The sequence below is a fragment of the Papio anubis genome, chromosome 8 (assembly GCF_008728515.1).
Source record: "Papio anubis isolate 15944 chromosome 8, Panubis1.0, whole genome shotgun sequence".
NCBI lineage: Eukaryota > Metazoa > Chordata > Mammalia > Primates > Cercopithecidae > Papio > Papio anubis.
The window spans coordinates 138,788,009-139,046,539 of record NC_044983.1 but is presented as its reverse complement, the minus strand read 5'-3'; the positions used below and the strand labels follow the sequence as shown (position 1 = coordinate 139,046,539).

Sequence of the window (258,531 nt, the reverse complement as noted above, 5' to 3'; positions counted from 1 at the left end):
AACAATGATAGTTCCTCAAAAAGTTAAACACAAATCACCATGTGACCCAGGAGCTCCATTCCTAGGTGTACACCCAAAAGAATGGAAGACATTTGTGCACACAGAAACTCAAACATTGATGTTCACAGGAGCATGGTTCATCATAGCTAAAATGTGAAAACCCAAATGTCCATCAGCTGTGAGTGGATAAAGAGAATGTAGACTTCCCCACCATAGAATATTACTCAGCCATGAACAGGAATGAAATTCTGACACACACTATGGCTTGGATGACCGTTGAACACAGGATGCTAAACTAAAGAAGCCAGACACAAAAGACTGCATATTGTATGATTCTCTTAATATGAAATGCCCAGAGAAGGCAAATTCCCCAGGACGGAAAGCAGATTAGCTTTCCAGGGGGTGGAGAGTTCCTGTTAAAAGGTGTGGGTTTGTTTTGGGATTACGTAGTGGTAATGGTTGCACAACCTTCGAATTGTACTAAAAACCACTGTGAATTGTACACTTCATAGGGGTGACTTTTATGGTACGTGAAGTATATGTTGAGAGAGAGAGAGAGAGGTTTAGACAAGAACAGCCTGCGTTGTAAGCAGGAATGAAAGAGAAGGCAGCCAGTCATATTGTCAAGGACTTACAAAGCTGGAAGAGACAACTGCTTCTCAACCCTAGGCTGAAATGCTTTGAGTGACAAAGCCTAATAGATCTCAGCCTTAAATCAAGGGATTAAGTCAAGAGTAGGCCGGCACACCCATCAGAGGCTAAAATCCCTGATGAATTGGGCAGGCACCTTGTAAATCCTTTTAAGTAACAAAATGGCTCTAGGAAAAGAAACTAAAGGTCCCTGAAGGGACTGAGGTGCTTATGATTAAGTCAAGAAAAAGAGGCCTGAGTGTACAGAGCAAAGCAGCCATCAAACCTTTAGTCTCTAGCAAAGATCTGCGGGCGTGGGCACTGGCACGCGCAGCCGCAGGATCAGATGAGGAAGAAGACAATTCCTTCTGTTACTTCTTTCTTTTCTTTTCTTTTTTTTTTTTTTTTTTTTTTTGAGACGGAGTCTCGCTCTGTCGCCCGGGCTGGAGTGCAGTGGCCGGATCTCAGCTCACTGCAACCTCTGCCTCCCGGGTTCACGTCATTCTCCTGCCTCAGCCTCCCGAGTAGCTGGGACTACAGGCGCCCGCCACCTCGCCCGGCTAGTTTTTTTTGGTATTTTTTAGTAGAGACGGGGTTTCACTGTGCTAGCCAGGATGGTCTCAATCTCCTGACCTTGTGACCTGCCCGTCTCGGCCTCCCAAAGTGCTGGGATTACGGGCTTGAGCCACCGCGCCCGGCCTCTGTTACTTCTTTCAAGCTTTTATAGTGGAAAGTTCAAACCCATGCTAAAGTAAACAGAATAGGATAAAGAGTTCCCAAGCGCCCCCCACCAGCTTCAGCAATGAGGAGCTCATGGCCAGCCTTTCGTCTCTGGACCCCCGTCCATCTCCCACGGCCCATCGTCCATGTATGTCTATCGAAAACAAGGGAGCTTTTACAAAATAATAATCACAACGTCATTATTGGGCCTCAATATCATCAAATAATAAGGGCCTTTACATTTTTAAGACCCCCTAAAGTTCACAAATCATATGTGGGTCAATGAAACACGAAGCAAGCTCTGCCAGTCACTGAGCCCAGAACCCACCTAGAGTCCCAGCACTCACTGCCCTGGGATTGCCCCCACGCCAGCCCTGCCCTCTGCAACCCTGAGCATAGGTTCTAGGGGCTGGGATAGGCATGTAGACCCCAGAGAGGGACTCAGGGCCAGCAGGGTCCCCTCTCTACCTCGGGCTTCTGACTCAGGATTCCGAGGAATTCCAAGTGTCTCTCAAAACTATTGATACTCACCAGCTGAAGAGCAGGAGAGAGTGCCGTCTCCAGGAAATCTAGAGATCCGGGGCAGTGGCCTGGAAACTCATGGTGCCTGCCTGCCTTTCTCTCTGCTTTTTCCGCAGAGACCTGGACTGTCTCCTCCATCCCACATCCTGGGACGGTATCTTCCACCTCGAATCCTAGGGTAGGGTTACGAGGTCCCTGGTTCAGCAAAGCTAAGAACACTGATGAAGGTGGCTATCCTGAACAACACATTTCCAATGCAGACAAAACAACTTTCCCTGGAAGAAGAGGCCATCTAAGACTTTCGTAGCGGGAGAGAAGCCAACGATTGGCTTCACAGTTTCAAAGGGCGGGAGGATCACTTGAGCCCAGGAGTTTGAGACCAGCCTGGGCAACATGGCGAGACCCTGCCTCTACAGAAAAATACAAAAATTAGCCATATGTGGCAGCGTGTACCTGTAGTCTCAGCTACTCGAGTGGCTGAGGCGGGAGAATCGCTTGAGCCCAGGAGGTCGAGGCTGCAGTGAACTGTGATTGCCACTACACTCCAGTCTGGGAGACAAGAGTGAGACTCTGTCTCTTAAAAAACAAAAAAGAAAGAACCAGGCACGGTGACTCACGCCTGTAATCCCAGCACTTTGGGAGGCTGAGGTGGGCAGATCACGAGGTCAGGAGTTCAAGACCAGCCTGGTCAGGATGGTGAAACTCCATCTCTACTAAAAATACAAAAATGAGCCAGGCATGGTGGCGCACGCCTGTGATCTCAGTTACTTGGGAGGCTGAGGCAGGAGAATGGCGTGAACACGGGAGGCGGAGCTTGCAGTGAGCCGAGATTGCGCCACTGCACTCCAGCCTGGGCGACAGAGTGAGACTCCGTCTCAAGAAAATAAGGAAGAAGTTAGGCCAGGGGCGCTGGCTTGCACCTGTAATCCCAGCACTTTGGGAGGCCGAGGGGGCCGGATCACGAGGTCAGGAGATCAAGACCATCCTGGCCAACATGGTGAAACCCCCCCTCTACTAAAAATACAAAAATTAGCTGGGCGAGGTGGTGGGTGCCTGTAGTCCTAGCTACTCGGGAGGCTGAGGCAGGAGAATGGTGGGAACCCGGGAGGCAGAGCTTGCAGTGAGCCGAGATTGTGCCACTGCACTACAGCCTGGGCAGCAGAGCGAGACTCCATCTCAAAAAGAAATAAATAAATAAAAATAAAAATAAAATAAGAAAGAAGTGATATGCTGATGCAGTTGTCACCTCGTCAGATTCTTTTTGTTAGAGGTTATTTAAATTACTGCGTTTTGGTCAGAGGACTGTCTGTGTGATATTGACCGTTTGGGCTGTTCCAAAACGTCTCTGATGAAGGAGCAGAAGTGTTCCACAGGGCCAAAGAGAAAAAAAAAAAAAACAAAAAAGATGGGTCAGCCGTGAGACCCTCTGTGTTTGTGTCTCTCTGGCCCCTGGTGTCTGTGAGGTCCGTTCTGCAAGTCGGTGCCTGCTGTCCCTGTGGTAGATAGGCGTCCTCCCCTCCTGGGCATGCATCTCTGATTCTTTTTTTTTTTTTTTTTTTTTTTCTTTTGAGACAGAGTTTCACTCTTGTTGCCCAAGCTGGAGTGCAATGGCGTGATCTCGGCTCACTGCAACCTCTGCCTCCCGGGTTCAAGCGATTCTCCTGCCTCAGCCTTCCAAGTAGCTGGGATTACAGGTGCGCACCACCACGCCCGGCTAATTTTGTATTTTTAGTAGAGATGGGGTTTCTCCATGTTGGTCAGGCTGGTCTCAAACTCCCAACCTCAGGTGATCCGCTCACCTTGGCCTCCCAAACTGCTGGGATTACAGGCGCGAGTCACCGTACCCGGCCACACGACTGTGATTCTAGTTGGTCAGAGGTTGGTGCCTCCTGCCCTGGACCCACATGTCTTTTTGTTCTAAGGTTGTCCCTCAGAGCCCGCCAGTTGCCAGGTCTCATTTGCTCTTTTTCCAGGGGGTCCGAGGGTCTCCTCCTGGGTGAGCTTGGCTGGGTCTGGCATCTCCTGCTGTATTTGGAGAGATTTCCTCGTCTTATTCTGCAGCCTCTACACACTAGGCTTTCACTTATTCCTTTGCCCTGGATGCATTGTGTTTCCTTTGCCGGCCTGGTGAGTGGGGCCTGCACGTCTGCTCTGACCTTGGCTGCCTTGGGGCTCAGACAAGCTTGTCCTGCTCTTCTCAGCCTCATCCACGCCGCGTGCTCCCCAGGGCCCCCTCGCCGGCACTTGGCCCGGAGCACTGTGTGTGGAGCTGCACTTTCTCCTCTGCCCTCCTCAGCCCCGTGGTTGTGACCCCACGCACCCATTGGTTTCTTTTCTCATTTTCTCCTTCCTGACCCCTCCGCACGTTCACTCCATGGGGGGCCTGGAGGCCTGAGACGGTTGTTCTCACGAAGTCCTCTTGCTTGAGAGATGCCCGGATGGCCAGGGACAAAGACCTAAGTTCGGAGATTAAGCTCTAAGGCTGGAGACGAAGGTCTAAGGCTGCGGACGGAGGTCTAAGGTGAGGACGGAGGTCTAGGGTGGGCATGGAGGTCTGGGATGGAGGTCCCCAAGGTGGGGCGGAGGTGCCAAGATGGGGAGAAGTCACAAAGCTGAGGCGGAGGTTCTTTATGGGGACAGAGTTCTAAGGTGGGACTGAGGATCTAGGAAGAATCTAAAGAAATCCAGAACAAAGTCAAAATGGCACCTCACTTCAAAGATAGAAGAATCATCAATCAGAAAATCTAAATGCAGAAGATAAAGTCTCATCAAGACAAATCCATCCGAAAAGAAATCCGTAAAGATAGAAAGTCAGAAAGTAAAGAATAGAAAAGTCACGTAAGAACAAAAGAATCCAAATCAAAATAGAAAATCCAATCAAGATCGAAAATCAAGAAATGCGAGAATAAAATCCATCCGGAAGAATAGAAAATCAATCAAAATCGAAATCCATCCAAAGATAATCGAGTCGAACAAAATCCATCAAAGGAAGAATAGAAATCAAATCAAAGATAGAAATCAATCAAAGAAAAAGATAGAAATCCGTAAAAATCGGCGAAGAAATCCATCAAAACAGAAAGAATCCGATAAAGACAAAGAAATCAAATAAAGATAGAAAATCCGTCAAAATAGAAAATCCGTAGAATAGAAATCCCGTAAGAAACAGAAGAAGAATCAGTAAAACAGAAGAATCTAAATCAAAAAGAGAGTCAGAAATAGAATAGAAAAGTCAATCAAGAAACAGAAGAATCCGTAGAGGCAGATATGCGAAACAGAAGAATCACGTCGAAAACAGAAGAAATCCATCAAAAAGGAAAACAAGAAGAATCGAGAAATAAAGAACAAAGAAATCCATCGAAACAGAAAGAAATCTAAATCCAAAACAGAAGAAATCTAAATAGAAACGAAAAGAATCCATCAAAATAGAAATCGTAAAACAGAAAGAAGAATCTAAGTAAAACAGAAAATCTAAAGTAAAGACAAAAGAAATCTAAAATCAAAGATAAATCTAAGTAGAATAGAAATCCAGAAATGCAAAGAATAGAAAATCTAAAGTAAAGAATAGAAGAATCTAAATCAAAACAGAGAAAATCACGTGAAACAGAAGAATCCGTAAAGATAAAGATCACGTAAAGAGATAGAAAAGGAAATCGAGAAATCAAACAGAAGAATCCGAAATCAAAAACAGAAAATCAATAAAGATCGAAATAAATAAAACAGAAAATCCGGCATCGAAAACAAGAAATCCCGTAAAACAGAAAGAATCCATCAAAACAGAAAATCCATAAAGATGAAAATCAGAAATGCGAATCGAAATCAAGTAAAGAATCCGAAATCCGTGAAACAGAAATCATCAAAAGAAACAGAAATCGAATTAAAGATCGAAAATCCGTAAAGATAAGTCGTAAAGATAAATCCATCAAAGATAGAAATCAAATCAAAACGGTGGTGGGATGGAGGTCTGGGTGGGGATGGAGGTCTGGTTGGGGATGGAGGTCTAGGGTGGGGATGGAGGTCTAGGTCAGAGATGGAGGTCTAGGTCAGAATGGAGGTCTAAGGTGGGGATGGAAGTCTAAGGTTAGGGACAGAGGTCTAAAGTCAAGGATGGAGGTCTAAGGTCAGGGATGGAGGTCTAAGGTCGGGGAGGGGCCGGAGAGTGCAAGGTGGGAGGAATGAGTGCAAGGTGAGGTGGAGGAGTCCTAAGGAGTGGGGACGGAGAGGAGTCTAAAGGTGGGATGGAGGAGTCTAAAGGTCAGAGATGGAGGTCTAAGGTAGGGATGGAGGTCTAAGGTGGGGAAGGAGGTCTAAGGTCGGGGGTGGAGGTCTAAGGTCAGGGAGGTCTAAAGTGGGGAGAGTGGGAGTCTAGGTCAGGGGCGGAGGGGTCTAGGTGTCAGGGGCGGAGGTCTAAAGTCAGGGGGCGGAGGTCAAAATTAGGGGCGGAGGTCAGTCAGAATTAGGGGACAGAAGTTAGGATAGAGGAGTCTAAGAGTGAGACAGAGAGTCTAAAGTGGGATAGAGATCAAGAGTGGGATGGAGGTCGTCCAGGGGATGGAGGTGAGGGCGGAGGAGTCACAAGGTTGGGATGGAGGTGAGGGGCGGAGGTGGGGCGGAGGTGGGGATGGAGGTGGGGCGGAGGTCAAGGTTGGGGGCGGAGGGTTGGGGGCGGAGGAGGTCTAAGGTGGGGATGGAGGTTGGGGATGGAGGTCTAAGGTGGGGATGGAGTCGGTGAGGCGGAAGTCCAGTAAAACAGAAAATCCATCAAAGATCGAAAATCCATCCGAATAGAAAAGGAAATCAAAGCTCGAATCGAAAAATCCGAAGTAAAGATCGAAAATCAAATCAAAGATCGAAAGAATCCCGTCAAAGGAAGATAGAAAGTCAAATCAAAATAGAAATCGTCAAAGATAGAAGTCAAATCAAAATAGAAAAGTCATTAAAGGAATAGAAAGGAAATCCATCAAGAAACAGAAGAATCATTGAAACTGAAAGTCAAATTAGAATAGAAAATCGGTAAAGATAGAAAAGTCCGTGAGAGATAGAAAGTCAATCAAGACAGAAAATCCGAAATAAAGATCGAGAATCCGAAAATAAAGATAAAAGTCAAAATTAGAATAGAAAATCTAAATCAAAATAGAAATCTAAATCAAAATCGAAATCCGATAAAGAAACAGAGAATCCAGATTAAAGAGAAAGAGAGAATCCAAGAAATGCAAGGCAAGAAAGTCAAGTTAAAGAGATAAGTCGATAGATAGAGAATCTAAATTAGAATAAATCCGTCAGGAATAAATCATCAAAGATAGAAATCCATCAAAGGAAACAGAAAATCCGGTAAGGGATGGGAGGAGGTCTAAGGGTGGGATGGAGGAGGTCTAAGGTGGGGATGGAGGTCTAAGGGTGGGGACGGAGGTCTAAGGTGGGGATGGAGGTCTAAGGTGGGGATGGAGGTCTAAGGTTGGGGATGGAGGTCTAAGGTCAGAGATGGAGGTCTAAGGTCAGGATGGAGGTCTAAAAGGTCAGAGATGGAGGAGGTCTAAGGTCGGGGATGGAAGTCTAAGGTTAGGGACAGAGGTCTAAAGTCAAGGATGGAGGTCAGGTCAGGGGATGGAGGAGGTCTAAGGTCAGGGGAGGGCCGGGAGGAGTCCTAAGAGTGGGAGATGGGAGTCAGGTCAGGGTGGAGGTCAGTGGGGAAAATCAAATAAAGAGAAAATCAAATCAAAATAGAAAATCAAATAAAGAAGATCGTGAAAATCCATCCAAGAACAGAAAATCCAGAAATAAAAACAGAAAATAAATCAAAAGAAAAGAAATCCATCCGAATAGAAAAGGAAATCATCAAAACAGAAATCCATCAAAACAGAAAATCAGTAAAACAGAAGAAATCAAATCCGAGAAACAGAAAATCTAAATCAAAATAAATCCGAAGTAAAGAACAAAAGAATCCCATTAAAGAATAGAAATCTAAATGCGAGAAACAGAAGAATCATTAAAGGAATAAATCCAAAGTAAAGAGATAGAAATCTAAGGAATAGAAATCCATCAAAACGAGAAAAATCCGAATTAAAGAATCGAAATCCATCCCGAATCGAAAATCCGAAGCCGAAAACAGAAGAAATCCGTCAGAAACAAAGAAAGAAATCCAGCATCCCTAAAGACCGAAGAAATCATCGAGAATAGAAAAGTCAGAAATAAAAGAAACAGAAATCCGGTCAGAACAAAAATCCGCGTCGAATCGAGAAATCCGGTAAAGATCGAAAATCCGAAATACAAGAGATCGGCGAAATCCGGTCAAAGATGAAAGGAAATCATCAAAGAGCAGAAAGTCGAATTAAAGATCGAAATCCGTAAAGAGATCGAGAATCAGTAAAGATCGAAGAATCCATCCGAATAGAAAATCCGTTAAAGATAAATCTAAAATCAAAGATAGAAAATCTAAATCAAAATAGAAATCTAAATCAAGAATAGAAATCAAATCAAAATAGAAAATCCGTAAAGTCACGAAAGAGAAATCTAAATCAAAACAGAAAGAATCAGTAAAACAGAAAATCCGTAAAAGAATAAAAGGAAATCTAAATCAAAACAGAAGAAATCTAAATAAAGATCGAAAATCCGTCAAAATAGAAAAGGAAATCTAAATCAAAGACCAAATCAAAATAGAAATCCGAAATAAAGGCAGAAATCCAGAAGTCAAGAACAAAGAATCCACAAAATCAAAGATAGAAAATCGTAAAGGGCAAACCAAAATGAAAGTCAGTAAAGGCAAGAGTCAGGGTGAGATAGAAGTCGTGAAGGACGGGCAGGAGGCAGAGAGTCACAAAGTTAAGAATGGAAGTCTAAAGTCAGGAGTAGAGAATCCTAAAGTCAAGAGATAGAGTCTAAAGTCAAGATAGAGAATCTAAGAGTGGGGAGCGGAGGAGTCTAAAGTCAAGGCAAAGTCTAAGAAATCAAGATAGAGAGAGTCTAAGATGGGGGCAAGGGAAAGTCAAAAGGCAAAGGCAGAAGTCAGTGGGGAGACGGAGAGTCAGGATTAGGGATGGGAAGTCCGGTGGGGACAGAGGATCCGAAACAGAAAATCCATCAAAGATCCTAGAAAAGAGAATCCAAATTAAAGAGATAAATCTAAATCAAAATAAATCAATCAAAATAAATCAATCAAAGATAAATCTAAATCAAAATAAAATCTAAAGTAAAACAAGAAATCAGAAATAGAAACAGAAAATCTAAATTAGAATAAATCTAAAGTAAAGGAGCAAGAAATCTAAATTAGAATAGAAAATCTAAAATTAAAGATAATCCGTCAGGAGAATAGAAAGTCAAGAATCAGGAATAGAGAATCAGGAAATCAAAATAGAAATCTAAATCAAAGATAAATCCGGGGAAATCAAGGTAGAAAGAAATCAGAAATAGGGCCGGAGGTCTAAGGTCAGGGACAGAGGTCTAAAGTCAGGGATGGAGGTCTAAGGCCCACCGTTCTTTCTTTCAGAACAAGGCACTGCTGTCCTCGCCTAGCCAGGGCTGCTGCTGAGAAATCTGACGCCCTCGTGATGCCCCTTTTAGGAGGCTTCTCTTTCTCTCCCAATGTTTTTTCAGTTTTCCTCTTGCCTCTGACGCGTCTGGGTCACGGGGTGGGGCTCTCAGGTGTGGCCTCCCTGACCCCTCATCCTTTCTGTGCGAGATCTTCCCCTTCACCCCAGCTCTGGGGAACCTGAGTCCACAGCTCCTGGGCTCTCTCACCTCCATTCTTCAAAGCATTTGGATTTTCTTGTATATTTTTGGTCTCCTTTTCCTTCACAGCCACCAGCAGCAAGGCCCCGGCCTGGCCCCCAGTATGCCGTACACCCCGCCTGCGTCCCCGCCCTGGCAGGTTTGGAACTTTTCCTAAACAAATTCTTACCCTTGCTTCTGGCCTGGTCACGTCCCTTGTTCACGGGAAAGTCCTCTGGCTCATTGACTGGCTGCCTCCACAGCCCAGCCTCAGGCCCACCTGCCGCCCAGCCGTGTTTGTGCCTGATGTGGCCCACGCCTCCACTGCACGTTCACGGCTGCCCCCCTGTCTGGCAGGCTACAGGGTCTGTCCTGGGGGCCAGGGCGCCATGGATCCCCCCATATGCATTTGAGGGAGATGGGTTTCCCAGGTTGCTTTCCCGCAGCCCCGGGGCTGGAGGAGGGGCCCGGCGATGTTAACCCCCAGCTCCTGTCACAACCGGTCACCTAGCCAGGGTTTTCCTCAAAGCCACCATTGACGGCAGCAGTGGCCTGTGGTGAAGGGGTGGATGACAGTCTGCAGGCCAGGCCAGGGAGCAGCAAGAGCAGAGCCCACTGCCCACCAGCTCCCCCACCGGGGCCTCACTGGGTGGTTTCTAGAGTCCACGCCCCTTCTTGCTTGGGGAGCTTCTCCACGGCTGATTTTGAGAGTCGGCCGGCAGGTGTGGCCTCTTGGGCAGGAAGAGTTTGCTGACATCTGCCGCCCCTCCCCGGCCGGTGTGCAGTGGAGGGAGGAAGGTAGTTCGGGGCTGTGGAAGCAGCGGTCCTGGGGGCCCAGCTGGCTCCACAGCCGGGGGTCGGCAGAGCCTGCATCAGGGGCTGCGAGGAGGGGCGTGGGGACTCGAGTGCTTCTGGGGTGACAAGGAACGAGGGAGTGAAAGGCAGGTGCCAGGACGTCAGGAGGGGGCCGGCGGCACAGCCCACCTGAACACAGGGGACATGGGGGACGCCGCCCGCCAGAGATGAGGGAGCCTTCGGAGGCAGCGGGGCATGAGACTGTGCTGGGCTCATGAGCTGTGGGCCCCAAATCAGCTCTAGTGGACAGCAGCCCCAGGGCCTCGCCTGCTTGGCCTGAGAGCCAAGGATGGGCCCGAGTCAGCCAGGATCAGGCACAGAGTCGGCCGCAGACCGGGGAGGCTGGGTCTCTCCCAGTTGGTTTGGGGCCCACGGCTCACGAGCCCCGCACAGCATTTGAAAGCAGGCATCCAGTACTGAGGAAGGACATCGGGCCAGCAGCCGTGCTTAGGCAGGTGGCCAGAGACGCAGGAGGACTGGACAGGTGTGCAGGGTGTTGGAGAGGCCCAGGAATGCACCTGCTGGAGCAGACACAGGTGTGAGGGGGCCCGCCAGGGCTGCGGGAGGCAGGGCCTTCCTGGAGGCCACCGGCCCCCTTCCCACAGGAAGTTCCAGGCCTGGAAATGTACTCTCTGGCCGTGACTCCCGGAGCCCACCATCCGCTCACTCCTCCTGGGATCACAGCGGTGTCTGAGCCAGCCCTGGCCTGGCTGTGGACTGAATGCTCGAGCCACAGCCTCCAGGTCCTGAGCCCACACCCACGCAGTTAGCCCCGGCGCTACGCCTGTGCTTTCTTGCTTGGCACCACCCAGCCCGCCCCTCATGCAACCGAGGATCTGTGCTCAGGTTCACTTGAAAACGGAGCGGCTGCCGTGGCGTGGCGGTGGCCTCAGTGTCCTCTGCTCAGACTGGGCTCTCGGCCCTTGGGGGTATCTGGTTGCAGGAGGGGACGCAGGGTCCCCAGGAGGGCACCAGCAGGGATGGCAAGTGCGGCCCCTCCCATTTCCACCCTTTGACCCCAGGCCCATGCGTTCTACTTACTGGGGAGGAGACGCCGAGGACGCACTGCTTGTGGGTTCAGGGCCTAAGCCCCGCCGTGGAGCGCAGCGTCCAGCTCACAGCCCGTGGTCACCTGGCTGCCCCTGAGTGTGACTCTGCAGGGCGGCTCCACCACCTGAGGGCTGCAGCTCGGGTGCTGCCATGCGGATCACCACGGCGACCATGGGTCCCATGACACGGGCCTGTCATGCTGCCTTTGCCAAAAGCAGCCCTGCAGGTTCAGCTGTGTTATGTGGCATCCCGCACACGCACATCTCCCAGAGCCTGGGAGGGCATTCCTTCCCTTACCTGCTGAGAGAGAGGAACAGATGCAGTGTGTGTTTTCCTGGGATGGATAACAGCATGTGTTTACAGCTTGTCACGGGGCAGTGGCACCCTCGCACCCTCTGTCACCATGGGGCCCAAGGGCACCCATCACCTGGCAGGCCATAGAGCATCATGGTGACCCACTGTGCCGGGTGTCATGGCACTGGGACCTGGTGACACTCTGGATGCCTGTTTAGACACCTCCCATTCCAGGGATGGAGATGGAGCCGGAAAGAAAATGGCACAAAGAACAGCCAACGCAAAGCCATGTGGAGACCAAGGCCAGCGTGGTCGTGAGAGACGGCTCGGACACACAGGCCTGCGGCACACACCAAGCAGCAGGACCTCCAGCCTTCAGTGTGCCCGAGCTGCTTCCTGTCACATTTACTCGGACGCGGCTCAGCCAAACGGAACCATCAGGAACTCAGGGTGTCCTCCAGCGTTGCCCTCAGCCCTCTGAAGCCACACAAGGCCTCCTAGATTCCATAGCCACAGTCACACACCTAGCACCACCTTGGACCACAAACACAGGGGGGCGAGAAGTGACTGTGCTGTTTTCACAGCCAACGTCCATTTTTATTTGAGCCTAGACTCTTGGGCTCAGCCAGCGGGTTCCCTCTCCTTGGGGGTTTGTCTCAGGCTGTGGCTGCTGCAGCATGCAGGGAGCTGGAATGAATCCAGTCCCTGCCCTCCGCCTCTCCCTCCCCAGCGTCTGCTGAGACGCACTCACCCCCTCCCAGGCCCTGCCCCGATAAATCTTTCAGCAGACGCTGCCCCAGATTCTGGCAGTAACATTTCTGGGGAGCCACTCCCTCCTCACCCTCAGGCCACGGCCCAGCTGGGCTGACCCTGCCCCCAATTCCAGGCCCCAAGATGGCTCAGGTGGACCTGTCTCCTGAGGCTGCTTCAAGCAAGCACCACAAAGTGGGGCTCAAACAGAGACGTGTTATGTGGAAGTTCTGGAGGCCAGAGCCTGTGAAGAGAGTGTCGGCAGGGCCTGCTCCTCTGAAACTCTGTGCCGACCTCTCGCTGCTCCTTCAGTTCTGGCCATTTGCTACCAACCTGTGGCAGTCCTGGGCCTGCGGTGACAGCTCTTCAGCCTCTGCCTCTGTCACCGCGCACGCCCTCGCGTGTCCTCACAGGGCGGCGTTTTCTTGTAAGGACACCAGTCCATTAGGATTGGGACCCACCCTAGTGACCTCATCTTTGCTTGATGACGTTGGCAACTACTCTATTTCCAAGTAAGGCTGCGTTCACAGGTACCAGGATTAGGACTGCAGCACGTCTTTCTGGGGGACACAGTTCAGCTCAGAACAGTAGGCAATCCCATGAGAACTAACGTGCTTTTTCTAGAATTTCGGGAGAGAAGTTCATGGGCTTCCTCTGTCCTGTTGGCTTCGTGCTGGCCTGGCCCTGGGGGTCCTGGCACTCAGGGCTACCCAGGCTGGAGGCCTCAGCCTGACGCTATGCAACCCCCTGCTCCAGCACCCCACCCCCACCCTGTCAGTGCTACCAGCTGAGCGGCCTTTTTATTTTCTGTGTTTAAAGACAGTTTGAGTTGGGTTTCTGGGGACCGGCGGGAGTCTGGGCTCCCCCCATTGCTCCGACGGGCCACAGAGCCTTGGACTGGCCATGCAGCCACTTCTCCAGCTCTGGGAGGGGCCCAGGAGCTCTGCCCAACTGGGATGGGGGTACAAGCCCCTCAGGCCCAAGTCCCCCAACTCTCTGGGCTTTTCTATCACAGAGATACCTGAGCTGGTCAGTGTGGAAACAATTATTCCTGCCATAATTTTTTTTCTAGTGAATCTTTAGATCTTGCAAAGAAAACCCACTTCTTATCTCAACTTACACCGCCACCTACACGGCCACCTACACCTCCACCTACACTGCCACCTACACCTATACCTACACCGCCACCTACACGGCCACCTACACCTCCACCTCCACCGCCACCTACACGGCCACCTACACCTCCACCTACACGGCCACCTACACCTCCACCTACACCTCCACCTACACCGCCACCTACACCTCCACCTCCACCGCCACCTACACCTCCACCTACACCGCCACCTACACCTCCACCCCTGCCAGCCGAGGTCTCTGCTGGAGTCAGCTCTCCCTGGGACCCCTCCTTGTGCCAGTCCCTTCCTCCCAGGGCCTCGGAGGCCCCTGAGAGGAGAAGTACCTCAGTGAGTGCCTGCTGTGCCCATCGGCCCCTCGTCCTGGGCCACAGGGGAAGCAGGAGTCCCAGTCCCAGGCCCCCCACCCCGGCCCACTCCAGCCCCTAAGCCTCCTGCCTCGGCAGGTCCCCCAGACCCTGGTGTGCTCCAGGCCCCATGAGCACATCAGTGTGCCTGCGGTCCATGGCTGCTGTTGGACACACACAGCGTGTCCACCGGGAGGTCCCCCGGGTGCCGGCCGGGGCTAGGACTGGTCTGGGCTGCGTCTTCAGCGTTGGCCCTGCCTGTGTTCCCCCTCCCCACTCGGGCTCATCTGCGCCTGCCCTCAGGCCGTGCACACAGGGTCCTCCTGGGCCTGCTTCCCTGCCCCATGCAGGGGCTGAGATGCCCTGAAGGCAGAAAGCCTTGGGTGCGGGTGGGGCTAGACCTCTGTCCCCAGCCTGGGTCGGCAGGAAGCCAGGGGGAGGTCTTGGGAGAGGATGTCAGCTTGAATGGGCAAGGAGAGGACAGGGAGAAGGGAGGTCACGGCAGAGAGGCGGCCTGCGTGACGGTCCCATGGCAGCGTCCAGGCCTGTGTGACAGTCCCACGGCAGCACCCAGGATGAACCCCAAGCTACGGGGCCATGGGCCCCAGCAAGGCAGCTGCTTCCGTGTGCAGGCGCAGGCGTGGAGGGCGGGGCCCCTGCTGTGATGGGGAAGCCTCACTGTGGAAAGGGACCCTGTGGTTGGCTGAGCTGCCAGGAGCTGGGTGTGCCCACAACTCGAAGAGTGGCCATCAGAGCCCCTGGGGAAGGCGGGGTGGCTGCTGTGCTTCGGGGTCCTGCCTGGTGAGCGTTGCTGTTCCCTTCCAGGAGCCAGGCTCAGCCCAGACCCTGCCCCAGGTGCCGGGAAGGAGTAGCTGGAGGCTGCCCTGGGCCTTAGCCCTGTGACTGGCCCTGTGGAGGTTCTAACAGAGACCCCACACACCCTGCCTGGGCGGGGAGGTGACCCAGGGCGTCAGGAGCCAGGGTGCCTGCCCCTCCTCCCCAGGGGAGAAGAGGAGGGGTCATCAGGCCTGCCTGGCACAGGCCCTGGTACACACATGCCGGCCTCCCTGGCAGCTGTGCTGAGATGCCCACCATGGCTTCTGCAGGGCTCACATGCTTGGCACCTCTGGGCCTGGAGGTGGGGGCATGAGTGGGCAGGGTGGGCCGTGCAAGGGTGCAGGCCAGAGCAGCCCCTCCCGGGAGAGGCGTCCACCACCCATCCACCCACAGCGTGTCTGCGGCCCGCCCGGCCTGCCTACTCACCCCACCCAGCATTTTCTGATGGAAAGTTCCCCAGGCAACAACAGCACAAACTGTGAAAAAGACGTGCCTGGGCAGGGGTGGGCCTGGGCCCACAGGGACTCCCCGTGTCTGTCCAGGCTGCCCCGAGGCTGGGCCCCTGCTCTCCACCCCCTCTCTCACCCAGGCAACGGTGCTCCTGGTGGGCCTGGGGCCCAGCACAGTGGTGGGCACAGATGTGCCTTGGCCGGTGTGCCCAACACAGCATCCACTCCTCAGTAGAGGCCAGTGTTGGATGAAGGACTCAGTGGGTGGGGGGAGGGCCTGCACTGGCACCTGCTGAAGCAGCTGACCACCCTGCACCTGCAGGGACCAGGGGCACCCACTCCTGCACTGGGGAGTCACCTCCCCGCATCATCAGGCCTGGGAGAGGGGGGCTGCAGGCTGAGGAAGGGCAGGTTCATTCCAGGCCTGGGTGGGAAAGGTGTGGCCACAGGGTGGAGGTTCCTGGAAGCGAGACCGGCCAGTCTGGGGTGGTGGGAAGTCTTGGGTGGGGGCTGCTGGGGCCCCAGGGGTGGGGCAGCTGGGGAGTGGAGGGGCCATCGAGGGTGTAGGTGAGGAAACAGGGATCTTTGGGGGCTGCAGAGGAGGAGGCAGGAGAGCCCACCTGTAGTTCCTCAGTCCCCAGTCCACAGGAATGTGAGCAGCACCCCCATTTACCCACCCCCAAATCCTCCCAAGGCAGGCCTGGCACCCACTGCCAGCAATCCCACCCTCTGGTCGCCTGCCCAGCGTCGGGGCTCAGTCCAGTGGGCCGGACGGGCCTCGGGGGCAGTGAGCTCCTCCAACCCTGGCCAGTTCACCTCCCCCGCGGTGCCGGAAACTCAGGCGGAGGGTGAGAAGCCCCTTCCCAGTCTCTCCTACTTGCATGGTTGGGGCCGGGTCCTGGTTTCCCTGGAAACAAGAGGCAGTAGGAGGCAGGGTCAAGAGGAGAGTGCTGAGGCTGTGGCTCGACCGGCTGCAGTGGCCGCACCAACAGCTGGACGGGCGGGCCAAGCTATGGCCGGGAGGGAAGGCTGGGGGCAGGGACGTCAGCAAAGGTGGAGCTAACCCCTGGGCTCTGGGCTCCCTCTGGCCCCCAGGCCTGCTGCAGCAGTGGCCGCAGACAGTAAATCTGAGGATGTGACCTTAGCCCCAGCCTTGAGCACAGGGCTGAGGGGGCTGGACGGGCCAGGTGGCCTTCCAGATCGGTTTCAGGTCCCCTTGTCCCACAGTGCTCACCACGGGAAACCTGGCCTCATGGTCAGGCTGCCTGGGGCTGAGGAGGAGACACACGGGGGCTAGGCCCCAAGTCCGGGGGGGTCCCTGCTGCCAGCAGTGTTCTGGGAGCTCCTGGACCTGATGGAGCCCCCGTGCCATTGAGGTGACAGACACTGGTGATGGAGATGGTGGTGACAGAGCCTGTGGAACTGGAGCCGGGAGAGTGAGGAGGGCAGCTGGCTCTGGTGAGGCAGGAGCAGCCAGGGTCGGGGAGCAGGACAGCCCCTGGGGCTGTCATTCCTCCTGCAGGCATCCCCAGGGTCCCTGGATGCCCTTCGCAGCTGGCTGGATGGTGTAGAAGAGCTCAGGCCTTTCAGGGTCTCTGGTCCCTCATGCTGTGGCAGCTGCAGGAACAGGAGGTGCAGGGAGCAGGGGGCAGGGCTGGGTAGTGACACCTTTGGGACACCTCTGAATCTCCTCTGAATCTCAGCTCAAGCCACTGATACCTAATGATGCCGCTGGGTGTCAGGTCACAGCCAACCCTCCCTGTGGGGTGGACAGATGGCAGACTCTGGTGGAAGATGTGGCTCTTGTCCCCATGGCCAGTGACCCCTGTGAAGGGCAGTGGTGGGAGGGCAGGACAGCGACCACCAGCCCCCTGCGCTCAGCCCACCCCCATGCCCCAGCAGCTGCTCCTGTGCCTGCTGGGCATGAGGGCGCCACAGGTGGGGTAGAGGCCGCAGGAAGCCAGGAGCCCCTGGGAGCTGCATGCACAGCAGGGCTGCCTGGTGCCGCAGGCAGAGGCCTGGTGAGGCTGTGGGGGGCATGAGTGGTGAGGGCACCAGTGCAGGGAGCGAGCTGCTGGCTGCCCAGTCTTGGTCCCCAGGTCAGGGCTCCTGGAGCAGCTTTTCCTGGCAGCCCAGAGCTTCGAAGTGGCCCACGACGCTCTCCTGGCCGCGTGGTGGCAGGGCGGCTGGAGCCCGAGGGCCAGGAGGGGCCGTTCTGTGCCTGCAGGTAAGACCCAGGCCCAGGGAGATGCGGCAGGCCGGCACAGGGCTCCACGGCATATGGCCCCAGCACACATGTGCCCCTAGCCCATGTGTCTGCAGCATGTGTGTGACGGGGCTGCGGCATGGGCCAAGGACTTGAAGTTCTTGGAGACGGGCCAGAGGCTGGTGGAGCTGCTCACAAGTAAGGGCCCCTCAGCCTTGTCCCTCAGCCTGGCTGGCGGCCCCCCAAGGAGTCCTGAGTGCTCCCAGAGAAGCCCCTCCCCAGCCCCTCGTTCGCCATGCCTTGGGGCGCCATCCTGGTGCTGAGGTCTGGGATGTTGCCCTGGGGCATACGTCCCAGGTCCCCAGTCCAAGGCCCCCTTCCAATGCCCGTGTCCTGGCCCCCGGCCCCCCGGCCCCTGGTCCCTTCCCCGGGTGTGGCAGGGGGTGAAACTCAGCTGGTGGAGCCGCCGCTGCAGCAGCTCCGGGACTGCGTGAGGCTGACCAAGGATGGTGCTGCCTGTGCCCGGGGGAGCCGCGGTGTGCCCCGAGGATAGGATCTGCTGAGCCCTCATCCCCAGCAGTCCTGGAGGCCCAGCTCACACTGGCGGAAGCATCAAGGACTCAAGAACCAGGAGCAGGTGTTTGCGCCCACCTGGCCCACCCCAGAGGAAGGGTTTCCACCCTGCCCGTACCCTTTGGGGCAGCTGGAGCTCACAGCCCCAAGGAGCAAGGATGGCTGGGAGTGCCGAGGGCTTTCAGTCCGCAGGCCAGGCTGCCCAGGACAATGCTGGCTCTCCCCCAGCTGAGGGCCCAGGTGGCCAATATGGTATGGGAGGCAGAAGCCCCTGGCCAGGCAGCGGCACACCCAGTGGTGGCCCCGAAACAGCACTTCCTGCCAGGCACCTAGAGATTGCCCGTGGTCAGGCTCTGGAGGGGACTGGGGCCAGGTGGGGAGGGTGCCAGGCCCCAGGCTGGTGCTCAGGCGGTGCTGTCTCTCCCCAGTGGTGTTCTAGGCAGAGGAGGAATCCCCGGGGGAACCCTGGTCAGGGCCTCTGCAGTAGGACACGGCGCTAGAGGCCACCTAGGGGCCAGATCAGCAAGCCTGGTGGGGCCTGGTGGGGTCTGGTGGGGCTGGAGGAGGGGCTTTGGCCAGAGGGCCACTAGGCCCCAGCCTTGCAGGTGCCTTGGACGATTGAAGAGGGAGGAGGTCACCCCAGAGTCCCTCAGGAGGAGAGGTGACCATGGGCAGGCTGGACAACTTGGGGGCTCTGGGCTGGAGCTGCTGGGAGGAGCCTAGCCAGAGGACACCCACCCTTTAGGGAGAAGAGGGTACGGCAGGGGAGAAGGAAGGCAGGGACAGGCGGGGTTGAGCAGTGATTTCTGGTGCCGATTTCATGCCTCAGCTCCCATCCTTCTAACGACTGCAAGCCCCCATGCATGGCTGTGCTGCTCTCCCACGGGGTCAGAGCTGGAGGTACAGGTGGCCCTGGCTGCCCCCACAGGCGGGTCTAGTCAGCCCAAGGACAGTACCTCTCAGAACAGCACTGCCCAGCCTCTAAACTGTGTTGGGGTGGGGCAGAGCGGGCCCAGGTACCTGGGTGTGCCTTCTACCTCTCCAATCAAGTAGAATTCCCAAATAAGAACATGGTATTGCTACGTATGACTCCCATTTATGTGGCAACTGGAAATAATATACATTTGAAGCAAGATAGGAAAAAGATTTCACTCTGAGATACAGGTTGGGGCCTCCTTTCTTGTGTTTAATGCAACCTCAAGGCCCAAAGTGGGTTCTGCCCTGGCTCAGCCTTCCTCCCCTTCCTCCTCCCCCTTTTCCTCCCCTCCTTCTCCCCTTCCCCTTCCTCCTCCCCCTCCTCCTCCTTCCTGTCTCTTCTATAAAATGGGAGAAGCTAGGCTTGCATGAGGCAGCCTCAGGATTTGCCTCCCACCTGGACCCTGCAGCCCCCTCTGCCCTTGCTCTCCCTGGCTTATTTCCCTGGCTTAGGGACTGTTTGAGTTTCCTGGAGCTGCCCTAACCAACCACCACCAAGGGGGTGGCTCCAACAACAGAAATGTATCGACCCTAAGCTCTCCAGGCCAAAGTCTAAAACGGAAATGTGGGCAGGGCTGTTTCCCTCAGTGGCTGTGAGGTAAGGCCCGGCTCCGGGCCCCTCCTCGGCATCTTCTTACTGTATCTTCACATCATCTTCCCTCTCTGTGGGTCTTCGTCTGTGTCCAATGCCCCTTTTTGAAAGCATACCAGGCACATGGGATGAGGCCCGCCTACTCCAGCATGACCTCATCCCAACTAACCGCATCTGCAACGACCCTGCTTCCAAAGAAGGTCACATTCCCAGAGGATTTGGAGTCCGGACTTCGACGCGGGAATTTGGGGGATGGAGTTCAAGCCACAGTTGGGAGGAACCCTCTGGCTCTTCCTCTCCTGGCCCTGACTGAGCAGCATGGAGACCCTGGCAGGCAGAGGCTGTGCTCCTCGTGTCGGCCGGCTTCCAAGGCCTGGGTAGGAGAAACTGGGCCAGCCCATATCATCACCCTGACTGACCAGGGACGGGGGATCAGTGAGAGGCACAGCGAGAAGGGTGTGGAGAAGAGAATTTAGGATGTGGTGGGGGGTTCTGAGGGGGACAGAGGCAGCAGGTCTCCGACTCCCACCTCAGCCCTTCCCCCACCCCAGGAGGCAGGTGCGTCACCAGGCTCCTCTGATGGCAGGTGTCCCCCGAGAGCTGTTGGGACAGCAGCCCATGTCTTTGCTGTGAGGGCACCCAGCCTGAGAGGAAGGCCCACCCCAAGGCTGCCCACCCCCAGTACCTGGGCCTGTGGTTGGAGCTGCAGGCTGCTATGTCCAGAACCTTGGTGGAGAGGTCAGCCTGCTGCTCAGCTCTGTCCCACCCACTCCTGCCAGGCCCTCCATCCTGCCCACATCTGCCCTGTCTCCTCTCTGGGCCATGTGCCCTGGAGGGGACACAGGAGGGGACACCCTGCTCCCCGTTGCTTTATGGAGCAGTGGCGGGCACTCCCCTTTGAGCTGTGCCATGCCAGGCTCCATGGGACCAGTGGGGATCCTGGCCAGAGGTTCCAACCAGCACAGTGACTCCACGGACCAGCCCAGGGGCAGCATCGGCACTGGTCTTGGGGCTCTGGGACCTCCCTCCTTGGACCAGGTCCTCTGAGAGCCTCCCTGACCACCAGGGGGAAGCTGGGTGCCAGCGCCAGGTAGAGGTGAGAGCTGTGAGCAGTACTGGGCATGGGAGCGCTCTCGCTCACCTCCTGACGCCCTTCCTTGCTATATATGTGGTATAGGCCCATGCCTGGGGGCTGGAGGAGTGGCCTGTGGCTCCGGGGACTGCTGGGCTGAAGCACTGGACTGGCATCCCTGGGGAGGTAGCGGTTCCCAGAAGCCCTGACTAGAAGTGGCCCAGGGACCTGGGGAGTAGGGCAGGCACTCAAGTTTGCCCCCGGAGGTGTCCCCAGAGGTCACTGGGCTGGGGGCCACCACAGGGCAGGGGAGCTGGAGTCACAGGAAGACAAAGCTGAGGGAGAGGAGTCAGGGGACAGATGCCAATGGGTGCAGCAGAGCAGGGCCAGCTCCGTGCCACTTGCCTATACCAGAGGGGTGAGGGGCAGACAGGCATGTGGCCCGTCCCTGGGCACTTGAGAAGGCTTGGCCTGGCCAGCCTCACACCCTCTTCTTGCAGCGAGGGGCTGGCATACACCCAGGTTTTGTGGCCTGGCAGAGGTGCTGCCTGTAACGGCTCAGCCGCAGGAAGAAGCGGCTCTGGGGTGTGCTCCGGGCCACAGGCTGCAGCCAGCACCACCATGCCTCCCAGCAAGACCACACAGACAGTGTCCAGGCATCCGGTGAGCAGGGCTGGGAATGGATGCTGTTGGTCTGCCGGTGCCTTGGGGAAACGCGGGTTACACCAGCGCTCCTCCGAGGTCAGGGCCCAGCAGCCAGCAGCAGCCACACCGTGCGACCAGCGTGGCAGGTGTGGACAGGGTCCAGGCAGCCTGGGCGAGCAGGTGTGAGTGTGGGCCTGGTGGGTGGGTGAGGGCAGAGCCAGGGCAGTGGTCCCAAGCACCCTCACCCCTGAAGGCCTGACCTCTCCCTGCTGCACCTGCCAGGGCCTGCAAGTACCCTCATGGTGTGCGTTGGAGGTGGCTGGGCGGCTCTGGATGATGTTCTGGTCAAGAATGACTCGGACAGAGGTGAAGGCTGGGGTTTGGAGGAAGGGGACACTTGTGGGGGGTGGGGAGCACCTGAGCCCTCAGGACCTCCAGGACTAGGGGACAGAGGAGGAGGGGCCTTGGGGACAGTGGAGGAGGGGCCTTGGGCCCTGTCCTTCCCCGGCCCTGCCCACCTGGGATCTCGGGGCAGCAACGGGGAGGGCCCTCCAGAAGATCCATGGAAGGTTCCCGTGCCAGGCTGAGGCTGCCTCCAGGCCAGCCCCCGAGGCTGTGAGCCTCCATGCCCAGCATCTCTGGCAGGCCCCAGCCTTGGAATGTGGGTGCCAGGATGGGCTTCAGAGAGGGGACCAGGTACTCCCAGGGTAACAGGGAACATTCTCTGAGCTCGGGTGGAGGGGCCAGACCAGGGGGTGAGGCCTGGCACTGTCCACAGGGAGGGCACCCCAGCTCTTACAACGTCATGGGAGCAGAGGGGCCCGCCAAGGAGAGCCTTGAAGAACCCTGGACCCAGCAGACACAGGGGGCGAAGCAGTGTCCCCAAGAGGATGAGCAGACAAGGCGGGGTCGGGGCTGGAGACGGGGACACCAGCCCGCACGGCACTCAAGTGACTTGTGGGGATGGAAACCGCTGCTCTGGTCGGTCCGCATTTCACTCCAAACTCCTTTCCCAAAAAAAAACTGTTCTGAAGGGCACAGGACGCCCCCGCGCAGGCCCTGCGTTCCTTCGCGGTGACTACCTGCTGGGAACGAGGGGAGGGTCCCGGCTGCCGGGCCGCCGCCTCTTGCCCGGGGTGCAAGCTCCAGGCCCGGGTGGCGCGGGGTTTCCGGCACCTGCCTGCCCCGCCCCGCGTCGGGGCCCCCACCTGGGCGCCGCCCTGGACGGGGCGGGGCCTACGTGGCTTGAAATGCGGGCGGAGCGGGCGCGCGGAGACACTGCGGACCGGGCTGCGAGCGGGCAGGTGAGGCGGGTGCTGCGGGCGCGGCGGGTGCGGCGGGTGCGGCGGGCGCGGGGCCGGGCAGGGCAGGGCGGCGGCCGCCGAGGGACACCGGATCCCGGCTGGAGCCGCACGCCGAGGCCAGGGTGGGGGCGCGGCGGCCGCCCGGGGCTTGGGCTCTGGCCGGGCAGGTTTCCCGCCCTGGGCAATTTGAGCTCCGAGTCCGAAGTGGCGCCCGGGACTCAGGGCGTGGAGAGGAGGCGCCGGCCCCGATCCCTCATAGGAGAGGCGGCCGCGGGCGGGGGTCTTGGGCGGGGGTCTCGCAGGCCCAGCGGTTTCCCCGGCAGCAAGGACCGCCCGGGGCACACTCTGCAGGATGGGAACGCCCAGGCCAGGAGGCAACTAGGCCGACAAATTGAGAGAGGTGACTCCTGGCAACCTCGCCGGGAGGGAGGCGTCACTGACCCGGGGAAGCTGACTGCTGTTGGGTGAGCGGTCCCCGGGGTGGCCACTCCGAGTCGGGTAAGCAGTCACAGGGTCACCTGGAGACCCGTGGGAGGCAGAGGCAGGAAGGCCTTGTCCATCACTTGGGCCCGGGGCTCTGCTTCCCTGCCCCTCCGCCCCCACTGCGCTGTGCCAAGCTTGTTATTGGGGCCACTGATGTCTGATCGTGGTGCAGGGTGTAGGGTGCAGGGGGGCGGGGTCTCTCCACCAGGGCACACAATCAGGCAGAAGCTAAGGCTGCTGCTCCCTGTGTGGGCCCAGGCAGCTGCCAGGGTCTGTCCTGACCTGGCTCAGGCAGGAGGCTGCAGCCTCCCGACCCTTGTCCCAGGCTGCGGTGGGGGCCTGCTGGGCAGTCTGGTGACAGTGACCTCGCCCAAGAGATGCAGAGCCACCTTCCTCAGGAATGGCCCTCCACCACTTGGGGCCTGGGGGCCACCTGAGGTGGGGAATCCACAGGAGGGGGCCTTTGTGCCTCAGACTCTGGGGAAATCTGCTCGGCTTCCTCCCCACCCCATCACCCTAACCCTGACCCTGTGCTCACCTGGGCGGCAGCCACCTCCTCCAGATGTCCCCACACTCGAAGCTGCGCCCCCTGCCCTCCCTCGATCCAAACCCTCCGTCCAGCTGCCCTCCCGAGGCCTCACATGGAGTCAAGTACACCCACTCGCGGGCCTTCCTCCTGTCAAGTCAGGGAGGGGACAGGGCCCGGGGAAGGGGCAGGGCCGGGAGGGGCTCATACCAGGCCCAAGGTCAGGAAGAGACAGTGAGTGGTGCAGCCAGCCACAGGCTGCATCTCACACATGGTGTGGGGTGGGCATGCACTGGCAAGCACTCACACACGCAGGGCACGCCGGCCCCCAACTCCCTGCTCCCAAGCGCCCTGTCTCTAGCCTTCCTCCCTGAATCTCCTGTTTGTTTGGGAAACTTGAGCCACTCGCCTGAGCTTATGGCCTGTCTGGGCTGGCTGCCTGTGCCCAGGTCAGGGGCCCGCCCAAGGCGCTGTCCCCACCCCTGCTGGCCCTGCCCCGCCCTGGCCTGCACTACCCCTCCCCCTTGCTGGGAAGTCAGGTGCTCATTTCCCCATTGCCATTCCCGGCCAGATGTCAGGGGCCAGGGCAGGGCCCTGACCCCCCAGAAGCCCCTCATCTGGTGTAGATGCCATAGTGAGTGGCTCCCCTGGGCTCACAGACCCCGGGGGGTCCTGGAATGAGGCATGCTGGAGAGGGCCCAGCCCTAGGGGAGGCGAATGCCAGTACAGGTGGGCAAAAAGCGCCCAGGCTGGGTTCCCGGAAGCGGAGTCTGTCTGAGGCAGGGTCACCGGGCGTGGTCTCAGGATGGCCTCAGGAAGGGAAGGGAGGAGGAAGCAGGGTGGACAAAGGAGAAGCTGGCCTGTCCTACCATCTCATGTACCCCCCAGAAGCAGATCTGGACAATCCCTGTGGCCACCCTAGTCAGGCTGTGCCCTTGAGCCTGGCTCTTCCTGGGGAAGTGCAGAAAGAAGTTTTGCAGTGTGGACCTGGCCTCTGGGGCCACCTCCCTGTCCTCCAGACCAGATGCCCTCAACCCAGGTGCGCCTGCTGGCTCAGGGCTTGTCAGGTGTGACCAGGTCCTCTTCCCTGAGGGTCCCCTCTAGGGCTGGGGATGATGTTCTATTTACTATGAGAACCAGACAGGGCAGACCAGGTCCCTGCACCCTGCCTGCCCCTGTGGCACCGCCTCCTGGTGCTCAGACCTGTCCCTTGCCAGATGGGAGCCTCGACCTGGCTGCTTGCTCCTGGGACACGATGGGCTGGAGTGGTCCGGGAGCAGCATAGCCTTTGGCTTGGTGACACTAGCTGTGTGCCCTGGCAGAAGTGTTCCTCCTCCAGGGACCAGGACATCTAAGCTTACCCACCCCAGAGCTGTGGGGTCGAGGAGTCCAAGCTCCATCATGGATCAGTGGGGGATGGTGGATGGGCCACTGTGGCTGCCAGGCCTTGGTTCCTGGACCCCTGTGGCCCACCTCCTGGGAAACACGCACATGGGAAGCCATGTTTTTGAGTGGTATGGCCGACTTCCTGGGGAATGGTGCCCTAGCCTGCAAGGCGTCACTGGGGAGCTGGCGTCACTGGGGAGCTGGCGTCACTGGGGAGCTGGCACTCCGGCTGTGCCTTCAGGAAGTTGTTCTACATCCTGTCAGGCCAGCAGCTTTTGGCTGGGGCAGATTGTGATGTGACCAGCGGGTCCATGGCTAGTTGCACCATGAAGACAGGCGCCCGGGCATCCCTGTGGCGCACTGGCCAGCTGACCAGACGTCTGCAGCCTCTTTTGAGCTTTCTCCAATGCTGGTCGTTGAGCAGCGGCCCCACTCCATGGTCCTCTGCATCCTCCACGTCTTCTCAGCCACCTGACACTGCGTCCTGAGCATGGCCCCTCAGGACAGCTGAGCTGCTTCCTGGAGCCCTGGCTCTGCACTCGGCCGTGGGGTGATGGAGAGCCCTCCGGGTCCGGCTCCGTGTCTGAGGCTCTGAGCAGCCCGTCAGCGGCAGGATGCCCGGAAGAGGCCCAGGACTAGTATCTACAGAAGGGAAGGGAGGGGGCCAGGGTTTTACCAAGGTGGGTAGGGGGGCTGCAGTCTTAACAGGTGGCCCTGAAGGGCATCTCCAAGCCTCGACAGCCCTCAGAGTTGCCCCTGGAGCATGCCCTTCGTGAGACCAGATGTGGGGAGAGGGGATGGGGAGGACCCAGTGCCTTCTAGGGTTAGGCTCTGCATGTTCACAGAGCACGAGCAGCATGGAGTACCTGTGAGGCCTCCAGGAGGCAGCTGGGCACATGGTTTTGGGACCCAGGACAGGCTGAACTCCTGCTGCAGATGTGGGAAGCTGAGGATAGGTGGGAGGAGGTCTCAGAGTTAATGGGGGAACGAAGATGGAGCGGAACCGTCACCGGAGAGGGGAGCCCCTAGAGCCCGCGTCGTGGAGGCGGGTGGCGGCCAGCTCCAAAGTGCATTTGTTGAGTTTGGCAGCCGGGGATGGCGGCTGCCTCAAGAGCGGTGGAGTGGGAGTGGGGGTCAAACGTGGGGTCCAGCCCTTCTCCTGAAACCCTTGTGCAGAGGTAGGGAAGGGTTGTCATGGACAGGCTGCTGAGCAGAGGGAGGCTCCAGCCGGAATGAGGGGGAGAACCAAGAGAGGGACTGGGGCCCGTAGTGCTAAGAAAACGGGGAGCAGACCCTGCTCTTAGGTGGGTGGGCACAGGGGTGCAGAAGACTGGCCAGGGGCCTAAAGAGCAGGAAATTACTCTCACAGCTCTGGAGGCCAGAAGCCGGAAGGCGAGGAGTGGGCAGAGCCGCACTCCCTCCAGAGCTGAGGGGTGGATCCTTCCTGTCTCTTCCAGCTTCTGGGGCCCCAGGCGTCCTGGGAATTCCTTGGCTTGTAGATCCAATTTCTGCCTCTGTCATTACAAGGCTGTCCTCTCCCTGTGTGTCTGTCTTCTTATAAGGACACTAGTTACGTTGGCTAAGAGCCAATCCTAGCCTGGTATGACCTCACCTTAACCGGGTGACACCTGCAAGGATCCTATTTCCAAATAAGGTCACGTTCACAGGGACTGTAGATTAGGATTTAGACATACCTTTTTTTTTTTTTTTTTTGCGGTGGCCGGATCTCAGCTCACTGCAAGCTCCGCCTCCCGGGTTTACGCCATTCTCCTGCCTCAGCCTCCCTAGTAGCTGGGACTACAGGCGCCGCCACCTTGCCCGGCTAGTTTTTTGTATTTTTTTTTTAGTAGAGACGGGGTTTCACCGTGTTAGCCAGGATGGTCTCGATCTCCTGACCTCTTGATCCGCCCGTCTTGGCCTCCCAAAGTGCTGGGGTTACAGGCTTGAGCCACTGCGCCCGGCCTAGTCATACCTTTTTAAGGAACATAATTCAACCTGTTGCAGAAGGGGACAGGCCTGGGTGGAGGCAGTTGACGTGCAGGACTGGGGGGATGGAGGTGAGGCACCTGCTGCCCTGCTCAGAGCCAGTCGTACAGCTGTGCGTGGAAGGGGTCAGCACAGGGCATGTTGGGGCTGCAGCCGGAGGACCAGGGCCCATGGGGGAGAGAGAGAGCCTTGCCTGGCCTGCACACGGCTCCTGGCAGGACTGCCACACGTCTGCTGAGCCAGCGGTCCCCGGGGCAGGGTGTGGGCTCAGAGGGGCAGTAGCCCAGAGGCCGTGGTGCTCGCGGATGTGAGATCCAGGACAGGCAGAGGAGGATGCAGGGCCAGGCTGAGGCAGGAGACCAGAGCTTCAGATGGCTGGGGTCTTGCTGGAGCCTGGTGGATGGCTGTGGAGGGAGGGCGGGGCCTCAGGAGCCGGAGGAGGCAGCAGAGGCTTCTCTGGAGTGACAGGTGCAGGTGGGGTGGGAGGTTTCAAGAGGTCACTGGAGCTGGGGTGGGGCAGGGCATGGGGCACAGCCTTTGGAGAACAAAAGAGAGGCACCCAGAGGCGGAGAGATGCCGGTGCCCAGGCCGAGGGGTGGGCCCTGTGGGTGGAGCCACAGCCCCCTTGGAGCAGGGCTGGGCCCCTCAGGCAGGGTTGGGGAGGGGACCAGGGTGCCCAGGAAGGACTCGAGGACATAGGGCCCTGGGCTGGCGGGAGGGCGTTGGCCTGGGGTGGAGGTTGAAGGACAGCCTGTGGGAGGGACAGCCCTGGAGTCCCTAGAGGCCTCCCGGCTCCACCTGGGCCCCTGTGCTCACACGGTCCCTCTGAGCTTGCACTTCCCTTGGCACTCCCGCCGCGGAGTGCTCCCCGGGCAGACTCAGCTCCTCAGGGACTCTGGCTGCGCGTCTGCGGGCAGAGCCCAGCCCGGGACAGCATGGGATTGGCCCTGTGACCACATCTTCCCCTGTGCCCACCAGGCCATGGGGGGTCCCTGATTGAGCCTTTCTGTCCCCTGCAGGACAGAGGTGGACCTCTGCAGGCTCTGCATAACCAGCTGTGTGTGATGAGTGGCCACACCTTGCCTCCTCTTCCCGTCCCGGGCACCAACAGCACGGAGCAGGCCAGCGTCCCCAAAGCCATGGCAGCCACGTTGGGAGCCAGCACGCTCCCCAGGCCCCAGGCCAGGAGCATAGCTGGGGTGTATGTGGAGGCCTCAGGCCAGGCCCAGAGTGTCTACACTGCCATGGAGCAGGGCCTTCTGCCTCCTGGGCTTGGGCTGGCTCTGCTAGAGGCCCAGGCGGCCACCGGGGGTCTGGTGGATCTCACCCAGGGCCAGCTGCTCTCTGTGTCCAAGGCCCTGCAGCAGGGCCTGGTGGGGCTGGAGCTGAAGGAGAAGCTGCTGATGGCTGAGCGTGCCGCTACGGGCTACCCTGACCCCTATGGGGGTGAGAAGCTGGCCCTCTTTCAGGCCATCAGGAAGGAGATTGTGGACATGGCCCTGGGGCAGAGCTGGCTGGAGGCCCAGCTGGCCACTGGGGGCCTGGTGGATCCTGCCCGGGGCGTGCTTGTGGCCCCTGAGCCAGCCTGCCACCAGGGCCTCCTGGACCAGGAGACATGGCACAAGCTGTCAGAGCTTGAGCCTGGCACAGGCGTCCTGCGCTTCCTCGACCCCAACACGCTGGAGCGGCTGACGTACCACCAGCTGCTGGAAAGGTGTGTGCGGGCCGCCGGCTCGGGGCTAGCCCTGCTGCCCCTCAAGATCACCTTCCGCTCTGAGGGCGGGGCAGTGAGTGCAGCCGAGCTGCTGGAGGTGGGCATCCTGGACAAGGAGGCTGTGCAGGGTCTGCAGGAGGGCAGGCTGGCCACAGCAGACGTGAGTGCACGTGCCGAGGTGCGGCGCTACCTGGAGGGTACCGGCAGCGTGGCTGGGGTTGTCCTGCTGCCTGAAGGCCAAAAGAAGAGCTTCTTCCAGGCTGCTACCGAGCACCTGCTCCCAATGGGCACTGCACTGCCACTCCTAGAGGCCCAGGCTGCCACCCACACCCTAGTGGACCCCACCACAGGCCAGCGGCTGTGGGTAGACGAGGCAGTCAGGGCGGGCCTGGTCAGCCCAGAGCTCCACGAGCAGCTCCTGGTGGCCGAGCAGGCCGTGACAGGGTACCACGACCCCTTCAGTGGCTCCCAAATCCCACTCTTCCAGGCCATGAAGAAGGGGCTAGTGGACAGGCCACTGGCACTGCGGCTCCTGGATGCCCAGTTGGCCACAGGCGGGCTGGTCTGTCCAGCACGCAGGCTCCGGCTGCCCCTGGAGGCCGCCCTGCGCTGCGGCTGCCTGGATGAAGACACTCAGCGACAGCTCTCGCAGGCTGGCGGCTTCTCAGACCCTGGCACGCATGGTGGCCTGCACTATGAACAGCTGCTGGCCCGCTGTTTCACTGACCCAGAGACTGGGCTCGCCTTCCTGCCACTCTCAGGGGGACCCCGGGGAGGGGAGCCCCAGGGACCCCCATTCATCAAGTACAGCACTCGGCAGGCCCTGAACGCAGCTACAACCACTGTCTCCGTGGGGAAGTTCCGGGGCCGGCCCGTGTCCCTCTGGGAGCTGCTCTTCTCTGAGGCCATCCCCGCAGAGCAGAGGGCAATGCTGGCCCAGCAGCACCAGGAAGGGGCCCTCTCCGTGGAGAAGATGGCCGCTGAGCTGAGCGCCACCCTCCAGCAGGCTGCAGCCACTGCCAGGGTCACCTTTTCTGGGCTGAGGGACACCGTGACACCAGGAGAGCTGCTGAAAGCCGAGATCATCGACCAGGACCTGTACGAGCGGCTGGAACATGGACAGGCCACAGCCCAGGATGTGGGCAGCCTGGCCTCGGTGCAGAGGTACCTGCAGGGTACAGGCTGCATTGCTGGCCTGCTGCTCCCCGGCTCCCAGGAACGCCTGAGCATCTATGAGGCCCGATGCAAGGGGCTCCTCCGGCCTGGCACTGCCCTCATCCTTCTGGAGGCACAAGCTGCCACGGGCTTCATCATCGACCCGAAAGCAAACAAGGGGCACTCCGTTGAGGAGGCACTGAGGGCTGGTGTCATTGGGCCCGATGTGTTCACGAAGCTGCTGTCGGCCGAGCGCGCCGTCACCGGCTACACCGATCCCTGCACCGGGCAGCAGATCTCTCTCTTCCAGGCCATGCAGAAAGGCCTCATCGTCCGGGAGCATGGCATCCGCCTGCTGGAGGCCCAGATCGCCACGGGCGGCGTCATCGACCCCGTGCACAGCCACCGCGTGCCCGTGGACGTGGCCTACCGGCGCGGTTACTTCGATCAGATGCTGAACTTGATCCTATTGGACCCTTCTGATGACACCAAGGGCTTCTTCGACCCCAACACACACGAGAACCTCACGTACCTGCAGCTTCTGGAGCGCTGCGTGCGTGACCCCGAGACGGGCCTGTACCTCCTGCCACTCAGCGGCATGCAGTCTCCGCTGGTGGATGGTGCCACCCGGCAGGCCTTCCAGAACCTGCTGCTCTCCGTGAAGTACGGGCGGTTTCGGGGGCAGAGGGTCTCTGCGTGGGAGCTGGTCAACTCTGAGTACTTCAGCGAGGGCCGCAGGAGGCAGCTGCTGCGTGGCTACCGGCGGCGTGAGGTCACACTGGGGCAGGTGGCACAGCTGCTGGAGGCGGAGATGCAGAGACAGGCGGACGTCATGCTGCCCTCGCTGCGGGGCCAGGTCACCATCCACCAGCTCCTGGAGGCCCGTATCATTGACCAGCACCTGTTGGACCAAGTGCTGGCCAGGACAGTCAGCCCCGAGGCACTCTTACTCATGGACAGCGTCCGCAGGTACCTGTGCGGCCTGGGAGCTGTGGGCGGCGTGCGGCTGCTGCCCTCCGGCCAGTGGCTTAGCCTCTATCAGGCCATGAGGCGGAAGCTGCTGGGGCCCAGTGTGGCCCTGGCCCTGCTGGAGGCTCAGGCAGCCACCGGAGCCATCGTGGACCCTCACAGCCTGGAGAGCCTCTCGGTGGACGAGGCCGTGCGCAGGGGTGTGGTGGGGCCGGAGCTGTATGGCAGGCTGAAGCGGGCTGAGGGTGCCATCACTGGCTTCAGAGACCCCTTCTCTGGGAAACAGGTGTCTCTGTTCCAGGCCATGAAGAAAGGTCTCATCTCTTGGGAGCAAGCTGTCCGCCTCCTGGAGGCTCAGGTGGCCACGGGAGGGGTCATTGACCCCACTGGCCACCACCACCTCCCCATGCCAGTGGCCATTCAGCGTGGCTGTGTTGACCAGGAGATGGAGACAGCCTTGTCCAGCTCCTCCGAGACCTTCCCCACACCAGACGGCCAGGGACGCACCAGCTATGCCCGGCTCCTGGAGCAGTGCCCCAGGGATGAGGCTTCTGGCCTTCACCTCCTGCCCCTGCCAGAAAGTGCTCCTGCCCTCCCCAGCGAGGAGCAAGTCCAGAAGAGCCTGCAGGCCATGCCGGGGGCTGAGGACGGCACATCCCTCTGGGACCTGCTCAGCTCCTGCCACTTCACTGAGGAGCAACGGAGGGGCCTGCTGGAGGATGTGCAGGAGGGGAGGACCACTGTGCCACAGCTGCTGGCCTCTGTGCAGAGGTGGCTACAGGAGACTAAGCTCCTGGCCCAAGCTCATGTCATGGTGCCCGGCCCGCGGGGTGAGATCCCCGCCGTCTGGCTGCTGGATGCTGGCATCATCACCCAGGAGACCCTTGAGGCCCTGGCTCAGGGCACGCAGTCGCCCGCCCAGGTCGCTGAGCAGCCGGCGGTGAAGGCCTGCCTGTGGGGCACAGGCTGCGTGGCTGGTGTGCTGCTGCAGCCCTCTGGGGCCAAGGTCAGTATCGCCCAGGCCATGAGGGACGGCCTCCTGCCCACAGGCCTGGGCCAGAGGCTGCTGGAAGCCCAGGTGGCATCTGGCTTCCTTGTCGATCCCCTGAACAACCAGAGACTGTCGGTGGAGGACGCGGTTAAGGTCGGCCTGGTGAGCAGGGAGCTGAGTGAGCAGCTTGGGCAGGCCGAGAGGGCGGTGGCCGGGTACCCAGATCCCTACTCTGGGGGCTCCCTCTCTCTGTGGCAGGCCATGGAGAAGGGACTCGTGCCACAGAACGAGGGCTTGCCCCTCCTGCAGGTGCAGCTGGCCACAGGGGGTGTGGTGGACCCTGTCCACGGGGTGCACCTGCCCCAGGCAGCAGCCTGCAGACTCGGACTTCTGGACACACAGATGAGCCAGGTGCTAACAGCAGTTGACAAGGACAACAAGTTCTTCTTTGACCCCAGTGCGCAGGACCAGGTGACCTACCAGCAGCTCAGGGAGCACTGCGTGTGCGACTCCGAGACTGGCTTGTTGCTGCTGCCACTGCCCTCAGACACAGCACTTGAGGTAGACGACCACACTGCAGTGGCTCTTAGGGCCATGAAGGTGCCCGTCAGCACAGGGAGGTTTAAGGGGTGTAGTGTGTCGCTCTGGGACCTGCTGCTCTCCGAGTACGTCTGCGCTGACAAGCGGCGGGAGCTGGTGGCACTCTGTCGGTCTGGGAGGGCTGCAGCCCTGCGGCAGGTGGTCAGCGTGGTCACTGCCCTGGTCGAGGATGCAGAGAGGCAGCCCCTGCAGGCCACCTTCAGAGGGCTCCGGAAGCAGGTGTCAGCCAGGGACCTGTTCAGGGCACAGCTGATCAGCAGGAAGACGCTGGACGAGCTGAGCCAGGGGACGATGACGGTGAAGGAGGTGGCGGAGACGGACAGCGTGAGGCAGTTCCTGGAGGGAGGCAATTTCATTGCCGGGGTCCTTGTCCAGGGCACCCAGGAGAGGATGAGCATCCCAGAAGCCCTGAGGAGGCACATCCTGCGGCCTGGCACAGCTCTGGTACTGCTGGAGGCACAGGCAGCTACTGGCTTCATCATCGACCCCGTGGAGAACCGGAAGCTGACCGTGGAGGAGGCGTTCAAAGCAGGGATGTTTGGCAAAGAAACCTACGTGAAGCTGCTGTCGGCCGAGCGCGCCGTCACCGGCTACACCGACCCCTACACCGGGCAGCAGATCTCCCTCTTCCAGGCCATGCAGAAGGGCCTCATCGTCCGGGAGCACGGCATCCGCCTGCTGGAGGCCCAGATCGCCACGGGCGGCATCATTGACCCCGTGCACAGCCACCGTGTGCCCGTGGACGTGGCCTACCGGCGCGGCTACTTTGATGAGGAGCTGAACCGCATCCTGGCAGACCCCAGCGACGACACCAAGGGCTTCTTTGACCCCAACACACACGAGAACCTCACGTACCTGCAGCTTCTGGAGCGCTGCATGGAGGACCCTGAGACGGGCCTGTACCTGCTACAAATCATAAAGAAAGGAGAAACCTACGTGCATATCAGTGAGGCCATGAGACACGAGTTGCAATCTAGAACTGCAAAAATGCGCGTGGGGAGGTTTGCTGACCAGGTGGTCTCTTTCTGGGACCTGCTGTCCTCTCCATACTTCACAGAGGACAGGAAGCGGGAGCTCATCCAGGAGTATGGAACCCAGAGTGGGGGCCTGGAGAAATTGCTGGAAATCATCACCAAGACAATTGAAGAAACAGAGACGCAAAACCAAGGCATCAAGGTGGCGGCCATCAGAGGGGAGGTGACAGCTGCAGAGCTGTTCAACTCCGGGGTCATCGATCAGAAGACCCTGCATACACTGCGTGCGGGGAGGACTGGGGGACAAGCACTCAGCACACTGGAGTGTGTAAAGCCTTACCTGGAAGGCAGCGGCTACATTGCAGGGGTGATGGTGCCCTCCACCAGGGAGGTCATGAGCCTTCATGAGGCCAGCAGGAAGGAGCTCATCCCTGTAGGATTTGCGACTTGGCTGCTGGAGGCACAGGCCGCGACTGGGTTCCTCCTGGACCCCTGCACCCACCAGAGGCTCTCCGTGGACGAGGCTGTGGATGTGGGCCTGGTGAGCGAGGAGCTACGGGAGAGGCTCCTGAAGGCCGAAAGGGCTGCCACGGGCTACAGGGATCCAGCCACGGGAGACACAATCCCACTGTTCCAGGCCATGCAGAAGCAGCTCATTGAGAAGGCAGACGCACTGAGGTTGCTGGAGGTGCAGGTGGCCACGGGGGGTGTCATCGACCCACTGCACCACCACCGGCTCCCACTGGAAACCGCCTACAGACGTGGCTGTCTGAAAGAGGACATCTATGCGCTCATTTCTAACCAGAAGCACATGAGGAAACGGTTTGTGGACCCGAACACGCAGGAGAAGGTCTCCTACCGAGAGCTGCAGGAGAGGTGCCACCCGCAAGAGGACACTGGCTGGGTGCTCTTCCCAGTGAACAAGGATGCACGGGACTCTGAATACATAGACGACGAGACGAGAAGGGCCCTGGAGGCAGAGCAAGTGGAAATAACAGTGGGAAGGTTCAGAGGTAAGAAGCCAACACTGTGGGCACTGCTGAATTCAGAATACGTGACGGAGGAGAAGAAGCTCCAGCTGGTGAGGATGTACAGAATGGACACGAGCCGGGCACTGCAGAAGGTAGCACACCAGATCTCAGACATGATTGAGAAGCAGGAAAACAGCAACAAACAACTGTGGTTCCAAGGAATTAGAAGACAGATCACAGCCTCTGAACTCCTCAGCTCAGCCATAATCACGGAGGAAATGCTCCGGGATCAGGAAACAGGGCGGAGCACGACACAACAGCTCAGGGAGGACGAACGCATCAAGCGCTACCTGGAGGGCACCAGCTGCATCGCTGGCGGCCCTGGTGCCCGCCTGGCTGACGCAGCCGCCCGGGCCGCCAGGAGAAGGAGCGAGCGATCTACCAGGCCATGTGGAAGGGCGCTGCGCACCGCACGCCCTGGTGCTGCTGGAGGCGAGGCGGCCACCGGCTTCATCATCACCCCGCGGCGCAACCTGAGGCTGTCAGTGGAGGAGGCCGCGGCCGCGGGCGCAGGGCGGCGAGATCCAGGAGAAGCTGCTGTCGCCGAGCCACCGCTACACCGGACTCCCTCTACACCGGCAGCAGATCTCCTCTCTTCCAGGCCATGCAGAAGGACTCATCGGCCGGTCGGCATCCGCTTCGCTGGAGGCTCCAGACGCCACGGGCGGCGCTATCGACTGCAGTAATAGCCACCAAGGCGTCTGCGGGACGTGCGTGGCCTACCGGCGCCGGGCACTGACGAGGGAGATGAACCGCGCCCTGGCGACCCCAGCGACGACACCAAGGGCTTCGACCCCAACACGCACGAACTCGATGTGACGCGGCAGCTGCTGCGCCGCCAGTGCGCGGCGCTGCAATCTCGGACACTGGCTCTACATGCTGCAGCTGCAGGCCGGGCCCGCCGCACCCGCGCTGAGAGCTGCAGGAGCTGGCGCTTGCCCTGCGGGACGCCTCACAGACGCCAGGCTCGGGCGCCTCCAGGGCCAGAGCTGCCTCGCCTGGGAGCCTTCTACCGCCAGGTGCGTCCGAGGATCAGCGCCCCAGGACCTGCTGAGCAGATATTGCCGGGCGGCACGCTTGAGCGTGGAGGAGCTGGCGCCACCCTCACTCGGGCTGCTGGGCTCCAGGCCCAGGCCGAGACCGGGAGGCCGAGCCCGCCCAGACCCTCGGGAGGTTCTGCGCAAGGCCACCATGGAGGTCAAGGTGGCCGGGCCCGGGGCAGTCTGCGGTGGGACGCGGCGAGGTCCGGCCACGCGGGAGCGGGCCGCCTCGGGAGGAGCTGCTGGCCGAGTTTGCTCAGGGACTCTGGCCTTGCCCTCCGCACTGACCTCACGCTGACTGCATCACATCATCGAGGAGGCCGAGGAGGCTCCTCTGACCTCGGGCCAAGAAAGCCCAGGACGCCTCAGGCGGCCCGCTGGAGCCAGGGCCACCCGCGGCGTGGACGGCGACTGGGCCCCTGGCCAGGGCGAGGGCCAGGGCGAGGCCAAGGAGGTCAAGCAGCCTCGGCCAAGAGCACACCCTGCGGGTGCCACCATGGAGGTGTGCAGCTGGGCAGTTCCAGGGGCTGCCGGTCTCTGTGTGGGACGCCCTCCTCGCATCGAGCGAGGCCCGCCAGCCGAGACGGTGCCCTCTGGCCCAGCACGCTGCCGGGCGCCCTGGGCTCGTCTCGGACTGCCGCCCTCACCCGGGTCATCGAGACCGAGGAGCTGCTCAGCAAGGTGTCTCCCGAGCTCGAGGCGCCAGGTGTCCGGGCCCAGCTGCACACATCGCCTGGGGATCCTGGGCCCCGAGACCTGGCGGACTCCGGGCCTGTGGCACTATGACGCTGCAGGAGGTGACGGAGATGGACTCGGCCAAGCGCTACCTGGAGGGCACTTCAGCTGCATCGCTGGGCGCCCTGGTGCTCAAGGCCAAGGACGCAGCCCGGCCAGGAGAAGAGCGAGCATCTACCAGGCCATGTGGAAGGGCGCGGCACCCGGCACGGCCCTGGTGCCGCTGGAGGCGCAGGCGGCTACACCGCTTCGGCTATCGACTCCCCGCGGCGCAACCTGAGGCTGTCGGTGAGGAGGCCGCGGGTCATGTAAGTGGGTGGGGCGGGCGAGATCCAGGAGAGCTGCTGCCGCCGAAGCTACTGGCCATCGCTACACCCCACCCTACACCGGCAGCAGGATCTCCCTCCAGGCCATGCAGAAGGACTCATCGCCCGAGCACGGCATCCGCTTCTGCTGGAGGCTCCAGATCGCTACTGGCGGCGCTATCAATTCCCCGCACAGCCACCGCCAGGTCTGCGGACGTATTCTACCGGGCGCTGCTATCGGACGAGGAGATGAACCGCTGCCCTGGCGGACTCCAGCGACGCATAATTCAAGGGCTTTTCTTCGGACCCTAGCCTTCACAGACGAACTCACGCGACGCGTGCAGCTGCTGCGCCATGGCGCTGAATTCGACACCGGCTCTACATGCTGCAGCTGGCAGGCCGGGCTCCGCCCGTGGGCACCAGCTGAGCTGGCAGGAGCTGCCTCTGGGCGGACGCCTGACGCCAGGCCTGGCGCCTCCAGGGCCAGAGCGTCCGCCTGGGGAGCTCTACCGCTGAGGTGTCCGAGGGATCGGGCGCTTCAGGACCTGCTGAGCAGATACCGGGCGGGCACGCTGAGCGGGAGGAGCTGGGCGCCACCTCACTCGCTGCTGGCTCCAGGCCCGTGCCGAGATGCCGGGGAGCTCACAGCCCAGACCTCGAGGCTCCCAAGGCGGCCACCTGTCAAGGTGGGTCATCTGGGGCGCTGTGAGCCCGTGGGGACGGTTGGCGTCCGCTACGTGAGCTGGGCCGCCTCGGGAGGAGCTGCTGGCTTGAGCTTGTGGACTTGGCCTTGCCCAGACTACTGCCGACCGGCCATCGAGGAGGCCGAGGAGGCTCTGGTGAGCTCCCCGGGACCCGCCGCAGCTCTCCGACGCCAGGCGCTCCGTGAGCCAGGGCCACCTCGGCAAGGGGACGCGCACTCGGGCGCCCCTGGGCCAGGGCGGTGGCCAGGCGCAGGCCAAGGAGGTGCCAGCTGCCGCCGCCAAGGCCAAGAGCATTCCTGCGGGTGCCACCATGGAGGTGTGCAGCTGGCACCCAGGGCGCCGGGTTCTCTGTGTGGGGACGCCCCTCCTCGCATTCCCGAGCTGCAGGCCCCGCCGAGACGGTGCCTCCCGGCCCAGCACGCCGTCAAGGCCCTGGGCCTGTTCGACCGCTGCCCTCACCCGGTCATCAATGAGGAGACCGAGGAGCCGCTCAGCAAGGTGTCCTCCGAGGCCTGAGGCGCCAGGCAGGTTCTCCAGCTGCACACGTTCAGATCCTGGGCCTGAAAGGCGGGACCTGGCCCAGGGCACTCAAGACGCTGCAGGAGGTGACGGAGATGGACTCGGCCAAGCGCCACCTGGAGGGCACCAGCTGCCCGGCGCCGCCCTGGTGCCTGCCAGACGGAGCCCGCCGCCAGGAGAAGATGAGCATCTACCTTCAGGCCATGTGGAAGGGCGCAGCTGCGCCCGGCACGGCCCTGGTGCTGCTGGAGGCGCAGGCGGCCACCGGCTTCGGCCATCGGACCCCGCGGCGCAACCTGAGGCCACGCGGAGGTGAGGCTGGCCGCTGGGCTGCAGGGCGGCGATCCAGGAGAAGCTGCTGTCGGCCGAAGCGCCGCCACCGCCACACCGACCCTGCTACACCGGGCAGCAGATCTCCCTCTTCCAGGCCATGCAGAAGGACCTCATCGTCCGGGAGCACGGCATCCGCCTGCTGGAGGCCCAGATCGCCACGGGCGGCGTCATCGACCCCGTGCACAGCCACCGCGTGCCCGTGGACGTGGCCTACCGGCGCGGCTACTTCGACGAGGAGATGAACCGCGTCCTGGCGGACCCCAGCGACGACACCAAGGGCTTCTTCGACCCCAACACGCACGAGAACCTCACGTACGTGCAGCTGCTGCGCCGCTGCGTGCGCGACCCGGACACCGGGCTCTACATGCTGCAGCTGGCAGGCCGGGGCTCCGCCGTGCACCAGCTGAGCGAGGAGCTGCGCTGTGCCCTGCGGGACGCCCGCGTGACGCCAGGCTCGGGTGCCCTCCAGGGCCAGAGCGTCTCCGTCTGGGAGCTCCTCTTCTACCGCGAGGTGTCCGAGGACCGGCGCCAGGACCTGCTGAGCAGATACCGGGCGGGCACGCTGAGCGTGGAGGAGCTGGGCGCCACCCTCACCTCGCTGCTGGCCCAGGCCCAGGCCGAGACCGAGGCCGGGAGCCCGCGCCCAGACCCCCGGGAGGCCCTGCGTGCGGCCACCATGGAGGTCAAGGTGGGCCGCCTCCGGGGGCGCGCAGTGCCCGTGTGGGACGTGCTGGCGTCCGGCTACGTGAGCGGGGCCGCCCGGGAGGAGCTGCTGGCCGAGTTTGGCTCAGGGACTCTGGCCTTGCCCGCACTGACCCGCCGGCTGACCGCCATCATCGAGGAGGCCGAGGAGGCCCCCGGGACCCGGCCGCAGCTCCAGGACGCCTCGTGCGGCCCGCGGGAGCCAGGGCCACCCGGGCAAGGGGACGGCGACTCGGGGCGCTCCCTGGGCCAGGGCGAGGGCCAGGGCGAGGCCAAGGAGGCCGCTGCCGCCGCCCGCCGCCAAGAGCACACCCTGCGTGGTGCCACCATGGAGGTGCAGCGCGGGCAGTTCCAGGGGCGGCCGGTCTCTGTGTGGGACGTCCTCTTCTCCTCGTACCTGAGCGAGGCCCGCCGAGACGAGCTCCTGGCCCAGCACGCGGCCGGCGTCCTGGGCCTGCCCGACCTCGTCGCCGTCCTCACCCGGGTCATCGAGGAGACCGAGGAGCGGCTCAGCAAGGTGTCCTTCCGAGGCCTGAGGCGCCAGGTGTCCGCCTCCGAGCTGCACACGTCTGGGATCCTGGGCCCCGAGACCCTGCGGGACCTGGCCCAGGGCACTAAGACGCTGCAGGAGGTGACGGAGATGGACTCGGTCAAGCGCTACCTGGAGGGCACCAGCTGCATCGCGGGCGTCCTGGTGCCTGCCAAGGACGAGCCCGGCCGCCAGGAGAAGATGAGCATCTACCAGGCCATGTGGAAGGGCGTGCTGCGGCCCGGCACGGCCCTGGTGCTGCTGGAGGCGCAGGCGGCCACCGGCTTCGTCATCGACCCCGTGCGCAACCTGAGGCTGTCGGTGGAGGAGGCCGTGGCCGCGGGCGTGGTGGGCGGCGAGATCCAGGAGAAGCTGCTGTCGGCCGAGCGCGCCGTCACCGGCTACACCGACCCCTACACCGGGCAGCAGATCTCCCTCTTCCAGGCCATGCAGAAGGACCTCATCGTCCGGGAGCACGGCATCCGCCTGCTGGAGGCCCAGATCGCCACGGGCGGCGTCATCGACCCCGTGCACAGCCACCGCGTGCCCGTGGACGTGGCCTACCGGCGCGGCTACTTCGACGAGGAGATGAACCGCGTCCTGGCGGACCCCAGCGACGACACCAAGGGCTTCTTCGACCCCAACACGCACGAGAACCTCACGTACGTGCAGCTGCTGCAGAGGGCCACTCTGGACCCTGAGACGGGGCTCCTGTTTCTTTCTCTCTCTCTGCAGTGACTCGGCTTCCTCTGCAATTTTCTGCAACTCTGGAGAAACTGTGGCGTAATTTTATGTCTGGTTTTTTTTTCTCATTCTTTGATTTTGTTGTTTTACCCATTCGTTACCTGTGGAAAATATTTTAAGTTATCATGTGACAGTAACTTTTTCTTTGTCCATCAAGGTGTTTCTGGACATCGTAATTTTTTTGGTGTGTTTTCTGAGTCCTCTAAGTGTCATATCGTTTTCCTTTTCTCTCCTTTTTGATTTTCAGAACATTTTCCTGTCCATTTTGGATTCCCTGCCGGCATTTTACAGAAGGTCACTCTTTAGACTCATTCCATCATGCCATCGGGTGCTCTTTTGTTGCAATGTAATTCTTATTACATGCAGATATTTCCTTTATGATGTGCTCTTCATGTTCATTGTCAAACTCATTTTCCATCCGACGATGTCTACTATTTAGTGCTCTGGCTCAATTTCGGTCCTCCTCCCCGGCTTATCCACCTGCTGCTGTGCCGGCTCAAAGCATGGGCGTTATTCTGCTGGCTGCTCCACCTTAGAGGTCTGACCTGACCAGCACTGACTGAAGGAGTCTGTTGTGGAGAAGGACCTTTGGTAGTAATTTATTAGGAAAAATTCTGAACACATAAGACACAAATGAAACTCGTGTTTGATTTCAGGTTTTTGAAGGTTGAATCATCAATTTTCATACCCTTAATATAGAGATAGTAGATTAAACAAGGGAAGTAAGCCGTCCAAAATCCAGGGTTCCTGGAGCCATATCTCAGAATCGTATGCCCATAGGTTGCAGTGAAGCTCAAAGATTCCTGGGAGAACCAAGAAGTTTCGTTGTTCATAGAAGTGTGGCCATTCTAGCAGGTGACCAAGAACAAGCGCTTGCTAGTCCCCCCTCATTCACTCCACACATGGGTTGCCTGTGGCATCTGGGCCGCTTGCTCTCCAATGGTAGCAAAACACAGCAAGAATCCATGGGTTCCGCCTGGTGGCTGTGTGTGGCTGGCCTCCTGGGGGCCTGCAGGCTGGGCGTGGACGCCGTGGAGGACACTCCCTGTGCTGGACTGGCTGGAGCGAGGGCAGATAGAGCAGACAGGGCTTGGACATTCGGGATGAAGAGCCAGTGGCCTCAGGGTAGAAATGACACGTGGGTAACTCATCAAAATGTGCCCCCCAAGCTCTAGAGAAAATCCCTGCCAGGGTCTGTGTGGCCTTTGCAGGAGCATCTGGCCCATCTGGAGGTGGGCTTGAGGGGACAGGCGGCCACAAGGAAATAGAAACGGTGGCCGGGCGCGGTGGCTCACGCCTGTAATCCCAGCTCTCAGGGAGGCAGAGGCGGGAGGATAGCTTGAGCCCAGGAGTTCGAGACCTGCCTGGGTAATATAGCGAGACCCCGTTTTCCACAAAAAAAAAAAAAAAAGAGAAACGATAGTGAGGTTCACATGTGCTAACATTCACAGATGGCAAAGTAGTCACTCTGCATGATCCACTTAATCGCTCTCATCCAGGTTTTACAGCTGTCTGAGTAAGACCGTGTACAACCGACGATGCAGGCTAGGATGGGCGATGCAGTCAGGGCACTAGCCTTGAAAAGGGGGACAGGGAGAACCTTGAAAAACAAGGCATCGGCAGGGTGCTTTCAACCACATTCTTTCTATTGTTCTTGAGCAAGTCCTGTGTGTGTGCCCGAGGCCTGTGTTGCAGAAGTTCTCACTGTGAACTTTACAGCAATGCTGAAGCAGGAATTAGCATGCCTGATTAGTGGTGATGGGACCCACATTTTTCTATCCTTTTACCTTCACCTTCTCTGTCATTATATTTGAAGTGAGCCCCTTTAGGCAGCATATTAATGGGTGAGGTTATCTTTATCCAATTTCACAATCTCTATGTTTAAATTGGCATATTTACACCATTACATTTTATGTAATTATGTGTTTGGACTCATTCTTTGTTTTCTTTCCCTCCTCTGTTTTTTGTTCATTTCCCCTCCCTTAGCTGCCTTCTTTTGGATATTGGAATACTTTTTAGTATTCCATTTAAATTTATTGGCTTTGGGCTATTCTTTTCTAATTTTTTATTGGTCACCCTGGAGATTACAGTATACTTATGAGTTTTGACACTCTTCTTCGCATCTCTGCTCTGCCACTTCACGGAGGTGTGGTCTCTTTCTCCATTTCCTCCCCCATTCTATCTCTGTCATGTTGTCACATCTACATGCACTGAAAATCTTACCAGGTAATGGGGCAATTTTACTTTCAACAGTATAGATTTTTTTGTTTTTCTTTTTGGAGACAGAGTCTTGCTCTGCCGCCCAGGCTGGAGTGCAGTGGTGCAATCTTGGCTCACTGCAACCTCCGCCTCCCTCCCAGGTTCAAGTGATTTTTGTGCCTCAGCTTGCCAAGCAGCTGGGACTACAGGTGCGCACCACCATGCCCGGCTAATTTTTTGTATTTTGATCTCTACTTAACGGTATTTCATCATGTTTCCCAGGCTGGTCTTAAACTCCTGAGCTCAGGCAATCTGCCCACCTTGGCCTCCCAAAGTGCTGGGATTGTAGTCCACACCCGGCCTCGACAGTAATAGATATTTTTAATGACTTAAAAAGTGAAAACAGCATATTATGCTTGTCTAAATATATACCATTTCCATTGCTCTTTCTGCATTCCTGAAATTCCAGGTTCCCTCTGGTATCATTCCCTTCAGGCTAAATACCTTTCTTTAGCATTTTCTTTTAAAGTTGGCCAGTGAAGCACTTTGGGAGGCCAAGGCGGGCAGATCACTTGAGGTCAGGAGTTCAAGACCAGCATGGCCAACAAGGTAAAACCGTCTCTACTAAAAATACAAAAATTAGCTGGGCGTGCTGTTACCTGTAATCACTTGGGAGGCTGAGGTGGGAGATCACTCAAACCCAAGAGGCGGAGGTTGCAGTGAGCCGAGATCGCACCACTGCACTGCAGCCTAAGCAACAGAGTGAATCTCCATCTCAAAAAAAGTAAATATAGTCTGCTGGTGAGGAATTTTACACATATAAATACATAAAATATTTGATTTGAGTTTATCCTATCTGGAGTTGACCAAACTTTTTGACTTTCATAAGTTTATATCTTTCACTAAATTGGAGAACTTTTCTGCCATTATTTCTTCAAAATAAATGTTTTATGTACTAATATCTTTCCGTTCTCCTTCTGGAGCTTCAAATACAAAAATTAAAGATGTTTTGATATTGTTCCACAGCTCTCTGAAGCGTTGTTCATTTTTTAAAAAACTTGTTTCTCCTGTTTTCCAGATTAGATAATTTCTATTGATCTCTTTGCAAGTTTACTGACTCCTTCCTCTGTAATCCCCCTTTTGCTGTTGAGACACTCAGTGAGCGTTTTTTTTCTTTTTTCTTTTATTTGAGACGGAGTCTCACTCCGTTGCCCAGGCTGGAGTGCAGTGGGGCGTGATCTCAGCTCACTGCAGAGTCCACCTCCTGGGTTCAAGTGATTCTCATGCCTCAGCCTCCTGAGTAGCTGACACTACAGGTGTGCACCACCACGCCTGGCTAATTTTTGTATTTTTAGTAGAGACAAGGTTTCTCCATGTTGCCCAGGCTGGTCTCAAACGCCTAGACTCAAGCGATCTGCCCACCTCGGCCTCCCAAAGTGCTGGGATTACAGGCGTGAGCCACTGCACCTGGCCAACTTTTTTACTTCAGATGATTTTTCACTTCAGGTAATATGTTTTTCACTTCTGCCATTTCCACGTGCTGAGAATGTCTGTCTTTTCACTCATTCCTGGGGTGTCCACTCTTGCCTCGGGGAACATCGGGCTGGAATTGCTGCTGTGAAATCTTTTTCTGGTCCCTCCAGCATCTGAGTCCTGGGGTCCTGCCAGCAACTGTCTTTTCCCCTGAGACTGGATCCAATTTCCAGTCCTTGGCATGTTGGGTAATTTGGGGTTGTATCTTGGATATTTTAAATAATCAGATGCGAGACTCTGAGCCCTGTGAGAACGCGCTTGAGAACGTTGGTATTTTCACTTTGGCAGGCACTTGCCCTGGCTGGGTCCAGGCCACAAGCCGCGTCCCAGCCTCTGTGTGCAGTGGATCCGCGCTGGCTCCATTCTCAAGGCTTTTGCTGTGCAGCGTGTTCCCCACACATGCTGCTCAGCTCAGGCGAGCACTGAGCTTGTGATGTTTCATGCTCAGCGTGGAGGCCCCTCCTCCAGGTCTCTGCTCCGTGGGGGCCCCACACACTCAGGCTCCTAGGAGTCCTCCATTTAGAAAGCCAGGGTTTCTCTCAGAGTCTTAGTTCCTTGTGCTGTCATCCATTTCAGATGACTTGGGCCCTGCTCAGGGCAGCACAGCAAGAGAAAAGACAGAGAAAATAAGAGAGGGACCCTGCACACACACGCTCTGGACCACAGAGCCCTGTGCCCAGTTCCTCTGTCAATACAGGTGGAATCTCGTGCAGGATCTCAGGGGCCCAAGATGCCACCAAAGATCAGGCCGGGACAGGATTAGGAGAGAGAGGAGAGGGAAGTGGGGGTTTCTCCTGTGCACTCTGTTTGCAGAGGGAAAGGCGGGTTGGCGTTGGGGTTGTCGGTCTCTGCACCCACGGCACAGTTGTGAGACACCCCCATCCTCAAAACTGCACATACAGCTGGGGAAAAAAAAAGAAACAAAAAACCAAAACAGTAAACCTCTGCGCCAGTTGTTGGTAAGTTCTGAGTTTCCTCCCCAGCCAGCTGCCACTGTTAGCGTTCCACAGTCCTCCAGGAGTCGCTTTTTATATTCTGTCCAAAGGGAGAGAGGAGCTGTAGTGGCTGTGCTCCACCTCTGCCGGCCCAGAAGTGTCCAGAAGTGCTCTTCTGATTTTACAGGTGAAGAACCAGAGTCTTGGGGGTGTAACAAGCCCAGGTTCTCAAGGCAAGGGCAGGAACTCACGAGCGCCCAACTCCAAACTGTCCTCGCCCCACAGGCTTGTGGTGGTCACTGCCGCCCTGTGCACCCTGGATAGAAACACTGCTGGAGGAGAAGGCTTTCTCAGAGCCCTGGGGAAGGGGATGGCCAGGCCACCTACACTCACGGCCCTGTTCCACTGGCTGCACTGGAGTGGCAGATGGATGGACAGCAGCCGGCTGGAGGCTGGGAGGCAGCCTGGGGACGGGAGGCTGGGGTGTTGAGCAGCATGCACCATGGGGCAGCAGGACACAGGGCCCTCCCAGCCGGACTCGCATGTGGCACTCTGTGGGGCAGGTGGTGACGGGAGGCAGACACGCTCCAGGGGCATCCCTCAGCCACCATGCTCCAGGTACTTGCACCTCACGTTTAGAACCAGGGTAGATTTGGAGACTCCTGGGATCTTTTGACAAAATTTATCTCCAATCTCTAGGTACAAAGGATGCTCCTATAAAGGGCCAGATGGCAAGCCCTGGGACTGAACCCCTGCCCTCGGTGCCACCACTGCTCTTTCATAACTATGGGCTCTTCTGAAAGTGACTTCATGGCTCAGTGCCTCAGTTTCCCTTTTTGTAAAATCGTCATCATGGCCGGGCGCGGTGGCTCAGGCCTGTAATCCCAGCACTTTGGGAGGCCGAGGTGGGCGGATCACAAGGTCAGGAGTTCGAGACCAACCTGACCAACATGGTGAAACCCTGTCTCTACTAAAAATACAAAAGCCAGCTGGGTGTGGTGGGCACCTGTAATCTTAGCTATTCAGGAGGCTGAGGCAGGAGAATTGCTTGAACCCGGGAGGCGGAGCTTGCAGTGAGCTGAGATCGCGCCACTGCACTCCAGCCTGGGCGACAGAGCAAGACTCCGTCTCAAAATAATAATAATAATAATAATCGTAATAACATTTAACTCACATGGCAGTTGTGAGTACAAATAAAATTCAAACCCTGGAAGTGTTCGAAAAACATCCACAAGAATGACAGAAAGGAGTAGCACGCTGTTGCTGCTTTTGTTATTTTTAACTTTCGTGTGGCTTTTTTCTTCCTATCCGAAAAAGATATTTTCTCCCCAGTCAACCCAAGTCATCCTTCTAGTGGCAAGAAAATTAGGTTTGTTAGGCCGGGTGCAGTGGCTCAAGCCTGTAATCCCAGCACTTTGGGAGGCCGAGACGGGCGGATCACGAGGTCAGGAGTTCGAGACCATCCTGGCTAACACGGTGAAACCCCGTCTCTACTAAAAAATACAAAAAACTAGCCGGGCGAGGTGGCGGGCGCCTGTGGTCCCGGCTACTCGGGAGGCTGAGGCAGGAGAATGGCGTAAAAACCCGGGAGGCGGAGCTTGCAGTGAGCTGAGATCCGGCCACTGCACTCCACCCTGGGCGACACAGCGGGACTCCGTCTCAAAAAAAAAAAAAAAAAAAAAAAAAAATTAGGTTTGTTATGGAAAGAATCCAAAAAGAAAAAAAACTAGTTAATATTCAGATTCAGATTTTTCTTTTTCTTTTTCTTTCTTTTTTTTTTTTTTTTTTTTCTTTTTTGAGACAGGGTCTTACTCTGTCACGCAGGCTGGAGTGCAGGGGTGCAACAGCTCACTGCAGCCTCGAACTCCTGGGCTCAAGCGATCCTCCCGCTTTAGCCTCCCAAGTAGCTGTGACTACAGGTGTGTGCCACCATGCCCAGCTGATTTTTTTTTAAGGACTAGAAAGTCAAAGACAAATGCCCAGCAGATTTTGTAGAGATGGGGTTTTGCCATGTTGCCTAGGCTGGTCTTGAACTCCTGAGCTCAAGCAATCCACCTGCCTTGGCCTCCCAAAGTGCTGGAATTACAGACATGAGCCGCCACGCCTGGCCTATATTCTGATTTATATTCAAAGTAGACTTTGCAGCAAGACAATAGGCTTGGAAGACAGGCTCGTGATGCAGTTCGTGATGGGGTTCGCAAAGGGGCTGGTGGTGAGGTTCGAGATGGCGTTTGTGATAGGATTGGTGATGGGGTTCATGATGGGGTTAGTGATGTGGTTGGTGATGGCACAATGGGGTTGGCGATGGGGGTTCATGATGGAGTTAGTGATGCGGTTGGTGATGGCACAATGGGGTTGGTGATGGGGTTCACAGTGGAGTTCGTGATGAGGCTGGCCGTGGGGTTGGCGATGGGGTTCGCAATGAGGGTGGTGATGGGTTACCCTGGAGACAGTGAGAAGGCAAGGCAGAGACTGAGGAGGTCGGATGCCTGCCTTGTCTTCCCTTGAGCTCCCTCCAGTGCGGTGGCTCACACCTGCAATCCCAGCACCTTGGGAGGCCAAGGTGGGTAGATCACTTGAGCTCAGGAGACCAGCCTGACCAACATGGTGGAACCCTGTTTCTACTAAAAAAAAAAAAATTAGCCAGGCGTAGTGGCAGGCTCCTGTAATCCCAGCTACTCAAGAGACTGAGACAGGAGAATCACTTGAATGCAGGAGGCAGAGGTTGCAGTGAGCCTAGATCACACCACTGCACTCCAGCCTGGGCAACAAGAGCAAAACTCCATCTAAAAAAAAAAAAAGACATCCTGACAGGTGGGCAAACACCAAGGGCAGGGCACTCCAGTGCTGACAGGAGGGGCTCCTGTGGTGAGACCTTCATGCTTCCCAGGCAATACAGAGGCTGAGGTTGAGCTTACATCTATGCTGTGGGGCCCACAGTGAGGACAAGTGGTCTCACAGCAGACATGTGGGCAACAACTTGGAGTCAGAATGCACACTAAGCTGTGCCCAGCCCAGGGCACTGACAGGGACTCACATCTGCCCACCTTCAACCACAGTGGCCTGTGGACACAGCTCTACAATCCAGACAGAGAGGGATGGGACATCAGACCAACCAGGATCCACCAAAGGTGAGAAACTCAAAAGACCCTCCTACTTTACAGAAGCTCCTGAGGGGTCAACCAGTCCTCACACAGACTTCTGCCTACGACGGTGGTCTGAAGATCTTAAAGCCTTGAGTTTGGGATAAGGCAGCTCCAGACAAGCAACACCCAGACCTTGTCACAAGTGGACAAAAGTCTCCGGAAGAGGATGCATCATGCGGTGCCTTCAGCTTATTCCTCCTATAAATACTTCTCAAATGGCCTGCACACAACCGAAGAAACCAGAGCACAGCCGGAATGAAGACGCCATGAGTGAGAACCCACAGAAACGACAGAACACATCCACAAAGACCGTAGAATAGCCCTGGTCAACTGTAAACAGCAATAACTAAAGTTAAGAATTTGGCCGGGCGCGGTGGCTCACGCCTGTAATCCCAGCACTTTGGGAGGCCGAGACGGGCGGATCACGAGGTCAGGAGATCGAGACCATCCTGGCGAACACAGTGAAACCCCGTCTCTACTAAAAAATACAAAAAACTAGCCGGGCGAGGTGGCGGACGCCTATAGTCCCAGCTACTCGGGAGGCTGAGGCAGGAGAATGGCGTGAACCCGGGAGGCGGAGCTTGCAGTGAGCTGAGATCCAGCCACTGCACTCCAGCCTGGGTAACAAAGCGAGACTCCGTCTCAAAAAAAAAAAAAGAATTCAATGGGCTGATTTAACCAGCATGTCAGACAAATCACTGAGGGAGGAGGTGAAATGGAAGACAGAGTAGAAGGAATTTTGGAGAACATAGCAAACGGAGATAAAAGCTGGGAAGAGCAGGAGAGAAGCTAAGGTGCAAACAGAACAGTAAGATGGTCCAACAGACATCCAATGGAGTCCTTGAAGGTCAGAAGATAGAGAATGGGGCAGAGGAAACATTGGAAAGGATAAAGATTTTCAAATTTTCCAGATCAAAGACATTAATGTCCAAATTAATGTCCCCAATCCCCCTCTCTCTCTCTCTATATATATATATATGTGTGTGTGTGTGTATATATATATGTGTGTGTATATATATATATGTATATATATATATATTTTTTGAGATGGAGTCTCACTCTGTCACCCAGGCTGGAGTACAGTGGCGCAATCTCGGCTCACTGCAAGCTCCGCCTTCCAGGTTCACGCCATTCTCCTGCCTCAGCCCCCCCAGTAGCTGGGACTACAGGCGCCCGCCACCACGCCCAGCCAATTTTTTGTATTTTTAGTAGGGATGGGGTTTCACTGTGTTAGCCGGGATGGTCTCGATCACCTGACCTTGTGATCTGCCCGCCTCGGCCTCCCAAAGTGCTGGGATTACAGGCATGAGCCACCACACCTGGCCAGCAAGTTTCGTAAGTAACTAGAGATGTCCAAAGGTTAACAAGTCCAAACTTGAGCTCTCCTGTACGACAGCCAATAAGTCAAGACAAGGAGTTAAAGCCAAGAAGGCAACAAATTCATTTTGGAGAGCAGCAAGCCCAGCAGATGTGAATGAGCTCCTCAGGAGCCATCTCACGTGGGTATGAGGTTCAGCCCCTTTTCATGTTCAGGGCAGGGGAAAGAGGAGGGCATGTGATCAAGGGGTGATGGATGACAACTGGGTACCAGTGAGGCTCCGAGGAGGTTGGGAACTTCCTCTTCCTTTTCAGGTCACAATGCTCCTGTAAATCTTCAACAACACATAGCTGTTTACATGCTTCCCCTTCAATCCTCGAATTAGTTTCAAAAACCACATGAAAACTACTGTCCTTGCATTTTATCTCAGTGCTCTACAATTATCCTAACCTATGTGCAAGAGTGGGTAAAGACCCCTTAAACAAAAAAGGAGTGAGTGATGTGAGTTGTTTTGTGGTCTCACTGTTACGCAAATAGTCCTTTAAGGCAATTTGGTGCATGTGCTAATCCCGCCAGTGAGAGCCGTTGACACCGAGAAGAGCTCACCATAGGTGTCAATTATCTTCAACTTGGACTTTGCCTTATCTGTATGCTGAATAGATGCCTCTATTCCTCAGGATTGAGTTATTACTAGATATATTGCTATCCTCCTGAAATATTTTTGGAAATAATTATTCCTAATCAGAGCTTCACATACACACACGTGCGCACATACCAGCTTCCAAGCTGGTTGTTGGCCACCACAGGCCTTCGTGGCTGCTCTCTAGAAACGGCTGTTTCTGGCTGTGCGTACACTTCACAGCCTTGCTCGGAGTGAGCTGGGAAGCCAGCAAGCCACTGTCTCCACCGCCCAATCTGGGAGGCACTAGCCCAGTGCCTCTGCGCCTCTGCTGTGTTCTCGCCCCGGAAGCAAGTCACCCAGTCCAGTCCACACTCCTGGCATGGGACTGCACATGATGTGGGAGACCAGGAGGCAGGGTGACCAGGACAGACAGTGGGAGGGCTCCTCTGGTGCTCCTCTGACCCCCCAGAGTTGGGACCCCCTGGCTTTCTCCCACCCTAGGATTCCTGGCATCCAGGACAGCAGTCCTGAGCCCCGCAAGCCAAGGGATCGTCCACCTGCCGATGGGAAAGAAATCTGCAGGAATTCTGAGAACAGCTCACCTGCATGCCTCACAGGAGGGAGAGGCTTAGGAAGACTCTAAGGCGACAGACATGGAGCCCCAGTAGATGTGCAAGGCGGAAGAGGAGGAGGCAGTGAGCAGCGAACCTGCAGTTGGCACCACAAGGCATTGCACAGGGGCCAGGCGCAGTGGCTCACACCTGCACTCCCAGCTGCTCAGGAGGCTGAGGCAGGAGGATCCCTGGAGCCCAGCAGTTCAAGACAAGCCTGGGCAATATAGCAAGACTGGCTCTATAAAAAGTTTAAAAAAAAAAAAATAGCTGGGCTCTGTGGCATGTGCCTATAGTCCCAGTTATTCAGGAGGCTGAGGTGGGAGGATCCCTTGAGCCCAGGAATTTGAGGCTGCAGTGAGCTGTGATTGCACCACTGCACTCCAGGGTAACAGAGTGAGAATCCATCTCTAAAAAAATAAATTTTAAGAAGCCAATTCACAGATTAGGCTAAGAGGGCGGGTGAATGGCTCAGTGGCCAAGAGCAGCCCTAGAGAACTTCCGATAAATCCAAATGGCCTGGCAGGATCAAGGGGTGGAGAAGCTCATAGGCAGAGCAGAAGGGAGGGTGGGCACCCACCCTGGGGCACAGCCAGATTGAGGCCAGGGAGGGCATGCTGCAGCAGCCACTGCCTCCATGCGCGGGCGGGCAGCAGTCCGACCCACTCTGTGGAGTCGGAATAAATGCTGGGAAGCATCCCTGCACGCGAACACGTAGCGGTTGTCACGTCACTCTTCTTACCATGCGGGTTGTGCCGGTGCATGTGCTATTCCCCTCGGGCTGCCAGAGCAGCACCAGAGATGGAGGAGTGGCTTAAAACAGCACAAACAGATTCGCTCACTGTGCTGGAGGCTGGAAGTGCAAAATTGAGGTATCAGCAGGGCTGATTGCTTCTGGGGCTGGGGCGGGAGAATCCATCCCAGGTCTCTTTCCTCACCACTCATGGCCCTGGCAGTCCCAGGCATGCCTTGGCCTGTGGGCACATCCCTCCAATAGTGGCCTCCATGTTCACTTGACGGTCTACCTTATTTCTCTGCACCCCAAGTATCCTTCTTTCTCTGATAAGGACATTTAGGGCGCACTCCAACATCTCAAGATCCTAAACTTATTTACATTTGCAAAAATCTTTTTTTTTTCTTTTTTTTTTTTGGAGAAGGAGTCTCACTTTGTCTCCCAGGCTGGAGTGCGGTGGCGCGATCTCGGCTCACTGCAAGCTCCGCCTCCTGGGTTCATGCCACTCTCCTGCCTCAGCCTCCCAGTAGCTGGGACTACAGGCGCCCGCCACCACGCCCAGCTAATTTTTTGTATTTTTAGTAGAGACGGGGTTTCACCGTGTTAGCCAGGATGGTCTCGATCTCCTGACCTCGTGATCCGCCCGCCTCGGTCTCCCAAAGTGCTGGGATTATAGGCGTGAGCCATTTTTTTTTTCAAATAAGGCTGTGCTCCTAGGTACTGGGGATCAGGATGTAGACTTTTGGGGGATTCTATGTGACCTACCACAGAACATGTGTGTCTGGTTATGGGGGTGGAGAAAGGGGAGGAAATTCATTGAGATTCTTCTGCTCAAGCCTTACCTCTTCAGGGGCTTCTCTGGACCACAGCCCCCAAAACGCAACCCTGCCCACCCAGAGATCCATTCAACAAGTGTTTGCTGAGGGCCTGCTGTGTGCCAGGTACTGTCCTCGCACCAGAGAAAGAGCAGGGACAAAGAGAAGACACTCCTGCCCTGTGGGAGCTCGAATAGCAACAGGGACACAGACAGTGAAGAAGAGAGATGAGAAAAACCCAGATGCAAGTCAGGTGGGGTGAATGCCCCAGGAAAAGTCAAGTCAAGCAGGGGAAAGGGGATGGGGACTGTGATGTCAGGATTCGTGGCCAGGGCAGGCCTCTCAGGAAGTGACCTCAGAGGATGTTTGGGAAGGGCATTCCGGGCAAAGGTATAACCAGGGCAGAGACCCTGAGGGGAAGTGCCTGTCATGTCCAACGGCACAGGGCCATGTACTTGGGGTGGGCTCAGCTGAAGAGGGCAGGGGACATGAGGTAGGGTAATGGGACCAATTACTGGGTCTTCCTGTTTAGGCCCTCGTGCCAAGTGAGAAGGGACCACTGGGGGCTCCCCAAAACCACCCTCAGGTTCAATGGTTCACTGTAAGGACTCACAGAACTCAGAAAGGGTACCATTTATTACAGCAATGGATGCGTTAAAATCAGCAGTGGCAAGGACTCACAGAACAGAACCCAAGAGAGACCAGCACAGGTCTGCAGGTGTCCGCACCCACTGCAGGCATGCGGACAGTGCTCAACCTCCCAGCACGGAGGTGGGACAGTGAGCACAGCATGCCACCAGCCAGGGAAGCCCTCTGTACCGTGGTGTCCAGGGTTTTTATTGGGTTGGTCACACAGGTATGGCTGACCTCCCAAGTCGCAGACTTTGGCCTCCAGCCCCTGCAGAGGTCAGGCTGATGCCACATGGCCCAAAGTCCCCCCGTAGACCACGTTGTTAGCACAGACCAGGGGTGTCCAATCTTTGGACTTTCCTGGCACACATTGGAAGAATTGTCCTGGGCAATACACTTAAATAAAATACACTTAACACGACAGCTGATGAGCTTTAAAAAAAAATCTCAACAAGAAAGTTTACAAATTTGTGTTGGGCCGAATGCACCCTCTGGGCTGTGGATTGGACAAGCTTAGCATAGACTATGGTGTGGCCTAGGTAAATACAGACATTCAAATCAGGCGGAACATTCCAAGGGCTTAGAGGGTGTGCCTCAGGAGCTGGTCAGGGCCAGTTTCAGGGTGGAGAATTTGAACACCCCAAACCTTTACTGCAGAAGGCCTCAGCAGGATCATCTGGCTTTGGTGGAAGCCACACTCAGGGGACCTGGTGACCAAGGCTGGTCAGGGAAGAGCGACCACAGGGGACGCAGCAGGGCCAGATGCAAATCTGCCAAAGAAAGAAAGAGGCGTCCCAAAGGGACAGCACACGGAGGCGCGCGGAAGGAAGGAGCAGAGTTCCAATTTGGGCTCCAGGGAGAGAAGGTGAAGGATGAGGACCCGCCCTGAGAGAGGGAGAAGGCCACGGGAAGGCTGTGGCAGCTGCGGGCTGAAGGGGGTTTTAGGTGAGAATCGGGGACAGCCCCGGTGGTCAGCGTGGCTGGAGGGTGTGCTCAGAGCGGCCTCCGGAGGGAGCGGCCTTGTGAGCCGGGTGGGCTCCCCCATCATGGTTCCACTGTCCCGAACCAACCGCGGAAAGGAGGGGCGCGTTTGAGGAGAAAAGAGAAAATCGCCGTCCTGGAAGGTGAGAAGATGGGCTTGTGGGAGGGAGGAGGCACCGGCGGGCGGGCCATGGAGAGATTTGTGGCCCCCAGTGAAAGTCAGCCTGGGTCAGCCTGCTGGTGGGCCTTTCCCCCCGCCCTCGGTGTCCCACCCACCTGTCCCATGGGGGTCGGCCAGGGAATGAGTGCGTGGCCAAGAGAGCGGGGCCCCGCTTTCGAGCCCGCGGGGACTCCTGCAGCTGGAGGGTGTGGTGGGCTTGGGGGACCCCAGATGCCCCGGGTCTTCCCCCAGATCCTAGGGGAGCAACCGCGAGAGAAGTGGGCTGCTCCAGGCTCCGGGTGGCCGCGGGGCGGGGCCTCCACGGGGGCGGGGATTGGGGGGCGGTTCCCCCGCGCGGGGCGGGGGGACGCGGTGCTCTGGCTCGGGCTGGCACACGCGGCTCGGGAGCGGCGCGCCGGCTCCGCCTCCGGCCCCCATCCGCCCGCCGCGCGCCCGCCCCTCCCAATTCCCAGAGCCGGGGCTGGGGCTTGCGGCGGCGGCGGCGCATCTAGGCTGGGCTGCTGGGCGCGGGGCCAGGGCGGGCCGGGCGAGGCTGCTCCGGCGGCGGATCGCGCGGAGGGCGGTGGCCTGGGCCGGCTGAACCATGGCGGCCCCGGAACCGGCGCCGAGGCTGGCCCGGGAGCGGGAGCGGGAGGACGAGAGCGAGGACGAGAGCGACATCCTGGAGGAGAGCCCGTGTGGTCGCTGGCAAAAGCGGCGGGAGGAGGTGGGCGCGCGGGTCGGGGGCACGGGGTGACACCGCCCTCCCAGAGCCGGAGGGGCCTGGAGGCTGCGCGGGGCGTGGGGGCGCTGGGAGAGCGCGGCGCGCGGCGCCTGGAAACCTCTCCACGGTCCCTCGCGGCCAGCGAATCAGCCACCCCTGGACCCCTTTGGCCTGGCGCCCGCCCTGGGATTCCCTGAGGGCCAGTCTCCTCCTAGGACCACCTCCCCATGCCTCTGGACTCAGCCGCTAGGTTCCTGGGGATCCCCCTCGACCCCTTGAAACCTGCTCCAAATCCCCTTAGCCCAGCCCTTGGATAGGAGCCCTTGGCTCCTGGGGGCAGCTACCCTCCAAGCCCCCACCTTCCCGCAGAGTGGCTCAGGTCCTACAGTCCACGCTTGGGCCCACTGGAAAGGTATAGACAGGGACCAAATCCTCACCCGCAACCTGACACACACCAGGGCACACATAACCCCTTATTCACTCCCCAGGTAAACCAGGGGAACATGCCAGGGCTTCAGAGCACCTTCCTAGCCATGGACACGGAGGAGGGGGTAGAGGTGGTGTGGAACGAGCTCCACTTCAGAGACAGGAAGGCCTTCGCGGCGCACGAGGTGAGGCCGCTGCCCCCTCCTCATCCTGCCTGGGTGACCACCTGCTGACCACCTAGAGACCACCCTCCCTCCCCAGGAGAAGATCCAGACTGTGTTTGAGCAGCTGGTGCTGGTGGACCACCCCAACATCGTGAAGTTGCACAAGTATTGGCTGGATACCTCCGAGGCCTGCGCGAGGGTGATTATGGGCGAGGCCCCGGGCAGGCAGAGGCCACAGCCAGGTGGGGTGGGCATGGGGACGAACGCGCAGCTGGTGGAAATCCTGAGCTCGCACCCTGCAGGTCATCTTCATCACAGAGTACGTGTCATCAGGCAGCCTCAAGCAATTCCTCAAAAAAACCAAGAAGAACCACAAGGCCATGAACGCCCGGGTATGGGGAGCGGGCTGGGGCAGCCACGGGGACAGGACGGGGTTGGGGCAGCCTCGGGGACTGGGATGGTGAGGGGGTGCCCAGTGGCCTCGGACAGGGACTGGGCGAGGATGCGGGGCGGGCTCCGCAGGCCCAGCCGCCTCTCCTGCGCCCACCCGACGGAGTCGTGCGTCCGCCGCCAGGCCTGGAAGCGCTGGTGCACGCAGATCCTGTCCGCGCTCAGGTGAGGGCCTGGGCTGGCCCGGGCGCTGCGCTGCTGAGCCCCCGCCTCTCCAGAGCCTCCTGACCGGCTCCTCCTACTCTCCCCTCCCCAACGTCTGCAGCTTCCTGCACGCCTGCAGCCCCCCGATCATTCACGGGAACCTGACCAGCGACACCATCTTCATTCAGCACAACGGCCTCATCAAGATCGGCTCTGGTGCTGGCGGGACAGGGCTGGGCGGGGGACGGGGCAGGGGAAGGTGCCTGCAGCCAAGGGCAGAGGAGTTCTGATGCTCCAGCAGCTAACTCCGCTCTTTCTCCCGCCCCTTGGCAGTGTGGCACCGAATCTTCTCCAATGGTAAGTGCGGACTCTGGGGGATGGGGTCCTGGAGAGGTCCCGCCCGCTCAGACTTTGCGCCCTCCACAGCGCTGCCGCATGATCTCCGAAGCCCCATCCGCGCTGAGCGAGAGGAACTTCGGAACCTGCACTTCTTCCCCCCAGAGTACGGCGGTGAGTGGCGCTGGGTCTGGGCGCCCCGTGCCTGCCCTGTGTGCTTCTCTCCTACCCGTCCTGTGTTCTGTCCTGTTCAGAGGTGGCCGATGGGACCGCTGTGGACATCTTCTCCTTTGGGATGTGTGCGCTGGAGGTACTGCCCCCGCCCTCCACCTTGTGCTCTGCCCTCCTCCTAGCTGTGCCCTGCCTGGCTCACCTGTGTGGTCCCTTCCCCATGCCTGACCTGGCTCTGTGTCCCAGATGGCTGTGCTGGAGATCCAGGCCAACGGGGACACCCGGGTCACAGAGGAGGCCATTGCTCGTGCCAGGCACTCGCTGAGTGACCCCAACATGCGGGTAAGCAGCTTGCCCTGCCCCTCCCCAGCTGGCTCACTGTGCTCAGCTAGGCCAGCAAGGTGCTCCAGGCAGGCCTGGGAGAGCATCACAGTTTATGTAGCTGAGGGGTATACCAGCTGGCTGCACCCCCGCAAAGAGGACCTCAGTGGGAGCACATACTGGTTCCAGGCCTGAAGGCCCTAATGGGTCAGCACATTCTAAGGACAAGAAGGCAAGAGAGACCCTCCCTCTGTGGCTGCTATCACCATGCCCGTTTTATAGATAAAGAAACTGAGGCTCAGAGGAGATGAGTCCTTTGCCTGAGGCTTTAGAGTAAGTGGTGGAGCCAACATCTGCACCTGGGTCTGCTTCACTCCAAGTCCTTGACTTTAAGCTTCTAGGAGGTGATGAGGCTCCAGCTTGTGGGGGGACATGGTGGGTGCCAAGCAGGCAAAAGGAGGTATGGGATGGAAGCTGCATCCATAGCCCCCTCTGCTCGGAGTCCAGACTTAACTCCATGGCCTCAGGAGATGGGGGTGCCTGGATGGGGCTGGTAGGGAGCTGGAGCCGGGCTGGGCACGGATGTGGACAGAGTGGGGAACCAGCAAGGTCATCTCCATTGCTGGGCCTGAGCTGAGCCGATCAAATGACCATGGGTAGCGAGAGGCAGAGCTTGCAGTGAGCCGAGATCGTGCCACTGCACTCCAGCCTGGGCGACAGAGTGAGACTTAAAGATCATGGCTCTTACTCCCCATGATTTTTGGGAGGTTGAGGGAAGCAGAGCATGGTGCTCCAATCCCAGAACCCAGCTGTCCTCAAGCCCAGAGGGCCAGGTCCTGGCCTGGCTGCTGCCAGGACTCCTCCCTACGGGCATCCCTGCATGTCCGGTATGTCCCTGAGGAGGAGGGACGAGGAGAACTCAGGGACCACCTCTCCTCGAACTGTGGGGCCAGAGCAGAGAGCTCTGCACACCACCAGCCTCTCCTCCCCATGCCCCAGGAGTTCATCCTTTGCTGCCTGGCCCGGGACCCTGCCCGCCGGCCCTCTGCCCACAGCCTCCTCTTCCACCGCGTGCTCTTCGAGGTGCACTCGCTGAAGCTCCTAGCAGCCCACTGCTTTATCCAGCACCAGTGTGAGCAGCAGGCCAGCCCAGGGGGTGACCGGGGAGGCTGCGGTTGGGATGTGGAAGGGGCCCTGCAGGACCCACGGCCTTGATGCTCCTGTGGCTGCAGACCTCATGCCTGAGAACGTAGTGGAGGAGAAGACCAAGGCCGTGGACCTGCACGCAGTCTTGGCGGAGCTTCCCCGGCCCCGCAGGCCCCCGCTGCAGTGGCGGTGAGCAGTCAGCACCCCAGAAACCTCCCCTCCCCGTGCCTCCCCTCCCTGCGCCCCTGACCAGCCCCTCATGTGCCTCCCACCTCCATGCCAGGTACTCGGAAGTCTCCTTCATGGAGCTGGACAAATTCCTGGAGGATGTCAGGTAAGAACTGATGTAAGGTTGGGGGCCAGGCAGCTGTCAGGCCTGAGCCCCCAGCCACCCCGGTGTGTCTCCAGGAATGGGATCTACCCACTGATGAACTTTGCAGCCACTCGGCCCCTGGGGCTGCCCCGGGTGCTAGCCCCACCCCCGGAGGAGGTCCAAAAGGCCAAGACCCCGACGCCAGAGCCCTTTGACTCTGAGACCAGAAAGGTGAGTCCCCTCTTGCTGCTCAGTGCCATCCCTCAGACCTTCCAGCAGCCTGATAAGAGATTCCTTCTCCCAGGGCCTGCATCCCCACAGCCCAGCTCTCCTCCTGGCTGTCAGAGACCAGATCCAGGCTGACCCCCCTGTGGGGATTATGGGGGTTGTAGGACAGGCTGGACACTCTCCTTTTCCGGGAGGCTCCCTGTCCCCTCAGATCCTCCCCTGCATCCTGCTGCCTGCCCTGAACCTACTCCAAGCATCCTTCCTCCAGAACTCGCCCAGGCTCTTCCACCCTGCCAGTACTCTTCCCCTACCCCCCCCCCCTCCCACCCCCCACCTTGTGCTGATTCCCGGATATCTATGTCCTGGTGTCTCCCCAGACTTTTCCTGCAGCGCTGCCTCCTGGCCAGTGGCCTCTCTTGGTGCAGTGCAGCCAGAATTTATGTCCTAACAGGCAAACTGCCTGCTCCTGGCTGCCCGCAGAGATCATGGGAGTCCTCAGCTGATGCCCAGGCGCTGGGAGGCCTGGTCCTGCAGGCACCCTGCACTTCGGTGCAGTCGCGTCCCACTCAACCTCCCTTTCCCCATGCTCAAGTTCCCTCTTTGTTTAAGTTGTTCTCTCAGCAGTGAAAGCTCCTATTCAGCCTTCAGTACCCAGCACCTAATGTCGACTCTTCTCGAAGCTTTCCTTAGCTCACTAGGCCACTAGCAGTGAGATGGGCTCCTCTTAGAGATTCCCCCCTTTCCAATCTCTGCTGTCCCTTCCTGGCCCCTCTGGGGCCGCGGCATGTGGTCTCGCTGCTGGGTCTGTGAGTCTCAGCCTTCTGCCGCTGCAGGTCATCCAGATGCAGTGCAACCTGGAGAGAAGCGAGGACAAGGCGCGCTGGCATGTGAGCGGGGCCTGGGAGGGCAGCGCTGCTGTGGGGAAGGCGGGAGCGTGGCAGACCCCCAAACCTCCAGCCGACCACGCCCCGCCGCCTCCCCAGCTCACTTTGCTTCTGGTGCTGGAGGACCGGCTGCACCGGCAGCTGACCTACGACCTGCTCCCAAGTAGGCTGGGCAAGGGACCTGGGCGGTGGGCGGTGACCCCGGGCAGCGGGTGGCGCAGCGGCCTCATGCCTCGCCTTACACCGTTGCCGCAGCGGACAGCCCTCAGGACCTCGCCTCGGAGCTTGTGCACTACGGCTTCCTCCACGAGGTGCGCTGGGCGGTGCAGCGTGGCCTGGCGGAGGGGGCAAGCGGGGCAGGCTGTGCCCCTCCGTCCCCCATGCCTCCCTCCTTCCGCAGGACGACCGGATGAAGCTGGCCGCCTTCCTGGAGAGCACCTTCCTGAAGTACCGTGGGGCCCAGGCCTGACCCAGTACCCCAGCCCCTGGGGACCATGCCGGGGTGCTGCCCAGGCAGGCCATGTGGGGGAGACCCCAGCACCGCGGGGCTGCTCTCCTCCGTGTGCCTGGGAGCACAAAGGCCCTGGTAGTGAAGAAACCCCCGCCTCCTGAGAGTGGGGCTGACCCTGCTTCGGGTGCCGCGGGGGTGGGGGGTGGGTGTGGGGGAGCCGTTAGGCCTCCCAGGTCCTTAGGTTCAGGGTTGCCCCCAGGACCCCTTCCCATATCCTCCATTCTCCACCCTGAGTTCCTACCCAGGCTGCCTGGCCAGGGCCACTGCCTGCTCAGCAGCCCTGCAGGGAGCCCCAGCTCTGGGGCTTGGGGGTGAGGGTCAGCCCTGGACAGACCTCTGCCCAGGGAACTGCTCCATGGGGTCTGGGAGAGCAGCCATCCCCGGCTGGCACCATAGACCCACACAAGGAGCCTGCACAGCAAGCCAGCAGTGACACACCTGCAGGTGTCAGGCATGGCACTGGGCACAACAGGGACCTGGCAGGAGAAACAGACCACCACAGAGAGGTCTGGAGTTGAGGCTGTCATCAGCAAAGCCCCTGGTCCCACGCAGCTCTGCCCTGGAGCCACCTCTTTGACCCTTTACCCACCCCGAGACCAGAACCTGCAGCCCCTCTACAGATCTCCTGTGGCCACTGCAGCCCCTCCAACGGGCTTTTTCTCTCCTGCATTCCCTGGCCTGGAGGGGTCAGGGCACCCACATCCTCTCTACTCCTCAGATTCACACCCCCTCCATGTTACCTCCCGCACCTCCTCCCTGGGGCAGCTGCTCCCTGGGCCTCTGAGGATGTCAGCTCCTGGCTCCCTGCCTCTCTCCCACTGCACTCCTGGCTCAGTCTTAGAGGTTTATATGCCCCCATGGATTCTACCCCTGCCTTCCTGGCCTCTTGATTCTTGGCTTGCCTCTCCTCCAATTCCAAACTTAGTGAAATGGCCTTAAACATTTTAAATTGTATGTATAAATTTAGCACAATCATGCCTTTTTAAAAGCATTTCAAATGTCAAACCAGGAAGGCACACCACTGTATTAGTTCTATACTGCTGCTGTAAAATTTACCACAAACTTAGTGGCTTAGAACAACACAAATGTATTGCAATTCTGTAGGCTGGAAGTCTGACTACAGGTCTCACTGGACTAGAATCAAGGCTGGCAGGCTGCCTTCCTTCCTGGAGGTTCTAGGGGAGACTCTGTCTCCTGCTTCTTCAGGCTGCTGGCAGAATCCACATCCTTTCAGTGGCAGGGCCAAGGTCCCCACTTTCTTGCTGGCTGTAAACTAAGCCCACTTCCAGCTTGTAGAGGCTGCCTACATTCCTTGGCTCTTGGCCTCCTCCTCCATCTTCAAAGCTAGCAGTTTCAGTCTGTATCACGAAACATTTCTCTGGTTCTCTGCAGACAGGAAAGGTTGTCCCTAAGGACTCATGAGATTAGGTTGGGCCCAGCCAGATAATACAGGATAATCTCCCTCCTCAAGGTTTTTAATATTAAACACATCTGCAGGACACATTTTGCCATGTAAACTAACATTCACTGGTTCCAGGGATTAAGGAAGGAAACTCTTTTGTTGGGGAAGGGTGGCATTCTGCTGACCACAGCACCCCAACCAAAAGCCAAAAACCAAAGCAAGACTTACTAACGCATATCAAATAAATTAAATGTGCAAAATAGTGAATCTCAGTTATCTTAAATATTCCAATACTATTTACAAAATTATTCTAATTCTCACACCTTCCAACTCAAAATTAGTAATCTAAAATAATCTCCATATCCTAGATGGAAACCCTCATGTGAAACTGTCTGATTACGCACGGTCCTAAATGGTTTCAGTGGCAAACACATAACACTGTACTACTGATTAAACTGAACTTAAAAGCATCAATACTACCATTGCTGCACTTAATCATGTCTCTGTTGAATTCTTCCTTTTATCTTTTCAGAATTTTATGTGTATTGTTTTTAAAGTAGAATGGGTTTTTTTTTTTTTTTTTTTTTGAGGCCAATGATAAATAATAAAGGCAGGCTCGTACTCTCATCCTCTCCAAATTCAACTCTCTTAACTGTTTCTTCAGGCATTTGAAATCCATGTTTTTCAAAATCATGAGCTTTTAGTTCTGTTTATTAGTTGTTTCACATTAGGTGTCCCCAGCCAGCATCCTCTGGGAGGAGGGTGGTCACCCGCCTCAGTCTCCTGATGCGACATCGTTCTAGTGTGACGGGCATCACAGCTGCAGGGTGTTATTACAGCTTCATTACCACACGTCACAGGAGAACAGGGTGTTCTAGGATGGCATTTCTTGCACAACTTTTTGTTTTCCCTGGAGTTAATAATTGCCTATTTTTTGTTTGCCTGGTTTTCTATATGTGTTTGTCATCGATTCATCTTTAGACTTTCCTGCAAAAGCATGAGCATCCTCTCACAGCTTAGGACTCATCACATAACTGACTGCTCAGTTTCTTCTTTTCCTGGAGCCCCCACTATGCAAGCCCCCTGCCCAGGCTACTTGTTCTTGGACTTATGGTCCAGTTGTCAGCATGGGTTAACTCTTCACCAGTGTCCTGGAATGCTTTCCTTTTCCTTCATTTGCTCTGTTTGAGAAGGACCATCCTCCAAGTTTCCTGAGAGGGTGCATAGGAAGTTGCGGAGTCTTTACCTGTTTGTCTTTATGCTAACCTCACATATGCTTGACGGTGTGACTAGTTACAAAAAGCTTGGCTTGGTTGAAAATCATTTATTCCCAGGATTTTGAGGGTGTCGTGTCATTTTCTTCTAGTTCTGAGAACTCTTGTGCCTTTCTGAATTCTGACTCTTTACCTATGATCTCTTCTGTTTTATTCTTTGCCCCATTACTTTGGCAATTTTCAATGATGTGTCTTGATATACAACTTGCCTTTCACCCATTGTTCAGGAAACATGACTGTTTGGTTCTAGGAAATTTTCGTGATTTATCTCTTTGTTGATTTCTCTCATTTCCTTATTTTCTGGACAATTTATTTAGATGTTGGGTTTCTGTTTCTTGGGTTTTTATTTTTTGTTTTTGTTTTTTGAGACAGGATTTGGCTCCGTCACCCAGGCTGGAGGGCAGTGGTATGATCACAGGGCACTGCAACCTCCACCTTCTGGGCTCCAGCAATGCTCCCACCTTAGCCTCCCTACTAGCTAGGACTACAGGCCTGTGCCATCATGCCCAGCTGGTTTTTTAAAATTATTTTTTTGTAGAGATGTGGCCTCGCTATATTGCCCAAGCTGGTCTTGAACCCCTGGGTCCAAGTGATCCTCCTGCCTCAGCCTCCTGAAGTGCTGGAAAGGCAGGTATGAGCCACTGTGCCTGACCTGGACTTCTCTTTTGAGATGCAGTCATGGTGGTGGAAACAACACAGGCTCTGGAGCCATTCTACTGCTCCCTGCCTTGTGATGTTGCCCATCAGTAAAAATGGGGATAACAGCTGTACCCATTGCATAGCACTGGGTTGTGAGGATCCCATGAGTGAATGTGTGTAAGAACAGTGCTGGGCACCATGCACCCTGCGTGCACGTTATTGTCAAGGGAAGCTGTTCCCAGAGGGTGGTGCCTGTGGCTTCCCCTGGTGGTGGTGGTGGACCAGCCCCCTACCACCCATCCACCCCCTCCATTGTGGAGGCCTTGTGTGCCAGGCTGGCCCTAAGGGCACCCACCTGTGTTACTGCTATTCTGTTTTCCAGCGATCTGGTTCTGTCATTATACATTCTGGAAGACTTCATCTTAAAAAGCCTATTGAATTGCTCTTTCCCCTCATGTTTTACTTCTAAGAGCTCGTTCTCATCCTGAGTGTTCTTTCTCTATAGCCCCCAGTTCCTTTTTATTGCCTGTAATACCTCTAATATCTCTGAGAATGGCATTTTAGTTTTCATTTTTCTTTGGCTTCCTTTATTGTCTCTGTTTCTTCTGAGTCCCTTTGCTTCTTTCTCAGGTGTCTGGTGATCCTGGGCTGTCCAGTTGCTTTTAAGAATGAGATGCTTTTAGTGGCTGGGGCTTATGGCCTGGTGAGCTTCGAGGCCAGGGATCTGGCTGGGCCATTCTACTGGGCAACCCTCTGCCCCTAGCTGCCCTGCCAGTCTTTTCTTTTGAGCTGGGAGCTGCAGCAGAAAGGAGCCCTCCTCTCTGAGGAGGCTGATGGCATGTCGGTGGTCAGACCCAGCCCAGGGGGTGGAGGTAAGGCAAGGACCCAGAGTCTCACTTATTCCCAGGCTTTCAGACAGAGCCTTGCTTGAGCAGGGCCTCAGAGCTCCTCTCCCAGAGTTCACGTCTCAGCCACTGCACTGCCTGCCAGCCCCGGTGGGTATGGACAGAGGTCTGGGGTTTCCTTTCTGTAGCTGTGCTTTCACCCACGACACTCAGACACCAGCCTCTATGGCCGCGTGGGCTGGAGTAGCTCTCACTGTCCATCTTCCTCCAGCTCTACAATATCCCAGCTCTTTGCCCTTGCAGGGTTTGTCTTTATAAAACCCCTTTCCTATAATTTCAGAGGGTTTCAGGAGGAAGGCGGGGAATATGCTGCCCTATTTAAGTAGAAGTGTCTGTATTAAATTCTAAACGTTCCCAGGGTTGAAAGCAGGCCTGCCCGGGATGCCTTGTGGCCTCAGGCACTGAAGGTGCCTGAGCTTACAGATGTGGCTTCTTCAGATGACCGAGTTGAGGTCTCGGGACTGGGTGCAGCAGATGGCAAATGTCCAGGACGGGCAGCTTTCCCAGCAGTACTGATAAACACTTTGGGTCACGAAAGCCAGTTCAGGTACTAAGGGGGCCTGTAGCCTGCGGGCCTAGTGACTGATGTCAGCCAACCTACGGTCATCTGTTCCCTGGAAGGAGAAAAGGCTGCCAATTGAACGAGGTTTCCCGGCCCCAAGGATGTCGCGACGCGGGGACGAAGCATCTCACGACGTGAGCCTGAAACACACGGGCCTTTCATCACCCGAGACTCCTCCAGTCCAGGAGGGTCCCGCTCTTTCCCCTGCCTCCCGGAGGAGAGCCTCTGGATGACACCCGCGACGGCGTTTTCTCCAAAAAAGGCAGAGAAGAGAAGCTCAGTAGTGGCCGCAAGGGCGAGGGGCGGCGAGGGCCACCACGCGCTCCCGCGTCGGCCACGCGGCGAGAAACGCCCGGCTCGAGTACCGCGGCGCGCGCCCCCGGACGCCCATGTTGCACGGACCCCTCCCCTCGCCCGGCCAAGGGCACACCCCTTCCGTCGCCCCTCCCGCGGGCGTTAACCGTCCCTCCCCGCCCCGGAAGCGCGTTCTTACCTCCTTCCTCGCGAGAGTTCCGTGCGCCGGCGCCCAGATCGCGCGAGACCGCGGAAGGAGCAGGAGTGGGTGGTGCGCGCGGCGGCCGCGACGGACGCAAGATGGCGACGGCGACCATAGCTCTCGTAAGTGAGCCCCCCGTGACGCGGGCGGCCCTCAGCTTGCGGGGCCGGGTCGTCGGCCCAGCCTGGGCGCGGAGGGCCTCCCAAGAACGCGGCGGTCTTCCCAGGTCCCGCGCGGACTCCCTTGTGTCCCCGGGTCGCGTGAGGCGGGGGCGGGGCGGGTGCGCGCGGGCGGCCGGCTCGCGGCCTCAGCTTCCGGTCTGCGGACCCCAGCTTCCGGCGGGGCGGGGCGGCGCGGGGGCCCGGGCGCTGCATGTGGCCCGGGCGGGCGAGCCTAGCGGGGTCGCGTTCCTACCCGTTAGGTCCGGCAGGCGGGGGTCGTCGTCCTCCCTTTGCCGACGGGGATGTGCGCCGTGGTCACGACGGAAGCGGGTTCCTGGGGATGATGCGTGGGCCTTCGGGTTGATAGGATCAGAAGGGGACGGGATCTGTAGAAAGGGGTCTGCAGCTCAGAGCATGGGGTGGCCTTGGCTCACTACGCCTGCAGCTGTGAATTCGTTCTCCGGTGCTGTAGAGGGATATGGTTATCTCTATTCTCTTGTCTCCACTTGGGAAAGAAGGACGTGCTTTCTCATCCTACGGTTTTTGAGAAATCGCTCTGTGGGAGGATTTGGGGACACAATGGGGAACCAGACAGGCGGTCGGAGGTCTGGTGCCCACCAGAAGTAAGTTCCCACCCAGGGTACCATTTGCTGGGCTCCCGAGGGAACTGCGTGGGCATCCAGAGGAGTGAGTCGCCCCCTGCTCTGCTCAGTGCCCACCTCCCCGGGCAGGGCAGGCGTTATTAACGTAGGGGGAGAACATCCATGCACACAACACATGCGCGATGGAGTCTGGTCTTTCTTCCTCACCACTTAGCTTATAGGACTTAATCCCGTTTTGGACCTTTCTTAGCCACAGTTTACCCATTTATTACTTGCCACTCTCCCCCCAGCCCACATCCAGCGGGATGGGATGAGGTCTGTTTGAGAAGACAACTTGAGCAAGTGGCTGAAGGCTGGACTGACAGGACCAGGGAGTGTCCTTAGACTGCCACTTCCAGGCCCCATACTAGGGGGAGAGAGGCATTTGCACAAGATACTAGCTTGCGAGGGCAGTCCGGTGTGTGATTCACAGGGCTGGCTAACTCCACTTTTTCTATCGTGTTTTCTCTTGAAGCCACAGGAGTAAGTGAGCTTTGAGGGGCACTCCAGAGGGAAAGGAAATAAGGGTTAAGAGCCTGGTGACTGTCTCCAGGAAGCAGAGAGTTGATGGTGAAGGAGGAGGAGGCTCAGAGACAAGTACTGGACACCTGGGAAGGTGGAGGAGGAGAATGGATGCCTCACTCCCCAAGCATCCGCAGAACAGCGCCCTGTGCTCATGAGGGTTAAATGGGGGCTCAGGTCTGCTGTGGCATGGTGCCAGATAGTTGGTGTCATTGTTGAGTTGGACGTGGGTCATAACTGACACCATGAACAGGTTCTCAGTTGGGGTGTTTGTTGCCATCCAAATTCTGTTGGGGTTAATACATGCTTTTTCATTGCATCAGGCTCCAGGAATGAGCTGTAGCCTGTGGTCTAACCCATTCCTCTTTTCATCACTGGGATGGAAAGGCTTCTAGAAGGGTTATCTGTTCCCCACCATCCTGGTTGGGCACAGTGATGAGAGCCTGCCCTCTGTCTCATGCTGTTTTGGCTCTTATGGGAGGTTGAATGGAGCGGCTGAACTTAGTAGACAGTGGCCTGGTGGAGAAGGAAGCCAGAAGATGCCAAAGGGCTTCCCCTCCCATGGGCACGCCTTCTGCCTGGTGGCTGCAGAATGAGGCCGGCTGCCTCTTCGCAGCAAGGGTAGGTCTTCTGGGTGCATCTTTTCACTTTGGCATGTGGCTCCATTATTCACTTCTCTGACAGCCCAAACGGCTTTCATTTGGGGTCATCACCCTTGGGGTCCCAGTTGCTTTCTTCTGTAGGTCCCAGCCTGCAATGTCACTTCGTAGGCCCCCTGGATGCCGTGGCCTGGCACATCTCATAGCCACTTCTTTCTTATCCTGTGCTTTTTTAGCTTTCTTAGTACACACAGAAGTCGTCTTTGATTTCGGCATTCTTTGCTGGCAGCTGACACCAGGCTCCTGAGAGAGACATCCTTCTCTCTTGTCTGGTTTCTGCTGCCTCTGCAGTGCTCAGTGTGGAGCCTGGGCACGCAGTAAGCAGTGTTCATTGTGTGAAGGGAACTGACAGATAGAAAGCAGTGTCCTGCAGCCAGCTCTGCCCTGGGTATCTGACGCTAGATGTTAACAATACTGACGATTGCTGGAACCTGTGGCTTGCTTTGCTGCTTTTCATGTGCAGGGACTGCAGGTTGTGGGGTTAGGCGGAGGGGTGGGGGGTGCCAGGATTTCACTAAATCTTCACAGTAGCCCTAGGAGACAGGCTGTCCCCCTTCCCAGCTGAGGAGCCTGAAGCCTTGGGACCTTCGGTCATTCGCTCCACATTACTTTTTGAGATGGAGTTTCGCTTTATCGCCCAGGCTGGAGTGCAGTGGCTGATCCCGGCTCACTGCAACCTCCACCTCCTGGGTTCAGACAATTCATGGTAGCACCTCAGCCTCCCCAGTAGCTGGGATTACAGGTGCCCGCCACCACGCCCAGCTAATTTTTGTATTTTTAGTAGAGATAGGGTTTCACCACGTTGGCCAGGCTGGTCTTCAACTCCTGACCTCAAGCAATCCATCTGCCTTGGCCTCCCAAAGTGTTGGGATTACAGGCGTGAGCCACTGTATCTGGACACATTACTTAAAAAAAAATTTTTTTTTCATAGAGATGGCATCTTGCTATGTTACCCAGGCTGGTCTCAAGTGATCCTCCTACATCGGTCTCCAAAGTGCTGGAGTTACAGGTGTGAGCCACCACGTCCAGCCCCTACATTGCTCTTCTTGTTTTCTGATGGAAATACTCCTCGTTGCTCTGGGCTGAGGAAAGGCGGTCCCAGAGTTGGCACCTCAGAGCCCCTCTGCTGCACCGCCCCTCAAAGGGGCTTCCCATTCCTCCGAGCACTGCTGCCTGGTGCTGGGGGCCATCGTGACCATAAAGCCGCCATTTTCATTGCCTAAAGATGGCAGTATGTGACTAGCTGCGATTATAAACACCACTTTCCTCCAGCCTCTCCCAGCGTCTGGTTAGCACAGAACCCTAAGCTCCATGCAGCTAGGAACTTCCATCTGCCAGGAATGGCGTGGGATGTCCTGTGTAGAATGCACCGGTGGGCCAGCTCTTCCCAAGAAAAAGTTTTTCTGAGCCACATCCCACTGTCAGCACTGTTGTGGTTCACTTGTTGGTTAGTGCAGTGATTTGGGGGAGCAGGAAGTTACGAAAGTGCCCCTCAGTTCACCCTGTTCACGGATATCTGGAGATGACCTGAAGTGATCTCTTCCTGTGGGCAGTGAGAGGCAGCCTTGGCTGGCACAGTGGACCACGCCTGTAGTGCCACCACTTTGGAGGTTGAGATAGGTGGATTGTTTGAGACCAGCTTGGGCAACATGGAGACCCCCATCTCTACCAAAAATACAAAAATTAGCTGCGTGTGGTGGCACATGCCTGTAGTCACAGGAGGTGGAGGTTGCAGTGAGCTGTGGTTGCACTACCGCACTCCAGCCTGGGCAACAGAGCCAGACCCTGTCTCAAAAAAAAGAAGAGGCAGCCTCTCCTCTGGCTGTGCATGCAGTGGGAGGGGCCATTGTTTCCGGGGTACGGTGTCTAGGCAGCGTGGGGCTGAGTTGGGCAGCTAGAGCACACCGGTGCCGGCAGCATCGGGATTAGCTCGCGGCACGGGCTGGGTTGGCCTTCCCCAGTGCAGCTGGGCTTGTGCTGCTGCCCCTCCTCTGGAGGCTGGAGGACCTGGGACGCTCTGGTGGTTCAGCCCAGCCTCTGGCTTTGCGCACATGGCTCCAAGGGTGGGCACACTGATCTCTTCTGTCCTTAGATACTGTGGGTCTCATCCTTGAGCTGGGAGCGGGTTGACTGCATGCTGCCTTGGTTCTTGTTGTGCATCCTCTGAGAAGGTAGAGTAGGTCTCAAGACCCTTCCACCATCTCCTGACCCCCACAACGTTACCTGTCTCCTGCCCGTGGCCTGCCTTTGCCCTGCCATCCCTCAAGACCATTGTGGAGTTGCTACTCCCTTCTGTGCCCCCTAGGTGTGGGTTTTTCCCAGCGCAGAGGCCAAGCTCTTGGCCGTCCTCCTGGGAGACTGCTCTGGACGGTTCTGTTGCCAGGGAAGGGAGGCCTGCGTGTCCAGACCCCTGCCCACCATGCTGCTTAAAAGTGTCTTCAGGAGAGAACTGGGACCTGGGCTTGGCCAGAGCCTGTGGAAGGTGCTGGGGCTGGGGCTGAGTTGTGGGCTGGCCAAGGTGTGTACGGGTTGCCAGGAAGGCACCCTTGCTGCCTCAGGAGGACATGGGGGACACCCAGCCGGTTCCTTTGACCATCCAGCCTGCTGGCAGGAGAGGATGGCTTTCTTTGCCTGGGCAGGAGCACAGTGCTCTCTATCCTCCTCCCTGCCCCTGCTTGGACTTGCTGGCAGCCCCGGCCCAGCCCAGGCTCCGCTCTGCTTCAGACCAGCTCCCTGGGTGTGCTGACGGGTGTGAAGCGAGGGCAGTTTGGGCTGGGGGGTCGTGTCGGAAATGCATCCTTGCCCGGCCTCCCTTGTTTATCTGTGAGGAGCTCAGCCCTTAGCTCGGGAGGAGAGCAGGCCTGGGCGGTGGGGTGGTGTGCCTGTCCGTTAAAACATCTCCTTCCTGCCTGCAGCAGGTCAATGGCCAGCAAGGAGGGGGGTCCGAGCCGGCGGCGGCGGCGGCAGTGGTGGCAGCGGGAGACAAATGGAAACCGCCACAGGTACTGACCTTAAGCATCCTCTCCCTCAGGCCCGCCCGCCCGCCTGCCTGCCTGTGCGTCCCTGGGCCCAGAGAGGGCTGGCTGGGGGCAGGGCGGGAGGAACCTCGGGAACCCTTCTCTGCCTCTGGGCAGACAACTGCCCGCAGGACCACGGCCCTCGCCCTGCGCCAGTCCTGCACCCTCCCCTCCCAGCCACTGAGCCAGCCTTTGCCTTCTGCATCTGCCCTGCTCCAAGCACCAGGCAGGGCCTGTTGACAGTCTGGCCAGGCGAGGATGCCGGGGCCTGGAGCTCACGTGTTCTTAGGCATCTTGCAGGAAGGGTGGACCAAGGTTTCTAGAACGTGCAGTGCTTTAGGAGCCAGAAATACGGATTTCATTTCAGACCTCTGTGTTTTACTTTAAATAAAACAACGAAGCAACGCGCACATCACAGCATGGGTCTGGCTGGGACTCAGCCCTCCCCATCTTTTTTCGGCCCCAGGCCCCAGAGTGGCTGCGGGTGGGTCTTGGCCTGTTCGATGGCCCAGCCTTGGGAGCGGGTCCTCTCGGAGGTGGAGCTGGGCCTGTGGCTGTGCAGTCGGTTCTTTGTGCTTCTCCATGGTAGTGCCCGCCTCTAGAGCATTCCAGCGGGGCCTCAGCAAGGTGGCCTGGGCGGCCTCTTGGGGCTGGGCCCTCCTCTTGGTCCCCCAGGCACGCTTAGGGGGTGGGACTGGGACATGGTATGCAGCCTGGATCCTGGGAGATGTGGGGGCTGGTGCTCCCTGGCCCTTGGCTGGCGCCCAGCCCACCATTGGTTGGTGGGAGAAGGGCCTTTTGTTTATCAAGACAAAGAGGAGATTGAAAAGTGTCTGGGGGTTGAGGGGATTGGCATTGATTACCATGGTGACAGCCTGTCTCTCAAGTCCCAGCCTCTGGCTCTTGGGCCCTCTTTCCCACTAAGGAGGAATGGGCTTGGGGCCAGCTGTGAGGGTGGCAAGGACAGGTCTAGTGTGAGCCGGACTGGGGCACCTGGTGCCACCCACAGCCAGCCTTTGACCTTCAGGGACTGGCTGGGGCTCCAGTTGCTTGGGGAGGGGTCTCCAGGGCTTCTTGCTCTTTGAGCCTGGGCCAGCATCCCAGCACTTGGCAAGCAGGAGGGGGTTCTTGGGGCTTAGGCCAGCCTGTCCCTTCCTGCCTCCTGTGTCCTTCTGTCCTTGCTCTGTCCTTGCTGGGAACCCTTCTCTCTTTTCTGCTGTTCCTCAAGGCTGCATCTGGAAGTCTGGGAGGGCCCAGTTGGTGGGCCAGTGGTCTTTGTGCTTGCCGAGCTGGGGGACAGGCGCAGGCATGCTGTCTGCCCACCCCACACTCTGCTGGGCCTGCTGGCCATGCCTCCCTGCTCACGCAGCTGCGTTCTTCCCTCTGCAAAAAGCTTAGAGATGGATTTTGACAGAAGGGATGTAAACATAGTCCTGGTTGGCATCAGCTTGGGTCTGCAGTGGCTGTGATTGCCCAAGGGCCTCCTGGTCCCCAGGCCCACCTGGCTGGGTTGCTGGTGGGTCTGCTCCTGGCTTCTCCCAGTGGGCCAGGCACAGCCCATGCAAGAGTGTGTGTGAGTGAGCTGGAGCCCTCTGCAGAGCTCATGTGGCCCGAGAGAGGCCTGTGTTCTCTGGGAGGTGTACACAGTGCCTGTGGGGACTGGGGGTGGGTGGGGCGGGAGAACACTGTTGGGAGAGAGGCCCTTGTATTTGCTCCTTGGATGGCCCCTTGAAACTCCGGGGAAGCTGAGCCTGTGTCTGTGGCAGGGACTGTGAGGAATCCCAGAGGAGCCTGGGAGCAAGGAGTCCCAGAATGTCCAAAGAGCCCTGGCCCTTTTCTCCTGCCTTCCTGCCTTGGAGGACAGCTGAGGCTGGGCATGTGATAGCAGCTCTGGAGTCAGACTGACAACAAGGGCCTGGACCCCTTTCCTGCCTCCAGCTGTTTATCTTGGTGGCGCCCAAGGAGGCCACTGTGGCCTGGGCCCCACAACTGCTCAGGTTGGCCCAGGGCTTCCAGGGCACCTTCTTGCCTCTGTCTGTGTTCTACCCCATGGGTCCTGGGGGAGACAGCAGCCTGGGCTGGGGACAGCAATGTCAGAAGGGCAGGCCTGAGTCCAGGCCAGGCAGGGGATAGTCTGTGCTAAGGCCCTGTCTCTCTGGGAAGGGGCTGGGCCAGAGCCCGTGTGCAGTGTTTGGGAGACAGGTGGGGTGGCACTCCTGGGGCCATGTGAAAGAGAACTTGAGCTTGCTGTTGACAGATTCCCCTGCTCCCCTACCAGGGCACAGACTCCATCAAGATGGAGAATGGGCAGAGCACAGCCGCCAAGCTGGGGCTGCCTCCCCTGACGCCTGAGCAGCAGGAGGCCCTTCAGAAGGTGAGCACGGACCTCCCAGGGCACTGCAGGTGTGGGCCAGTCAACTGGGGGCAGGGGCAGGGTACGGGGCAGGCCTGTCTCCCATGGGCCGGGCCCCCAGTGCTCCTCACTGCCACCTCTCTCAGGCCAAGAAGTACGCCATGGAGCAGAGCATCAAGAGCGTGCTGGTGAAGCAGACCATCGCGCACCAGCAGCAGCAGCTCACCAACCTGCAGGTGAGCCCCAGCCGGAGCCTCTACCGCCCTCCCCACCACCACCACCATCTCCTCCTCTTCACGCTCTTCCTCCTCCTGTGCCTGCGGTCATCCCCGCAAGCTGTTACAGTACTCCGATTCTCAGACTCATGCTCGGGACCCCCGGGGTCCTCTCTGAGGCACGAGTGGCCCAGCCTTTCCCACCTGTTGCTCGCTGGAGCCCCTAAAGCGCCGCAGCCCCTTTCTTGGCTGCTTGGCTGCAGCTCTATCCTGTTCCCCTTGCTGGTCTTCACACTGTGGCCTCTGGTCTCCCCTGTGCTTCCCACCCCAGCTGTGCACAGCTGATGGTGGCAGCATGCAGGGCGTGGACCTCCCTGTCCCTGTGGCCTGGATAAGACTGCTCAGGCCCTCACCCCTGCAGTGAGTCCAGACCACCTGGGCTCAGCCCCAGGACTGAGGGGACAGTCTAGAGGCACCTGCCCTGGGGCCCTGCTTTAGGCCTGTGGCCGGAGGCTGCGATACCTTCGTGGGAAGAGGCCGGTGTGAGGCCGACAGGTTCCTGGGCCTCGAGCCTCACGCCCCCTGCCCAGCCCTCAGACATTCACGCTGCCAGGAGTTGTCCTGGCCGTACACTGCGCTCCACTGCCCTCCTCCCTCCCTCCCTTCCTCCCTCCCTCCCTCCCTCCCTTCCTTTCTGCCCCGGCCAGCCCAGCTGCAAGGCTGCAGGGCGGGGCACATGGGGCGCTGCGGCCCCCCTGGGCAGGTGCCGGCGGCCGGCAGTGTGGGAAGGCAGGCGGCCTCCCTGGCAGGGCGGGGACTCCGGGCCTTGCCGCTGTCTGCGTGAGGTGTTGACGAGAGCGGGAGACTGCTCGGCTCCAACAGACTGAACTCTGTCTTTACTGTCTTTCAGATGGCAGCAGTGACAATGGGCTTTGGAGATCCTCTCTCACCTTTGCAATCGGTCAATAGAAATGCTCACTTCTTCCGGGGCTCATGTCCTTAGTCAGGGCTAGAGGGGGGCAGTGCAGCCCACGTGCTGGGGACCTTGCTCCCCTGGCCGGCCCTGCCCGCCAGCTCTGGACGAGCGCAGCAGAGCGCCAGGCGTGGTGGGGCCAGTGGTGTGGGCACCCACCCGGGACCGCCCCTGGGGAGGCCTCCATCTGCTCTGAGGGCCCACCTTAAAACTAATCGGCCAGGTAACTGCGGAGGGCAGCCGGCCAGGGCGGGTAGCTGCCGGCACCAGGCCCGTCTGTGCCCACGCCACCTGCACGCACGGGGTGCGCCTACGGCCTCCAGCCCCGTCAGTCTCCAGGCTGCCTGGCTCTTCGGTTGGGGTCAGGCCCCTGAGGAGAGAGGGGTCCTAACTCATGGCCCCATCAGACCCTGGAGGGAGGATGGATGGATGGGGTGGGGGTGGGGGGACCCAAGCGAGCAAGGGAAGGGCAAGCAGGGCCTTGTGCCTGGCTGTCAGCAAGGGGCAGAGGCCATGCAGCCAGGGCGGAGGAGGCAGGGGCCACGGCTATGGCCTTCGCTGTGGTGGGCAAAGGAGTCCGGGAAGGAGGTGCCCCTCCCTTCCCCCAGAGGCAGGCTCAGGAGGAGGCCAGGCCCCATCTTGGGGATCCTGAGGGGAAGATGTGGCCCCTTCTCTGGGAGCCTCTATTCAGAGGGGGCATCCCTGTGTGTGTGGCTCCCATGGGGCAACACACGCCTTGTTCTCTCTGGGAAGCATCTGAATGGGAATCTGGGCTGGGGGTCTGGTCAGGGAGAGAGCTCTTGACCTGCCTGGGGGTGGGGCCCCACACTGAAAAGGAGACACAGCCCTGTCTTGGGGGAACATGACCTGAGGGACAAGCCTGGTCTTGTGTCTGGGGAGCCTGCTGACTGAGGGGGATGTGATTCCACCTTTGGGGGGGCCTTGCTCTGAGTGGGGAGCCTGAGGTCTGTTAGGGGGCCCAGTTTAAGGAGAACACAGTCTCATTTTCAGGGAATGCCTAGTTTGAAGGAAGATGTCTCACCTTGGGAAGTCCCTTGATGTGGAGAGATGCTTCCAGGCCCCTCTCCATGGGATGGGGAGGTTCAGCCTGCATTAGGCCTGCCGATGTCTAAAGAGGGAAACTGGTCTCTGGCCACAAGGCCTTGTGTGGAGAGGGGCAGGGCCTGGCTCCAGCTGCCTGCTTTGCCTGCCCTGGCCCACAGTCTCCCTGTGGCCCACTGCGTGTGGCTCTGGAAGTCCCCAGCCTGGCACGTCTCCTGTGAGGTGGCAGGGGCGAGAACCCGTCCCTGAGGGTGTGGGGAGGTCCCTCAGCATAATAGCCAAGCTCACAGCCAAGGCCCTGGACCAGCTAGGCCTGTCACCTCACCAGCTGCAAGGAGCCTGAAGGCTTCTCTTAGGGTCTCTGCTACCTCATGGTGCCCCCGGGGGCCAGGCCAGTGGTCTCGCCTGGGCCCGCTCTCGGCTGTGGGCACGGGCTCCAGGCAGCTCCTTTGTGAGGAGTTGCAGGGTACTGGGAAGGCGCAGCATGAGTCCCTACTGGAGTTGGCCCCGCATGAGCAGCTGCTCCTCGTTCTTTCTTCAGGGAGCCCCCATCTGGCTCCTCAGCTCCTCCCCGGGGTCTCTTCTGGGCAGTGGCTGCCCTGTCTTCTGACCTCCTCTCTTCTGGCCACCAAACCAGTGGGTCCCTCCAGCTTGGATGGCTCCTCCTTCCCTCTTCTGTCGTGGTCCTTGGCTGGGACGGTGGGAAGATCTCCCAGCCCAGCCTGGGATACCCAGCCCCCAGACTGGAGGGGTGGTCTGGGTGCGAGGGCGCGCAGCCCTGCCTCCTGACCATCTGTCGGCTTTGCTGCCACAGTCTGCCTGGGACCTTGGCGGGCTGGGGTGCGTCCTGTCCTGCCGCTGGGCCTGGCCTGCCTTCTTTGGGTGGCGGGGTCCTGCGACCCCCTCACCCTGACTGCAGGGATGGAGCCCGCACCTCCCTGCCATGTGGGGAGCCCTCCCCACAGCAGGGCTGAGTGGGTGGGCCAGGAGGGGAGTGGGCTGCCCAGCCTCCTGCCGCCCCTGACGAGCCAGCGGTTCTCTCCCCTCTGTCCTGCTGCAGATGGCGGCTCAGCGGCAGCGGGCGCTGGCCATCATGTGCCGTGTCTATGTGGGCTCCATCTACTACGAGCTGGGGGAGGACACCATCCGCCAGGCCTTTGCCCCCTTTGGTCCCATCAAGAGCATCGACATGTCCTGGGACTCTGTCACCATGAAGCACAAGGTCAGCAGGCTTGGTCTGCCCTGGCCACTTAGGGCTTGCCCCCACCCCTGGGCTCGCGCAGCCTGACAGGTGTGTCCTTGTGTCTAGGGTTTTGCCTTCGTGGAGTATGAGGTCCCTGAAGCTGCACAGCTGGCCTTGGAGCAGATGAACTCGGTGATGCTGGGGGGCAGGAATATCAAGGTGAGGCGGGGAGCCAAGGCCTTGATCCCACAGGCGTGCAGGGCTGCCCCTCCATAGAAGTCTTTTGTGACCGGGCCTGGGTTGACAGGTCTCTCCATCTCACCCACTCTTCCCCAGGTGGGCAGACCCAGCAACATAGGGCAGGCCCAGCCCATCATAGACCAGCTGGCTGAGGAGGCACGGGCCTTCAACCGCATCTACGTGGCCTCTGTGCACCAGGACCTCTCAGACGATGACATTAAGAGTGTGTTTGAGGCCTTTGGCAAGATCAAGTCTTGCACACTGGCCCGGGACCCCACAACTGGCAAGCACAAGGGCTATGGCTTCATTGGTGAGCTGGGGCGGCTGAGGCGGGATGGGGGCTACCTGAGGCTGGGGCTGGCCCTGCTCACTGCTGCTACTGCCCACAGAGTACGAGAAGGCCCAGTCGTCCCAAGATGCTGTGTCCTCCATGAACCTCTTTGATCTCGGTGGCCAGTACTTGCGGGTGGGCAAGGCCGTCACACCGCCCATGCCCCTACTCACACCGGCCACGCCTGGAGGCCTCCCACCTGCTGCTGCTGTGGCAGCTGCTGCAGCCACTGCCAAGATCACAGCTCAGGTGAGGGCCCACACATCTGTGTCAGCTTGAGGGTGGGCGGGCCGGGCCCTGATTCCTTGGAGACTGATTCAAGGTGGTCTTGAGTAGCCAGACCAGGGACTGAGCATGGTGACCTTTTGGGTTGCAGGAAGCAGTGGCCGGAGCAGCAGTGTTGGGTACCCTGGGCACACCTGGACTGGTGTCCCCAGCACTGACCCTGGCCCAGCCCCTGGGGACTTTGCCCCAGGCTGTCATGGCTGCCCAGGCACCTGGAGTCATCACAGGTGAGTCCAAGTGGTACCAGATCCTTTCCTCTTCTGTCCTGGCATCTCTAGGCTCGCTGCCCTCAGCTGCCTGGCCCTGTTGGTCTGGCCGAAACCCTCTGAGCCCAGGGCAGGCCATGGCTGGTCAGTTCTGTGCCTTTCTGGGAAGGAGGGTGGTAGGGAGTGACTGATGGACCTGAGTGGTTTTCCTGCAGGTGTGACCCCAGCCCGTCCTCCTATTCCGGTCACCATCCCCTCAGTGGGAGTGGTGAACCCCATCCTGGCCAGCCCTCCGACGCTGGGTCTCCTGGAGCCCAAGAAGGAGAAGGAAGAAGAGGAGTTGTTTCCCGAGTCAGAGCGGCCAGAGATGCTGAGCGAGCAGGAGCACATGAGCATCTCGGGCAGCAGCGCCCGCCACATGGTGATGCAGAAGCTGCTCCGCAAACAGGAGGTAGGCAGAGGGGTGGGGTGGTGGCCAGCGGGGAGGTGGGGGAGGTAGGGGGCAGGGCCGCAGCACTCAGCTGTCTCCCCTCGCCCCGGCCCCACAGTCCACAGTGATGGTTCTGCGCAACATGGTGGACCCCAAGGACATCGATGATGACCTGGAAGGGGAGGTGACAGAGGAGTGTGGCAAGTTCGGGGCCGTGAACCGCGTCATCATCTACCAAGAGAAACAAGGCGAGGAGGAAGATGCGGAAATCATTGTCAAGATCTTTGTGGAGTTTTCCATAGCCTCCGAGACTCATAAGGCCATCCAGGCCCTCAATGGGCGCTGGTTTGCTGGCCGCAAGGTGGTGGCTGAAGTGTACGACCAGGAGCGTTTTGATAACAGTGACCTCTCTGCGTGACATTGGCCCCTCTCCCCGGACTTGCACTTGTTCCTTGTTTCCTCTGGGTTTTATAGTGATACAGTGGTGTCCCCGGGGCCAGGCGCACTGTGCCCAGCCCGGCCTATAGTGCGGATAAAGGTGCGGATGCTGCTGGCCCTGAACGTCCGTGTGTCTGCCATCGGTCCTGTCACCCATCCTGGGTGTGTGTCCTTAGGGGGTCTAGGGCGAGGAGGCCGGAGTGGGGGTGGTCTCTGGACCTGCTTCGTGGAAGCAGGCGGGGCCCGCCGTGGGGCGAGACCTGGGCAGGGGGTTGGATCCCTGGGCTCCGTCCCGCGGGTGGCGGCAGCTAGGTGGGCGGGGCTGCCTGGGGCGCCGGGCGCTCGGGCGCGGGCTCGCAGCCGTCCCCGCAGGGTGGTGCTGACAGAAGGGGGACACCGCGACCCGCCGGACAGCGCGCGCTGCTAGTGTGCTTTTGTGCCGTAGAGTCGGTCGTACAAGGCGAGGGAGCGGGCGGGCGGGCGTGGTCGCTTCCCGGGAGGAGGCCGCGCATTGAGATTCGTGGCCAGGGGTCGGCTGAAAACGGCTGCGGAGGGCGCGGCCTCTCGTGGACTGTAGCTCCCGCAATCCCACGCGCGGGGCGGGCCCGGTTTCCCGGCAGGCTTTGCGCGGGGCCGCTACGGGTCCTCGGAGGCGACCGCGCGGGGCCTTCTGGGGGCCGCAGTCCGGGCGTACTGGGCGGCGAGGGCCGGACTCGGCTTCCCGACGGGCTGCGCGGCGGCCGGGTGGGTGTCGGCGGGGCAGTCCGGCGGGCAGCGGCGGTTCCGGTGCGGCACAGCGGGCGGACGAGCGAGCGGGACGAGCTGAGCGGGACGAAGCGGGATGCGGAGCCGCCGCCGCCGCTTCCCCCGCCTCCTGAGAGTGTGAGACCCGCCGGGCCGCGCCCCCTGCCCAGGCCCGCAGTCCGAGCATTCCGAGCGCGGGCCGGGCCCAGCGCCGGCCGCGGCCGCGTCCCCGTCCAGTCTCCGGCGGCCCGCCCCCTGCCTGCGCCCCCTCCCCATGTGCGGCGCCCATGCGGACTGAGCCCCGCCCCCCGGCCCCGAGCCCGCCGAGCGCCGCCGCCGGAGCCCGCGCCGCCCACCCGCACCATGCTCAAGTGCATCCCGCTGTGGCGCTGCAACCGGCACGTGGAGTCGGTGGACAAGCGGCACTGCTCGCTGCAGGCCGTACCCGAGGAGATCTACCGCTACAGCCGCAGCCTGGAGGAGCTGCTGCTCGACGCCAATCAGCTGCGCGAGCTGCCCAAGGTGAGCGGCTGCCCGCACCTGCCGCCCAAAGGCGCGTCCCCAGCCCCTGGTTCCGCCGGTGGCAGAATCTGCCCGGGCGAGCCACCGCAGCCTCCAGCCGGCCCTGCTGGTTTGCACTGGCCAGGTCCCCACCCCAGCCAGCCCCACCCTCCTCTCCCAGCCGCCCTGGGTGGCGCAGGTGGCAGCGGTCATCAGGTGCTTGCCTGGGGATAGCGATTGTCACCGCGCCTGGAGGAGGAGCCTGAGAATGAAAACCATAGGGATTCGGGGAGGTCGATGGGATTAGGGTGGAACTTGGATTCAGGTGACTGATGAGTACTACTTGTTGGGCTGTTCTGGAGATGGGGTCCAGGCCTCCTCTCCTTTTCTTCTTGGGTGCAGGGGTGAGTGGGGGAGCCCTCCTGATGTGGCCTTTGCACTCGGATCTGCTCGCTGTCCCTCTCTCTTTGTCTTTGCTTCTCATGGTCAGTTGCTCTCCTAAGGCTCCTCCAAGAAAGGAGGTGGAAACAGATTAAGAAGTATCTCTTTTCTGGAGATGGGGTGCTGAGTAGCCAATATCTAGGGGTTGGGTGTCCCAAAGAATGTGACCCTGTTCTGGCCCTGGCAGTGACAGCACGGTTCTCCGTGGCCACCTGCAGGCTTTGCACATAGCACCATGCCTGTGGTACTTTGCTGTTTTTGTTAACGTTTTTGGGGGGAGCATTTGCTGAGTTCTTACTGCAGAACCACGCCAGGCTTGTTATTGGGATGCAGTAGCAGAGACCAGTGTGAGCCCCTGGAGGGTGACAGAAGTGGTTCGGGGCCTGGGTAGGCCGAGATAAGACACAGTGCAGGGGATTGGAGTTTTGTCTGGTCACCAGCAGGTGCCTTCTCAGAGCAGAGGCCGGTGTGAAGAGTGGAGGGAGGTGGACACAGTGGACATGTGCACCGTGTGTTTCTTTGCTTTTCTTGCCACAAACGGGGTGTCATGGTTAGACCCCAAGATCCTGTGTGACCTGGAGCAGGCAGAGGCCTAGGGACCCTTGGCTTGTGATACCCACGTGTCCAGGAGCTCTTCTCTGCTCTGGAGTGGCCTCTGCCACAGAGTCCGTGTCCTCCCTGCCTACAGCCCTTTTTCCGACTGCTGAACTTGCGCAAGCTGGGCCTGAGCGACAACGAGATCCAGCGGTTACCTCCCGAGGTGGCCAACTTCATGCAGCTGGTGGAGCTGGACGTGTCCCGGAATGGTGGGGAGCCTGGGCAGGGGCTGGGTGGAGTCTGGGGAGTGTCTGCTGGGGCTGCAGACGTTCTGCAGGCCATGGCATCTGTCCACTGTGATCCTCTGTAATAGATATCCCTGAGATCCCAGAGAGCATCAAGTTCTGCAAAGCTCTGGAGATCGCGGACTTCAGCGGGAACCCCCTTTCCAGGTGGGTGGCAGCCTGTGGTGGGGTCGGTAGGGGCTGTGGATCCCACAGCCGTGGTCCGGTTGTCCGACAGCTTCTGCTTCCTCCCATCCAGGCTCCCCGATGGCTTCACTCAGCTGCGCAGCCTGGCTCACCTGGCCCTCAATGATGTGTCCTTGCAGGCACTGCCCGGGGACGTGGGCAAGTGAGTGCCCTCGCACGTGGACTCAGGGTGGGATGGGGGGCTTGGATTGGCCCTGCCCCTGCCACCGCTGCCTGCCTTCCTCGTGCCTCAGCCCTTGGTCTCTCTTTTAGCCTCGCCAACCTGGTGACCCTGGAGCTCCGGGAGAACCTGCTCAAGTCCCTGCCAGCGTGAGTGTGACGGGCATTCTCCCAACGGCCAGGGCAGGGCTACAGCCTAGGGACCAGGGCTGCATGGCCCCACCCCCACCTTGCTTTCTCTGCAGGTCCCTGTCTTTTCTGGTCAAGCTGGAACAGCTGGATCTGGGAGGCAACGACCTGGAAGTGCTGGTGCGCAGAGGCCTGACAGGGCGGAGACCGGAGGGCGGGCCACGAGAAGCAAGGGCAAAGAAAGGGGGACAGCGAGCAGATCCAACAGCAAGGGGCACATCAGGAGGGCAAGCGGGGGGAGCTGGGCGTGGGGCCATGTACTCTCCTGGGCATGGCACAGCAGGAGGCCCTGCCCCACAGTCACTATTCTCTCTGTTCCTTCTTGCAGCCGGACACTCTGGGGGCTCTGCCTAATCTTCGGGAGCTGTGGCTTGACCGGAACCAGCTGTCAGCACTGCCTCCGGTGAGTCAGGGTGGGGCTGGCCCCCTGCTTCGCGCCCATCCGCACTCTGACTCTCCACCTGCCTGCAGGAGCTTGGGAACCTGCGGCGTCTGGTGTGCCTGGACGTGTCGGAAAACCGGCTGGAGGAGCTGCCTGCTGAGCTCGGCGGGCTGGTGCTGCTTACTGACCTGCTGCTGTCCCAGAACCTGCTGCGGCGGCTGCCCGACGGCATCGGTTAGTGTGCCTGGGGGTGCCCGGGTGGCGCGCACAGAGCCTGGCCCTGGGAGGAGCATGAGGCGTCGGGGCCATGTGTGGTATGGAACACAGGAGGATCCTGAGTCTGCCCAGGCTCTGGAAGCTGTGCCTGAGGAGGGGAGGGGAGGTGGGACCCTGGGGCAGCCCCGAAGGCTGAGGAGGCAGCTGGTGGTGCTGGAGGGGGCGGTGGAGCCTGTGAGGGCAGAAGGGTGGGCAGCGGCACTGGGGCCTGGTGTTTTCTCAAAGGAGGTTGGGTCAGGCTGTGGGGGCAAGGTAGGTAGGGTCCTCCTGAAGTATGGCGGCAGCAAGAGGGGCTGGGGGCCTTGCTGTTTGCCTTGAGAGCGCCTTTAGCCAGGTGGGTAAGGCACGTCTGGGGCCTGTGCTCAGCCGTGTCACCCTGTCTCCCCGGTGCCAGGTCAGCTGAAGCAGCTGTCCATCCTAAAGGTAGACCAGAACCGGCTGTGTGAGGTGACCGAGGCCATCGGGGACTGTGAGAACCTCTCAGAGCTGATCCTCACGGAGAACCTGCTGATGGTAGGGTCCGGCTCGGGAGGCAGAAAGGGCGGGGCCGTCGGGCGTGTGGAACAAGGGCGGGGCATCAGCCTGTGTGCGCTGCGGGGGGGTGCTGGTGGCAGCCTGACTCGTGGAGCCACTCGGGAAGGGCCCTTCTGTCAGAGCGGGAACATGCTGGCCAGAGTGAGGCGGGGCAGCGAGGCCAGGGCAGGGCCCTTTGCCATTTACTGTGAAGAGTCCAGGTCTTGTCTTTTCCGGCACGTGTTGTAACGCTGGGGAGTGATTGCAGAAGAGGCAGGGGTAGGAACTGATTTGCCTATAGGGAAGACAGGTGGGGAGCAGGCTGCTCCCCCGGGGCGTCTCCCTGCCCCTCACGAAGCAAGGCGAACTGAGGCCCCGGGCCGGGGCTCCAGACGATGGTGCTGCCATCCCCAGGCTGGAAAACAGGAGCTAGCTGTGGGTAGAGTGTTCATGGGAGTTTCCATAGGGGCGTTCTCATTGAGGAGAGGGAGAAAGGGATTCTGGGGTTCAGGGCCCTAGGAAGGGGCTGGCCCTGAGCAGGCTGGAACTGGGGCCTGGGGCGCCCTAGGGATGACAGAGCAGACCAGTGAGGCACCAGACAGGCTCACAGGGTGTAGCCTCGCAGGTAGTCCAGGGAACCCATGGGAAAGGGCCAGGGATGACTCTGGTGGGATGTTTTGGTGGTGGGGACTGAAGGTTGAGGTCAATGGCCAGAGCTTGGGGAGCAGAGGGCATGGAGTGGGGTGGAGACAGCCTCTGTGGTCGGCTCCCTGTCCAGGTCTCCAAGGGCTGTGAGGGACCCTGGCTGGAGCTGACCTGGAGTGTCTGTGCCCTCCCCCCAGGGGCTGTCATCTCCTTCCCACCCCTAGCAAGCCCCTAGCGTCCTCTGACCTCCTCTTCCCGGCCAGGCCCTGCCGCGCTCCCTGGGAAAGCTGACGAAGCTGACCAACCTCAACGTGGACCGGAACCACCTGGAGACGCTGCCGCCCGAGATCGGGGGCTGCGTGGCACTCAGCGTCCTCTCCTTGAGGGACAACCGCCTGGCCGTCCTGCCGCCGGAGCTGGCCCACACGGCCGAACTGCACGTGCTGGACGTGGCAGGGAACCGGTGAGTGCCAGCCTTACCCCGCAGGCCAGACTGTGGCCCCAACGCCTGCTGACTGCCTGCCTGGCCTGCAGGCTGCAGAGTCTGCCGTTCGCGCTCACCCACCTCAACCTCAAGGCCCTGTGGCTGGCGGAGAACCAGGCGCAGCCCATGCTGCGGTTCCAGACGGAGGATGATGCCCGGACTGGCGAGAAGGTGCTCACCTGCTACTTGCTGCCCCAGCAGCCTCCATCCAGCCTCGGTAGGTTGTTGGCAACTGGTGTTTAGCGCGGGGTGGCCCTCAGGCAGGGCTCGGGGACCAGCCTGGGTCCTGACACTCACCTGCTGCAGAGGATGCTGGGCAGCAGGGGAGCCTCTCGGAGAGCTGGAGTGATGCCCCCCCGAGCCGCGTCAGCGTCATCCAGTTCTTGGAGGCCCCCACAGGTGATGAGGATGCTGAGGAAGCTGCAGCCGAGAAGCGGGTATGAGGGTGGGGACCTGGGGGGTGAACCTCTGCCTGACCCCTGCCCTGTGGCTGCTGCTCACCCCTGTCCCCACCGCAGGGCCTGCAGCGCCGGGCCACACCTCACCCCAGCGAGCTCAAGGTGATGAAGAGGAGCATCGAGGGGCGGCGGAGCGAGGCCTGCCCTTGCCAGCCAGACCCTGGGTCGCCCTTGCCTGCGGAGGAGGTGGGCGTGGAGCCACGGCAACCTGTGGTGGAGCTGTGGTGGTCTAGTCCGTCCTGGGAGTGGGGCTGTAAGGGCCAGGGCAGCACAGAGAAGGAACAAGAGATGAGGCTGATGACAGGATTTCGGGACATGGAGCTGCAGGGCCAGCTGGGTGAAGGGTGCCAAGGTGGACATGCAGGTTGTGCAGGGCAGGTCTGTGGGGCTGGAGTACGGGGAGAGCCAGAGGTGGGTTTCCCTGGGAGCACAGGGAATGGGGTTTGGTTGTTGGGAAGGGCCTCTGGTGGAACCGGCTAGGGTATCATCAGCACCTGGGAAGGGGTTTGGGGCTGGGACAGAGCAGGCCTGACTCTCCTCTCACAGCTGTGACATGCGTGCTGTGGGTTCCTGGGGGCAGCCAAACCAGTCGTCTGGGCTGGGGTAGGGTGTGTGGGGCCGCGCATGGGAGGGGAGGAGGCTCACATCGGGCTGGGATACTTCTGGGAACTTGTGTGGTCCTTGTTCGTTTTAGGAAAGGCTTTCATTGGGGCTGGGCTGTGGAACCGTGGCTTTGCCCACCCTACGCTTTGGAGGCGTGTGGCTTCCTTGCAGGCTGGGCCAGGGAGCAGCTGTGACGGTGTGAGCCTATTAACAGTGCCTGGTCAGGGCAGTGGGAAGCTGAGGGAAGGACTGCCACATGAGGGGCATCCCAGGTGGCCAGCCTGTGAGTCGGGAGCCTGACCCCACTTCCCGCCGCAGGAGAAGCGGCTGAGTGCCGAGTCTGGCCTGAGTGAAGACTCTCGCCCGTCTGCCAGCACAGTCTCTGAGGCTGAGCCCGAGGGCCCGTCGGCTGAGGCACAGGGTGGAAGCCAGCAGGAGGCCACGAGTGCTGGTGGGGAGGAAGACGCCGAAGAGGACTATGAGGAGGTATGGATTGGCAGGAAGGGGGCAGGGGGCTGGGCCTGCTGGGTGGGCGCCGCCTCCCCTGCAGGGCCTCAGCTGGGGTCGGTTTTGGTGCAGGCAGTGACTGGGCCCTGCTGATGCTTGGGGGAGCTGCCCTGTACAGAGTGGCTGCGGGTGGTGCAGGGCTGTGCTGTGGGGGTGCCCTGGAGAGCTGCCACCCTAGGTGGGGTGAGGGTCTGCCCTGACAGCTGGGCTCACAGACCCTACCTCCACCCTGGACTCCCTTCTGAATCCCTGTGGTCTCCCTGGTGTCAGGCCTTGGTGCACCCCTTCGTTTCCACCTGGGGCGCCGTGTGTCTCCAGGATGAGCCCCTGGCCCTCTGCCTTTCTCAGGGCTGAGACACGTGCCCCTCACTGGTCAGTTAATGCTGAGTGCTCGTGTGGCAGGGAGCCTTTCAGAGCCCTTGTCTGTGGCCACACTGCTTAGCAGGGCCTTCCTGTGGAAGCACAGCCCCAGAACTGGGGCCACCCTCACCCTTGTGTCTGCACAGCCTGCAGTGCATTTTGCGGAGGACGCACTGTTGCCCGGGGATGACCGGGAGAGCGAGGAGGGGCAGCCTGAGGCCCCCTGGACCCTGCCGGGCGGGAGGCAGCGGCTCATCCGCAAGGACACGCCTCACTACAAAAAGCACTTCAAGATCTCCAAGCTGCCCCAGCCGGAAGCCGTTGTGGCCCTGCTGCAGGGCATGCAGCCCGATGGGGAGGGCCCTGTGGCTCCTGGGGGCTGGCACAATGGCCCCCACGCACCCTGGGCTCCTCGGGCCCAGAAGGAGGAGGAGGAGGAGGAGGAGGAAGAGGGTAGTCCTCGGGAGGAGGAGGAGGAGGAAGAGGAGGAAAGCAGGGCTGAAGAGGAGGCCAGCACTGAGGAGGAGGACAAGGAGGGGGCCGTGGCTTCTGCGCCCTCTGTCAAGGTGGGTGTCAGCCTCACCCCTGCCTGACCCAAATTCCCCTGGCCCTCCTGGGCACCCAAGGCTGTGGTAGAGGCAGGGCTGAGGACTGACCCACTGGCCCCTGGCCACCCGGAGAGGATGGTGGACATGTTGTGAGAGTCGACATGTGACCTCTCCTGCAGACGGAAGCCTGCCCTGGCGTTGGTCTCAGTCCGTGCTTGGGGCCCAGGCCTGCCCTGGCGTTGGTCTCAGTCCGTGCTTGGGGCCCAGGCCTGCCCTGGCGTTGGTCTCAGTCGTGCCCAGGGCCCAGGCCTGCCCACAAGCGTTGGTCTCAGTCCATGGTGGGGCCCAGGCCTGCCCACAGCGTTGGTCTCAGTCCGTGCTTGGGGCCCAGGCCTGCCCTGGCGTTGGTCTCAGTCCGTGCTTGGGGCCCAGGCCTGCCCTGGCGTTGGTCTCAGTCCGTGCTTGGGGCCCAGGCCTGCCCTGGTGTTGGTTTCGGTGCCAGAGGCTGCTCCGCTGGCCAGTAGTTGCCCGACCTGCTGGCGGGCACAGAGTTCACAGAAAACAAGCGTGGCTGCCCACCCTTTGTGGGCCTCCGGGACCTGTCTGCACATGTAGTGGTCCAAGGGCAGGGTCTGTTCGTCTCCCAAGATCCCTGGGCTCTCCTGGGATCCTCCCTGCGTTAGGCACTGGCTGCAGGCCTGAGGCCCTGACGGCTCTGTTCTGCCTTGTCGGGCCCTCCTGAGGTGCCACACGGGCCTTTGGGGCACCAGTGTGTCCCTCCCTGGCCCTCAAGTCTCCTCCATGGCTCACAAAGGGTCTCACCTGCTGTCTGGGCAAACTCGGATGCCAGGGGGAGTCCCTGGGTCCCACTCCCCTTGCCCTTGATGACACCCCGACCCTGAGTGTGGGCCAATGGCATAATAGCCGAGGGGGCCTGGAGGGGCCACAGCAGGGACAGCCGGGTGGGGCTCGGCTCAGCTCTGGAGCCCCTGGCGAGCCCTGCTTGTCCCCAGGTGTGCGGTGTCACTCACGTTTCCAGGATGGAGGTGCCCGTGCCAGGGCAGTCGAGGGAGCTTGGTGTGGTCTCCTCTGTCCTTTCTGCTCGTGGCGGGGGCTGGGTGAGGCGGTGGTGGCGGTCTTGGCGGTGGCTAACCTGCATGCCTCGCTGGTCCTGTCCTAACAGGGGGTGTCGTTTGACCAGGCCAATAACCTGCTGATAGAGCCTGCTCGCATTGAGGAGGAAGAGGTCTGTACCGCTCGCTCTGCGCTCTGGCCGGGCCGCCGCTGGCCTCGCTTCCCGGGCTGGGGCTCGGTCTGTACCGCTCACTCTGCACTCTGGCCGGGCCGCCGCTGGCCTTGCTTCCCGGGCTGGGGCTCACGCCTCTCCCCGCCCCTGTTGCTTGAACGCAGATCCCTCCCAAAAGAGCTCTCAGATCGAGCTGGGCTCCAGGATCAGGACACCTCCTGCCTGGGGCAGCCTGTCTTGGCAGGGGCAAGCGGAGAGGCTGGTCTGACTCCCGTCAGCCGCCTGTGGCACTCTGAGCCTTACCTGCCTGCAGAGGCAGTGCAACCCTCACCCTCTGGAGGGTGGCGGGGGGCCTCGGGCCTCCATCACCCAGAGGTGGGCAAGCCCCAGCCCACCACGCTCTGCAGAGCAGTGCCCTCCTGCTGGGGTCCTGGGGCTTCTCCAGCTGGCATCTGTGCTGGCCCTGGCTAGTGAGTGGTATGAGGCCCCATTCAGCTGCCCAGGGAAAAGCTGGAAATAGTGTCTGCACGCTGGTGGGTTCTCCTGCAGAGAGCATAGGCAGCCGCACTGCAGCCCTTCCTGGACACCCCATTTGTTCTGTTTCCAGCTGACCCTCACCATCCTGCGGCAGACTGGGGGCCTGGGCATCAGCATTGCGGGCGGCAAGGGCTCCACACCCTATAAGGGGGACGACGAGGTGAGCACTGCCCAGGAGGGCCTTTGCACTGCCACCGGCCCATCCCCACCGTAGTTCACACCAGCGGCACACAGGCCCCTTGCCCTGAGAACACTCACACACTCCGCGGACACGGGTTGGGCCCAAGGCACCAACTGTCGTGGGATCCCAAAGTCCAAGGGCAACCTGAAGGTGCCTGGGTCTGTCCTCCCTTCGCAGCCCCTCTTCTCTCACCAGGTGCCTGTGTACCAGGCTTGGGGCCACGAGCCCTTTCTCGGGGTTGACCTGCTCCTTCCCTGGCACTCAGGATCCCACAGTGGCCGGAGCGCAGTCCTCCTGCTGGCCAGGGCTAGGGGCTGCTGGGAGTGGGTCTTCCCCTCCTGGGTCTTCTGCAGGAGGAGCAGGACCACGGGCCCCTCTCCCTGGCTCCTGCCAAGCTCATGTCTGTGCCCTAGGGCATATTCATCTCTCGGGTGTCCGAGGAAGGCCCTGCGGCCCGGGCTGGAGTCCGCGTGGGTGACAAGCTCTTGGAGGTGAGTCGGGAACCTCTCAGCCCCGAGTGGCAGCTGTGCCCTCTGGAGGTACACAGTCCCTGGTATTAGTGTGCTTGGCTGTCTTCTCCCAGCCTCCCCAAGAGTTCCAAGCACAGGACACCAAGACTTCTGGGTGAAGCCACAGAACCTGTAAACCCCAGGAGAGAGCCACCTGGGTAGGAGCCACCTGGGCTCTCCATTGTCACCCTGGCTCCCATCTAGTGCCCTGGTTGCTCATCTTTGTTCTTTGGGTACAGATGTGTTTTTCTACCAGTGGGTAGGGCAGCAGCTGCACTGGGCACAGTGGCCTTCACAGGAGGGGCCGCTCCTGGGCTGACCGAGAGGGGTCAGGCTGGTGGCAGGTCTGGTGGGGTTTGGACCCCATATGGGAGCCCTGGAGCCCCCGCCTGGGCACCTGGCTGTCCAGCCTGGGCATGGGCATCAGGGGGCTCTAGAGAGGTGTGCGCCCTTCTTGTAGGGACACAATGAGGACAGGCGAGGGCCCTGGAGCCCAGCCAGGAGGCGTCTGCCCAGGGCTCAGATGCTGCATCTGCTGCTCAGCTCTTCTCCTAACCTTTGCATGGGAACTCCTGTTGCTGGGTGTTGGGGTGGGGTGTGGGTCGGTAACCCAGCGATCTCAGGTGTATGTGGGACTGCTCAGATGGGCAGGAGGTATCCAGGAGCAGGGCCATGTGTGTCCTGGCCGTGGGGGCATCTGCCTGCCTACCGTGGCCAATCTGTGTCCTGGCCCTTGGGCTGCCCACACGGGGTTTCTGAGGACCTGGTAGGGCAGGGGTCAGTGGTGCCCACGAGGAACCTTGTGGGTGAAGGTATAGGGTGTCAGAGCGTGGGGCCTTTCCCCTTGCCCTGTGCTTCAGTCTCCCCATCCTGAAGGGAGCGTCTGCAGCCCCCAGCGTGTGGCTGTAGGTGGCTGCACTGGGTCCTGACATGCACGTGGCCTCTGGCCCGCAGGTGAATGGCGTGGCTCTGCAGGGCGCCGAGCACCATGAGGCCGTGGAGGCGCTCAGGGGGGCAGGCACTGCCGTGCAGATGCGAGTGTGGCGGGAGCGCATGGTGGAGCCTGAGAACGCGGTCACCATCACACCTCTGCGACCTGAGGACGACTACAGCCCCCGGGAGCGGCGGGGAGGGGGGCTGCGCCTGCCCCTGCTCCCAGCTGAGAGCCCTGGGCCCCTCCGTCAGCGCCACGTGGCCTGCCTGGCACGCAGTGAGAGGGGGCTGGGCTTCAGCATTGCTGGCGGGAAAGGCTCCACGCCATACCGGGCTGGTGATGCGGTGAGGCCAGGGCTCAGGGCCAGGGAGGGCTGCTCCAGAGCTGGCAGCCGCACCCCAGCCTCACCAGCAGCCCTTCCTCCTCCACGCTCCCCTGCAGGGCATCTTCATCTCCCGCATTGCCGAGGGCGGCGCTGCTCACCGTGCGGGTACACTGCAGGTTGGCGACCGTGTCCTCTCTGTGAGTGGGGATAGGGCCCCACCCTGCCCACCCATGCCCCCTGCCCCGCCCTGCGCCCTCTGTCCCATCCTACCCTTGGGCCTCCCTGATTCGGGCATGCTCCCACAGATTAATGGAGTGGACGTGACTGAGGCCAGGCATGACCACGCCGTCTCCCTGCTGACTGCTGCCTCCCCCACCATCGCCTTGCTGTTGGAGCGGGAGGCTGGGGGCCCTCTTCCTCCCAGTCCTCCGCCACATTCCTCCTCACTCCCCACCGCTGCTGTTGCCATCACCAGCACCACCACCACCAGCATAACCACTGCCATCCCCGGGGAGCCTGGGTTGCCAAGCCTGGCCCCCAGCCTGCTGGCCGCCACCTTGGAAGGGCCATACCCAGTGGAGGTGAGACACAAGCCCCCACCCAGGCACCCACCCAGCTTCAGCCGTGGGCACTGGCCCTCCCAGGACCTGCCCTCTTGCGGCCCTGCAGTCTTCTCTGGGTGGGAAGCCGGCCTGCTCGCCCTTTCCCCTGCAGCCCCTCGAGGCGGGGGCTCTGCCCCACAGCCAGATTCCTCAGTGTGGTCCCCTTGACACAGTCTCCCGGCCAGCTGCATGGCCACAGTCAGCAAAGATGTTGTCCTCATGCTGTGTGCCTGCCTGGGCAGCAGAACACTGGTGGCGCAGAAACCCCCGTGGGCACATCAGGGCAGCCCCCGCCCACCGTCCCCACGGACCAGGATGGACTCTTGGGAGCCCTCCCACACCCTTTCCCTGTCCTGACCGAGGCCTGTCCTTGTCTCGCCCTGTATCCCCAGGAGATCCGTCTGCCAAGAGCTGGGGGCCCTCTGGGGCTTAGCATTGTCGGAGGCTCCGACCATTCCAGCCACCCGTTTGGTGTCCAGGAGCCTGGTGTATTCATCTCCAAGGTAGGGCAGCCCATCCGGGCGGTTCTGTGAGAGGCGTACCCATCCCAGGTACCAGCGCAGGTCAGCGTGGCCTCAGCCACCAGCTGCCACCCTTCTCCCTGACAGGTGCTCCCGCGGGGCCTGGCCGCTCGCAGCGGCCTAAGGGTTGGGGACCGCATCCTGGCAGTGAACGGGCAAGACATGCGGGATGCCACGCACCAAGAAGCAGTCAGCGCCCTGCTCCGGCCCTGCCTGGAGCTGTCGCTGCTGGTGCGGAGGGACCCGGCGCCCCCGGGCCTACGGGAGCTGTGCATCCAGAAGGCACCCGGGGAGAGGCTGGGCATCAGCATCCGCGGGGGTGCCAGGGGCCACGCCGGCAACCCCCGCGACCCCACAGATGAGGGCATCTTCATCTCCAAGGTGAGCCACCCCACCCCAGCCCGCCCTGGGTCCCACCCCCCAACAGGTCTCTCCCATTCCACATCTCCCCACAGGTGAGCCCCACAGGGGCGGCTGGGCGTGACGGTCGGCTGCGTGTGGGTTTGCGGCTGCTGGAGGTGAACCAGCAGAGCCTGCTGGGCCTGACGCACGGTGAGGCGGTGCAGCTGCTGCGTGGTGTGGGCGACACGCTCACCGTGCTGGTCTGCGACGGCTTCGATGCCGGCTCCTCGGCAGCCCTGGAGGTTAGCCATCCCGCCCTGGGAACCAGGCCTCCCTCTGGCCTAGCTCAAGGTGGTGTGAACCGCTGACACCTCTCGGGGCGGGCAACGGGTCCTCTGTGCCCCTGGGTCTGGGAGGTGCTCTGCGGCTCTGCATCAGCCGTGAGGGGTAGGGAGCTGGAGGTAGGGCCCTCCTTTCCTTTCTGCTGAGCTCTGGCTAATCAAGCTGTCCAGAGGCCCAGTCCAAGTAGGATGAGGCATGTGAACGGATGGGGGGAGGGGCATGAGTTTGGGGCACACTATGTGGTCTGGTCCTAAAAGCAGCTGAGCCACTGGTGACTCCTGCAGAGTCCCACCAGGCTGCTAAGGGATGTCTCCGAGCCCTGCCCAGAGCCCACCAGCCAGGCAGACTCCTCGGGAGTCTGAGGGTCCCCGCTCCTGTGTCCGGTGGCACCTTTCTCCTCTCAGCCCGTCCTTGGGCCATGCCTGACTCCAGCGAGCCCCTCTGGTGACCCTTCAACAGAGAGCTCCCTCCCCAAGATCTCCTGCCCAACTGCTGGTCCGTCACTCCCTGGACTCCAGAGCAGAAGCCCAGCCTGGGAGTTGGGATGTGAGGTGGGGCCCGGAGTCCTCCCTGGCAGCACGGCCTGAATCCTGGAAAAGCCTGGCCTCTGTCAGGGGGCTCCCATCTCCCTCCCGTCGTCTTTCCCATGCTATCCCAGGGGGTCTGCAGCAGGCCTCAGCAGCTTCCAAGGGCTCTTCACCGGTGCCAGGGTGTGCAGGCTGGCTTCCCACCGGAGTGGGCTGCAGGGCCGCAAGAGGGTGGGTCCTGGGAGGGCCGGCACCCATAGCTGAAGCTGGGTGGATGCCTGGGCGGGGGCATGTGTCTTCACCTGGAGGGGCCACCTGCTCCTCCCAAAGGGTATCCCTGCTGGTCACACAGGTCCACAGGGGGCAGGTGACTGTCACCTCTCCCCACCAGCACACATGGCTTCCTCTCCGTAACACCCTCTGGGGTGGGGCGGCCCCTCACGTGGTTCTGTCTTGCAAGGGATGTCTGGGATGGTGGCTTTAGGCTGACAGCCACGGAGTGTGTCCTGACCCACAGCCAGTGTGGGGGCCCCTGGTAGGAAGTGCATTCGTAGTTTTCGCTCCACAGCTGGACGTTGGGCTTGGGGCGGGCTTGGGGCGAGCTTGGGGCGAGCTTGGGGCTGGCCCCGGACCGGCCCTCACCCACCTCCCCTCCTGTCCTTGAGGGAGTCCTGGTGGTTTCCGGGGAAGGATTTATCTGAGGACTCAAGCCCTGAACCATCTGGTTCTCAGAAAGGGCCTTGCCTTGTATTTGCTTATTTTAAGTAGATGTCTAAACATGTTTTATTTGATACATTTACTCATGAAGTTTTTGTTAGAGAAAGAGAGAGCATGTGCTCCCTTGGGGAAGAGTGAGGTATGCAGAAGGCAGGGCTAGCGCTGTGTCTGTAGCCGGCATGCGTCCACGTGCGGCGCTGCTGTCGCCACCGGTTTCCTTGCATCTGGCCGGGTCCCCCACGAGCCTGCCGTGACACACCAGAGGGGCAGGGGTCTCAGATCTCACACTCTGGCCCGCGACGGACGGAGCCACCACACCCTCCCTGGTGTTGGGGGCAGATACTGTTTCTGCTGTGTTGGGCAGGCCAGGGGCCCCGAGCAGTGGGGCTGAGAGCTGCGTCCAGCTCCCCTTCCCCATCCCGGCTGCCTCTTTCCTGCGTCCATCCGTCTTCCCTGGGGCTCGTCGTCCGCCCCAGCACTGCCCTTGCCCTCTGTTGTTGCCCTGGCTCCCGTCCAGCGCCCTGGTTACTCATCTTGGTTCTGTGGGTACAGATGTGTTTTTCTCCAGCTCTTGCTTATGTTTTTCTTTAAAAAATGGGATCTTTTGAGTTACAAAAATCTCAATTTTTAAATTAAGTCTTACGACTCCTTTATGACTTCCAGATTCTGGTTTTTTCCTTGAGAAGATCTTCCCTACTGCAAGATTACAAAAATATTGTCCCATTTTCTTCTAGTATTTCTGGAAGTTTAAACAACATACAGCTCCGTGGTTCACCTGGAATTGCTTTGGCGAGGTCTCGCTTGTCACCTAGGCTGGAGTGTGGTGGCACAATCACAGCTCACTGCAGCTTCCGCCTCCCGTGCTCAAGCCATGTCCCCATGCCCAGCTGTGGAATTGCTTTGCAAGTAACTGGATGCGTAGCTGTCCCCGCAGTATCGATTGAATAGTCTGTCGCTTCCCCAGTGATCTGGGGGAAATGTGGCCTCATTGTGTTCAGTTCCTGTGGGCTCCAAGCTCTGTTTCTGGATGTGGTCCCAGGGAGTTGTGAGCTGCTTCTGGGCCACGCGTTTAAATGCCTCACTTTGTAGCAGGTCTCATACCTAATCCTCATCGGCAAAGTCACCGATTCCTTTTTCTTGTCTTGAAAAGTTTCTATGGTCATGTGTTTTCTCTTACAAATGAACCTGCCGAGTTCCGTGCAAAAACCGACTGGAATTCTAGGATTTCACATACATGTATGTATATACACATTTTGAGAAAGGGTCTCACTCTGTCACCCAGGCTGGAGTAGTGGCGCAGTCGCTGCTCACTGCAGGCTCAACCTGCCGGGCTCAAGCGATCCTCCCTCCTCAGCTTCCCAAGCAGCTGGGACTACAGCCGCACCACCACACCTGGCTCATTGTTTTCTGTAGAGACGGGCTTTTGCCATGTTACCTAGGCTGGTCTTGAACTCCTGGGCTCAAGTGACCTGCCTACCTGACCCCCTAAAGTGCTGGGGTTCCAGGGATGAGCCCTGCGCCCAGCCTTGGGGTTATCTTTATGTTGAGTTTTTCTCCAGGGTGTCCCCAGGTGGCTCTTGCTTTCCTGGTAATTCTCATCAATCCTCACCTGGATTTATAAGTCTGCTTCACCTCTTGGCAGAAGCCCGGTCACCCTTCCCACCTTGGGCCTCTCCTGTTTCCCCTCCTGCAGAGCCCCTGGTCCTGTGGAGGTGGGGGCTTGCTCTAAGGGACTTTCATCTTAGAGTGTGACATTTGCTGTAGACTCTTACAACGTTTTTTAAATTGATTGGGGGGGTGCTATTTCTATTTATAACCTGTAAGAATTGTTATCTGAAGCGGGTGTTGAGTTTTCTGAAGTCCTCTTATCTGCTAAGTAGGGTTGGTTTGGCCCATGGAGGTTTCATCAGCAGGCTTGGGGCTTGAGAGAGAGGAGCGGGTTTCACACATCAGGAGTCCACGCCATGTCTAGCTTCTTGGCTTCCCACAGAAAGCTCGGCAGCCGTGGCGCGGCCAGGCCTGTGCTCCCACGGGAACTTCTGTTTCTGACTCCAGAGCATGGGCGTGGGGGGGCTTCAATTGGTGACCCTTCCCCATTTTTCTTAGGCCACTGGACTCATCTGTGTGTGTCCGCCTGGCCCTGCGGGCATCGGTTTGCCCGTTGAGTTCCGTAACTTTCTTCTCACTATGCAAGCCCCTCTTAGCATTGGCTCAGGAGTGCCTGCATGTCCCCAGCACTCTGGAGCAGTGGCCCATGTTTGTTTGTCAGAGCTTAAGTCTCCTGCATTCTAGTACTGTGCATTTTTGGAGGTCATGCATAGTTCATCTAAGCCTGGCCCTCACTTGCTGTCGGGCCTTGGGTGGGCGCTTGACTTTACTCCTCAGTCTCCTCGTCTGTACAATGGGTCACCCACGGTGCCTGCTTCTCGGGGTCGAGAGGATTGATTCAGTAAAGACCTGCCTCGCCATGGTCGGCGCCAAGACCCCTGCGCAAACCTCGGTGGCTGTGCGCTGTCTGAGAGGACTTGCCCGCTACCCCGCGTGTTCGGCATGAGGATGCAAGTCCTCTCCCACTGGGCCCCTCCTTTGCAGTCACCTCCCTCTCGGCCCTGCTGTCCGTGTCCTCTTCCTCCTGGTCATGCTGACCAGGGTCCTGTGTGTTGATGGCCTTTTCAGAGCCAGCTTCTGAATACTGATCAGGACCACCTCTCCCTTGTCGTCATCACCATTACAAATAAAACTTCAGAAGAGACTGCCCTTTCTGTTGGCATTTCCTTGATTTCCGCTCTCAGGAAGAATCCTTCAGTCTTTCCCACTGCATCTCCGGCTTTTAACGTTTCTGCAGATCTGTCGATAAAGAAGAGATCACTAGCTCTGTTTCTGTCCTGATGTGAGCTCCTGCAGGAAAGACCTAGGAAGATCAAATGCTTGGTTCTTCCCTTTGTCAGTTTTTAGAATAACAGGCTGGGGCCCTGGAATCTTCCAAAGGTGGTTCCTGAGGTGTCTTTCTGTTTTTAGGGTTTTCGTGAACTCATGAGTCTTTGTTTTCCTGATGGGTTTCAACATAGTGTTCCCTTGATGTCCCTTGATCAGGCAACGAGGCCCTGCATCCCTGTGGCATGACCCTGTCATTCCTCAGCTGCTTTGACAAGGCATTCTTTGTATCGCCTGTCCCAGCCCTGGATTCCACCATTTTTGTGTGGGACCTCGCCCCTCTTGGCGGGAGCTGGGTGTAGAGCTCCTAGCCGTGGGACCTGGCCCCTCTCTGTGGGAGCCGGGTGTTGGGCTGCTAGCCGTGGGACCTGGCCCCTCTGGTTGGGAGCTGGGTGTAGGGCTCCTAGCCGTGGGCCGGGTGTGCTCAGGACTCAGGCACTGCCTGTGGCCTCTGCAGCAGATGGAGACTGAGAGGTGGATGTTTTTAGAAAGAGAAAAAATCATGAGTTTGTACTGTTATATTTAACTCATTTAAGATTACAGGGTTTTTACTAACTTTTGTGATTTTCTACTTTTTCTCATGAAATCTTTCCTTAATTTCAGAATTAGCTGAGTGTGGTGGCATGTGCCTGTAGTCCCAGCTACTCAGGAGGCTGAAACAGGAGGATCACTTGAACCCAGGAATTTGAGTCCAGACTGGGCAAGACAGACTCTTAAAAACAAAAGCAGCAACACCAGTGGTATGACTGAGAGCAGGAGCGTGGAGAGGGGCTGAGTTCCTGGCGGCTGCTTCCTGACGGTTCACCCTGCTGGGACGTGCAGTCCGCATCCTGTGTTCTCAGCCACTTGAGATCATTCTGTGGTTTTGCTACCAACTTGATACACAGTTGGGCTGATTCCTTTCAGCTTTTAGGGTGACTTTTTAAAAATCTTTTTTTTTTTTTTTTTTTTTGAGACGGAGTCTTGCTCTGTCGCCCAGGCTGGAGTGCAGTGGCATGATCTCGGCTCATTGCAACCTCCACCTCCCGAGTTCAAGCAGTTCTCCTGCCTCAGCCTCCCAAGTAGCTGGGATTACAGGCGTCTGCCACCACAAAAAATCTGTTTCTTAATTGTGTAAATATTCACATGGTTCCAAAGCTTAAATTATATAGAGTCACTTCAGAAGACCAGCCTCCATCTCTGTTCCGAGGCCACCATCTTTATTCATTTTGGTTTATTCTGCCATTTCTTTCTGAAAAATATAAGCACATACATAAATGAATTTTAAACTTAGAGAAAAGTTGCAAAAACAGGACAAAGAACCTGTGACACTCAGCCCTATTCATGACTCAGCCACTGCGCGGGATGCGCTCCGTTGCGGGAGCCTCCCTCTAGTCTCCTTCGGGTGGAGTGTGCCTGTCTCTGCTGATTCCTCCGACCTTGACGCTTCTGGTGGGCATAGGCTCTCCCTGCTTCCGGCGGTGATTGCCCCCACGCTGGGTCTGATGCCCTCACAGGCTTCAGCGTGTGCATCTTGGCCGGGATTATCACAGAGCTACCATGTGTCTCTGTGCCTCCCACCAGGGCTCACTCTGATGCTCTGAACCACGAGGTCAGCCAGGTTTCCCCCTGCAGTTACTCCTGCCCCTTGAAATCAGCAAGTGTGGGAGGTACTTTCAGAGCACATAACAGGCTGTTTCTCATCCAGTTTCACCTGTGAGCCTCAGCACCTTGATGGTTCTGAGCAGGCCCCGAGGTGGTTGGCAACAGTCCTAACCCACCACTCCCACACTCATCAGGCAGCTTCCTGCCACCGAGCTTTCCCTTTCTCCCAGTTTACGTGTGTCTGCTTACCTGTTCATGTGAGCTCACGAGGGAGCCCATTTCATTAACAAGTGAGCTTCCATTTTATTTCATGGGCAACAGCTGTTTACCATCATAATTTATTTTGATGCTTAAATTGTCCCAGACTTGGCCCACAGAGGGGCTTGAGGACCTGAGTCATTCTGATACAACCTCCCCCCTCAGCACCTCCTCACCTTCTGCCTCCAGCCTCCAGGATGTGCTGGGCTTCTCTCCTTGCCCTGCCCAGCCCTAGAGTCGGCCATTTCTCTCAGGAGCGCTGGATCCTTTTAGTGGAGAGTGACACTTAGAAGCTGAGCTCTGGCCCTGGACCTAGCGTTCTTGGGGCATCGTCTCAGGACCTCCCGGGGGCCAGAACTAGGGGGTAAGGGGGCATGCCAGGCATTCCTGAGGTTATTCCTGGAATGATAGAAGAGGATGAGCTCACCCGTGGCTGTCAGAGTCAGCACCCTGGTCTGCCTTTTCTGTGTTTGCGCAGCTCTCTCTGACAAGAGAGGCCGGGCTGCCTGTGACCTTGCTTCCCACTCTGCCAGCCCCCCTGCCTCTCTTGGACCTGTCCAGTGGCTTTTTGACTTAAGTTATTTCAGAAACTGAGAAGACAGGCACCTTGTTTGTTGTTTGTCCTCCTAGTTCTGTGAGAGCCTGAAAGACATAGTTAAGTTTCCCTGTATAACTGTGCTTTTATGACGCGCTCGTGTTTCTACTAGTGTGCTTTCTGTGTTTAGCTGCTTCCTTGTTGAGCGCTTACAGTTGATGATGATTGTATCATCATTGTAAATAGCATCTTCTGTGGTGACAGCATCCCTCTGCCTGCTTGACAGCTGTGACCTCACATCCTGTCTCCCCTGGCCTGAGCAACCCCTCTCTGTGCCTCCCGTGTGTTTGCCTGCCCTCTCTTTGCCTTCCCCTTACCATTTCAGTTGTGTTTTTAACCAGCAACAGCATAGGGCTGGGTTTGTCCTTCAGGCCACATTGAGAGCGCCTTGATTTCGCAGGGACCCCGTCCACGATGAGCGTGATGAACGAGGCCTGTCTCCACTGTGCTGCCTCTGCTGGCTGCTGGTGGCGGTGGGGGCTTGAAGCAGTCCCATTGCACCCCTTGGGCTTGGAAGTGAGCTCTTGCCATGGTTCCATCTGCCCGTGTTAACCCCGGCTCAGGATCCAAGTACATCTTGTGTCCAGCCAGAAGCCCCTGCCTGTCCTGGTCCTGTCTCCTTGGCCCTCCTCTGCCCTGCCTGAGCTCCCTGGGCGCCTTTCCTTTCTAGACTCCCCCTCCGCCCTGCCAGTCACTGGCTTGGGATAGGTCATTGAGCTCTGTAGAGTGCAGAGCTGGCCAGGCCTCCTGCATGGTGTCCTTTGTTTCAGAATCCCTGCCCAGCACTCACGCTGGGGTCTGGAGCCAGCCTTTCCACCTGAGGGGGCCACTCTGTGCCATCAGTTCCAGCATCCACTACTCACGCCCCTCCTTCCCCCATCTTGGTGGCTGTCAGTTCTTCCTGGGGGTGACTACATAGTCAGCAAAGTGGCAGGCATCTTTGCTGTGAAGAGATTCCTCTTCACAATCTCACCTAGTGCAGACATGACCACGTCCACAGCAGCCCTGTGAGCTGTGATGGGGACGGACCGGGGACAGTACTGCAGCATCCTGGCGGGGCGGTCCAGTAGAATGCCCTCCAAGGCTATCCCGGCCATGCGGTCAGCCCTGCTGAGGGATGCAGCTCCTGTGTTCACTGTTGCTGGCTATTCTGGGCTGGGGCCCCATCCTGCCCCAGAGGTGGGACCCGGGCTGCAGTCCTCACTTCTCAGCCCACACCCCTCTTCTCAGGTGTCCCCAGGTGTCATTGCCAACCCCTTTGCGGCGGGCATCAGCCACCGGAACAGCCTGGAGAGCATCTCTTCCATCGACCGGGAGCTGAGCCCTGAGGGCCCAGGCAAGGTCAGAGGTGCCTGCAGCCGGCAGCCCCAGGGCCAGGGAGCCCAAGGCCGGTGGTGCCTGACGGGTCTGCTCTGCTCACAGGAGAAGGAGCCGCCTGGACAGACCCTGCACTGGGGGCCCGAGGCCACAGAAGCCACGGTGAGTGTGGTTGCCCCGCCCCCTCCCATCAGGGCACTGGAGCGGGGTGCACATTGCCTGTGGGGTGCTGGGTAGTAACCCCCAGGACCTCCTCTCATGCCCTGTGCTGGCCGGGTGCCGCCATGGAGCTGCTCCTGCTAGTGCTGTGTCCACTCTGCCCCCAGGGTCGGGGTCTGCAGCCCCTGAAGCTGGACTACCGTGCCCTGGCTGCCGTGCCCAGCGCTGGTGGCGTGCAGAGGGTCAGTGCCCAGTGTGCAGTGCCCCCCACCTCCGTCCTGTTGTCCTGTTCATCGGCCACCGCAGGACGAACGCCAGGGCCGTTGGGGAGGGAAGCTTTGGGCGGGGGCTGGGATGGGAGGAGGCCACGTCTGACCTGCAGGCTACCCCAGCCTGTCACGTGCTTGTCACCCTCATTCTTGACCCAAGCTATGTTGGTGCTGCCCCACCCCCACGCTGAGCTGCAGATGGGTGACATAGGCCGAGGACCTTCTTGTACTCACCGAGCAGGCCGGGGTGGCAGTGTGAGAGCTTCACCTGCTGGCTGGAGGCGGAGGCTCCTGGGGGATTGGGCAGGCACACGGCACCAAGGGGAGGACGGGCTGGAGCAGCTGGAGGGGCAGGTGCTGGGGACAGGCAGGAGGATATGCAGGCCCTTCCCTCCCCTTAAAGATAGAAATAACCCTCCCAGAGGGTGTGCCCCGCCAGCCCACCGAATGTGAGTGACTGAGGGATGGGCTCCGCCAGACCCTTGCCCAAGCGGTGGAGTGGTAGTGAGGGGCCAGGCAGGGTCTGGGGCTGAGGCAGGCCATTCAGGGGCTCTTGGGACCTGACCCTGCCTCCTCTGGCCATGGACTACGCTGAGAGGGAGGCTCCCAGGAGGCTCTTCATCCTCATGAACAACAGCACAGCCATGGGGGCAGCGGTCAGGGTGCCACTTGAACCCTGAGGGCCTCACACCACAAGCAGGGGCTCCCCACCGGCATCTCTGTCCCCGGCCCCTCCCCTGAGCCCTCCCTGCTCTCTCCTCCGGCTGTCCTGTCTGCTCCCATCTCTCCTGCAAAGCTCCAGCCAGCACACTGCCGTGGAGACAGCAGCTGCCCAGCCCAGGCCCCCGCATCCTGTGGGGACGAGGACGAGCCCCTCCTTGCTGACCGAGTGTCTGGGGCGTCGCCTGGGCTATAGTCAGGTTGGGGAACTGAAGGGCTTCTGTGCCTTCCAGGCAAGCTCCAGGCCCCCCAGTCCCTCCTGCTGCGGGGCCACAGCCCTGCCCAGCCTCACCCCACCCACTGCCTCCTTCTCCAGGTACCGTCTGGAGCAGCTGGAGCGAAGATGGCCGAAGCCCCCTGCTCCCCTAGTGGCCAGCAGGTGAGTGTCCCAGGTTAACGGGCGCACCCCATGGCGGGTGGAGGGCAGAGCAGATGGCTGCTGTGCACAGGGCCCCTCTTCCAGGGATGGGGTCAGGGGCTGGCGTGGGGTGCCATTGACTCTGGTCTTCCCTCTGCTACCATGGGGCCTCCTGTGTGAGGACAGCCAGGGACACTTTCCTGGCCAGAGCTGCCTGGCGATGGGGTGGGGGGCCTGAGCGTGCTGTTCTTGGAGGGGCTTAAGCTCCTGAGACCCCGGTCAGTATCTTGGGCCCAACGCCTCCCAGGGCCCACCTGCCGCACCCCTTCCTGCCTTTTGTCTGGGAGTCCTTGCCCCCCCCACTATTGGCACCTCCCCCAACACACTGCCACGTGAGGGTGGAGGTGGCAGCACCCATGAGACCCAGCTCAGCCCCTCACAGGCAAGATGTCAGCCCCACCCAGGTCTCCTCTCTCTCTCTCTCTCTCTCTTTCTCTCTGTCTCCCCCCCTCCCTCCCCATCCCCCACTCCCTGCCTCCCCCTCCCCCACTGCCCCTCTCTCTCCCCCCCTCTCCACCTCTCTCCCCCCTCCCCCCTCCCCCTGTCTCCCTCCCCTTGTCTACCCCCATTCCTTGCTTTGTACCCCTGATCCTGCTCTCCTCTTCCCCCGCCACTGCCACCTGCCTTTTTTAGACAAAACCAGGGGTGATCCAGCCATTGGCTCAGGCGTGGCCAAGGGGCTCCCCAGCCCTCAGGGGCAGAGGTCCCCACTCCGTGAGTGCTCTGTCCCATGGGTGGGGGTGGCAGAGCCTCCTTCCCTAGCAGGATGGTGGGTGGGGATCAAAGGCAGGCAGTGGGGACAGCCAGTGGCGAGTTGAGCACAGCTGCAGCCCTGACAGCTGCCCCAGCATAGCTCACAGGAGCCCCACCCCCCAGCCACCTTCCCCGCCTTCCCCGGATGAGCTGCCCGCCAATGTGAAGCAGGCCTACAGGGCCTTCGCGGCCGTGCCCACTTCTCACCCTCCTGAGGACGCCCTCGCCCAGGTGTGTGGGAGCAGCACCCCTCCCTGCTGCGCATGGTTGGGGTGGGTGCTCAGGGGCCCCAGTGTCCCGGAGGAATGCCAGCCAAACCTCAAGGTTCGCTCCCCCCAGCCCCCCACGCCTGGACCTGCAGCCTCCCCGGAGCAACTGTCCTTCCGGGAGCGGCAGAAGTACTTTGAGCTGGAGGTGCGCGTGCCCCAAGCTGAGGGCCCTCCTAAGCGTGTGTCCCTGGTGGGTGCTGACGACCTGCGGAAGATGCAGGAGGAGGAAGGTGAGGGGCACAGAAGTGGGGTGGGGGCCGGGTCTAGGCTGGCCCGGCCTGACCCACCCTGCCCTCTGGCAGCCAGAAAACTACAGCAGAAGAGAGCGCAGATGCTGCGGGACGTGGCAGAGGCTGGGGCCGAAGCGGGGCTCGCCCTGGACGGGGAGGCGCTGGGCGAGGAGGAACAGGAGGATGAGCCACCTTGGGCCGGCCTGAGCCCCTCCTCAAGGTGAGCAGCCGCCCACCAGATGCCCCCGACTCACCCCACGTGCCCCCCACACACACACAGCACGTTCTGTCCCTTCCCCAGGCAGAGCCCCGCGTCCCCCCCACCCCTGGGAAGCGGTGCCCCGGTGCGGACGGCCAAAGCTGAGCGGCGCCACCAAGAACGGCTTCGCGTGCAGAGTCCGGAGCCACCAGCACCCGAGCGTGCCCTGTCCCCTGCCGAACGCCGGGCCCTGGAGGCTGAGAAGCGTGCACTGTGGAGGGCAGCCAGGTAAGCCCCTGCCTGGGGTCCCCACCCCGCCCTGCGGCCTTTCCCTGCTCCTGCCCCGAGTCACCCCTGCCCACTGTTCTCTGCAGGATGAAGTCACTGGAACAGGACGCTCTCCGAGCACAGATGGTCCTCACCAGGTCCCAGGAGGGCCGGGGCATGCGGGGGCCCCTGGAGCGACTGGCGGAGGCCCCTTCCCCTGCGCCCACCCCGTCGCCCACCCCTTTGGAAGGTCCGTGGGTAAGGGCAGGTGGGGGGGTCAGCCTGCTGCTTGGGCTGCTTCCAACACCCGCTTCTTGTCCCCCTAGACCTCGGCCCCCAGACCAGCACCTCCCCGGGACGCCTGGTGAGGAGCCGGTGGCTATGCCCTCCCTTCACCCCCAAGGCATGGGGGGGGTCTGGCCTGCCCCCACCCCCGTGGCCCTCACCCCCTCTTCCTCTCACTCTCTGCCTCTCCCCTCACGCTGTCCTTTCAAGCCCTTGTCTGGAAAGAAGTTTGACTACAGGGCCTTTGCAGCCCTGCCTTCTTCCAGACCTGTCTATGACATCCAGGTACCTGGCCTCCAGGCCTCTGCATGCCTGCCACCCCGTCCGTGCCTGCCACCGCCTCCATCCGCTCCCGCAGGGCCTCCCCGCGTTCTGCCGTGGCCCTGCTTCTCCATCCCCCTCCCCCCTTCAGCCGGGCTCTGTGGGCCTCAGGGCTGGGAGCCCACATGTGGGTGGTTTGGGGCAGGGCTGGCGCCGGCCTGATCAACACTCTCCCCATCACAGTCGCCGGGCTTTGCTGAGGAGTTGAGGTCCCTGGAACCATCTCCCAGCCCTGGTGAGTTGGGGCCGGGCTGGGGTGAACTTCCAGGAGCCCAGCTGCCCTCAGCTCACTGCCCGCCTGTCCCTGCCCGCCAGGCCCGCAGGAGGAGGATGGAGAAGTGGCTCTGGTGCTTCTGGGCAGGCCCGCTCCTGGCGCCGTGGGCCCTGAAGATGTGGCGCTTTGCAGCAGCCGTCGCCCTGTAAGGCCTGGGCGCCGTGGCCTGGGCCCTGTGCCCTCCTAGAGGAGCAGGCGCCTCCCCCAGACTTGGGGTGGGGGCCCTGCCAGCTCCAGCACCACCCTTGCCCCAAGTCTTTTAACCTGGGTGTTAGCATTTTAAAGAGACCCCGCAGGAATTCTGGCCTCTGACTAACTGCCCCACCCCAGCCGAGACCTCGGCAAGACTGTAACTAGTGATGTTTGTACAACCAAAGACTCTATTTTGTGGTTTAAGGAGAATAAAGTTGACTACATTTTACCTCCCGTCTGCCTGTCCACCCCCCCGCCCACTAGCACAGACCCTTCCTGCCCTCCGAGGCCAGGCTGAGTTCCGAGGGCTGCACCCTCCCCTCCCTCCCACGTCTCCCGTTGCGCCTCACTGCGCACAGGTTGGGCCGGGCGGGCTGCCCATCCCCAGCAGGGCCTCCCCCAAGTGCCTGCAAACCTGTGTCTGCCAGCCGGGGCTCGGGACAGCCAGGGCCCTGGACTCTCACACACCGCCGCTGCCCCTCATGCACAAAGCACAGATGCCACACCGCGCCCTGGGGCACACGCTTTATTGGGGCTAGCACTAGAGGCCTGTGCCCGGCAGCTGCACACGCACTGGGAGCAGCACCTGCAGCTGCTCGGCTGGCGGCCACTGGACCTTGGTGACGAAAAAGAGGCGGAAGTGCTCCAGGCGCTGCTCCTGGAACTGCGTGGGGCTATACTCTGGCCCATCCGTGGGCCGCAGCAGCGACAGGTACCTCTCCTGCTCCAGCAGGCCGCGGCTCAGCAGTGCCTGCGCCAGGCCAGGCTGCACCGCCTCCAGCTGCCGCTGCACGGCTGGGAACAGGTCTACCTCACGCAGGTCGAACACCAGCGGCTTCCCATACCTGCCCCATGAGGCTGGTGAGGCCGGGGTGGGGCTGGGAGGTGGGGGGGGGTGTACCCGACCCTGCCCGCCTCACCGCAGAGCCCCCAGGAGAGCCAGCCGCAGCCTCTCCGGCTTCAGGTGCTCCGGGTTCACTGTGTCCACATAGTTGGTGTCCTGGTAGCGCAGGAAGGTGGCTGCCTGGCCCGAAGGGTCAATGACAAGAGGCCACCTGGGGACACCCGTTGAGTCACTGTTGTCTGTCCAAACCCCAAATCGCCCACATCTGGCCCGGAGCACTGACCGGCCATCGGCGCGAATGCGGTTGCCCACATCTTTCATCAGCACGTCGTGCAGCTCGGTGACCTGGCACTTCAGCCCGGGCGCCTCTTCCTCCCCTGTAGGGGTAGCAGAGTGCAGCTGACAGGCAAGCCCAATGCTGGACCCCGCCCTGGGCCATATCTCCCAGCCCCCAGCCAGTGCCCCATGCCAGGCCCACCCTCCTGCGTCTGCTCCCGCAGCTCCAGCCTGGCCATAGCCAGCGCCTCCTCGGCCTTCTGGGCCTCCTGCCGCAGCCTGTCCACCTGGGCCTCTGCGTCCTTGATGGCCTGGAGAAGGGGGCCACACTGACAGTCGCTCGCCCTGCCCCACGCTCTGGCTGGAGAGGGTACCTGCCTGAGCCTCCTCCCCACCCCACCTCGAGGAGGCCACTGTTGACTGGTGACTCCCCATGTTTAAGAGGGAAAAACTCCAGGCCTGGCAGGGGAGGAGGGCCTGGGCTGGTGTGGAACAAGGAGAGGGGGTGAGGGCGCAGGGGCACAGCAAGTCCACCATGGGCTGCCACCTGCAGCGTGAGCTTGGTCTTGTCCATGCACCTCCACTCACACTGGTCGTGCTCTGTGATCCTCCGGCTCAGCTCACAGTATGCCTGTTGCAACTGGGTGGGTGTATGGGCAGGTCCTGGCAAGGCTGGCCCTGGCAAGGCCGGCCAGTACCCTCCGACCAGGTCACTCCTGGCCCAGGGGCCTGAGGGCACCTCCCCTCCTAGCTCTTCCCCCAGCTTCCTGGCCCTCCCTCGGCTCCCCCTCCTCCCCACTCTGCTCTCCCTTCTTTTCTGGCTCCTCCCTGAGGACACACTCACCTCCTTGTGACACTGCTGCTGCTCCCTGGCCAGCTGTTGGACCTTGAGGGTCATGCTAGGGAGCGGGAATGAGCTGGGGCAGAGGCTTCCGCCAGCGCCCCCACCAGCACCCCCTGCCCGCACTCCCTGCCAGTGCCACCAGCCCCCCCACCAGCACACCCTGCCCGCGCTCTCTGCCCACGCTCCCTGCCTGCGCTCCCTGCCAGCGCCCCTTGCCAGCACCCCCTGCCCACGCTCCCTGCCCATGCTCCCTGCCAGCGTCCCTCGCCAGCACCCCTTGCCAGCACCTCCCACACCCCTCCTGCCTGCCACACCGCTTGGCCTCAGCCTCCTTGTGCCTCTGGGCCTCCTGGGCCCGGCGCTGCTGCTCTGCCTCCATGTTCTGGAGCATGGCCTCCGTGAGGCTCAGGTCCCACGAGTGCAGCACGCTCGCCACGGTGTCCAGCGAGGCCACCTAGTGACAGACGACATTTGTCGGACACTCGGTGCTTGTTCTGAGTCTTTTCAGCCTGGAGAGGAACGGTTGCTGTCCCATTTGGGAGAAAGGGTGCCATTGTGCAGAAAGGCCTCAGTGCTCACAGCTGGTGCATGGTGGGCCCCAAAGCATGAGCCACTGTGGTACTGCTGTCCCCAAAGCCCAGACCACCCGGAATTCTCCTGGGCTTCCTGACCAAGTCCAAGCAGGAACCTGCTTCTGTGGCTGGGTTTCCAAAGGCTTCCTTCCCCTTCACTCCCCCAGGACCTGGGACAGGCTTCCTGCCTCTGCCAGACTCAAGTACACGCCTGAGGCCTCGGCTGCCACTGCTGCTTTCTGAGTAGGAGGCTGGCCCACAGGACATGCACCCTGGATCTCCCTCCTCTGTGGTCTCCCGTAGATCTCTGCCTGCAGGACACAACCCTTGGGACTGCCGCTGCCTCTCACCCTCCTGAGTCCCCATCACTCTAGGAGCAAGGAGTGGGTGCAGAGAGCCGAGCTCAAAGCCCAGCTGCCCTGGGTGAGTCCCTGACGTCCTGTGCCGGGGCCTCCTTGTCTGTGGAGCAGGGATGATGCGTGGAGGGGTCGCAGTGAGGAGGCAGGAAGAGCAGGAGCTCAGAGCAGGTCCACGTGCGCCTGGTGGCGGGCCAGTCCCAGCGTCACCCTTGACCAGGAAGCTGCGCATGGGTGTTTCCGTATGTGAATGCCACTTGCCCCATCCTGCTCTGGGAAGGCAGGGTGACCAGGGCCTGCCGTCTAGTGTGGCCAGCTCCCTAATGGCTGGATGACAGTGGAAGGAGGCAAGGCAGTAGCTGAGAAGGGCCAGGTGGGGCAGGGAGACTCTTGTACTCGGAATCAGGCCTGGGAAACAGTTGGGGCCCGAGGAGCTGCTGGCTGGAGAGCAGAGGCCTGGGAGAAGGAGAGCAGGTGGCTGAAGGTGGGTGCCACAACCAAGAACAGACCAAGAGGGTGTGGCAGGCCTGGCAACGGGGCCAGGTGGAGGTGGACAGACACGGGCCACGGAGCAGGCAGAAGGCACTGCATTAGGGGTGTGCAGGTGAGCGGCCGGCGTTCCCATAGAGCAAGGGGTTCATGGCATGGGAAGGATGAAGCCAGGATGAGGGGAAAGGGGTGGGGAAGGATGAGTTCCCTGTAGCTCTTCCAGGGAGACTGGCCACAGACAAGTGCAGCCAGGGAGACTGAATGTGGGCAGAAAGTGTGGGAGGGAGGGGGACAGAGCAGACAAGAACGAGAGAAGCGGTGGCGCGGCGTGGCCTCGGGTAACCACCATCCTGGCCGAGCTGGTGCCGACTTAAGCATTTGTCTACAGATGCAGGGAGCAGAGATGGAGAGAAGGGGCAGTATAGGGGGCCTGCAGGTCTGCGGGGGGCCAGGGACATGCAGACAGGTGGCAAACTCACCTCCACGGCCACCTGATGGATCCACAGGCTGACAACAGCCTGAGGACTGGCCCTGTGCTCTCTGCTTCCCAGTAGCTGGGACCAAAAGTTCAAAGCCCACCAGGGCCAAAATCAAAATTTTACACAGACGTTTGCTTTAAATAGAGCCCAAATATGCATATTTCTAGACATTTAGACCCTGCTTCTTTGCATACCCTGCAAAACTGAACCCGCATCTGCCAGTGGTGGGTGAGACAAACCCTGGGGCTACAAAAACCTTCAGGCTGGGCTGCCTTCTGGAACTCTCTGGTGCCCTGTCCTGCTTCTGAGCAGTTTCCTGTAGGTGCCAAGCTCTCTGTGAAAACCTGTCCAAGTGCGGCCAGAATAATGCTCACTGCGTGCTGCTGCCCTCTCCTGGTCCTGTCTTCCTCCATCAGCCCCCAAATCTCCAGCCTCTGTGCCTCATTCCCCGGCAGCCAGAGGGGCTCCTTCCTTGTCCCCCAGGATCTTACACTGGCCAGTCTTCCTGTCTGGAAGCTCCTCAGACGTTCACAGCCCTCATTCCCTCCCCTCCAAGTTTTCCCTTGTACGTCACCTTCTCAGCAAAGCCCACCTTGGCCACCTTTCTTAAAATTCCAGCCCAGCCCTGCCCGCTCTGGTAGCCTGGTATCTCCACTGCACTATGAGTTGTGACAGAACATCCTTTGTTTTGTTCAAGGATGTGCCCTAAGTACCTAGAACAGTGCCCAGCTCAGGTCTTCTGTCAGTTGGTCCAGTGGCTGGGCTAATGAACGGATGAGTTAATTCATAGATTAGCGTACACCTGATTGTTTGGACAGATAAATGGCTAAATAAATAGGAGAGATGACTATAGAGACGTATTCATTTATGGACATTCCTCTGCACATTCATTTATCAATGACTCTGTCTACATTTGTAAATATAAATTTGCAAATATAAACATGTGGGTGGGTGAGTGGAGGAATTTATGAATATGCACATTTAATCCTCACTTTGGGCTCCTAAGGACAGTAACCTCAGAGTAAGGTTGACTTCAGCCTAGCTTCAAATCCTCTTAATCCCTGAAGTTGGTGAAGTGACTCCAGACTTTTGGTACCCCCAATACATGGCAAAAGCTAAATCCTCAGTGAAAAAAGAGTGAAAAATACCTTTCTAGGCTTCAAATTATTCCTACCAATAAAACATATGACATGGCCAGGCAAGGTGACTCATGCCTGTAATCCCAGCACTTTGGGAGGCCGAGGCATGCAGATTGCTTGAGCCCAGAAGTTCAAGACCAGCCTGGGCAACATGGCAAAATCCAGTCTCTACAAACAAATAAAAAAAATTAGGCCAGGCGCGGTAGCTCACGCCTGGGATCCCAGCACTTTGGAAGGCCGAGGTGGGCAGATAGATCACAAGGTCAGGAGTTTGAGACCAGCCTGGCCAACATGGTGAAACCCTATCTCTACTAAAAATACAAAAATTAGCCAGGTGTGGTGGTGCGTGCCTATAAATCCCAGTTAATTGGGAGGCTGAGGCAGGAGAATTGCTTGAACCTGGGAGGCAGAGGTTGCAGTGAGCTGAGATCATGCCACTGCATTCCAGCCTGGGTGACAGAGCAAGACTCCGTGTCAGAGAAAAAAAAGAAATAGCTGGGCGTGGTGGCTCAAGCCTGTAGTCTTAGCTACTTGGGAAGCTGGGGCAGGAGGATCACTTGAGCCCAGGGGGTCAAGGCTGCAGTTAACTGTGATCACACCACTGCACTCCAGCCTGGGTGACAGAGCGAGACCCTGTCTCAAAGAAAATAAAAAGTAAAAAAGACTGGGTCTGGTAGCTCACACCTATAATCTCAGCACTTTGGGAAGCTGAGATGGGCAGATCACTTGAGGTCAGGAGTTCAAGACCAGCCTAGCCAACATGGCAAAACCCCATCTCTACTGAAAATACAAAAATGAGCTAATGTGGTGCTGCACACTGGTAGTCCCAGCTACTCAGGAGGCTGAGGCATGAGAATTGCTTGAACCTGAGAGGCAGAGGTTGCAGTGAGCTGAGATCATGCCACTGCACTATAGCCTGGGTGACAGAGGAAGACTCTGTCTCAAAAAAAAAAAAAAAAAAAAAAGATACAATAAAAAGGCACAGGAAAATACAAGACAATATAAACAAAAATCTGCAGAAACTACAGATGATAGAAATAGCTCCATGAGGGATCAGGATATTAGAGTTAGCTACAGATTTTCAAACAGCTATATTTACTGTGCTCAAAGAGAGAGACTACATTGAGAATTTTAGCAGAGAGCTGGAACCAAATAAAATTTTAGACATGAAAATTAAAATAACCAAAATTAAGAACAAAGTGCATGGATTTAATAACTAGCTAGATGCAGCTGAAGAAAGAATTAGTAAACTGAAAGACATGTCACAAGAAAATATCCAGAATAAACTCAAACAAAAGGATGGAAAATATAGAAAAGGGTAAAAAACTGTGGTAGTTATTAGTGCTGATCATCAAACATGTCCATCCCTCCACCTTCTAGACATAGGATAGGATTAAACTTCCTGACCAATTTGTGGTTTCAGTGGAGCCAAATGACTAGATCTGACCAATGAGCTATAAGTAGAAGTGTTTGTGCTAGACCCTCCTCAGCTCTTTCCCTCTGGTATACTGACCAGCAATATTCAAGATGGTGGTTGCTGTGTCAGCCTGGGTCCCTGAAAGACTACAATTAGCAGAAGCCCCCTGTTAACCCTCAATGGACATGTAGCATAAGTAAAAAATAAACTCATTTTGTTTTATGCCATTGAGATTTGGAGACTGCATGTTCCACAGCACATCTGTATTAGTCCATTCTCACATGGCCAAAAAAGAACTACCTGAGACTGGGTAATTTATAAAGAAAAGAGGTTTAATTGACTCATGGTTCTGCAGGCTGTACAGGAAGTGTGGTTAGGGAGACCTCAGGAAACTTACATTCATGGCAGAAGGCCAACGGGAAGCAGGCACATTTTACATGACTAGAGAAGGAGGAAGAGGGAGGCGCTACACACTTCTAAACAACCAGATCTCATGAGAACTCACTATCATGAGAAGACCATGGGGAAATCAGCCTCCATGATCCAAACACCTCCCCCCCAGGCCCCTCCTCCAACACTGAGGATTACAATTCGACATGAGATTTGGGTGGGGACATAGATCCAAACCATATCAACATCCTAGTCTATCCTGGTTGATACAGAAATGTAGAGGCTATGGTGAGATCTACCATCTGTATATTTGGAGATTGAGATTAAGGGCAGAAACAGAGGTAATGACTGAGAACTTTCCAAAACTCACTCATGAAGAAAAACAAGGTGGGAAGACTTGCTTTTATCTGGTACAAGACTTGTTATGAAGCTGCTGTAGTCAAGACATGGGTATTGACACAGGATAGATCAATAGACCTATGAAACAGAACAGCAATCCCTGAACAGAGCTATAAGTATATAGACACTTGACTTAGGGCACAGGTGATGGTGTAGAGTGAGGAGGGCAGTCTTTCACAAAGACTGTGCGTGCTCTCAGGACAATTATGCATCCATATGAGACATAAACAAGCTTGAACATGACCTTTCACAAGACGGACCAAAACAACGTACAAAAATCTATTCGAGTGGATGATGGCTTTAAATGTGAAAGATGTAGAAGACTGCACAAGAAAATACCTTTATGTCCTCGGGAGAATGGAGAGAGTTCTTAAACTGACATGAAAAGCACCAACCATAAAGGAAAAGAATGATAAAATTTACTACAGTAAAACAAAATTTTCCATTAAATTATAACATTAAGAAAGTGAAAAGGCAAGTAAGACAGAAGACACCTATAACATATAATTGATAAGGAGTTTGATCTAAAATATATAAATATTAGGTCCACAGAGCAATAAGAAAAATAAATCAGGCAACCCAGAGAAAAATGTTCGCTAATGCTAATAGGTACTACTATAAAAACGATAGCTAACTGGCTAATATGCATAAGAGTTCTCACCTTCATTAATTGGCAGGGAAATGCAAGGTAAAACTGCAGTGAGACACCACGACACATCCACCATGAGTCTGTATTAAAAAACACTGGCAATCACAATGTCTGTGAGAGTATGGGGCAGTGGGACTGTAACATATCCTCAGTGGGAGCAGATAAACGGGTACAACCGTTTTGGAAAACTGTGCACATGTGTACCAAGAGACACATACAAGAATGTTCATAGCAGCATCATTATAATCAAAGCCTGGAAACAAACTGAACGTTTATCAGCAGTAAAATGGATAAATATGTTGCAGACATTTATATAATTAAAGTCTCCATAACAAAGTGAATGAACTATAGCTACAGGCAACAAGACTGAATCTCACAAATATAGCCTGTGATAGAAGAAGCCAGATACCAAAGATCAGCTGCCATATAAATTCATTTACATAAAGCTCAAACACAGTGAAACAAAGATATATTATTTTTATTTATTCATTTATTTTTGAGACAGAGTCTCGCTCTGTTGCCCAGGCTGGAGTGCAGTGGTGCGATCTCTGCTCACTGCAAGCTCTGCCTCCTGGGTTCATGCCATTCTCCTGCCTCAAACTTCTGAGTAGCTGGGACTACAGGCGCCCACCACCACACCTGGCTAATTTGTGTGTGTGTGTGTGTGTGTGTGTGTTTAGTAGAGACGGGGTTTCACAGTGTTAGCCAGGATGGTCTCAATCTCCTGACCTCGTGATCCACCCGCCTCGGCCTCCCAAAGTGCTGGGATTATAGGCATGAGCCACCGTGCCCAGCCTAAAGCTATATTATTCAGGCACTCATTTAGGAATGAATGGATGAATCAGTAAGTGGATGACAAAATGAATGAATAAATGAGGGATGATTTAATGATGTAATAAAGAATAGAACAGATAAAGAAAAGCAAGAGGCCGGGCACAGTGGTTCCCGTCTGTAATCCCAGCACTTTGGGAGGCCAAGGTGGGCAGATGACCTGAGGTCGGGAGTTCAAGACCAGCCTATCCAACATGAAGAAACCCTGTCTCTACCAAAAATACAAAATTAGCCAGGCGTGGTGGCACGTGCCTGTAATCCCAGCTACTCAGGAGGCTGAGGCAGGAGAATTGCTTGAACCCAGGAGGTGGAGGTTGCAGTGAGCCAAGATCACACTATTGCACTCCAGAGCCTGGGCAACAAGAGCAAAACTCCATCTCAAAAAACAAGAAAAAGAAAAAAAGAAAAGCAAGAAAGTAAGCACTGACAAACCCACAGTCAACATTATACTGAATGGGCAAAAGCTGGAAGCATTCCCCTTGAAAACTGGCACAAGATAAGGATGCTCTCTCCTACCACTCCTATTCAACATAGTATTGGAAGTCCTAGCCAGAGCAATCAGGCAAGAGAAAGAAAGAAAAGGCATTCAAATAGAATGAGAGGACGTCAAACTGTTTCTTTTTGCAGACAACATGATTCTATATCTGGAAAACCCCATAGTCTCAGCCCAAAAGCTCCTTCAGCTGCTAAACAACTTCAGAAAAGTTTCAGGATACAAAATAAATGTACAAAAATGACTAGCATCCCTATACACCAGCAACAGCCAAGCCAAATGCCAAATCAGAAAGGCAATCCCATTCACAATTGCCACAAAAAGAATAAAATACCTAGGAATACAGCTAACCAGGGAGGTGAAAGATCTCTACAATGAGAATTACAAAACACTGCTCAAAGAAATCAGAAAAGAGACAAACGGAAAAACATCCCATGCTCATGGATAGGAAGAATCAATATCATTAAAATGGTCATATTGCCCAAAGCAATTTACAGATTCAACACTATTCCTATCAAACTATTACACCAAGCATATTATTCACAGAACTAGAAAATATTATTTTAAAATTCATATGGAACTAAAAAAGAGCCCAAATAGCCAAGGCAGTCCTAAGCAGAACAACGCTGGAGGCATTGCATTACCTAGCTTCAAACTATACTATAGGGCTACAGTAACCAAAACAGTATGGTACTGGTGCAAAACAGGCACATAGACCAATGGAACAGAATAGAGAGCCCAGAAACAAGGATGCTTACCTACAACCACCTGATCCTCAACAAAGATGATAAAAACAAGCAATGGGGATAAGACTCCATATTCAATAAACTCTGCTGGAATAACTGGCTATCCATATGCAGAAGATTGAAGCTCGACCCCTTTCTTACACCATACATAAAAACCAACTCAAGATGGATTAAAGACTTAAATGTAAAACCCAAAACTATAAAAACCCTAGGTAGACAACCGAGGCAATACCATCCTGGACATAAGAATGGGTAAAGATTTCATGACAAAGACACCAAAAGCATTCCCAACAAAAGCAAAAGTTGACAAGTGGGATCTAATTAAACATAAGAGCTTCTGCATAGCAAAAGAAACTATTAGTAAACAGACCACCTACAGAATGGAAGAGCGTATCTGCAAATTATGCATCTGACAAAAGTCTAACATCCAGCATTTATAAGGATCTTATACAAACTTACAAGATAAAACTTCATTAAAAAGTGAACAAAGAAAATGAACAGATGCTTTTCAAAATAAGACATGCATGTGGCCAGCAAGCATATGGAAAAAGCTCAATATCACCGATCATTAGAGAAATGCAAATCAAAACCACAATGAGGATACCATCTCACACCAGCCAGAATGGCTACTATAAAAAGTTAAAAAATAACAGATGCTAGTGAGGTTGCGGAGAAAAGGGAACACACACACACTGTTGGTGGGAGTGTAAATTAATTCAGTCACTGTGGAAAGCAGTATGGCAATTCCTCAAAGACCTAAAAGCAGAACTACCATTCGACCCAACAATCTCGTTACTGGGTATATACCCAGAGGAATATACATCAGTGTACCGTAAAGACACATGCATGTGAATGTTCATTGCAGCGCTACTCACAATAGCAAAGACATGGACTCAACCTAAATGCCCACCAGTGCCAGACTGGATGAAGAAAAGGTGGTACATGCACACCATGGAATACTATGCAGCCATAAAAAAATGAGATCCATGCAGGAACATGGATGGAGCTGGAGGCCATTATCCTCAGCAAACTATCGCAGGAACAGAAAACCAAACACCACATGTTCTCACTTGTAAATGGGAGCTAAAGGATGAGAACTTTTGAACACAAAGAAGGAAACAACAGATACTAGGGTCTCCCTGAGGGTGGATGGTGGGAGGAGGGAGAGAAGCAGAAGACTTGGGTACTGGGCTTAGTTCCTGGGTGAGGAAATAATCTGTACGACAAATCCCCATGACTATTTCACCTACATAACAAACCTTCACATGTACCCCCGAACCTAAAATAAAAGTTAAAAAAAGATTACTTAACATCTCTGTGCTTAAGTTTCTTTGTATATAATAAAGTCTTTTATAGAATGTAGGAATATTAATAATACTACAATCAGGTTTGTTGAGAGGATTAAACTGGAGACTTCATACATATTTCAGTAAAGTTTTATAACTTGAAAAAAAGGAAGCAAGCACTATAAAATTCAGGATATTATTTTCTGGGGAGAGGTGTGGTGTTCTGGCAATATTTTATTTCTTCAGTCAGGTAGTTACTACATATTTCCTTTGTGGTAAATAATTGAGCTACAAGTTTGATTTGTGCAATATTCTGTATGTCATTTGTAATTAAAAAGGAAAGTCCAAAGATGTATAAAATCAAGGAGTGGCTAAAATGAGAGAAGGGATGAATGGATAACTAAAGAAATCGGATGGAAGAGTGGACAGACATATAAATGAGGCGATGATTTTGTAACTTAAAAGAAATTGTGAATACTCATTTAAAATAATAATAGCTACCATTTCTTGAGAACCGACTCTGTGCCCGGAATTGTGCCAAGGAATTTCATTCATTACCTCATGAATCTTCAAAAAGCTGTTATTAGTCCCATTTCTGAATATATGGAAACTGAGATTCAAATAACTTTCAGAACTTGCCAAAGTTTGTCTGTAAGTGGAAGAACTGGAGTAGATGGAAGATGAATGAAGAGAGAAAATAAAAGGATAATATAACGAGTGAACTTATGAGTGTCTTAATGAATAGGCAATAAATGATGAATGGATGAGTAAATAATGAGTTAAACTATAAGAGAATGAAGATTAGATTAATTGAACTGATTAAATGATGAACTGATACATGAAAAATTAATAGATGAATGAGTGTAAATAATGGGTAAATGAGATAAGCAAATGGTTAGTTGAGCAACTGGATGGATAAATTGATGGATGAAATGGATGAATTCATTGTTGAACAAAATGTTTCAGTGCCTATCATGGTCAACCAATATACATGGCATTGGGGCATATGATCACGGGGTGAGCGAGACACAGTCCTTCCTTGGGGCACACGATTATGGGGTGAGCAAGACACAGTCCTTCCTTGGGGCATACGATTACGCGGTGAGCGAGACACAGTCCTTCCTTGGGGCATACGATCACGGGGTGAGCGAGACACAGTCCTTCCTTTGCTTTCTCATAATTTTCTGTCAAGTAAACAGCATGAATGTGTATATGAATGGATGAATGGATGCCTGAATGAATAGTAGATAAATGAGTAATTATTTAAACATGGTGTAAGGGTGGAATGGGCACATTAATGAGTGGATAGTTTATAAGTTCAAAACTTTATAAGTTTATACATTTATTTATAAGTTTATAAATAAATGACTCATGGCTGGGCATGGTGGCTCACACCTGTAGTCCCAGCACTTTGGGCGGCCGAGGCAGGCAGCCCACCTGAGGTCAGGAGTTCGAAACCAGCTGGCCAACATGGCAAAAACCCCATCTCTACTTGACATGCAAAAAAACAAATTAGCTGGGCATGGTGGCGCATGCCTGTAGTCCCAGCTACTCTGGAGACCGAGGCAGGAGAACCACATAAACCCGGGAGGCAGAGCTTGCAGTGTGACTGTGTTGCTGCCCTCCAGCCTGGGTGACAGAGCAAGACTCCATCTCTAAATAAATAAATAAATGACTCATAAGTTAGTAAGATAATTACGAATTGACGAAAGAGCAAACCAACACTGGGGTGAGAAGGATGAAGTGGGTGAATGTATGGAAACAATGATCGATGGATGATGGAGCGATGGCGATGGACTGCGTGGTTCAGTTCTTCTGTATCATCGCTGATATTCTGTGTACTTGTCTCATCAATTATTGAGAGACAGAGATGGCAGAATCGCCTACTACCGTTGTGGATCTCTTTATTTCTCCTTGTAGTTCTCACAGTTTTTGCTTCATGCATTTCGAAACTCTGTTAGTAGCTGCATAAACATTTAGGATTTTTATGTCCTCGTGATGAATTCCTACATTTGTCATTATTAAATGACTCTTTTATCCTTAGTAACATACTTTTTTCTGAAATCTACTTGATGTTAATATAGTTACTTCAGCATTCTGTTTAGTGTTATCTTGGCATATTTGCTTTTATCATTTTAATTTTCACCTATTTGTGCTTTTACATTTAAAGTTTGTTTCTTATAGGTAGAACATAGTTAGCTACATTGTTTTTTTTTTATCCAAAGTGACAATCCATCTTGTTTGTTTGTTTTTTGAGACGGAGTCTCACTGTCGCCCTGGCTGGAGTGCAGTGGTGCGATCTCGGCTCACTGCAACTTCCGCCTCTCGGGTTCAAGTGATTCTTCTGCCTCAGCCTCCCAAGTAGCTGGGATTACAGGCGCCCACTACCACACCTGGCTAATTTTTTGTATTTTAGTAGAGATAGGGTTTCATCGTGTTGCCCAGGCTGGTCTCCAACTCCTGAGCTCAAGCAATCCACCCACCTTGGCCTCCCAAACTGCTGGGATTACAGGTGTGAGCCACTGCGCCCGGTGACAATCTATCTTTTAATTGGGGTGTTTAGAACGTCCACATGTAATGAGATTATTGATATGGTGGAGTTAAAATCTACCTATTCATACTGAGCCTCACTGGTCCTGCGTTTTTCCTTTTCCTTTTCGACTTCTTTGGTAATGCTTTTTGAGACGGAGTTCGCCCAGGCTGGAGTGCAGTGGCCGGATCTCAGTCACTGCAAGCTCACTCGGTTCACGCCATTCTCCAGCCTCAGCCTCCTGAGGCTGGACTACAGGCGCCTCGGGCCTGGCTAGTTTTTATTTTAGTAGAGACGGGCCACCGTTAGCCAGGATGGCCCATCTCCTGACCTCGCGGATCCAATCTGCCTCGGCCTCCCAGCTGGGATTACAGGCTTGAGCCACGCTACCTCGCCTATAAATATTTTTTAAGAATTCCCATTTTATCTCCTCTTTGTTGGCTTATTAGTCTAGCTCTTTTGATATTGTAGTATTGCTTTAGGCTTTAGAGTATACTTGCCTCTAAATTGTCACACCTACTTTCTTTTTTTGTTTGTTTGTTTTTTGAGACAGAGTCTTGCTCTGTCACCCAGGCTGGAGTGCAGTGGCCAGATCTCAGCTCACTGCAAGCTCTGCCTCCCAGGTTCCTGCCATTCTCCTGCCTCAGCCTCCCGAGCAGCTGGGACTACAGGCTCGCCCCACCACTGCTGCTTTTTTTTGTATTTTTAGTAGAGACGGGTTTACCAGGGTTAGCCAGATGGTCTCGATCTCCCGACCTGATCCGCCCGCCTCGCCTCCCAAAGTGCTGGGATTACAGGCTTGAGCCGCCGCTACCGGCCTGTATTTTTTAGTAGACAGGATTTGGACCGGGTTAGCCAGGATGGCTTTCCCACTTGACCTCGCGATCTCACTGCCGGCCTCCCAAAGTGCTGGGATTACAGGCTTGAGGCACTGTGCCCACACACTATTTCTGAAGATATTAAACCATTGCACATATAAGAACCTTGAGACAATACACTTTCTATTTACCCCTCCCAGCCTTTCTGGTATATTTTGGGATTTTTTTTTTTTGGTGTTTTTTGTTTTGTTTTGTGTTTTTGAGACGGAGTCTCGTTCTGTCGCCCAGGCTGGAGTGCAGTGGTGTGATCTCAGCTCAGCTCACTGCAGCCTCCGCCTCCCTGATTCAAGCAATTCTCCTGCCTCAACCCCCTGAGCACCTGGGACCACAGGCGCCGCCACCATGCCCGGCTAATTTTTGTATTTTTAGTAGAGACAGGGTTTTGCCATGTTAGCCAGGCTGGTCTCAAACTCCTGACCTCAGGTGACCTACCCACCTCAGCTTCCCAAAGTGCTAGGATTACAGGTGTGAGCCACTGTGCCCAGCCAATTATCATCATATATATATATATATATATATGTCTCATATAGGGTCTTGCTCTGTTGCCCAGGCTGGAGGACAGTGGCACAATCACGTCTCACTGCAGCCTCCATCTCCTGGGTTCAAGTGATCCTTCCTCTTCAGTTTCCCAAGTAGCTGGGACCACAGGCACATGCCACCATGCCTGGCTAATTTTTTTTTTTTTTTTTTTTTTTCAGAGAGGGGGTCTCATTATGTTGCCAGGCTGGTCTCCAACTCCTGAGCTCAAGCGATCCTCCCAACTTGGCCTTCTAAAGTCCTGGAATTCCAGGCATGAGTCACTACTCCTGGCCCACCATTATTTTTGTTTCTTCGACTATATTTTAAGTCAATGCAAATAAGACACTATCTTCCGCATTTCTGTGGGGTTCCCTTCCTGGTGTCTCATGCCTTTGGGCAGAGCCATATTGCCATCTCGTGCCCCTTTTCTTCCACCAGGAGGACTTTCATTAACATTTCTTATAGTGTGAGTCTGCTGGTGATGAATTCTTTCAACTCTTGTATGTCCGAAACTCTTGATTTTGCCTTCATTTTTGAACGCTGTTTCCACTGGACCCAGAACTCCAGGATGACAGGGCCGCCAGGCCTTTCCTGTGGGGCTCCCCATGCATCACTCCACTGACCCTTATTGGCAGTTTCCAATAAGTAGTTTGCTGTTTTGGGAGGCTGAAGTGGGTGGATACCTGAGCTCAGGAGTTCAAAACCAGCCTGGGCAATATGGTGAAACCCCGTCTCTACAAAAATACAAAAAATTAGTCAGGCACGGTGGTGGGCATCCGTAATTCCAGCTACTCGGGAGGTGGAGGCACAAGAAGCACTTGAACCCGGGAGGTGGAAGTTGCAGTGAGCCGAGATTGCACCACTGCACCCCAGCCTGGGCGACAGCGCAAGACTCTGTGTCAAAAAAAAAAAAAAAAAAAAAAAAAATTGCTGTGACTTTTATCTTGTTTCCTCTGGCCACTTTTAAGGTTTTCTCCTTCTTACTGGCTTTGAGAAATTGTATCTGATGTGTCTTGGCATGGTTTTCTTCACGGCTGCCCTTTAATTATTCCTCTCTTTCCCAGTAAACAGAAATATTTGTGATTGACATTACTTTAGCCCAAGTATAAAAATTGGGTTTTAAAAATTGATTTAGCTGCTTTGCTAAACTGAAGGGGTTTTTCAAGAGTGGGGTCATTTTCTGTTTAAAATTCCTAACCTCAGTGCTTGATAGAGGCACAGTCCCAAATCCAACTTGCCCGCCTCACAGGGACTTTTCCAAGAGGGTACACATTAGCCATTTAGTTTGGAAGGAATAGGGAAATTTTTCATGTGCTTCTTCCATTGTTTTATTTTATTTTTTTCCTCAAGTTGGATAAGGACTTAAGGGAGCACTGGGTTTAGCTCCATCATGACCCCCAGATTCCTCCTCCTCTGGCCTTCCTATTGCCCCCTGGTCTCCCTATCCTCTACTTTGTGAGATGTATGGCGGGGGGAGCGTGTTAGGGGGTCCCAGGGCCTTGCATCGGGTGAGGTCTCTACTATGCTTTTACTTTTTTTCTTTTTAAGGGGAAACATGGGGGTTAGTTTATTAATTCAACAAAGAGCTTGTTAAAACTGTGCTAAGGCCGGGCGCGGTGGCTCAAGCCTGTAATCCCAGCACTTTGGGAGGCCGAGACGGGTGGATCACGAGGTCAGGAGATCGAGACCATCCTGGCTAACACGGTGAAACCCCGTCTCTACTAAGAAATACAAAAAACTAGCCGGGCGAGGTGGCGGGCGCCTGTAGCCCCAGCTACTCGGGAGGCTGAGGCCGGAGAATGGCGTGAACCCGGGAGGCGGAGCTTGCAGTGAGCTGAGATCCGGCCACTGCACTCTAGCCTGGGCTACAGAGCCAGACTCCGTCTCAAAAAAAAAAAAAAAAAAAAAAAACTGTGCTAAGTGTGCCTGCTCATCAAACACCCCATCTTTCAAAACTATCATTAAAAGTCTCACTTTCACTGTTCTCCAGGTCTTTGTTTGTTTTGTTTTGTTTTTGAAACGGACTATAGGCGCCCGCCACCACGCCCGGCTAGTTTTTTGTATTTTTAGTAGAGACGGGGTTTCACCGTGTTAGCCAGGATGGTCTCGATCTCCTGACCTCGTGATCCGCCCATCTCGGCCTCCCAAAGTGCTGGGATTACAGGCTTGAGCCACCGCGCCTGGCCTGTTCTCCAGGTCTTTAAGCCCATTCTTGGGTTTAAATTCGTAAGTTTGTTTCTCATACCCGGGAGGCGGAAGTTGTAGTGAGCCAACATTGCGCCACTGCACTCCAGCTTGGGTGACAGGGTGAAATTCTGGCTGCAAAAAAAAAAAAAAAAGAAAAGAAAATCAAAACAAACAAACAAAATTGCACTGATGTCCCTTAAATCCATAAAATAAAAACTTTTAATAAAAACTGTCCTACAGCTCATTAATGCTCTTTTCATTTGGGGGATTTCTGCTCTGTGCGCTTTAATTTTGGGTAGTTTCTATTACTGTGTTATATTCACTAATAACTATTTCCACAGCATCTATTCTGACATCAATCCCATCCAGGGAGCTTTTTATTTCAGACAGTATAGCTTTATCTCTAGAATTTCAGTTTGAGTCTTCATGTCCTCCATGTCTGTAGTTGTTTGAAGATCTGAAATACAGTTATAATATCTGTTTTAACGTCTGCTAATTCTCACATTTGCGTCAGTTCTGGGTGTCTCTTGATTGGTTGACTTTTCTCATTATAGGTCATATTTTTCCACCTCTTTGCATGCTTGGTAATCTCTGGTTGAATGCCACACATTATGCATTTTGCCTTGTTAGGAGCTGTTTTGTTTTTTTTTTTATATATAAGTCTTCTTGAATTTTATTCTGGGATACAGTTCAGTTGCTTGGGGTGTTTCATCCTTTGGGTCTTGCTTTGTAATTGATTAGGCTGGACCAGAGCAGCGTTTATTCTAGGAATAATTTTCCCTCACCACTGAGCCAAGCTCCTTCTGAGAACTCCACCTAGTGCCCTGTGAATCATGGATTTCTCACTCTGGCTGACGGGAGTAGGCACTGCTTCCTTCACGCTTCTCAGAAGTCACCTTGAGCAGTCTCCTCACGTATAGGAGCCATTAAATATTCCTTATATTTGCCTAATAATATGCCTTATTAGCTACAACTAATGACCACAGGAGATCCAATGAATGACCAACGGGGATCGTGTCCACGTCTCTAGGGTTCTTTCTTCAGCTCTCTTCCCTCTAGCACTGGTGATCTCCTGCTGCCTCAGTATCCTTGAATTCTGAACTCTTGTCTCCTTAATTCACAGAATATGCCTGGCTCTGTCTGGGTTCCCCCTTCCTATACTACACCCTGAAATTTCTCTTAAGGTGGTAAACTGGGACAATCTTATGGCTCACTTCACTTATTTTCAGCCTCCTGGAGATCTCTTTCTGATTTGTTGCCTGATGTCCAATGTCTTGGAAACCTTTACTTCCTATATTCTGTCTTGAATTTGTTCTTGTTTGAAGTGAGAGGATAAATCAGGTTCCTGTTACTCCATCTTGGAAACAGACGTTTTTGCTCAATTTTTTTCTCTTTTTTTTTTTTTTAGACAGAGTGTCGCTCTGTTGCCCAGGCTGGAGTGCAGTGGCACAATCGTGGCTCACTGCAAGCTCTGCCTCCCAGGTTCACGCCATTCTCCTGCCTCAGCCTCCTAAGTAGCTGGACTACAGGCGCCCACCACCACGCCTGGCTAATTTTTTCTATTTTCAGTGGAGATGGGGTTTCACCATGTTAGCCAGGATGGTCTCGATCTCCTGACCTCGTGATCCGCCCGTCTCGGCCTTCCAAAGTGCTGGGATTACAGGCGTAAGACACCGCGCCCAGCCCTGCTCAATTTTTTTCAACCTTCTTTTTCTCTTTGTGTTTCATTTTGGATAGTTTCTATTGCTATATCTTCAGATTAACTAATTTTCTTCAGTGTCTAATCTGCATCTTCCATTAATCCCATCTGGTGTATCAATGTAGTTTTCATCTCAGACATTGCAGTTTTCATCTCTAAAAGTATATGAGTGTGTGTGTGTGTGTAATACAGCTTTTTTTTTTTTTGTTTGTTTTTTTTTTATTTTTTTTTTATATTTTTTTTTTTTTTTTTTTTTTTTTGAGGCAGAGTCTCACTCTGTCGCCCAGGCTGAAGCGCAGTGGTGTGATCTCGGTTCACTGCAATCTCCATCTCCCAAGTTCAAGCACTTCTTCCTCAGCCTCCTAAGTAGCTGGGATTACAGGTGCGTACCACCACACCCAGCTAATTTTTGTATTTTTAGTAGAGACAGGGTTTCACCATGTTGGCCAGGCTGGTCTCAAACTCCTGACCTTGTGATCTGCCTGCCTCAGCCTCCCATAGTCCTGGGATGACAGGCGTGAGCCAGCATGCCCGGCCTCAGCTATAATAACTTTTAATGTTCTTGTCTACTAATTCCATCACCTGGGTCATCCTTGAGTCTGTTTTGATTGATTTTTCTCTTCACTCTGGATCATTTTTCTTGTGTGTGTGTTTTGTTTTGTTTTGTTGTTGTTTTAGCTTGCCTGGTAATTTTGCTAAATTTTTATTTTGAAATATAGATTTACACGAAGTTGCAAAAATAGTAGAGTTCCCATATACCCTTAACAAGCTCCCCCAATGATGACGTCTTATATAATTTCAGTACAACATACAAACTAGGATACTGACATAGTACAATCCACAGGGCTCACAGTGGATTTTGATTTCACATCCACTCGTGTGTGTGCGTTTGTGTATCACTACAATTTTCTCACATGTCCAGTTTTGCGTTAACGACCATCATAATCAAGATGCAGGACTGTCCCATCACCCCAAGGGTCTCTTGTGCTACTCCTGCCCAATCGGCCCCATCTCTTCCTGCTTTGCCTGCCCCCACTCCCATTTGTAACCCCTGTAGGCCTCTGATCTGTCCTCTGTCTTCACAATGTTGTCATGTGAGTGTGTTGTATGAATGCAACACGCAGTCTGTGACCTTCTCCCCCACTCTGTGAAGCTCCCTTCCGGCTTCTCACGTTGCTACTTGTTGCATGGATCATGCGTTCACACCGTTTTCTTGCCAAGCGTGTTTCGCGGCAGGAATGCACCAAGCCTGTGGAACCACTCACCCGCTGGAGGACATCTGGGTCCTTTCCACTTCTTGGCCATTGTAAATAAAGCTGCTGTGAACATTTGTGTACACATTTTTGTGTGGACTTAGTTTTCCTTTTACTGGAGCAAATGTCTAGGAGTCTGATGCTGTGCTACACGGTACATGTGTTTGCTTTTTAAGAAACCACCCGCGTATTTGCAAGAGCAGCTGTACTGTGCTGCGTCCCTCCAGTGAAGTGTAGCAGGGCCAGCTTCCCCACATCCCTGCCCACGTTCGGCCCAGCACTAGTTTGACCTGGGCTGTCCTGGGAGGTGTGAGCTGGTGTGCAACACCTCCTAGGGTGTTCATCTGCCATCATTACATCCTCTTCAGTGAAATTTCCCTTCAGGTCCTTGCTCAGTTTATACCTAGATTGTGTGTTTTATTGCTGTTGCGATGTTAGTTGTTTCTATGTTCTAGACACACATCCCTTGTCAGACGCGCAGTTCACAAATGTTTACTCCTGCCTGTGGCTTCTTGACAGGTCTTTTACAAAGCAAACATTTTACATTCTGATGAAGTTCCGTTTAGCATTTTTTTTTTTTTTTTTGGATTGTGCTTTTTGTGTCGTGTCCAAGAATCCCTCCAAGTCCTAGGCCCCAAAGATTTTCTTTTCTTTTATTTTTTTATTTTTTTTTTTGTATTTTTTTTTTTTTTTTTTGAGACGGAGTCTCGCTCTGTCACCCAGGCTGGAGTGCAGTGGCCGGATCTCAGCTCACTGCAAGCTCCGCCTCCCGGGTTCCCGCCATTCTCCTGCCTCAGCTTCCCAAGTAGCTGGGACTACAGGCGCCCGCCACCTCGCCCGGCTAGTTTTTTGTATTTTTTAGTAGAGATGGGGTTTCACCGTGTTAGCCAGGATGGTCTTGATCTCCTGACCTCGTGATCTGCCAGTCTCGGCCTCCCAAAGTGCTGGGATTACAGGCTTGAGCCACCGCGCCCGGCCAAGATTTTCTCCTATGTGTTCTTCTAAAAGTTTTGTAGTTTTACCCTTTACATTTAAATCTATAATCCACTTTGAGTTAATCTTTTACAGGGTGTGTGATTCAGGTCCACACTAACCCCTTTGCCTGTGGATAGCCAACGCTCCAGCACCATGGAGCGAACACACAGTCCCCTGGCACCCAAGGGCTCCCCCAGCACCCCCAGTTGCTGCCCTTCTCAGCTCTCCGGGCCACCATGCCCCAGGCAGCAGGTCTGCTGGACACCCCAGCACCCCTGACTCCCACTTGCACCTCTGGACACCTCACTGTATCCTCAGCCCCTCCCTAAGCCCACCGCCCCGGCCCTGCCCCTCCCCTCCAACCCAGGAAGAAGGACCCTTTGCAGACAAGGAGAAAGAAGAGAGGGGCAGGACAGGCTCCCAGGCAGCACCTACAGGAGGAGAGTCTGGGGGTGGGTCCCCGGCTGGGCAAAGACTCTGGCAGTGGTCCAGTGGATGCATCTCCCAGGTGTCTGCCGTGGGCCCCAGGCAGAACCCAGGCTCCAAGCAGCACCTCCAGACTTGCGTGGGAAGTGGGGTGAGGTTAGGGTGGGTTGGGGGAACATAATGACTGAGATGGGAGAGGGACTGGGATCCAAATTAAGTTGATTTAAATAAAACTAAGGCAGGCAAGGTTCGTGGTCTGGTTTTCCAGCCACTGCTCCAACAGGTGGAGTCGGCCTCACCCCACCCTACTCCTGGGCCCAGGACAAGTCCAGGCAGTGTGTCTCCAGCCTGGCCCAGGGCAGACTCTGCTTTTTTTTTTTTTTTTTTTTTTTTTTGAGTCTCACTCTGTCGCCCAGGCAGGAGTGCAGTGGCGCAATCTCAGCTCACTGCAACCTTCACCTCCCGGGTTCAAACGATTCTCCTGCCTCAGCCTCTCAAGTAGCTGGGACTACAGGCGTGCGCCACCATGCCCGGCTAATTTTTGTATTTTCAGTAGAGATGGTGTTTCACCATGTTGGCCAGGATGCTCTCAATCTCCTGAGCTCAAGTGATCCGCCCGCCTCAGCCTCCCAAAGTGCTGGGATTACAGGCGTGAGCCACCGCGCCCAGCCAGCCAGACTGTCATTTCTAACACAGCCCAAAGGTTCTAGGCAGGAGCTCTGTGGCTGGGCTGTGTGGCTCAAGTTCTCTGGTAAACCGGAGTGCTGACAGCGAGGGGCCTGATGGGTGGGCCCCGTGCTGCCGCCAGCGCCGTGAGCTCTGCCAACCCTGGAATCACCAGCCTCAGTTTCTCCATCAGTAACACCACTTCCTCAGGCAAAGCATGGAAGGAAATGACACAAAACCCGACACCAAAGGCATTCACAAAATGGGAGTCGCTGCCACTTCCATTGCAGACAAGGCTTTAAAGTCAGGACTTCTAGGAAGGGAATGGGGCAAGGCGGGGCTAGGAAACAGCTCTAGCAGTGTCACTCAGGCTTCTGACAGCTTTCAGAGACCGAGCCGGCGGGGTAAGCCTTGTCCTGAGTGGGTGTGCACCTGCCAGACTCACACCTGCCAGGCCCACACCTCCCGGTACCCACACCTCCCGGGGCGCACACCTGCCTGGCCCACACCTCCTGGGCCCACACCTGCTCAGGGGTGTTCCCGTCCTCTGCGTACACCCGGGGGTCTGCTCCGAGCTTCAGAAGCACCTCCACAGCTGCCAGGTGGCCCCCAAAGGCTGCGCGGTACAGTGGCGTCCGACCGAAAGCGCCCTGTAAGATGGGCTCCCTGAGCAAGATCCAGGCCTTGTCCCTGGGGGAAGGAGGCCCCGCGCTTCGGCCCGCAGCCCACGGCGCCCACCTTGCTGTTGGGGCTGGCGCCGAGCTCGGCCAGCAGCTGGATGGCCAGGGGCTGACCGCCCGCGGCCGCCTCGGACAGCGGCGTGTTCCCGTGGCTGTCCTCGCACTCCACCAGAGCCACGCGTCGCTGCAGCCGCCGCGCCTTGCCTGCCTCGTCATGGCCCACGCCCTCGCGGGTCAGCAGCTGCTCCACCTGCGCCGCCCGCCGCAGTCACTGCTCTCCGCTCCTCCCACTCCACCCCCACCCCCCGCCCCCGCCCTTCTCCCGCCCCCGCTGACCTCCTTCAGCACCGCTCGGATCTCGCCCACGTCCCCGTCGAAGGCGGCGTCCAGCAGGCGGCGGCGACGCTGCAGCTCCTCCCGCCGCTCCCGCTGCGCCGCCTCCTCCTGCTCGCGCTGCCGCCGCGCGGCCTCCTGCTCCCGGCGCACCAGGGCCAGGTAGGCCTGGGAGGCGCCCGCCCGAAGTCACCGCCCGCCCCGCGCCACCGCCCGGAGCCCCGAGGCCACCGTCCACGCCTCTGAGGTCGGAGCCCAGCCTGAGCTCCACACCCCCCTCCACGCACCCTGCTTCGCCATTTCCTCCTGCCCTGGCCCCCGGGGGTCGCGGCCGCCCGTCCTCACCTCCCTCTGCAGCTTCTCCATCTGCTCCAGGTACTCCCGGCGCTCCTCCCGGCGGCGGGCGAGCTCCCTCCTGGCCCGGAGCTGCCGGAAGGCGCCCTGGATCGCTCTGGCCGCTCGGTCCTCCGCTCGGTCCTCGGCAGCCCCTGGGGTGGGGAGAGGCTCACGCGGGCGCGTTCTCGCCTCCAGCCACGCCGGCTGCGCCGCTGGGAGTGGAGCCGCCCCCGCCCCCACAGAGGGACCCAAACGGCTCTCAAAGCCCCCAACGCGGCCGAGCCGGAGTTCCAGCCCGCGGAGGCCGCACGAGGAGGCTGCGCGAAAGCCCGGGACGGGGAGAGGACCCACGTCTGCGGGAGCCTCCCCTGCCCCACGCCTCCGGGGACCCTGCGAGCCCCGCCGAGCCCGCAGCTCGGGAGCCCCGAGGAACGGTGAGGAAGCGGCCCTGTCCCCCGCGGGACTCCCTCCCCGAAAGCCGAAGGCCCCTCCTGCATCCAGGCCCCAGCGAGGTCCGTCCTCTTCGGACTCGGCCTCGCCCTCGCCCCACCGCGGCTGCAACAGAGCGCTGAGCCCGAGCCTGGAGCCGCCTCGTAGGGAGGAAAGGGGCGGAGGAGAGGCCGTCGGGCCCAGCCCTGCCCTTAGTGGTCTCGGGAAGTCACGGCACCACTCAGCCTCCCCGGCTTGAGCCCCTTGCTGTAACGTGGAACAATACTGGCAGCTTTCTAAGAGTCTAGCAATGGGGCGCTTGTGGCGCTTCCGCCACAGTGAACGCTCAGCGTGCGCCCCGTGGGTGTGACTTGCACCAGGGCACGGGCAGAGGCGGGGGTGGAGGGGTGGTCGAGGCTGTCGGGCCACGTGGGCACCCAGCAGGGAGCCACAGCTGTGCAGAAGCAAGCAGGCAGCTCAGCTGGGTCTCCACAGGTGTCCCCACTGGGGAGCCAAGTACTATGATTCCCACAACCAGGCTCCCAGGGAACATGAACAGAATGGTGGGATGAGGCGAGACTGGGAGACTCGGAAGGCCCTGCAGGCCCTGGGCACGGACCGGAGCAGCCAGAGGGGGCAGGGTGGAGAGCTGAGTGCATGTGAGAAAATCAATGTGAAGGGGAATAAACGGAGAGTCACCGTCAGGAGGGCGAGACACCGAGTGGCAGTGGACAGAGATAATAGAGTCATAAGAATAACGAGTGTCTAGAATGCAGATCCTGACAATGGGAACAAAGAACAGACACTCAAGATAAAATCCAGGAAATCCTGAAATGAACCTTAAAACCAAAGGGGGAAAAAATCCCAGAAAACAAAGGGCATGAACAACAGGCATCAGACACAACTCGGTGAAGTTGAGCCTCAAAACAAAATGTTTTTCAGGCACCAGAGGAGAAAGAGCAAAGCACCTATGAGAGGAAAGTCCGGCTCTCCTGAGGCTTTTCTTTTCTTTTTGAGACAGGGTCTCACTGTCACCCAGAACGGAGCACAGTGGCACGATCTCTGAGACAGGGTCTCACTCTGTCACCCAGGACGGAGCACAGTGGCACAATCTCTGCTCACTGCTGCTTCCACCTCCCCGGTTCCGGCAATCCTCCCACCTCAGCCTCCCGAGTAGCTGGGACCACAGGCACATGCCTGTACACCACACCCACCTCCTAAAGCTTTTTACGGAAACACTAAATGTTAGAAGAAAATGAAGCAAAGTCCACAAAATTCTGCAGGGAAAACAGTGGGCCAGGAAGAGTACGTGGTTCTGCAGCAGAGATGGCAGGGCAGGACGTGCAGCCTTCCCAGTGACAGCAACAGAAAAGACAGACGGAATCAAAGTGTTTTTTAAACAAGTGTCTGACGGCATTGAAAGCTACTGAGGAAGTGAAGAATGAGGTCTTGAGGAGAACAGTGCAGCAGGGTGGTCCCAGCACCAGGAAGGTGAGCCTGGCCTGGAGACTCGGGCAGCTGGGCCTGGCCTGGCCCAGAGCAAAGGGTCAGCTGCTCAGCAGGGGATGGGCCAAGGGACAGACCTGTATTTAGAGTACTGGGTATCGCTTGGGTTTAGGGTTGCAAGATTTAGCTAATAAACAGGATGCAATTTGGGGGACATACACTAAATAAATTATTCACTGTTTATCTGAAATTCAAATTTAGGCCAAGTGTAGTGGCTCACTCCTCTAATCCCAGCATATTGGGAGGCTGAGATGGGAGGATTGCTTGAGCCCAGGAGTTTGAGGCGAGCCTGGACAACATGGTGAGACCCTGTCTCTCTTTTAAAATATATATATAGGGCCAAGTGCAATGGCTCACATCTGTAATCCCAACACTTTGGGAGGCCAAGGTGGGAGGATCACTTGAGCCCAGAAGTTCAAGACTAGCCTGGGCCACGTAGGGAGACCCCTGTCTCTACAAATAACTAAAAATTAGCTGGGTGTGGTGGTGCACATCTGTAGTCCCAGTTACTCCGGAGGTTGAGGTGGGAAGATGGCTTGAGCCCAGGTCAGTGCTGCAGTGAGCCATGATCATGCCACTGCACTCCAGCCTGGACAACAGAGCAAGACCCTGTCTCAGTAAAATGTATATATTTTTATATCACACATATAGAATATGTATATATGAGAAATTCAAATTTAAATGGATGTCCCGGTTTATGGGAGCCCTGTTTTATCTGGTAGCCCTATTTGGGTCAGAATCACAACCTTCACAAAATAAAATAACCCTGATGGGAACAGGGGCCCAGCTCCAAAGAGTGACAGCAAACGAAGTCGTCTTCATTTGCAGATGATGCACATAAAAATCCAAAAGAACTCATCACAAATGATTATCATCAATAAGCAATCTTGGGAAGGTTCTGAATATAACCTCATACTCACAAAGTATATTTCTGTATACAAGCAACAAAAAGAAAATTTAATTATGATATTGGCATCAAAAAACTATCATATACTTGGATTAAACCCACAAAATAAATGTCAGTGAGTCCATAGTGATAGAAATAAGGGATTAAATACACACCAGAGGGAGTGGAGGGAAAGTAGAATCCCATCAATGGGTATAGGATGGGGCAGGGAAGGAGCAGATTGCCATCAGGCACACAAGAAGTGCAGCTGCTGCAGCTGACAGCCGCCGACGCATGTTTCAGTGGGTTTGAAGAAAAGCAGAATTTCTCTTGTCTCAATATATCTCTCCCAAGATAAGTGTCACCCACAAAAGGAAAACATAGTACATTTACAAAGGAGAAACCCAGCGGAAACCCCCCAACTAAGTGATTCAGTACAACATCAAAAGCAGTGAGATGTTCACAGAACCCCCCCGCTCCGCCCCACAACTGAGTGATAGAGGGCAGCATCACAAGTGGTGAGATGTTCACAGAACCCCCCGCCCTCCCCACTAAGTTATCGAGGGCAACATCACAAGCAGTGAGATGTTCCCGGAGAACCACCCCGTGACATGATGTACGTCGAAAACACAACATAATTTCTGCTTTATTTTATTTTATTTTTTTTATTTTTTTATTTTTTGAGACGGAGTTTCGCTTTCTCTGTCGCCCAGGCTGAGGCAGTGGCCAGATCTCAGCCTTCCACTACAAGCTCCACCCTCCCGGGTTCACGCCATTTTCCTGCCTCAGCCTCTCCCAAGAAGCAGACCACAGGGCGCCTCGGCCCACCTTGCCCGGCTAGTTTTTTTGTACTTTTTAGTAGAGACGGGGTTTCGCCATATTAACCAGGATGGTCTCGATCTCCTGACCTCGTGATCCACCCGTCTCGGCCTCCCAAAGTGCTGGGATTACAGGCTTGAGCCACCGCGCCCGGCCTTTATTTTATTTTTAATTTTTAGAAACAGAGTCTCAGCCGGGCACAGTGGCTCACACCTTTAACCCCAGCACTTTGGGAGGCTGAGGCAGGCGGATCATCTGAGGTCAGGAGTTTGAGACCAGCCTGGCCAACATGGTGAAATCCTGTCTCTACTAAAAGTACAAAAATTAGCTGGGTGTGGTGGCACATGCCTGTAATCCAGCTACAGGGGAGGTGGAGGCAAGAAGAATCACTTGAACCCGGGAGGTGGACGTTGCAATGAGCCGAGATCGAGCCATTGCACTCCAGCTGGGCGACAGAGCGAGACACTGTCTTAAAAAAAAGGGGGGGGTCTCATTCTGTCAGCCAGGCTGGAGTGCAGTGGCTCGATCTTGGCTCGCTGTAGCCTCAACCTCTCTGCCTCAGCCTCCTGAGTTGCCAGGACCACAGTGGCACACCAACACATCCACACTCACTCTTCAAAAGTGTCAAGGTCGTGAAAGAAAAGTAATGACTACAGAAACAGTTACACACTGCAGGTAACTATGCAGAAACAGCAAATAAAGGCAATATGGCATCCTGGAAAAAGTGGTGGAATCTGAGAAGGTCTTTAGTTAATGGTTTTATGCTAGCGTTAATTTCCTGGTTCTGATCCTTGTATTGTCCCTATGGAAGACGTTAACCTTAGAGGAAGCTGGGTAGGTTATACATCTATGGAAAATCCCCATACTCATTATGTTACTTTTCTGTGAGACAAAAACTACTTGAAAATAAAAAGGTAAACAACTGTCAAATACTAGGATTAAATCTGACAAAGATGCACACAAGATCTCTATACACATGAGCGAACACACACACACACACACCCATAAAACATTTTTGAAAAGCACTAAGAACAGAAAACAAAAGGAGAGATATACCATATTCATAGATTGAGTGGCCACTGCTATAGAGCTGACACTCTTTGCACATTGAGCTAGAGGTTCAACGAAATCCTAATGAAGACCACCCAGCAGGGCTGTTTTGCTTTGTTTGTATGAGAATTGACCAAGTGATTCTCGAATGTATCTGGGAAAGAGCCAAGAATGGCAAATAATTCAAAGAAGAATCCGGTGGGAGGACTTGCTCTTCTTGAGATTAGGACCTCACGTCGGTGAAGACAGTGCAGTGTTCTCACACAGAGACCAGTGGCCGTGGGTTTAGAAACAGCCCCCCGGCATGTGGGCGCTTCCTGGCCAAGGGGCCTACAGAGCCGTGGGGAAGAATGGAGATTTCAGTCAGTGGTGGGGTCCAATCAGAAAACCCGTATGAGGAGAGGGAAGACATGTGTCTGCCACTTTACTCCATTCACAACAGGCAATTCCACATGGACTGGTGATCGCACGGGAAGGCAAAACCATAAAGCTTGTAGAAGATCACATGGGAGAACAGCTTCAGGAACTTGGAGTTGGAAAGAAAGATTTATTTAAGAGACCACCACATACACACACACAAAAAGAAAACACGTTAAAATCAGTAAGTTCGTGTGTGTGTGTGTGTGTGTGTGTGTGTATGTGTGAGATGGAGTCTTGCTCCATTGCCTAGGCTGGAATACAGTGGCTCGATCCTGGCTCACTGCAGCATCCACTTCCCTAGGTCAAGTGATTCTCCTGCCTCAGCCTCCCAAGTAGCTGGGATTACAAGTGCCCACCATGCCTGGCTAATTTTTGTATTTTTAGTAGAGATGTGGTTTCGCCATGTTGACCAGGCTGGTCTTGAACTCCTGACCTCAGGTGATCCACCCACCTCGACCTCCTAAAGTGCTGGGATTACAGGCATGAGCCACCATGCCTGGCAAAAATCAGTTAGTTCTATTCATGAGAAGACACCGTTGAAAGTAAAAATGCAAGCCACTGAGTGGGAGAAGATAATTGCAGTACATGTAACTGACAAAAGGTTTGTATTCCGAATATATTGGGAAATATCACAAAGCCATAAGAAAAGAGGCAGCGGCACAATAGAGAACTAGTGACACATTTGAATGCACGCGAGAACCTACCCAAGTGGCCAAGAAATATATGGAAATGTGATTAATCTCATTAGTTACCAGGGAAATCTAATCTAAAACCTCACCTAATACCAATGCACACCTGCTAGAGAGAGGCTGCCACTGCCGGCGGGAGGCTCACAGCACAGCGGTCTCCCACACTGCCGTGGGGAGGGAAATCGAAACACCCACTTCAGCAGACAGCTTGGCACACCTGTGCCTCAGCAACCCTTCTCCAGGCACGTGCCCCCAAAAATGCTTGGATGTGTGCACCGGGAGACAAGTGCAAGAAAATCCATGCTAGTATTATTTTTAAAACCAAAATCTACAAATAATCCAAATGTCTACTAGCAGTAGAATGCATCAGTAATGTTATATGCACATAACAGACACCTAAAGAGTCATGAACATGAACCACAGCTACATAAAACAAGGGATGACTTTTAAAATATGTACTTTATATACCACAAAGGAAAAGACTACTAAAGTATGTCAAAATGTAAAACTTCTGCTTATCTACAAATAACATACCAAAAGTGAAAAGCCATATAAACTTGGAAAAGAAATTTTCAACACATAATACCTGTTAAAGAACTTCTGCGTATGTCGAAGAAACAGGTAAGTAATCCATAGAACAATGGGCAGAGAGATGAACAGGCATTTCCCAGAAGAGGAAAAAGGATTGGCTGATAAACCTTTCAAAACACATTCCGCCGGGCGCGGTGGCCCACGCCTGTAATCCCAGCACTCTGGGAGGCCGAGACGGGCGGATCACGAGGTCAGGAGATCGAGACCATCCTGGCTAACACAGTGAAACCCCTCTCTACTAAAAATACAAAAAATTAGCCGGGCGTGGTGGTGGGCACCTGTGGTCCCAGCTACTTGGGAGGCTGAGGCAGGAGAATGTCATAAACCCGGGAGGCGGAGCTTGCAGTGAGCCGAGATCGCGCCACTGCACTCCAGCCTGGGCACAGAGCAAGACTCCGTCCAAAAACAAAAACACATTCCATGAAATGCAAACTAAAATTACCACGGAGGCTCATTTCATATCCAATAATTTTGCAAAATGTAAAGATAGACTTCTCAGATTGGGTGAGGATGAGAGGATTATATATAATCATAAATATATGATTTTTTTTTTTTTTGAGACAAGGTCTTACTCTGTCTCCCAGGCTGGAGTGCAGTGGCGTGATCTTGGCTCACTGCAAGATCCAGGATTCAAGTGATTCTCCCACCTCAGCCTCCCAAGTAGCTGGGATTACAGGCATGCACCACCATTCCTGGCTAATTTTTGTATTTTTTGGTAGAGACGGGGTTTTACCATGTTGGCCTCACTGGTCTCGAACCCCTGACCTCAAGGGATCTGCCCGCCTTGTCCTCCCAAAGTGCTGGGATTACAGACATGAGCCAACAAACCCGGCACGGCTATATATATGATTCTTGAAATTTTTATTTTCTTTTTTTTATTTTTTATTTTTTTTTTTTTTTGAGACGGAGTCTCGCGCTGTGTCACCCAGGCTGGAGTGCAGTGGCGCGATCTCGGCTCACTGCAAGCTCCTCACTTCTCCCAGGTTCAGGCCATTCTCCTGCCTCTGGCCTCCGAGTAGCTGGGATCACAGGCGCTCGGCCACCACTCGCTAGTTTTTGTATTTTAGTAGAGACGGGGTTTCACCTGTTGGGGCCAGGATGGAGTCCTGATCTCCTGACCTCGATCCGCCTGGCCGCCTCCCCAAAGTGCTGGGATTATGGCGGCTTGAGCCTCTCACTGCTACCGCCAAAACCGCACTTGTCTCCTTCTTTTTGAAATGATTTTAAACGTAAGGGAATGGTGAACACATTTGTAAGAGTGGATTCATCTGCAGGGAGGAGCGGAGTTGGGCGGGGATGCGATAGTGTTGGTGACATGGGGGCTCTTACAGTCTATTGTCCTAAGGCATATATATATTACATATGTTCTTTTGTACGCAATTTTTTGTTTGTTTGTTTTTTGTTTTGTTTTTGAGGCCGGAAGCCCCGCCTCTGTCACTCAGGCTGGGAGGCAGTGGCCGGATCTCAGTCACTGCAAGCTCCGGCCCCGGGTTCCCCGCCATTCTCCTGCCTCAGCCTCCCGGAGTAGCTGGGATCTACAGGCTACCGGCCACCTCGGCCTCCGGCTAGTTTTGTATTTTTAAGTAGAGACGGGTTTCATTGTGTTAGCCAGGATGGTCTCTCGATCTCCTGACCTTGTGATCCGCTCAGCTGCCTCCAAAGTGCTGGGATTACAGGCTTGAGCCACCGCTACCGCCCAGCCCAATTTTAAAAAGAGATTTTTATGCATCCAGCAATTCCTTGAGCTTCACTAGTTTATTTTCATTTGTTGGGGAATTTTAACATTTTACTTTTTAAAATGAAATGCATAAAAATATCTCTGATGTTATAAAATTCCTCTTCCATCTCTTTCTGCCTCTTCATAATTATGGAAATTTACCCCTGTAAAAATGGAGAGAAACAAAATATTTGAGTATTCATCAAAATGCTTCTGCACATTTGTTATTTTTCAGTTTGTTTTGTGTTTTTTTTTTTTAGAGACAGGGTCTTGCTTTGTTGCTGAGGCTGGAGGTAGGAAAGCATCACGCTCACTGCAGCTTGACCTCCCAGGCTCAGGTGATCCACCCACCTCAAAGCCTCCTGAGGAACTGGGACCACAGGCACAATTTTTTTTTTTTTTTTTTTTTTTTTTGTAGAGACGGAATCTTACCATATTGCTCCAGGCTGCTCAAACTACTGGGCTCAAGTAACCTTCCATCTCAATCCTGCTGTGAGGGCTGGGGTTTACATGGGAGCCACTGCACCTGGTCTGAAATGTTTGTTACTTCCTGAATACTGGGATACTGGAATATTGGATGATTTGTGATCTGCAGCTTTTTCCTTTGATTTGGGGAGTTGCTGGTAGGTTTTATGAGTCAGGCTGTTTTGTTTTTTTCATACCTAGTAGCTGTCCACCTTTTCCTGTGCAGGTGGAATCTCTGCTGCTGTCCTTCCGGGCGGGCTCCTCCAGATATGCATGTTTCCTCTGTCTCTCTGCTCCCTCTGGACTGCTGAGAGCATCAGGAGGAACACAGAACTTTAAACAACTGCACAGTCCCAGAATCAGAATCATCCTCTCATTCCCCAGATCACAACATTTTAAATTCCCAATCAAAGCTTGAGGGACTTTTGTGACTCTGTTGAAATGAATTATCATATCTTGTATAACGGAATTATAGGTATTTAAGCTCCCACTGTATCATCCAGTGTATTCCTGTGTTAAAAAAGGAATAGCCACTCTGCCTCGGCTCCTGTGGGCTTGTGGACTTTGTTTCTGTTTTAAGGATCGCTGGGCTAATGTGTCAGTCTGTTTTACTGCTACAAAGGAACACCTGAGACTGGGTAATCTATAAAGAGAAGAGGTTTACTTGGCTCATGGGTTCTACGTGGCTGCATTAAGCGTGGCACCTGGGTGTCTGCCCAGCTTCTGGGAGGCTCAGGAAGCCTTTTACCGACGGTAGCAGGCAAAGGAGAAGCAGGCATGCCACATGGCACATGGCGGAGCAGGATGGATGCCAGGCTGTTTAACCAACCAGCTCTAGTGCAAGCTTGTGAGCCCAGAGAGTGAGAACTCACACGGTGAGGAGGCACCAACCATTCATGAGAGATCCGCCCCATGACCCAAACACTCCACCAGGCCTCCCACGCTTGACATTGGGGTCACATTTCACTATGAGATTCAGAGGGGACCAAACCATATCAGCTAATAAACATAAAAATACAGCAGGGTCTCTCATACACAATAAGTATTCAACAAATGTTAACTACCATTATCATATTCTTACCGCCATTAGAAGAAAAAGCCAGGCTGAGCGTTCAGTTTGTAATCCCAGCACTTTGGGAGGCTGGAGGGGTGAGCAGATCATGAGGTCAAATGAGACTAGCCTGGCTAATATGGTGAAACCCTGCTTACTTAAAATACAAAATTTAAAGCCAGGCATGGTGGTGGGCGCTTGTAACTGAGCTACTTGGGGAGGCTGAGCAGGAGAACTGCTTGAAATAGGAGGCAAGAGGTTGCAGTGGATGAGATTAGCCAGACCAGCCTGGGTGGACAGAAGAAAAAGAAGAGAGGGGAGGGGGGGACAGGGAGGGACAGGGAGGGGGGGAAGGGGATGGGGGAGGAGGTGGAGGAAGGGAGGGAGGAGGAGGAGGGGAGGGGAGGGGATGGAGGAGGGGAGGAGGGATGAGGAGGAGATAAGGATGGGGAGGCAGGAGGGAGGAGGGAGGAGGAGGAGGGAGGGAGGAGGGAGGAGGAGGGAGGGGGAGGAGGAAGGAGGAGGGAGGGGAGGGAGGGAGGAGGAGGGAGGGGAGGGAGGGAAGGATGGAGGGGAGGAGGAAGGGAGGATGGGAGGGAGGAGGGGAGGAGGGGAGGAAGGAGGAAGGGGGGGGAGGAATGGACAAATAAAAGGAAGAAGGAAGGGGATTATGGACGAGACTTTATCAGTTTGATGGACAGAAAATGGATGGAATGAAGGAAGGTGACCAGCAGCCAATGAAACAAATCAATACAATTTACCACCTGTTATGCAGCGACTGATCTGGTAAATATTTTTTCCTGCCTCAATCAACATTCACCAGAAGCAATTTGCGCCTCTGCCCCTCCGTGCAAGTGGCATCAGCATATCTTCCCATCTTGTCATGTCCTTTCTGTGCCACAGTTTGGTCCACAGGGAGCTTGGTGGTCTCAACACCCCTGAGATGATCCTGACAGTGCAGTACACTGATGAGGGCATGTGGATAGGACCTGGGAAGCTTTCGGAAGCAGTGGGTGCCCTGGCTGCCTAGTGAGATGTGCATGCCTGGCAGATGGGCACAGCTGGCCACACAGGGCCTGGCTCCTGGGTAAAGCTCTGAACACCCAGCCATCTACACTGTGGTCCTCAAACTTTCTTCTTTCTTTCTTTCCTTCTCTCTCTCTCTTTCTTTCTTTCTTTCTTTCTCTTTTTTTGAGATGGAGTTTCACTCTTGTTGCCCAGGCTGGAGTGCAATGGCGCAATCTCAGCTCACTGCAACCACTGCTGGATTCAAGCAATTCTTCCACCTCAGCCTCCAGAGTAGCTGGGATTACAGGCACCCACCACCACGCCTGGTGTATTTCTATGCTGACATCTAAAGTTTTTCCTAACAAGTTTAAATAGTTACAAAAGATCAGATTATTGATACATTTTATTGGTATATTGATACATTTTAAAGTAAACTCTTACTTTACCAATGGGATACAAACACCATAAATGATTGGACACCCATAATCACACATTTTAGACACACACAAGCTCTACAATAAGTAGAAGTGATACACTGTGTTACTCTCCTTGAAATATAATATCTATCCCACTCTTCTTTATATCTGTCCTATAGAGAGAATGTATACAGGCCGGGCGCGGTGGCTCAAGCCTGTAATCCCAGCACTTTGGGAGGCCAAGACGGGCTGGATTCACAAGGTCAGGGGAGATCACCATCATCCTTGGCGAACCCGTGGAACCCCGCCTTGCCTAAAAATACAAAAAACTAGCCGGCGAGGGTGGGCGGGCTACTGTAGTCCCAGCTACCGGGAGGCTGAGGCAGTGAGAATGGCTGAACCCGAGGCGGAGCTTGCAGTGAGCTGAGATCCCGGGTCACTGCACTCCAGCCTGGGTGACAGAGCAAGACCCCACCCCAAAAAAAAAAAACAAAAAGAGAATGTATACACCATATATGTTAGACATATTTCTGTACTAATATATATGCTTTTATTGCAGATCCTATAACATCTTCCTGCAAAAAATAAAATAAAAATAAAACTCCTGAAATTTATTTCTTTGAAATTTAATTTTTAAAACCTTACATATAGCTATAAGACTCCATGTTTGTGGGCTGGAGTGCAGTGGCTGACTCAGATCACCGCAGCCTCGACCTCCCCGCCTCAAGCCGCATCCTCCCACCAGCCTCCAGAGTAGCTGGCACCGCTGGTGACAGCCAATGCTTCTTTTAAAAATGGTTTTGCAGAGCTGTCTTACTTACGCTCCAGGCTGGTCTTTTAAAACCCAGGCCGGAAGCAATCCACATACAGGCCTCCCAAATTGCCGTAGGGAGTACAGGTGAGTTGCCCCTGCGCTTCCAGCTGTCATTACATGTTAGTATGTACTGTTCAAATTGGGTTCAAAATAGATAAATATATTACAAGATTTGGATACACAAAAAACAAAAAAGTTGGGTCAGAAAGCAAAGAGTTAGAAAAGCCGTGGGAGCCAAGTTTGACTTTAAAGACTTTGGGAGTAGCCGAGACGGAAGTGATTTAAGTCAGGAGACGAGAATATCTGAAAGCGAACACGGAAACCCCGTTTCACTAAAATACAAACTGCCGGGTGGCGGCGCTGCAGTCCCAGCAGCTGGGAAGGAGGCAGGAGAATGGCGTAAACCTGGGAGGCGAACTGCAGTGAGCTGAGATCCGCCACTGTTCAGGTTTCCAGGACAGAGCGAGACTCCGTCTCAAAAAAAAAAAGAAAGAAAGAAAAGAAAAGAAAGCAAAAAGCAAGATGTGGTCTGAGTCGGAGGTGCATCCCGTCGGCGCGCAGCTTCCCGGGGCGGAGCAGCAGTCAGGGGCCGGGCGTCTCCGGGCCTCCCAGGGGAGACACGAGGCGGTCCGGCTACTAGGCTGGCGCGGGGCCTCGGGGATAAAGCGTGGCGGGGGAAGCCGGAGGTGCGGGGCGCCCGCGGGAGATGCTCTGGGTCCCTTCTCCGGCGCGCGGCTCCGGGGACGGTTCCACCTCCAGCCCCACCTGGCTCTGCGCCCCAGGAGTCTCCGCTCCGCGCTCTGCTGCTCCTGGCGAAACCCGCATTGATGCCCTGGTTCAGGCTGGGTCTTCCGGGCCCGCGCGCCTCCCTGACGGTCCTCGGCGTGCACTGGGAGGTCCCGGCCACGCTGCTCCTGCGCTCGGCACCTGGTCCCGCCCCGCAAAGTCTTCCTAAGTCCAAAGTCGGCCCCATGCCACCGCGCTGGGCCGTGCCCCGGCTCTCCTGTGTCTCCTGTGCCGCCTGCGCGGCGGTGACCGGCTCCTGGGAGGGCCCCGCCGCGATGCAGAGCGCAGAAAACCCCCCTGCCCCTCTGCTCCCACTCGGGCATCGCTGCTTCCGGGATCAGCTCCGTGGGAGCTCAGGGAGCTCTTGTTACTTTAGACTTATAATTGCTGTTTGGCCATTCTTCATAAAAACTTTAGTATTTATTGTATTTATTTTGGACACAGGGTCTCCCTCTGTCGCCCAGGCTGGACTGCAGTGTCATGCTCAGGGTTCACTGCAGCCTCAGCTCGCAGACTCAACCGGTCCTCCCACCTCAGCCTCCCCAGAAGCTGGGACTAGGGGCACCTGCCACTATCAACGCTCGCTTTTTTTTTTTTTTTTTTTTTTTTTTTGTAGAGATGAGATCTCACCATGTTGCCCAGGCTGGTCTTGAACTCCTGCGCTCCCGCGATCCACTTGACTCAGCCTCCCAAAGAGCTGGGATTACAGGCATGAGCCACCGTGCAAGCCTTACAATTTTAAATACTTAAAGGTAGTAAGTTTTCTGTTTCCAGACCGTACTCTGATAGATGCAGTACTTGGCACCAGAACGTGCCAGGAGACAGACCCTAAAAGACACAGCTGTGCAGCTAATCTGGTTTTTCCTGTCCTTGTCCTCACCTGTGGTTGACAAGGAAGCCAGGCCCCCTGGGCTCTCAGGTGCTCAGGACTTGCCCTCCCAGCCCTCCCCACGGGAGCCACTGCCCCTTCAGTGGGGTGCTCCAGACAAGGGCGACATCCTGCGCTTTCAGGGCCCACAGAACACTGATTTTGGTGAGTGCCAAATTCTGGGGCCCCAAAACACCATGGTGGTCCACCAGTTAAAGTGGCGGCTGACGGTCAGGGATCATGCATTTGTGGTCCAAGTTCATCTCAAGCTGGGCCTGGGAGTTCTGCAGAGCCTGCCTGTGGTCACTTTGTAAAAGTTCCTGAGTGTGTGGCTAAAAAGACATCTGAGAAACTGGCGGCATCCTCGCATCAGCTCTGCGACCCACAGGGTTATTGCTGTCATGCTATAAGAAGTTAAATGGAAGTCCTGCAATTTGTCTTTCCTACCAGGCTAATGAACTCAAATCTGCACGTCTGGTGAAACTGCCAAGGTTAGTGCTACCCCCAAAAGATGTGAAAGATGCAGGGCTGGTGATCTCCAGCACAGCCCCACTTGACTCCCTAGCTGGGCGAGGCGGAAGGCGGGCATCCCTGGAGAACGTCTGTGGATTTTCACAAAGCTCAGCAGGTGGCTATTCCAACTGCACCTGCTGCTACAGATGTGATATATTTTCCGGAGCAAACCAACATGACCCCTGGCACCTGGAGTGGGCCACTGGCTGGAAAACGCTTTTCTTCCTGTAATAATTCACAAGGGTGGGGCTGCTGGGCATGTGGGGCCCTTGCCCAGGCTATCCTCGTCCATGTCCTCAGCAGCACCTTCCGGCGGGAAGAGAGGGAGTGAGACATAGGACTCTCCTCCAGGCTCAAGACCACGACCAGCCCAGCCCATGGAAAGTGCAGGTTAACCTGGGCAGTAGCAGTCGCCTGAGCAATCAGGGCTGGAACTCTGTTCAAGGGAAGCGCCTCATCATGGATGAACCAGGCTATGTTTGTGAGAGGAGGGATTTGCTGGTGAAGGACTGTAACGTCCACATCCCTAGTGTGAAGCAGTACTGCTGTGATGGCTGCTGGCCATGTCTCTTGCTGCCTGCAGCCCAGCCAGCAGCTTCTCCTGGAGCATCGTGGTGTTCCAGAACCTCTTCATGGCAGTCGAAGATAAGTAATGAGTCATATCCGGCCAAATGCAGGACCTCATCCCAGAGCCTCATCCCACCAGCTGGGACGCCATCGCAAAGAAATGCTATGGAGAAAGCCCACCGGAGCTCTTCTTGGCATGGTGGGCACAGCAGATGCTCTCCAGCTTGGGTGAGGAGCTCGTCTCCTGGGGCCCAGCTGCAGCACTCAGGCCAGGCCATGGAAGAAGACAAAGGAAGCGCAAGGAAACCTTGGTTTTGACCACCTCTCGTGTTGTCATCTTTGGCCGCTGTGAACCTCCAGCTGGTCCCATCGGGGAAGGAAGAAACCACAGCCAGGCTCCAGCAGTGCTGGTTCTTGGAGGACTGGACGCTGGGACCTGCACAGGGACCTGTGATTCATGTTTCTCGGGGGCCAGGTGTCACTTTCAGTTTTGGTCCAGGCCCCTTCACTGTAAAATTATTTATTGGATTCCTTTGGAGTAGTGGGAAAATAATAATGTTTTATGTAGGAGAATGCCTACATAATGGCTACATAATGGTCATTCTAGCTAAAAATGTTCAAGGAAAGTATTTTTGTTGTTCTTGTGTTCTCGAGTTTCATGAGTTAAATCATCCCTTCACCCAGATAAAATGTTTCATCTTTTTTTTTTTTTTTTTTTTTTGAGACGGAGTCTCGCCCTGTCGCCCAGGCTGGAGTGCAGTGGCGCGATCTCGGCTCACTGCAAGCTCTGCCTCCCGGGTTCAAGCCATTCTCCTGCCTCAGCCTCCAGTATAGCTGGGACTACAGGCGCCCGCCACCGCGCCCGGCTAATTTTTGTATTTTTTTAGTAGAGACAGGGTTTCACCGTGTTAGCCAGGATGGTCTCGATCTCCTGACCTCGTGATCCGCCCGTCTCGGCCTCCCAAAGTGCTGGGATTACAGGCATGAGCCACCGCGCCCGGCCTTTTTTTTTTTTTTTTTAATATGGAGTCTCGCTCTGTTGTCAGGCTGGAATGCAGTAGCGCAATCTTGGCTTACCATAACCTCCGCCTCCCAGGTTCAAGCAATTCTCCTGCCTCAGCCTCCCAAGTAGCTAGCACTACAGGCATGTGCCACCATGCCCAGCTAATTTTGTATTTTTAGTAGAGATGGAGTTTCTCCATGTTGGTCAGGCTGGCCTCGAACTCCTGACCTCAGGTGATCCACCCACCTTGGCCTCCCAAAGTGTTGGGATTACAGGCGTGAGCCACTGCGCCCAGCCTGTTTTGCCTTTTAGAATGTGAAAAAATAATAATTTGCAAGGACAACCAGAAATAGTTTGCTTTTACTTAATAGGGCTGACGAAATACCCTCACATTCTTGTCTCACTGCTGGGTCAGTGCCCACTCTCTGAGGTAATCTAATCCAGAGATCTTTATTGGCTTGACCCCCACAAGCATGAACTGATACACTATATTGGTGAACTTATCCTGATTGGACTAAATGAACACAGAGTAGCAAACACCTTGGATGCCTGAGTAAGAAATGATCTTTTCATGCAAACCATGAAAATTCAGGGTCCTACAATGTCAGTGAAGTTTCTAGGAATCCAATAGCCTGGGGCATGTTAGAATATCGCCTAAAAGATGAAATACACCAGGCACAGTGGCCTGTAAAATCCCAGCTACTCAAAAGGCTGAGGTGGGAGAATTGCTTGAGCCCAGGAGTTCTAGGCTGCCATGAGCTATGATCATGCCACTCCAGAGTGGGTGACACAGTGAGATGCCATCTCTAAAAAAAAAAAAAAAAAAAAATTTAAGATGAAAGACACATTGTGTACCTTACACTACCTGCCACTATAAACCGGGCATATCTGCAGGCCTATGTGCTTTTTCAAAGGCAACACTGGAGCCCTGCAACCCATTTCACTAAGTAGTTCATGGTCTGCTGGCTTTGAGTCGGCCCCTAGGCAAGAAAAGGCTGTGCAGTAAGACCAGCATTCAATGCCACCTGCTTTACCACTTGAGCCTTATGACCCAATAGATCAGTGACACTCAGACTGCCAGTTGCACAAATGAATACTGTTTGAAGCTTCTGGAGAAACCCAGTAAGAAAATCACAGCACAGAACCCTAGAGTTTTAGAGCAGTCATGCCCTCTTGTGCATAAAACTTTTTTTTTTTTTTTTTTTAAAGACAGGGTGCTATTCTGTCACCCAGGCTGGAGAGCAGTGGTGCAATCACAGCTCACTGCAGCCTTGACCTCCCAATGCTCAAGCAGTCCTCTTGTCTCAGCCTCCCAAGTGGCTAGGACTAAAAGTGTGCACCACCACACCCAGCTATTTTTTTTTTTTAACTTTTTTAGTAGAGACAGTGTCTCACTGCATTGCCCAGGCTGGTCTGAAACTCCTGGGCTCAAGCAATCCTCCTGCCTCAGCTTCCCAAAGTGCTGGGATTACAGGCGTGAGCCTAAGCTATTCTTCTTTTGAGAAACAAACTCTGGTTTGCTATGGGGCCCTGGCAAGCACTGATGCCTAATCACAAGACATCCAATAACTACACAATTTGGGATAGTCATCATGAACTGATGGTACCAGACCCACCGAGCCATGAGGTTGGGCGTGTGTACCAGCAATTCATCATCAAATGAAGACGAAACATAAGAAACTGGGTTTGCAAAGGTCCTGGCAGCTCAGCTGCCTGTGACACGGAGTGCTCCTCCATCACCTCCTCCCTCTTGATCCACACCAATGGCATCACGGGAAGCTCCTCATAGTCACCTGACTGACAAGGAAGGAAAAGCAGCCCTGGTTCTCAGACAGTCCCTCGGGGTGTACTGAGCTCCAGCCTTGTCAGGAGTGTGCCTGGCAATGAGAAGCACTTTGAGCGGTGAATTTTGTTGTCAATTTTGTCGGGACTAAGAGATCCATGGAAGAACATATTGACTTTGTTCCTGGTGATAGTTAACGGTTTGGCTAGATACCAAAAAGAGCAGGCTTGGAAGATTGGTAAGAAGGACATCTGGGAAAGAGGATGTAGGTGAACAGCACAGAATGTGAAGATGATGTGCACCTTTGCAAATGTCCACCAGAGTCATGCATTTTGGGGAGACGTACCAAGAGGGATCATCAGGAGGATGACGCCATGCACTGTGGATGGCAGTCACACTTTCCAGCCACCTTCATGCTTTATCAATGAGCAGCAGCAGAGATGGGGGCTTTGCATGGGCTCTGCAATATAGATCTTCCTCCCCTCAAGGCTGCCACCACTGAATGCTGAACCTTCCAGCAGCAGAGATGGACACCAAGCCCCCAGCATAGCTCCACTTCTGGGGGCTCAGCCACCTGCCAGCAGGCTGACCACACTGAACCCTTTCCATCACGAAGGGGCACTGTGTGTCCTCACTGGAGGAATGGATTCTAGATATGAATTTGTTCTTGACTGCAATGATTTTGCCCATGCCACCATGAATTTGTAAAATATCTATTCCAGCCAGGCACGGTGACTCACACCTGTAATCCCAGCACTTTGGGAGGCCAAGGCAGGCGGATCACTTGAGGTAAAGAGTGCCATCCACAGACCAGTCTGGCCAACATGATGAAACCCCGTCTCTACTAAAAATACAAAAATTATCCTGGCGTGGTAGTGGGCACCTGTAATCCCAGCTACTTGGGAGGCCGAGGCACAAGAATTGCTTGAACCTGGGAGGCGGATGTTGCAGTGAGCCAAGATCACGCCATTGTACTCCAGCCTGGGGACAGAGCAAGACTCCATCTCAATAAATAAATAAATAAAATAAAATATTTATTCCACATCATAGTAACATACACAACATTGATGCTGACTAAGGAACTTATTTTCCAGCTAACTTCTTGCCCATGGAATGCACTGGTGTTACTAGGTGTCCTGGCTCTAGAGGCAGCTGGCGTGATAGAATGGTTTAGTGGCCTTAAGACCTGGTTGCAGTGCCAGTTGGGAGATTGTATCCTGAGAATATATCATTGTATCTTATGGGACGTAGTATATGCTTTGAATCAGTGACTGATTTATGGTGCTGTGGGAGAAAGTTCTATAATGGCCCGGGTTATTCTTGCTCCTGGTACTCATGCCTTGTGTAATTCTTTCCCCTTGAGTGTGGGTGGGTCCTGTGACTTGCTTCTCACCAAGAGAACACAGCGAACATAATGGGATGTCCATCATTCCCATAATTATGTTACATAAGATCGCTACCTTTGTCTTGATGGCAGACTCCCCCGCAGGCTTTGATGAATTAGGCTGCCATGTTGCAAGATGTCCTAGGCAGAGGCTCATGTAGCAAGATTGACAGCTAGCAAGACATGAGGACCCTCAGCCCAACTGCCCACAAGGAACTGAATTTCATCAACAAGTATGGGAGCTTGCAGGTGCATCCTTCCCCAGTCAATCCTGGAGATGAGAATGCAGCCCTGGCTGAAACACCTTGGCATTAGCCTTGTAAGAGGTGCTGAGCCAGAGGATCCATTTAGACTGTGCCAGGACTCCTGACCCCCAAAAACGGCCAGATGATAAGAGAGTCATGAAGTTTGTGGTCACTTGTTAAGCAGCAATGGATCCTGAGGGGCAGACAAAGCAGCAGCAGCTGTTGTCATGGCCCCTCCCCACATTGTTGCAAGCCCCTCCTCCTCTGACTGAAGTGACTTCCAGGGATTTAAAGAGCTGGTGCCTTTTTTCCCTCTGAATTTATTTCTTTTTCTCTTCTTAGGAGCCAAACATGAAACACTAGGACATTCAAAACAACTGTATATACTGGGGAAATTAGAAAGTGACCATAAATGCCAAAGAAAGGCTCAGAAGGGTCCCAAGAAGACCTTAAGTTTATACCCCAGCTGAGCCTTGGAACAGAGACAGCCTACAACAGTAGAAAAGAAAACAAACAGCCGGGCGCGGTGGCTCAAGCCTGTAATCCCAGCACTTTGGGAGGCTGAGACGGGCGGATCACAAGGTCAGGAGATCGAGACTATCCTGGCTAACACGGTGAAACCCCGTCTCTACTAAAAAATACAAAAAACTAGCCGGGCGAGGTGGCGGGCGCCTGTGGTCCCAGCTACTCCGGAGGCTGAGGCAGGAGAATGGCGTAAACCCGGGAGGCGGAGCTTGCAGTGAGCTGAGATCCGGCCACTGCACTCCAGCCTGGGCGACAGAGCCAGACTCAGTCTCAAAAAAAAAAAAAAAAGAAAAGAAAAGAAAACAAACAAAACCCAGCAAACCCTGGGGAAGGAGGAGAGTCTGATTTCCAGAGTTACCACATTATTAGATTCAAATGTCCAGTTTTCAACAAAAGTTCATAAGGCATACAAAGAAACAGGAAAGTATGGCCAATCCAAATGAAAACAAAAATAAATCAACAGAAACTATCTCAGAAAAGCTGGGCATGGTGGCTCACACATATAATCCCAACACTTTGGGAGGCCAAGGCGGGTAGATCACCTGAGGTCAGGAGTTTCAGACCAGCCTGGACAACATGGTGAAATCCCTGTCTCTACCAAAAATACAAAAATTATCCTAATGTGGTGGAGGGCGCCTGTAATCTCAGCTACTTGGGAGGCTAAGGCAGGAGAATCACTTGAAACCGGGAGGCAGAGGTTGCAGTAAGCCAAGATCATGCCACTGCACTCCAGCCTGGGAGACAGACCGAGACTCCATCTAAAAAAAAAGAAAAGAAATTTTCCCTAAAAATAACCTTAATAGCATGGCTACTAGACAAAGAATTAAAACAATTATCTTAAAGAACTCAAGCACTAAAGGAAGACATGGAAGAAGTCAAGAAAAACGTATGAATGAAGTGGAAATATTAACAAAAAGGCCAGGCACAGTGGCTCTCACCTGTAATCCCAGAACCTTGGGAGGCTGAGGCAGGTGCGTCACTTAATCCCAGGAGTTCAAGACCAGCCTGGGCAACATGTTTAGCAAAACCCTGTCTCTATGAGAAATAAAAACAAAAACAAAAATTAGCCAGGCATGGTGGTACACACCTGTAGTCCAAGCTACTCAGGAGGCTGAGGAGGGAGGACTGCTTGAGCCAAGGAGGTCGAAGTTGCAGTGAGCTGTGACTGTGCCACTGCACTCCAGCCTGGGTGACAGAGTGAGACCTTGTCTCAAAAGAAAAAAAAAATGAACAGAGACTAAGGGACCTGTGGGACACCATCAAATGGGCCAACACATACATTTTGGGTACCTCAGAAAGAGAAGAAAGAGAAAGAGGCAGAGAGAATACAGTCATGCATCACTTAACAACAAAAATGTGTTCTGAGAAATACATCCTAATGTGATTTCATCATTGTGTGAACATCATAGAGAGTACTTATACAAGCCTACAAGGTATAGCTACTGTATACCTAAACCATAGGGTATATAACTTATTGCTCCGAGGCTACAAATGTGTACAGCATGTTACTGTATTTAATACTTAGGCAATTATAACACAATGGTAAGTATTTTTGTATCTAAGTACATATAAACATAAAAAGTACAATAAAAATACAGTATTATCATCTTTGAGGGCCACCATCATATACGCAGTCCATTGATGACCAAAATGTCATTATGCAGCATATGACTATGTTTGAAGAAATAATGGCGGACTACTTCCCAAATTTGATGAAGACATGCATATAAACATCCAAGCAGCTCAAGTAACTCCAAGTAAAATGAACTCAAAGAGACCCACACTGAGACACATTATAGTCAAACGTTTGAAACACAAAGTTAGAGATAATCCTGAAAGCAGCAAGAGGGAAGCAACTTGTCACATACAAGGGATCCTCAATAAAATGACAAGCAGATTTTTCATCAGAAACTTGGAGGCCAGAAGGCAGAGGGCAAATATATTTAAAGTGCTAAAAGAAGTGGCTCATGCCTGTAATCCCAGCACTTTGGGAGGCCAAGGTGGGCAGATCACCTGAGGTCAGGAGTTTGAGATCAGCCTGGCCAACATGCTGAAACCATGTCTCTATAAAAATACAAAAATTAGCTGGGCCTGGTGGCAGGCGCCTATAATCCAAGCTACTCAGGAGGCTGAGCCAGGAGAATCGCTTGAACCTGGGAGGCAGGGGTTGTGGTGAGCCAAGATTGTGCCACTGCACTCCAGCCTGGGCAACAGAGCAAGGTACCCTCTCAAAAATAAAAAAAAAATAATAAAAATAAATAAAGTGTTAAAAGAAAAAAAAAAACAACTGGCAACAAAGAATCCTATATCTGGCAAAACTATCCTTCACATGTGAGGAAGACAATAAGACATTCCCAGATAAACAAAAGCTGAGGGAGTTTGTTACTACTAGACCTGCCCTGCAAGAAATGCTCAAGGAAGTCCTGTAGGTTGAAATGAAAGGACACTAGATGGTAACTCAAAGCTGTTAAGAAGAAATAAAGATCTCAATAAAGGTAAACATGTGGGCCGGGCACGGTGGCTCACGCCTGTAATCCCAGCACTTTGGGAGGCCAAGGCAGGTGGATCACAAGGTCGGGAGATTGAGACCACGGTGAAATCCCATCTCTACTAAAAATACAAAAAGAATTAGCCAGGCATAGTGGCAGGCACCTGTAGTCCCAGCTACTCAGGAGGCTGAGGCAGGAGAATGGTGTGAACCTGAGAGGCAGAGCTTGCAGTGAGCCAAGATCACGCCACTGCACTCCAGCCTGGGGGACAGAGTGAGACTCCGTCTCAAAAAAAAAAAATGGATTAATTTCTAAGTCTATGTTTTGTTTTCTATAGGATTTTATATATATATTATATATTATATATAAAATATATTATTATATATTATACTATATATATATTAAATCTTATATATACACACACACACACTTTTTTTTTTTTGAGACGGAGTCTTGCTCTGTTGCCCAAGCTGGAGTGCAGTGGCTCAATCTTGGCTCACTGCAAGCTCCGCCTCCCAGGTTCATGCCATTCTCCTGCCTCAGTCTCCCAAGTAGTTGGGACTACAGGTGCCTGCCACCACACCTGGCTAATTTTTTGTATTTTTTCATAGAGACAGGATTTCACCATGTTAGCCAGAATGCTCTCGATCTCCTGACCTCATGATCCACCCAACTCGGCCTCCCAAAGTGCTGGGATTACAGGCGTGAGCCACCGTGCCCAGCCACTTTTGTTTTTTTGAGATGCAGTCTCACTCTGTTGTACAGGCTGGAGTGCAATGGTGTGATCTTGGTTCACTGCAACCTCTGCCTCCCAGGTTCAAGTGATTCTCCTGCCTCAGCCTCCCAAGTAGCTGGGATTACAGGCACCTGCCACCACAACCGACTAATTTTTATATTTTTAGTAGAGACGGAGTTTCACCATGTTGGTCAGGTTGGTCTTGAACTTCTGACCTCAGGTAATCCACCCATCTCAGCCTCCCAAAGTGCTGGGATTACAGGCCTGAGCCACCACACCCAGTCCACATTTTTAAATTATTAGTTTAAAAGCTATTATTACTATAATTTTGGTTTGTAATTCCACTTTTTTTCCTAATTTCAGAGATCAGTGCATTTATAAGAATTATTTATGTTTTGGGGTACACAAGGTATAAAGATGTAATTTTGTGACATCAGCAACTGAAAGGAGTGGAGACAAAGGTGTAAAGGAACAGAGTTTTCAATGTCGTTGAAGTTAAGCTGGCATAAATTCAAATTGAAGGGTTAGAACTTTAGGGTGTTAAATGTAAACCCCATAGTAACCACAAAGAAAACCTATAGAATATATACCAAAGGAATTGAGGGAGAAATTCAAACATTTCACTACAAAAAAATAAACTAAACACAAAAGAAGACAGTAATTCAGGAAATGAGGGACAAAAAAGTTATATGGCATATAGAAAACAAACAGCAAAATAACAGAAGTAGGTCATTTCTTGTCAGTAATTATTTACTTTATTTTATTATTATTATTTTTTTTTAGAGATGGGGTCTTGCTCTGTCACCAAGGCTGGAGTACAGTGGTGCAATCATAGCTCACTGTAACCTCAAACTCCTGGGTTCAAGTGATCCTCCCATCTCAGCCTTCCACGTAGCTAGCACTACAGGCACATGCCACCATGCCTGGCTAATTTTCTGTAGAATGTGGCCCAGGCTGGTCTCCAACTCCAGGTCTCAAGCAATCCTCTCATCTCAGCCTCCCAAAGCACTGGGATTACAGGCATGAACCACTGTGTCCAGCCTCTCCTTATCACTAATTACTTTAAATGTAAATGGATTAAACTCTCCAATCAAAAGACAGATTGGCAGGATGGATAAAAACCCCTGATCCAAGTATATGCTGTCTACAAAAGATTCACTTTAGATTAAAAAACACAAACATTGAAAATGAAAACATAGAAAAAGACACTCCATGCAAATAGAAACCAAAAGAGAGCAGGAATGACTGTACTAGCATCAGACAACACAGATTTTTAAATCAAAAAAGTTGGCTGGGCGTGGTGGCTCAAGCCTGTAATCCCAGCACTTTGGGAGGCCGAGACGGGTGGATCACGAGGTCAGGAGATCGAGATCATCCTGGCTAACACGGTGAAATCCCGTCTCTACTAAAAAAAATACAAAAAACGGCCGGGCGCGGTGGCTCAAGCCTGTAATCCCAGCACTTTGGGAGGCCGAGACGGGCGGATCACAAGGTCAGGAGATCGAGACCATCCTGGCTAAGATGGTGAAACCCCGTCTCTACTAAAAATACAAAAAAACTAGCCGGGCGAGGTGGCGGGCGCCTGTAGTCCCAGCTACTCGGGAGGCTGAGGCAGGAGAATGGCGTGAACCCGGGAGACGGAGCTTGCAGTGAGCTGAGATCCGGCCACTGCACTCCAGCCTGGGCGACAGAGCGAGACTCTGTCTCAAAAAAAAAAAAAAAAAAAAAAAAGTTCACAAGGAAGGTCAGGCACAGTGACTCACACCTGTAATCCCAGCACTTTGGGAGGCTGAGGAGGGCGGATCACCTGAAGTCAGGGGTTCGAGACCAGCCTGACCAACATGCAGAAACCCTGACTCTACTAAAAATACAAAATTAGCTGAGTGTGGTGCCGGCGCCTGTAATCCCAGCTAGTTGGGAGGCTGAGGCAGGAGAATCACTTGAACCCAGGAGGCGGAGGTTGCGGTAAGCCAAGAACGTGCCATTGCACTCCAGCCTGGGCAACAAGAGCGAAACTCCACCTCCAAAAAAATAAAAAAATAAATAATAAAAATAATTTTTTTTTAAAAGTTCACAAGAGACAAAGAAGGACATTATGTATCAAAAAAAAGTTCAATATAGCAAGAATATGTCATAATTATAAATATGTATGTACCTAATGTCTGATCATCAAAATATATGAAGCAGGCCAGGCATGGTAGCTTGCACCTGTAATCCCAGCATTTTGAGAGGCTCAGGCAGACAGATCACCTGAGGTCAGGAGTTTGAGACCACCCTGGCCAGCATGGCGAAACCCCATCTCCACAGAAAATACAAAAATTAGCCAGGCATGGTGGCGGATGCCTATAATCCCAGGTACCAGGAGGCGGAGGTTGCAGTGAGTCGAGATCATGCCACTGCACTCCAGCCTGGGCAACAGAGTGAGACCCCCTCTCAAAAAAAAAAAAAAAAGTATATGTATATATATATATATACACACACACACACACACACACACGCATATATATTTATATTTGTATATAAGAAGCAAAAGCCAACACAATGGACTGAAGGGAGACATAGACAGTTTCACAATAATAGTTGGAGACAATAACCCCCCCTCATATGGACAGAATAGCCAGGCAGAAGATAAGAAGATAAGTAAAGAAATAAAGGACTTGCTGGGCATGGTGGCTCACACCTGTAATCCCAGAACTTTGGGAAGCCAAGTCGAGTAGATCACTTGAGCTTAGGAATTCAAGACCACCTTGGGCAACACGGTAAAACCCTGTCTCTACAAAAATACAAAAATTAGCCAGGTGCAGTGGTGTATGCCTGTAATCCCAGCTACTTGGGAGGCTGAGACAAGAGAATCCCTTGAGCCCGGGAGGCAGAGGTTGCAGTGAGCTGAGATTGTGCCGTTGCACTCCAGCCTGGGTGACAGGAGTAAAACCCTGCCTAAGAAAATAAACGAAAGGAGAAGAAAAGAAAAGGACTTAACACAATCAACCAACTAGATCTAACAGACATACAGTAACACTCTACCCAATAATAGCATATACATTCTTCTCAAGTGTGTATGGGATATTTTCAAGGGTAGACCATATGTTAGGCCACAGATTAATTCTCAATAGATTTTTTAAAATCACACTGTACAAAGTATCTTCTCTGACCACAGTGGGATAAGGTTAGAAATCAATAACAGAAGTAAAAGTGGAAAATTCACAAAATGGTGGAATTAAACAATATACTATTTTTTTAAAAAAAATACACTCTTTTTTTTTTTTTTCTGAGACGGAGTCTCACTCTGGCGTACCGGCTGGAGTGCACTGGCACGATCTCCACTCACTGCAAGCTCCGCCTCCCGCATTCACGCCGTTCTCCTGCCTCAGCCTCCCCAGTAGCCAGGACTACAGGCGCCCACCACCTTGCCTGGCTAAGTTTTGTATTTTTAGTAGAGACAGGGTTTCACCGTGTTAGCCAGGGTGGTCTCGATCTCCCGACCTCGTGATCCGCCCATCTCGGCCTCCCAAAGTGCTGGGATTACAGGCGTGAGCCACCGCACCTGGCCAACAATACACTCTTAAACAGTCAATCGATCAAAAAAGAAATCACAAAGAAAATTAGGAAATACTTAGAAACAAATGGAAGCAAAAACACAACATACCAAACTTACGAGATACAGCAAAAGCAGCGCTAAGGGGGAAATTTACAGCTATAAATGCTCAAATTAATAAATAAGATCTCAAATCAATAACCTACCTAACTTTACAACTTAAGGAAACACAGAAAGAAGACCAAACTACAGCCAAAGCTAGCAGAAGAAGGAATAATAAAGATTAGGGCAGAGACAGACAAAACAGAGAATAGAAAAACGTAGAGAAAATAAATGAAACTAAAAGTTGATTTTTTGGAAGGATCAACAAAATTGACAAACTTTTAGCTAGATGGACTAAGAAAAAAAAGAGAGAGAAGGCTAAAATTACCAAGACCAGAAACAAAAGTGGGAACATTACTACTGATTCTATAGAAATAAAAAAATATTGGCTGGGCGCGGTGGCTCACGCCTGTAATCCCAGCACTTTGGGAGGCCAAGGCGGGTGGATCACCAGGTCAGGAGATCGAGACCATCCTGGCTAACATGGTGAAATCCCGTCTCTACTAAAAATACAAAAAATTAGCCAGGCGTGGTGGCGGGCGCCTGTAGTCCCAGCTACTCGGGAGGCTGAGGCAGGAGAATGGCGTGAACCCGGGAGGTGGAGCTTGCAGTGAGCCAAGATCGCGCCACTGCACTCCAGCCTGGGTGAAAGAGTGAGACTCCATCTCAAAAATAAATAAATAAATAATATTAAAAAAATAAAGAAATAAAAAATATCATAAGAGAGTACTCTGAACAATTATATGCCAACAAATTGAGTGACCTAGATGAAGTGGACAAATTCCTAGAAACACAAAACTTAACAAGACTAAATCATGAAGAAATAGAAAATCTGAATAGACATATAACTAGCAAGGAGATTAAATCAGTAATCAAAAATCTCCAAAGGGCCGGGCGCGGTGGCTCAAGCCTGTAATCCCAGCACTTTGGGAGGCCGAGGCGGGTGGATCACGAGGTCAGGAGATCGAGACCATCCTGGCTAACATGGTGAAACCCCGTCTCTACTGAAAATACAAAAAACTAGCCGGGCGTGGTGGCGGGCGCCTGTAGTCTCAGCTACTTGGGAGGCTGAGGCGGGAGAATGGCGTGAACCCGGGAGGCGGAGCTTGCAGTGAGCCGAGATCAGGCCACTGCACTCCAGCCTGGGAGCACAGCGAGACTCCGTCTCAAAAAAAAAAAAAAAAAAAAAAAATCTCCAAAGACTGGGCATAGTGGCTCACACCTGTAATCTCAACACTTTGGGAAACCAAGGTGGGAGGATCACCTGAGCCTAGGAGTTCAAGAGCAGCCTGGACAACATAGTGAGAACCCATCTCTTCAAAAAATTAAAAATTTAGCCAGGCATGGTGGCACATACCTGTAGTCCCAGCTACTCAGGAGGCTGAGGCAAGAGAATCGCTTGAACCCGGGAGGCGGAGGTTGCAATGAATCGAGATCACCCCACTGCACTCCAGCCTGGGCGACAGAGCGAGACTCCACCTCAAAAAGAAAAAAAAAAAAAGAAATGCATGAATGAGTGAACTCCTGGCATCTTTCAGGAGCTCTATGGTGACTGTCTTCTGTAAGCTTGGGTTGATACTGGGGAAAACAGCCAGGGAACTGGTTGCCCTAATATCAACTGGGATGTGGGATTCTGGATAAGAAGAGGTCAGTAGGGTGTTGCTGACCCAGTGAGTATGATCAGAGACACATCAGGCTCTGCCAGCCAGACAGCAGCTGCCACAGTCTCTCCCAGTCTCCAGATGTAAGTGAAATTCAGACTCACAACTGCCAAAGTGAAGAGGAGGCTGGAAGCTCTCCCAGCACAAAGCATGCCAACCACTCCCACCAGTTACGCTCCTACTCTGTCCCCGAAGGAGTCTGTGGCCATTTGCCAGGGTTAAGTGTCACCGACATAGAGGGGCACAGAGAGGCTTTTCGAGGACGGGAACATGGTGTGTAGCCGGACACTGACATTGGCGCCAGGACTTTGACAGGATCACCACGCCCCTCTGTTTATGGAAGTCCTGGAAGGCACTGTAGCCCAAGTCCATCCCTAATGGGTCCAGTGGGTCTGCAGATCTGCCCTGTTTATTGGGATACACATTCTTAGCTGCCAGCTGAACGCTCACATTGGCTCCTTGGCCAGAGGGGTAAGGGTCGTTACGGTAGGAAGAACCAAGTGAGAGCCTGTGGAACTTCTTCCCTCCAGCAAGACAGTGAGCCTGACAGAAGAAGTGCTTTGCTTGAGGAACTGCAGAGGTTAACACCAACATCGGAGACCAGGGAAGCAGGTGTGGTGGTTCCTATCTCCATTAGGTTCACCTGCCCGGCCTTTGTGAAAACAAATTAGTAACGACCGTGGGTGACAGACTGCAGCAAACCTGAAGACGCAGCAGGGCCTGTGAGAGCTGCCATGCCGCGAGTGGTCTTTTTGCCACAGCAGATCAACGTAGCCTCTGCAGCTGGTGTGTGACTAGCATCTTGGCAAAGTCTTTCTTCTCCATATCCTCACTTGGGAGGGTCAGAAGCAGTTCATCTTCACCAGCAGACAGCAGCACTCCTTCCCTGCCCTGTCTCAGGGCTGTGGCTGCTCCTGGGCTTTCTGGTGGGCGGAATAATGTCTCCCAAAGATGTCCGCCTCCTGCCCCCTGGAACTTGTGAATACTTGAGGTGATGCAGCAAAAAGGGAATGGAGATTGCAGATGAATTAAGGTTGCTCATCGGCTGACCTTAGGCCAGGAAGATCATCCCAGATTACCCGGGGAGATCCTATGCAATCACGAGGGTCTGTAAAATTGGAAGAGGAGCCAGACCTGATGGTTCAAGCCTGCAATCCCAGCTACTTTGGAGGCCAAGGCAGGAGGATGGCTCGGGCCTAGGATTTCGAGACCAGCCTGGGCAACATAGCAAGATGCTGTCTCAAAAAAACAAAGAAAAGAAAGAAAAAAAAAGAGAGAGAGAAAAGCTGGCTAATGGAAGCAGATGAATGGCTGGCCCAGATGTTAAATTTAGAAGAAAAGAGCTTTAAATAGGTATTGTAAGTATATTAAGGAAAATATGAATGAAATGGACACAAATATGGATAATTTTCAAAAAGGAACTAAAATTTATTAAAAGCAAATCCAGCGGCCGGGAGCAGTGGCTCACGCCTATAATCCCAGCACTTTGGGAGGCCGAGGCGGGCGGATCACAAGGTTAAGAGATCGAGGCCGGGTGCGGTGGCTCAAGCCTGTAATCCCAGCACTTTGGGAGGCCGAGACGGGCGGATCACGAGGTCAGGAGATCAAGACCATCCTGGCTAACACAGTGAAACCCCGTCTCTACTAAAAATACAAAAACTTAGCCGGGTGGTGAGCCTGTAGTCCCAGCTACTCGGGAGGCTGAGGCAGGAGAATGGTAAACCGGGAGGCCGGAGCTTGCAGGCGGCACAGAGATCCGGCCACTGCACTCCCAGCCTGGGTGACAGAAGCTGAGACTCCGTCTCAAAAAAAAAAAAAAAAAAGAATCGAGACCATCCTGGCCAACACAGTGAAACCCTGGTGGGCAAGCAAGCCTGTAATCCCAGCACTTTGGGTGAGGCGGTAGGATCCGCAGTCAGGAGGTCGAGACCATCCTGGCTGACGGTGAAACCCGTCTCTACTAAAAAATACAAAAACTAGCGAGGCTGAGGTGGGAAGCCTGTAGTCCCAGCTACTCGGGAGGCTGAGGCAGGAGAATGGCATGAACCGGGGAGGCTTGCAGTGAGCCAAGATCACGCCACTGCACTCAACCTGGGCGACGAAGACTCTGTCTCAAAAAAAAAAGAAACCTGTCTCTAAAATGCAGAATTAACCGGGTGTGGTGGCAAAGCCTGTGAGTCCCAGCTACTCAGGAGGCTGAGGCAGAATTGCCTGAACCTGGGAGGCGGAGGCTACAGTAAGCCAACCCCAGTGCACTCCAGCCTGGCAACAGAGGGAAACTCCATCTCAAAAAAAAAGAAAAAGAATCCAATGGGTATTCAGAAACTAAAAACTACAACATATGAAACTAATGTTTCTGATCTCATTTATCTGTAAATGGCAGTGTAATTATTCATATGACAAAATGATTTTTTAAAATATACACTATAAAGCAGATGTTTCAGTCACTTCTGAAGCAGGCTTCACGGCCTGGTGTTAAACGTCCTGCCAGATCTACAAAAGTTCAGCTTAAAGAACACACCCAAGACGATGCATTTCCAAGTGCAATCGTAATTCCACTGAGCAAATGAAGAGGGGCTGTATGTCTAAATGCTAAACAAAGACGCAGTCTCAAGGTTTTCCATCTTAACAGCAAAATCCAGACTGGAAGACTCAAGTCAAACAGCCCAAGTCCAAAGATGAAAAAAGATGGAGAAAAACCTATAGTGACACTGAAAGAGGCTTGCCAGACATGGGAGCACACACCTGTAGTCCCAGCTACTCAGGCTGAGGCGGGAGGATCACTTGAGCCCAAGAGGTGGAGGCTGCAGTGAGCTAGGGTTACGCCTGGGAATAGTCCCTGAACTCCAGCCTGGGCAAGACAGCTGACCCCGTCTCAAAAAAACAAAACAAAACATTAAAAAACCCAAACCAAAAACAGTGGAAGAGGGAGGCAGAAGTGGAGAGCCAGAGGGAAGGAAACCTGCAGCACGGCTGGCTTTCCTCGACGTCAGCCTGCCAAGGCCGTGCCTGGTGGCCACCCTGCAGAGCTGGTAGATGTGGCGGCTGCTATAGCGGCAAGGGGACACAGGCACAGGAACCCCCCATCTCCTGGGCATCTCAATGGTCCCAGGAGTTCTGGGGGGTGGGGGATAAAGCACCTGGTGAAGGGGTCCATAGATCTAGGCTGTGCCAGGACACCACAGGGCAAAAGACAGATTCTGGCACCTGTGCCTCCATCCAGCAAGAAAGACCCCATGCTCGGCAGGCCCCTTAGCACCGTGGCAGCAGCACAGGCCATGTTTGGGGTCACTGCCCCACCCGCTGACTGAGAGACCCAGAGGCTCGCCGTCCCCAGTGTGGCCCAGGGCTGCTGGCTACGGTGAAAGTTGCCGGGCTGCTTGGACCACACTGTCTGTCCCGAGGATCCGGTGTGCAGGAGGTAGGGTGGGTGTGGAGCCTCCCACAGGTTTCTGGGGCTCTGGGGCCCAGCCACACCTTCCTAGTGGAGGCTATTCTTCTTTTGGAAAGCAGCTCCTGGAATGCTGCCTTCCCAGGCTGGGTTTCCCTGCTCCACAGTCATGCCCTTGGGCAGCCCAGCAGCCAACTACTGCGTGGTGGAAACGGTGTTTGCGGGCCCAGCCCAGACAACACAGGTGAGTCCCCGGGCCCATCGCATTTGCCCCCTTTTGCAGCACAGATGCCGCCTGGGGAGGGCACCAATACAGAGGAAAGGCTGGGAAAGGCTCCCACACGCTGGCATCAACTCCAGCCTCACCTCCCCCGCACTCTGCAGTCCCATGCAGGGAGGTCCTGGGGGGCAGCAGCGAGGGACAGCCCCCCGGGGGCACCTGATCACCCACTTCCTGTGTATCACTAACTCCGAACACCAGTGAGGGCTGGGGCTGGCTCTCCAGGGCCCCAGACAGTGGTGATGCGGAGAGTTGGAAAAGGCTGGGGGATGGCTCTGTGAGGAGCAGGGAAAGCCAAGCTCAGGGGGAGGCTCTGCATCCTGCAGGGACGCCCCTAGAGAGAGTCGGCCACGGCGGGGCACAGACAGGCAGGTGGACATCATGACCACACCATGGACAGCAGCCAGCAGGCCCTGGGGCAGAGTGGCATGGGGGCAGGAATGGTGGCTACACCAACAGCATGAGCTCCTTTTCCAAGACTGATCTAGAGCAAGTCCCACCCACGCAGAACAAGCCCTCTTTACAGATCATCAGACATGTGGGGAGAGCAGGGCTGCAGGCCGAGAGGAGGAGGCTGGGGACGGCGTGCTCTGTCTGGATGGACTTCCTGGAATAGCCTCCAAGTGCAAAAATAGCGTGTCCATGTGATGGCGACCAGGTGTCCCCGAAGCACAGAAAGCGCTGAGTCAGCAGCATGGACTCCTCCGAAGGCACGTGAGCTGGGTGGCCACGGCTGTGGGCTGGAGCCTCGCACATCCTCAACACTAAGTGCCCAGCCCTGAGCCTACCGTCTGGAGGCAGGGCAGTCTCACTTGACACCTGCTGCTCTGAAGGGGACACAGCCTGTTCTGGCTGAAATAGACTTCCTAGCAGATGTGGAGAATCCCCCTTGCCAACCCCACCTATGCAGTCCCAGCACCCCCAGCAGCCCTGCTTCTGAGCCGGAAACCCACTTTGTAGCAAAAAGAGGCACCATGGCAGGGGTCATGGAGCTCCCTGTGTCTTGGTGTCACTTTCTCCAGGTGCAGGCTCCTGATGGGAAGCCCTGAGGCTCAGTGCAGCCAGGATGCAGCTCCTGGCCCTGTGGCCTCCAGTCTGAGTTTCCCTCGACCAGATGAAGCTCCCTGGTCCTGTCTGCCCCACACCCCGCAGAGCAGAGCGAGTGAGGCAGGGCTGTACTGGAGGAAGGCTAGGAGTCCACCTCAAACTACAGAAAGCAAAATGAGGGCGTCCCTGCCTTTCCCTGACACCGAGAGCAGAAGAGCAGCCTCTTGGTTTCCCACCAGGAGCCTGCCCCTGGAGAAAATGACACCAAGACACAGGAACGACTGGAGATGATCCCGGGCAGAGCCCCAGTGCTGGCCTTCAGTGACAGAAGGGACATCCTCCCCAGATTTTCCTAAGGTCTGACCTTGCCTGTGTTCCCTGCTTCCTCTCACAGCCGCCTCTTGCCAAGGCCAAATCCCCAGCTACTGGACAGGCTCCACCGCTTACATCCCACGGGTCCTTCCGCGGCGGTGCTTCCGCGCACCTGTGGCTCTTATCAAACAACTGCCACTACTTCCGTCCTCAGGACAGGGTTGAGCTCCTTATCCTGGCACCTGGGGCGCGGTGTGAGGGGGTACACAGGCAATCAGGCGATGGGCGGTGCCGGGCCTGAGCTGGGGGGTACAGCTGGCTGTTGGTGCCAGGCCTGCATCTATCTGGACGCTGCAGCCAGCATGGCCCATGCCCAGCCGGGGCGTCAGGGTCAGACCTGATGTGGGCCGCGAGGCCCTATGGGCTCCGTGGAGAGGAGCCCAGGGAAGAGCAGGCGGAACCGTGGGTGAAGTAGGCCCGCGGCACCAGCGCAGAAGCAGGAGGGCGGGCAGCCGCGAGGACAGAATGAGCAGTGAAGAAGGCGGCGGGCGCGTGGAAACCGACGAGTTCGCGTTGGGAGGCGCTGCTGAGCCTCAGGGCGGTTCCGGGCCCGGCACAAGGTTTGAGCGGCCGACCCGGTCGCGAGCAGCGCAGGGTGGGAGCTGCGGAGCCTAAGAAGGCGGTCTGGCCCGAGGCGACGGCACGGTGTCCCGTTTCCTGCCACCGGAGGGCGGCGCGCGCTGGGCGGGCACGATGCGGTGGACCCGCGATGAAGGCGGACCCGGGATGGAGGCGGCCCCGACCCCCGCGAGGGCGAGTGGCGCAAGGCTGGGTCTTCCCGAGAGGCTACGCACCCGGGCGGCGGGCGAGAGCCGGGCGCGGCGGGAGGGGCTTGGGCGTGTCGCGGGTCTGCGCCGAGCACTCACAGGTGAGGGTACACGCGCATACACACCCGTGCACGCACCTGCACACGCGCACAAGCACACGTGTATATGACATGCAAGCGCGCGCCCACACCGAGCGTGTCCCGGCCCAGGGCAGCCCCCTGCCAACAGCCCACCCGCTCAACCCCAGCGGGCGCGGGACGCGCGGGCTCTCACCTGGAGGGGCCTGTGGGCTCTCAGCCGGCGCCGGCTCCCTTGCCTGCCGGCCCGCTTTCCTCTGCAGCGGGCGGTTCTCACCGGGCTTCCCTAGGGGAAAAGGACCGTCAGTGAGCTTGGGGTGAGAGGCCCCCATACCCATCAGTCTCAAGAGACACTTATGGGGCACCAAAAGGGCCGTGCATCCTGGCAGATAGGGAGCACCCCACCCGGGCCTCCTCCCGAGGGAGGCACACGGACAACCTCAAGGAGCACGGGCTCCTCCAGCAGCACATACTCCACTGCACAGCGGGCCTCAGGGAGGCACAGGCGAGAGCCAGCCAGCAGGAACGCACCCAGGCTCTTGTGGGCCAAGAATAGGCAGGTTGCATCTCTGCTAAAAGGACCCTGTGGGCTGGCAGTGCTGCCTGCTGGCCCTGCCCCACCCCTTACATTGTCCACCACCTTGTGCCACGTCCCTCCCCCAGGCCCTTCCCATCTCTGTGTGTCCAATTCGGCACTCCCCTGGCAGGTGGCTGTCCCTCTGCTCCTGAGCTTCTGGGGCTAGGACTGAAGAGGAGTGGGAGCACTGCTCCAGGCAGGGTTGGGCCAGGCAAACCAGTCGGGCCAGTGTGACTGAACCGGCTGGGATGGGGCCCTGGGCGTGGGTGTGAGTCAGCGGCCCCGGGCTGAGGAAACGCTAGGGAGGAGGCCACCTGGAGCCCACCCTCCCAACAGGAAGCCCAGAAGACGCTGGTGTTTGGGGCTAGCCCTGTACCCCCACCTCCGGCCCCAAGACCCAAAGGCAGCTCTGGTCCAGTCAGGCCCTTGTTGCAGTGTGCAGGACAGCCAGCCCCCAGGCAGGATGGCACCAAGAGTCCCAGCCCCACCTCCATGACCGCCAGGACTTTTCTTTGGGCCCCACATCCGTTCACAAAGTGCCATGCGGGCCTTTGAGGGCCCAGTCTCTCCCGTCAGCCACAGTGCAGTGGCCCAAACCCTGCCCTCGCTCCCACTGTGTCCCTGGGCCCTTTGTCTCCACCAAACACCACGGGCAAGCCCAAACCCCAGCGGTGCTCCTGGGAGCGTGCTAGCTGCTCTGGAGCCCTCCGGAGTGCGCAGGCTGGGGGTTCCCATGGTCAGCTGGGCTCAGGTTGTCTGTGGCCAGGGAGGGTCTGGGCCCTGAGGGTCAGTGCAGCCAGGATGCAGTTCCCTCGACCAGCTGTGGGACTGGGGGTGAGGCGGGGGCGGGGGGCATTGGTGCCGCCCAGGGCAGGACCAGGCACGCCCGTTGCTGTGCACAGCCGGCGCTCTGGCTGCGGCGCTGCCTCCTCCAGCTTCTCAGCCTCCCTCCCAGTCTCGCCAGCAGGGCCTGCGGCCTGTAAAACCCCGTGCCGCCGTGTCAGCGCGTTAGTCAGCCTCAGCCCAGGCGAGCCACCACGCCGCGGAGTCCCTATAAACTCCCTGGTGTGGCCCAGCCCCACCGAGTGGGGTCAGTGAGGCCCACAGGCAGAGCCAGAGTCCCGAGCTGCGGTGCTGCGGGCACCAGCCAAGGGGCAGGACCTGGAACAGGGGGCCGAGCCTGGCGTGGGAGCACACAGCCACTGTGGCCTCCAGGGACGCCCTCTGAGCTGGCCTGAGGCCGGTCAGTCGATGAGCCAGGGCCCCTGGGGAGCAGACACCTGGTGAAGGAGACGCTGGATCCAGGGCCATGTCTGGGAAACGAGGTCGAGTTCGCAAACACCGGGCCAGGAGGGCAGGCAGGGCCCAGCCGGCAGCTGGGCAGCAGGGCCCTGAGGTCGAGCCCCCGCCCCTCACCCCAGGGGGCCCTCAGGGTGATGCGGGGGTGGCCCCTACAGGGCACGTGACCAGCATCGAGCCAGCACCTCAGGGACACCCCAGGGTGGCCAGGCCAGAGCAGCCACAGGCAGCCTCGAGGCCGGTGCCGGCTGCTGCTCCAGGGTCTGAGCTGGTGCTGGTTCTCACTGGGCACATGGAAGGCTGTGGAGCAGGGGGCCCCATGCCGGCCCTGGGCCCTGAACTGCTGAGGCTCCATGAGGTCCAGCTTTGCCTGGCCCAGGAGCAGCTGCTGCTGGAGGACCGGTGGAGGCAGGTCCAGCTGCAGATGCAGCTGTGGCGGGAGGAGCAGCTGTGGCTGCAGCAGCTACAGGAGGAGCAGCTGTGGCTGCAGCAGCTGCAGGAGGAGCAGGCCTGGGTGCACGTGGAGGGGCTGCAGCTGGCCATGGCCCTGGAGCAGCTCCGGAGTGAGGGCCTCGAAGCACTGCAGACCCAAGGCCAGGTAAGGCCTGGATGGGGTGGCGGGGAGGGGACCCAGGACCCTTGTGTTGGTGCGGTGGCCACTCCAGCAACCTAGGGATGCCTGTGGAGGGCCAGGAAGCCAGGCTGGATGCAGGGCATCTGTGGGCCCATTTTCACATCTGCCAAGTGAAGCCCGTGCCCGCCACACAGGGCACTGCAAGACCAAGGGACAGCAAGCCTGCCCAGGCTGGCCCAACGCTTGGTGGAAATGGGCACTGAGGGCAGATACTTGTTCAGGGACAGAGGTGTCCCTGCAGCAGACCCAGGTATGCTGGGCCAGAGCTGTCCAGAGCAGTGTATGGGCTGCAGTGCAGGGCGAAGGCCTGGGGGTGCAGTCAGTAGGTAGCAGAACTGAAGAGCACAGCCCCCACCCACGAAACCCAGTTTCCTGGCCGGCCTGCTGGTCCGCCTGCCCTGCCCCGTTTATTGGAGTGCAGTGTACTCAGGGCTAGAGACTGCGGAAGCAGCATGCGGCGCCTGTGCCCATTATCCTCATTCCAGGAGGGCTGCTGGCCTCAGACGCAGCTGGGGCTATTTTGGGGAACTAGGATCTAACCCCAGCCTGGTGTGGAGGAGTGGTCACCATCATCCCACCTGCTCCTGTGAATCTGGGAGCTCTCTGGCATCCAGGGGTGTTAGGCCAGGCCCACTCTAAGCAGAGGGGCAGTCTGGGGAGCAGTCTGGGGTACTCTCTTAGTAATCACAGACCCCAGCGCAGGCCTGGGTGCTGAAGGACCCCAGATCTGCAGCCTGGAATGTGTTCACAGCCAGCACAGAGAATAAATGGGAGTTGGGGCAAGGGAGTGACAACAGTGAAGGCGGGGTCGGGGGGGATCTGGGGGAAGTCCCCTTCCCGACCCACAGGAAAACCCAGCCCAGGTGAGTTGTCACCATCCAACCTGGAAGTGACTACGGAGAAGGTGACTGGGAGCAAAGCGGCAGGCAGAGGGCAGCACAGGACGGCCAGATGCAGCAAAGTCAGAGCAGAACACATATTTAGACTGAGAATCCCCAACTTGGACTCAAGCCCTCCTGTTTCAAAACCCATTTTTGGCCACCTAGGCCTCTCCCACTGGCTCCTGCCCCTTTCCCATCCCCCAAAACTGGGCTTCTCTGAGCGCTACCCCCAGGCCCCCACCCCAACCCCAGGGGTATAAGATTAAGGCTGGGCCAGGCACGGTGGCTGAAGCCTGTAATCCCAGCACTTTGGGAGGCTGAGGTGGGCGGATCACCTGAGGTCAGGAATTCGAGACCAGCCTGGCCAACATGGCGAAACCCCTTCTCTACTAAAACAAAAATACAAAAATTAGCAGGGCGTGGTGGCACACATCCATAATCCCAGCTACTCAGGAGGCCGAAGCAGAAGAATCACTTGAACCCAGGAGGTGGAGGTTGCACTGAGTCGGGATTGCACTCGACTGGGCGACAAGAGTGAGACTCCGTCTCAAAAAAAAAAAAAAAAGATTCAGACTCAAGGCCTGAGATGAATGAATGAACCCTCAGTCAGTCACACCTAATCCCAACTCAGAGATCCCCTGAGAGCCACTCTTGGAAGAAGGGCTCTCCTCAGAGGGGGTGTCTCTCAGTGGTTACACAGAAGGTCTCACAGGTCAGTGTTTGGGTGACAGTGCCCTGGAGGTCAGAGGGTGCACTCACCAGCAGTGGCTCTCGGCTTGGGCCCAGGGTGGAGCGTCTGCCACTTCCCAGCTGCAGCTTTGGGTCCCCCCTTCTTACTGTGCATTCTCCTGGGGGGTGGGTAGGGAAGGACCAGGGAGGGGGTGCTCAGAGTGGCAGAGGGCAGGGACAGCGGCAGTGGGGAACAGGGCACACCACGGGGGCCTGAGTGGATAACAGCAGGAACATGGGCTCCCCCAAGGCTTCCCAGCTGGTGTCCTGTCTGCCTGCCCGCCCCAGGTGTGTGCCCAGAAGCTTGAGCCGGGATGCCTGGCAAGAGCACTTGGCCACATCCCATCCCCCCGGCTGTGGCTTGCCTGCCCCTCCACCCCAGGCTCAGCTCATCCTGCCAGGCCCAGGATCTGGAGTCCAGCACTCTTCTCACTGCCCCAAGGTGCTGGGTTGCCAGTGGGACGGTCTTTGTTCTCACCGTAAGCATGAGCACGGCCCTCTCTGCTGAAGCCTCCATGCCTCTCCACTGCCCTGGGAACCCAGCCCACCCGTGAGCCTGCTCCCCAGCCCACCCAAGGCACTCACCCCTCCACGCCCTCAGACCCTATGTGGTCCCGGCCTTGGCAGATGGTGTTGTCAGGTCCTGGAGTAATACCCCTCTCCCTAGTCCACACAGCTGACCCCCAAGTTCATTTCCCTGGGAGGCTCCTCCTGCCTGCTTTGGCCTGTCGGGGTCCTCCCTGGTGCCCCATGCCCCTCACCCGCTGCAGCACAGTTGCCTGGGCACTGGTCTGACCCCCCACCCATGTTTCCAGCATACTGGTACCAGTGGGGTGTCACTGAGTGTCTGGGGAAAGAACAAATGAAACTGGGAGTGACCCTGAAAACAGAAAATAGGATCACATGGCAAGAGGGACAAAGAGAAAGGTGACTGATACCATCAGAAAGCGTTCAGGCAGGGCCAGTCCTTGGGGTGGGAGTGGCAGGGGTGAAGGGTGGTGGTTTGGACAGGTAATCCAGTGCAGGGCAGGGCCTAAGTGGGGGGAGAGGCCCTAAGTGAGGGCCTGAGGGGGATTTGGGGGTACTGGAGCACCCAGGGGCAGCTCGGGGTAGTGTGTGGGGGTTGCTGTGTTCATGCAGGGGCGTCTGGTATGTGAGGCTTGGTGTGCACACTGGGTCCCTTGTCCGTGTTGGGGCTTGGTTTTCGCGGGGTCCCCGAGTGTACACCCGGGGTGCTATATGTGTGAGGGAGGTCCCCTGGTCTCTCAGAGTCAGTGTGAATATGGCATCCCTGTTTGTCTGTGGGATCGGTGTCTGAGGGATCTCATATGCAGGTGGGGTTCCCTACGTGTGCGGACGTCAGCGTGTTTGTGGGTGACTGAAGTGGACAGGACTGGGTGTGCTTGTTGGGTTCTGTCTTCCTGAGGAGTCTCCTGTGCTTGCGGGGTTGGTGCACACGAGGAACAGGTCATTCGGGGTCCGCATGTGCATTGGGGGTCACTGCAGCAGAGTCCCCTACAAGTGTGGGCATCGATGTGAAGGGATGAGGGAGAAAGATGGGGAACCCCAGGTACTTGTGGGCATCAGTGTGTGTGTGTGGTGGGGGTCGGGGCCTGGGGGTCCTCTGTTGGGCGGGATCCCCTCTACGTGTGGGACGCTGGTGCGGTGGGAGACCGGTGTGTGGTGAATGGATCCCCTGTGCTTTCGGGGCTCCCAGACCCGGCCCCGCCCGGGGCTCGACGCCGCCCCAGCGCCCTCACCTGCCGCACCTGCCTTCACCAACTCGGCAAGGAGGTCAGAGCTCCGCCCCTTGCGTCGGGCTGGCTCGTTTCCTAGCGACTGAGCCGGAACTTCCGAGTCACCCCAACTTCCGGGGCGAGGGTCAGGGGTCAGGCTAGGAACTTTGAGCCTGGGGTCAACAGTTGGGCTCCTGGGGGTCGAGGCCTTTGAAGTGGGGGCCTCACGGTCTCCGGCGGCGCTGGGCCGGGGTTTCTGGGCACGTGGCCGCAGGGCACGGGCGGGTCGGGGCGGAGGGTCGGGGCGCGGGCCGGGGGCGCGGTCCGGGGCGGGCGGCGGGGCCGCGGCGGGCGCGGGGCGCAGGAATGCGGGCGCGCCGCGGGTGGGGCCGCTCCGCCCCCAGGTGCTGCCCGGGCAGGCAGGAGGCAGGAGCGACGGGCGGGGCGGGGGCGGGCGCGTGAATCAGGCCGGGCGGGCCGCGGCAGGGAGTGGCTGCCGGACCGACCGGACCGCGAGGCCGCTGGGCGGCGGTCGGCTCCTGCTGCCCCTGTGCCGAGACCCCGCGCACCTGGCCAGGTAGGGCCCCCCTCCCCCGGCCCGGGCGGGGCGAGGCGGGGGCGGGCGCCCCTCGGTGCGGTCCCACCTGGGCTACCCTCGCGCCCGCACCTGGGCCGGGGCCGCGCGACCCAGAGAGAGGCGGTGGGAGTGGAGCGCGGCCGCGTGCGCGGGGCCGGGGCGGCGGGTCAGCTCGGACAGGGGGCGCCGCTGTGCGGATATGGACGCGAGCGCCCTCGCACGACGGCAGCCCGAGAAGAGCCGAGTGGGAAGCGGCCCGGGATCTGGGTCGAGCCTGCCTGGCCGTCCCGACTCGCTGCTGCCCTCGCGGCCTAGCTGGAGTCTGGGTGCTGGGCACGGCCTGGACCCTTCCCTGGGGACGCCCGCCCGGGCCACCGTGGACTGGGGTGGCCAGGGTGCGGCCTGGATCCCCGCGTGGCAAGCAGGGCGAGTGACGGGAGGGCTGCCCGTAGCGCCCATGTTCCAGGGCTGGGGTGGGTGGATGGGGCACCCAGCCGCCGCAGCCGCGAGCTCGCAGGGTGCACTGACCCCGTTGGGGGCTAGGGTGCCCACCCCGCAAGCTATCACTGAGCGACTTCCGGTCTGTGAGCCCTGTCCTCCGCACCCCACCTTTCCGCCGCCTAGAGCCTCCGCGCCCTCCTGGGCCCATCGGAACTTGGCACAGGCTCACCCCACTTTGTGTAGGAACTCCGGATCCTTCCATGGGGTCCTCCTTCCAGATACTCAGGAACCCCACTTCCTGCCAGGGTGGAGAGGATGGGGTCCTTGAAGGCCAGCTGAGGGCCCTGACTTCGAGTCAGAGGTCAGGGGTCAGCAGCAGAAGAGTGGATTCGTGCTGAGTCATTGGCCATGGGTGGGTTCCGTGCCCTCCCTCCCTTGGGCAGGCGTTTGGTAGGCAAATGTGTGGGCATGCAGGCCACTGGGGTGCTCCATCTCAGGCTTGGGAGTGTCTGCGGCCCCGTCCATAGCCCGGCAGACACGTACCCATGAAAGGACACGATGTGAGGAATGAAGCCATTGGAGGTCTGGGCATCACCCTGTGATGATGAGGGGTGTCTGCTGGGAGGGCTCCTGGCAACGGGGGATTCCACAGTCCAGATGATCCCTGCCCCCATTACACACAGCCTGGAGCCTGGATGCTGTGTGGATATCCCTCCCCTGTGAAATCCGAAGGGACAGTGGGGGTCCTTTCTAGAGTGTCCCCCAGCGTCGGGAAGTGCCCTCAAACAAGGTTAGCAGGGTTGTTCCCCCTGCCCTGTATGGTCAGACACTGCCCCTACAGCCAGGCTGGCAGTGGTGAGTGGGCGCCCCAGCCCAGCCAGACAGGCCTACACCTCACCCCCATGTGGTTGGCCTCGATCTGCCCCTGGCACAACCAGAACAGTGTTCCCTAACGAGCCCCATATATCAACCATGAGGACAATGCCCCAACAAAGAAATGTTGGGACAGCTTCTCCCAGGCCAGTTGGCATCTGGGGCTGTTGAGTGGCACCAGGTATTTCCCATGTCCCAACTCCATGTCACCCCCGGGGGTACCAGGCAGGACGGCGGCCTCCTGACCCCAACATTCTCAGCCTAGTGGCTCCAGTTAGCACCCGTGCAGTCCAGCTGGCCAGTGCCCATCCTGTCAGCGCCCCAGGGCACACTCCTCTGTCTGGGCTGAACCACCTTCCCAGCCAGGGCCAACATTCGGGAACCTGTGTGCTAGGCGGGGATAGGTGTCCTGCCTCCCTCCCCAACCCGAGGAGCAGTGGGATGGGCTAAGCGGTCCCTAGGGCTCTCCTTCCAGGGAGAGGTACCCAGGTAGCTCGGTGACCCCATGTGCATGGGCCCTGGGTGCACCCCATCTGACCTTTCTGGAGAGCCCAGGCACCCTGCAGGGACCCTTTGGAGAACAGAGTGGGCTGTGGGGCAGCCAAGTATGGATGATGGTGGGGAGCCCAGGACCTGGAAAGGTCCCTGCTGCCCTGGACGGGGGGCTGGTGGCAACAGGACTCTGAGCAAGTGGAGAGCCAGATCTGGGCGATGTGGAGTGCAGGCCCTGCAGGGCCCTGTGGGCACCAAGGGGTTGTGGTCCAGGGAGGTTTTATCTGAGAAGGACAGTGACAAGAAAGGTCAAGGGAAGGAGGGGGGCTGGTAGACAGAGACAGAGTCTAGGGGTCAGTGTTGCAGGGCTGGGCAGTCATAGAATGGGCTGTGGGAACCCAACTGTGAAACCCTGGGGATGGGGAGGAGGTGTCGCCCGGGGCTATGCGTAGGGCTTAGGGTTGCCATTCCAGGAGGAGGGTGGTCACAGCCCTGTTTGCTGCGCTCACCTTGGCTAGGCACAGTGTCTTGTGGACCCTCAGCTGTGTTGTGCAGTAGGCCAGAGAGGTGCAGTGACCTACCCACGGTTTCCCAGGCAGTCAGGGACAGACACATGCCAGCATGGGTGGCACCAGCTTGTCCAGTAGGCACAGTGCCAGGGGCCTGTGAATGTCTTAAGAAAAAAATGAATACTATAATGATGAATACAGCCTGGATTATGTTTGTCTTTAAGCCAACAGTCATAAAATATTTTGGGGGGGGGGTTGGTTTTATTTTCATTTTTTGTAGCGATGCAGTCTCACTCTATCACCCAGGCAGGAGTGCAGTGTCACAATCATAACTCATAGCAGCCTCCAACTCCTGGGCTCAAACAATCCTTGTCTCAGCTTCCCAAGTGGCTGGGACTGCATGCGCACGCCACCATGCCTGCCTGATGTTTAAACTTTTTTGTAGAGATGGGGTCTTGCTGTGTTGCTCAGGCTGGTTTCAAACTCTTGGCTTCAAGCGGTTATCCTGCCTCAGCCTCCCAGAGGAAGGAGAGACAAGGCTGGGATACCTGTGCCCCACCCTCTACCAGTATCCCCTCAGCTTGGGGTGTCCCACAGTCTGGGTTGCCCTCTGTGAGCCTGGCTCAGCTGGTGTCCTGGAAGGCCTCCTGGGCATGGGCTAAACTTCAGCCTACCCAAGTCACTGACAGCCCCTTCCACAGTGTGTCCATTCTAGAGGGTAGGAGTGGTCCCAGTGCCCCCACCCCTAGTCATGTGTCTCCCTGCCCCTCCAGACCCCTGGCCCCAACATGGCCCGTCGCTCCCAGAGCTCCTCGCAGGGGGACAACCCGCTGGCACCCGGGTACCTGCCGCCTCACTACAAAGAGTACTACCGCCTGGCGGTGGATGCACTGGCCGAGGGTGGCTCGGAGGCCTACAGCCGCTTCCTGGCGACTGAGGGGGCACCAGACTTCCTGTGCCCTGAAGAGCTGGAACATGTGAGCCGACACCTTCGGCCTCCACAGTATGTTACCCGAGAGCCACCCGAAGGCAGCCTTCTCGACGTGGACATGGATGGCTCCTCAGGTACATACTGGCCAGTGAACTCAGACCAGGCCGTGCCTGAGCTTGACCTGGGCTGGCCTCTGACCTTCGGCTTCCAGGGCACCGAGGTGACCACCTTGGTGCAGCCACCGCCCCCCGACAGCCCCAGCATCAAGGATGAGGCCCGCAGGATGATCCGTTCCGCCCAGCAGGTGCGCCATCTTGGGCTCAAGGGTAGTGGGGAGGGGCCAGGGCTAGAGGCACCAGGGTGGAGGAGACGCATGAGCACGATCAGCTTGGGTGAACCCTGAGCTCCAGCTGGAGCGGGGGTTCCTGGCAACAATCTTCAGGGCCGCCAGGTCTCAATCATCAGGGGCTACAGGCTCTGCACGGGTCTGCTTGCCCATGGTCATGGCCAGTGCCCAGAAATTCAGGGGCTCTGAGATGGGTGGGCACCGCCCCAGCCTGGGTTGATTGTTCAGATAATTACCTCTCATCCTGCCCGGTGGCCCTTGGCCAGCTGAGGGCTTCTAACCCTCACCAAACAGCTAGCAGACGGTGCAGGGTGCATCAGGTCCAGACGCTAAAGGCCCATGACTTTCTCCCCTGCCCATGGCAGCAACCCTGTCCCAGGGCAGAACTGGAGCCTGGGACTCAGCCCTGACAGCTGTCCTGGAGTGGGGGCAGCTCAGCCATCTGTAGGGTGGAGGGGATTTTGAGGTGCCCTTGCCATGCCCCCAGCGGGGCCCCATACCCCAACCTGGCCCACCCTCATCCAGGGTTCTCTGCCCTGCACCTGCCTCGGCTCCCTCCTCATGGCCAGCCACTCCAGACCTCTTCTCCTTCTGGTCCTGTGGTCCCTTCCTCCTACCCATCTTCCAGACGCGGCCCCACTCCCAGGGATGGACTAGCTTGTTTCACAGTGGTTGTGGGTGATCCAGACACCTCCTGGGCGTGGTGGGGAGGCTGGACAATAGTGTGGGGACAGCAGGGGCCTCTCCTCTCTGTCCTGACCCGCCCCTGCAGGTGGTGGCCGTGGTGATGGACATGTTCACTGATGTCGACCTGCTCAGCGAAGTGCTGGAGGCTGCCGCCCGTCGGGTCCCAGTCTACATCCTGCTGGATGAGATGAACGCGCAGCACTTCCTGGACATGGCCGACAAGTGCCGTGTCAACCTGCACCACGTGGATGTGAGTTCCCGGGAGTGGGAGATTGGGGAGGACCCGTGGCAGAGATCTGACTCCCCTCCCTCCCCAGTTCCTGCGGGTACGGACTGTGGCGGGCCCCACCTACTACTGCCGCACTGGGAAGTCCTTCAAGGGCCACGTCAAGGAGAAGTTCCTGCTGGTGGACTGTGCCGTGGTGATGAGTGGGAGCTACAGGTGCGCCCGCGAGCTTCCCTCACCCCCTTCTCTGGGGCCTCCTCCTGTAGCCCCAGCACCCCCTTTCCACACCAGGGCCCTCCTTGCCAGGAGCCCTTGTCCTGTATCCCTGCCTCCTCCCCGCCCCACCCGATGCCCATGGGGCTGCAGTGCCCTCGCTCCAGCTCGGTTTGACTCTGGCCCTGACCCCCCACAGCTTCATGTGGTCCTTTGAGAAGATCCACCGCAGCCTGGCACACGTGTTCCAAGGAGAGCTGGTCTCCAGCTTCGATGAGGAGTTCCGCATCCTCTTCGCGCAGTCCGAGCCGCTTGTACCCTCGGCCGCGGCCCTGGCCCGCATGGATGCCTATGCCCTGGCTCCGTATGCCGGGGCCGGGCCCCTTGTGGGCGTCCCTGGGGTTGGGGCGCCAACCCCTTTCTCCTTCCCGAAACGAGCGCACCTCCTGTTCCCGCCACCCCGGGAAGAGGGCCTGGGCTTCCCCTCCTTCCTCGACCCAGACCGCCACTTCCTGTCGGCCTTCCGCCGGGAGGAGCCTCCGCGGATGCCGGGGGGCGCGCTGGAGCCGCACGCGGGCCTGCGGCCGCTCTCGCGGCGCCTGGAGGCCGAGGCCGGGCCGGCTGGGGAGCTCGCGGGCGCGCGGGGCTTCTTCCAGGCGCGGCACCTGGAGATGGACGCCTTCAAGCGGCACAGCTTCGCGACCGAGGGCGCAGGCGCCGTGGAGAACTTCGCGGCCGCGCGGCAGGTGTCGCGGCAGACGTTCCTCAGCCACGGCGACGACTTCCGCTTCCAGACCAGCCACTTCCACCGCGACCAGCTCTACCAGCAGCAGTACCAGTGGGACTCGCAGCTCGCGCCGCCGCGGCCGCAGGGCCTGTTCGAGAAGCTTCGCGGGGGCCGCGCGGGTTTCGCGGACCCGGATGACTTCACCTTGGGCGCCGGGCCCCGCTTCCCGGAGCTCGGACCCGACGGGCACCAGCGGCTGGACTACGTGCCGTCCAGCGCGTCCCGCGAGGTGCGCCACGGCTCGGACCCCGCCTTCGGGCCCGGACCCCGCGGCCTGGAGCCCAGCGGGGCCCTGCGCCCCAACCTGACCCAGCGCTTCCCATGCCAGGCCGCGGCGAGGCCCGGCCCAGACTCCACTCCCGAGGCGGAGCCGGAGCGCAGGGGCGGGCCCGAGGGGCGGGCCGGGCTGCGGCGCTGGCGCCTGGCCTCCTACTTGAGCGGATGCCATGGTGAAGATGGGGGCGACGACGGCCTGCCGGCGCCCATGGAAGCGGAGGCTTACGAAGACGACGTGTTGCCTCCCGGGGGCCGGGCAGCTGCCGGCGACCTGCTCCCCTCGGCCTTCCGCGTCCCTGCAGCCTTCCCCACGAAGGTCCCGGTGCCAGGCTCGGGCAGCGGCGGCGGCAACGGCCCAGAGCGCGAGGGCCCGGAGGAGCCCGGCCTGGCCAAGCAGGACTCATTCCGCTCGCGCCTGAACCCCCTGGTCCAGCGCAGCTCCAGGCTGCGCTCCTCGCTCATCTTCAGCACGTCACAGGCTGAGGGTACGGCCGGGACTGCGGCGGCCACAGAGAAGGTGCAGCTGCTGCACAAGGAGCAGACGGTCAGCGAGACGCTGGGGCCCGGCGGAGAGGCCGTGCGCTCCGCGGCTTCCACCAAGGTGGCGGAGCTGCTGGAGAAGTACAAAGGCCCAGCCCGTGATTCCGGCGGCGGCGTGGGCGCCATCACCGTTGCCAACCACAGCAAGACCGTCCTGTCCCAGGCATGGCGGGAAGAGGTGGCGGCCCCAGGTGGCGTGGGTGGCGAGCGCCGCAGCCTCGAGAGCTGCCTCCTGGACCTGCGCGACTCCTTTGCGCAGCAACTGCACCAGGAGGCGGAGCGGCAGCCGGGAGCCGCCTCTCTCACCGCGGCGCAGCTGCTCGACACGCTGGGCCGGAGCGGCTCCGACCGCCTGCCCTCCCGCTTCCTTTCTGCCCAGGGCCGCGCAACCTCCCCGGAAGGGCTGGACAGCCCTCTGCCCTTGGAAGGGCCCGGGGCGCACCAGGTGCTCCATAATGAGCCAAAAGGGAGCCCCACCTCGGCTTACCCTGAGCGGAAGGGGAGCCCCACGCCCGGGTTTTCCACTCGAAGAGGAAGTCCAACTACAGGATTTATTGAGCAGAAAGGGAGCCCCACCTCAGCCTACCCCGAGCGCAGGAGCAGTCCGGTGCCACCCGTACCGGAGCGCAGGGGCAGTCCGGTGCCCCCCGTGCCAGAGCGCAGGGGGAGTCCGGTGCCTCCCGTGCCGGAGCGCAGGGGCAGCCTCACTCTTACCTTCTCCGGGGAGTCCCCGAAGGCCGGGCCCGTGGAGGAGGGGCCGAGCGGCCCCATGGAAGTCCTGCGCAAAGGCTCCCTGCGCCTTAGGCAGCTGCTGAGCCCCAAGGGCGAGCGGCGCATGGAGGATGAGGGTGGCTTCCCAGTGCCGCAGGAGAACGGGCAACCTGAGAGCCCGCGGCGGCCGTCACTGGGCCGGGGTGACAGCACAGAGGCTGCCACAGGAGATGAGCGGGGCCCGCGGGCGCGCCTGACTTCAGCCACGGCCAATGCCTTGTACAGCAGCAACCTTCGGGATGACACGAAGGCCATTCTGGAGCAGATCAGCGCCCACGGCCAGAAGCACCGTGCAGTCCCTGCCCCGGGCCCTGGCCCGGCCCACAGCAGCCCCGAGCTAGGCCATCCACCGGCTGCTGGCGGCCTGGCCCCGGATATGTCCGACAAGGACAAGTGTTCAGCCATTTTCCGCTCGGACAGCCTGGGGACCCAGGGCCGGCTGAGCCGCACGCTGCCAGCCAGCGCGGAGGAGCGTGATCGGCTGCTGCGCCGCATGGAGAGCATGCGCAAGGAGAAGCGCGTGTACAGCCGCTTTGAGGTCTTCTGCAAGAAAGAGGAGGCCAGCGGCCCTGGGGCAGGGGAAGGCCCCGCGGAGGAGGGCACCAGGGACAGCAAGGTGGGCAAGTTCGTGCCCAAGATCCTGGGCACGTTCAAAGGCAAGAAGTGAGTCTCCTGACATCGCTGCCACGGTCACCCAGAGCCCCCACGGAACAGAGAGCCCTGCGCATGTGTTTGAGCAGAGGCTGTCAGGCCACGGCCACTTGGGACTTGGCTGAGTGCGCCAGACCTCAGCTCCACTGGAGGCTCACCTGGCAGCTGCTGTCTCTGCCCCTGGCCTCCACAACGCTGGGGCTCCAGCCCCTTGCCACCAGTGCCTTTCTCCCCTCAGCACCTTCTCTCTTCAGCACCTTCTCTGCACCGTCAGCCTTGCGTGGCGCAGCATCTGGCTCCGCCATCTCTTTGTGCCTCAGTCTCGCCCCACCTTTTTTTTTCTTTTTTTTTGAGACCCAGGGCTGGAATGCAGTTGAGTGGTCTCGGCTCACTGCAACCTCTGCCTCCTGGGTTCCTGCGATTCTCCTGCCTCAGCCTCCTGAGTAGCTGGGATTACAGGTGCCTGCCACCACGCCCAGGTAATTTTTGTATTTTTAGTAGAGACAGGGTTTCACTATGTTGGCCAGGCTGGGCTCCAGCTCCCGGCCTCAAATGATCCGCCCGCCTCAGCCTCCCAAAGTGGGGGGATTATAGGCATGAGCCGCACACCCTTCTAAGTCTCTATCCTCTTGCAAGGGCCTCACCTCTGTGCCTCAATTCCCCATTCTCTGGGCCCTTTTCCTCCTCAGGGCCTCCTGTTCTCAGGGCCTCTCCCCTCCCTCCCTCCCTCCCTCCTCCCTCTCTCAGGGTCTTCTCCCTTCCTCCCCGCCCCACCCCTGCCCAGGGTCTCCCCGTCCTCAGGGCTTCACTTCCTTTTCTACTTGGATTCTCTGGCTCGCTGCCTCCCAGCATCTTTCTTGGAGGCCCGTCCTCTTGCTGTGGGGGAGACTGGGCTGGCTGTGGGCAGTTTGCAAGGTGGGGGGGGGCGTGAAGCTGGACCAGAAGATGCCCGTTGGAGTGGCAAGGAAGCTGGACAAGGCAGGCCACTGGGAAGGGGGTGCAGGGAAGCCCAAAGGTCCGCCTTGGCCAGGTCTGCCGTCTCCTCCAGCAAGGCTCTAGCCAGCACTGGGTGAGAGTGGGAGGGGCACTGGGCTTTGCAGCACAATAAAACACGGTCTGGACAACCTGTAGCCCTGGCCTCGTGAGCACCCCCTGCACAGGCCCAGCCCAAGCCAGGTGCCAGAAGGGCCGGATTTGGGGGGGCTTATCCCTGACAGGTATGGGACCAGGTGAGGGCAGGGGACAAGGTGCAGCCCAGGCCAAGCCCAGCTGTTTAGACATAGGTCCTGGGCACCCCTGTAGGTGGGTGTGGTCCTTGCCCTCCTGGTGTCCAGCAGACAACCCCCTCCAACCCCATTCTCAGGTCCTTTCCTCTTTGTCACCAACACTAAGAATCTGTCTAGAGTTCCTGGGTTATCTTGTATCTCTTTTCACCCCCAGAGAGGAATTGCAGTTGACTCAGAATGACACATTTTGGCACCACATGTGTAGAACATCCCCCACTGTTAGATGCTAGCCTTGTGAAATTCATGTTTCTGTATTCTCTTTCTTTTCAAAAAATAATCTTTTTAGTGTAATAAATCCTAAGAGGGAACTGATTTAAGAAACAAGGCCACCAAACAAAGGCAGCAGTTCTGACTCCAGCAGCTGGGAGAGAAAGGGAAGTGACCCCACTCTCACTGCTGGACAGCCCACTGGTGACCAAAGCCACCACCCACGTAGGGATGACAGCAGGGACTTCTGGCCAGGGGGCAAAGGTGCCTGGAAGTGGGATGCACCTGAGTGTCTCTTGGCCATGATGTTCTTGTGGGCACATCTGTGTGTGTGCTGCCTGGGGTGTCACTGAGTGGACAGGCTCTCCAGCTGGAGCCCATGAAGAGGCCAGAGGCTGGCGGCCCTGCCTAGGCCTTTGGAGCCTCCTGCCTGCACCCACACATCCTCTAAACCATGATGCAGCACATTTCGGTGTTAATAAAACATAACACACAAAATATTCTAGCACGTTCCCCAGTGTGTATAATCTCCCAGTTATTTCCTGCAGCCTTTAACCATGTGGCCTCCTGGATTTCCCCTGTGGACCCACCACCCAGCCCTGTGGGGGGCACTAAAGACCCCCCAGCTCCACTTCCAAGGCCCACCTTGGCTCCTCCGACTTCACGCTGCTCTCCTGTTCCTGTCCCCGATGCCCCCTGTGCAGGCACACTCCTGAGTGCCCACCTGCGATTCCCCATTCAGCAGCCCTACCACACACTGCCCAGCCTGAGGCCAAGCCTCCAGCCCTGCAGCCCCCTGGCCTCTCTGCAGCGTCCTCTCCCACAGCTTCTTGGTCCTGCTTGTTCAGCACCCTAGGCCTTCAGCACCCAAGCAGCCCCCTTGGGAAACAAACCCCTGGGCCGGGTCTCTGACTGGCTCACCACTTCCTCGGGCCCTCCCACTCCCTCCTCCGCCGCCTCCAACCTTCTCCCAAGCCCAGACTCCCTGAGTCTCTTGCAGGTGCCTGGCCTAGCACCAGGGCAGCGCTAGCTCCCACCCTCTGCTCAGCTTCCCCACCCATATCTTGTCCTTCCCCACCCTCCCGCATGGTGGCAATGGCTTCCACAACCCAGAGGCGTCCCTGCTCCTGGCAGCCCAACCCCCGACCACAGCACAGGCTGCGCCCTTCTGACTGTGAGCTCCTCCAGCGTGTGAGCTTCCCAGACTGTGAGTCTGGCAGCCCAACCCCCCCCCACCGACAGCACAGGCTGCGCCCTTTAGACTGTGAGCTCCTCCCAGCCTTCGAACTTTCCAGCTGCCTCCCTGTGTTCCAGCCCCAACCCAGGGGCAGGTGCAGCTGAGGACACCTGGCACCCTAGGACACAGCTTTGTGCCCACAGGGCCCCTTTGATCTCTGCAGCCCTGCACAGCCCTGGCCTGAACTCATACCAGGGCCTTTGCCTGGGGGTGACAAGAGGAGGTAACCCTGACCTCATGAGATGTCTGTCTCCCACCCTCACCTGCAGAGACCTGAAGACAGATCAGGCGTAGTGGCTGTACTGGGGGAGCGCAGGCTACAATCCCTGACAGCAGGGGAGGGGTGAGGCTGCCCCTTCTTTCTCCCCTCCTCTCCTCTGGCTCAGAGTCACAAACATGGCCATGAGGTGACCCTAGGTCCCTACCCCACAGGACCACCCTGAGGGGCAGCCTGGACCCTGAAGCCACAGCAGGTAGGAAAATGATGGACCAAGGACAGGAAGCTGCCCCAGGCAAACCTAGAGGGAAAAGCCCAGTGCTGGATGTGGAGTGGGCAGGGCCTCTAGTGGGGCGGGTGGCACTGAGCTCTGGGGTGGAGGTTTCAGGACAGGGGCGGTGGGGTCCTCAGAGGAGTGGAGGCTCCAGGAAAGGGGTCGGGGCCCCCAGCTAGTGGATGCTGTGACCTCAGAGGGGAGGGAAGGAACGATGGCTGCTCAGATTGGGGGCAGACATGACTTTATTGGAGGAAATCACTGGGGCTGGGGCAGGGCCCTCATCTGCTCCCCCGAGGAGACCCAGGCGAGCTCCCTGGAACTTCAACGTGGCCTGGCAAAGCAGGGAGGGCTAAGGGGTGCAGGATATCGGGGAGGGGTCTGGGGAAGGGGCCGGGGCAGGAACAGGGGGCCAGGTGAAGGGAGTAGGGCAGCTCATACACGGTGCCTCTCCAGCAGGGGCAGGTGGCCCAGTGCCGAGTGGCAGACAGTCCCATAGGCTTGGGAGTAGCCTCCAAGCAGAGCCCTGGCGGCCCCCTGGGCACCCTGCAAGGCAGAGGTGCTGAACATCCTCCGGCCGGGCCGGGCCTCCGGAGGACACCGGGGAGGGACCTGTGTATAGTTGAGGGTCACATGAAGAGGGTGTCAGAGGGGGTGCAGTGGAGGGGAGGCCTTGAGGTCCTCGAGAGATTTGAACTGGACATTGGAGGGGCAATGGGAAGGATGGGGAAGGGAGGGAAAAGGAGGGGAAAAGGAGGATGAAGGGACGGGGGCAGACTGGGCCGGGCTCACCTGTTGTGTGCTGGCCACCCTCACCCCACCACCCCGGTTCCAGTCACCCCGGATCAGAGCCTGGTTGGTCACCTGAGCTGCAGCCTGTGAGGTCAGGGAAGGCGCAGCTCCCCTCCGGCCTGGCTTCTCCTGGGGAGGGCCATGTCACAAGGTTACAGAAAGGTGCAGAGGAAGGGTCCCTCTTGTGCCCACCCCACCACGACTTACCAGCAAGAATGTCAAGGGGGGCTCTTCCTTCGCCCCGGGGGGCCTTTCCCCACTCCCTAGGAGTGCAGGTTGGAGCGTGGGAGCGGAGTTCTGCCTGGGAGTGCTCTTGGCTGCACGGGGGAACTCTGTGGAGTCAGAAAGTCAACCCCAGAGTCAGGAACCCGATGCTGCGCACAGTTGGCAGCCACAGGCAGAAGGGGCCCGGGCCATGCTCTGTGTGGGTAGTGTGGGTAGCCAGCAAAGATCACACACCGTGCTCGGGGGGGTCGTGGCTTGGGCTACTCTGAGGCCTGGGTCTGGGGCCCTGCACAGGTGTCCCAGAAGGCAGCTGCGGGTCAGCTCTGGGTTTGTGCAGGTGTGCCTGGGACGGGGAGACACCCTCCAGGCCCTTCTCTCTTGAGGTGCCGTTGCTGCCTTTGCACTCCAGGATCATCTGCAAGAGGAGAAGGGTGCTCAGAGGGCACAGCCTGGGCATGGGTGTTTGGGGGTCTCTAATGTCGGAGGCAGCCTCCAGGGTGCAGTAGACAGGGGATGATGGGGGTCGCGAGCTGGAGCACCTGATAGACGCGGCTGCGGTACTCAGGCGCAGAGAGCTGGACCCCTTCGAGTGCCCGGAGCTGCACATGTACCTTTCGTGCCCACTCATCACTGGGGCAGTGGAACCTGCAGGGAGCCAGAGAGGTGAGGCCTGGGCTGTGGCCAAGGGAGCCCCTCAAGCTGTCATTGCAGGGTCCGTGCTGCGGGGGCTCTCCCTCATGGGCTGGCTCTCTCCTGCCCCCACCTCTGTCTCCCGCACTTAGGGGACTCTCTCCCACTCCCACCTCTGCACGTAGGGGTGCTGCAGTGCCTGGGTGGCGCTTAACCGCTTGTCTGGGGTGAACACCAGGAGTCGCCTAAGGAGGTCCAAGGCCTCTGGGGAAGTGTCTGGCGGTAGGAGGGCGTCCAGCGTCTGTCGTGGCCTGTGGGCTGCCGTGTGTCGTATCCAGGGCCCGACCCAAGGGCCCCTCCTCAGATCCACATTCATGGGTGGGGCTCAGCTTTGAAACTGGGGTCCACCCTGCTGTCCTGTCTAGGTAGATGCCCCTGTGCCTGACCTGCACAGTGGAGAGACCCCTGCAGCCCCCTGGTGCCCTCCTCTCCATGCCTAGCACAGCTCCTCCAGGCCACCCTCTAGGACCACCACCAGGGGCTCCTGCTTTCAGAGTGGCCAACAGTTGTTGGGTTGGGGACTGCCATCATGAAAGCAGGTGGAATCTGAACTGGTACAAATTGGACCCAGTAACCTTGCAGGAAGGTGGCCCTGCTCCCTTGAGACAGGCTACCCTCTCACCCTCACCAAAGTGCCCCCACTCACCGGGACCCCAGGCGGTGCAGCACAGAGGCACGGCAGCCTGAGCCAAGAGCCAGGAGGTCTGGGGCAGCAGAAGGTGGTGTGACCCAGGCAGGCCTGGTAGACTGGGGCGGCTCAGGGTATCTGGGGCCAGCCGTCTCTTCCAGCCCCAGGGAGCACAGCCTCTCTACAGGGTTTCTGCTGTCTGGCAGGGCTCAAACACCCCATCGCCAGGGTGTGCCACCCAGCCTGTGCACGGGAGCACCCGCTCACAACCCCTGCTCCACACTCTGGCACCTGGCCCTGGGGCGTGCTCACACAGGTGGACACTGGCGCCCACCTCCACGGATGAGGAGGCTCCACCCGGACAAGCAGATGTACCTGGGAGTGCAGCTCCCTTTTGCCCCCACCCTCAAGAGTGACCCCCATGGCCCCACTACCACTGCCTTCCTCCACCTCTTCCCCTAGCACCTGAATCTCTCCTGCCCAGCTCTCTGTGCGCACCCCAGCTCCCGGCACAGTGACAGTCCCTGCCCCTGCTACCTGAATCCCTCGGGGAACTTGTCCAGCGTGCTGGCCCCTTCATGGTCACTGCTTGGCTCTCATGGTGACTGTGCCAGGTGCTGCCTACCCACATCCCCCCGCCAGCAGCTCTTCCTGGGCCTCCATCACCAGTTGGTCTTCCTGGGGTTCCTGCCTCATCCTCTGGATCCTCCCTGTCCCCGTCCCTCCTCTCAACACAGTCCTAGCCTGTCAGCTGCTGTCTCCCCACAGCTGTGCTATCTGACCTGCAGCATTCCCGGTGCCCAGCCCCAGCCACCTGGCTCACCCTCCTTGGATGGCGGTGGGATGGTCTCCAGGATCAGCTCCAGCTGGTGGAGGGTGGACGTGCCCGGAAACAGGGGCCTCCCCCGCAGCATCTCCCCCAGGATACAGCCCAGACTCCACATGTCCACCCCAAGGGTGTACCTGGGGCACGAAAGGGTGTAGGCACGGAGAGACCCAGAGGCAGAAGTGGGGGTGGGGTTGCTAGGGGGGTGAATGGGGGACACTTGTGGACCAAGGCAGGGTGGGAGTACAGGAGGCCTGGGAGCCCTGGCTGGGCAGGAGGGCAGCAGAGAGGTGGAGGGTGGGTTGGGGGTGTCCGGCTGTTACCGGTGTGAAGACAGCAGCACCTCCGGAGCTCGGTACCAGCGTGTGGCCACGTACTCTGTCAAGGCCTGGTCTTCAGGCCCCTCAGGGAGGTCGCCCAGGGAGCGGGCCAGACCAAAGTCACACAGCTTCACTGTGCAGTTGGCATCCAGGAGCACATTGGACGGCTGCAGAGAGGAGGCAGGCTGAGGCCCTGGGGCTGGGTGGGGCCAGGAGCTGGGCCACGTGGCCTAGCAGGGGGCTGGAGGCGGGGGGACCACACCTTCTGGTCCCGGTGCACAACGTGCCCCGAGTGGAGGAACCGGGTGGCCTGCAGAAGCTGGTAGAAGATGGAGCGCACGTGGACGTCCTGCAGCAGCCCGCCCTTCCGGATGACTGCGTTGAGGTCAGTGTCTGCGGAGAGGGGGTGGGGGGGTGGGGGGGCAACCTGGGGGGAGTGGGAGAGGGGCACCTGGCAGATCTGAACCAGCCCACGGCTGGCCGTCCCACTTCTCCATCCTGCGCACTGCCTGTGGGCACAGCGGTGGGGTCTGCAGGAGTTTTCACACTTTATTTCACGTTGCCTTTGTTTCATAAAATAAGGAAAAGGAGAACACAACTGCAAACTGGTCGGAGCAGGAGCCTGGGGCAGGTGGGACGAAGGGGGTCGCTGCTGGCTCTGGAGGCTGACACTGGTCAGCTGTCTGTCCCTGAGTCCAGGGTACAGGGTGAGGGAGCAAGCCACTGTGGGCCGGCCGCAGAGGGACACGCAGAGGGCGTAAGGACAGGACAGAGGTGGGGCTGGGGCCCTGGCCGAGGCCTCACTCACCCATAAACTCAAACACCAGGTAAATGTCCCTATCGTTCTCTGCCCGGATCACATCAAGGAGGCTGATGATATTGGGATGGTCCCCAAACTCCTGGGGAGGGAGTTGGAGGTGGCTGGAAGGCCAGGAGGGGCTGTGTTCTGGGGGCCAAGAAGCCGGGTTTCTCTCCTGTCTGGAGAGATCTGTACCTGGGGAAGGGGACTGGGCTGGAGGGCCCAGGCCACTCACCTGGAGGAGCATGATTTCCCGGAATGTTCTCTGAAGAGACAGAAACACAGGTGTGTGGGTGGGCGGAGCAAGAAGGAAGCTCCTGTCCTGAAAGGACCCAAAGGAGCTGATGTCTGTCACCCAATGCCCACCAGACCAGGCGTGGCAAGGGGGCAGTGTTCTGAGACAGGCCAGAACATCTGCTATGACCGGGCTCCAGCTCCCACTGGAGCTTCCAGGCACCAGGGCAAGGGGCTGCCCCTCCCAGCCCCCATCCTCTCCTGTGCTTCTCCCCACACACTCACCTGGGCATCTGTCTTATCCCTAAAAGCATCAAAGATTTTCTTGATGGCCACGACCTCACCAGTCCTTCGGTCCACTGCCTTCCACACAATGCCGTAGGCCTGGGAAGGAGTGCTGTCACACAGGGCCAGGCCCTTGCCCCGCCATCCCCTACCCACCCAGATTGTCCCTACAGACATGAGGCTCCTCCTTCCCATCCTGGGTCCCGAGAGGGGATGGAGTGTGGGCTTCTGCAACTGCAGGCTGCCCTAGACTCCGACATCTTCCAGAGGAGGGAGGTAGAGCGGAGGGAGGGTGAGAGCTGGTGAGGCACCGGAGGAAAGGAGGCCACAGAGGGGAGCGTCTGGGCAAGAAATGAAGCTCGGGGATGCCCTACCATCCCTCCAGCCGCCCAGGCGCTCTCCCTCCCTTTCTCTCACACCCCATCTATCCCCAGTCCTCTTGGCCCCACCTTCAGATTCCTCCAGAATCTAGCCCTTGCCGCTGTCTCCTCTGCCCCCATCCTGGTCCCAGCCTCTGACGTCTCTCACTGGGTGGCTATGCTAACCCCTTAACTCATCTCTGTCTGCCACTCCTGTGCACACCCATAGTGGGTCCTCAATACAGGAGTGGGCCTTGTAAAGTGACACCAGCAGCTGCTACAGCTCCCAGCGTCAGCAACAGTAAAAACCAAAGTCTGGGAAGTTCCCCAAAGCCCCCACACGACCGGACCCTCACCACTCACCTGTCTCTCTCCGTCTCCTATCCAGTGGCACACACAACCCTGCACTGGGGCTACGCACTTGCTCTCTGCACTGCCTGGAAGGCTCTTCCTCCCCTCCCCATGGCACCCTGGAACACCCCCCACCCGCCCACGCACACACACACAGGCCCACATGCTCACACACGCACACGGATACAGAAGGCTCTGGCCTTCGCTCTGCGCCCACCCCATACCCAGTCAGGCCCTTCTCGGGCCTTGCCCTTGTGCTCTTGAGCCTGGGGTCCGCCCTCCCTCTCAGTGACCCAGGCGCGGGCCCCAGCCTCCCCAGAGCGTCCTGTGCCCCGGGGAAGCGGCGACTGTGGGCGCGTGGGGAGCGGGGCGCCAGGATCCCTCCGCCTGAGGCCGCTGGGGGCCCTGGATGTCACCTGCCTCCAGGAGCCAGGTTCCTGGGAGTCGGGATCGTGTTACCCCACGAGGAAACTGAGGCACCAAGGGGCTCCAGATCACCCCTCCCGCCTACGGAGGAGGCAGGACGCCAGTGTGTGACGGAACAGGCCTCCGAGGGGACCGGCCACGCCCCGCAGGTCCTCTCTCCGCAGATCTGCGGTGCCCCTTGGAGGGCGGACGCACCACCAGGCACTCACCCCTTGCCCGAGCTGCCGCCTGAGTAGGTATCTCCGGACGATGCGAGGGTCCACTGCGCTGCACATGGCGGCCAGGACGCCCGCGGGGCCTTACTGTGGAGTCGGTTGCCGTGGGAACCGACGCCGGCCCGGTCCCGCCCCTCGGGGCACCCCTGCAAACACCCCCCCTTCCCACCCCCGGCAGGCGCCGGCTCCGCCGCACAGTGGCCCCTCCACCTCCTCCCAGGCCCGGCCCCGCCCCACAGTGGCCCCGCCCCTCTGTGAACCCCGCCCCACAGTGCGCCCCGCCCCTCTGTGCGCCCCGCCCCTCTGTGGCCCCGCCCCTCTGTGCGCCCAGCCAGCCTCCTCGCAGAACCACGCCCAGCTCGGTTGACTAAAGTAGAAATCGTAACAATCTGTTGTGAACTCTATAACTTGTAGAAGTAAAATGCATGACACCAATAGCAAAAGTGAAGGGGGATAATGGAAATACACATTTATACTGTTACAGAATAACATATGAGAATCTATATTGTAAGGTTCTTAAGTTACATGTGAAGTATTAATAGTATAATATTATTTGGGCAGGGCACGGTGGCTCACGCCTGTAATCCCAAAACTTTGGGAGGCCGAGGCGGGCGGATCACCGGAGGTCAGGAGTTCAAGACCAGCCTGGCCAACGTGGTGAAACCCGGTCTCCACTCAAAATACAAAAATTAGACGAGCGTGGTGGCGCACTTGTAATTCCACCTACTCGGGAGGCTAAGGCAGGATAATCGCTTGAATTCGGAAGGCGGAGGTTGCAGTGAGCCCAGATGGAGTCACTGCACTCCAGCCTGGGTGACAGAAAGAGACTCAGTCACAAAAATAAATAAAATAAAATAAAATAAAATAAAATAAAATAAAATAAAAAAGAGATATAGCTGATAAGCCCATTATCTAGATAGAACAGAATATTAAAAAGTACTTATAGCCAGGCACAGTAGTTCATGCCTGTAATCTCAGCACCTTGGGAGGCCAAGGAGGGCAGATGGCTTGAACTCAGGAGTTGGAGACCAGCTTCGGCAACATAAAACCTCATTTCTATTTAAAAAAAAAAAAAAAGGAAAATTAGCTGGGTGTGGTGACATGAGCCTGTTGTCCCAGCTACTTGGGAGGCTGAGGTAGGAGGATCACTTGAGCCGGGAGGCAGAGGTTGCAGTGAGCCCGGATTGCACCACTGCACTCCGGCCTGGATGACAGTGCCAGACCCTGTCTCAAACAACAACCACAACAAACTACTTGCTCAAAAAGAATTCAGGAAAAGAAGGAAAAGGAACAAAGAATAGATAAGACCAGCAGAAAACAAATAGCAGGACCGGGTGTGGTGGCTCATACCTATAATCCCAGCACTTTGGGAGGCCGAGGCGGGTGGATCATGAGATCAGGAGATCGAGACCATCCTGGCCAACATGGTGAAACCTCATCTCTATTAAAAATACAAAAAAATTAGCTGGGTGTGGTGGTGCATGCCTGTAGTCCCAGCTGTTTGGGAGGCTAAGGTAGGAGAATCACTTGAACTTAGGAGGTGGAGGTTGCAGTGAGCCAAGATCGCCCTACTGAACTCCAGCCTGGCAACAGAACGAGACTCCTTCTCAAAAAAAAAAAAGGCCGGGTGCAGTGACTCATGCTTGTAATCTCAGCACTTTGGGAGGCCAAGGCAGGTGGATCACAAGAGTTTGAGACTAGCCTGGCCAATATGGTGAAACCTTGTTTCTACTAAAAATAGAAAAATTAGCTGGGCATGGTGTCGTGCGTCCGTAATCCCAGCTACTAAGGAGGCTGAGGCAGGAGAATTGCTTGAACCCAGGAGGCAGAGGTTGTAGTGAGCCGAGATTGCACCACTGCACTCCAGCCTGGGCGACAGAGTAAGACTCTGTCTCAAAGAAAAAAAAAAAAAGATGGCTGACTTAAAACTTACCATTTTATTTTTGTTATTATTATTTTTAACTAAAAAGTAAACTTTAATGTCAAAAATTCAAACTTGGGGAAGACAGAAAAGATCACACACAAGGCTGTCACTTCACACTTGGAAGGTTGCACAGCGGCCGGACAGAGGCGCTCCTCACTTCCCAGTCAGTTGGTGGCTGGGCAGAGGTGCTGCTCACTTCCCGGACGGGGCGGTGGCCGGGCAGAGGCGCTCCTCACTTCCCGGACGGGGCGGCGGCCGGACAGAGGTGTTCCTCACTTCCCAGTTGGTTGGCGGCCGGGCAGAGGCGCTGCTCACTTCCCAGTCGGTTGGTGGCCGGGCAGAGGCGCTGCTTACTTCCCAGTTGGTTGGTGGCCGGGCAGAGGTGCTGCTCACTTCCCAGTTGGTTGGTGGCCGGGCAGAGGTGCTGCTCACTTCCCAGTAGGTTGGCAGCCAGGCAGAGGCGCTCCTCACTTCCCGGACGGGGCGGTGGCCAGGCAGAGGGGCTCCTCAATTCCCAGATGGTTGGCAGCTGGGCAGAGGCACTCTTAATTACTACATCATATATAAATGGTCTAAATACTCCAATAAAAAGGCGGAGATTATATGACCTTATTTTTAAAAAATTTAAATACACAAATATGCCTTCATTATACAAAATTATTATGTTTGTAAAATTATAGGCCAGGCCCGGTGGCTCACGCCTGTAATCTCAGCACTTTGGGAGGCCCAGGCAGGTGGATCACTTGAGGTCAGGAGTTTGAGACCAGCCTCGCCAAATATGGCAAAACCCTGCCTCTACTGAAAATATAAAAACTAGCCAGGCACGGTGGCACATGCCTGTAATCTCAGCTACTTGGGAGGCTGAGGCAGGAGAATCACTTGGATCCGGGAGGTGGATGTTGCACTGAGCCAAGATGGCACCACTGCACTCCAACCTGGGCAACAAGAGCAAAACTCCATCTCAAAAAAAAATTATAAACATGATACATATAATAGTTACATGTTATGCAGTTATACAAGATATGCCCCTTATTATTATCATTATCATTTTTTGAGACAGGGTCTCGCTCTGTCATCCAGGCTGGGGTGCAGTGGTGTGATCTCAGCTCATTGCAACCTCTGCCTCCTGGGCTGAAACGATCCTCCCACTTCAGCCTTTTGAGTAGCTGGTACCACAGGCTCAGGCCACCGTGCTCAGCTAATTTTTAATTTTTTGTAGAGTCCAGGCATGGTGGCTCATGCCTATAATCCCAGCACTTTGAGAGGCTGAGGTGAGTGGATCACTTGAGGTCATGAGTTTGAGACCAGCCTGGCCAACATGGCAAAAACCCATCTCTACCAAAAATACAAAAATTAGCCAGGTGTGGTGGTGCGCACCTGTAATTCCAGCTACTTGAGAGGCTGAGGCACGAGAAATTGCTTGAACCCAGGAGGTGGAGGTTGCAGTGAACTGAGATTGTGACCCTGCACTCAAGCCTGGGTGATGGAGTGAGGCTCTGTCTCAAAAAATAAAAAAAAAAAATGTTTTTGTAGGACAGAATCTTCTATATTGCCCAGGCATAAATATACTTCAACTATAAAGGCATAGTAAAAAGGACGGAAAAGGATATACCATGTAAACACTAATCATAAGAAAACTTTAGTAGTTATATTAATATCTGGCAAAATATATGCCAGGGCATGGGATATTACCAGAGATAAAGAAGAATAATTTGTTAGGATAAAAGTTTCCATTTATCAAGAATACTATAATTCTGAACGTAGATGCACCTAATATATATAAAGCAAGCCTGCCATCACTGAAAGGAGAAACCATCAAACCCACAATTACAGGCGGAGACTTTAACACTCCTCTGTCAGTAATTGCTGGAACAGGTAAGCAGAAAATAAAGATGCAGTGGACCTGAGCAACATTATCACCCAGGGCAACCACTGGACATTCGGAAGGCAAGGCCTCCATAATGTGGTGGAATACACCTTATTTTCAAGTGTGTATGAAACATTTAGCAAGATAAACCACATTCAAAGTACCATAAAACAAAGTTTAACAAATGTAAAATAATTGAAATCTGGGCCGGGTACGATGGCTCACACCTGTAATTCCAGCACTTTGGGAGGCCAAGGCAGGCGGATCACGAGATCAAGAGTTCGAGACCAGCCTGGTCAACATGGTAAAACCTCATCTCTTCTAAGAATACAAGAATTAGCTGGGCATGGTGGCGTGTGCCTGTAATCCCAGCTATTGGGGATGCTGAGGCAGGAGAATCGCTTGAATCCTGGAGGCAGAGGTTGCATTGAGCCGAGATCACACCACTGCACTCCAGCCTGGGTGACACAGCAAGACTCCGTCTTGAAAAAAAAAAAAAAGGGAATTGAAATCATGTAAATTATGTTCTCTGATCCCACAAAATTGGATTAGAAATAAATAACAGAAAGACATTTGGAATATCCCCAAAGATTTCAAGATTAAACAACACACTTCCAAATAAACAATAAGTCAAAGAAATCATAAGGTAAACTAGAAACAATTTTGAACTGAAAGATAATGAAATCCTAATGTATGAGAATATGGAGGATGTCCCCAAAGCAAGGCTTGGAAGGCAACTGACAGTTCTGAATTCAGGAATTGCCAGTGGGTAGCAGGAGCCTTGGCAGAACTGATGGAGAAGAGCTGGTTCTTCGGAGACTGCAGAGCAGCTCAGGTTGGCTGGGATGCAGCTGCCAGGGGCAGCGAGGAAGCCCAGCCACCCCCAGTGCCAACAGAGGTGAGGACCGGCAGGCCAGCACCCCCATTCTTCACCTTCACTGGGGAACCCCAAGGAGAGGAAGTCCTGACCCTGTCATTCTGCCTCTGAGAATGGCCCCATAGGCAGAATTACACCAACACCAGTGAACTGTCAGCAAAAAAGAATTCTTTAGAGTGAATGTTACTACCCTGAATTATTAAATCAGTTTTCTACCCAGCAAAATTAAACCATTTCCAACTTTTTCTGTTTCCCTTTTTCATTTTACTGCAGTTATTTTCACTGGGGTTTATTATTTCCCATATACACTTTCCAGGAGACATTTGATTTATCCATTAGTTGGGTGGGTTTTGTTGTTGTTTCTGAGATGGAGTCTCACTCTGTCGCCCAGGCTGGAGTGCAGTGGGGCGATCTCAGCTCACCACAGCCTCCACCTCCTGGGGTCAAGAGATTCTCCTGCCTCAGCTTCCCGAGTAGCTGGGACTACAGGCATGTGCCAGCACACCCAGCTAATTTTTGTATTTTTAGTAGAGACGGGGTTTCACCATGTTGGCCAGGATGGTCTCGATCTCCTGACCTCGTGATCCACCTGCCTCAGCCTCCCAAAGTGCTGGGATTATAGGCGTGAGCTACCAGGCCCGGCCGCTGTTGATTTTTGAGACAGAGTCTCATTCTGTTACCCAAGCTGGAGTACAGTGCGCGATCTTAGCTCACTGCAACATCTGCCTCCCGGTTCAAGAAATTCTGCTGCCTCAGCCTCCTGAGTAGCTGGAATTACGGGCACGTACCACCACGCCTGGAATTTTTTTTTTTTTTAAAGTAGAGATGGAGTTTTGCCATGTTGCCCAGGCTGGTCTCAAACTCCTGGCCTCAGTGATCTGCCCACTTTGGCCTCCCAAAGTGCTGGGTTTGCAGGTGTGAGCTGCTGCGCCTAGGCTAGTTGGATTATCTATTTATTTATTTTATTGAGATGGAGTTTTGCTCTTGTCACCCACGCTGGAGTGCAGTGGTGTGATCTCGGCTCACTGCAACCTCCACCTCCCTGGTTCAAGCAATTCCTTGCCTCAGCCTCCCAAGTAGCTGGGATTATAGGCGCCCACCACCACACCTGGCTAATTTTTATTTAATTTAATTAATTTATTTATTTATTTTTGTACTTTTAGTAGAAACAGGGTTTCACCATGTTGCCCAGGCTGGTCTTGAACGCCTGACCTCAGGTGATCTACCTGCCTTGGCCTCTCAAAGTGTTAGGATTACAGGCATGAGCCACCATGTCCAGCCTAGTTGGATTTTTTTTTTCTTTTTTTTTTTTTGAGACGAGTCTCTGCTGTGTCACCCAGGCTGGAGGTAGGGATGATCTCTGCTCACTGTAAAGTCTGGGCCCCAGGTTCAGGCCATTCTTCCTGCTCCTCAGCCTCCCGAGTAGCTGGGACTACAGGTCACTTTCACCACGCCTCAAGGTTTTGTATTTTAGTGAGACGGGGTTTCACCATGTTAGCCAGGGATGGTCTCTGACCTCCTGATTCCTCTGATCCGCCTCACTGCCTCCCAAAGTGCTGGGATTACAGGCTTGAGCCACCGCGCTCGGCCTTTTTTTTTTTTTTGAGATCGGAGTTCAGCTTGTCGCTTCCAGGCTGGAGTGCAGGAGCTGATCTCGCTCACTGAGCCTCGGCCTCCCGGTTCACGACATTCTCCTGCCTCAGCCTGAGAGCACTACAGGCCTACAACCCGCCTCTGGCTAATTTTTGTATTTTTAGTAGAGACTTTGGTTTCACTGGTCTCATCTCTCCTGATCTTGTGATCCGCTCACCGGGCCTCCCAAAGTGCTGGGATTACAGGCGGAGCCACGGCGCCTCGGGCCTTTTTTTTTTGAGACAGAGTTTCGCTCTGTCGCCCAGGCTGGAGGCAGTGGCACGCATCTCGCTCACTGTAAGCCTCGCTTCTCCCGGGTTCACACCATTCTCCTGCCTCAGCCTCCTGAGTAGCTAGGACTACAGGCGCCACCACCACACCTACATTTTATTTTTAGTAGAGACGGGTTTCACTGTGAGTTAAAGTTAGGATGAAACGCCAAATCTCCTGACTCATCATCTGCTTTCATCGTGGCCTTCCTCAGTGCTGGATTAGGTGTGAAGCCACCACACCGCCTAGCTGGGATTTTAAAATCTGCTATTGTGGCCGGCTGCGGCCTTTCACGCCTGTAATCCCAGCACTTTGGAAGGCCGAGGCGGCGGATCACAAGGTCAGGAGATCGAGACCATGGTGAAACCCCGGCTCTTACTAAAAATAGAAAAATTAGCCGGGCTGTGGCGGGCTTCTGTAGTCCCAGCTACTCGGGGAGGCTGAGGCCCCAGAATGGCGTGGAACCCGGGAGGCGGAGCTTGCAGTGCGAGCAGAGATTGCGCCACTGCACTCCAGCCTGGGCGGCTGTGAGCCAGACTCCATCTCAAAAAAAAAAAAAAAAAAATCTGTTATTGTGTAGTTTCTCTTGGGGGCACTATTTCAACCAAGTCCAACTTTCCCTTGTCCAGATATTCTTGCCGATATAAATTTTGTCAAGATTATTTTTTCTCAGCATTTGTTAGTCAAATTTATCTGACAATAAGCCACAATAAGTTTTTTTATAATTTATTTTACTTATTTATTTACTGAGATGGAGTCTTGCTCTGTCACCCAGACCAGAGTGCAGTGGTACAATCTCAGCTCACTGCAACCTCTACCTCATGGGTTCAAATGATTCTCCTGCCTCAGTCTCCTGAGTAGCTGGGACTAAGGGGCATGCCACCACATCCTGCTAATTTTTGTATTTTCGGTAGAGACGGGGTTTCACCATGTTGGCCAGGCTGGTCTCAAACTCCTGACCTCATGTGATCTGCCCGCTTCGGCCTCCCAAAGTGCTGGGATTATAGGCATAAGCCACTGCGCCCGGGCTAAGTCACGATAAGTTTTGTCGCATGCGGTTGTAACTTTTAGCTTTATTTTGGGTGCGTTATTGACCTGGACCTTGCACTGAATTTTTAGCCAATCCATGGGGAAATGATGGGTGAGGTCTGGGGGGAGGTCATCACCCAGAAGACCCAAAGCCACAAGGGTGGGGCCCAGATCACAGCCTCCGGTGAAACAGTGTGGCTGGAGCCTCTTACTTCACACACACTCAGCATTCCGTAACCCAGGAAACCAAACTCCCCCGGCCCCCACCTCCCAAACTGTGACAGTCCCCATGCACGGCCCCCGCCCTCTCCCATAAGGGCACCATCCGTGTGCCATTGTGTGGGCTGAGATCCTACCTTGCCTCTGAGCGTCACAGTCTGAGAAGGTATCACCACCCTGACCCCTCCTATGTCACAGCCATGGCCCACTACCCATCCCATCTCATACATACCCTCTCCCTGTCCTACTGGGGCTACCTGGTGGACTCCAAAATGGCCCTCTCCTCTCTCCTGCTCCAGGTGTGGGCTACAGACTCAGATACTGTACCTGAGGTACAGGTACAGGTACCCCAGCTCTCCCCTCTCTCCTGCTCTGGGTGTGGGCTATAGACTCAGGAACCTCAGCTCTCCCCTCTCTCCTGCTCTGGGTGTGGGCTACAGACTCAGGTACCCCAGGTCTCTCCTCTCTCCTGCTCCAGATATTGGCTATAGACCCGGGTACCCCAAGCCTCCCCTCTCTCCTTCTCCAGTGTAGGCTATAGACCTAGGTACCCCAGGCCCAGCCCCCCTGGTCACTCCAGTCATTTACCTGAGCCCCTCCGGTGGGGACACACGCCAGTTTCAGATGTGGTTTTCTCTGAGATCATGCATCTGGAGGCATGGACTCAGAAATGAGGGTCCCCAAGGAGGCGTGTCTTTAGCTGGGCACCCCTGATGGCTGCCTCTCAGGGATGTCTCTGGAGCTGGGTGCAGGTGTCATCATTGAAGCCTGTGTAGGGGCTCTGGACCCTGGACACCCTCCTTTGACCATCCTCTTCCTCACAGAGGTAGATGACTCTGAAGGGGCCCCATGCAGGCCCACCTGGACCACACCCCAGTCCCCCACTGCCCTGGTTATGGATGATCAGGAATGACCTGGTCAGGGCCTGCTGGCTGGGGCCTCGTGCTCATACCTGCAGAGGTGCGGCAGTGCAGCCATGGCCCTCGTGGTGTGGACAGGGGGAGGGCAGAGCGCTTTCTCTGGGACAACCATGGGCGTGGGAGCTGATGCATGTCCCGGCCTGGGACTGGAGCTTCCATCCGGGGCTGACCAAGAGCCTTATGTGGATCTGGCATGGGTTCTCAGGTACCTGGCCATGGGGGCAGGGTCTTTGTCTCAAACACCCTTGCCTAAGCCAGCCCCAGTGGGTGGGGGTTCGGGGAGGCCTGCCAGGGATATGGGGCAGAGGACAGGTTCAGGTTGGGCCCAGGGCGCCGAAACAAACAGGACTGGAGCCCCAGCGCCTGACCCCAACCAGAGGATACACAGGGTGGGCAGCTCCGCTGGGCCTCCCTTGTGGTCCTGCCCGTCATCCCCTTTGCCCTCTTGGCCGTCAGCACCAGCTCTGAGCTGCTGCACAAGGGACAAGGTGAACAGAGTGGAGCTACCCCTTGGGTCCTGGGCTCCCATGTGGGCTCAGCCCACCCTCAACTCCACAGGTGGAGCTGGCCTTACCAGGTGGGTGGGCAGTCTTGGCGCATGGAAGGGTCACAGCACTGGCCATGTCCTGATCCCAGGGCACAGAGGAGCTTGGGGGAGGGCACCCCACCAGAGGGAGTGCAGAGAAGTAGGAGGAACCCCTCACAGGTCCAAATCACAGCCCCAGCATTTCCAGGGGGCTTTGGACAACTCACCTTGCCTCGGTTTCTCCATCTGTGAAATGGGAAAAGAGGCTGCTTGGAGGGCTACGCTCAGTGTGCCAGGTACACAGCCCCACCGCTGTGGCTACACTCAGTGCAGGGCTCACCCCAGTCTCAGGAGATGAATCAGGCAGGACATGCAAAGCAGCAGGGGCAGAAAGACAGGGGCACGGAGAGCGGGGGACACCCGGGGAGCCTGTGGGAGCCCACGAGCCCCAGGAGCAAACCCAAGGCGGCCCTGTGCTGCAGCCTTCAGGGTCCCCAGCAGGGCCCAGCCTAAGGGGCTGGGGGGCAGGAGGGAGGCTGGCCTGGCTGCTGGGGCGGCGGGGGGGTCAGGAAGGGAGGCCGACCTAGCTGTGGTGAGGGTGGGGAGGAGGGAGGCTGGCCAGGCTGTGGGTGGGGAGGAGGGAAGCTGGCCCGGCTTCGGGGCGGTGGGGCAGGTGGTGAAAGGAGGGAGGCTGGCCCAGCTGTGGGCGGGGAGGGCCTCACAGGGAGCAGACGGCGCCCCTCCTCCCAGGGCCTTTCCTGTTTGCCAGGCTGTGTCTGAGGGGGGTGTGATTGTGGATCCTGGGGGGACCATGCCACTTGCAGAGGGGGCCAGGAAGACCCCCGAGGGTGGGAGATGTGTCACAGGAAGTGAGTTCTGTCTCCATGGACGGTGCAGGACCTGGTGAACCCCAGAGACCGCCTGCCTTGCTAACACAGTAAGAGAAAAGCCTGGGGAGTCCTGAGGAGGCATTTGAGCACGTCCCCAAGGCCAGACTCCCCCAACTTCCCCGCGAAGAATCGCCCCATGCAGTGCGGCCCCCCCCAGAAGAAACAAGGTCTCCTCCTGCCCCTCATCCCCACAGGTCAGAGGCGCAGCTGGGCAGCTGGTGGCCAGACCCAGGTCAGGGCAGAGGTTAACGTGCTGGGCTGGGCAGAGGCCTGGGGCGGCAGGGGTGTGGTCACAGGGACAGGGGTGTCTGGACTATACTAGGGCTGGGGTCAGGGCTCCCCCAACTATTCCATGGAGTTGGTGGGTGGGGCAGGGGTTGCAGAAGTGGGAAGAAGGAAGCCTCCAAGATGCCCAGACAGAGGAGAGCAGAAGGCTCCCAGACCTCTCCGTGAGGAGGCATTGGTGAGATTTAAAGCAAAGAAAAATCAAGAAACCCACAGGCAGGGATAACTTAAAACTTAAAAACCTTACCTCACCAGGGATTTAAAGGCAAAGAGCAACCTAGACCCTCCAGTGGCAGACGTGCAGGTGCAGACGCGCAGGTGCAGACGTGCAGGTGCAGTGGGGATGGGGGCAGGGAAAGAGCAGTCCAGAGCCGGGATGTGGCGTGGCCTGGGGTGGTACGGGGTCTGAGACTGTGGGGGACCTCATTGGCCCATGTGAGCAGACCTCTGCCTATTGCTGCCTCAGTTTCTCAATCTGTCAAATGGGGACAGTGACCTCACACAAGGCCTGAGGGTAGTGGGGTGGAGAGCACTGGGGTGGGGCCATGGCAAGAAACCAGAAGAGGCAACACTGGGCATTAAGGGCCCCTGTACATGAGCCTGTCCCCCACGGCAGATGAGTCCCTGCTGCAGGGATGCAGGGATGGAGGCTCATGTTTTTCTCATGATTCTGTGTGGTCTTTTCTCAATTTTCTGTGAAAGGAGAGGCACCATTTTCATATTAAAAGCCCATATATTAAAGCCAACATTCAGATGCAGTTTAGGAGTTTATAACAATGTCCTATTACAGACTGCCTTGTTTGGTAGTTTGTGTCCTCTTATTTTTACTTATAAAATATATATATATATATATATATTTTTTCAAGACAGAGTCTCACTCTGTCACCCAGGCTGAAATACAGTGGCACAATCTCGGCTCACTGCAACCTCTGCCTCCAGGGTTCAAGCAATTCTCCTGCCTCAGCCTCACGAGTAGCTGGGATTACAGGCACACACCACCACGCCTGGTTAATTTTTTTTATTTTTAGTAGAGACGGGGTTTCACCATGTTGGTCAGGCTGGTCTCGAGCTCTTGACCTCGTGAGACATCCACCTCGGCCTCCCAAAGTGCTGGGATTACAGGTGTGAGTCACCACGCCTGGCTATAAAATACATTTTTTTTTTTTTGAGACAGAGTCTCGCTTTGTCACCCAGGCTGGAGTGCAGTGGTGTGATCTCGGCTCACTGCAAGCTCCACCTCCCAGGTTCACGCCATTCTCCTGCCTCAGCCTCCCAAGTAGCTGGGACTACAGGTGCCCGCCACCATCCCCAGCTAATTTTTTGTATTTTTAGTAGAGATGGAGTTTCACCATGTTGGCAAGGATGGTCTGGATTTCCTGACCTTATGATTCGCCCGCCTCGGCCTCCCAAAGTGCTGGGATTACAGGCGTGAGCTACCGCCCCCAGCCTAAAATACATTTTTTTACAAGGGGTAAAATGCCTCAATTGTGTTCCTAATTTTAAAAGGCCCTGCTGCACCTTTCAGGCAGGTTGGCTGATCAGAGCAAGCCCAGCCATGTCCATGAGCCACCAGTCTCCACCACAAACCTCTGTGCAAACATGGTTTTCTAAACTGTGTCCCTCACAAAGCTACAAGTCAAAGATCCTCAAATCTGCCCATATCCCAGCAAGTGTGGACAAACTGGGCAGAAACTCAACTCTATGATAACAAGACACAAAATAGGGGTCAATTTAAGTTGTGTGTCGAAGGCTGCTACACACATTGTTCCTGAGGCATCTAACAGAATGGGAGCTGGGGACAGCTGGTCTAGACTGAGGCAGATCTTACATGACCAACAGGTTGTGATGCCTGCTGTGCAGTAACGACCAATACATCGAGACAGCAGAGTTTGCAGCAGAGAAACAGTGTCCCAATCCCTGGGCACCGAGCAAGGAGACGGGGGGGGGGGGGGGGGACCTTCAAATCCATGTCCCTGAGTTCTGGGCTGGGGTTTTTAAGGGAATTGTGGCGGGTGAGGGACTGTAAAATGGGGTCATCAATTGGCCAGGGAAAGGGGATAAGTCCTCAGGATATGGACCCTGCGTTCTTTGGTGCATCAGCTCCTGGTGGGGGTGCTTCAGACCAGCTGGGTCAGTCCTTTCATGCGTGTGCAGGACCTGTCCAATAGAAAACTTCACATTTACAATGTTTAAGTTGTTACCTATAGAGCAGTTATGGGGACCTCTACTCTCGTGACAGGGTCTGTGTGATTCTGGGGCCACAGGCACCAAACAGCTCTGAGGAAGGGGTTGGGAGGCAGGCCGACCTCACCATGAACGCTGAGCGAAATGCAAGCTGGGTTTGTTTTCCTCTCTCCTCCCTTCTTCCCTGATTAATTTAATAAAGTTTATAGGGATGGTTTCAATAATGATGTTGTGTCCACAAAGTCAACAGAAAAGGAGAAAAAGCCAGTCCCTGTTGGATCCCTATGCCCTCGGCCATCCGGGCACACGGGAAGGGAAGCTGCCCAGCTGCAGAGCCGCCAATGAGCTGAGCGGGCGCCGCATGCACGGGTTTACCAACTTCAGAGAGAAACGCTCTCCAGGCGCCCAGTGGACTCCATGCTTCAGGAACCCCAATTCCCACGGGGCCCTCACCGAAGGAATCACGAAATGCTCAAGGAAAGCAAGGGTCCCTGAAGAGGCGAATGCTCCAGGGAAGCGCAGAGATTTCACTTGGGAAACGGGGCGGGGGGGAACGTGGCGAAGCTCCTCTCCGAGTGGAGGACAGCCCGGGAGAAGGCCCATCGCTGAACCGAAGGCCAAGGGCGCTGCTGGGCTCTGGAAGATTCAGAAGCATGTCCGGAGTCCGCCTGAAGCCGTCTTGTCAGCTCAGGCCCTGTCTCTGGGGCGCATTCACAAGCAGTCGCGGGCGACTTAGGAGGAGGGAGTTGTACGGAATGAAGGAGTGGGCCATCGCCCAAGTAACGGGGTGGGGGTGGGAGAGGACGACTAAGTTCTGTCTCCATAGAGACCGTGCCCGCCGAGCAGCAACATTACTAATGCTGGCCGCACCGAGACGGACAGCCAAGGTCCAGCGGGAGCCACGAGTGAAGGTTGGCAAAGCTGCCCTGACCCCCGAGACCCAAAGCCCCGATCTGCCTCCCCGAAAGCCTCGTGACCCTGAGACGCGTCCCACCTCTAGGCCTGGGGCCTCGAATATTTAGGCCGGGTAAGAGGAAGGGCTAAGCTGGGGAAGGGGCCGGGGTCGCTGCCCTCACCAGTCCTGGTGGTCCAGGCACCAATCCATGGCGCCCAAGAAAAAGCGCGGGCCGAGCGCGGGGAGCCAGCCAGGGGGTGCGGCGGCCGCGGGTGCCGAGCAGCCGCTGTCTGAGCGGGCGCAGTACCTGCAACGCGAACACGCGCTGCTCTCGGAGCAGCTGGACGCCTGTGAGGAGCGCGTGGACCAGGTGCTGCAGGAGAACGCCTTCCTGGACCGCGAGGCGCTGCGCCTGCGCGAGGAGAACCGGCTCTACGCCAGCTACGTGAGCGCCCGCGCGCAGCGCTGCGCCAACGCCATCGTCCGGCTGGACGAGCAGAACCGCGTGGACCTGGCGCAGATCCACTGGCAGCGGGCGGAACTGGCCTCGCTCTATCACGGGCGCGAGGACGGGGTACGCGCGCAGCTGCTGGAGATGGAGGCGCGCGCGGCACAGATGGCGCGGCAGGTGCAGGAGCTGCAGCCCTACAAGGCCAGTGCGCGCGCCCGCGGCCGGGGTGCGGCGGGGCGGGGCTGGCGGCCGGGCCCGGGGCTAGGTGGGGGTGAGCTGACGGCGCCCACGCCGCAGGTGCTGCAACTGGAGCAGCTGGCTCGGATCCGGGCGCTGGAGCGCGATCTTCTGCATATGCGCGTGGAGCACACACAGCTGCTCCACCGCGTGAAGGGGCGCTTCCTGGAGGACAAGGCGGCCTTCGAGCGCGAGGCGCGTCAGCGCGTGCAGTCCCTGGCACGGCGCGCCGAGCGGGAGGCGGCGCGCGCGCTTGTGGCGCACACGCAGGCCATCAAGGCGGACAACGGGCGCCTGCGGCAGGAGCTGCTGCAGCTGCTCCGCCGGACCCAGCTGCTGCACGACACGCGGCGCCAGCTGCTGGAACAGCGCGAGCAGCTGCACCGCGAGCACGAGGACACGCGGGACCTGGCGCGTGTGCATGGTTGGCTGCGCAGGGGCCCCGGAGGCCCGCCGCTCTGGGAGCCGCCGGCCTCCTCCCAGCCCATCTCGCGCCCCGGGTCATTAGCCGCCCCCATAGGCCCGTCGCCGGCGGCCTCCCAGACCCCGTCCGTGGTCTCGTCGCGCGCGGCCTCCCGGGCCCCGTCCGTGGTCCCGTTGCGCGAGGCTTCCCGGGTCCCCTCGATGGTGCTATCAATCATGGACTCCAGGGTCCCATCGCTGGCCACTTCAAAGGTGCGATCCCGGATCCCGTCCCTGACCGCGTCGCGCGCAGGCTCCCGGGCCCTGTCGCTGGCGCAGTCACTCGAGGGCTCTCGGATCTCTTCGGGGTCCTCATTGAGGGTGTCCTCACAGGACACTCTCCGCTCCACGAAGTCTGGCCCCAAGCTTCCCTCTGCTCTGTCCCGGGATCGGGATCCGGCCCTTCTCCCCCCACAGTCGGAGGACAGCGTGAATGCTGAGGCTGCGGCAGAAGCCTCCCCGGGGAGAGCCTGAACCTGCAGGGAGGGAGGCCCGGGAGGCCCTGGTGTGGGCGAGCCTGGCGCGCAGGACGCTTAGGGGGATAATGCAGTGGTTAATAAAGGCGTGGCCCCCAGGCGGCTCTGACACCCACGTGCAAGCGCTAGCATTTCCGGCCGGCACCGGGCCGCTCATTCGTGCTTCCAATTTCCAAGCTGCAAGGGAGGTCAGCGCCTGCTTTCCCTGAATGCCCTCTGGGACCCGCGTCCCTGCCCGCAGCGGAGCCCCACCGCGAGCCGGCAGGCTCAGAAGCAAGCCCGGGCACCGGCGGGCGCGGACAGGCGCAAAGCAGCAGCTGGCAGCGGGGCCGCCACGGGGAGACCCGGGGGAAGAACCTGGGCTTTGTTCTCCGCGCCAAGAGGAGAATAACCTATTGGGTTATGTCCAACCTATTGGGAGATTTTTAGCAATTTAAAAACTTGGATATACTTTCCAACTTAGAGAAAGTTGCAAGAACAGCACAGGGACGGCCATGGACCCTTTACCCGAATGCCTGGCCGCTGACGCTGCGCGTGAATTTGGTCCGTGTGTATCGCTGTGCACGCGCGTTGCTTCGGAACCGTTTGAGATGCGGTTGGAGACGCTGGCCCCGTAGCCGCGAAGTACTTTCGTGCGTATTTCCTGAACAGAGGATGTTCTCCTACGATGCCGCAGTGCAGTGATCAGAACCAGGACGTTTACTGTGGAGGAATATTATCCCCATCATCGCTCACATCACAGTTTTGTCACCCGTCCCAAGTGTTTCTGTAGCTGTCCCCATCTTCCAGGCTCACGTGTGGCATTTAGTTGTCGCGTCTGGATGTGTACAGGCGGTTATTAAAATGCCAATCCGTGGAGGGTCAGACTTCTGGACTGCGTGGGACGCCCGCCCAGCTGGCGCTCATGCTGCATTGTGGCCACGACGCGACCAGCGAGTGCCCGCGGCTAGAGCGCGCCGCGCTTCGCGTCGGGGCGGTGTGGGTTCCAGGGGTGCGTGGGGGCGGCTGCGGCTCTGCGGGTTGGAGGTGGCCTCCGTTGCTCCTTGTCCCGCGGGCCGACTCCTCCCTCTGAGCAGGCCTGTGGTGCTCAGCCTTGGCTTTGCTGAGGGCAGGGACGCGGAGTCCCAGAGAGCATTCGGGGAAAGCAGGCGCTGAGCTCCCTTGCAGCTTGGAAATTGGACGCAAGTGGGTGCCCCCAGTTCCCCCAGGGACCAGGGTGGGCCCACCTGAGCCATCTCTGTCCCCTCACGAGGAGCTGCCAACGCTGGGGCTCTGTGTCCCAGGCGGGTGGGCAGGGAGGTGGGTGCAGCTGCTGTGAGGTGGGCAGCTTCCCTGGCTTGCAGGGCCCTGTGCACCTCCCTGCATGGACCTTGACCTTAGGGTCTGTGTAGCTGGGGCGTCCCTGTGTGTGACGCTTTTTGGTGCAAGGGTGTCTGGCCCTGGGGCAAGAACTGTATTGAGAAGGGGGACAGCTGGGCCCTGGAAAAAGTAAAGGGAGCCCACTCACTCAGCCTGTCTGAAGGTTGGTTCTTTGTGAATAAAGATCCAAACGTTAAAGTAAAACACACCTGTAAGTGGATAAATCTAGGACACTGACACCACCAAAGGCCCAAGGATGAGGAGCAACAGGAGCTCCCATTCATTACTGGTGGGAAGGCAAAATGGCACAGCCACCGGGGAAGACAGTGTGGCAGGTTCTACACGTACTCTCACCATACCATCCACAATAGCACTCCTTGGCATTCGCCCAAAGGAGCCAAACATTTGTGTCCATATGAAAACCCACACATGGAGTTAGCCGGGTGTGGTGGTGCACACCTGTCATCCCAGCTAATAGGGAGGCTGAGGCACATGAATCACTTGAACCCGGGAGGCGGAGGTTGCAGTGAGCTGAGATCGGCCACTACACTCCAGCCTGGGCAACAGAGCAAGACGCTATCTCCAAAAACCAAAAATCCCACACATGGATGTTTATAGACGTTTTATTAATAATGGCCAAAACTCAAGCAGCCAGGATGTCCTTCAGTAGGTGAATGGATAAACTCTGATCCAACCAGACAATGGAATATTATTCAGCACTGAAAAGAAACAAGCTGTCAAGCCGTAAAAAGACACGGAGAAAACTTCAGTGCACGTTGCTAAGCGAGAGAAGCCGGTCTGAAAAGGCAGCAGGCTGTATGATTCCAACTGCAACATTCTGGAAAAGGCAAAACGGGGAGGACAATGAAAGCACGAGTGGTTGTCAGGGGTTGGGGGAGGATGGGGTGAAAAGGTGAAGCAAGGAGCGTTTTTAGGGCAGCGAAACTACCCCATACAATACTACAATTGTGCAAACGTGGTTTTTCTGAACCGTGGGATCTACAACACCAAGAGTGAAGCCCTAATATGAACCGTGGGCTTTAGTTAAAAGTCACATATCAGTATTGCCTGTCAGTCACAGAAGACGAGCCACACTAAGGCAAGATGTTAATAATAGGGGAAAGTGGCTGGGTGCGGTGGCTCACGCCTGTAATCCCAACACTTCAGGAGGCCGAGGCGGGCAGATCACCTGAGGTTAGGAGTTCAAGACTAATCTGGCCAACATGGTGAAACCCCGTCTCTATTAAAAATACAAAAATTAGCCTGGCCTGGTGGCGGGCACCTGTAATCTCAGCTACTCGTGAGGCTGAGGCAGGAGAATTGCTCGAAGGCAGAGGTTGCAGTGAGCCAAGATCACACCACTGCCCTCCAGCCTGGGTGACAGAGTCAGACTCCGTCTCAAAATAATGATAATAATAGGGGAAAGTGCCTATGAAGGGGTATTATGGAATCTCTGTACTCTGATCAATTTTTCAGTAAACCTAAAACTGCCCTAAAGATATAAAGTCTGTTAACTTCTTTAAAAAGTAAAAACATTAAGTATTGGAAGCAAATTTGGAAATAATTTGAGGACGTGGAAAGCATTTTTTAAAAAAGAAAACCCAAAGCCAGGCATGATGGCTTGCGCCTGTAATCCCAGCACTTTGGGAGGCCAAGGAGGGTGGATTACTTGAGGCCAGGAGTTCATGACCAGCCTGGCCAACATGGCAAAACCCCATCTCTATTTAAAAAAAAAAAAACAAAAATGTTAGCTGGACGTGGTGGCACATGCCTGTAATCCCAGCTGTAATTGGGAGGCTGAAACAGGAGAATCGCTTGAACCCAGGAGGTGGAGTTTGCAGTAAGCCAAGATCGCACCACTGTACTCCAGCCTGGGTGACAGAGTGAGACTTTGTTTCAAAATAAAATAAAATAAAATAAATAAAATAAAATAAAATAAATAAAACTCAGAGGCATAAAAGATTTTCTGTGAAGACAGGAAATCAGTGTGAAAAACTTACGGTAAACTACACTGTAAATTGGAAGGCAAATGACAATTTTGGCAAAAGTATTTACAACAAATAAAACAGACGAAGGATAACTCTATAAGGAGGTGTAAGAAAAGACTCAACAGCCAACTGGAAAACACAGGCCAACGACTTGAACGCCAAAGAAGTACAAACGCCGATGCATGTCTGAAGAGAGCCATGCTGCCCAGGAAACGGCGAGGGGCAAGTCGCGGCAGTGCCAGGATGAGGAAGACCCAGAGTAAGGGGCTGTGGGGGGCACCCGTGTCATTGCGGAGCCTGGGACTGTGGAACGCTCCTGGTTTTTTTTGGCTGTCCGCTGCTATTAAATCTAAAACCGCCCTGCTCTGACTCAGCAGATCAGCCTCTAGGAATCCATTCTGTGCCTTCACTGTGGATTGCAGAGTCCCCTGAAATACATATGTTCGAGCCCTAACCCCCGGTACCTCAGAACATGACGGTATTTGGGGAGAAGGTTGTTGCAGATGTCATTAGCTGGGGTCACAAGGGTAGGCCCTAATCCAATGTGACGGGTGTCCTTATGAGAAGCTGGTCACATGAAGACAGAGACACAGGGAGAATGCGTGTGCCAACAGAGGCAGAGATTGGAGTGATCTACATGCCAAGACCTGCCAGGAACTGCCGGCAACACTGAAAACTGGAAGAAGCGAGGGCGTATCCTTCCCCTACAGGTTACAGAGGGAGCACAGCCCTGCTGATGCCTTGGTTTTGGACATCGGGCCCCAGAACTGGGAGAGAATTCGTTTCTGTTGTCTGTAGCCACCTGGTCTGGGGTGCTGTGTTACAGCAGCTCCAGGAGCCTGGCAAGGCCCAGGTGCACACAGACGCAAATGCAGGGATATAGGCACGTGCACACACAGATGTAAGAGCAAAGACGTTCGCTGCAGCAGAATTCACAACACCAAAACGCTGGGCTTGCAGGCTGTGTCCTTCCGCAGGACACATTCACGGGACAGCATGAGGTTGCTAGGAAGAGTGCACACAGACGGAATGACAGAAGCACATGCAGGCTGTGCAGGACGACTCCACACGAGGAGCACACACACGCAGGTTTGTGCCTACACACAAACCTACACAGGTGTTGGACAAGTATTTGTGGTGTCAACCTAAAAAGAAACTCAGAGACAAGCTCTCCAAATAAGCGAGTTTATTTGGGAATGGTGGATAATTGCAATTCGGGGTAGGCAAGCTTTGGCAGGCTATAGGTATATCCAAGGGAGTTGGGGAAAAGGGGAATCTTAAAAACAAAAAGGGCCGGGTGCAGTGGCTCACGCCTGTAATCCCAGCACTTTGGGAGGCCGAGGCAGGTGGATCACCTGAGGTCAGGAGTTCAAGACCAGCCTGGCCAACATGGAGAAACCCCGTCACTACTAAAACTACAAAAATTAGCTGGGTGGGGTGGCTTGCGCCTGTAATTCCAGCTACTTGGGAGGCTGGGGCAAGAGAATTGCTTGAACTCAGGAGGCGGAGGTTGTGGTGAGCCAAGATTGCACCACTGCACTCCAGCCTGGGAGACAGAGCGAGACTCCATCTCAAAAACAACAACAACAAAAATAAGAACAAAAAAGAAGCCCACATAAGCTGTTTTCAGAGCCAAGGGTCTTTTACAGGAGTCTATTACAGGAGCTGGAATTAGTGCGTGGGTTAAGACAGTCATTGCTGGTCAAGCGTCTGTCTGGAGTAGTGCAACCCTGAGGGCGCCCTGTGGGTCCTGGAACTGTCTCCGCGCAGGCGTCTTGGGCTGCGTCCTGTCACAGGCCTCTGTGTCTGAGGACTTCAGGGCCACCCCAACTCCATGGTAGCGGCGGCTTTCACAGTGGACACACTCCACCATCAGGAGAGTTCATTCCACAGGAGCGGGGGCAGTAAGGGGACTTCACCCTTTGTGCCGTATTTCCCGGAGAGCAGAAGTCTTGTGTGAATTTAACTGGGAATAAACTTCACTAAAATGACGTGCACTCAGCTCTCTTTTGTAGACAAAAGTTGCCTGATGTATTGGTCAAGGGAACCCAAACTGTATTCCACCCCTACTGGCGAGAGAACATCTCTTCACGTCAGACAAATCAGACCCCACGGGGATCCACGGTGAGGGGGTTTGGCTGTGTATGGAGGACAGGACAGGGCAGTACACGAGCGAGGAAGAGGATGTGAGCCTGGGTGTTCTGGGCCCCAAGTGGAAGGTCTCATCTGCTGTGCTGTGGGCCAGACACCCAGGGCCGACCCCTGGCCACTCAGCAGGGGATGTGCTGTGGGGAGCTTGTGCAGTGGCGAGTTCCGTGCAGGCATGGCAGGGCTTGTGTGGGGGGGTCTGCAGCTGGATGGTCCTTGAGAGAGGAGCCACGGGGCCAGGCATCAGCACCCCTCCATCTCCTAGTTCCTGGATGCGGCCCCAGGAAGGGGCGTAACCTGGGGACAAACATCCACTTCAGCCAAGGTCAAAGCAGAGGGAGTGGTCCCTGAGGGCTGTGGCCAGCAACGCTCAGCAGCCGCCAGGAGGGGCGGCCGCAGGGGGATTGGAGAAGTGCATTCTCAGCCTCCCCAGTAGCTGGGACAACAGGCATCTACCACCACGCCCAGCTAATTTTTGTATTTTTAGTAGTCGGGGTTTTACCATGTTTGCCAGGCTGGTCTCAAGCGCCTGACCTCAAGTGATCCGCTTGCCTCAGCCTCCCAAAGTGCTGGGATTACAGGCGTGAGACACCACGCCCGGCCCAGGGCTGGATTTTATCTATGGGATTAAAGGGAAAAATGGAATCAGGAAAAGAGAAGGACTAGGTTTGTATTTGCACACTAAACAGATTTGGCCGGGAGGATCTGTCCTGAAGAACAAGGCAGAAGCCGTCAGTTCCGCTGAGGTGCTAGGAAAGACTTGGTGTATTTCCCTTCAGACATCTCTCCTCTCCCAACCGTAAGTCATCTGAGAGGGTCGCTCCGTCTCTCCAGTCGCGTGTCCAGGTGACAGACCTCAGGCCCCTTTAGGAAATCCCTAGATGCTCAGGCGTGTGGCTCCAGGGGCGTGGTCAGCCGGGTTGCTGAGTAAACCCGAAGGAAGGTGATGCGTGATGCGTGATGGAGAGCATGTCCTACTGCTCAGCGGCCGCCGTACAGCACCCAGGCTGCTGGGCCCACCAACATCTGTTCAGCAGTGTCCAGATACTGACATTTTAACTAGCCACTCACTTTCCTTACTCCTTTTCAAATCGATTGTTTCCACCCTTTCCCCTCTCCGCATCGTGGTTTTGTCATCTCCCACATCTGGAGTTGCAAAAAGGCCCTGAGGCAGCCGGGCATGGTGGCTCACGCCTGTAATCCCAGCACTGTGGGAGGCTGAGATGGGTGGATCACAAGGTCAGGAGTTCAAGACCAGCCTGGCCAAGATGTTGAAACCCCGTCTCTACTAAAAATACAAAAATTAGCTAGGCGTGGTGGCGGATGCCTATAATCCCAGCTACTTGGGAAGCTGAGGCAGAGAACTGCTTGAACCCGGGAGGCAGAGGTTGCAGTGAGCCAAGATCATGCCACTGCACTTCAGCCTGGGCGACAGAGTGAGACTCTGTCTCAAAAAAAAAAAAAAGCCCTGAGGCCGTGATGCACATGCTGAGCAGCTGGCCCACAGGACAGGGGCCCGCAGGACAGGGGGCCCGCAGGACAGGGGCCCGCATGACAGGGGACCCGCAGGACAGGGGGCCCGCAGCAACTCATGGACACGGTGGCCGTGGTCCCCGCTGGAGACACTGCAGCTGGAGGTGGGGTAAGTGGACTCAGCACCTTTGAAGTAGTGTGACTAGAAGATGAGGCTGGCCAACCCCTCTGTGGAAAGCACACAGCCCTCCAGCTGTGGCAATGGGTGTGCAGGCCACAGGTTCACCTTTCCTAAGGCGGGGCTGCGCTACCTTTGCTTGGATTGTGTGAGGTATCATGGTACTGCAGTCAGGTTGCCACACTTCTCAAGTGTGCGTGTGGGTAGGGGAGGAGTGGGAGTGAGTGATTCTGGTGATGTCATGCTCAGGTGCATGACAGCTGGTCTCCCCTCATCGAGTTACCACTGTAATCAGACTCTAGGCTTCCACCATCGGCCCTTGAATTTTACACAGGATGGTTGGCCCTGGGAAAGGGAGCCTCTGAAGTTTTAAAATCCAATGTGGCTCCAACATTAAGCTCACACTGGGGACCAGCTCAAAACCCACCCATTTCACATTCCCCAAAACGTTTCACTTGGTGGGCCTGTGATTTAGCTCCCAAGAGGTCACAGATACAAACACAACAAAGCGAGCTATTAGGGCTGGATGTGCTGGACGTGCACTCAGTGACGCAGCTGTCCCTCCACCCTGGCCCAGGTCAGGTTCTGCCAACCCCACACGCATACTCTTCGTTAGAAGGGTCCTGATGTATTTGAGGACCTGTAAGACCGGCATGCACGGCAGACCCCATGAACACCCAGAACGACAGTGAGTAGAGTTGATGATACGTTGTAACCAGAATGACCCCCAAATATCTTTATTTACTTGGCATTGTACTTCCCAAAGAATATTGCAGCCACTGGGCCTCCCTTCAGAGTGCAGAGAGGCAGCTCCAGGAGCTGAGCCTGCTGGGATGCAACTCCTCCTCCTAGCACCATGGACTCCATCTTTCAGTCAAGGCTGCCAGTGGCCACCACGTGGCCCTCCTGTTCCTGGAGCCCTCAGCTGCATTTGCCACCTGCTCTCTCAATGGACTTTTTGAGATGGAGTCTCACTCTGTCGCCCAGGCTGGAGTGCAGTGGCATGATCTTGGCTCATTGCAACCTCCGCCTCCTGGGCTCAAGCGATTCTCCTGCCTCAGACTCCTGAGAAGCTGGGATTACAGGCGCCCGCTACCATGCCCAGCTAATCTTGGTGGACTTTACACTGGGCACGTGTGCGCTAAGTGCTGACACAAAGGCCAGGCAAGTGTTCCCTGGAGACAGAGGGGTGGAAGGCTAGGTCACAGGCATGGCTGTCAACGGGCGCTGCTGTGCACCCATTCTGGCCACAAAGTAGCTTCATGCATCCTCTGCCCGGTAAATGCAGAGAAAACTCGGTTCTACAGGCCCACAGGGAGTGATGGCTGCTGGCCCTGGGAAGGAAGATGCTCCTTACGGGACACCTGCTGTGAGCCCCTCCTGTCACCCCACCCCCGCCCGGGAGGGTGGAGCTCGTGGTGAGGCAGCCAACAGGACAAGATGCGGGGCCGGGAGGCCTCCTCACCCCCACGGCCTCCTCACCACCATTCTCTCCCCAGGGAGAGACCCCCACACCCCCACGGCCTTCTCACCACCATTCTCTCCCCAGGCCTCTTCTGTGGGCCTGACCTTCTCCAGCGACCCAGGGAGGCAGGAAGGGAAGCCTGAGAGTTAGAAGGAAAGACAGCTAAGAACAGCAGCCTGACCGCAGCTGAGCGTGGCCGTGCTCCTCCCTGGGGAAATGCCAAGGGAAGGACCCCCTTGCTCTACCCGGAGACCCAGAGCCCTGCTAAGCAGGGTGGAAAGCCTGGGTGCAGCCTGGGGGGTACCGCGACTGTGGCCCAACCATCCAGCGTGTGAGCCCTGGATGATGGGGCCAAGAGCCAAGGCAGCCCGCTTGGACAACTGACCATGATCCGCTGAGGCAGCGCATTGCCCACGTCTCTGCTATTCACGTTTAATCACGCACAAGTGCATCACAAAGTGACAGCATCGTGAAGGACTAACCACGAGGCACAGGTGACCCTGGATGCGGCCAGCAGCTTCTTGCAGGGCGCTCAAAACCCAAGTCTTTATGATCCATTGTGTCTACTGCCAGGACATCAGCTGCTCCGTCCCCACCTGCGCTCAAGCACCTGAAGGCCCTTCCAACGGAGCCCACTGGGCAGAGGACAAACCAGACACAAAACACACACGCGCTTTTACCAGCCTGGACTCTGTAAGAGAAAGGCACCCACATATCCCCCGGGGAGATTTCCACTCATCCTGCAGGGCCCTCACGGCCTCACTGGGCTCTACCAGGGCCTGCCCTGCAGGGGGGGGTGCTTTTCCTGCACAGGGTCTGTGGGCCAGGACAGACGCAAAGGAGCTTCTGCTACGGGCTGAATCGTCACTCTGAAATCCCCAAGTGGAAGCCCTGGGCCCGATGTGATGGTATAAGGTCTCTGGGAGGTGATTTGGCTTCGATGGGGTCATGGGGTGGGCCCTGCCCATGGAATCTGGGCCCTCACAAGGAAGAGATGACACCAAGGTCCCTCCCCAAATGAGGACACCTCTGAACCAGGAGGCGCTCGCCGGAAACGGACCCTGTTGGCACCTCTACCTCGGACTTCCAGCCTGCAGAGCTGGAGAGCATAAACCCTTGTTCTCTGTGCTGCCGCCTGTGGTGTCCCGGTGAGGCAGCCTTGTAACTCCAGGACCGACAGCTGCTCTCTACAATCTTCAGTGAGCACGAAAACACTCATATTAATGCTGTAAATAAAAGATTTGGGGTATTTTCAAACACACCAACCTCCCAGCTTCAACAGCTGTCAACGTTCAGCCAATACTGTTCTTTCTCCTCTTTATTAGAATTTTAAAGCACATCCCAGGCGCCACGTCATTTCCCCACAAACACGTCCAAATGCATCTGAGTGAGGATTCTCAGGTAACCCTGTGTCACTATCACTGCCAACAGCCAATTTCTCACCCCGCCCGACTCACAGCCCATCCGCCCGACTCAGCCCCTGCCCACATTTCCAAGATTGTCTCAAAAGTGACTTTGCACTTGGTTTGTTCATATCAGGGTCACACACAGCCTGCTCAGCCTTTCTGTGTGCCCGGCTTCCAGCAGAAAGGTTGCCGCTGGTGGCATCTCCGGCCGGGTCTGGCTCGGGGCTTCCTCTTGGTGTGTTCAACCTTCTCCTGGTCCCCGTTTCTTGTAAACTCGTTTCTGATTCCAGCATTACGTGTGCACGTGTTGGCTGGAATTCTTTTTTTTTTTTTTTTTTGAGACTGAGTCTGGCTCTGTCGTCCAGGCTGGAGTGCAGTGGCCGGATCTCAGCTCACTGCAAGCTCCGCCTCCCGGGTTTACGCCATTCTCCTGCCTCAGCCTCCCAAGTAGCTGGGACCACAGGCGCCCGCCACTTCGCGCGGCTAGTTTTTTTTTGTATTTTTTAGTAGAGACGGGGTTTCACCGTGTTAGCCAGGATGGTCTCGATCTCCTGACCTCGTGATCCACCCGTCTCGGCCTCCCAAAGTGCTGGGATTACAGGCTTGAGCCACCGCGCCCGGCCCTGGCTGCAATTCTTAAAGAAAAACAGGCAAAAGCAAAAATCCTTCAACAATTCAGCTAACCTGAAACACAGCAGTGTCCTCGATCCATTTCCACAGGGGTCTTCCCTTGGGATCACCACTGGCAGATTTTTATTTCTGGCTGGATAGGACACCTTAAGTTTCAAACAAAGAGGTCACCTCTTCCCCATGAAATGCACTATGGTGAATATGGCCACCTCACTGCCCTGAGACCCAACTCGATCTGCCAATTTCAGGTGCGTGACCCAGGCTCTGACCAACAGAGCTGGGTGGGGGCCATCCCTGCAACACTGGGGGTGGCCCTGACCTAGCCGGCTGAGCACCACTCCCTAATCCTTGAATAAGGCTCAGTATTACAAAGGCTCTTGTTTCTATGGCCCAGTGCAGAGGCTGCAGGAGGGTCTTTGCCTCTGTGCAATGCCTCGCCTAAGACAGAGACAGGAAGGGAAGCCAGACCAGGCAGCAAGCATGGAGTGCGGAGCCAGGAAGGAAAGGCCCAGCAGACAGCGACTCAGGGCCAGGGTGGAGTCCCTGAGCCAGACAGCTGTGAGCACCGGGCAGGCTCTCCACCTCTGCGCCTGGCCTGGCATGTGGCTCCGTGGTCGCACATGCTCTCAGCACATCCCCAGGGTGCCCGGCACCGGGGCGCAGCCCCTGCCATCTCCAGAGCCCCCACCATCTCCGGCGTACCCATGGATTCGCTACTCCCACCTGGCAGTTTTCCCAGTAAAACTTCTCGGGGGACTGGAGAGCTCTGAGGACTGAGAAGGCTTCTTTTCAGGCTGATTTTCCAGGCTGAAGAGCAACTTCTCACTGCAGCTCTCCCTCAGGGCCCAGTACTCCCGCAGAGGTACAGCACCCCACGCTTCGGGGGCCCCTACACCTCCCCGTGCCTGTGAGTTCTTTGATGCCGCGTGAAGAAGCCCAGGTGGCGGAATCCTTTCCCACAGTGGCCGCACTCGTAGAACCTCTTTGTCAGGTGCAGCCTCCGGTGGATGCTGAAGCCCTTGGGCCACCGGAAGGACTTGCCACACTCGGCACAGGTATAGGGCTTCTCCCCGCTGTGGACCCTCTGATGGTGGCTGAGGTTCTCCTTGGTCCGGAAGGCCTTGCCGCAGTCCGCGCAGTAGAATGGCCGCTCCCCGGTGTGCACCAGCTGGTGTCTGAGAAGGTTGGATTTCTGCTTGAAGGCTTTCCCACAGTCGCTGCACGAGTAGGGCCTGTGTTCGGTGTGGACCTTGCGGTGCTGGGCCAGGCGGTCCTTCAGGCTGAACGCCTGCCCGCATGCCTCGCAGCAGAAGGGCTTCTCGTGCGTGTGGTTCTTCTGGTGACGCTGCAGGTTTGAAGCCCACCGGAAGGTCTGGCCGCACTCGGGGCACTTGAAGGCCTTGGTCCCCGTGTGCACCGTCTGGTGAGCGAGCAGCCGGCTGTGGCAGCTGAGCGCCTTCCCGCATGTGCCGCAGATGAACGACAGCTCCATTGCGCACTGCTTCCGGCGCTCTCTGCGGCCCGGCCGCTGCCCACAACACTTCGTGAGCATCTGACAAGCAAAAGCCGTGGGCTTGGCGTCTGTCCTTTCTGGAGCAGCTCTGGGAAGCTGCCCATCATCCGCGTCCGGCCCGAAGCTCTTCCGAAAGCTGCTTCCCTCCCTGGTTCTTTCTCGCCTCACATGGGTTTTCTTATGAGCCCAAGTTGGACGGTCACAGCGTCTCTTGGGGTCTGCAGATTTCCTTGCCCCTGTGGAAGGAACAGATACCCTTACACAGAAGCCAGTGGCCCATGGCCAGGCAGTGCCTCCTGCTGTGTGCGTCAACTGGCTTCTATCTACTCAGCTCATTCCACATGGCTACAAGTGATCAGGAAAACTCGTTCAAAGAAACACAGATGATCCACAAAGATCAATAGCGGAAACCAAGATGAGCTCAGATGGTTCCCCAGCCCCGGTGGCACGCAGGACACCTGGCACTGCTACGTGAGGGAGCACCGACACATGGCTGCCAATCAACAGAAGCAAATGGGCCAAGAGAATGTCCTTTCACCCTGTCCACGCCAGCAAGCCCCGCTCATGCAGGTGGAGGTGGTGCCAGGATATCATCTAGAAGATGGGTAGCTCCACGTGATTCTCAACCACTCAGCCTCGGAGCCATAGCTCCCTCCAGCTGGATACTCCACAGACCCAGGGACCCGACACTCCCCAGCCGGGGGCTCCACAGGCCCAGGGACCCGACACTCCCCAGCCGGGGGCTCTACAGGCCCAGGGACCCGACACTCCCCAGCCGGGGGCTCCACAGGCCCAGGGACCCGACACCTCCCCAGGCGGGGACTCCACAGGCCCAGGGACTCCACAGGCCCAGGGACCCGACACTCCCCAGGCGGGGGCTCCACAGGCCCAGGGACTTCCTAGGGCTCGTGTTCACGTAGCTGCTCCATCCCATTCTGAAAATCTAAGTAAAAAGCAAACCCCCTCTGACCACTGCCCCAAGAGCACCCCTCACCTAATGGAGGGAAGCACGGCCACTGTCCCAGTTTTGCAAACAGGGATGTGGAGCAAACTCCTACCCAGAGCCACATACCTGGAGACCCTCACGTGCAGTCAGTACCAGGCCTGTGGCTGTAGGTCAGACACCTACACCAACGGCCTCCGCCAGACAGCACCTGGGTGGCTAGGTGCAGCCTTCAAGCGTCACTCTGGCCTCAGGCCCCTCCCAACCTGCAGCTGTACGTCATCCTGCGCCACCGTACCTTGCGAGCCCCGGCCCCCGGCTAGTGTCCATCAGGGCAGGAGCGTAGCTGCCCCATGTCTCTAAGGCCTAAGTTAGAGAGCGGCTGTGTGTCCACTCTCCCATGGGAAGGACGCACCCTCGGTCACTGCAGTGTGCTGAGCACTCACCCAGGAGCTGTGGCCACAGGGACGGGGCCAGCCGAGCCCAGACAACCCAGCACTCACCTGGCCAGTGGCCCCTCTGCACTGCCTGGAGCTCAGGTCTCTCCCGGTCTTCAACCCACGGCTCCTCCCACTGTTCCAGGCGAGAGACGAGGTCTGGTCTGGGGCTGCAAAATCCTTTTCAAAGGAGAGAAAAGGTTCTGTTTTACTTGTACTGAGGACAAAGCGAGGGTTGAGGCTCAGAGCAGTTCTGCACTAGCCTAAGAGGCCAGGCAAGCCCAGCCCTCGGGGCGGCCCTGGAGAAGCTACCCTGAAGCAGAGATGACAGGAAGGGAGGGGCCTGGACCCAAGGCCCACGGAAGGCCCTGACAAGGTCAGAGGAAGGAAGATGAGGCTGCCTCCAGGGAGCCTGAGAGAAATGCCAAGTGGGCCCCTCTGTCTACACAGGCCAAGAACTTCCAGCTCCTGAGTCCCCTCGGCTGGGAGGCCCCACGACCATCCTGGACCAGCCAGGCCCGGAGGCAGCGGCAGAGCTCACCCCACGCTCAGCCCCCCACGCTCAGCCCGCGCTCACCCCGCTCAGCCCACGCTCACCCAGCACTCGGCCCACGCTCACCCAGCACTCGGCCCGCGCTCACCCAGGGCAGCCATACTGCTGAAGTTGTCCAGCATCACGTCCCGGTAGAGGGCCCTCTGGCTGGGTTCCAGACACGCCCACTCCTCCCTTGAGAAGTAGATGGCCACGTCCCTGAAGGTCACCGGCTCCTGCAACACACACAGCTCCCGAAGTGGCCATTCCCAAGAAAAAGAAGGCTCAGCCCACAGGTCTGGGCGGGAAGGGGGAATCAGGGTGGCCCTGCTGTGGACTGATTGTTTGCGTCCCCTAAATCCATATACTGAAGCCCGGAGCCCTGAGTGGCTGTGTCTGGAGATGGGACTCTGTGGAAGAGATTAAGGTTAAGTGAGGTCAGAAGGGTGGGGCCCTGACCCATGGGCCGGGTCCTCACAGGAGACTCCAGAGAGCTCCCCACCTCCCTCACCACACATGCGTCAACACAGCACAACAGTGGCTGTCTGCAAGCAGGCCACTGGCCCCGCCAGAAACCAGATCTGCAGCACTCTGATCTTGGACATCAGCCTTCAGAACAGAGGAAGTGCATGTCTGTAAACTGCCCAGTGTGTTGTACTTGGTTACGGCAGCTCTAGTGGACTAAGAAAATCTAGTCTATTTTCCTACAACAGCCACTATTCTCCTAGTGTCAATGAATCCAATTTTCTTTTCTTTCCTTTTTTGAGATGGAGTTTTGCTCTGTCACCAGGCTGCGCAATCTCGGCTCACTGCAAGCTCCGACTCCCAGGTTCAAGCAATTCTCCTGCCTCAGTCTCCCGAGTAGCTGGGACTACAGGCGTCCGCCACCATGCCCAACTAATATTTTGTATTTTTAGTAGAGATGGGGTTTCACCATGTTAGCCAGGATGGTCTCAATCTCCTGACCTCGTGATCCACCCGCCTCGGCCTCACAAAGTGCTGGGATTACAGGCATGAGGCATTGCACCCGGCCCCAATTTTCTTTTATCTTTCCCCGCCCCTTAAGAGAGAAGGCAAAAGGGCAGACATGGGCACAGTGCCTGGGAAGCCGCTGCCACAGACCCTCCCCGCGTGTGTGCTGGGGTCTCAGGCAGCCGGCAGGGCAGAAGGGAGGCTGCGCTCGGCAGCGGCAGGGCTCACCTGGGCCATGTCCATGGGAACAGCGAGGCCACGCCTCTGGGGAAGCACAGCGCCAAGGAGGGCAGATCTGCGGAGACAAGAAATGTAAGCGGGCGTAGCCGGCCCAGGAATGCCCACCCCACCTGACCGCAGGAGCCCCCCACTCAGCAAATCAAGGGGAATTCAGGAAAAATGAGTGATGCACACGCAGGGTCTGCTCTGTAACTACCGACAGTCACCAGGTGTGGGGAAATTTGGCAGTGGTGAGGAGTCAACATATCTTTAAGGGACAGCTGGGTGCGGTGTGCCACCTGCCACACACAAGAACTCTGAAATACCAGACAGCAAGCCAGGCCTGTCACCAGAGGAGGACAGAGGCCAGCCACTGCTGGCTGAAAGCCAACAGCTTAGCTGCAAACACATGACTGGAGAGTCTAACCGCAACTGAGGCGTCTGGGGCTCCTCAGGAGACAGGCGGGCAGCCGTTCCCGCGGCGCTGTGCCCGGAGGATGCTCTCGGGTACGCTACGAGGAGGCCACCTGGCAGCCTTCCCCCAAGTGAAAACCTGGGGGAAGGTTTTCACCCACTGCACTCCAGCCTGGGTGTCAGACTGAGACCCTGTCTCAAAAAAAAAAAAGCCCCGAGAAATCCCATTATCTTCACTCAGTCTCCAGATCAAGCCACGAGCTCCCCTAAACCTTAGGGTCCGGGCCCACTGAGATCCAGCTTCTACCTCCAGGTCTGTGGAGAACCACCCTGGCATCCCACTGCCCTCCTGCCACAGTGGGTCCTGCCTCCTTCCTGCAGAAGAGGCCAGCCCCACAGGCGCCCCTGAGAAGAGACAGAACCCGCTGGAGGAAGATGGCCCATGCCTGGTTACCTCGTCCGGGGAGGGGACGAGATGTTGCTCTAGACCCTACAGACACGGAAGTATCATAAAGGGCTGTCAGGAGCAACTCATGCAAACAGGTTCAGCAACTGAGATGAAACGGACAAACTCCACGAAAAACACAGGATTATGAAACTGACGAAAGGGAAGCCACGCAGCCTCCCATCTGATAAGGGAATTGAAATGTAACTTGAACCCTTCCCATGAGGAAAATACCACACCCAGCTGGGTTCCCTGGTAAGCTCCACCAAAGCCTACGGGAGCACAGTACTGATCTTAGAAGCTATTTAGTGAACAGAGGAAGAGCAGACACTATCCAGTCTGTCTTAATGAGGCCAGCAAAACCCAAACCAAAAACCTGATAGAGATATTACAAGGGGCCAAGCACAGTGGCTCACACCTATAATCCCAACACTCTAGGAGACTGAGGCAGGAGGACTGTTCGAGGCCAGGAGTTGCCCAACCTGTCTCTATAAAAAATAGAATTAGCGGGGTGTGGCGGTGGACATACGCAGTCCCAGCTACTCAGGAGGCTGAGGTGGGCGTATTGCTTGAATACGGGAGGCATAGGTTGCAGTGAGCTGAGCTCATGCCACTGCACTCCAGCCTAGGTGTCAGACTGAGACCCTGTCTCAAAAAAAAGAAGATATTACAAAAAAATTACCTACCAAACTCTCATAAACACAAATTCTCAAAAAATATTAGGAAGCCAAATCCAGCAGTTTATAAAAAGAATTCTCGGTCATGACCAAGTGACATGGACCCTAAGAGTACACAGCTGGTTTGATCCCCATTAGCTGCAGCTGGTGCCCAGGAGGCTCCCTCCACCACCTATGTTCAACACTCACTGCAGGGGGCAGCTCCCTCGGCGTTCACCCCTGCCCCTCGTCCCTCCCACCTCCAGCACAGCAGGTACACAGACCTTCCCTTCCTCCTTCTGACACTCACAGGTGGCTACATCAACTGCTACATGTTTTCAGGAATATACTTTTCAACTCGAGATTTTTTTTTCACCCTTTTAACAGCATGGCATCAACTTTAATCACGATGACTTCCCGAACATTTGAAAACGACATAACTAACCACATTAACAGAATAAAGGAGAAAACCATATGACAGCTATTATCTCAATAGATGCAGAAAAGGCATTTGTTAAAACTCAAGACCTAATCCCAACAAAAAATCTCAGCAAACAAGGAACAGAAGAAAACTTCCTCATCCCGGCAAACCTGCAACCAACATCCTGCTTCATGGGCCACTATGGAACTCTTTCCCTCTGAGACCAGGAACAAGCAGGGCTGTCTACCCACTGCTTCTCTTTATCACCTTATTGGAGGCCTGAGCCAGTGCAAGGAGGTAGAAAAAATACACAAAGCCATAAGATTACAAATAAAGAAGTAGGTCGGGCACGGTGGCTTATGCCCAGAATCCCAGCACTTTGGGGCGCCGAGGCGGGTGGATCACCTGAGGTGGGGAGTTTGAGACCAGCCTGGCCAATATGGTGAAACCCCGTCTCTACTAAAAATACAAAAAGTAGCCAGGCATGGTGGCAGGCACCTGTCATCCCAGCTACTTGGGAGGCTGAGGCAGGGGAGTCGCTTGAACCCGGGACATGGAGGTTGCAGTGAGCCAAGATCGCACCATTGCACTCCAGCCTGGGCAACAAGAGCGAAACTCCATCTCAAAAAAAAAAAAAAAAAAAAATTTCATAAATTGGAGGTGGAAGTTGTAGTGAGCCAAGATTGTGCCACTGCACTCCAGCCTGGGTGACACAGAGAGACTGTCCGCACAACATTGGGGTAGGCAAACATTTCTTTCATGGATCCCCAAAAGCACTTTAAAAAAATTACAAATTCAGGCTGGGTGCAGTGGCTCACGCCTGTAATCCCAGCACTCTGGGAGGCTGAGGTGGGCGGATCACCTGAGGTGGGGAGTTCGAGACCAGCCTGGCCAACAGGCTCTCTCTTCAATCAAGAAGGGAGAAACCCCTTCTCTACTAAGAATACAAAATTAGCCGGGCGTAGTGGCGCATGCCTGTCATCCCAGCTACTCAGGAGGCTAAGGCAGGAGATTTGCTTGAACCCGGGAGGTGGAAGTTGCGGTGAGCCAAGATCGCACCACTGCACTCCAGCCTGGGCAACAAGAGCAAAACTCTGTCTCAAGAAAGAAAAAAAAAAAAAATCACAAATTGGATTTATCAGAATTAAACATTTTTGTTTATCATGGCAGTCAAGAAAAAAAATAAAGGAGACTGAGTGTGGTGGCTCATGCCTGTAATCCCAGCACTTTGGGAAGCTAAGGCAGGGGGATTGATTGAGGCCAGGAGTTTGAGACCAGCCTGGGCAACATAGGGAGACCTCTGTCTCTACTGTTTAATTAAAAAAATTTTTTTAAAAAGGAGACACAAAGGCAAGCCACAGAATAAGAGAAAATATTCCCAATACATGTATCTGACAAAGGACTTATATAAAGAACTGTAACTCCTACAAATCAATAAAAAAGAAAAATAAAATTTAAACTGGGCAAAATATTAGAACAGACACTTCAACCAAAGTGATACAACGGTCTATAAAAACATGAAAAGGCACATTGAGCACACAGGTCATGGGTGGTGTTTTCCAATCAGACGACTTGCTGAGTTCCTCTAGCAAGTAGCAATGACCACAGTGATAAAAATAACAGCTCCCGGCCAGGTGCAGTGGCTCACGCCTGTAATCTCAGCACTTTGGGAGGCCACGGCAGGTGGATCACCTGAGGTCAGGAGTTTGAGACCAGCCTGGCTAACATGGTGAAACTCCGTCTCTACAACAAGTGCAAAAAATTAGCCAGGCTACTCAGGAGGCTGAAGCAGGAGAACTCCTTGAACCAGGGAGGCGGAGGTTGCAGTGAGCCAAGATTGTGCCACTGTACTTCAGCCTGGGGGACAGAGCAAGATTCTGTCTCAAACAAAAACAAAAACAAAAACACCAGCTCCCCTCAGCTGAACAGCTGTGTTTGCACTACAACCTGGGCTGGGCTTCCCAGCCTGGAAAGCAGAGTCGGGGAGAACCGTGAGATAGGCCAGAAAAGGGGCTAAGGCCAGATTATTCAAGGCATCCTGAGCCATGGTTTCATGTGTAATGCGACAGAAGTTTAATACAGGAGAACAGAAGGATACTGTCATAGCTGCTTCTTTTCCCCCTAGGCAAATTAACACAGGATTTTTTTTTCTGAGCAGGGTCTTGCTCTGTCACCCAGGCTGGAGTGTGGTAGCCCAATCACAGCTCACTGCAGCCTCGACCTCCTGGGCTCAAGTAATCCTCCCACCTCAGTTTCCCCAGTAGCTGGAACCAAAATCGCATGCGCCACCATGTCCTGCAATTGTTTAAATTTTTTGCAGAGAGGGGATCTCACTATATTGCCCAGACCGATCTCAAACTCCTGGCCTCAAGAGATCCCCTGGCCTCAGCCTCCCAAAGTGCTGGGGTTACAGGCGTCAGCCACAGCATCCGGCCTAAGCTACATTTTTAAAATTTATTATTATTATTATTTTTTAATGAGATGGAGTCTCGCTCTGTTGCCCAGGCTGGAGTGCAGTGGCGCGATCTCTGCTCACTGCAACCTCTGTCTCCCAGGTTCAAACGATTCTCTTGCCTCAGCCTCCCCAGAGTAACTGGGATTACAGGTGCACACCACCACACCCGGCTAAATTTTTGTATTTTTTGTAGAGACGGGGTTTCACCATGCTGGCCAAGTTGGTCTCGAACTCCTGGACTCAATGATCCACCTGCCTCGGCCTCCCAAGTGCTGAGATTACAGGCGGGAGTCACCTCTCCTGGCTAAGCTACATTTTTAAAAAGATCCTCTGTGATGAACAAATGAGAAAGCAGCAAAACAGGATGGGGGTGGGGAGAAGACAGGGAGGCGATCAGGTGAGAGAGGAAGAGCCAGGATTGGGACTTACAGGGTGGGAATGGCAAGGAGGCAAATGGTTCAGTTATGGAGCTAACGCACCAGTGACTGACTGTGCGGCTGGGCGTGGGCAGGAAAGGGGAAGAAGTGAATCTCGGGTTTCTGCCTCCTCCCCTTCGCGGTGGAATGCCTGGGAGGACCAGTGGGTGGGGGGTGGACGTTACAGCAGCTCAGGCTGGGGCAGGGGAGCTTTGAGTGTTATGAACTAAGTCTAAGCGCTTGGGTCTCACCGGAGCGGTGCGGGCTGGAGACACAGGTGTGGAAAGTGTCTATGAGGGATAATGCGGTCACGATCGTGGACGGGGTCAGCCGGGGAGAAACCAGCTTCAAGAGGATACACAACCGGGTCCTGACAAACCTGCAAGTGTAAGGGGCGAGGAGAGAAGAGGAGGCTGAGCCGGAAGAAGCCGAAGAACAGCCCCCGAATAGCCGGGGTCACAGGCAGCCTCCCGGGTCTGTCCCAGCAGCCGCCGCGCTGGGTTTCACAGCCCTGGGGCGGCCGCAGAATTAGAAGGTCAGACAGCCCACGACCCAGGGACGGAGGGGCGGCGGGGACACGGGCGCACTCACCACCAGGGCGTCCTCAACGAGGATGCTGCATCCGCTACGCCGCGCCGGTAGCCCAGACTTCTACAAACTTCCCCAGCGGAAGTTGTTATCCGACAGCTTCCGGCCCCTCTAGGAGCCCACGTCTCGGTGGTGCGCGCAGGCCGCCCAGGCCGCCGCCTCGCCCCGCCCCGCCTGTGGCTCCGCCCCGGCCAGCAGGCCCCTCCCCATCACAGCCAAACGCCACCACGACCGGCTGAGTTTTTTGGTTTTTTTTAGTAGAGACGGGAGTTTCACCATGTTGGCCAGGCTGGTTTTGAACTGCGACCTCAGGTGATCCGCCTGCCTTGGCCTCCCAAAGTGCTGGGGTTACTGGCGTGAGCCACGGAGCCCGGCCCTGGTAACCTAAAGTCGGCCTAAAGGTTTCTCCTACAAAGTCAACTGTAACCTAACTGGAGGTGTGAACAGACTGTCACTTGCTCTGGTACCAGTCACTCAGTTCCAGCCAATCAAGGGTGTAGGGTCCAGCCCTATGGGGCTAAGCGAGTGTTCTCCCCGTGTGCGGAGACGAGAGATTGTAATAAATAAAGACACAAGACAAAGAGATAAAGAGAAAACAGCTGGACCCAGGGGACCACTACCATCAAGACGCAGAGACTGTTAGTGGCCCCGAACGGCTGGGCACGCTGATATTTATCGCATACAAGACAATGCAGGATGTGCAGCCCAGGCCCAAGGGTGCTGGCGCAGGGCCCCGTCATGTGCAGGGGACTCTACCAGCTAGTAGGTGGTGCCAAACAAGTGTTTGGTGCCAAACAAGTGACTGTGGAGGCCAAGATGTTTATGAGACTGGCGCTGCCCATCATGACTGGGTGCTGTTGGAGCTACCAGTCGCACATCCAAGGGGCCAGCAGTTTACTAAGAGATGGAAGTGGAGTCTAGGATTGGGCTTGGGCAGGTCCAGAAGACACAAGGATGGCCCAGGTCCCCGTGCCACCCTCTGTCTTCTGGGCCTCTCCCCAAGCCCACGCCTGTGGCTCCATGGAGAGGTCCCTGAGCCCTGCTGCAGGAGACGGGTAGTCTCATACCTGGCTGACGGAGGGGCCCGGTGTGCTCTGAGGCCCTCCAGACAGAGCAGGGCTCCTGCGGCGAGGCAGGTGGTGAAGTGCAGCTCCAGCCCACCTCACAGTGGCCCAGTGGGTCCTCAAACCAAAAGCCAATGCTAGAGCTCCAGAGCCTAGAAGCCACGCCCTGTAGCGCAGTCTTCACCTGTTGGGAACAGCCCCCCAGAATCTGGCCATAAGCTGGCCCCAAAACTGGCCATAAACAAAATCTCTGCAGCACTGTGACATGTTCGTGATGGCCATGACGCCCATGCTGGAAGGTTGTGGGTTTACCAGAATGAGGGCAAGGAACACCTGGCCCGCCCAGGGCGGAAAACCACTTAAAGCAAACAATAGCATGAGTGATCTGTGCCTTAAGGACGTGCTCCTGCTGCAGATAACTAGCCAGACCCATCCCTTTATTTCGGCCCATCCCTTCATTTCTCATAACGGATCCTTTTAGTTAATCTGTTATCTATAGAAACAATGCTGGGCCGGGCGCGGTGGCTCACGCCTGTAATCCCAGCACTTTGGGAGGCCCGGTAGGCCGGATCACCAAGGTCAGGATCGAGACCATGGTGAAACCCCGTCTCTACTAAAAATACAAAAAAATAAGCGGAGGCAGTGGTGAGCGCCTGCAGTTCCAAGCCTCGGGGAGGCTGAGGCAGGAGAATAAGTGGGCCGGGCCAGACTTGCAGTGAGCAGGACTGGCATCACTGCACTCCAGCTTGAAGCGACAAGCCGAGACTCCGTCTCAAAAAAAAAAAAAAAAAAAAAAAAGAAACAATGCTAATGACTACAGCTTGCTGTTAATAAATACGTGGAGTGAAACCTCTGTTTGGAGCTCTCAGCTCTGGGAGGCTGTGAGAACCTCATTTCATAAATATTTCATGCTAATTTCTCCTCAGTGCCCTGGGTTAAGTCTCCCTGACTGAACTGGTGTGGCAGCAAGTGAAGTCCATCGTGGGAGCTCAATCCAGGTGGAAGGGTTGCCAGAGTGATGGCTGGAGAACATGGAACTAAGCTGTAGGACACCTGAGTACTCTTAAAAGCAATGCCTGTGGTGAGTAGGAAGGAGCTTGAAGCATCAGGGGCAACAATGGGACAAGTGTGGAGTCTGGTTCGATCCCACCATGAGGCTTTAAATGTGAGGGAGGAGAAGAGAGTATAATGAAGTAATAGAAGAGATTACAGAGCAGGTTTGTTGCCAGCTAAAAGCTAAGCGGCAAAGGAGGGAGAGGTTCATCTGTACTTTTCCTACACCCCTCATTATTATTTTGAAGAAAAAGACCCTCCAGATCTTTCTTTCAGGGACACTAGAGGGAAAAGTAGTTGCCCAGTGACTGTTCAAGCAGTGCCTCAATCGATCCCTCTCAGTTCTATTCAGGCAGAGATTGGCAAGCTAAAGGAGGGTGATTTAGAGGCTTGGCAGTTCTTAGAATACACCTCCCAGATCCAGCAGAGTAATTAGCTACATTTGGGCCTTTTCCTTTAAAATTCAGGAAAGAAGCATGTAGTTGATTATATCAAGGCCTGTGATGGTATGGAGGTAATCTGCACAAGCCTACTCTGCTAGCACAGGCAATGGCAGGACTGAGAGAGTGGATAAAACACTCCATTTCCTGGGCTTGCTTTAAACATTGGAAACATGGTCATACTAAAAAAGAATGTAGAAAAAATCAGTGAGTCAGGCTGCGTAGATAGGGGAAAAAAGGAAACTGCTGGGCACAAAATATGTCCAAAATGTAAAAAAGGAGAAAACACTGGGTTAGTCAGTGTCACTCTAAAGTTTGATAAAAGATGGGAACTGGTGCCGGGAAACACCATGAGGGCCCATCCCAGGCCCCATTCAAACTGGGGCATTTCTGGCCTCAGGCCATTCCCTCAGCCCTGTACAATGTCTGTGCCCTGCCACAGCCCGGTAGTGCATAATAGGTTATGCTGCACAAAAGCTGTGAGTTTTCTGCCTGGGAGCCCCTTAAAAGGTCCCGCTTGGGAATGGTCCCTTCCCAGCAGGATGATAGGTTACTTTTAGGAAGGTCTAGTTTAAGTTTAAAGGGGGTACAAATACATACAAGAGTCATTGATTCTTGAATTACAATGGGGAAATTCACATTGTTATATCTACTTCTGTTCCCTGGAAAGCAGAGCCAGGGCTGCCTGTACAGCTCCTGATTGTGCGTATGGGAATGGGAGAAAGTGAAATTAAATGAACAGGAGGATTTGGAAGCACAAATAAACAAGGCAAAGCGGCAGTAGATTAAATCAAATCACTGTCAATGTGTTCACCTGGGCGAGGTAGCGGTGGCTCAACCTGTAATCCCAGCACACTGGGAGGCGAGGCCAGGAGGCGGATCAAGGTCAGGAGATGAGACCATCCTGGCCTAACAAGAGTGAAACCCATCTCAACTAAAAAATACAAAAATAACTAGCCAAGAGGTGGCCAGGCGCTCTCCCGCTTTCGGGAGAGCTGAGAGGCAGAATGAGGCAGCCAGGGCCCGGAGCTTGCAGTGAGCTGAGGATCCGACCCTGCATCCCAGCCTGGGGCGACAGAGGCAGAGACTCCTCTCAAAAAAAAAAAAAATGTTTCTACCTGTGAGGCTGAAGCAGTGGCTCATGCCTGAATCCCAACCAGGGAGGCAGAGCCGGGTGGATCACAAGGTCAGAATCGAGACCATGCAGTACTTTCTGGTAAAATCCTGTCTCTACTAAAAAATACAAAAAGTAGCTGGGTGAGGTGGCGGGCACCTGTAGTCCCAGGTCCTCAGGAGCTGAGGCAGGAGAATGGTGTAAACCCAGGAAGCCGAAGCTTGCAGGAGCTGAGATCTGGCCACTGCACTCCAGCCTGGGCGACAGAGGGCTCCATGAAAAAAAAAAAAAAAAAATGTTCTACTGTAGAGGCGACTACTCAGGAGAATTTAAAGGTTAGGTGGGTAGGAGCAGATATTTCAATCATTTCTCTACAGCACTGGCGTCTGCATGGCCAATTCAACCTGCTCAATTTAACATAGTTAGGTTGGTAAAACAAATATCAAAGTAGTTGTATTTTTGCACTGTGTTTAATGGACAACTTGGGACTATTCAATCAATTGTAACTTCTGTACCTATAAATTTATGAAATTTGGTACAACAATGGGGAGCTAAGTTCATTTGAATTATTATGTATTCCTCAAAGTCAACATACGATGTGTGCATATCCCTCATATGGGACTAGAAAAAAATTTACAAGGTTTAAAGAGAACAGCTTCAAGCAGAAGACAAAGTTCCATAAAGATTGGGATATCATTTTTGATGGTGGTGTAAGCCTCAGAACTTGTACTTTTAAAATGGTTAACAAGATAAAAAGCCAATTTGGATAGAACAATGGCGGCTAAAGTAAAAGAGAGGAAACTAGAGGTGTTAGAGGTGGATTACTGAACAAGGTGGGGAAATGGGCACAGAGGCCGAGGGCGTGGTGGCTCAAGCCTATAATCAGCACTTTGGGAGGCGAGACAGGGGATCGCGAGGTCAGAGATCGAGACCATCCTGGCTAGCCGGTGAAACCCGTCTCTACTAAAAAATACAAAACACTAATAGCCAGAGGCCCGAGGTGGGCTGAGCCTGTAATCCCAGCTACTCGGGAGGCTGAGGCAGGAGGCCAGCAACCTGGGAGGCAGAGCTTGTGGTGAGCGAGATCAACCACTACACTCCAGCCTGGGCGACCAAGGAGAGACTCTGTCTCAAAAAAGGCGGGCGGTGGCTCAAGCCTGTAATCCCAGCACTTTGGGAGGCCGAGGCAGGTGGATCAGGGTCAGGAGATGAGACCATCCCTGGCTAACACGGTGAAACCCGTCTCTACTAAGAAATTACAAAAAAAATTAGCCCGGAGGCGTGGCGCCTGAATCCCAGCTACTCGGGAGGCTGAGAGGCAGGAGAATGGTGAGCCAGGGCGGAGCTTGCAGTGGCGAGATCAAGCCCTGCACTCTCCAGCCTGGAGTGAAAGGAAACAAGACTCGATAAAAAAAAAAAAAAAAGAGGAAATGGGCACAGAGCTCCAACATATTTCCCCAGATTCTCGGTTTGTGTTAAGAAAAGTCGGTGTGAAGGTATTAACTGGCTTAAGGGCATCATTCCAAGGTTAATACAACCTACGGGCATTGCAGCCAGGATTGCCTTCTCCTGCTATAATTCCAAAAAATTGGCCTTTAATAGTCACAGATTTAAAAGACTGTTTTTACTATCCCCTTAGCACGACTGTGAACGGTTTGCATTTACAATTCCTGTGGTAAACAACCTGCAGCCTGCTAAGCGTTTTCATTGTTTCATAGATGGGTCTAGAAATTGTAAAGCTTATTGTTCTGGTTTGAAAAGTAAAGTATTCCAGATGCCTTATACTTCAGCTCAAAAAGCAGAGCTTGTAGCTGTAATTGAGATATTGACTGCTTTTGATATGCCCATTAATGTGATTTCTGATTCTTCATATGTGGTTCACTCCACACAGTTAATTAAAAATGCTCAGTTACTATTTCATGCAGATAAACAACTGATGACAAAAACAAAAAAGGGGGAGAAATAGGGATTATGGGACAGCCCATACACAATTGAATCTAGCATTATTAACTGTCAATTTTTCGAGCCTGCCCAAAGGTCAGATGTTATCAGCAGCTGAACAGCATCTACAGAAACCAGCTGCAAAGACAGAAGCAGAACAATTGATTTGGTGGAGAGATCTAATAACAAAAAGTTGGGAAATAGGTAAAATAATAACTTGGGGTAGAGGTTATGCTTATATTTCTCCAGGCCAAAATCAGCAGCCTATTTGGATACCATCAAGACACCTGAAACCTTATCATGAGCCAGATGCCAAGGAAGAGATTCTGGGAGGATCCTGAGGACCCCCCGGTTGCAGCCATGTTGAGACTGACACTGAGGAGGACCCAAACTGTCATGAGCAACACCCATCGCACACAGCCACCCACCTGGGGACAGATCAAGAAGCTGTCACCGATGGCACAAGAAAACCTGAGGAAAGCAGGACAACAGTCACAATGAGTAATTTAATGGTAGCTATGATAGTGATGATCACCATTGCCATGAGTATTCCTTCAACAAGGGCTGACACAGAGAACAATTATACTTATTGGGCATATTTATCAATCTTGGCTGGCAGTAATGCCCGGATGTAATCACTCTATGACACAGTTACACACGCTTTCTGAAGGACGTGCTCCTGCTGCAGATAACTAGCCCAACCCATCCCTTTATTTCGGCCCATCACTTCATTTCCCACAAGGGAGTCTTTTAATCTAATATCTATAGAAACAATGCTAATGACTGGCTTGCTGTTAATATACACATGAGTAAATCTCTGTTTGGGGCTCTGGGCTCTCAGCTCTGAAGGCTGTGGGACCCCTGATTTCCCACTCCACACCTCTATATTTCTGTGTGTGTGTCTTTAATTCCTCTAGCGCCACTGGGTTACGGTCTCCCCGACCGAGCTGGTCTGGGCATTCACCCTTCCTTGGAAGCCACGCGCAGCAGCGCACCGTCTTCACCTTTCCTTGGCTGTGAGCTCTTCCAGGAAGCACAAAGCACAGGGAAACGCCGTCGCTCCAGGGTCACGCTGTGACTCTTTGCAGCCTGCTTTTTTTTTTTTTCTCTGAGATGGAGTCTCGCTCTGTCGCCCAGGCTGGAGTGCAGTGGCGCAATCTCGGCTCACTGCAAGCTCCGCCTCCCGGGTTCACACCATTCTCCTGCCTCAGCCTCCTGAGTAGCTGGGACTACAGGCGCCCGCCACCATGCGTGGCTAATTTTTTGTATTTTTAGTAGAGACAGGGTTTCACCATGTTAGCCAGGATGGTCTCGATCTCCTGACCTCGTGATCCGCCCGTCTCGGCCTCCCAAAGTGCTGGGATTACAGGCGTGAGCCACCGCGCCCAGTCAGATAAGAACTTTTAAAAAGCCATGTGAGTAATTTCACAGGTTTAAAGGAAAACATGGTAATGTAGTAATGAAAGGTATAAAAAAAGAATCCAGTGGAACTTCTACAGCTGAAAAACCTAGTATCTGAAATGAAAAATTCAATGGTGGAATGAACATGAGACCACAAAGGCTTCTGAACTCAAGGTGACCTTTTAGAAATAAAAACAAAATAAAATAAACAAACAAAAAAGACCTCAAAGGCAAAAGAAAAGGTCAATGGACTTGAAGACAAACCCACAGAACATGACCACACTGCAGCACAGCAAGCGAAGGGGCAGGAAGGCAGCAGCAAACAGAGCCACAGTGCCCCGAGGGCAACAGAAAGCAAACTTCACCTAAAATTGCAATTCCTGGCTAGGAGTGGTGGCTCCGCCTCATCCCAACACTGGGAGGCGTGAGGTGGATCAGCTGAGTCAAAGTTTGGGGTAGCCACAGACCAACATAGAGTGAGAACGTCTCTACTAAAACACAAAAATTAGCGGGTGTGGTGGGTGGGCACCCTGTAGTCCCAGTTATTTGGAGGCTGGAGACAGGATAGTGCTTGTATCTGGAGTGGAGGTTGCAGAACGAATCATTGCCATTACACTCCAGCCTGGGCAGCAAGTGAAACCATATAAAAAAAAAGGAAGGAGAAGGGGAACCCGGGGCCATGGTGAAATAAACCATAATCTAACACTGGGAGCCAGAGACAGACGGATCCGGGGTCAGAATCAGAGACCATCAGCTAACGGTGAAACCCGTCTGCAAACGGAAGGCGGTAAGCGAAGCGCCCTATGGTCTTTCGGGAGAGCTGAGAACAGGAGAATAAGTAAGGAACCGGAAGCGGGCTTACAGTAAACTGAGATCAGCCCTGCAGCCTGGGCAACAAAGCGAGACTCCGTCAAAAGGGAGGGAGGGAGGAAGGGGAGGGAGGAAGGGAAGAGGAAGAAAGAAAAGGAAGAAAAACTGTGATGGAAAAGATTAAATAAGGAAAATAGGCCACAAATCAGATGGCAGGATAAAGCAAAGAAATCACCAGGCGCATCATGAAATCAAACAGCTAAAAGCCAGTGATAAAGAGAAAATCTTACAAGCACTCAGAGGCAAAGTAAATTACATATTCTGCATGCAGCAACATCCTTCAAAAATGAAGAGCCAAAATCAAATATTTTTCAAGATAGGATTTAGAAGGGCTGCTTGGCCCGAGCATGGTGAAATGCTGTAATCCCAGCACTTTGGGAGGCCAAGTGGGAAGACCTTGAACCCAGGAGTTCCAGACCAGCCTAAGGCAGCATGTCAGAGACCTGTCTCTACTAAAAATTTAAAACTAGCTGGCATGGTGGCACACACCTGTAGAAGCCCAGCTACAGTGGGACTGAGGAAGGACCTTGATCCCAGGAGATTTGAGGCTGCAGTGAGCTGTGATCCCACCACCGCACTCCAGCCTTAGCAACAGCACAGAGACAAAAAAAAAAGAAGAAAGAAAAAAAAAAAGCTGGGTGTGGTGGCTCAGCCATCCCAGCACTTGAGGAGCTGAGGGGCAGATCACCTGAGGTCAGGAGTTTGAGACCAGCCTGGCCAACATGGTGAAACCCATCTCTATTAAAATACAAAAAAAGTGGCAGGCATGGTGAGCGCCTGTAATCCCAGCTGCAGGAGGCTGAGGCAGGAGAATCACTTGAACCGGGAGGCAGGGGCTACAGCAGGCAGGGTCAGCAGTACCACTTCATCCCCTGGGCAACAAGAGTGAGGGGCTAAAATCTCAAAAAAAAAAAAAAAAAAAAAAAAAAGGAAAGGAAAAGAGGCATCTCCAATCTCCAGTAGGCATTTTAGAGGTTAGGCCCTTTAAGGGGGTGACTGGATCACGAGGGCCCTGCTCTCATTTGTGGATTAATAGATCAATGGGTTATCAAGGAGGGGATCTGAAGGCTTTACAAGAAGAGACCTGAGCTATCCCGTAAGCATGCTCAGCCCCTCACCATTGATGCCCTGCACCATCTCCAGACTTTGCAGAGTCCCCACTAGCAAGAAGACCCTCACCAGATGCGGCCCCTTGGCCTTGGACTTCTCTGCCTCCATAGCTGTAAGAAATAAAATCCTTTTATAAATTACCCAGTTTCAGGCCACGTATGGTGTCGCACACCTGTAGTCCCAGCTACTCGGGAGGCTAAGGTAGGAAGATCACTTGAGCCCAGAGGTTTGAGGTTACAGTGAGCTAGGGTGGCATCACTACCCTCTAACCTGGGCAACAGAGTGAGATTCTGTCAAACAAACAGATAAATAATCCAGTTGCAGGTATTCTGTTGTAGGCAACAGAAAATGGACTAAGACAGAAAATTGGTACTGAGAGTGGGATGCTGCTAATAAAAAATAACCAAAAATGTAGAAGCGGCTTTGAAACTGAGTAACGGGCAGAGGCTGGAAGAATTGGGGGAGCAGGCTAGAAAAGGCCTAGATTCTGGTGAGGACTTAGAAGACAAGACTAAGGAAAGACTGGACCTCCTTGGAGATCCATTAAGTGGTCACAACCAGAATGCAGATAGAAATATGAACTATAAAGGCCATTCTGATGAAGTTTCAGATGGAACAGAGGAACAAGGTGTTGGACAGTGAAGTAAAGGTCATCCTTAATATAAATTGGCAATGAGCTTCACTGAATTGTGTCCATGCCTGCAGGCTTTGTGGAAGGTCAAACTTGAGAGTGATGAACTAGGATATCTGGCAGCAAAAAAAGAGAAGGAGCTGCTGGTGGCCGGGCACGGTGGCTCACACCTGTAATCCCAACACTTTGGGAGGCCAAGGCCGGCGGATCACCTGAGGTCTGGAGTTTGACACCAGCCTGGCCAACATGGAGAAACCCCATCTCTACTAAAAATAGAAAATTAGCTGGGCGTGGTGGAGCGTGCCTGTAATCCCAGCTACTCGGGAGGCTGAGGCAGGAGAATCGCTTGAACCCGGGAGGCAGAGGTTGCGGTGAGCCGAGATCCCGCCACTGCACTCCAGCCTGGGTGACAACAGCAAAACCTCATCTTAACAAAACCAAAAAACAAACAACAGAAAAAGGAGCTGCTGGTTACTTTTGGCCTCTTACGCTGAGCTTGGAGAGCAAAGGAATAGTTTAAAAATAGAATTTATAATCCCAGCACTTTGGGAGGCCGAGACGGGCGGATCACGAGGTCAGGAGATCGAGACCACCCTGGCTAACCCAGTGAAACCCCGTCTCTACTAAAAAATACAAAAAACTAGCCGGGCGACGTGGCGGGCGCCTGTAGTCCCAGCTACTCGGGAGGCTGAGGCAGGAGAATGGCGTAAACCCGGGAGGCGGAGCTTGCAGTGAGCTGAGATCCGGCCACTGCACTCCAGCCTGGGCGACAGAGTGAGACTCCGTCTTAAAAAAAATAAATAAATAAATAAATAAATAAATAAATAAATAAATAAATAAAAATAGAATTTATAATTTAAAAGCAGAGTGGAAAGATTTGGAAAACTCAGGCTGGCCAGGTAGAGTAAAAGTGTGTTCAGGAGAGGAAACTAAGGGTATGGCCCAGTGAAGTTTGTCAAAGAAATTAGCTTGGATAGAAGGGAGCCAGGTGCAATTCTCCCAAGACAATGAAACTAAGACCCAGCAGGCATTTCAGGTTATCGAGGCTGCCTCTCCCATCAGAGGCTCAGAGGCCTAGGAAGGCAGAATGCTTTCAGGGGACAGACCCTGGGAGCCCTCCACAGGCTCGCGCAGGGCCACCTTAGGACTCTGCTCCGGGCACCACAGCGTAGTGCTCCGTGGTCACCCAGCCATTGTTCAAGCAGCCCCAGATGTGAATGCCTCACTCCAGAAGGCACAAGCCCTAAACCCTGGTGGCATCCATGTGGTGCTAATTCTGCTGACTTACAGAAAGTCAGAGCTGCGAAGGCTTGAAAGCCTCCATCCAGATTTCACAGGATACCACTGAAAGCCTAGGGGCCCAGGCAGAGACTTGTGGCAGGGGTGGAGCCACTACAGAGAATCCCCACTAAAGCAATGCTGAGTGGAAATGAGGAGCTGGAGCTGCTGGGGAGTCCCCACCAGGGTAATGTCTAGCGAGGCATGGGAGTGGGACCACCACTGGGAACCAGGAACCGTGGAGTCACTGGCAGCACGCACGCTTGCCTGGAAAAGCTTCAGGCACCAGAGACTAACCCATGGGGGTAGAGCAAAGCCATCGAGTGGGGTTGCCTGAGGCCTTGGGGACCCAACCTCACCCTGGGGTGTCCAGGAAGTGGCACATGGAGTCAAGAGAGATGATTCTCCAGCTTCAGCATTTAATGCCTTCCCTGCAGGGTTTCAGACTTGCTTGGGACCTGCTAACCCTTTCTCACTGCTTACCCCTCCCTGATGGAGTGGGAATATCTGTCTTTTGCCTGTACACCATCATTGTATCTCGGAAGGACATAACTTGTTCGATTTCACAGGCTCACAGATGAGACTCTGGACTCTGGACTTTTAATTCAGTGCTGGAATAAAATCTGAGGACTATGGGATTGCAACAAATCTGTTCGTGAGAAGGACACGAGTCTTGGACAGAAAGCTATGTTGAGTATCTGCCCTTCCAACACTCATGTAGAAATTTCATCCCCAATATGGCAGTACTGAGAGCTAGAGTCTAAGAGGTGATTGGATCATGAGGGTGAAGCTCTCATAAATGAATTAATCTACTTTGGCCGGGCGCAGTGGCTCACGCCTGTAATCCCAACACTTTGGGAGGCCGACATGGGCGAATCACGAGGTCAAGGGTTTGAGACCAGCCTGGCCAACATGGTGAAACCCCATCTCTACTAAAAATACAAAAAACTAGCTGGGCATAGTGGTAGGCGCCTGTATTCCCAGCTACTCAGGAGGCTGAGGCAGGAAAATCGCTTGAACCCGGGAAGCAGAGATTGCAGTGAGCCGAGATCACACCACTGCACTCCAGCTCGGGGGACAGAGTAAGCCACTACGCCCAGCCAGAAGACATCCTTTTAAATGTAATTAAAATAGAATGTCAAATAAAATGCAATAAAATGGAATGGAATGTTTTGAATTTTATGCCAATAATTCACTGTTTTACATGAAATGAATAATTCTTTGAGAGATAAAAGTTACCAAACTTGGCACAAGAAGAAATAGAAAAACCTTAAGTGTTATAGCTGTTCAAAAAAATTGAATTTATGGCTGGGCACAGTGGCTCACTCCTGTAATCTCAACACTTTGGGAGGCCAAGGTGGGCCAATCACCAGGCCAGGAGTTCAAGATCAGCCTGTGCAACATGGTGAAACCCTGTCTCTACTAAAAATACAAACACCTGGCCACGGTGGCAAGCATCTGCAGTTCCAGCTACTCGGGATGCTGAGGTGGGAGAACCACTTAAACCTGGGAGACAGAGGTTGCAGTGTGCCGAGACCACGTCACTGCACTCCAGCCTCGGTGACAGAGACTGGATCTCAGGAAAAAAAAAAGGAAGGAAAGAAAAGAAAAAAAAGAAGAGAGCGAGCGAGGGAAGGAGGGAAGGAAGGAAGGGAAGGAAGAAAACACTTAAGGAAGAAATAATAGTATCAATATTACATAAACAACTTCAGAAAACAGATGAAGATAGAATAATTCACAATTCTTTGAGAGTAACAGTATCCTGATATCAAAACAAGGACATACTCTTACCAATTCTAAGGAAAACAGAACAAGGTGCCCTAGTCAGTACAATAAGAAAAAGGAACAAAGTCCATATAAATTGGAAAAGTAAAATACTTTATTCACAGATGACATGATTATCTACATAGAAAATGCTAAAGAATCTAGAGAAAAGCTACTAGAACTAATAAGTTAACTGATCTAGGTTGCTTGATACAAGATCAATGTACAAGTCTAACGCATTTCTATATACCAGCAATAACAACTAGAAAATAGCTTTTAAAAAACCTTCTCACTTGCGATAGCATGCAGAAATATTAAATACATGAATTTAACAAAATGTGTGAGAGCTGCAAACTGAGAGAAATCCAGAGATCTAAATAAATGGGACAGTACACCATGTTCAACAATTGGAAAACTCAGAATTGTTAAAATGTCATTTCTCCCTAAATTGAACTATAAATCCAGAAGACTTTCTTTTTGTAAACACTGATAAAAGTTGTTTTTTGAGACAGAATTTCACTCTTGGTTGCCCGGGCTGCAGTGCAATGCCGCAATCTCAGCTCTCACCGAAACCTCCGCCTTCCAGGTTCAACAATTATCTTGCCTCAGCCTCCCAAGTAGCTGGGATTCTACAGGCGCCCAAAACCACACCCGGCTAATTTTTTTGTATTTTTAGTAGAGACGGGGTTTCACCATGTTGGCCAGGCTAGTTTTGAACTCCTGACCTCAAGTGATCCACCTGCCTTGGCCTCCCAAAGTGCTAGGATTACACAGGCATGAGCCATCGGACCAGCCTGAAGTTGATAAAAGTTGACTCCAAATTTTATACGAAAATGCAAAAGATCTAGAAGTCAAAACAAAAAACAAAACAAAAACAAATGGGAAAAGAACAAAACGGAAGCTCTTCCAATACCTGAGTTCAACACTTATTATAAAACTACAATTGGCCAGGAGTGGTGGCTCACACCTGTAATCCCTTTGGGAGGCTGAGGCAGGAGGATCTCGAGGCCAGGAGTTCAAGACCAGCCTGGTCAACATAGTGAGACCCCATCTCTACAAAAAAATATAAAAAATTAGCAAGACGTGGTGATGCATGCCTACAGTCTCAACTACTTGGGAGGCTAAGGCAAGAGGCTCACTTGAGCCCAGATGCTCGAGGTTACATTAGCTATGACTGTGCCACTACACTCCAGTCTGGGCAACAGAATGAGATTCTGCCTGAAATAAAACTACAGTAATCAATATAGTGTCATATTGGTGTAAAGCTACACACACAAGAAGAATGGTGTCCAGAACAGACCACTTCTATGTCAGTTAAGTTTTTACCAACCTGTGAAGACTTGGTCATTGGGAAAGTAGACTCAACAAACAGAACCGAAACAACTATCCACACAGATCCAAAGTGAATCTTGATCCTCATCGCATATGGTACACAAAAATGAACTCAAAAGGGATCACAGACTTAAATGTAAAAACTGTAAAAGCGCCATAAAATAAAAAACATAGGAAAAAAATCATGTCCTTTGAGTAGGCAAATTTCTTAAACTCAATTATAAAATCTCATAAATCGTTATCTTGGCTCACTGCAACCTCTGCCTCCTGGGTTCAAGTGATTCTCCTGCCTCAGCCTCCTGAGTAGCTGGGACTACAGGGGTGCGCCACTGCGCCCAGGTGATTTTTGTATTTTCAGTAGAGACAGGGTTTTACCATGTTGGCCAGGCTGGTCTCAAACTTCTGGCCTCAGATGATCTGCCCACCTTGGCCTCCCAAAGTGCTGGGATTACAGACATGAGCCACCGCACCCAAATATTTGATAAATTAGACTTAAAAAATATTCAAAAGACGCCATTAAGAAAATGAACAGGCAAACCAAACATGAAAATATTCACAATATATATTCATCACAAATGGAGACAAATAATTATATATATTACATATGTTTTTCATCTAGAATATGGAAAGAACTTGAGTCAACAATAAGCATCCCAACTTAAAAATAGGCAAAAGGTATGAACAGACACATCACTAAAGACGACACAGAAAAGTGATAAGCAGATGAAATCACAGACATACAACATCATTCAGTGGGCAAATACAAATTAAAATCATAAGGAGACTAGAGTTGATTAAATTTGAAGAGACTGACAACGCCAAGTGTTAGCAAAGATATGGAGCAACTGGAAATCTTCCTATAATGTCGTAGTAGTGTAAAATGATCCAACCACTACGGAAACCTGTGTGACAATTTCTTAGGAAGTTAAAAACACTTATTGCAATGGACTGAATGTTTACATCCTTGCACAATTCATGTCAAATTCCTAACCCATAAGATGATATGAGGTGGGGTCTCGGGGACGGGACAGAATCACAAGGGGTGAGCCCTCATGAATGGGGTAGGTTTTCTAGTCCCTTTCCACCACGTACCGTCACAGTGAGAAGACATCTACTTAAAAGGAAGTAGGCCCTCACTAAACACCAAATGTTGACACTCTCATCTTGGACTTCCCAGCCTCCAGAACTGTAAGACATAAATTTCTGTTGTTTACAAGCCTCCTAGTTTGTGGCATTTTGTTATGGCAGCCTGAATGGACTAAGACACTTACAACACAGCAATTAAAGTCCTAAGTACTTACTCAAGCAAAATAAAAACACATGTGCAAATACATACTTTTACACAAATGCTCATAGTTTTAAGAGCAGAGACTGGAAACCCATTAATACGTGGATGAATAAACAAATGACGGCTTATCTATACAATGGAACACTATTCAGCAAGAACTACTGAAACACGAAACAGCTGGGTTGAGTCTAAAAACATGCCACAGTGAAAGACATCAGACACAAAAGAACACGTACTAAACGAATCCATTTGTATGTGGCTCTAAACCAAGCAACACTAATCTATACGGATAGAAAGTGGTTACCTGGGGCTGGACTGGGCTTAACTAGGAAAAGGCAAAAGGGAACTTTTTGGGTGACAGAAATGTTCTTGGTTCTGTTGGTGGTGGTTACACAGGTGGTGATGGTTACACAGGTGTACGGATTTTCCAAAACCCTGTACACTTAAAATAGGTGTTTTACTATATAAAAATTGAATCGTTGATTAAAATGGTCTGGAAAAATCTACATGTGAAACATCTCTAGTCACACTCATTTTCCAGAAAATGTACATCTTTTTAAATTACTTGTCCCGAGGCTTTCAGGATTGGTAGTTATTTAAGAATTCAAAATATGGCCTCATGAGAAAAAGAAAAACTGTATGGTTACAAAACTGGATTTTGGAGTTCATGTTCAGATGAAATTCAGAGGCAAAGACTAACAGTTTTGCGACGTGGCTGTCCACTATTTGCCTCGCCTGCTTTTGAACAGTCCTAGCCAAACAGCCATCTGTCATGGCTCCATGTTTCTGCGAGGATTCCCTCTCCGATCCTATTTTCTTCAGCTGATCTCTACTGATCTCTCTGGCCCAGCTGAAATGTCACTCTTCTGTGCCTTCCCAGCTCTGTGCCACATCAGTCACCCCCTCACCTGTGCTCCTTCACCACTGAGAGCACACACTTGACTCATCGTACTGTGATCTCTGTCTTCCCCACTACACTGTGGAGGACTTCGGGGTAGTGGGTTGCTCATCTGTTTTCCCAACATTTAGGACTATTCCTTATAGATATCAATACATTTTTAAGTAAATGAGAAAATGAGCCAGAAAGCATGGAAAATGACAAGAGCTCAGTTCAACCTTGGAACTGCTAAAACAGAAGAGCTATGTAGTGCATTGAGACTGTGCCTTTCCAGTGAGACAGGAAGATACAGACAAGTGAGTGAAGGCCTTCTCTTGAGACCTGCCTCCTCCTGTCCCCACTGTTCCAGCTGAGTCAGGTGTCAATGCCCTCCAGATCAAGTGGACAGTTCTGCATGAGCTGTAAGGCGGCACACAGGAGGGCGTGGATATGCACAGGCTATTGCAATAGCCTGCAACTTCTGAGTTAAGTAGGAGCAGCAGACAGTAGCAGGGCTGAGAAGATACTTCTAACAGAGTCATAGATTATACTGATACAAAATGAACAAACAATTAAAAAAACAGCTAACAGCTGAAAATTTTTAGAATGGCAGTATAGAAAGGACAAAGCAAGACAGATGCCAATCACACATAGATTTAGGGGTGTATTTTTTATTGCCTTGTGAGAGACAGTGGAAACATGGAAATCAATCAGATATGATCACTGTCTGTAGGAACTCAGAGTATAACAGCAGAGATAGTCTACCAAGTCATTCTGACATATGCAAGTAAATACAGTAATAGCAGTAATCACTGAGCCACAGAAGTGTGGAACGCGCTGCCAACTAAGCCTGAGGGAAACATCCCTTGACATAATGCCTGAGGCATGTCTTGAACCATGATTCGGAGTTAATTAGCTGAGGAGACCCTTTAACAAGAACAAAGGCGAGAGAGGTAGGAAGCCACGTGGAGCACAGGGAAGATGAAGCAGTTGGTGTTGCTGCAGCATTAACTGGATGGCAGGAAGTCAGGCAGTGGGAGGCGAGGCTCCAGGACATAGGAGGCCTTAGGGCCCAGGATGGGGGACCTGGAGTTCCTCCTCCAGACAACAGGGAAATGGCTCGGGGGTTTGTATACAAGTTATCTTTCTTCAACTTAATAGATCAAAATTTCCTAGGTAACATTCTCCTAAGTAATAAGATTAGATACACAGTTCTGCTCTAAAAGGGATTTAACTCAAGGATGGACTGTAACTGTGGATAAAATTTTAAAAAAACCTTTTCTTGAGACCTGTCTCCTCCCTGCCCCTACTGTTCCAGCTCAGAGTCAGGTGTCAAGCCCTGTGACTCTCCCGAGGACAGTGCTCACAGCAGAGGAGAAGGGTGAGCCTGCTAGTGCTGCACAGTGGCAGGTGGCATCCACTCCAAAAGCAGCTCCATCCATGATTCACAAAATTCTGCCATGTCCAAATCTTAGAAACCACATGAATCCTAATTCCACGAATTTCCAAACATCACTCATTGGGCGGGAGAACAATTATTTTATAAGTTATCTATATGTTGCCCCTGATCGACAGACCTCTCGCCCAAATGTATGGGGGCCTTACTCAAGGAGAGTCCCTCTTGGTGAACACTTTGATTATTTTTAAAGTTTGTAGTTGAGTTAAAATCTCTCCCATACTGACTACATTCATAGAGCTTCTCTTCAGTATGAATCTTCTGGTGCTGAAGGAAGTTTGACCTCTGAATAAAGCCTTTCCCACAATAACTGCAGGCATAGGGCTTTTCTCCAGTGTGAATGATCTGGTGCAGAAGCAGCTTGGAGCTCTGGATGAAGGCTTTCCCACAGTCTTTACATTCGAAGGGCCTGTCCCCAGAGTGGATCTTCTGGTGCTCAGTGAGATGGGCTTTCTGGAGAAACGCTTTCCCGCATTCCTTACATTCATACACTCTCTCTCCAGTGTGGATCTTCTGGTGTCGAATAAGGTATGAACTCAGAAAGAAAGCTTTCCCACACTCGTTACATTCATAGAGTTTCTCTCCAGTGTGAATTCTCTGATGCTGGGTGAAGTTTGACGTCTGGCTGAAGCGCTTCCCACACTCGTTGCACACGTAAGGCCTCTCCCCAGTATGGATCCTCTGATGCTGAATGAGCTTCGAGCTCCGAATAAAGGCTTTCCCGCACTCATTGCATTCAAAGGGTCTCTCTCCGGTGTGGATCCTCTGGTGTTCGATAAGGTCTGAGCGATGACGGAATGCCTTCCCACATTCTTTGCATTCATACTGTTTCACTTCTGTGTGGATCTGATAGTGGCGAATGAGGCTCGAGCTCCTTATGAAGGATTTCCCACATTCATTGCACTCATAGGGCCTTTCTCCCGTGTGAATCCTCTGATGACGAATAAGTAAGGAGCTCTGACTGAAGCCTTTTCCACACTCTTTGCATTCGAAAGGTCTCTCTCTGGTGTGAACTCTCTGGTGCCTAATCAGGTCTGAACTGTGACCAAACGCCTTCCCACACTGTGCACATTTGAAGGGCTTGTCTCCTGAATGAACGCGCTGATGCTCAATGAGACCTGCATAGTGAATGAAGTCTTTCCCACACACATTACAGACGTAGAGTCTCTCTCCAGTGTGAATTCTCTGATGCTCCATAAGGTGTGAGCTCTGGCCAAAGCCTTTCCCACACTGATCGCACCTGTAAGGTTTCTCCCCAGCATGCGAAATCCGATGCCTAACTAGGTCGGAATTAAACGTGAAGGTTTTGCCACAGATATCGCAAGGATTGGCATCCCCCTCTATGAGCTCTCTCTGAAGCAGAAGAAGGTCTGAGTTCAGAATAGGGTTTCTTCCTGACTTGGCACACACTTGAGCTGTCTCTCCTGTTTGGATCTTCCAATGGGTCACTGTCACCTGCTTGCAGCCCCTGTCCTGACAGGGGGAACTCCCCAGGCTCTGACCTTCTGGATTTCCCAAAAGCTCCTCTAATCTGGGCTCATGGACTTCCTCAGACTCGGGAGAAGGGAGCTCCATCACTGTGAGTTTATCTGACATTATCCTATGTGAGTTTTCATCCTCAGAAATCCAGCTTCAACCACCTTCTTCTCACCAGTTCCTACATTAGAATCTGAAACAAAAGACAACAAAATCATCTTTCCCCTTACTTAACAGATGGGGATCCCCTGAATCAGGGTCAGATAAAATTCATATCCAAGAGGTGGAAAGTGTTTCCTCTGCTCCTCACTTCTGACCCAAAGTGCTGCTACCCACAGCTCTGGCCTCACACCCAAGCCCGTCCCACGTAAGATGGCTTCTTTGTGGCTCCACTTTTAACATACAATACCAGGACAGACTGGCCTGTGGTGCACAACACTCCTCTGACCGTTAGTGAATCCTGGATGAGTTGCAGAGGGGTGGGGATATGCTTGGACTCCATTAAGAAACCAAGACAGGTATTTTAAACAAACGTATAAATGTATCAGCCCTGCCACCTCTTCCCTGTTCCTCATTCCTTCCTTCATGTCCTCTTCTCCCCTCTGTACCTAGCTTAAACCCCATGGTCTGGGGCACTGTGTTCACTGTAAATTACATGAGAATCACCCTCCTACACAGAATCCAGACTCCCCTGCCCTTTTCTCCCTCCATCATACTCGGATGGGAAAGTCCAAGCTTTTGTTAAAACGAGGCTGTGTCCTGATTTGCGCCTGCACTCTTGCTGAGTTTTTTTTTTTTTTTTTTTTTTAAGACAGAATCTTGCTCTGTCGCCCAGGCTGGAGTGCAGTGGCACCATCTCGGCTCACTGCAAGCTCCACCTCCTGGGTTCACTCCATTCTCCTGCCTCAGCCTCTCGAGCAGCTGGGACTACAGGCGCCCACCACCATGCCCGGCTAACTTTTTGTATTTTTAGTAGAGACAGGGTTTCATCGTGTTAGCCAGGATGGTCTCCATCTCCTGACCTCAGGTCCGCTGGCCTTGGCCTCCCAAAGTGCTGGGATTACAGGCATGAGCCACCGCGCCCAGCCAGCTGAGTTCTTTAAATTCAGAGCTACTTGCCTAATGGGGCCTGAGAGCTGCCAGCAACTCCTAGCCTTCCCACTCCCTACAGGACCTTCCACTTCTCCTGTCTTCTTACAGACCCAGCACTCCCTCCTCCCTCCCCACTGGTAACCCTGCTTCTTTTTTTTTTTTTTTTTTTTTTGAGACGGAGTCTCGCTCTGTCGCCCAGGCTGGAGTGCAGTGGCACGATCTCGGCTCACTGCAAGCTCCGCCTCCCGGGTTTATGCCATTCTCCTGCCTCAGCCTCCGAGTAGCTGGGACTACAGGCGCCCGCCACCTCACCCGGCTAGTTTTTTGTATTTTTTAGTAGAGACGGGGTTTCAGTGTGTTAGCCAGGATGGTCTCGATCTCCTGACCTCGTGATCCACCCGTCTCGGCCTCCCAAAGTGCTGGGATTACAGGCTTGAGCCACCGCGCCCGGCCGACCCTGCTTCTTGTTTCAACGAGAAAACAGAAGAAATCAGGTAAGGACATCCACTGCCTCCCACATCTCCTGCCAGCTTGTATCTCCACCCATCCTCTGCCAGGCTTGTTACCTGGGTTAAACTGCCCTTGATCTGACTTAAGGTCAACACTACTACTTGTGTGTGAGCTCCCTTTCCCTCTCACACATGCAAGGACAGCACTTGAGCACCCACCCCTCTCCTCCATCCTGAAGTCCTTGCCCTCCAAGCCCACCACTCCCGTCAGCATGAAGTGCACCAGTTCCCAACTACCTGAAAAATGCACGTCATGGGCCCCATGTCCCACCAATTACTATCCCATAACACTCCTCCTCCACAGCCACATTCAAAGAGCCCCCACCCCACGCTTGATTTCTCCATTTCCTCCTTCCCCTGAGCCTACTGCAGTAGGGCTCTCACCCCAAACATCCATGTCACCACATCAGGGGTCAGCTATGGCCACACTTCCAACTCAACCTGCGGCAGCACTGACACAGCCCTGCTCCTTCAGAAGTCACTCTCCTTATGTGAATCTGGGACAGCCTTTCTCTGTTCCTTACCTGCCTCACTGACAGCTCCTCCCAGTGTCCCCTGATGCCTCAAAGCCCTGGCGTGTCTAGGGTTCAGCTCTCATCTTTGTCCATTACAGAGGGGAGTGCACTCATTATCGGACAGCAACGCCATCTATGCTGAAGACTCACATGCCTGCCTCCAACCTGGCCCTCTTTCCAGTCTCCACACCTGACCAGCTCCCCACCCCACACCTTCAATCGGATGCTCCCAGAAGTTTCAACACTAACGCGTCCTGCCTCACTTCTGACTTTCCTCCTCCTATAATCTTCTCCATTGTCTCATTTGTTCAGGCCACAGACATTGCAATAGCCCTTGACTCCTTTTCCTTTTGTTCTAACTACTTGCCTCATGGGGCCTGAGAGCTGCCAGCAACTCCTCCAACCACATCTGTTCAAAACCATGCCCAGCACCAGATGCCCACCGCCTACAGGGCTGCCATCTGCACCATCGCCTTTCACCATGAAGTGTGACTGCCTCCCACCTTCTTACTTCTCCCCTTCTTCAGCTCTTTTCTACACAGCCAGCAGAATTACGCTTTAAAATCATAAATCAGATGTCACTTTTCTACGCAAAACTTACAAGGGTTTCCCATCCCCTACTCAGGCCCCATGAGGGCCACCGGGCCTGGACTCCTACTGCTCCCCCTGCCCTCCCCTTCCCTCTTCTTTGGTCAGTGTGACCAAAGAAGCCCCCTTGGAGCCTTTGCCCTTTCATAGAAAGACTCCAAGAGGCCGGGCGCGGTGGCTCAAGCCTGTAATCCCAGCACTTTGGGAGGCCGAGACGGGCGGATCACGAGGTCAGGAGATCGAGACCATCCTGGCTAACACAATGAAACCCCGTCTCTACTAAAAATACAAAAAAATTAGCCGGGCGTGGTGGCGGCGCCTGTAGTCCCAGCTACTTGGGAGGCTGAGGCAGGAGAATGGCAGGAACCCGGGAGGCGGAGCTTGCAGTGAGCCGAGATCGCGCCACTGCACTCCAGCCTGGGCGACAGAGCGAGACTCTGCCTCAATAAAAAAAAAAAAAAAGAAAGACTCCAAGAATATTTGCATGGTTCACTCCTAGATGTCCTTCAGGTGTCTGTGTTGACATCACCTGATCGGAGTCCTTCCTAGTCACGCTACAAAACAGCAAGGCACCCTCACCCTCAGCATGCCCTCTCTCCTGCCTCTGCTTCCTCTGCACAGTTCTGACCACCTGACCAATCACAAGTCACCCAATCAAAGCAGCCAACGACTGTGAGATGTGACACGACTTTATGAACCATGAAGGAAAATAAAAGTACCAATTTAAATGAAAATACTCCATCAAGCCAGACAGTGGCTCACTCCTGTAATCCTAAGACTTTGGGAGGCAGAGGTAGGAGGGTCACTTGAGACCAGGAGTTCAGTGTCTGCCTGGGCAAGGCAGAGAGATCCCATCTCTACAAAAAACATTTTTAAAAACAGCCAGGCAAGGTAGCACACCTGTGGTCCCGGCTATGGGAGACTGAGGCGGGAGAATCATTTGAGCCCAGGAAGTTGAGACTGCAGTGAGCCGTGCTTACAGCATTCCAGCCTGGGTGACAGAGTAAAATCTTGTCTCAAACAACAACAAAAAACACTCCATCAATTCTAACAGGCAACTCAATTTCAGAGATATTAAAATATGGAGAAAATGTGTCTTAGAATCAACGAATTGTGATATATATATATACACATCGTCTGTGGCGCACACACACTAGCCCCCTCCCCACAGGCAACAAACTGTGTTTTGCTGTCTCCCCGACAAGTATGTAAGTGCTGTGTGGGCAGGAACTTTGTTCTGTTCTTTATCCTCAGCAACCCAAACAATTCCCGGCAGAAAGTAATACATTTCATAAATATCTGCTGTATGAATGAATGTTCTAATCATGCATACATAATACACTCAATAGAGGGTAATAAGCCAGGTACAGTGGCTCATGCCTATCATCCCAGCATTTCCAGTGGCCAGAGGAGGAGGCCTACTTGAGGCCAGGAGTTCGAGACCAGGCTAGGCAACACAGCAAGGGCATCCATCTCCTAAAAATTTTACCCCAGGCCGAGCAGTGGCTCAAGCCTGTAATCCCAGCAGCACTTTGGGAGGCCGAGAGGCGGGTGGATCCGCGAGGTCAGGAGGTCGAGACCATCCTGGCTAACACAGTGAAACCCGTCTCTACTAAAAATACAAAAAAAAAGAAAAACTTAGCGAGGCCCAGTGGGGCGAGCGCCTGTAGTCCCAGCTACTTTCGGGAGGCTGAGGCAGAAGAATAAGTAAGCCGGGGCCGGGCTTGCAGTGAGCTGAGATCCGGCCACTGCCTCCAGCCTGGGTGACAGAGAAAGCCGAGGAACTCCGTCTCAAAAAAAAAAAAAAAAAAAAATTACAATTAGCTGGGTATGATGCTGCATACCTGCAGTCCCAGCTATTTGAGAGGCTAAGGCAGCAGGATCACTTGAGCCCAAAGGTTTGAGGCTACAGTAAGCCATGACTGTGCCATGGCACTCAACTGGGTGACAGAGTGAGACCCTGTAAACTAACTTAAAAAAGCTCCAACACTTCTAGTATTAAACACTGAAATAAATGTGAGTTATACATACCTTAAAGAAAGATTAACAGTGCTTGCTACAGTTCTTTTAGAATGTCTAGCAGGTTTCTCAGTTTTTACTGGAAAATCTCCCATAAAAAAAAAAAATTAAGAAAAACAAGATAATTATTTACCCACTTATTTTAATGCAGGGTCCTGGGTAGCTGGAGCCTATCCTGGCAGCTCAGGGTGCAAGGTGAGAACCAGCCCTGGATAGGACAGGGTTCCACCACAGGGCAACTCACACACCCAAACTCGCTCATGGTGGGACTAAGGAGACACCCCAATTCACCTAATGGACACATCTTGGGGACGTGGAGAAAAGCCAGGCAGTCGTGGGGAGATTGTGCACACTCCACACATGGTGTTCACAGCCAGGAATCACTTTTTCCCTCATAGATGTTATAATGAAACAATACTTGAGGCTCTGCCATGGAAAGGGAGGAAGCCAGAATCCACTCTCTGAAAGCAGAGACCAAAGGAACGGTGATTGCTTTGAGAGAAAGTCTCTTTCTTGGCGCCTGTACTTTACCAGCCTGAAGTCTGAGGATTTGTCTTTTTTTTTTTTTAGACAGTGTCTCACTCTGTTGCCCAGGCTGGAGTGCAGTGGCGCCATCTCTGCTCACTGCAAGCTCCGCCTCCCAGGTTCACGCCATTCTCCTGCCAAGCAGCTGGGACTACAGGCGCCTGCCACCACACCCGGCTAATTTTTTTGTATTTTTAGTAGAGATGGAGTTTCACTGTGTTAGCCAGGATGGTCTCCCTCTCCTGACCTCATAATCCGCCTGCCTCGGCCTTCCAAAGTGCCGGGATTACAGGAGTAAGCCACAGCGCCCAGCCAAGGATTTGTATTTTCTCTTTTTTTCTGAGACGGAGTTTTGCTCTTATTGCCCAGGCTGGAGTGCAAAGGCACGATCTCAGCTCACCGCAATCTCCGGCTCCCAGGTTCAAGCGATTCTCCTGCCTCAGCCTCACAAGTAGCTGGGATTATAGGCATGCACCACCACGCCCAGCTAATTTTGTATTTTCAGTAGAGATGGGGTTTCTCCATATTGGTCAGGCTGGTCTCGAACTCCCAACCTGAGGTGATCCGCCCACCTCGGTCTCCCAAAGTGCTGGGATTACAGGCTTGAGCAACTGCACCCAGCATTTTTTTTTTTAAGATAGGGTCTTGCTCTGTCACACAGGCTGATTGCATGGTGGCACGATCTCAGCTCACTGCGGCCTCCGCCTCCTGGGTTCAAGCAATTCTTGTGTATTTTTAGTAGAGATGGGGTTTCTCCATATTGGCCAGGTTGGTCTCGAAATCCTGGCCTCAAGCGGTCCACCAACCTTGGCCTCCCAAAGTGCTGGGGTTACAGGGGTGAGCCACCACACCCGGCCATGTATTCCCTTTTTGATTTCCACATATATTCTGCTTATGCACTGAGGACCCATTAATGCGGCTCTCAGGATGAGAAAGCTGACTGTCTCGCCTCAAGAGCCTTCTCTTTGGGGTTCTTGCTGGGCAGTGGGAGCCGGGCCACTGCGAAGATGGGTAATGTTGCCTTCGCACCCACTACTACTGTCTCCAATACCTCAAGGCCACTGCCAGTATAATGAGAGAGGGGGGATCAGCCCAGCCCAGAATCCAGTAAATAAAACTAGAGATTTTTCTGCTGATTTAAAAACCAGAGCTGCACCAGGTGCAGTTGCTTAAGCCTGTAATCCCAGCACTTTGGGAGGCTAAGGTGGGAGGATCACTTGAGGTCAGGAGTTCGAGACCAGCCTGGCTATGGTGAAACCTTATCTCTACTAAAAATACAAAAAGTAGCCAGGCGTGGTGGCGTGCACCTATAATCCCAGCTACTTGGGAGGCTGAGACAGGAGAATCACTGGAACCTGGGAGGCGGAGGTTGCAGTGAGTGGAGATCACACCACTGTACTCCAGCCTGGGTGACAAAGTGAGACTCCATCTCAAAACAAATAAAATTTAAAAAAATAAAAATAAAAAATAACAAAACCAGAGCTGTGACATGGGATGCACTGGCAGCAAGCAGCGCCAACAGTGATGATATTTTCAAGGGAATTAGGTTGCTGGAGAAACTGCAAGCCTGCCCTGCAGAAGTCTGTAGCTAGAGTGTTCTTAGCAACATTCCAACACCCTAAATAGCAACAGAAGACTCACACAAAACAATAATGCACAGAAAAAAAACTGCCACACACAAAAGCGCAGGTGGACCTCACAACAGACGAAGTGCTGAGCAAAACCAGCCAGACACAAAAGAGCTCATATTGTATGACTCCATTTACATAAAGCTAGAAAACAGAGAGCCAATCCCCAGTGGGAGGATGTAAGCTGCAATGGTGTTCGGGAGACACTGTGGCTGGCAGGGGCACATGGTGCCCTGGGTCACATCGGTGCTCACTTTGGAAAAGTCAGGCCCGGGATTACGAAACCTCACGCAGGCACTGGGATGCTCTACCCAGCCCCGCTGTTGAGGGCAATGCCCCAGCCTGCAGTTTGGAAATCCCCACTCTGGGAACTGCTTCCAAGAAGGGGACTCCACCCGCCCAGTGTCAAGCCCTCTCCCACTCAGTTATCCACTGCTCCAAAAACAATTTACATAAACTTAGCAGCTTAAAGCAGCATGCATTTGTCACCCCACAGTTCTGCGGGTCACACATCCAGGCCAGTTGGGACCTCCACGCAGGGTCACGCAAAGTTGCAACTGTATGTCATCGGGCCGAGTTCTCATCTGGAGGCCCTGGGGAAAACTACTTTCCAAACTTACTCAGATTTCGTGGCAGAATCCAGTTCCCTGCAACTGTAGGACTGAGAACCCTGTGTGTTTACTGGCTGTGAGCAGGAGCTGCCCCTAGGGGCCACCTGAAGCCTCAAGGCAGGCACAGCACATCACATTTTTCTCAGGTGTCTAATCTCAGCCTCTGTTCTCCAACCAGATGGAGGAACCTCTGCTTCCCAGGGCCTGTGCGATTAGGTCAGGCTCTCCCAGACAGCCTCCCTTCTCACCTCACTGACCTGGGACTTCTGGACATCTCCAAGTCTCTTCACGGCAGTACCAGACAAGTGTCTGAGTAACTGGAAGAAGGGGTGTGTACATTAGGGGCCAGGAATCTAAGAGGCCACCTCAGAACTCTGCCCTCCACACCCATGCCAGGTACCGGGCAGGTAACAGGAATCTAAAACTACTGTCACTGTTTGGGGCACCACAAACCGCACCCATAAAAGAAGCTGAATTATCAATGTGTGTTTTCTACATCCACCACCAACTGGCTGTTCCCCATCTCTCTCCCTTTCCTCTGGCCTCCCTCTTCCCTGGACACAACAATATTGAGATTAGGCTAATTAGTAACCTTACCAAGGCCTCTAAGTGCTCACATGAAATGAGGAATCCCGCATCTCTCACTTTAAACCAAAAGCTAGAAATGATTAAGCTTCGTGAGGAAGGCATGTCTAAAACTCAGTCAGAAAACCGGGCCTCTTGCATCAAATGGCCGAGTGGGAATGCAAAGGAAAAGCCCCCGAAGGAAATTAAAGGAGCTGCTCCAGTGAACACACAAATGATAGGACAGCAAGACCGCCTTATTGCTGATGTGGAGGAAGTCTGAGTGGTCTGGAGAGATTAAAACAACAACTTTCCCTGACGGTTGGTGTGACTGGCAACCAAAGATGAATCCACAGCAAGGTCCTAACCGTTCTCAATTCTATGAAGGCCGAGACAGGTGAGGTAAGCTGCAGAAGAAAAGCAGAAAGCCAGCGGAGGTTGGTTCATGAAGTTTAAGGAAAGAAGTCACTTCCATACATAAAAGAGGAAGGTGAAGTCACAAGTTTTACGGGAGAAACTGCAGCAAGTTCTCCTGATCTAGCTAAGATGGCTGACTAAGGTGGCTACTGTAAAAAGATTTTCAGTATGGATAAAACTGCTTTCTACTGGAAGATGGCATCTAGGACTTTCGTAACTAGAGAGAAGTCAATGCCTGGCTTCAAAGATTGAAATGACAGGCTGACTCTCTCGTTAGGGGCGAATGCAGCTGGTGACATGACGCCAACGCTCATTTCCCATTCTAAAAATTTTAGGAGCCTTGAGAATGATGCTAAATCCACTCTGCCTGTGTTCTAGACATGGAACAAAGCCTGGATGACAGCGCATCTGTTTACAGCAGTTTACTGAGTATTTTAAGTCCACTAATGAGACCTACTGCTCAGAAAAAAATATTCCTTTCGAAACACTACTCACTGACAATGCTCCTGGTCACCCAAGAGCTCTGACAGAGATGAACAGGGAGACTGATGTTCTTCTTATGCCAACATAACGTGCATTCTGCAGCCCGTGGCTGAGAGTCACTCCAAATTTCAAGTCTCATTATTTAAGAAATATGTTTCACAAGGCTGTAGATAATTGCCATAGATAATGATTCCTCTGATCAATCTGGGCAGTCAGCTGAAAACCTTCTGGAAAGGAGCCATCATTATAGACGCCATAAAGAACATTCATGATTCGTGGGAGGAGGTCAAAATAACAACATTTGATATGTTGGAAAAACTTGATTCCAGCCCTCATGAATCTTTGAGGGATTTGAGACTTCAGTGGAGGGAGCAACTGCAGATGTGGTGAAAACAGCAAGAGAACTAGATTTAGAAGTATAGCCTAAACATGTGACTGAATTGCTTCAATCTCATGACCAAACTTAAACGGATGAGGTGTTGCTTCTTTTTTTTTTTTTGAGACGGAGTTTCACTCTTGTTCCCCAGGTGGAGTGCAGTGGCACAATCTCGGCTCACTGCAACCTCCACCTCCCGGGTTCAAGCAATTGTCCTGCCTCAGCTTCCTGAGTAGCTGGGATTACAGGCGCCCGCCACCACGCCCGGCTAATTTTTGTATTTTTAGTAGAGACGGGGTTTTGCTATGTTGGCCAGGCTGGTCTCGAACTCCTGACCTCAGGTGATCCACCCACCACCTCAGCCTCCCAAAGTGCTGGGACTACAGGCATGAGCCACCGTGCCTGGCTGAGGTGTTGCTTCTTAGAGACGAGCAAAACAAGTAAGTTTCTTGAGATGGAATCTGCTCCTGGTGAAGATGCCATGAACACTATTGAAATGACAACAAAGGATTTTGAAGATTCCATAAACTTAGTTGATAAAACACAGGCAGGGTTTGAGAGGCTTGACTCTAATTCTGAAAGAAGTTCTACTGTGGGTAAAATACTAGCAAACAGCTTTGCATGCTACATACAGAGAAATCTTTTGTGAAAGCAAGATTCCATTGATGTGGCAAATTTCATCGTCCCACTTTAAGAAAGTGTCAGTCACACCAATCTTCAGCAACCACCACCCTGATCAGTGAGCAGGAGAATCGCTTGAACCCAGGAGGTGGACGGACATCAAGAGAGGCAAGACCCTCCACCAGCAAAATGATTACAACTTAAGGCTCAGATGATCATCTTTTAGCAATAAAATATCTTTAAATTATTTACATTTTTTTAGACATAATACTATTGCATACTTAATAGTGACCACAGCATAGCTTAAACGTTTTTTACATACACTGGGAAACTAAAAAGTTCCTGTGACTTGCTTTGTTTTGCTATTCACTTTATCGCAGTGATCTGGACCCACACTGGCACATCCCCATGTGTGGGATAAAAGGTCCGCTGGACACTTGGGTGGCCGCTGTGGTTCCCCAGCCTTCCTGTTTCCTTCTTCCTTTTAGTGTTAGAAATCCCATCAAATTACTAATGATTGCCCCACAAATGACACTTCCTAGTGTTCCCTTAACTGAGGTGGCTTTGTGACCAAGCTGAGGCGAGAAGGGAAGTGATGTGTGCATGCTGTCCGCTCTCTCCCCTCCCCACAGTGCTGATGAGGCAGGGCAGCCAGCCAGAGTCCCTGGAGGCCACCCCCTACCTTTAAGAGAGAGTAAGACGGCCGGGCATGGTGGCTCAAGCCTGTAATCCCAGCACTTTGGGAGGCCGAGGCAGGTGGATCACGAGGTCAGGAGATCGAGACCATCCTGGCTAACATGGTGAAACCCCGTCTCTACTAAAAATATATATATAAAAAACTAGCTGGGCGTGGTGGCGGGCACCTGTAGTCCCAGCTACTCGGAGGTTGAGGCAGGAGAATGGCGTGAAGCCGGGAGGTGCAGCTTGCAGTGAGCCGAGATCGGGCCACTGCACTCCAGCCTGGGCCACACAGCGAGACTCCGTCTCAAAAAAAGAAAAAGAGAGAGTAAGACAACTCAAGTTTCTTATTTGAAACACCATATTTGAATCTGTTACAGCAACTTTAACCTACGTCTTAAATAATGCTAATATACAACCCAAATATTCAGATTCAATTCTCCCCATGATGATAAATTCAAACTGGGCCAGGCATGGTGGCTCACACCTGTAATCCCAGCACTTTGGGAGGCTGAGGCAGGTGGACTGCTTGAGCTCAGGAGTTAGAGACCAGCCTGGTCAACATGGTGAAACACAGTCTCTATTTTAAAAAGAGAGGCCAGATGCAGTGGCTCACGCCTGTAATCCCAGCATTTTGGGAGGCCGAGGCAGAAGGATCACAGGGTCAGGAGTTCGAGACCACCCTGGTCAACATGGTGAAACCTCATCTCTACTAAAGAGACAAAAAATTAGCCAGGCGTGGTGGTGCGTGCCTGTAATCCCAGCTACTCGGGAGGCTGAGACAGAAGAATCGCTTGAATCCAGGGGACAGAGGTTGCTGTGAGCCAAGATCACGCCATTGCACTCCAGCCGCCCAATACAGGGCAAGACTCCACTTCAAAAAGACCAACGGTGGTTCACGCCTAGACCCAGTATTTTGAGGTCGAGGCGGGTGGACTCACTATCATTGTAGAGATCGAGACCATCCTGGCTAATACACGGTGAAACTTGGCTTTGTAATAAAATGGCGAAAAATTAGCTGGCTGCCAGTGGCGGGTGCCTCTGTAGTCCCAGCTAATGGGAGGCTGAGTAGGAGAATGGTAGAACCCAGGAGGTTTGAGGCTTACAGAAAAGAGCCGGGAATTGCTGCCTATACTGCACGAAAGCCCAAGTAAAGAGCAAGACTCATCCTCAAAAAGTAAGCTGGGGCATATAGGCTCACAGCTGTAATCCCAACACTTTGGGAGGCTGAGGTGGGCACATCACCTGAGGTCAGGAGTTCGAGACCAGCCTGACCAACATGGGAGAAACCCCATCTCCACTAAAAATACAAAATAAGCTGGGCACGGTGGCACATGCCTGTAATCCCAGCTACTAGGGAGGCTGAGGCAGGAGAATCGCTTGAACCCGGGAGGTGGAGGTGGAGGTGGAGGTGGAGGCTGCAGTGAGCCGAGATGGCGCCATTGCACTCCAGCCTGGGCAACAAGAGCAAAACTCTACCTCAAAAATAAATAAATAAATAAAAATTAAAAATAAGTAAAAATAAAAAAGGAGATGGGCCGGGCATGGTGGCTCATGCCTGTAATCCCAGCACTTTGGGAGGCTGAGGCAGGCAGATCACCTGAGGTCAGGAGTTCAAGACCAGCCTGGCCAACATGGTGAAACCCTATCTCTACTAAAAATACAAAATTAGCCAGGTGTGGTGGCACACGCCTGTAATCCCGGCTTCTCAACAGGCTGAGGCAGGAGAATCTCTTGACACCGGGCAGCAGAGGGTGCAGTGAGCTGAGATTGCGCCATTGTACTCCAGCCTGGGCAACAAGAGCAAAACTCCATCTCAAAAAAAAAAGTGGGGGGACGGTGGGCTGGAGATGTTGGTTTCTTATTTGTTTTGGAACTCAGTGATGCCTTCTGATTTTAAATTTTGAAATGGCTGTTATAATACCTGGAAATAAGTTGGTTTTTTTGTTGTTGTTTGTTTTTTGAGATGGAGTCTCGCTCTGTCGCCCAGGTTGGAGTGCAGTGGCACAATTTCGGCTCACCGCAATCTCTGTCTTGTGTGTTCAAGCTATTCTCCTGCCTCAGCCTCCCAAGTAGCTGGGATTACGGGCGCCTGCCACCACACCCGGCTAATTTTTTTTGCATTTTTAGTACAGATGAGGTTTCACCACATTACCCAGGCTGGTCTCAAACTCCTGACCTCAAGTGATCCACCCACCTCAGCCTCCCAAAGTGCTGGGATTGGATTATAAGCGTGAGCCACCACGCCCAGCCAGAAACAAGCTGTTTCTGTTTACAAGAATATATCTTAAAGCCATATGTGTGCCTCTTAATGATTTTCATAATTTTTTTAACTTTTGAGAAAAAAAATTTTTTTTTTTAAGACAAATCTCACTCTGTCGCCCAGGCTGGAGCGCAATGATGTGATCTCCACTCACTGCAACCTCCACCTCCCTGGTTCAAACGATTCTCCTGCCTCAGCCTCCTGACTAGCTGGGATTACAGGTGCATGCCACCACATCTGGCTAACTTCTGTACTTAGTAGAGATGGAGTTTCACCACGTTGGTCAGGCTGGTCTCGAACTCTTGACCTCATGATCTGCCTGCCTCTAGAGAAAGTTTTTACAATTGCAAATATCTTGCTTCGAAGAAACAGTTATCACAAAATAGCTATCTTCAGTTTTTGCTTAGCTCCTTTTTCTTTTATGAATTTAAGTAAAATTAAATCAATACACTTTCATTTAAAGAAACTGACATGAAATGAAAAAAAAAGAAGCCACCTGACTTGTGGCTCCACGCAACAAACTGGCTAGCATGGACCCATCTCCTGTTATAACACAGAATTTGCTGAATAAAACATCACCTGAGGACAGGCGCCGTGGCTCACGCCTGTAATCCCAGGACTTTGGGAGCGGAGGTGGGCGGATCACGAGGTCAGGAGTTTGAGACCAGCCTAGCCAATATGGTGAAACCTTGTCGCTACTAAAAATACAAAAATTAGCCGGACGTGGTGGCGTATGCCTGTAGTCCCAGCAACTCCGGAGGCTGAGGCAGAAGAATCACTTGAACTCGGGAGGTTGGGGGTGCAGTGAGCCGAGATTATGCCACTGCACTCCAGCCTGGGCGACAGAGCAAGACTTCGTCTCAAATAAATAAATAAATAAATAAATAAATAATAAATAAAAATCACCTGAAATTGTCTCAACAGCAGATGTTGTGTATCATCAGAAGCCACAGCAGCCCTGGGGTGTCCAGGGGTGTCCCATTCGGCACTAGAAGCCCCCAGCTCTTACACCCACACTGGTAAGGGGATATTCCAGCCTCAAACTCCCAGCCAGAGTCACTGTGTGTTGCTTACAGCCTGAAGAAATTAACACCAAGCTTCACCCTTAGGAAACAGGAAAAGCAGAGCCAGAGGGCAGCCGAGTGGGCCACGGACTAGAGCTCCACCAACATCTGGACCTCCTTGCCCCGCCCCACACCAAGGGGCCTACCGTGCGCCACGCGCTAGGCAGGGAGCGCTTGTTTTCCTAGTGCTCCCCAAGATGCCGCAGAGGTTCAGGGAGGTAACAAGCGTCAGATCAGAGAACTGGAGCCAGCTGTCAACTGCCCCCGCCCCACGCAGGCCATTTGGCTTCTGCTACCAGCATGCTGCTCAGCGCTCTGCCCAAGAATAACGATGAGCCCCGTGTCCTCTCCTGGGTCATCTTCCATGACCCTGAGGCAGCGCCAACAAGCTCGGCAGCTCCCTGAGCTGTTTCACACCAACTACCCGAGTCTGAGGCCCGCACCCAGGCGCTGCTCAGACCCTGAGGGTCGCTGGACCATGACGTAGCCTATGTGTAAAGGGGACAAGACAGCCTTGACATAAGCACAGAGAATGCCACTGGGATTCTTTTTTTTTTTTTTTGAGGCGGAGTCTCACTCTGTTGCCCAGGCTGGAGTGCAGTGGCCGGATCTTAGCTCGATCTCGGCTCACTGCAAGCTCCGCCTCCTGGGTTCAAGCCATTCTCCTGCCTCAGCCTCCCCAGTAGCTGGGACTACAGGCGCCCGCCACCTCGCCCGGCTATTTTTTTGTATTTTTTAGTAGAGACGGGGTTTCACTGTGTCAGCCAGGATGGTCTCGATCTCCTGACCTCGCGATCCCCCGTCTCGGCCTCCCAAAGTGCTGGGAATACAGGCGTGAGCCACCGCGCCCGGCTGCCACTGGGATTCTTAAAGACTTGAAAGGGAAAGGGTACCTTCGAGAAAAAGCAGGATTGCCAAACCACCTCTTCCCATCTGGGAATCTCCTCCAGGACCAAGTCTTGTACTTAATTCTAATTCTGCTTATCACGTTTCCCTCCCCACCCCTATCCCCAACAGCAAGGAAGATGCTGGCGCTGCATCTCCTCCAGCACTGGGAAGCCTCAAGGCCCCAGGGCGCGGAGGCAGGGTTCAGGCACAGCCGCGGGAACGCCCACACCCAGTCCCGTCACACCGTAAGACATCTCTGCGGCATCAACCTCACGCAGGCCTGGCGGGCCTGAACACGGCGACACGGAAACTCAAGCCCGCGGCTCTACAGCTCGGGCAAGAGGAGAGAACCAGGGGGACCCACACGGCGCTCCTCAGGGAGAAGACCCCAGGCTCGGGTCCGAGGTGGGCTGGCTGGAAAGACGCTGCAGCCTCGCGGGGGCGGCCGTGGCTGCGTCCGGGACACCGGCTAGCCAAGGCCCCGCTCCTGGACGCCCTGCGGGGCGGGCCGCGGCCTGCGGACCCCGCCTGGCCCTCCCGGCGGACTCTGCCCCGGCAAGGCCGCCGGGCTCCGGAGCCAGCCGGGACTGCAGCTAAGGCGTTGCCCGCCCCCGCCCGGAACGCGCCACTCACCCGGCGCAGGCGGGGAGAGGACGGCGCCAGCCCGACCCCGCAGCCGTTGACTGGACCCCGCGGGCGCGGGCTCCGCAAACCCGCCGACAAAGCCCGCACCTCAGCCAGCCCGCCGCGACCGGAAGTCGCGAGAAGCCCCGCCTGGGAAACTTCCGGTGGCGCTCTAGGAGCGCTACGGATCGGCTCCCCTCTCGGTGGTGCGATCTTCCGGGCGCGGGAACTAAGATCCCGGGAGGGTCGCGGGGCGGGCGGCGGGCGGCGGGCGCGGCATCGTTACGCGGTTGAGAGGATTGCGGGCCGGGAAGCGCGGGCTCGGAAACTCGGGTCTGGAACTCGCGGCGAGGCCCGGCCGCAGCCCAAGACCAGCCTCTCAGGAGGCGAGGACCCAGGGGAAGTAAATACCGTGAGGGCCAAACTTTACCTCCTTCTGCGCCCCGGAGAGGTGGGGAAGCGGCGCGCTGTGCGGTTTTTTGGTTTTCGGGTTTTGGTTTTTTTAAGACAGGGTCTCTCTCCGTCGCCCGGGCTACAGTGCAGTGGCGCGATCTCGGCTGACTGCAGCCTCGACCTCCCGGGCTCAGGTGGTCCTCCCGTCTCGGCTTCCCAAAGTGCTGGGACCACAGGCGCGCGCCACCGCGCCGGCTCCTTGATTCTTGGTAGACATTACTCATTGCTGGAATGAGTCACAGTCCGAACTAATTACATTCCCCTGCCCCCCCCCCCAAAAAAAATTATATTCGTATTTTTGGTTTTCTTTTTCCATTTTTCTACTAGCACTGAGGAAACTTGTTTACCTAAATTGTTAGATGGGATTGGGAGGAATTTTGTTTTAGCAATGACACTCAATTTTGTTTTTGTTTTTTTTCCAGACAGAGTCTCGCCTGTCGCCAGGCTCTAGTGCTGGAATGCAGTGGCATGATGTCGGCTCACTGCAACCTACGGCTCCCTGATTCAAGCGATTCTCCTGCCTCAGCCTCTGGAGTAGCTGGGATTACAGGCACACGCCACCACGCACAGCTAATTTTTGTATTTTTAGTAGAGACAGTTTCACCATGTTGGCCAGGATGATCTTGATCTCCTGATCTCGTGATCCGCCCGCCTTGGCCTCCCAAAGTGCTGGGATTACAGGTGTGAGCCACTGTGCCCAGCCGACTCTCAATTTCTTTAGCTCCTTCTGACTTACATTCAAAAAACATAACAGCAGTTTATCACCAAGTGTACGTAATGACCTGTCAGTTGACCACTTGAATAGGTCCTTTTTACATTTTGACAGAAGCAAACAAAGAATGAGAAGTAACCTAAAGTGCAAAACTACATTAAGTCTTTCCCAGCCAATAAATTCACCTACTTTCTTAAAATCAACTGCAGAGTTTTGAATTATCCCTTTGATGAGGAGGACAGCCCAGGTACCAGGGCCAGGTACCAGGGTGAACAAAGGAAGAGAAGCAATGTGGGAGAAGGAGCTGTGGCCAAGGGGACACGCTAGGCGCGTGCCCTCATCCAAAGACTGTCTACAGGAATTCCAGGACAGAGTCCATGTGGAAGTCCTGCTGTGATTCTCCAGGGGCTCCCGACTCTTGGAAAAGCTTCTGCGTTCCAGGGCTGTGTGTGAAAGCCCTGTATTGAGCAACCCCACCTTTCATCCAGGCTCGGAGACCTCAGCTGCTGCAACCCTATTGCCAGCTTACCATGGGACCCAGCTCTTAAGGCAAGAAGGGCTTGGGGCCTCTTCCCCACAGGGCTTACAGACCTTTCAGCCTCTCTGTCTGCAGGCCCAAAGAGCTTGAGAACACCACCTGAGTAGGTTGTCACAGATCAACATCTGCCTTGTACACCTGACAAATGCCACTTCAACCCCACCAACAGCTAACACATGGCTGCATCTTGGCACTTAATACTTTGAGTTTACTTGTTTGGTACTGATTGTCCCTCTCAGTAGAAAGGAAGCTCCGTGAGGTCAGGGACCCCCGTCTCGTTCCATGTCTAGCCCAGTGCTTGGCCCCTGTGAACGTCAGCAACTGTGGTGGATGCTGTGATGAGAGGCCCAGGGAGCCCCCTCCAGTGACAGGCTGGTTGTCCTAGTTGTTCGGGGTGTGGTAAGCGGTCTTCAGCCATCAGCTGCAACTCACCAGGGTCACACTCTTCCCTGGGACAACTCACGTTGCAAAGTCCTGGCCATCTTGGTCCAACCGAGGACAGCCCTGAGAGCCACTTCTGTTGCAGAGCTCCCTGCAGGGAATCAGTATCTGCTGTGCTTGATGGCATCACAGCCCGACTCCTGCCTCTTGTGTCTTCCTCTCCACAGGCCCAATACCACTCCGTGATAAGTCTGCTTCCTGCTTAGGAACCCCCTTGAGCCACAACAGCTTTGTCAGGTGACTTCTAATATTATCTCCATTTTATAGATGAGGAAACTGAGAAATAGGGAAGCCAAATGACTCACCTAACGCATCAGCCAGGACATGCTGGAGGAGTCCACAGGTGTGGCCATCTGCTGCCAAAGCCCTTGACCTACAGCAAATACAAAGCCAAAACCAGGGGGTGCAGCTGGAAGGCAAAAGGCCCGAGGGGAGGCTGCCATGCAAGATGAGGCTGATGCTGTTGCCATAACCAGAGCTCAAGAAAGGAAAGCTGTCCAAAGAAACTGCGTTTAGCCAAAAAGGGAATTTGTAGGGATTTGAGGGCACGGAGCCATTCTGAAGACAAAGCAGAAATTCTGATAAAAGATCCTAAAACAGTTTCAAGCTATCTGGGATGTGGAGTTTGGAAACAGGCCATGGGTGGTCTTGGTGTGAGAGCAAGCACAAAACTGTCTGGGAAAGTCCCTGAGGAAGGCCACTGTGCCTTCAGGCCATGAGCAGAGCTTTCCTGCTTTGGGCGAATGGAGTCTGGGGATAAGTTGATATGAATGGAGGACTGAAGACAACTTGGGAATTACAGTCTTTCCGAGATAACTGGGTGGGGCAGATTGTGTGGTCCCAGTCCAAGCCACACAGGAAGCCCACGTGGGCTTCTGAGCAGGAGTGTGACAAAAGCCAAATGATGCTGGAAAGTGATGCTGGCTGCGAAGTGACCACAGAGGACAGGATGAGGACAGTGGCAATCGCAGCCCCACAGAAGAGCAGCTGGGGTGAGACTGGACTGAGCCAGGAAGGAGAGGCAGGGACCGGCTCTGAAGGCCGAGGGAGGGTCCACAGGAGGGTGGGGAGTGTACAGGAAACTGACATCCATGGTGACGCAGGGTGGGGCAGGTGGGAGAAAGGTAAAAGAAGAACAGAAGACCACTTTGGGGCATAAGTTTGAGACCTTGTTGCTAAGTGAGGCCAGACAATTAAAAGATTTTTTAAATCTTCTGGTAGCTGGAGAGGAACCTGAGACAAGAGCAGATGGGAGTTGTGGCAGTAGTGGCTATCTTGAGGGACAGACCCCAGGAGGAAATAAGAGATGCATGCAAGGAGGAGCATCGCTGAGCCCACACTGGACTCAGGATGGATGAGACAGAGGTGGACTCAGGTGCCTGCAGGTGGAGAGAGAAGGTGGGGGTGGCCTGGAGGCAGGTCTCTTCTGACTATTGCAAAGCACATCCAAAAGTAAATGATGCCGGGTGCGGTGGCTCTTGCCTGTAATCCCAGCACTTTGGGAGGCTGAAGCAGGCAGATCAGCTGGACCAATGTGATGAAACCTCGTCTCT

The 258,531-nt window shown here is 55.3% G+C and overlaps 10 protein-coding genes and 2 long non-coding RNA genes across 46 annotated transcripts; 7 read left to right on the top strand and 5 right to left on the bottom strand.

Annotated features, from left to right (window-relative positions):
• The first annotated feature begins 27,589 nt into the window (after positions 1–27,589).
• Positions 27,590–40,459, top strand: EPPK1 (epiplakin 1). Its single transcript, XM_031669826.1, is given in 22 exon segments — positions 27,590–34,790; positions 34,793–34,876; positions 34,878–34,981; positions 34,983–35,230; positions 35,233–35,354; positions 35,390–35,441; positions 35,444–35,862; positions 35,864–36,135; positions 36,137–36,196; positions 36,198–36,276; positions 36,278–36,349; positions 36,352–36,492; positions 36,495–36,586; positions 36,588–36,756; positions 36,758–36,808; positions 36,810–37,039; positions 37,041–37,481; positions 37,483–37,657; positions 37,660–37,756; positions 37,759–38,074; positions 38,076–38,114; positions 38,116–40,459. Coding segments are annotated over 22 exon segments (11,913 nt in total). The 5' UTR covers positions 27,590–28,100; the 3' UTR covers positions 40,076–40,459.
• A 13,687-nt stretch (positions 40,460–54,146) lies between these two features.
• Positions 54,147–61,479, top strand: NRBP2 (nuclear receptor binding protein 2). Of its 3 annotated transcripts, XM_003903260.4 has the most exons (18): positions 54,229–54,491; positions 54,977–55,099; positions 55,176–55,277; positions 55,381–55,470; positions 55,653–55,693; positions 55,794–55,888; positions 56,006–56,029; positions 56,099–56,182; positions 56,263–56,318; positions 56,426–56,521; positions 57,500–57,632; positions 57,733–57,835; positions 57,930–57,980; positions 58,055–58,190; positions 59,021–59,074; positions 59,171–59,234; positions 59,327–59,382; positions 59,472–61,479. In XM_003903260.4, the coding sequence occupies exons 1-18, from the start codon at positions 54,369–54,371 to the stop codon at positions 59,538–59,540; spliced, it is 1,500 nt and encodes a 499-aa protein (XP_003903309.1). In that variant the 5' UTR covers positions 54,229–54,368; the 3' UTR covers positions 59,541–61,479. The 3 variants fall into 3 exon arrangements, with proteins under 3 accessions (XP_009212041.1, XP_003903309.1, XP_009212042.1); XM_009213778.3 differs by having other exon boundaries at positions 59,327–61,479; XM_009213777.3 differs by having other exon boundaries at positions 54,147–54,491; positions 55,176–55,693.
• Positions 61,480–61,613: 134 nt separating this feature from the next.
• Positions 61,614–77,699, top strand: PUF60 (poly(U) binding splicing factor 60). 8 transcript variants are annotated; one of them, XM_003903258.5, is made up of 12 exons: positions 61,614–64,982; positions 69,759–69,845; positions 72,139–72,234; positions 72,360–72,449; positions 73,339–73,389; positions 75,524–75,685; positions 75,773–75,865; positions 75,983–76,196; positions 76,276–76,466; positions 76,594–76,729; positions 76,924–77,159; positions 77,257–77,699. In XM_003903258.5, the coding sequence occupies exons 1-12, from the start codon at positions 64,959–64,961 to the stop codon at positions 77,554–77,556; spliced, it is 1,680 nt and encodes a 559-aa protein (XP_003903307.1). In that variant the 5' UTR covers positions 61,614–64,958; the 3' UTR covers positions 77,557–77,699. The 8 variants fall into 8 exon arrangements, with proteins under 8 accessions (XP_003903307.1, XP_003903308.1, XP_017817925.1 ...); XM_009213775.3 differs by having other exon boundaries at positions 64,913–64,982; positions 69,762–69,845; XM_031669823.1 differs by lacking the exon at positions 61,614–64,982 and adding an exon at positions 65,298–66,805.
• A 591-nt stretch (positions 77,700–78,290) lies between these two features.
• Positions 78,291–103,470, top strand: SCRIB (scribble planar cell polarity protein). Of its 11 annotated transcripts, none has more exons than XM_021942730.2 (38): positions 78,662–78,842; positions 79,951–80,068; positions 80,173–80,251; positions 80,343–80,432; positions 80,543–80,599; positions 80,695–80,758; positions 80,967–81,041; positions 81,110–81,254; positions 81,691–81,809; positions 82,718–82,917; positions 82,989–83,155; positions 83,245–83,375; positions 83,457–83,582; positions 84,318–84,485; positions 85,013–85,432; positions 86,598–86,660; positions 87,268–87,357; positions 87,792–87,869; positions 88,842–89,165; positions 89,263–89,322; positions 89,452–89,727; positions 90,141–90,251; positions 90,357–90,650; positions 90,725–90,913; positions 98,799–98,909; positions 98,991–99,047; positions 99,212–99,286; positions 100,350–100,412; positions 101,085–101,165; positions 101,328–101,435; positions 101,544–101,703; positions 101,776–101,923; positions 102,005–102,190; positions 102,277–102,419; positions 102,496–102,533; positions 102,665–102,739; positions 102,959–103,010; positions 103,091–103,470. In XM_021942730.2, exons 1-38 carry the CDS (start codon positions 78,684–78,686, stop codon positions 103,234–103,236), a joined length of 5,046 nt encoding a protein of 1,681 aa, XP_021798422.1. In that variant the 5' UTR covers positions 78,662–78,683; the 3' UTR covers positions 103,237–103,470. The 11 variants fall into 11 exon arrangements, with proteins under 11 accessions (XP_003903306.2, XP_021798426.1, XP_021798422.1 ...); XM_021942729.2 differs by having other exon boundaries at positions 89,263–89,343; XM_003903257.5 differs by lacking the exon at positions 101,085–101,165 and having other exon boundaries at positions 78,291–78,842; positions 89,263–89,343.
• On the bottom strand, positions 96,146–98,828 carry LOC116276424. The gene is made up of 3 exons (XR_004185984.1): positions 97,886–98,828; positions 97,150–97,372; positions 96,146–96,362 (listed from the first exon to the last, which is right to left on the bottom strand). It is a non-coding gene; the product is annotated as an uncharacterized LOC116276424 (long non-coding RNA).
• Positions 103,471–103,751: 281 nt separating the features above from the next.
• On the bottom strand, positions 103,752–168,097 carry IQANK1 (IQ motif and ankyrin repeat containing 1). 3 transcript variants are annotated; one of them, XM_031669822.1, is made up of 14 exons: positions 166,806–167,042; positions 165,076–165,164; positions 161,122–161,211; positions 126,943–127,085; positions 126,601–126,765; positions 126,323–126,514; positions 126,109–126,234; positions 105,520–105,659; positions 105,206–105,260; positions 104,909–105,001; positions 104,564–104,672; positions 104,369–104,462; positions 104,162–104,296; positions 103,752–104,086 (listed from the first exon to the last, which is right to left on the bottom strand). In XM_031669822.1, exons 2-14 carry the CDS (start codon positions 165,158–165,160, stop codon positions 103,783–103,785), a joined length of 1,731 nt encoding a protein of 576 aa, XP_031525682.1. In that variant the 5' UTR covers positions 165,161–165,164; positions 166,806–167,042; the 3' UTR covers positions 103,752–103,782. The 3 variants fall into 3 exon arrangements, with proteins under 3 accessions (XP_031525682.1, XP_031525681.1, XP_021798436.2); XM_031669821.1 differs by lacking the exon at positions 166,806–167,042 and adding an exon at positions 168,029–168,097 and having other exon boundaries at positions 104,162–104,462; XM_021942744.2 differs by having other exon boundaries at positions 104,162–104,462; positions 166,806–167,043.
• FAM83H (family with sequence similarity 83 member H) lies at positions 167,237–177,102 on the top strand. Of its 2 annotated transcripts, none has more exons than XM_031669820.1 (5): positions 167,237–167,358; positions 170,447–170,908; positions 171,723–171,887; positions 171,955–172,079; positions 172,276–177,102. In XM_031669820.1, the coding sequence occupies exons 2-5, from the start codon at positions 170,462–170,464 to the stop codon at positions 175,115–175,117; spliced, it is 3,579 nt and encodes a 1,192-aa protein (XP_031525680.1). In that variant the 5' UTR covers positions 167,237–167,358; positions 170,447–170,461; the 3' UTR covers positions 175,118–177,102. The 2 variants fall into 2 exon arrangements, with proteins under 2 accessions (XP_031525680.1, XP_009212035.2); XM_009213771.4 differs by lacking the exon at positions 167,237–167,358 and adding an exon at positions 168,129–168,211.
• Positions 177,103–178,500: 1,398 nt separating this feature from the next.
• On the bottom strand, positions 178,501–184,619 carry MAPK15 (mitogen-activated protein kinase 15). Of its 7 annotated transcripts, none has more exons than XM_021942740.2 (15): positions 184,467–184,541; positions 183,844–184,338; positions 183,122–183,220; positions 182,838–182,924; positions 182,612–182,702; positions 182,066–182,196; positions 181,807–181,970; positions 181,481–181,620; positions 180,676–180,733; positions 180,143–180,280; positions 179,879–179,984; positions 179,574–179,754; positions 179,322–179,446; positions 179,115–179,243; positions 178,501–178,656 (listed from the first exon to the last, which is right to left on the bottom strand). In XM_021942740.2, exons 2-15 carry the CDS (start codon positions 184,051–184,053, stop codon positions 178,516–178,518), a joined length of 1,800 nt encoding a protein of 599 aa, XP_021798432.1. In that variant the 5' UTR covers positions 184,054–184,338; positions 184,467–184,541; the 3' UTR covers positions 178,501–178,515. The 7 variants fall into 7 exon arrangements, with proteins under 7 accessions (XP_021798432.1, XP_003903304.1, XP_021798431.1 ...); XM_021942739.1 differs by having other exon boundaries at positions 178,550–178,934; XM_021942742.1 differs by having other exon boundaries at positions 178,550–178,934; positions 179,187–179,243.
• Positions 184,620–191,995: 7,376 nt separating this feature from the next.
• LOC110744028 lies at positions 191,996–197,422 on the top strand. Of its 2 annotated transcripts, none has more exons than XR_002524063.2 (5): positions 191,996–192,456; positions 192,590–192,628; positions 194,821–194,858; positions 195,167–195,243; positions 197,339–197,422. It is a non-coding gene; the product is annotated as an uncharacterized LOC110744028 (long non-coding RNA). The 2 variants fall into 2 exon arrangements; XR_004185979.1 differs by lacking the exon at positions 197,339–197,422 and adding an exon at positions 197,151–197,243.
• A 776-nt stretch (positions 197,423–198,198) lies between these two features.
• CCDC166 (coiled-coil domain containing 166) lies at positions 198,199–199,731 on the top strand. The gene is made up of 2 exons (XM_017962425.3): positions 198,199–198,642; positions 198,739–199,731. Exons 1-2 carry the CDS (start codon positions 198,199–198,201, stop codon positions 199,612–199,614), a joined length of 1,320 nt encoding a protein of 439 aa, XP_017817914.1. The 3' UTR covers positions 199,615–199,731.
• A 10,580-nt stretch (positions 199,732–210,311) lies between these two features.
• ZNF707 (zinc finger protein 707) lies at positions 210,312–220,392 on the bottom strand. 4 transcript variants are annotated; one of them, XM_021942727.2, is made up of 6 exons: positions 220,278–220,392; positions 219,938–220,065; positions 214,889–214,955; positions 213,798–214,098; positions 213,223–213,336; positions 210,312–212,012 (listed from the first exon to the last, which is right to left on the bottom strand). In XM_021942727.2, the coding sequence occupies exons 3-6, from the start codon at positions 214,901–214,903 to the stop codon at positions 211,153–211,155; spliced, it is 1,290 nt and encodes a 429-aa protein (XP_021798419.1). In that variant the 5' UTR covers positions 214,904–214,955; positions 219,938–220,065; positions 220,278–220,392; the 3' UTR covers positions 210,312–211,152. The 4 variants fall into 4 exon arrangements, with proteins under 4 accessions (XP_021798419.1, XP_009212026.1, XP_021798420.1 ...); XM_009213762.3 differs by having other exon boundaries at positions 213,798–213,924; positions 220,278–220,388; XM_021942728.2 differs by lacking the exon at positions 219,938–220,065.
• A 14,428-nt stretch (positions 220,393–234,820) lies between these two features.
• ZNF623 (zinc finger protein 623) lies at positions 234,821–257,427 on the bottom strand. Of its 3 annotated transcripts, none has more exons than XM_009213760.4 (2): positions 257,284–257,427; positions 234,821–239,562 (listed from the first exon to the last, which is right to left on the bottom strand). In XM_009213760.4, exon 2 carries the CDS (start codon positions 239,487–239,489, stop codon positions 237,978–237,980), a length of 1,512 nt encoding a protein of 503 aa, XP_009212024.1. In that variant the 5' UTR covers positions 239,490–239,562; positions 257,284–257,427; the 3' UTR covers positions 234,821–237,977. The 3 variants fall into 3 exon arrangements, with proteins under 3 accessions (XP_009212024.1, XP_003903298.1, XP_031525679.1); XM_003903249.5 differs by lacking the exon at positions 257,284–257,427 and adding an exon at positions 254,844–254,976; XM_031669819.1 differs by lacking the exon at positions 257,284–257,427 and adding an exon at positions 253,165–253,910.
• Positions 257,428–258,531: the final 1,104 nt, after the last annotated feature.

What these genes read in the sequence shown, in the direction of transcription:
- MAPK15 (XM_021942739.1), bottom strand. Translation starts at nt 184,053, where the DNA reads ATGGGGTGGGCGCAGAGCGAAGGCCAGAGCCTTCTGTATCCGTGTGCG. An exon ending in GGGAAATCATGCTCCTCCAG is followed by an intron (nt 182,703 to 182,837) that starts GTGAGTGGCCTG and finishes CTCCCTCCCCAG; the next exon opens with GAGTTTGGGGACCATCCCAA. An exon ending in CAGCACCCCTACGTGCAGAG is followed by an intron (nt 179,985 to 180,142) that starts GTGGGAGTGGGA and finishes GGCTCCCTGCAG; the next exon opens with GTTCCACTGCCCCAGTGATG.
- SCRIB (XM_021942729.2), top strand. Translation starts at nt 78,684, where the DNA reads ATGCTCAAGTGCATCCCGCTGTGGCGCTGCAACCGGCACGTGGAGTCG. An exon ending in TCACGGAGAACCTGCTGATG is followed by an intron (nt 81,810 to 82,717) that starts GTAGGGTCCGGC and finishes CTTCCCGGCCAG; the next exon opens with GCCCTGCCGCGCTCCCTGGG. An exon ending in GCTCCTCGGCAGCCCTGGAG is followed by an intron (nt 90,914 to 98,798) that starts GTTAGCCATCCC and finishes CCCTCTTCTCAG; the next exon opens with GTGTCCCCAGGTGTCATTGC.
- FAM83H (XM_031669820.1), top strand. Translation starts at nt 170,462, where the DNA reads ATGGCCCGTCGCTCCCAGAGCTCCTCGCAGGGGGACAACCCGCTGGCA. An exon ending in TCAACCTGCACCACGTGGAT is followed by an intron (nt 171,888 to 171,954) that starts GTGAGTTCCCGG and finishes CTCCCTCCCCAG; the next exon opens with TTCCTGCGGGTACGGACTGT. An exon ending in GTGATGAGTGGGAGCTACAG is followed by an intron (nt 172,080 to 172,275) that starts GTGCGCCCGCGA and finishes GACCCCCCACAG; the next exon opens with CTTCATGTGGTCCTTTGAGA.
- IQANK1 (XM_031669821.1), bottom strand. Translation starts at nt 165,160, where the DNA reads ATGCACAGTAAGAAGGGGGGACCCAAAGCTGCAGCTGGGAAGTGGCAG. An exon ending in CAAGCCGAGAGCCACTGCTG is followed by an intron (nt 161,212 to 165,075) that starts GTGAGTGCACCC and finishes CTTTTCCCCTAG; the next exon opens with GGAAGCCCGGTGAGAACCGC. An exon ending in ACGGGAACACCCCTGAGCAG is followed by an intron (nt 105,660 to 126,108) that starts GTGTGGGCCCAG and finishes GTCTGTCACTAG; the next exon opens with GTGGCCTCGCTGGACACCGT.
- NRBP2 (XM_009213777.3), top strand. Translation starts at nt 54,369, where the DNA reads ATGGCGGCCCCGGAACCGGCGCCGAGGCTGGCCCGGGAGCGGGAGCGG. An exon ending in TTGGGATGTGTGCGCTGGAG is followed by an intron (nt 56,319 to 56,425) that starts GTACTGCCCCCG and finishes TCTGTGTCCCAG; the next exon opens with ATGGCTGTGCTGGAGATCCA. An exon ending in ACTACGGCTTCCTCCACGAG is followed by an intron (nt 59,383 to 59,471) that starts GTGCGCTGGGCG and finishes CTCCTTCCGCAG; the next exon opens with GACGACCGGATGAAGCTGGC.
- ZNF623 (XM_009213760.4), bottom strand. Translation starts at nt 239,489, where the DNA reads ATGTCAGATAAACTCACAGTGATGGAGCTCCCTTCTCCCGAGTCTGAG.
- ZNF707 (XM_021942727.2), bottom strand. An exon ending in CAGCAGTATGGCTGCCCTGG is followed by an intron (nt 213,337 to 213,797) that starts GTGAGCGCGGGC and finishes TCCTTTGAAAAG; the next exon opens with GATTTTGCAGCCCCAGACCA. An exon ending in GCAGAGGGGCCACTGGCCAG is followed by an intron (nt 212,013 to 213,222) that starts GTGAGTGCTGGG and finishes TTCCTTCCACAG; the next exon opens with GGGCAAGGAAATCTGCAGAC.
- PUF60 (XM_031669823.1), top strand. Translation starts at nt 66,671, where the DNA reads ATGGAGCGGCTGAACTTAGTAGACAGTGGCCTGGTGGAGAAGGAAGCC. An exon ending in AGCAGCTCACCAACCTGCAG is followed by an intron (nt 72,450 to 73,338) that starts GTGAGCCCCAGC and finishes ACTGTCTTTCAG; the next exon opens with ATGGCAGCAGTGACAATGGG. An exon ending in GGCACCTGGAGTCATCACAG is followed by an intron (nt 76,730 to 76,923) that starts GTGAGTCCAAGT and finishes GTTTTCCTGCAG; the next exon opens with GTGTGACCCCAGCCCGTCCT.
- CCDC166 (XM_017962425.3), top strand. Translation starts at nt 198,199, where the DNA reads ATGGCGCCCAAGAAAAAGCGCGGGCCGAGCGCGGGGAGCCAGCCAGGG. An exon ending in AGGAGCTGCAGCCCTACAAG is followed by an intron (nt 198,643 to 198,738) that starts GCCAGTGCGCGC and finishes CCCACGCCGCAG; the next exon opens with GTGCTGCAACTGGAGCAGCT.